The sequence below is a fragment of the Lepidochelys kempii genome, chromosome 8 (assembly GCF_965140285.1).
Source record: "Lepidochelys kempii isolate rLepKem1 chromosome 8, rLepKem1.hap1, whole genome shotgun sequence".
NCBI classification, from domain to species: domain Eukaryota; kingdom Metazoa; phylum Chordata; order Testudines; family Cheloniidae; genus Lepidochelys; species Lepidochelys kempii.
The window spans coordinates 17341818-17630175 of NC_136387.1; the positions used below are offsets into that span (position 1 = coordinate 17341818).

Here is a 288358-nt window from a genome sequence, read left to right on the forward strand (position 1 = left end):
TGCTATATAGGTGCATTAATTTTTGTGTTGTAGGAGAAATATATGTAATGCTAAAAGATTAATGGAAAAAACCCTATGCTTAGAACAGGAAAGAACTTTATTTGAACTTAAAAAACAGAAGTCTGCAAAAGAAGCAGCAATTGGAATCTCTCTGTCCATCCAGAGGATTAAATGGAAAGTCATAGTTCAACCTTCCCTGGAGGAGCCTCTAGCTGCTTTGGGAATAGCTGTCTGTGGCAGCATTGGACAGTGCTGCTGCTTCTGTAACTTGTTAAAAAATAAACAAAAGGAAAATGAACCAGAAAGTGCCCCTCTAGGTTCTTCTGTTTTCTCAAAGCCATATTCCTTTAAGATGATGTAATAGTCATTTCCCTGGATGGTTTCTTCCCTGCACTGCTGAAACAACAGCATCTGAACTGCACTGGGAACTGTGGAACCACCCAGCTCAGCAGCCAGAGCAGCAGCTCGGGCAGCAAGAGCAGACCAAGCAGCTACCCTGGGCATCCTTTCAAACGGCTGCAGGCTTGTCTTCTCTTTCCCTTGCTGGGAACATGGGAGCTTCTTTGCCCTTCCTGCCAGGCAGGATAACACTTTGGGAACCCACTGAAATATGTCCGTTCTTTTATCAGATTCTGGGGTTTCTGCAAGTCATCTAAACCAAGGTCCTTTCTGAAACTCTCTTTCTTTTAAGGATCCTGATTGGGATTTATTTTGTTTTTTTCCATCTCAGATATTGCTATATAGATTGGTTTTTCATCGTTACCCATCCCGGTTAACTTTCCTGTGACTCAGTTTAACTCTTGAGATCTACATGGATGGCTATTCTTAAAAGCACTTTTCTTACCTTTTCTGTCCCTTTCTGGGGTTGGATTTGATATTAACTGGACTCAGTGTGCCTGTGTGTGTTCTGATTGGTCTGAAAATTTTCTTTCTTTCACAAGAACTATACATTAACTGTAACCAAGGTAAGACTTGATGCTCTCTCATTCTCTCATCTGTAAAGGCTCTAAATTAGACACTTGTTTAAAGTTGAGGTATGTATTTTCTTTTTAACAAAATGTTGCCATATGTATCCCCTCCCCCAAATATGTTAATTATTGCTTGGGGAGAAAAAAAACTTGCCAAAAAATTTATTTAGCAAAAGATCTTGATTTTTCTCTCCTGTAATCAGTACTAGAGGGGGCTTTGTGAACTGACCTAATTCCCTCTATTTTTACTTTTACGATGCTTAGGGAAATAATTGTCTTATTTTGTTTCCCCCCTTCAACAGACCTGGGAATAATCGTAGGCTTGGCTTGATCTTGATTTTTGGGACTTTGTTGGAAGATCTGATTGCATTTCATGAAGTTATTGCTCTCCATCCACTGTTTAGGTTTTAAGCTGCTTTGCCAGCTTCCGTGACATAGTCATTTCTGGACAATTCTGATTTTTTTAATATACTAACTTTTTGTCCCCCACCCCTTCTTAAATATTATGAGCCCTTTTGGGGGTCTGGTGGAGGAGCTTCATTCTACTCTTTGATGTGATTGATAGTCCTGCCATTCCTTGTGGCTGATTTTTGTTTTAAAATACAATGGCTTTGAGTGGAAACTGCAGGACTTACCTCCCTCCTAGAGAACAAGGGGCTGGTCTACATTCCTTCCCAGAGGTGGTGGAGCTAAACGTAGGTGGTCAAGTATACTTCACTCGCCATTCCACCTTGGTGGGCATCCCCCACTCATTGCTGTGGAAAATGTTCACCCCCAAGAGAGACACAACCAGTGATCTAGCTAAGGACTCCAAGGGAAGGTTCTTCATTGATAGAGATGGTTTCCTCTTCCGCTACATTCTGGACTATCTCAGGGACAAGCAAGTGGTCCTGCCTGATCACTTCCCAGAAAAGGGAAGGCTTAAAAGGGAAGCTGAATATTTTCAGCTCCCAGACTTGGTCAAACTCCTAACTCCTGATGATGTCAAGCAAAGCCCCGATGACTATTGCCACAGCGACTATGAGGAGGTCTCCCAAGGCAGTGATACAAGAATATGCCCCCCATCATCGCTCTTACCTTCAGATCGAAAATGGGGTTTCATTACCATTGGGTACAGGGGGTCGTGCACCATGGGCAGAGAGAGCCAAGCTGATGCCAAGTTCAGGAGAGTCCCGAGGATTTTGGTTTGTGGAAGGATTGCTCTAGTCAAAGAGGTCTTTGGAGAAAGTTTGAATGAGAGTAGAGACCCAGACAGGGCACCGGAAAGATACACCTCCAGGTTCTATCTCAAGTTCAAGCACCTGGAGAGGGCTTTTGACATGTTGTCAGAATGTGGATTCCACATGGTGGCCTGCAATTCCTCAGTGACGGCTTCTTTTGTCAATCAGTACACAGATGATAAAGTCTGGTCCAGCTACACTGAATATGTCTTCTACCGTAAGTACAAGAGATTTGTAGGGAAATAATAATTATCTGGTTAAAGCCTGTCTTATTTGGTGTGCATTTCATTTTCAGAGCACTAGCAAGTTTGATTTCATTTTCTCTGCAGCTGATGGGAGTTCTCTTCTGATAAAACAGAATCCAAGGGGATATGCTTTAGTTTAAGCTTTTAAAATGTAAATTAACATTGAACTCAATGGTGTGGTCTTGGCTAGGTGGCAGCACAGACTGCCAAAAGCACCTTTTCTCCCCACAACCGAAAGGTGTTGCTATCTGAGGCTTTGTGAATCAGCCATTTGACTGCCTTACACATTGCCTGAGTACTCCCTGGATGTAATGTAAGCCTTGCAAACACACTGTAGATTTAATTACAGAAAATCTTCAAATGAGATTCAATATACAAAGGTAATAGATGTTTGATAATAAGCACATTCAGCCAAGCCATCTGTCAACAAGGCTTACACACACACATGCAGGGAGGAGGGAAAAAGTGCAGTCGTGCTGGCTCCTTTTCAACAGGGATCTTTTTCAGAACCAACTTATGTTCTTTAAAATAAGGATTCAGTGGATAGATAGGCAGGTGGCTACATGCTATTATGAAACACGTTATGAAAATCAGACCCTTCCTAACTAGATGGATATGTCCTGCTAACTGGAATCACATCAGATCACATACTGTTGTACTAATTTTGATCTGATAGCTCTAGCAGGCTCATTAACTTCCTAAATTGATATTCAGCCAGGGACACTGTTACCAATGGTAACATCAGGGTAATTTTGATTCCATAATCCTGTATCAGAAAATCATTCCACAACTCTGGGACTTAAATATTCTAGGAGTGGGTTAGGCTAAGGTAAAGGAGAGAATGTTTCCCTAGTCCCTTTGCACAAATGGATTTTATCATCTTTCAAAGATCATGTGTTGGGCAGAGGGATAGAAAGGTGAATAACAGCTACTTGTCTGACCTGCTACGCTGTATAACTACCGTAGTCATTATATCCCCAGTACCATGAAGAGTTGACTTTGCTGAAAGTTGCCCAGAACTTGAGTAATTTATTGACATGTAATAAACTACAGTGCAACACTAGGTTGAGTACCACCTACTGTTACTGAGCTCAACAGGCAGCCGAAATCTGCTCATGTAATAGTGCTTAAGTTAACGTTCCAAAAAAGCCTTCTGTATTTTTGATATGCATTGATTTATTGAAAATTAGTTTTATATCAGGACTTCTTTGTAAAATACTTCAGAGGTCTTGGATCAGCTCAAACTCAGGCTGAGCTGGATGATTTATATTACTAGGTTTCTAATATCTGAAATCAATATCTGACATGAAGTTACAGTAAAATTAGTGTGATTCCAGAAATGTATGGTAGTAAATCATATTTAAATTTTAAAAACATCAGAAAAATGTATAAGCTTGCTGGAATTTTACCAACTATTTTAAAAACGGAAGCAGGACCAAAATAATGTTATGTTAATTAGCAAATAGAGATCACTGATATCGTTTATTCATATTCTTCAGAACTTTATGCTTCATAGACTGTGCTAGGTATTGGCCTTCTTTTTGTGATGATTAGTGATGATGCTTAGATACCACAGTGATAAGGGCCTTAGAAATATCTGTGAGCAAAAAGAGAGTGTGAGTGTGTGTAATGAGCTTGATCTAACCTCGCTTCCCTAGGCCATCAATACAGGCCTGAGCCAAACCTATTGAAGTCCCTGGAAAGACTGTCATTGAATTCAGTAGGATTTGTGTCTGATCCTCTCTGAACACACTTCAATTTTGTGGATATTTGAAATTCTAACCTAGATCCAGACGTGCATTTTTCAAATGGTCCCTATCTGTGTAATGGGCCAAACCAATGACCATGATGCAAACTCATCCTACTCAATCTAGATCCAATTCAGACTGTTGTGACTAGTTTGTTTCCAGTTACTGTAACAATTGCCATTGTTGAATTGCAGGGATTTTACAGAGGCAATACATACAGATTATGTATAGAGTGGAAAAAACCCTTTCACATCTAATCTCCAAAAGTCATTTTTTGAAAGCTTTGAAGACCAGTAAAATTGACAGCTGGCTTTCTAGTGGGACATTACAACTTCTGTGCAGCTGCTTAGCCATAATTATTTCATTAGAAGCTGCCAACTGTGCCTATATAAACATTAATTAATCAAGCTGTTGTGCTCAGGTTAATGGGCCGAAACGATGGGAGGTGCTCTAAGGCAACTAGTTACTGTAGTTATTTGCTAAGATATTCTTAGCAGAGCAGCTTAACTACCTCCTGTGAAAATGTAAAGCTCAGATACTCCTCGGAGGTGGGGAATGGACATGAAAGATGTTCATTTTTAAAAGAAAGAAGAATGGAGGGAAAAACCATGTTGGTCTCTGATAATGTATGTTCCAAATGCTTGGAATCTGAAAGCCCATAGCTGGCATGCAGATAAAGAATATCATGCATGTGGAAATTAATCCATTTGAAAGTAATGAGATGGACTGAAGACAAATAAGCAAAGTGGAAGTTTTCCAAATAAGCTAATAGCTACAGACTGTGCAGTCAACAAAACATAACGTTAATACTAAGGAACATGTATGCATATGTAGGTGCCATTAAGGCTAATGGGAGATTAATGTTCACAATGGGTGAAATTTAACCAGAATTTCAGGGGCCACAGAAAGTAACCAACACTGCAAACATGTTGCTGAGAAGGGCTGCAGAGCAAGCACACAGAATGACTGTGCAACCTCCCTCCCCCTTGTGTGCAGTGCAGCTGGGCTCCACTCCAGTTTCAAATGGGCCAGTGCAAAGGGGAATTTGGAGACAAGCTATGTTTGTACAGTGGGTCCACAGTTAAACAGATCCAGGGACTGCAGTATTTGTGTAGGGAGCAAACAATTCCTTCTCAGAGGTGGGACAGTAGTTGAGGATCAAGGACAGATTTCTTTTCTCCTACTCTATCCCCTAGTTTTCCTGTGCTAAGGCTGTTTAAGCAGAGTTTATATTGGCGAAGGGTGAATTTGATCCAGTGAGAAGAGTGTCAACCTTTGATGTGCTTTCTCTACTACTACTTTAAGTACAGATAGTCCTGAATTAACACCTTACATCCAAACACCCTGATCTTTTAGTGTTCACTCTCTGCACTTGGATATTCCTTTTTGAAATGTTTTCAATCTTTGTCATAAACGGAACCAAAAGCTTGGGTTTGGATATCCCTTAAACTTTGGTGTGTTTTGAAATCTGGAATTGGGTCAGAATTTTGTGGCTTGAGTCCCTCTAATTTTAAGGCAATATGCACATACAGACTTCCCCCCTCTTATTTTAGGAGCAGATTACAAAGTAAATCTTTCCACTTGATTCCAAAATTATACCCTTGCCAGAGCAGTTGGCTTGGGTCTCACACAAAAATATCTGTGAGTTCTTAAACTGGATGTAGGAGAGAAGAGGTTGGAAAACTGAAAAGCCCCAGTTTTAAACATTAGCTCAGTGGCTCCCAATTTGTGTGTGTGCATTTGTATACCACAGTGGTTCGGCAGTACAGGGCAGAGGAGAATAGCAATGTGAAGCGGGTTGGAGAAAGCTACACAACTCATAGCCATTCTGCTCCCACTGCAAACAAGTCTGCTGCTGTAAGTAAAGTAGTAGGTGGTTTCCTTAAAGCCACTGACACTCACCTTCTCTCTCTGCTTCTCGGTGGCCTCTCATGGCTGTGGGAGCAGCTCACATGCATATAGCTGCAAGTCTAGACTGTAGCCTGCCATTCTAAGCTCCTGTTCTCCGCTCTTGCAGCTCTCATTATAGCTGTGGGTGACACCAACTAATAACCTGATACACACCCCAAATAAGAGGTAGCTTTCTGTTGAGTTGGAGGAGGAGTAGAGAGTCAATGAGAAAGAAAAACACAAAAAACTGATAGGGAAAAGAAGAGAAAATACAGAAAAGAATTGGGGAGAGAGAGCAAATGAACAGACAGAAGAAGAGACAGTAACAGCTGTGCCAAAATGTGGTGGAAGGGGACTTGGTGAGGGTGCCCATCCACCAGTGTATTCTAATGATTTTCCAACAAGAAAAGGTTGGGGGAGCCACTGAACTAGATTAGATTATTGTCCACGTAATGAGTGCAGAGATACATGCAAATAAATTATTCTTCAAGCCATTTTCCAAAATCTAAGCAAGCATGAAAGTTACTTTTAAATTTGAGGAAATTATGTACATTTCCCTAAGCCTGGCCTTGAGTAGGCCACTTCATAGTCATGCACGCAGAGCATCTCAAGTAGCTGTAATGTTCAAAGGAAACTTTGAAACATCCATGGCAATATGACTGTAGGTAGAAAATTAATTGACAGGATTCTTGCTCCTTAAAGACATGCTGTGCCACCACTCATTATGGCAGGAGTCGTAGACTTTGGCCCCATTCTCACCTTATCCTTTTAACAAAATGATGTTTGTTGGGGGATTTTTCTACTTTGATCATAGCAGTTTGGTATAAAGAGATGGTTGTGGGGTATTTTCAAATTATCTTCAGTTTAATGATCATATCCTATTAAGTGGGGTTGGATGGGGGAAGAAGTAAAGTAATTGGTATCCACTTAGAATTTAGCTGATGGCCTTTAACTGAAAGTGCAAATATCACATATATATGCACTGCATGCATCCGATGAAGTGAGCTGTAGCTCACGAAAGCTTATGCTCAAATAAATTTGTTAGTCTCTAAGGTGTCACAAGTACTCCTTTTCTTTTTATGGTCTGTATGGTATTCATATGGCATATTTTACCCGAGATTCATGTAACCAGCTGCAGCAGCAGGTCAGTGTTTTCATGTGAATACAGCTGAAAGAGCATTTAATTAGTGTGTGTGTGTGTGTGTGTGTGTGTGTGTGTGTGTGTACACATACATACTATAAATAACTTGAGCCTCAAGGCAGAAGTTTGACAGACAAAATTCAATGCAAATGTATTTTGAAATCCACAAGATGTAAAACCACATGGATTAGGCATAGAAGAAAAGGCTATTAAATTATCTTATCCATCTTTCTGCCTCTTCAAATTGTTCTCTTTATATTGTTCTCTAGCATATTTTCTAGTATTTTCTTCAGTCTAATTTTAAATGGCTTGAGTGAAGAGGATCAAAATGACCAGAAAAATAACTAAATGAAACCAGGCCCTAAAAATGATTCAATCTTCAGTTCCTGCTGATGTGAGATGTTCAACGCCCCCATCCGCCCACTGTGTTGCCTTCAGTTCATCATCATCATTATCTGTGCTTCTTATTCTACTGCTGGGTGAAAAGCTTATTCAGCAGTGTTCCTTGTCCATCATGCTGAATAAGAGGCTTGTCTGAAGTCTCAGTAGGCTTCACTTTCACACCTTGATGAGGGTGTGATTCTGCTTATGTTACCACCAAATCAGGAGGTTTCAAGAGGCACTGTGTCAAAGGCTCAGAGGCACTGTGTCAAATTTGGGTGAAGGACAAATTGTGTCCGACTTCTTATCTAGACTGAATAGGGTGATCTTGATTTTACCATCATGGAACAGTTTGGTTAGAGTCAGCCCACTGATCAGAAGTTTGATTATTTAGATGTTGATACGTAACCTGAATAATCTCGTTATTCTAATCTGATTATAAACAAATTGACCTAAAGATTTAGGTTAAGGTCTCATCTCAGCAGTTACGTGAAACAAACCCTTAAAAAGTGGTTTTGCTGGTTTTAAGGAGTCTAACTTCATTGTTTTGTCTTCATCCTTCTCCGGTCATATTAAACTACATATAGCTATTGTTGTTCGGGAGATTTAAAGCAGGAGATGGCACTGTTGGTGCAGGGATGAAAGTAACATAAGAGAGATACCAGTGTGGGATGCCGGAAGGGGCAGGGCCTCAGGTAGAAGGGGTGGGGACTGGGCTCAGCCTCCCCCAGCCAGCCCATCCACGCTGCCTGGCCCACGCCGCCCAGGGCTCCGGCAGCGATTTAAAGGGCCCAGGACTCCAGCTGCTGCCACAGTAGCGGCGGCTGGGAGCCGTGGGCCCTTTTAAATCACCAGGCCCTGGGGCAGCTGCCCCCTTTTGCCTCCCCCCACAGTCGACAGCCCTGAGGGGGGCAAGAGGGGCAACGATGTTAAAGTACTGCCATGGCAGTGCTTTAAGGAGAGTCCTTAAAGAGCTGCCGTGGCAGCGCTTCAACATCACTGCCCCTTTTGCCATCCCCTGTCGGCGGCCCCTGTCGGCCACTTCTTGCTGGTACGCTGTACTGGCCTACTTTCACTCCTGAATTGGTGCCTTTCTAGATACACAGTACTCACTGTGAGGAGTAGTTATCTTAAATCTCACCTTGGATATGCCCTGTGTAGGCTTGCACGTTTAGTATAAATATGTAGACCTATCATGGTGCTGTAATTAAAAATACCGTTTAATTCCTGGTCCAAAATTATTCCACATTGGGGAATGTAATTTGTACCGACCTCCTTCAGTGTCAGGCTGATTTCTGTGTGAATTCACTATAAGCAAAGGCACTCAATATTGTTACCTAGCTCTCTGTTGGGGAAGAAGAGCTCTGAGTTATAGTTAAGGCCCTACCAAATTCACGGCCGTGAACAATTCATCACAGACTGTGAAGTCTGGTCCCCGTCCCCCCTGCTTAGAGACACACACACACTAATTAAATGCTCTTTCAGCTGTATTCACATGAAAACACTGACCTGCTGCTGCAGCTGGTTACATGAATCTCAGGTAAAATATGCCATATGAATACCATATAGACTATAAAAAGAAAAGGAGTACTTGTGGCACCTTAGAGACTAACAAATTTATTTGAGCCTAAGCTACAGCTCACTTCATCGGATGCATGATGTTATTGTAGGGGGTCGCATTATTGCCACCCTTACTTCTGTGCTGCTCCCTTCAGAGCTGGGTGGCCGGAGAGTGGCGGCTGCTGGCTGACGGCCCAGCTCTGAAGGCAGCAGCGCAGAAGTAAGGGTGGCAAGACCATACCGTGGGGGAGGTTTAGGTTGCAGTGGGGGAGGTTTAGGTTGGATATTAGGAAAAACTTTTTCACTAGGAGGGTGGTGAAACACTGGAATGTGTTACCTAGGGAGGTGGTGGAATCTCCTTCCTTAGAAGTTTTTAAGGTCAGGCTTGACAAAGCCTGGGATGATTTAGGTGGGGATCGGTCCTGCTTTGAGCAGGGGGTTGGACTAGATGACCTCCTGAGCTCCCTTCCAACCCTGATGTTCTATGATTCTATGATACCCTTGCCTCACTTCTGCGCTGCTGCTGGCGGCGGCAGCACGGCCTTCAGAGCTGGGTTCCTGGCTCGCAGCCTCCGCTCTCTGGCCGCCCAGCTCTGAAGGCAGCTCGGCCGCCAGCAGCAAGGGTGGCAGTACCGTAACCCCACCCTACAAGAACCTTGTGACCTCCCGCCCCCACACTCCCACCCTCTTTGGTTCAGAACCCCTGCAGTTACAACACTGAAATTTCAGATTTAAATAGCTTAAATCATGAAATTTACAATTTTTAAAATCCTAGGACTATGAAATTGACCAAAATGGACTGTGAATTTGGTAGGGCCCTCATTATAGTTAGTACTCTTGTGGAGTCCCACTGGCAGCGGCTGCATCCTTTTGCTGACTTTCTGCTGGTCACTCAAACCTTCTGTCACTTGGGCTTTCTAACTCTGAGTGGTAATTTGCCTGATTGTGTTGGGTCATATTGTGCCATCAGCTTTTAAGCAGAATAGGCCAATGATGAAATCTTAAAAGTAGGGGTCATGATCTCTATGGAAAAATCACATAGAATTTAACAAATGTAAACACAATAGGATTGTATGGTAATGTATTTTTTCTAGAAATTACTCTACAGATCTAAAGAATTTAATAAAGGGTGATCACCTCTCTATAGGTATTTTAACCATCCTATAAAATGGGTATGGTTCTTTATGAATCCCTGTAGAATGGTTTAAGGAATGTTTAAAAAAGTTATAATTCTCTAATAAATTTTTTAGGGGCTTTTCCATGAAATGATCTGGTCCTTTCTAATCTGAAAAGGGACTATGTAAAAATGGCACCTTATGTAGTGCTATGGATCTGCTGTGTATCCCAGCTCACATTGGCTTACTTTAGTGACAAAACATTTTTACTACTCTTTTCTTTTTGTTAGCGCTGCAGATCCACAACAACTTGAGGAATGTGAGCTGAATTCTCTTCTGGCTTGGGTAGCATCAACAGAAATGTTAACTGAACTTTAAGGACCTAATCCAAATGCCAGTGAAGTTAATGGAAAGTCTCCTATTGAATTCAGTGGCATATATGCAAAGCAAAATTTTGCCTTCAGTTATGCCTGTGAAGCCTGTTTTCTGCAGTGGGGTTAACAGGTATAATTAAGGACAGAATCTGATTTGCAGAATCTTTATTGCTGCTGCTCATGTACAAGCCACAAATAATTTGGTTTGACTTCCAGTGCCCATTTTGAGTTTACAGGACTGACAGTTAACCCCCCCCCATCATTTTAATAGTAAACTAATCACATTTGATCTGGATGTTATTGAGAGGGACTAACCGTGGGACCTCAACAATGCCTGTTTCACAGATTCACTTTTGAGTTTAGAATTGCATTGTAATTTATATAATATATGTAATAGTTCTCTGGGGAGTTTTAGTACCAAACTCCCTGGAAAAGACGTGGAAGAAAGGAACCCTAACACTGAACTCTCTGAAGATACTGTGGGAGGAAAAATTCCAGTTGCTAGGTTCCCTGAAGAGAATAGAATTATAGAAATTAGAAATGGAAGTGTTTGACTGTCATTTTATATGTTCTCTGAGGACCAGTTCAAAATTTTTCTCAACAGTCTGTTCTCTGGTGCTTTTTCCAGTCTGATGACTTCAGATTTTTTTTTAAAAAAAGTTGGCTGGCATGTAGCTGTGGTTCTTTAAGAGAGACAAAATAGGAAAGAATAAAAGAGCAAGTATGAGAGAGCACAGTGAAGCTACTTATTTTAATTAGATTTTAACAAACTTACGAAAATATATAGACAAATGTTTCACTGTGGCAATTGTTTTTCAGTTATTCTGGAATGGTTGGAATTTTAAACAGCAGCATTTTCCTCCACTTCTCATTTTTGCAGCTTTTCAAAGGCTAAGGTAATGTATGGCACATTTGGAAACTGGAAGCACAATTTAAATTGCATGTTCAGACTGAATTAAAGTAACCTTTTATGAATCTTACCATAAAGCGTATTCTTCTTGGTAAAGAAGGAAAATAGTCATTGAGTGGGTTAGAGTTGGTGGAATGATTTAAATTGTCTCTAAAAATGAAGTGGGGAATGAGTATGCCATGCTGAAGAACATTACATGAGTGATTTTTGCCTTATCGCTTTCAGAGGATGTGAACAGGTTTAATATAGGGATAAAAATAAACAAAATTGAAGACAAATACTAAGCCATATCACGCTATCTATTTTAAGCAAATTTTCCTATTAAAATCATATGCGTTAAATCAATGTATTACACATATAGTGAGCCATATTGTGCTATTATGACTCATTAAAAATAGTCCTACTTAAAAACTTATGTTCCAATATGGCCCACTGTTTGCCTGATTTTTAGAGTTGCTGAGCACCTTCTAGTTCCCAATGAAATCAAACACACAAACTCTGTCAAGTAAAATGTAAAAGTATAATAAGGAAGGCCAAGAAAGAATTTGAGGAGCAGCTTGCTGAAGATGCAAAAAAACTAATAATAAACAGGTTTTTAAGTACATCAGAAGCAGGAAGTCTGCCAAAGAGGCCGTGGGGCCACTAGATGACAAAGGTGTCAAAGGAGCATGCAAGGAAGACAAAGCTATTACAGAGACGCTAAATGAATTCTTTGCATCCGTCGTCACTGCAGAGGATGTGGGGGGAACACCCACATCAGAGCTATTCTTTTTGGGTGACAGATTTGAAGTACTGTCCCAGATTGATGTATTAGTAGAGGAGGTATTGAACAAATTGACAAACTAAATAGTAATAAGTCACCAGGACCAGATGGTATTCACCTAAGGGCTCTGAAGGAACTCAGTTATGAAATTGCAGAGTTACTAACTGTAGAATGTAAGCTGACACTAAAATTAGCCTCAATACCAGATTACTGGAAGAGGTGATCCTGGCGATTGCAGGTTAGTCTAACTTCAGTACCCGACAAATTGGTAGAAACTGTAGTAAAGAACAGAATTACCAGACACCTAGATAAACACAATTTGCTGGGAAAGAGTCAGCATGGCTTTTGTAAAAGGAAGTTATGCCTCAGAATTTATTAGAATTCTTTGAGGGAGTCAACAGGATTGTGGATAAGGGTGATCCAGTCGATATACTGTACTTGGATTATCAGGTTTCAGAGTAGCAGCTGTGTTAGTCTGTATCGGCAAAAAGAAAAGGAGTACTTGTGGCACCTTAGAGACTAACAAATTTATTTGAGCATAAGCTTTCGTGAGCTACAGCATCACTTCATCCTTTTCTTTTTTGGATTATCAGAGAGCTTTTGACAAGGTCCCTCACCAAAGGCTCTTAAGAAAACTAAATAGCCATGGGATAAGAGGGAAGGTCCTCTTATGAATCATCACTAGTTGAAATGTAGGGGAAAAAAATTTCGGAATAAAGGGTCAGGTTTCACAATGGAGAGAGATGAACAGCAGGGCGCCCCATGATCCGTAGTAGGACATGTGCTGTTCAACATATTCATTAATGATTTGGAAAATGGGGTGAACAGTGAAGTGTCAATGTTTGCAGATGATACAAAATGATTCAAGATAGATAAATCCAAAGCAGATTGTAAGGAGTTATAGAGAGGGAGCCCACAAAACTTGGTGATTGGGCAACAAAATGACATGAAATTCAGTGTTGGTAAGGCATATTGGAAAAATAATCCTGATTATATGTAACCCTTCTGCCATGTGGAGCCGGCAGCAATGAGGGCCGGGTTTAATATCTAGGGGTTCCTTTTCAACGATACAACGCAGAACCAGCTCAAGCCCCTACCCATTAACCTGGGAAAATTACATACCACCCCTGCAAAAAGAAAAGGAGTACTTGTGGCACCTTAGAGACTAATAAATTTATTTGAGCATAAGCTTTCGTGAGCTACAGCTCACTTCATCTGATGCATTCAGTGGAAAATACAGTCATCCGATGAAGTGAGCCGTAGCTCATGAAAGCTTACGCTCAAATAAATTGGTTAGTCTCTAAGGTGCCACAAGTCCTCCTTTTCGTTTTGCGAATACAGACGAACACGGCTGCTACTCTGAATACCACCCCTGGGCGCCTCTGAGAGGGAATACTTCCCCACTCACAAGCACAGAGTCTGAGTGTGGAAAAGAAACTTTTAATGAAAGGAGGCAAATCATCTGACATTAATTAGGGAAAATGCCACAAGCAAGGTTCATAATCATAAACTGTGAGGAGGACACCCACCCCAGAGTACGTGGGACAGTGTCTTCTGCCTCATGTTCTTGAGTTCTACAACCAAAAGGTCCTTTTCTGTGCCCCTCAGCTCCTTCACCATACCCTACTCACGGTGGTTGTCCTTTTGGTCAGTGAGGACCCAGGGTCAGAGGTGCATCTGTGTGAGTTCATCTCCCACCCAGGGAAGAAGGCACCTTGCTTGCTCCTCCATCTGAGCACTTGCTCTGGCTGGCCGCCCTGCGAGCCATGGTTCCTCTTCACTGGCTGCCATGCGAGCCATGGTTCCACTCACCAGTCACCTTATGCCACATGCCTCTCTGCTGTGACCTGTGCAGGCCAGTCTCTTGAGGTTCCACCCAGCTATTAGTGATTTTCAGCTCTTAGGCTGGGCAGAAATGCTATCCCACCACAAGTGACAGAAAATATCATCATGCCAATATATAAATCCATGGTGTGCCCACATATTGAATATGTGTCCAGTTCAGATCACCCCATCTGAAAAAAGGTATAGTGGAACCGGAAAATGTTCAGAGAAGGGCAACAAAGATGATCAAGGGTAATGGAACAGCTTCCATACAAGGAAAGGCTAAAACAATTATGGTTGTTCAGCTTCGAAAGGAGACAGTTAAGGGGGAATATGATAGAGGTCTATACAGTCATGAATGGTGTGGAAAAAGAGAATAGAGTAGTGTTATTTACCCTTTCACCCAATGAAATTAAAAGGCAGCAGGTTTAATACAAACAAGAGGAAGTACTTTTTCACACAGTGCACAACTAATTTGTGAAACTCATTGCCTTGTAATGTTGTGATGCCCAAAAGTGTAACTCAAAAAGAATGGAATAAGTTCATGGCGGATAAGTCCATCAATGGCTATTAGCCCAGAGGGCCAGGGACCCAACTCCCTGGTCGGGGCAACCCTAAATCTCTGACTGCCAAAAGCTGGAAGTGGAAGACAGAGTTGGATCACTCCATAATTGCCCTATTCTGTACATTCCCCCTGACGCTCTGGCGTGGACCACTGTAGGAGACAGGATACTAGGCAAGATGGAGCATGCTCTGACCCAATATGGGAGCTCTTATGTCCTTGGCATTGGCACAATGCATGCTATTATTCTTGGTTTCCACAGTTAAGCTTGTTGTATTAGCCTTCTAATAATATTTTAAAAGGTAACTAATAATCTGATGATGTGATAAAACTTTTACATTTTAACACCTATTTATGGGCATTGTTGAGGTACCCATAAATATAAACTGTTCAGTTAGACACTGTAATCTTACTGACCACTTTTAATTGAATATCAGTCATGTACGTGCCTTTCCATGTGTAAGCCAAATCTTGATGTTGAACACGCTACAGCTGTAATAGACAAATAGGCTTAGGAAGCTGGTGCTTAAATTGGCAATATTAATAATTTCATAGTGCTTTTTCAGAATCTTCTGGCAAAGTGATTAGCAATTTGTAGTGGCTCATTGATTAGCTGCTGCAGGCAGTCAAAAAAACATGATAAAAGAATGATAATAAAGAAAAGCCTGGCCATCTTGGTTTCTAATCCATCCTAAAAACCCCTTATAAAAATCGCCTTATTTAATGAACAGCTGAACACTGTGCTTCAGCTGATTACTGGAGTGTTCTGTTTGCTTCCTTTGGGCTCCAGAGACTACCGAAATACTGGTGCTGTGAGCCTGGTCAGCACTTTGCTCTCGGTGTTGAGTGCCTAGATGATTTTTACATTGCTTGGTAGTGACTCCTGGGAAGAAAATACTTAGTACTGTAATGTACCTGTTAGTTTTAAAAGCTAGAGGCCCTAATGAAGTAATACCAAATGGCATCTTAGTGGTGTTCAGCAAAAAGGAAGGGGAGAGCCTTGAATTCATCATACTATTTCAGTCCCCATTAAATGAAGTTTTCCCTAGAGTCAATATGTGAATTACTTCAGTATACTAAGAGGCTTAAGAAACAATTGCTGGTTTTCATTTCCTCACCATTCCTAAAACATCCTAAACTTTTGTTTTATTTATAAGTTGCAAACATTCTTGGAAATATTGTTGGTGCTCTCTGTTTATAGAGGTTTAAAATGCCCCTTTGAACTCCCGGAGGCAAAATTATTGAATAGGGTTTGTTTGGGGTTTTTTTGGTAAATTTGGCAGCTCAGTGACTAGAGAGCGGTTGTTGTTAATTTCCTTGACTGTGCTTTCCAAACACTGTACCAATTCACTTTCCCAGCTCTCTTTTTATTATAACTGGTCCTTAATATATTGCTCCTCCCATTGAAACTACTTTTTGTAACCTCGGGAATAGTTTGAAGCCTGCTTTCCACATTCCAAATCCTCCCCACTCAAAAATCTAGCCCCTGTTTGTCACCCATGTTGTAATCTATAAACCTGCTCAGCCATGGTTCTGACATGAAAGTTCTGGGCTTGATATGAGGTTATATGCTAGACATGAAGATTTTGGGATGTAATTGTTATCGAGATCACATGCTGCATTTCAGGGATAATGTAATCTTGCAGTATGAGGGTGATCTAAATCTGAACACAGTTAGTTTGGGAATGGAGTTCCAAACTCTCTCTGGGTTTCTAAGCTTCTATCCAGATCTTGTAAATCTTATTCAAAGGAGCATTCTCACTCTCCTTCTCTTTGGAGGGAACCTTAGCCCCACTTCAAGTGAACATGAATTAAGTTTCCAGCACATTTCAGTTTATATTTTTATATCAAAGTCAAACCAAGTTGAAATAGAATAAATGAAATAGTGGTTTGACTGAGTTTTTAAGTTTGTTCAAAGCCAAAATCTCAGAGCAAAATTTGATGAGTGAGACTTTGCTGGGATAGAATCTGAAGAAGTTTTTGCATGTGCCCCTTTTAAGGAAACCAATTAAGTTCCTCTTAGCGCAGAGTTTTAACTGGTAATATAGGAATGTTCAGATATTTACGGCCAGATTTCCAAAGGTTGTCATGAGAGCTGCATTTGAAAGCATAGTTGGCTTTCTGCAGATATATACTTTGTATATGCCTTTCAAAATGTGATTATTGATAATCAACCGAACTATGTGTAAAAATGCCCACATCTAACATACATGCAGATTATTTTCCTTATTGAAGTTAGACAGATTTTTTTGTCTCACTGGGTGAATGTTTTAGGAACTGCATTAAAAAGGAGGCTTGGACTGTGAATAAAAAGTTAAGATTGTAATTCTTGAAAAAGTTTAAAGGCATTGAAAAAAGTAGCAAAAAATGCAAAAAAAAGTTAATTGTGACATGCACAATTACGACATTTGTACTGAGCCCATCAGGAAGAATTTGACAGGTTTGTACTAATTCATAAGTACTTTGGCTTTATTTAGTTTACTTTCTAGTTTTTGAGGCTATCTTCAGTTCAAGTTGGGGAGCAACTGTCCAAATGGATCAGACAAACTTTAAAAAAACAAGTACTTTTGAAAACATGCGTGGCTAGTGCTGAATTGTATGTCCTTCATTTTCATATATTGCACCATAGCAGTAGGTCATATTGTGCCACTGATTTTTCAGCAGAACTCCCTTTCAAATTTGTAATTTTCCAGGAAGTCAAAGGGGAATTCTGTTTCAGAATCAATGGCAAAATAATAATAAAACTTTGCATTTATATAGCATTGTTCATCTAATGATGTCATATGTATGTTTTCTGGGCTTCACAGGTATCATTCATATTTTATGTAAAAATCTTTGGTACTCAGTAAATCAATTTATTACAGTAAGACAGAAATAAATTATATTTATAGCAACAATAAAAATATTTCCCCCCAATACAATATACTTGCCCAAACCTCACTGTAATAGATACCATACATGCAGTATTTTTATTTAACATCTCTTCTTGCCCTTTCCCATCCAATAGTTCACTCACTCTGTTCTTCAGTTTTCCACCCAATGGCTCACTGTCCCAGTAGTATAGCTCTAGTGGTAGAGAGGTAAATCTCCAACTAGTGTTAATTGGCATTGCTCCATTGACTTCAGTGGAGCGGTACCAATATAAAGCAGCTGAGGATCTGGCCAAGAGAATTCCTAAAGTATTTTATTACTGTACTTACTTATTGCTCTTATTGTCCTGTGGCAACAGCAGCTGGCTTCTCAGCATGCTCCTGGAACAGTTGGCCTTTAGGTTTGTCAGAGAGTTATTGAACCCATTGCTTGACTAGACGCTTTCACTCTCTTGGACATTATTTGTCTTTAACCCTTTGTATATTCCATATATTTTTCAAGACTGTCCTGTACTTCCTCTGGAGCAGCAATGGTGCATCAAGACCATGTCTTCTAACCATAGAGCTATGCAGTATCTCTTAGCAAATTACATTATGTTCATTCTACAGCAGCCGTTAGACTAGATCTTCATTTATGTATTGAATTGGTGCATTTCTATGACTTGGGGAATAATAGCTTGTCCCGCTCATAACGCCCACTGTAATGGTAGATAGGGATTCGTTGTTATCATTAATGTTAATTTTATAATACTCATAGGGTGCTAGACCTTTACAGACAGATGTGAAGACAAGGTCCTTGCTCCAAAGATTCTATGATCTAACCAATGTTTGCTTATGTCCAGTACATTGATAATTTTTTAACTAGATCTGTACCCTAGTCCAGGAATGTGAAGAACATATTTTGGACCTATGCTTAAGCATGTGTGGCTGTTTACATGCCTGTCTGTGAGTTAGATGTGAAAAATCCTTGATGCATGCATATAGACCGGTTTGCATGCAATCTGAATATGTATAACCGAATGTGTGTGCATGCCCATAGTTGTTTAAAAATGTGCCTTATAGGCATATAACTCTTTGAAAATATCGACTTAAGTTTCCTCCATGTATTAGGAATGAATAAGCAGGTTATCTGCTCTGTATCGACAATATGCACATTCTGCTCAGTAAACCTGCATCTGAGCCAATTCTTTGTGAACTCATGCCTTAGTATTGCTTGATGAAATGCAGTTCAGTCAAAACAACAGAAAAGGCCCAGTAGATGCTGAAATATCTTGGAGTAGGCCAGGCTCATCCATCTTTTCCTTGTCACACACACATCATGTTCTGATCATTCAGCATAGGTTTGTAAAACTAATGGGCAGTGGAGTTACAACAGTGATAAACTTCATTTGTTTGAAAAAAGTTAATTAGCTTGATGTTTCATAAAAATGATAATTTATAGAATAACCCTGAATTCTCACACAAGGAGCCATTCATGATCTGACTCACCACTGCAATTAAATATCCAAAGTACAGGTGGAGGATGAATTCCTCCAACACTTCTAGAACTTCAAGGAGCAACACTGACTGAAACTCAAGCAGAGAAATTTCCATGTTTGTCCACTCAGGAGGTTGCTTAAACATGCAGATGTAGTAAGCCACATCTGAATCTAAACAAATTTACCCACAAAGTAACCAGAAAATTCTTCAGAGCAAGAAAAACCAAGCTACCAAATAGACGGAACCATTCTATTATGTATGATTTTGCAGACACTATGCAGATGTGGCATCCATGGCATAAATCTTTAAAAATTCTTTGTGTTGCAATCAGCAGGACCCTTGACTGGGACTTTCATTACCAGCTGTCTAACTGTGTTCCCTTTCAAATAAACTGTCATGTATCCTCTATAAACTGTGGTGACATGGGAAAGTAAATCCAAGGGAAAGGGTGTTTAGGAAGCACCGTATCAATAGTCATATAAAAAGTTCTAATATATGAATGGTCATTTGATCACTTCTAGCCCTTTTCTGAACACTGGATCCAGAGTGTGACCAACTACGTATGAGGAGCAAGAAGTCACCTGGAGCGCCTCCTGGGTGCTACGAAAGCCGTGAACTTTTGAGTCAAATCAGAAAAATCATTATCTCCATAGACAGACAGTGAAGTCATCTAGAATCCCCAGTGCCACAAGTAGGGTTGTCAACTTTCCAATTGCTGAAAACTGGAGCCCTCCTTGCCCTGCCTCTTCTTCTCTTGCTCCGCCACCTGCTGTGCCCCTTTCCCCGCAAAGCCCTTTTCTGCCTCTTCCCTCCCTCTGTCGTTCACTGATGTCCCCCTTCTTCTTCCTCCTTGCTGAATCGTTTCCACCTCCCTCTCTTCCCCCAGCTGGGCTCCCTCTGCTCTGGGGCTAGGATGGGAGCTGCAGCCTGACAAGGAACCTACTACCTGCCCACTAGATGCAGGTAGGAAGTGGCCCCAGCTGAGTAGGGGCTGGTGAGGGTTGATGTCCCCCCTTTCCCCCCCACCTGGTGTCCGACACATTTGACTTTCCAGTCAAAAACCAGGCACCTGGCAACTCTAGCTACAAGAAAGAGAAACCTGAGAAAAAAAGCTTCCATGATGGAGTAGTGAGATCTGCACACCAACATTAACCTTGTCTTCACTCCATTACAGTGGACAGATATATCTGGTTAAAATGCAGTTTTGTAGTAGACAACCTCCTACATTTGAGACTGTGTACAAAAAGCACAGCCATTGCTTCCCCCTGATTCACTCTTGGTTTGTACTGAACTGAGGCCCAATATTGGTCTTGTAATTTTGCTCATCCAGGTATTTATTTCCCCTACTACCAGCACAGGGACTATGGAAACTTCCATCCAGAAATATTAAAGTGCTTTAGAAATATTTGAGTAAAGATTCATGCTCCCTCACTTCTTCCACTGCTGTAAGATAAGCGAGTTTTATCATCAGGTGATGGAACTGAAATACTGAGCAGTTAAGTGGCCTGCAGAAGGTCACACAAGAAGTCCATGACAGTCTGATGGAATGGATATCTGTAACAGAATGGCTTGGGCTGGGGATCCTGGGGCCAAGCCAACCCTGGTTACAGAATGAGCTCCATTGAGGGGAATCAGGCAATTTCCTATAAAGAGAAGGAGGTGGCTGCAATAAGGAGGAAGCTCAGGAGTTTTAGTGAGACTGTAGAGAGTGAGAGAAGCTCCTGCAGGGAAGACTCTGAGACCAAGGGAATTGCTTGAGCCACGAAGGGCTGGGAGTAGCCTGCTATGGTAGAAAGGACTTTGACCTGAGCAGGGGAGTTTGGGCTGTTCTCAGCTGGAGGGAAAATGTTTGTGTTTAGTTTTGAACTTTAAGTTAATATATCAGACCCTAAGGAGGTGACTAATAGTGGAAAAATCCTGGGTGGAGTTTATTTGGGGATCCAGGAAGGGAAACTGAGGTGAGGGGCTGTGTGCAGGGCTGCCCTGAGGCCACCTGGGGGCACTTGTCTACAATATCTAGGGGCCTACCAAATTCAGGGTCCATTTTGGTTAATTTCACGGTCATAGGATTTTAAAAACCTTAAATTTCATGATTTCAGCTATTTAAATCTGAAATTTCACGGTGTTGTAATTGTAGGGGTCCTGACCCAAAAAGGAGTGGTGGAGGGGTTGCGATACTGCTACCCTTACTTCTGTGATGCTTCTGGCAGCAGTACTGCCTTCAGAGCTGGGCAACTGGAGAGCGGTAGCTGTTGGCCAGGAGCGCAGCTTTGAAGGCAGATCCGCTGCCAACAGCAGCGCAGAAGTAAGGATGGCATGGTATGGTATTCTTACTTCTGCACTTCTGCCTGTGGAGCTGGGCGCCTCGCCAACAGCCGCCACTCTCCGGCCGCCCATCTCTGACGGCAGCAGCATGGAAGTAAGGGTGGCATGATATGGTATTGCCACCCTTACTTCTGTGCTGCTGCTGGCAGGGTGCTGACTTCAGATCTGGGCGCCCAGCCAACAGCCGCCACTCTCCATCTGTCCAGTTCTGAAGGCAGCACAGAAGTAAGAATGGTTATACTGTGAACCCCCCCTCAAAATAACCTTGTGACCCCCCCATGATCCCCTTTTGGGTCAGGAACCCCAATCTGAGAAACGCTGGTCTCCCCCATGAAATCTGTATAATATAGGGTGAAAGCACACAAAAGACCAGTTTTCACAGTCTGTGACGTGTTTTTCATGGTCATGAATTTGGTAGGTACCTAACAATATCACTTGACTCTTAATCGTATATTTAGCCACAATATCATTCTTCCCTCAAACTCAGGTCCTGGCCAATAGAAACCTATTCTGCTTACCTTTTAAATAGACAGAGAATGTTTAAATACAAGTTCTGATAAAAGATTTATTTCAGTAATGATTTTATGAGAGACAATCATTTGCCAGGAAGGATCCTATAGGTCAAGGCAAAAATCTAGGGATATTATTTATTGCAAAAAGGACTGAGAAGCTAACTTTTGGTCTATCTGTGGGAAAATATATTGTAGGTCAATGGCTATCATCATTTCAATGGACTCTTGTGGGGGGAACCAGACGCATCATCAATACTTCATTGGTTCCTCCAGTGAAATTTGCAATGTTTGGGTTTTTGCTAAGATCAATGCACCTGCTTCTCTGTTTGAGTGATCTTAACAATCAGGGAGCCTTACTCTGCTCACCACAGGCCTGAAAAAGGTGCTTCTGATTTTAGAAATCAAACCTCTAAACATGCTTACATTTTCTCATGTTATCATAAAGAGGGAGAGTTTCGTGGCAAGGGTATTGTTCTCTACGTTAGGCACCAGGACTGCCCTGTATGATATAAAGAAATACAATAAATAAATTCCATCCCAGAAAGTCTAAATTTGAATAATTTGAATATAAAATGGAAATGGATATTACAGTCTGTTTCTCTTGTTTTACATTTGTTTCAGTCTTTTGTTTGTGGGACAGATAATTAGTATAAGAAACTGATTTTACTGTTCTAAGATAAAGCAGAATTGCCCAGGTAAGGAATTTTGCAGACCACTTTTATCAACTCATGATAAATCTGTGTACACTGTATACTGGCAGATACAGTGGATCATGAAGGAATCAAAATCAATCTCTAATTTTCATTCTCTTTTAATTTCGGTAATTCTTGATTTGTACCTAGGAAATGGCAGTATTTATTTTATAAAAGTCTGAGATTAAAAAAAACAGACTAACCTTACACAGACTAACCCAGTGTAGAAAATAAACTTCAAAGTCTGTAGAAGATGATCCATTTTAAGCTCCAATAATTGTATTTTTTCCTCAACTGCAGCTCTCAGATTCTCAGTTATACTAATATTTAACAGGTGGTGCATTAGCAGCCAAGTCATGTTAATGCTTGGAAAATGACGGATTCTTTTCTCTCCCCCACAAGCATTTCTTTAATCTCTCATTTCTAAAGACAAGATAAACAGTTCAGACCTCCCATTTGGAAGAGCACCAATCCATACATCTGAGAAGGGTTTCTTCTCTTTTGCCCAGGTGTTGCAACAATTGCACAGCTTGCCATTCTAAAATTAACTCCACTGCAGCAGCAGAGAGCTTTGAAACTGTTTATTTGTATAAAAGATTTTAGTGTGCAACAATAACAAACTTAGGGCCAAATTCAGGCTCGATGTAAGCAGTCAAATCTCTGATTGACTCCAGTAGGAGTTGCATCTGCTTATAATTAGGTTAAAATTCTCCATGAATTTTGTTTGTTTAAACATCTTTTAGAAATAAAATTCATTCTTTTGTTGGGTATCAACAATAACTAACATAGCTGAGAAGGGAAGGGAAGCCCAGATTTTAGGTGTGAAGGAACTTGTTCTCTCACAGGTACGTAGGGAGAATTTTCAAAAGAGCCTAAGTGACTTTCCTTGAGTTTGATCTGCATTATATATTATAATTTTTTATGCCCATTGAGACATTTTGCAATTTTTTTTCTGGATTTTTAGCAATAAACTTTTGAAATCTGTTGTTTGCTGGTGAATTTTGTATTCAAATTTTAGGACCCGTCTTCAGCTGAGAGTCAGGAATGAGTTCTCATGGAACAAGTCACCTGATGCAGGTCCCATGGTATGTCACTCTCTTCTTGCTTCAGAGGCCAACAAACTCTGCGTGAATCTATGCAGATTTATGTGAATGTGCATGACCCTATTGGCCCTGAACTTTGCCTGTGGGTTTTGCAGAGCCATATGCAGAGGTGTTCACAAAACGCTAAATTAAACAGATTAATGATGGCCCTAAATCAGAATTTCAAATACAGTTCCCCTTGAACTTCATGGGGTTTAGTTTGGAATCCCCAAGCCCAGTTCGCACTGTAGTTTTGGTTCTGGGTCAGATCCAAAACCAGTTAGAACCAATTTTTCAGATCTGGTTTGGATGTAGCCCAAGATGATAGAAATCTTATGAGATTATTATCTTATAAGATTCTGACCATATCTCACTGCAGCAGCTTGCAAGATTTTGGTGACATCTCAAGTTTTGGGTCACCAATGAAGTTGTACTCTAAACCCTAATCTAAATCGAACTGGGATCTGGATGCAGATACAGCTTTGAACACCAGCTCCCTTTGGACCATCTCTGAAAGAGATGTAGAAGATGGAGCTGTAGTTGACACTAAATTGACTTCATTTAGAGGTGGACAGGAGCAATTGGACTATGCTATCTGTCCCCTTGATAATGCAATAAGTAGGTGATTTTAGTCATTGCATAAAGTGACTTCACATGCTATCTCAACAGTGAAGGAAAGATTCTTTGGGCAGCCAAAGAATGACAAAGAGGCTGTTGGTGCTGGGAATAAATGTACTGCACCACAATCTGCAGAATTATTTGTTTTCTTACTGGTCGTCTTGTATATTGTACAAATTGACTTTTTCATATCTTACTGTGAGAGAGTGGTTACCTGAGTTCCACTGACAGCATGTGTCTGTTTATTCCACATCAGGGCTAACAGCAAGCAACCCAATTCATTTTGCTCCAAGCTGGCTGCCTCTAGTTCCCCATCTCATTAAAGTACGATAGCGAGTTATTTTGTAAATGAGGAGACTGCTGTCCTTGCTAACATAATTGTGATTTGGCATATTGGTACAGTATTAAAATTCCAATTGAACAGATGGTGTCAGGATTTAAACTTATGCTTATGAGATGCAGATGGCCCAAGTAGTGAACTTGTGTGCTAGTTATTTTTATATTGAGCAGGTTAAGCACAAATTACTTTATGATTATTATTATCACCATACTTGTCATTTTAGGTTGGGTTGTGTTTTTTGTTTTGCAAATGCTCTAATAACTTGTCTCTTCCTTATAACTCTGTGATTAAAACAAATCACTCCTATGCCTAAATTTCATTCCCCCCCCCATCTCTTTATTCCCTCTCTCCTTCCCCAAGGCCCTTTGATTTCACCTCAATCCTGTTGCTGGTGTCCTTGAAACCCTTGCAGGGAGAACTGCAAGAGAAGACCTGACTGGAACAATTACAGTTGCGTAGCTCTCAGGAGGTGTCAGTGCTGTGTGTTCAGCTTATTCCCCTCCTGAGGAAAATTGCCCTCTTTGTCACCAAGGAGAATAAATCCCATGCCAGGCTCACTGAAAACCAGACACGCCGAAATATCTCCATGGGGCCGATTCCCAGGAGGGGGGTTGGGCAACCAGATTTTGGGAAATGGAAAAATGAAAGACTGTTGTAATCAGGGCAAGATTCTGAGTCCAATTACATTGTGATAACTCCAAAGTTACTGCAGATTTATACTGGAGCAGAATCTGGGCCCTGATGTCTAATATTGTGTTGAAGCAACCTATGTCTCTTGTAACCCTAAGAGAAGATCTTTAAAAAGAACTGTCCTTCATTCTCTTTATTTTGTGTCACAATTTGTAAGACTATGCATTCATTTACAGAGAAGAATAAAATAATGGGCCAAGTTCTCTGCTGGTGTACATTGGTCCAGCCAAATGGGAGCCAATTTCTGAATGTACTGTGTATTACAACCTTTTATGTAGAGATATCCAGGTGCTTTAAAAACCTTAATTATTTCTCTGAACATCCTTGAAGTAGGTAGGCAGGTGGAATACATAGCTTTGTAAAGTGAAGCACAGATTGCTCACATGGTATGGCCAAGCTCATTCAGTAACCGTAGAGTAGAACCCAGAATACTTGATTTTCAGTCCCCTGCCAGATCACCAAACAGCATTTAGCCACCGCTTCTGATTCACACAAGGAACATTTTTATTTAAGAAAAAATACAGTATCTGCATCTTCAGGGTTTATGATAGTGGTTGGCTGTGTCCATAATTCTACTGCAAAAGCATAGGCCAGTTTTTCATTAAGGGTCCAGTCCTGCAAGATACTGATCACCCGCTGCTTCTACTGGTTTTAAAGTGATCTGAGGGTGCTTGGCACTGTTCAGGATTGAGCCTTTAGAAGAATCCATAATTTCCAGCAGTTAATTAATTTTGGAAAATTTCGGTGCCCTGAGATGAGGCATAAAAAGTCATATTCCAGGGGAAAAAAATTAAATCCAGTTTGAAGGAAATATATTTTTAAAATCCCCATCTGTTTTTAAGATCAAAGAAGCACCAGGAGGAAAAGTTACCATTTGCAGGCACTTTATGCCACTCCTATAATTAGAAAAAAAAATCCATACATTTTCTTACATTAAAAATGATGCATTTTGACCCTGTGTAACAATAACCTTTGGAACCAGTGGATATTGACCCTTGTCATTCGACGGGAATTAACCTCTGAACCTCTGACTTAGGACATATGACTAGCGCCAGGAAAAAATAAAGTTAAGTCTCTTACCAGCCTTCCTGTGTGTCACACATTTATTACATCCTGGCATTAAAGGCCATGGAAAACATGTCCTTGAAAGAAAATGCAAACATAAGACACAAGGACAGATGATACAGTTGCAGGTACATGGGTAATATGGGCTCATTTATACTTTCCTTATGCTTGTTGCCATTACCCATGTCTCTCACTTTAAATGTAAAAGTCTCCCTACCCAATATCACTGCCTACAATGTTTTAAAACAGAGAAGCTGTGGTAGCCCTCATGATTCTTATGCATATTAGGAAGGGCTCTGTTGACCAGTTCAGAAAAGGGGCGATCTCCTGTCTTCCCTATTTTCTATTGAGGGGGGATAGAGAATCAAAGGAGTCTTGATGGAGTCCTATATCCTGAAGACCTAATTCAGAATCCCATTCCCTCTGAGAGTTGCACTGGGACCTTATTTTCCTTTTCTGTAAATTGCGTCAGAGAATCCAAAGGAATTTGGCTTCCCCCTCCCCAAGCTTCTCCTGTTGTCAGCTCACCAGCTCTCCACTCCTAATAAATCTGCAGCACTAGAGCCACCATAGCTAGCTTACCAAGGGTTGGGTAATGGGGCAGCATACTTTGAGAATGGATGACACTTATCCCCTGCCATGTTCTCCCAGCTGGCATTATCCATGGGTGCAGGCTCCCCTCCTCCAGAGGAAGCAGATGGAATTATAGGATCTTAGGTTTTACTCAGGAAAACCAAATTTTCCAGGAGCATATTATGCTGGATTTTCAACCAATCCCATGTGATCTTCCAGGTGCCTAATTTACAAGTTCCTAAATTCTGAATGATGGAATAGGACCACATGAGCTTGTCTGATGTCATTAGGGTCTGTCAGGTTAAAGATCAGCCTTTTTACAGAGTCCCAAGATAGGAATTTATACTCCTAATGAGCCATTAAGATTTATTGAGTAAATAAGCAGCATTTTTACAAAGCCCTTAAGTATCTATTTAAATGCTAATCTTAGTATTATATTTTCATTATCTTTTTTTATGAAAAGACCCCAAGTTTATATTCATATGATAGTCAATTAGGCAAATACTGCATATTTTAAATACTCCAGGGCAGCTCCTGAGTTCACTTAAACCACAGGAGCAGTTATGTAGAGTGTGGAATTGAGTTCAGAGTCAGGCCAGTACAAGAACATGCATGCTTTTTTTTTTTTAAAGACCTATTTGTTTGGCCCAGATTTTAATTGATTCAGTAATATATTAGGGTTATTATTAGGGCAGGATTGGGGTTTCCTTGTATTTTGAAGGGGCCACTCTTAGAAATCAATGACAAAACTCTCATTGACTTAATTGTTATGATTATGATTTGTTTCTGAAAGGGCCCATGATGTGTTAAATGCTTTCCTGAAATGAGGGCAGGCACTGTCACTACTACAAAAATAAAAGAGAGACCAGAAAAACAGACATGGCGTGGGACCAGGATGAGGCAGACTGTTTTGACTGATGTGTTTGTTGGGGGTAGGTCTGAATAGACATTTCTAAAAAAATAAGGGCCTTGCAGCACCTTCTTCTCACTCAAGTCTGTGGCTGGATGTTCTCCTCCTTTGGGCTTCCAGGAGAGAGATCGTCTGTGCTGAAAGGATCACAGCCTAAGCTGATTCCTTGGAAGAAAACATGCTACTCCTGTATTTGCTGCAGAGATCCAGGACTAGCTGTGGATAAAGAGGTGTTCTTGGCCAGTAGCCCTTGTTGCCATGACAGTTAACTGAGCAGGATGTCACAACCTGGTGACCAGTGAGAAGTCAAAAAGCCTAAAGGAAAAAGCAGTTCCAAATAGCAGTAGAGGGGAGTTCTCTGTATTTTGGACAGTTTCTTTCTTGCTGTAGCCAATGACTGTGACTGATGCACCCTGGGAACCTAAGAAGAGATGTTCTTGGTGTGTCTTATGCTGTTTCCCCTCCCGCTCCTGACTGCCTAAATAAAGACAGCATCTTGGGCTATGTCTTCACTCAAAATGCTGCAGCTGCGCTGCTGTAGGGGTTCAGTGTAGCCACTCATCACAGCGAGGGGAGGCGTTCTCCTGTTGCTGTCGTTAGTCTACCTCCCCGAGAGGCGGTAGCTAGGTTGATGGAAGAATTTTTCTATTGACCTGCCACTGTCTACCCTGCAGTTTAGGTTGGCTTGACCATGTTGTTCAGGAGCATGGATTTTTTCACACCCCTGCGTGACGTAGCTGGGTCCATCTAACTTTTTTAGTATAGACCGGTCTTAGGAAGGGGAAAGACTCTGGCCCCAGTTCTCTGCTTTTAAAGAGGCATAGCCCAAGAAGCAATGGGAGCTTTTGTGCCTCCAGTTTATGAGTTTGTCCCCCCAGTGCAATGGGTCTCTTTTATGTGCTACAGAGGAGGCAGTGTTGCCCAGTGGATAACGCACATACTGGGTATCGGAGACCTGGGATCTACACCAAGCTGTGCCACTGGTCTGATGCATGATCTTACGCAAGTGAATTCACCTCTTTGTGGCTGAGTTTCCTGGCTGGTGTAAGTGCTTAGAGCTAGTGATAAGAGCTGGACATTATTAGTAGTAGTAGAGCAGTTTTCCACAGCCAACTTTGGACACTGCCGAGCCAGAAGAGTCAGAGTGCAATGCGCTGGCCATGCCTGTTCCTACCCCAGACATGCTTCTTCTTGCCACAGGACCACATCCTGTGCAAAGTGTGTAAGAGGGTGGCCTAGGGCTGCTCTGCCAGCCCTTCATCATAAGGGAAGCTCCCTTATGCAGGGGCTATTATGTCACCAGAGCAGTGAACAGCAGCCACATCAGGAAAAAAAAGAGAAGTGACACCTTTGCCATTATAGACTCATAGATATTAAGGTCAGAAGGGACCATTATGATCATCTAGTCTGACCTCCTGCACAATGCAGGCCACAGAATCTCACCCACCCACTCCTGCAATAAACCTCTTACCTATGTCTGAGCTATTGAAGTCCTCAAATCATGGTTTAAAGACTTGAAGGTGCAGAGAATCCTCCAGCAAGTGACCCATGCCCCATGCTACAGAGGAAGGCAAAAAACCCCCAGGGCCTCTTCCAATCTGCCCTGGAGGAAAATTCCTTCCCGACCCCAAATATGGTGATCAGCTGAACCCAGAGCACGTGGGCAAGATTCACCAGCCAGATACCCAGGAAAGAATTCTCTGTAGTTGCTCAGATCCCACCCCATCTAACATCCCGTCACAGGCCATTGGGCCTATTTACCATGAATAGTTAAAGATCAGTTAATTGCCAAAATCATGTTATCCCATCATACCATCTCCTCCATAAACTTATTGAGTTTAATCTTGAAGCCAGATAAGTCTTTTGCCCCCACTGCTTCCCTTAGAAGGCTATTCCATAACTTCACTCCTCTGATGGTTAGAAACCTTTGTCTAATTTCAAGTCTAAACTTCCCGATGGCCAGTTTATATCCATTTGTTCTTTTATCCACATTGGTACTGAGCTTATATAATTCCTCTCCCTCTCCAGTATTTATCCCTCTGATATATTTATAGAGAGCAATCATATCTCCCCTCAACCTTCTTTTGGTTAGGCTAAACAAGCCAAGCTCCTTGAGTGTCCTTTCATAAGACAGGTTTTCCATTCCTCGGATCATCCTAGTAGCCCTTCTCTGTACCTGTTCAAGTTTGAATTCATTCTTCTTAAACATGGGAGACCAGAACTGCACACAGTATTCCAGGTGAGGTCTCACCAGTGCCTTGTTTAACGGTACTAACACCTCCTTATCTCTACTGGAAATACCTCGCCTGATGCATCCAAAGACATTAACCAGATTGTCTGATATCCCTTCTCGGGGAGAAGGCTGGGAGTCTTACAAAGTCACTGGGTGTTTTGCCATCCAATGAGACTGGAATGAGGCCTTTTATCAGATCTTTGTTACAAGTAAAAGGAGATTAAATAAAAAGAACATGTAAAATAAAGCCAAGAACTCAGTCTCCAAAATCCCAGTGCATGCAAATTATTTTACAGTAATTAGTAGCTGTCATATTGGCTCCACAGGGGATGGTTAGTGGTTTACACTTCAGGTTTGAAACGCTTGGTTTACTTGGAACTGCAGGTTCAAATGGCTGCATGGCTGATTCAGCTCATTATTTTTCCAAGCTAGATAAGCAGAATTTCATATAATGTATGGTTAGGGTCTCTCTAATAAAAACTTAATAAAATCAGAGCTCATCTGCTGGACATGGGCATTAAGGATCCCAGGACACTTTTAGAGGAAGGTTTTGCTAAAGTTATTCCTTGCCACCACATTGGTTGTGCCCCATTGCACACCATTCTAGAGGTGACTGCATGTCAGTGGCAGGTCAAGTGATTCCTATTTGGGGTCCTACAGAATTTGAGGTGCTATAAAACATCAGACATAATTTATTATATATAATTATTGTTATGCCACAGATTTATCCTGGTTAAGGCTGGAATTTATTGTGAACCCACCCATTGTTCTTAGGTAATGTAACCCATTTGCTTTTCTTCCAGACGACCTCAAAAAACTAGCCACACACTGTGTAACCTACAAGATGCTATTTATAGGTATTGACAGGTTATTTGAGGAGACAGTTCAACCTGTATTTTGCACTGAGTGGCTTTTGTGGACATTTAAATATTTAATGAGGTATAGGTGGGTGATGGGAACTTGTGCATGATTAACAGTTAAAATGCTGTATATAAAAGCAACTTATGTCATCACATCATCACTGCCACTTCCTTACTGAAGACGATATTTTTGTCTTTTTGCTTACCTGTTGTGGAGTGAATCATGAGTCAGTAGCAGAGGAAAAAGTACAATGCACTAATTCAATCTGAAATGTTTTGCCTCTGAAGCATAAATATTTGAAAGTTTGCATTGCTATTTCTAGATGAATGGATTGAGTAGCTATGAAATATTAACTTCTGCGCTTTATGCTACGGTGGAAACATTACCTTCAAAAACAAAAAGACTCTGAAATGTGAAAAGTGTCTTCCCCTCCCTTCCCTCGCCAATTTTTCTTCATTTAACACTTTGCAGTCAAAATGATACAGCAGGAATTGGCCTCTCTGAGCCCACAAACTGCGAAAACCCTCATGGTTCCTCTTTCAGATAATAGCTGAGTTCAAAGATGAACCAAAGCAGAGTTCCCTTTCCTCAGACTTGCCTGATCTCCCAACTTGTACGGAGCCACGTGGTCATTGCTCTGTCTGTGCCCTGTCAGGGATCACACAACCAGCACTTCAGTATGCATGCTGGAAGTTTAAAGTGAATATTTTTACCCCTCTCTCTCTTTTTTATGTTGCTGCTACATAAATAAGAAAGTGCACGGTCTAGTGGGCATTGTCCTTTCATCACGCAATGGCCTCTACGGTAGAAAACTTGTCACCAGCACTCACAGCAGTGTGCACCATCTGTATAAAATTAGTCTTGAAAGCTAATACTGAAGCACTGTATTATGAAAGCAGCTTCCCTCACTCATACAGGCTTACCATACAGGCTTCAATAGCATTAAATAGTATTGGGATAAATGATGATGGGGAGAGGGGTCCTAATAATTCAGGACTAGCATATTTGTGGACTGTATTTCACCAGTATCTTGTCAATATAACTGAGATTAGGTTGGGAATGTTCCCCTCAGGATAAGGGCAGTTATTGGCCTCATCTCTGGAATGCTCTCCCTTGCAGATGCCTCCCAGAGGCCTTCTATGGCTGACAAATTCTTCATGACAGGTTTCAGAGTAGCAGCCGTGTTAGTCTGTATTCGCAAAAAGAAAAGGAGTACTTGTGGCACCTTAGAGACTAACCAATTTATTTGAGCATAAGCTTTCGTGAGCTACAGCTCACTTCATCGGATGCATTCAGTGGAAAAATGCATTCCACTGAATGCATCCAATGAAGTGAGCTGTAGCTCACGAAAGCTTATGCTCAAATAAATTGGTTAGTCTCTAAGGTGCCACAAATTCTTCACGGTTATGCCAGAAGGTATTCTGGGAATCAACTTAAAGTGCTCACTAGACCACTAGTGATCTGCAGACCACAGTGTGCAAACCCCGATGTACACCAGGGGATGCCCAAAGTGAGACCCATAGACTTGGTATACTGTAGTCTGCAATGAAAGCGACGTTTTTCACATGTGCTGCCTGCTGCACAACAGCTGCATCATGCTCTAGGAGCTGAAGGGTACATTAATCTCTGACTTCTGTTTGATCCCATCAGTTAATAGGAAGAGAGAAAGGAGGTGACTGTGAAGCAGAAATAAAATCACATTTCACACTGAAAAAGATTGTGCTGTAAAGCAGGTGAGCTCCCAGGGGACAGGTGAGCAAAGAGGTAGCCGCATGAAGTAGTGTAACATGCCAGTAGGAAAGAGAAGGAGCAGCAGCTTGGCGGGGAGACAGCTGCTCTGGCTGAAAGTCTCATTCTGTCGTGACCATGTGGCCCAGCCATGAAAAATATTTCTCTGCCTCTCTCCTACATAGCACAACATTCCTTGTAAGGTTGGCATGTTTGAGCTCACGACCCCAGAGAACCCTTTAAGCTGAGGAGGAAGTAAGACAAACTTTAGAAGAAGTCACCAATTAAAGTGACCCTCTGATTCCTGCAGGTCAGTGAAGATCAGATGGGCCAAATTCCACCCTCATTGAGGGTGAGATTTTCATACCCCTTACTCAGTCACAAGGGTTGTCTCCCTTGCTCCCCTGCTCAGATTTTGACCTTGCTGGGTTTCATGTCCTCCACCACTCCACCGTGAACAAGTGGGCAGGGAGTGGGAATAGTTTTGGCTCTGCTCCCATCTTGCCGGCCAGAGTAGTTGGCCAGGTGCACAGTGGGAAGGAAGCTGCTCCACAAAAAGGGGTGAATAACTTACTCCTCCACCAGAATGAGGAAGAAGCAGAAGAGAAGCAGTGAGCAAAACTCCTTCTGTGAAGACCACATACAGTTTATGAAAATAAGCTTATTGTTTAACATTGGGAGGGTTTGAGCCTCCTTCTGTCCTCCGCTCTGTTGCTGAAAAAGTGGCACTAGTTGTGAAAGCAGCAGCATAGACACCGTAAACGTTTTCAGGGATTTCAATACAGTTTCAATTTCGTATTGGTTTAATAAGCAGGAGAAGACTTCCCCTATTTTCTTTTTAAACATGAAACCTTTTGTTTATCTGGAAAAGTTCCTTCTGTCTGTAGGAGAGCCCTGTGTATACTTATCTGTTTCATTGGTGGGTGTTGAGTTGCTAGGCGATGGCGCAATACCTTGTCAAACCACGACACTGAAATGTGGCCAGCAGTATAAGATTAACAAAAAAAGTCTTGTGGCATAAAGTGATGTATTCTTCACATGCAGGAGATGCAACGTGAGAACAATCTGCATTTCAGATACAAGTGGCAAGCAGTTTAGGCTGCTGCATTTAATATAATCAATAACGCTTCCTTTTTAGTGGGAATTTGGAAATGCCCCTCCTAGAAGGATCTAAGAATCTGTTACCTGTAAAAATCTAGGGCACCCTGCCTATATCTTACCGAGGGCTCAAGGCATGAACTGGTCAATTTAGAGCACCCCCACCCTTTCCCTTCCAAGGACTCAGGGCTTAAGGCAGATATCCTCACCCATGGGGCCCAGGAAGAAACCTGGTCAATTTAAGTACCCGCCCTTTCCCTCAGGCCTCAGGGCTTTACGGGTCTGCAGAACCTTTTCCCAGCGAAAGAACCTTAAACAGTTGTGCTCTAAACATCTATTTATTAGCAACACACAGAAATACATATACCACGCAAATCTCTTATGCTCATCACTCCCAATATACAGACAAATTTCACCCAATGGCCAGTCAGGATCTACTCATCTGGGGGTTCCCAGCGATTCCCCTGCATACACTGGCACCTATGTGTCCTCCTTTCTGCCCAAGTTTTTACATTTTATCTTTCATGCCTAAATTGTAACTTAGTTGTGACCTTCTCTGTTTATGCAGATGATCAGGTTAGAGCTTATTTTACCATTTGTTGAGTCTCTTTCTGTATCCTCCCTAATTTCCCAGTGCCTGGGTGTCTCTACTTTACAACCTTGGTGGTTATAACTCCCTGAGGTGGGGGTGCTTTATCAGCAGCAGAGAATTATTTTTTTCAGTTTTAGTGGTAAACTCCCTGAGTTTCACCCCAGGCTGGTTTAATAGGGGGGTGGGTGGGTTGATCAGGTCTCAGGCCTACAGATCCATTGTGGGTCTTAGAAAGAAAAGCTGAAAACTTCCCAATATATGTGAAGTCCTATGGTCCTTTGTATATTAGTGCTGAAGCTGTTTAAATGTGAATTTTGCTAATGCTGTTTCACATACTAGTGTAGACAGAGCCTGCATGTAATAAACATTTAACAAAACTATCAACAAGTATAAAATGGTTATCACACATTCACATGCCGCTTCTTTCACTAAGCGTTTGATTCTGACACTAATCAGTTGTATCCCTTCCCTTTCACTGTTCGTACAGTAAGGTCAGTATACAGGGTACGTTTTGCTGAATAGCTGTATTCATGTTTGAGGTTACCATATGTGATGATGTGACGCAGCAGGGAGGGGGGAGTGTTGACCTGGGAACGTGCCCTGGGGATGGGAGACCTGAGAGCCTGTCACCTGAGCCAGGAGGGGGAGGGGGAGGTAACACCTCTGCCCAGGAATGTGAACAGAGGTTGCAGGAGAGAGCCTGCTGGGGGGGTTTAGTGTCAGTTTGGGGCTGGGTGGAGGAACGCAGGGTACCCCAGGGCTGGGGTCTAAGCTCTCTGCTCCCCCAGAAGGACTTGACGGAGGGGTCCTGGTTGTACCCACAACCTCTGTTTTGGACTGTGTTCCTGTTGTCCAATAAACCTTCTGTTTTACTGGCTGGCTGAGAGTCTCAGTGAATCCCAGGAAGAGGGGTGCAGGGCCTGGACTCCCCCACACTCCGTGACACCATACACTGCATTTAAGGGGCTGTGCTGATGATCATGCCTTTTTACCAAAATCATTGTCTTTCTGGCTACAGGTTTCGATATCTAACATTGTCATTTGTCATTGTGAGTATGCCAAGTGTAGCCATGCAGTGAATTGTATGGGTGTGGGAGTTTAGCCTATGGGCGTTTGCCACAGTGACGTGTGTATTTGGACAGCAGAATGGGAATGTGCACACAAGTTTTTAGCCCTTCTTTTGTGATTGCAGCTGCCCAACTATTATTGTTGTGGTCAGGTCGACGTTCAGGTATCTCATTGTGACTCCTGTTTTAGTCATGAAGCCATTTCTCAGCTGGCTGTGAAAATACTGAAGAGGAACAGGTGGACTGGGCCTTAGACTTCACCTTACACTGTACAGCTGTTCCTCACTGGAGTGTGGGTGTTACATACTTTATACAACTCCTTGCTTATATATACTCCACTTGCTTATTTTCTCTCTGAGGATCTTAAGCATTATCATTCTCCTATGACCCTGTGCGTGACATAGTTATAGCTTTACAATGATGGGTGCTTGGTTTGCTCTCTGCTTGAGTTACAGCAGCCCAGGACAGTTGTACTTTATGCTATTAGGCCTTGTCTATACTACATGGTTTTGTTGGCAAAAGGCAGATATAACGAGTTAAATGTCAGCTGCTTTTCACACTTCAGTTGAAAAGCAGCTGGCAATTTAATAGGATGCCCATGGAATGATGGGATTGAGAAACCTGCATCATGTGATGCCGTATCTGCCCCATGAGGCATTGCAAATCTTTCCCAAAGCATCTTGTGGCCAGTTGCACAGAGGGGTAGCTACCCACAGTGCACTGCTCTGTGTTGAAGCAAGAGCTGGCGTGGATACATTCTGCCGACACAAGACGCATAGTGTGGACATGCAACAGCAGTTTAATTAAAGTGCTTATTTAATTAAAGCGGCATAACTTTTGTCGACAAAACTCCGTAGTGTAGACGGGGCCTTAGTAAGCCATCTACTGGGTTGCACTGCACTCTATCCCATGTGATACAACCTTTCCCCCTTTAACAGTTGGCACTGACACACCACACCTCCTCCCCATTTAACTCCAGTTATACCTGCTTTCACCAGTTTGTAATCCCATGCACGTCTTTTCAGGCCTCAGCCTCACGGTTTACATCACCGTATGCTGCTGCACGATGACCTGAACTTAAAAAATGAAGTGGGTCACACATCAATGGACGTACCTCTGAAGTCAGTGGACGTACATCTGCTTGTATCTGGTCTGAATTTGGCCCCATATAAGTCTTCAAAATAGAGCTAATGTGAAATGTAAGTGATGCAGAGGCTTATGTAGGTCCTGTGCACAGGAGTGACTCTTACCCCCAAAGTAAATTTCAAATGATCATAGAATCATAGAAGTGTAGGGCTGAAAGGGACCTCAAGAGGTCATCTAGCCCCCTGTGCTGAGGCAGGATCAAGTATACCTAGACTATCCCTGACTATCTAATCTGTTCTTAAAAACCTCCAGTGATGAGGATTCCATAACCTCCCTTGGTAACTTATTCCAGTACTTCATTATTCGTATAGTTAGGAAAAACTTTCTAATATCTGATCTAAATCTCCCTTGCTACAGATTAAGCCAAATTACTTCTTGTCCTACCTTCAGTGGACATGAAGAACCGCTGATCACCATCCTCTTTATAACAGCCCTTAACATATTTGAAGATTATAATAAAGTCCCCACTCAGTCGTCTTTTCTGAAGACTAAACATGCCCAGTGTTTTTAACCTTTTCTCATAGATCAAGTGTTCTAAACCTTGTATCATTTTTGTTGCTTTCATCTGGAATCTCTCCAATCTGTCCACATCTTTCTTTGAAGTGTGGTGCCCCAAACTGGACACAATATTGAGCTACGGGCTCACCAGCATCAACTAGAGAGGAACAATTACCTTGTGTGTTTTAGTTCCAACACTGGTATTAGCCAGTGCAACTGCATCACATTGTTGATTCATATTCAGTTTGTGATCTACTGCAATCCCCAGATTCTATTCAGAAGTGCTAACACCTAGCCAGTTTTGTACATTTGATTTTTTCCTTTCTAAGTACTTTGCACCTTTCTTTATCAAATTTCATGTTTGTTGAATTCTTCAATTTGTAAAGGTCATTTTGAATTTTAAACCTGTCCTCCAAGTGCCTGCAATCCCTCCCATCTTCGTGTCATCTGCAAATTTTATAAGCATACCCTTCACTCCATTATCCAAGTAATTAATGAAAATATTGAATAGCAACAGACCCAGGACAGACCCCTGCAGAATCCACTAAACACTAGATTGACAGATAATTCATAGAATCATAGAATAACAGAGTTGGAAGGGACCTCTGGAGGCCATCTAGTCCAACCCCCTGCCCAGAGCAGGACAAATCCCAACTAAATCATCCCAGCCAGGGCTTTGTCAAGCGTGACCTTAAAAACTTCTAACGAAGGGGATTCCACCACCTCCCTAGGTAACGCATTCCAGTGTTTCACCACCCTCCTAGTGAAAAAGTTTTTCCTAATATCCAACCTAAACCTCACCCACTGCAACTTGAGACCATTACTCCTTGTCCTGTCATCTGCTATCACTGAGAATAGTCTAGATCCATCCTCTTTGGATCCACCTTTCAGGTAGTTAAAAGCAGCTATCAAATCCCCCCTCATTCTTCTCTTCCATAGACTAAACAATCCCAGTTCCCTCAGCCTCTCCTCATAACTCATGTGTTCCAGTACCCTAATCATTTTTGTTGCCCTTCGCTGGACTCTCTCCAATTTCTCCACATCCTTCTTGTAGTGTGGGGCCCAAAACTGGACACAGTACTCCAGATGAGGCCTCACCAATGTTGACTAGAGGGGAACGATCACGTCCCTCGATCTGCTGGCAATGTCCCTACTTATACACCCCAAAATGCCATTGGCCTTCTTGGCAACAAGGGCACACTGTTGACTCATATCCAGCTTCTCGTCCACTGTCACCCCTAGGTCCTTCTCTGCAGAACTGCTGCCTAGCCATTCGGTCCCTAGTCTGTAGCGGTGCATTGGATTCTTCCATCCTAAGTGCAAGACTCTGCACTTGTCCTTGTTGAACCTCATCAGATTTCTTTTGGCCCAATCCTCCAATTTGTCTAGGTCCCTCTGTATCCTATCCCTGCCCTCCAGCGTATCTACCACTCCTCCCAGTTTAGTGTCATCTGCAAACTTGCTGAGGGTGCAATCCACACCATCCTCCAGATCATTTATGAAGATATTGAACAAAACTGGCCCCAGGACCGACCTTGGGGCACTCTGCTAGATACCGGCTGCCAACTAGACATGGAGCCATTGATCACTACAATTGATAATTGTTGATATCTACTCTTTGAGTTCGATTTTTCAACCATTTGTGCACCCACTTTATAGTAATTTAATCTAGACCACATTTCCGCAAATTGCTTGTATGTCATGTGAAAGTATGTCAATAGCTTTACTAAAGTAAATGGTGTACTCAAATGCGATATTGCAAAGTCCCACTGTGTTACAGAAATCATCCACCCAAGGAACAGAAACAGTTCCATGTAACTTATGTAAGTAGCCAATCCAGCAAAAATTGCAAAATTCCAATATCCATGCTCACAAAGAAGTGTTTGTGAGCTATTCACCCAGTAAACCATTTCATGGAGAAATTCAGGAAAAATTGGGGAGGAAAATACCTGGGAATTTCCTAATCTGTTTCTGAACATTTCTCAAATAGAAAAGGAGTTGGGGGGAGAAAGTGAAATTTGATAAATACATTGTTAGTTCAAATTCATTTGTTCAGCTTTAATGACAACTCTAATTAAATACCATACTATTTTTTTTGTAGATGCAGTTTTACAAAGCTGTGGCTATAGCAGAGGTCAAAATATTGTTTGAAAAAGTGATAGAAGATTATATTTGCAATCCTTCTATAGCTCGTACTTAACTACTGAAAGCAGTTTTAAATCAGTTTGTACTGATAATTGAAATATAATGCCCATTCTTGCTTGTAGAGATCCACATTTAATGTGCTTGTTCCCAAGAAATGGAGTGACTGAAGAGAACAGATAAAGTGAAATGTTAATGAAACCTTAAAGTATGTTTTGTGCTTCTTAGGGAGAAGGATATGCTCTATGAAGGGCTTTGACTTACTTTAAAAAGAATTATTAGGTATTTGATTGTTTATATTTCTAACTATTTATCCAAATGACGGTTCATGTGCATGGCACGAGGGCTTACTTAGCAGTGTACTTTTCTGATTTCTGCGACACCTTATGGCCAAATCCTGGCTCAGGAGTCTGTATGACCTATAGTCAGTGATATTTAATCAGCCTTGTAGAAGATTGTAAAGTTGTCTCCTGGTAAACAATAGGAACACTAGAGAGGTGCAAAGCCCCCAAAACATGTTCTAAATGGGTAACTGAGGATTCCCCTGTCAGGAAAGAATCTTTCTTTGGTATAAAGCTAACGTAGCCAGATCTATGCCATGCCCTTCCACTCCTTCTCCTGCACCAGCCCCATCATAGGGGATGAACCCAAAAGAGCTACTGATATTCCAAGGGTCAGAGGAGGGGAGGCTGGTATAATCCTTGCTGGTATAATGGCACATGGTCAGCACCAGGACTGGGGGAAGGGAGTGTTTGGAAAGGTAACTTTGCCTTTGCCTCTCTAACTCAGTTGTGCTAAACTTTGTTCCAGTGAGGTGTCACTAAGGATTTAGCCTATAGACTTTGACTAAGTTAAAAACTCTGGACCCAAAGTACTTTCTGTTATACACATTTAAAAGTACAGACAAAAACAAAAATGCAAACACTGTTTGAGAAATCCTTTGTATCTTAACCTTTCATCATACACTCGGCAATGCAATGTACCTATTTAACCTATAGTGACACAGCATCCTCCCAAAGATACATCAAGCTTGAGAAATTCAAAGGGACATAATTTGCCAAAAGCTGTTTGAATATGTGGTATTCAAGTTTTCACTGAACTACTAAGTACATGTCCATCTGAATACAAACTGGATCTAATGTGTCTGCCTGAAAATAGCACCTCATATAGAGCTACCTTCTTTTATAGGAAAGGAAAAAAGTTGAACTCGTCTGATCATCTCTTGATTATCAAAGCGTAGAGCTTGCATATACTAATCAAAAGGCCCTCGGTGAAAATTCTTAAGTCTTTTCATAGCTCTTCTGGGGCTTGGACTCAAACTGAATTGCAAAAGGTCATTACACTAATCCTGCTAAATAGTCCCATTTAAAAGATTCCTTTAAAATATTCTCAGAAGACACACGCACAAGTTTTATTTGTTATATATTGCACACCAGGCATCCTAATGGAATTTGTGACTCCCAGTCATATTCCTGAATTCCTGTCAATAATTGGGCTTTCAAAAGTTAAAATGACTTCTGAAAGCAGGCTCCACACCTTGTCCCCCTCAGGTTTTGGAAGGCACTTCAGATTCTTAAAACTTGGATCCAGTGCTGTAGCTATCTTTAGAAATAAGAGCATAAGAATGGACATACTGGGTCAGACCAAAGGTCCATCCAGCCCAGTATCCTGTCTGCCAGCAGTGGCCAATGCATAACCAACCAACCAACCAGTCAAAAATCAGTGAAAATTCTCCATTAGATCCAATTATGGTTAGCATGGACCTCTTGGGTATGCCACTTGGAGATTATTCTACTTCTTCCAAATATAAATTTTTCTGATTTCAATTTGAGTGCAACTGTAAGTACCCCACTCTACTGGAAATCTGAAAAGATCACAATAATACATGAATGGACTTCAGAAGATCACCACCAGTGTAGAACTGGTTTATAGAATGAGAAACGGAAGCATGAATTTTCTTAAAATATGTAATCCTTGGTGAGATAAAGGATGGTATAAATAGGCTATCCTTCTCAGTGTGCTCTCTGTGAGCGCAAACATTTACTACTGGATGGGTTATTCTCAGCAGTGAGCATATGGCCTGTTATTGGGCCTGGCAGCTCTATCCTCCAAGTTGACTCGCTTTGGCATATCCCTTTAGGGCACTCTATGAGACATGGGGCCCACCTGTGGATCAGTTTGCAAGACTGGGTTGTGTTTGTAAAATTGAAGGCCTGCTAGTATCTTACTACTTGTATGGCAGCAGTATCTAGGATAGCTAGGTGTTCGGTTTCCGACCGGAACACCCGGTTGAAAAGGGATCCTGGCGGCTCTGGTAGGCACTGCCAACCGGGCTGTTAAAAGTCTGGTCGGCGGTGCAGCAGAGGCCTGGGGCTAAGGCAGGCTCCCTGTCTGCCCTAGCTCTGCATGGCTCTTGGTCATTGAGGCCTCTAGGTGCATGGGTGGCCAGGGAGGCTAGGGGCTGCAGAGACCTGACGGCTGCTTCCTGGGAGCCGTGGTAAGCACCGCCGGGACCCCGAACCTCCTCCCGCATCCCAACCCCCTGCCCCAGCCCGGAGTTCCCTCCCGCACCCAAACCCCTCATCCCTGGACCCACCCCAGAGCCCACACCCTCTCCTGCACTCCGAACCCCTTGGCCCCACCCCAGAGCCTGCACCTCCAGCCGGAATCCTCACCCCACCACCCCCCAGACCACAGCTCCCTGCCCTAGCCTGGTGAAAGTGAGTGAGGTTGGGGGGAGAGCGAGCAAGGGAGGGAAGAGGGATGGAGCGAGCAGAGGTGGGGCCTTGGAGAAGGGTAGGACAGGGGTGTTGGGTTTTGTGTGATTAGAAAGTTGGCAACCTTAGCAGTATCGCCAACCACAATGATTAAAAAATCGTGTCATTTAGCATTGAGGGTTCACTTTTAATGCTTTTCTCTGCAACTATGAAGTCTAAAAACTCAGGTTTTGGTTTTTTTTAAATGAACGCTCAGATTTGCATGTAACTTCCTGGCCCCAGGAGCTGGAGCTTTAAGAAAAACACCAGATATCATAAGCCTTGTAGTAGAATCACAAAAGTTGCAGCAGTAATCGATGCGATACTTTTTACACTCACCTCAATTAAGAAACATAACCTTCTCCCCTTCCCCCCACACAACCAACAGACTGGTCTCTGATTGGAAAATTGTTAGCTTAAAAATCAGGGGCCTATTCCAATCAAAATCAATGGGAGTTTTGTCACTGAACATAATGGGAGCAGCAGGCCTCCGGTATGTTTACTTGTCTTACTAATTACACCTTAGATTATTTAAACAGAAATTACTCCAGTTTGACTTTTTGCTGTTTATTGTGTTTTCTTTTCTGCATATCTCTCTGCTGGGGCAATAGTAATCAATGACGAAAATTTCACTTTTGTTTACAGTGTGAAATATCTGCAGGTTCCTGTGATGTTTGGGTTGCAAACACTGCGGAGTAGTGTGCGTTTGTTGAAAAGTAACTTTAGATATACATTTTTAAAAATTCTTGGAAACATTTCTATTACTCTTAGGGTTAGTAAATGCTTAATTTAGGGCTACATTTGAGCTTTCCTACTTTCTCTTGCAGCCCTAAACAGGTCTGTACTCAATCCAGTCACAGTGCAACAAGTTAGTAAATTTTACATGCAGTGAGTAGCTGTCACTGTTGTGTGCTAACATCCATCAGAAGAAGTAATTAAAACAAAATGAACCACTTGCTATAAGTGAAGTTATGTGAATTGGATGGAATGTCGTCAGAGAACGATTTATGTTCTAAAAATAAACATCTTGGTTTCCCATCATCATATATGCTGATAAATTACTCAGTTTGGCCTCTCATTTGTCTAGTAAAAGGAGATCACCATCCTGTGACAATGTTTTTAGTCCGATTGGCATTGCCTCTCAAGTAACTTTTGAAGTCTGTAAGAATGGATCACATCATTAATTGTTGTTGCCCATGCCTTTAAAATCCACTCTTTCTTTCTCTCTCTCTGGCTCCATGGGTGAATCTCTCTCTCTCTCTCTTTCTCCATCCCTTTGTTACAACCAACACCATCTATGGCCTGTCCTTATGTATTTGATACAGCTTTTAATGCAAAAATCACAGCACATTCATCCCTGGTGGAGTTAGCTTTAGTTAAACATCATAGAGTGAAGATAATCGGTTATACGTATGGGGAAGGGAATTAGATGTGACATTAAGATCCACCATCTGATCTGAATCCAAACTTTCCCAAAGCTTGGAATTGTGTTTTGATCAATTTTAGAGATACAATAGAACCCCAGAGTTACAAACACCTTGGGAATGGAGCTTGTTTTAACTCTGAAATGTTCGTAACTCTGAACAAAACATAATTGTTGTTTTTTCAAACATTTACAACAGAACACTGACTTAATGCAAGTTTGAAACTTTACTATGCAGCCCTTAGACATGACTATTCTGTTTGATCTCTTACTGGATGCTGAACTGTACCAAATTCCAAGCTGATGTGAAAGTGAATCCTTTCTTCCGCTCCAAAGAGTTGTTAAGTCACTGCTACTTCATAATGTGTTTCCTTACCATTTCCTTACCAAGTGTATTGTACACAGACTTAGACAGACAAGTCAAACTGATCATCAGAAGAACAGATTATTGTTTTTCTTTTTAAAGCCATTTGGCTTTCCTGTGATTAACATAATAATAGTGAGATGTCTTAATATTCTGCTGCTTTGAAGGAAAAATAATGCAAATAATGTATTTCAAACATCTGCACTGCTGTTGCTAACAGACAGTTGGTCCTCCGCACATGTTGGTCAACTGTACATCATTAGTGCAGCACCTGAAGTCTTCTTTCCTTTCATTTGAAGATGACAGTGCATACTCCGAATGTTGTATCTTTCTTCCTTCATAATATAGCTGTTACAGAGAAAGACAGTGGGGAGAGAGGAGGAAGTGGGGACTGAGACCAGTAATGTTATAAATGGAAAGTGTATTCAGTCTAAATGTTGCTGGTTAAAGCAGGCATTTTTACTTAGTCTCATTACAAGCTTTCATTAGGATTTATTCCGTTTTTTTGTACTCAAGAATTCTTTGCCAAGTCTCTGCGCTTTCTTTTCCTAATAACTTGCCTGATGTTGGTATCGGTTTGATATAAATGTTGCTAGATTGATTTGAACACAGATGAGTCACCTTATAACTCCAAGGCATAAGTGTACCAGCACTGTTCAAATATTATAAAAAGTCTCAGAAAGATGAAGTGCAAGAGGGATTCAAAAGAAGGTTAAATATGCATTTCATTGAAGCTAACAATAGAGAAATTAGCCTTTCGTCTATTTCCACTTCTGACTTTAAAAAATGAGCTTCTGGCTCTTTAAATTACAGTGCAGCTCAAGATGAGACATTACGTAACTGAATTATTTATAAAGCTACAGCAAACTCTGGCAAACAAACCCTTTAAAGCTCACAATCCATCTGTTTAGTTTTTGTCAGGTAGGCTCCATCTTCACCCAAATGCTCCCATTCATCTCAATTGTGCAGAAGCATGAATCCTGAAAATTCCTTCCCAAATTTAGTCCATCAGGAAATTCAGTCTGCTCCCGAGCACATGCTGCTGAAAGCAAAGCAAAGGAGTATTTAGAATGAAATCTCTACGCCAAGATTTTGCCTCAAGCCTGCGTGTCAGGAGTGAGATGTGTAGCTTGGAATCTGCTGGAAAGCTTGCACTATGTCTCCTGGAATTAGGCCTCACTCAAGACTTGTATTGAGAACAGAAACTTAATTCCAAAATTAGAAGCAGGCATGTTAATGCTTGGTGTTTCCAGGACATAAGGAAGAGTTATATTGAAGACACACAAGGAGCATTCTGATTCTGACTTCTTTGTTTTTTACTAAGGTGCAGTTGAAGTTCTTCTGATTCTTATCCATGGGTGAGACCAAAATGAGGCCCACATTCTCTTGTAAATATGCATGCATAACATAATAATAATATTCATGCATAAATATGCATGAATTTCTTCCCACAAGTCACAGACAGGTGCAAAAAGAGAAACATTTCCTGCTCTCTGGTTTGGATTCAGTGAACTGTGCCAGCCCCCCACCGGTTCATCTGCTGAGCTGTGTTAGTTAGCAGATTGATCCCCATCCATTCAAGGTCCTGGGGTTCTCAATAACCAAGAAGTTAAAACAGGTAATGATGTGTCTAATGCAGGGGTTCTCAAAATGATTAATGAGAATAATGTGCATACATCATAGGAAATTAATCACTTAGGACCTGATCCTGCCAGGTGTAGATAGCCTCTGGCAATGTGCCAGCTGTTCTCAGCTCACCAGAAATATGTTTGGTACCAGTGTGGAGAGAGTACTAAACAGGCTGACATCTTGAAATGCATGTGCAGTGCTTGCCTGACTCTTCTGAGTCCTTTGCAATACTCCTGTTCTCTATACAGTGCATTTCTGTCACCCTTGACTTCCCTTCCAAATCACATCTTCAGTAGGCCCATCTTTTTTTAAAAAAACAAAGTCAAATAAAGCTATAGTATCTCTGAAAGCCAGTTTTGTTTGAACTGTACTTCTCAGTAAATCGACAGTTCTCATTCCCCTCAAAATGTGAACATTGCTCAGATAACACAGTATTCACATTAAAAGATTTCTTGAAATTCTTTAAGTGCACATTAAAATGCAAATCGGTCTTCTTATTAAAGATTTCTGGAATTTCTCTGACAACACATTTAAATGCAAATCGCTGAAACGTAGACTCAATATTAAAAACCAAATAATTATTTGATCCACATGCTGAAATTAAAATAGAGAAGCTTTATACATCTCGGTAAAATCAGTGCAGTTTTAAAAGTATATATGAGGAGGCTCAGCACAAGGTCTGTCTGGCTTTCTAGACACCAAGTCATAAGCAGAGCTGGGTGAACAGTTAATGAAAGACCAGCCTTTGCAAATTGGCTGGCCTGGAACCAATAGATGTCACAGGTTCGAGTTCTGCAGTCTTGATTTTAGGAGGTTATTCGTTTTCCATTTCAGTGTTGTCATTTCTCAACGTCAGTTCAGAACATCCCTTCGGTGGGGCCTTCCTAGAGAGAGAAAGAATATGCTAGCCACTTCCCCACATGGCCATCCTGCTCCTGTGCTTCATTCTTGGAATGTGCTGGACATGATTGTTTTTATATCATAACATTTGTCTGGAATGTACATGGCCGCACGTTGTAATGTTGACTGGATTCTGGTTTGCTGAACCTTGTGGCTAGGAACCTGTAGCTGAACTTGATGTTTCTGAGGGGTGTATAACCCTAATAAAGCTGTTCTTTAAAGCTTTTGCTGTCCTTTTGGGGTTTTGAGATGGGAGAATTAATAGGGATTTTCTCTGATGGAATGCAAATGTTAAGATTTCATCTTAAAGTAAATATTCTAACAGGATTAGGTCCTCTTCTTGTCCAGTTTGGAGATAGAGATGTCATCAACATATGTGCAGGGATAAGAATATGGGGGCCCACAACTCTGCTTGTATGAGCTCAAAGACTTAAAAACACACAGGAAGCACAAGTGGGCCAATGGTAGTTTTAAATGTGAGAGAATAGACGTGATTACTAACAATTTTGCGGGAAAGAAGCCCAGACCATGTTTGGATTTTTAAAGATTCCCAGAAAGCACCTGTGAGTTTGTGGGTGTAATTTTGGCACCATTAGAGTCAGTGACAGAACTTCCTCTGACTTCAAAGGGGCCAGGATTTCACCCTATGTCTGGAGTCCAGTCCTGACAGCAACAGTAATGAGGGGACACAGTCAACCTGGACTTTTTTAAAAACAAAATTAACTAATTTTAAATCATTTTTTTTTCTGATAGAGCACTTCTTAAAATGTATAGTTTGAGTTTTTTAAAATCCCTTCTAAAAATGTATATGATTTTTTCTGTTTCCTTGGTGTGCTTATTAGGTTCTTTTGGGAAGGCCCAAGAGCAACAGTACAAACATGCTTTCCCCAGTACTCTTTTCCTCCCTGTGCCCACAACTACCTGCTTCCTCCTCAGTTTCAGTTTAGCTGCTGCTACTAGTAAACACCCTCTTGCAGAGATGGGGGAAGAGTGTTCACATAAGTTCCCTCAGAACAGTGCATGAGAAAGATACAGTGAAGGCTGGGTGGGAAATGGATTTCCTGTCCCTCAAGAAGTTTTGAGATTTTGATTTTTTTCCCCCATCCTGAATTGGGATGAAAAGTAAAACACTCAATAATTTTCACAAACCGACAAACTCAAAAATTTGATTCAGGAACATTTCATTTTGAATTTGACCATTTTTCCTCTTTTTTTACCTTTCATTAATCTAAATGTCCTAAAATTTCTAAACAAAGTCATCTTGACTCACATCCCAAAACTTTCTGGTTCAACAATTAAAAAAAAAAATTCCCATATTTTTTTCAAGTTGGGAGCTTAGTTGAAACTGCCAACAGTTTCAGTTGTGACAAACAGGCATATCTGGGCAAAAAAAAGTTTGTGGAATAATTCCCGACCAGCTCCAGATACAATGGACCATCCCCACAAAATGCTGTCCAATGAACTACGTAAACAAATGAAAGAAATAGAGAAACATATTTTTTTCTAACCTATTTCTGTTCTTAGGGATTATGTGTAATAATAGTTGATTTAGCATTTTCAGTTGGAAATGTGATTGTAAAATGGACAGTATCCCTTTAACTGCATTGCCTCTACATGGATATACCTGGTACTTTGGAGAAAATGTACCTCAAGAGCTGGGAGAGTCCTCAGTAAGGCCTTGATTTAGCAAAGAACAGAAGCATATTGAACACAGGATACTAGAGCAGATGGACTCCGGATCTGATCCAATATGGCAGTTCCTGTGTTCCTACGAATTGAAGTCTGAATGCTGGCACTTAAAACAATGCCACCAAATGCTGTTGCTATTGCAGTACATATACTGCAGCCCCATTTGGCAGGGAAAGGGGTAGCAAAAACAAAAGGGATCAGAGTTAAACATTTACAAAGTGAGGGACAATCCTAAGAGATGCGGCACACCTGCTGAGTGTCAGTGAAGTCAATGGGAGCTGCAAGTGCTTAGCATTTCTCAGGACCAAGCCTATTTTATGCAGGAAATTTCCCATTATGCCGTTACTCCACCAATCCTCCTTTCCTAAAATCACTTAAAAAAGTCAAACAGAGCACCACTTGCTTATGCATGTTGCTGAATTATCTTCACATATAGGACCCTGATGCAGGATATGGAAGAATAAGTTAGGATTCAAAACTTGTACATTCCTTGACTGATAATAGGAGCCCTTTCCTAAGATGATTAGATTATATGCTTTCTGCCCTCAGTGGAATTCAGCAATATGACATACCTAAGAGCATAATTAAAGGATTAAAATAATATAAAAGAATCAAGTGCTGTGATTTGTAGGAAGAAATATGTTATTTATGGTAGAGTTGGTTGAGTAGAATTTGACAAACCCCAAATGAGATGAATTTAGCCTTTGTTTGTTAATCATAGGCAAACTGTTGTTGATTTCTTCAACTTTCTACATTATTAATATTCACTGAACAGTTTGAATTAGAAATCTCCACACTACATGTGTTTCACAAGCTATTTGCTGCAGCTCTTCACTATTTGTTATTTACGACTGGGGGACTGTGATTTATCATATGGTGGGATTTCTGTTCCCCTGTTGGATGGCGTAGTGCATTAACAGGAAGAATGAGATTTAACATACTTCTGGAATAAATTAGTTAAACATTAAAGTATCACAAACATTTTCATGAACAACAATTGTTCAAATATTCACAAATGATTGTGTGAAGCCATACAATGATTAATATGCTCCCAGGAATTGAAGTGACTCAGATAGGAGTTGTTTGTTTACAAATATTAGCAAATCTGTTTCATTATTCCACCAGTTCTAGTCAACAAAGAGCAAATGACAGGTGGCTCTGTAGTCTCACACTGTGATGTTGATTTGACACATCAATTTTTATTAATGGCTGATGTGTATCTGACAACGCAGATTCCTCCCTAAAGAAAAAAAACCTCAGATTCTTCTCCGAGGGGTGTCTAACATCCCAAAAACAAGCTTTATAAACACTAAGGGCTTTATCGGGATATTTGCACTTCAGAAACCTGAGATTTTGCTTATATGTCAATGGTTATGACATTTCATGTGCTAATCAGGGCCTTTTTATCTCAAAGGTTTGCCACTCAAATGCAGCTTGATGAGCAGAACTGAACTATTTTACTGCTTAGCATATATCATCAGCAGATTTTTGTAAAGAAAAAAATTGCTTTTTTCCTATTTTCAAAGATAGATTAAAAAAAAAACCCCAGAGAAGTGGTATTGTACAGATATTCTTGTGGACAAAATCAATCTTGTCATCCCCCCTCCCCCCCCCATGCACTATTTTTGTGCTAACATGAAAAATAAGTATTACTCCCAAATAATATTGAATGATACAGTACAGTTCATCTGTACAATAAGTTGCCAGTAATTGCTGCCTGCTGTATTTCAGTATTTTAAAAGAATATAAAGAATAGGACAAATTTCTGTTCTTTTCTTGGACATATGTAGCCAAGTCTCATTTGTCTTTTCCCCTCCTTTCATACCAAATGCTTTTGTGTTGTGAAAAGCAAAGCAGGAAAAATATTGTAAACACCAGAATGCTGAGTGGATGGGAGCCTTAGGAAAGAGTCCAGAGACAAATTCTCCTTCGAATTTCACCTGTCTAAATCCAGAGTAATTCCACTCACTGGGAGTTAGGGAGGAGTTACTCTGATTTAAATGAGAGGAAAATTTGGCCCCCAGGCCTCCAAGGACCCAGTTGCCCACTGCCTTGCACTTTGTCATGGTGCATTTGACATTTCTAATGGTGCAAAATGGTGGTAAAATGCTGACAAATCAGAAAAGTAGCATGCTGTGCCCTTTTCACACTCACTGTTCACAGGTGCCAGTGGTGACATACAGTAGACAAAGATAAACCCAGGCTTGTGAGTTCAATCCTTGAGGGGGCCATTTAGGGATCTGGGGGAAAAAAATTGGGAATTGTGCCTGCTTTGACCAGGGGTTGGACTAGATGATCTCCTGAGGTCCCTTCCAACTCTGATAGTCTATGAGTCTATGCTCAATTTTTTTAATGTCGTCTGATGTTCAGAGGAATTGAGGGTCAAGTTCTGGTTTCGCTCATTCTGGTGTAAAAGCTGGAATAATTCCACTGATGTCAGGGGTGTTTCAGCTACATTTCTAGTGGGCAGTTTGAAGTGCATCTCAGAGAAATACTTCATGTACATTGCCACAAGTCAGCGTTTAGTAGGGGCATGCCGGTGAGATGCCATGGAGTCTGAATTGCTTCACAGAAGATTGATTCACCGCCTATCATAGCTGATGCCATTAGTCGTATGAGAGCATATCTGAGGAATCATTGATGACAGCTAGCCGAGTGCTTTGAAAATACATGCACTGCTGGTGTGCCACCAAAATACTTGAATCAATCAGATAATCCTAACAGCTAGGTTAAAAACCTAACCAAAAAGCTCCATGAATCCGATATTCACCATCATATAAAACCACATGAAAAATGACAGTCAGGAACCACAGGACTAAGTATCCTTTCCCCAGCGATCAGAACCACTGTCATCAAACAAAGGAGGAAAACGTCACAGAAACAATTTTATCTTCATTACAGATGGAGCCCCAGTGACAGAATAATTAGGGTTGTTGAATTATAGGGTGACCATATTTCCCAAGGGGAAAATGAGACACCACATGGGGCTAGTCTGAGCCCCCACCTGCGTGGGGCTGGCCTGAGCCGCTCCTCTGAGCCCTCCCTACACCTCACACAGGGCTGGCCCAAGCTGCTCGCCCAAGTCCTGCCCGCACATCCCCGCTTGGGGCCGGGGTCGCTGCTCACCCGAGCCCTGCCTGCCTTTCACACGAGGCTGGGGTTGCTGCTCACCTGAACCTGCCAGCCTCCCAGGTGAGGCTGGGGCTGGCATTGCTGCTCGCTCGAGTCCTGCCTGCCCCCCACCGGAGCCCTGCCCTGCGCGGGTCTGGCATCGCTGCTTGCTTCCCCTCCCCCCCCGCACATTCCTCCACACCCCACTTTATTGACAAAAGTTGGCATTTGTCCCGTTTGTTCTTGACAACGGGAAAAATGCTCACTCTGGCCAAAAAAGTTGGGTCGGCTGGAACAGGGCTTAAAAAATGGACAGTCCTGGCCAAAATGAGACATATGGTTACTCTATTGAATTGTTTCCACTATAACCCCCGGTTTGCTCACATTCTGAAAGTGTCATCTGTATGAAATTTTCCCGGCCTGATGTCTGCATAATGGACAATTTTACTAGAAAGTTTGAGCAGAAAGGGAGGGGGAAATTAATTTCTCAATTTATATATACTTTCCAAAACAGCTTTTACATCTGAAATGGCTGGGAGTGGGTGGGGGTGAAATTTGAGGAGGAAGTAGCTCTCCTGGAGGAGAAATAGCTAAAGTGTTCTTAACTTCTTGGGCCAAATTCCATTGTTAGTACACCATTGCAACTCCATTGATTTACATGGAGTTGCAACAGTATAAATGAATGAAATGGGGTGAATTTAGCTTTTTATACATAGAAGAAGGGATGCAGATGTGCAAGTTTCTCCAGTCTGGGCCATTTTGTACTATGGACTTTGAAGCAGAGCTCCCATCGAACTCAGAATAGAGTTCAGCTTTAAAAATCAATGGAACAATCAATGTCAGATTCTTCTCTCACTTTACACCAATGTAAATCAGAAGTTAAGTTCATTGATTTTACTCTGGCGTTATATGTAATTTACACAACCATTTACATCATCTCAGAATTTGATACAGAGTTGTTTGTAAAAAGAAAAGGAGTACTTGTGGCACCTTAGAGACTAACCAATTTATTTGAGCATGAGCTTTCGTGAGCTACAGCTCACTTCATCGGATGCATACCGTGGAAACTGCAGCAGACTTTATATACACACAGAGAATATGAAACAATACCTCCTCCCACCCCACTGTCCTGCTGGTAATAGCTTATCTAAAGTGAGGTGGGCCATTTCCAGCACAAATCCAGGTTTTCTCACCCCCCCCCCCACAAATTCACTCTCCTGCTGGTGATAGCCCATCCAAAGTGACAACTCTTTACACAATGTGCATGATAATCAAGTTGGGCTATTTCCTGCACAAATCCAGATTTTCTCACATCCCCCCCACCCCCATACACACACAAACTCACTCTCCTGCTGGTAATAGCTCATCCAAACTGACCACTCTCCAAGTTTAAATCCAAGTTAAACCAGAACATCTGGGGGGGGGGTAGGAAAAAACAAGAGGAAACAGGCTACCTCGCATAATGACTTAGCCACTCCCAGTCTCTATTTAAGCCTAAAGTAATAGTATCCAATTTGCAAATGAATTCCAATTCAGCAGTTTCTCACTGGAGTCTGGATTTGAAGTTTTTTTGTTGTAATATCGCAACTTTCATGTCTGTAATCGCGTGACCAGAGAGATTGAAGTGTTCTCTGACTGGTTTTTGAATGTTATAATTCTTGATGTCTGATTTGTGTCCATTTATTCTTTGGACATGTGCCAGCAATGCCCCTCTGCCATGTACATTGGTCAAACTGGACAGTCTCTACGTGAAAGAATAAATGGACACAAATCAGACATCAAGAATTATAACATTCAAAAACCAGTCAGAGAACACTTCAATCTCTCTGGTCACGCGATTACAGACATGAAAGTTGCGATATTACAACAAAAAAACTTCAAATCCAGACTCCAGTGAGAAACTGCTGAATTGGAATTCATTTGCAAATTGGATACTATTACTTTAGGCTTAAATAGAGACTGGGAGTGGCTAAGTCATTATGCGAGGTAGCCTGTTTCCTCTTGTTTTTTCCTACCCCCCCCCCCCCCAGATGTTCTGGTTTAACTTGGATTTAAACTTGGAGAGTGGTCAGTTTGGATGAGCTATTACCAGCAGGAGAGTGAGTTTGTGTGTGTATGGGGGTGGGGGGGATGTGAGAAAATCTGGATTTGTGCAGGAAATAGCCCAACTTGATTATCATGCACATTGTGTAAAGAGTTGTCACTTTGGATGGGCTATCACCAGCAGGAGAGTGAATTTGTGGGGGGGGGGGGGGGGTGGAGGGTGAGAAAACCTGGATTTGTGCTGGAAATGGCCCACCTCACTTTAGATAAGCTATTACCAGCAGGACAGTGGGGTGGGAGGAGGTATTGTTTCATATTCTCTGTGTGTATATAAAGTCTGCTGCAGTTTCCACGGTATGCATCCGATGAAGTGAGCTGTAGCTCACGAAAGCTCATGCTCAAATAAATTGGTTAGTCTCTAAGGTGCCACAAGTACTCCTTTTCTTTTTGCGAATACAGACTAACACGGCTGTTACTCTGAAACCTGAGAGTTGTTTGTGGAGTTCCTCTCACTTACCCCAGCATAAGCCACAGGATTTTACTCCATGCCTGAGTTTGTCCAGCACTGTTGTGTCAGGGGAAATGTTTCCCAGACTGTGCTATGGAGATGCTGCCCCTGATCCTGATCTCCTTAAAGTCAGTTAGAGTTCTGCCACTGACTTTCAGTGGGAGCAGGATTGTTCTGCTCTCCTCCAGTGAATCCCTTCAATGAGGGGGTGTATAGAATACATCCAGATATTGGCAGAGAATAGGTTAACTCTCTCCCTCTAGCTGGAAGGAGGGAGAGCTGGACCAGCTGCGAAAAGTCTATTAATTCCCTCGAGCATTGTATAAGTGGGAGATGTCTGGCAAGGGGGTATGATCTGTAGGTTGAGGAGTTGAGCTGTGTGGATTGAGTTCCTCTTTCTCTCTTGAGCGGAGCTGAAGGGAATCACATTTCAGACCTTTGTTTTGTGTGTGGCTGGAACAAACCTCTCTCTTTATGTTTTTAGCTTGGACTCTGGCTGAGGGGAGCCTTGCTGCATTTATGTATATGCTTTACAAGACTAGGGATTTCTCTACATTTGATTTATTTCTCTGTTTTACCATAAAACCCACTCGAAGGTTTTTAAGCAGAGTAGTGTTGTATCTTCCCAACTCCTGCAAGAGAGAGAGAGAGCTGAGCTTCAGATGTGTTTATTAACAAGAACAATCCCTCTGAGGTTCTAAAGCTGAAAGAGATTATATTATGTAAAAAATCAATTATTTGAAAGCCAAAATGTTGAGAATCTCATCCTTCAAACTGTATCAAACAGCAAGAACTTGTATGTATTCTTAGTAGTCAACTCTGGAAAGATAGTATCAGGCCGCCGAGTCTTGTGAGATATCCCTCAGATATAACCCATCTTAAGAAGTGTTACTTAAACAAAACAAAAGCCAAGAAATATAAAAATCTCAATGACTCCTGGACATACCACTTTATGTGATTCATACAATACAGATTGCATTAGAAAAATACATTGTTTTTGATCCAGTAAGATTTACAAATGTTGACAACAAGTACAAATGAGCTATTTATGGCTGGGCTTTATTTCTGGGGTTGTCCTTTCTCATTTAAAAGAAAGATAGCAATTAAAACAAAAACAAACCCCCCAACTCACCTTCATATACTTTATAGATATTTAAAGTGCAGTGTTGATTTTAATGAAGATCTGAGCTAATTGTTTATCAGTTTGGTTCTTTGGGCGTGCTCCTCCCCAGCATCAGTGTTTTCTGTCTCATTGCCAGATGAAACCATTTCTGGCAGTGCTGGAAATTCATAGGAAGCTTAGTTCATAAAGGGCAACTTTCTTTTGGAGGAAAAGCAGCTCTAAATTACTTAAGGAAAACTCCACAGCTGCAGTTCATCTGACTTCTATGACCCATTTCCCACGGGCGGTCTCAGGCAGTGAAAACTCACTTTGTGGGTAAGGAAGCACACTCAGATTTGGAGGTACCTGAGCTACTGCCAAGCAGTCTGACCTATCCATAGTAAGAGAGGTTAATTGTTGTAGCTTTACTTGCTAATAGCTTCCTAACTTTCACAGACCCAACATCTGACTATTTTTATTGGCTTAAGATTCCATTTCTCATATGTACTTCCTCTTTAACTGCTGCTTAAGCATGTGTCATTTCGGTCCCCCCATTATACTGACTTAGTATAAAAGAAAGAAACCTACTATTTATTTATTAGTACCTCAGTCTTTTCCTACAGGGAGCTGTGGCTGTGCCCAGAAACTTTGCTTGCTACTGCATTTTACCTGGAGGGGAACGAAGTAATTTACAATCACTAGTTATAAAACAGCCCCATTCATCCTGTTGTATGAAAGCAGAACGCAGATCTAGCCATTTCAGTCAGCATTACGTTTTCCAGGCCTATCTCTAATGCCTTTCTGCTAAGATTTTAGGAAAATTGAAGTCCAAGGCAGTGAGCATGCAGTGCCATAAAAATTTCCTGAGTGCCTAAGCCTGTGTAGACATCCATCTATAGGAACTGCTTATTATCTACCTCTCATCAGTCTTTCTTCTTTTGACTGGTAATCGCCTGTCTTGTGAGAACATATGCTTTTCAGGTTACAAATTGGTATCTGCAAACAGTTCTTTCCTCCCTTCATTTCATTTCCTTTGCTCTTGCTTTTGCCTATAGCACAAGGCAGGCTATTCCTCTGGTGTTATGGAATCCACTCTCTCTGCATTGGAGCTGACTGAGCAACCAGAAGTATGCAGTGACTGGAATTTGTCTGATGTTTCTTTAAATAAAAATAATTTTTAAAAAGCCACAGACCCCCTCCGCCCCCAACACATTTCCCTTATTAATGCACAGGATGCATTTCTCTTCATAGAAATCACCCAGCCCACTCAACGTGCCCTAGGTAATAATGGCGAAATGCATTTTCTCAAATGTTCCTAGAACAGTATTCAGTACTTAACAGTATTTCTGTGAAGCTGCGTTCTGTGCTCTAGGGAAAATGTATAAAGAAGCAGTCAGTGGGAAATGGGTTAGAAAAGCAACTTCATTTTTACCATATCACATCGTTGGTAATTTATTTTATTTTTTTAACCCAAGGTATTGAAATCTTCCTGTCTTGGGAAAGGGTTCATGGGTGCCAGGCAATAGGTACCTCACTGAATTGCTTACAGCAGTATTTTCCCCTGTGAGATGGGGATTGCAGAGTTTAAGGCCCCAGTTCTGCAGTTGGCTCAGCACAGATGGATCCTGTCACCCACACAGATCTGGTTACAGGACTGGGCCCAAAATTATTAGCATTTTAAAACAGGAAACTTCCCATTTTTAGAACAAACAGAAACCTAATGGCACATTTTTTTTTCATATTTATGCTGCTTCTGTGAACCCCTCCCATAGTTCTCAGTTTTCTCTCCTTCCACTTTCTTCTGTGCATCCTAAGCCCTCCACTGCTGCTTGGACTCCAAGATTCTAAAGCATAATTTTGCTTTTATTTGTAGTCAAGAAAAAATGAAGATAAATACACACAACTTGGAGCATTGAATGAGCCCAAACTGAGGTGTCTCAAGGGCTGCTTCTCCCTTCATTGCTGCCTACAACAGCTACAGTCATCAGATGCTGCAGGTGAGGGTGCCCTGGCAAAACTCCTGAAGTTTGGAGGCAGGGTATTCTCAATGGAAGGTTGTAGGCTATGGAATTCTTATCCACAAGAAATGAGGTTGCTGCTTTTAGGGGTCAGTATAAGAACCTATTCTTTGTGCAGGCCATCCCCCAATAATGTTGGATAGGATAGCCTCTCATCAGCTTCCTGGACAGTATCATAAAATGATTCCACACATTAAAGAAACTAAATTCTATTTCTTGGAAAAATATTACACCTCTTACTTTGGTATTTGGAACCTATTTGCTATGGCAATGGGGCCAGTAGAGATACGCAGATGCACAGTTCTATAGACTTGCACAAGCAATTCCATTCTGGAAATTCACTCTTAAGACTTGAACTGAAATTTAAACCCCAGACAAGGAAATGAGGAGAGAAGTGGACATTGAAACAGGAAGTCCATAACTCGGTTGGTTGTATCCGGAATGTCAAATAGCTCAATTCCTACAGCTGTTAAAGTGCTAATGTATCTGACATGCATGCATTGCAACATTTAGTGTGGTAAATGAGGGAAGAAACAGTAGGGAGGATACTTAGTTCTTGTTTTTGTTTTGGGAGACTCTGTGCGTCTACAAACTTGCCATAGCCAGTCTAGGGCCAGCATCACAAGAAATTGGGTGTGGCAGACACTAGGTGTACTCATTAGCTATGAAGCTGCTTGGGTGATTTCCATTGTGGGCAAGCAGCCTGGCAGGACACATCCAGAGTCACTCTCTGAACATAGAATCAACAGGAATTCAACTGGAGGGGGAGGAGTATATAGCAAATAGAAGGAGTGGGAGCCTGACTGAAAAGAACAATCAAAATAACCCTTAGTAGTGGAGCTGTGCAAGGGCCAGACGGGTCTGGTATAAGGGTTGTATTCCAGGGATTTAGGAAGTTTGTTGGGTTTAGACTGCAGGCCACCTCATCCCACCGGAGAAGAAGAACTGGACTAGAATTATGTTAGGTTGCCCTTGCAGAGACTCAAAATGAGTTTGAAGAGACTGGGATTATCACTTCTTTCCCAGATTTTCTGGTGTTTATATACCATACAAAGGACGTGGACACCATTCCACAGAGACTTAGAAGAATAAATTGCCTCCGAGAAGTGCCCATGGAGAGGTATGTATATGCATGTGCATAAATATATTTTGCATTTGAACTTGTAAAAATAACAAATACAAAAATTGGGGAGCCCTGCCCTGAAAGTGTTGTCTTTGAATAAGTTGTTAGCTATATTCACAATTATGTCAAGGGTTGCAAGTAAACTATTATGTATTTGTATATATTGAACATTTTCCTATAGAGAGTTTGTGCCACTCTCTTGTCAGCAATCTAATACGAATATATGAGATAGGTAGGTAGATAGATATAAAAAGTCCTGAAAAGACTATAATCTGGGCTGTACCACAACAGAAAGGTCAACAGGAAGGGGAAAGAAATACTACATCTGCTGTTAACAGAAAGCCTTCCCCAAACCTCAACTGGTTTTAATAAATGAAATATATATTAACCACAACTGTATTTTAATAAGTGAAATATATATTAAATTTTTTTTAGACACTGTATATAGTTAAACATGAACTGAATTCAACTTTGAGCAGGCGATTCCTTGATAGCTATTTTCCATTAGTTGAAGACTCTCTAGTCAAGCTAAATAGGCAGTAATAGGTCATGTTAAGCCGTGGAAACTTCATTTTCTCTTGTGGATCAACATCACTAAGTTTTATCTTGTTTTGTTTCTTGTGACATTAAAGTGAAAATAATGACAGAGTAACAAAAAAAGATAATGAATTTTTAAACATCTGTTGACTTTCTTTCTTTCTATGGATACCAGCGAAATATATGCTGACAATACCATAATATTTTCCAATTACAATATTAGTATATCTCTAATGTGCATCTGTTGCTGCAGCTACAAGTCTATAATAAGACATGCAGCAGCAGTCAGTAGGTTTTAATTTTTTCCCCTTCAGATAGGGTTCTTTGTACATTTGTTATGAAAGTGATTCTGATCTGATTTATCCTGTACAAAGAAATTTCCAGTCTGCAGAATTTGTTACAGGCATCATTTCCACTAAGTGCAAAATAACTGCACATGAAAGATTCTAGGGAACATTGCTAATAGCTTAATATGTCTGTTTTTGATTGGCAGCTAAGTTTTTGGTTTTTTTAAACCTCCCTTCATTTTCTTTCATGCAGCACCCTTGGGCTAACAACCTCTTAGGCTAACAGTAACAGGTGAAAACAGGATGTGATGGCATGGCAGACTCCCTGAAGCAGGGCCCTGTCAATACCAGTAACTGCTTATCTGGTTCAGTGGTGACCTCTCCCTTTGAATCTGTGTGTTCTCCTTGAGGGGACAGACTGTATTGATGATCCAGACACAGCCACTGTAACTGACATTTCTGCACCCAACTGGTGGCACAAGAAATCCAAATGTATAATATCACCCAGGTGAAGAAGTAGTGTTTTACCCACGAAAGCTTATGCCCAAATAAATCTGTTAGTCTTTAAGGTGCCACCAGACTCCTTGTTTTTTTTTTACATAAAATGAGTGCTGATAGGAACCATACCACTGTGTGACCACTGAAGTATATGATGGTAATTTAGTTTTGGCTGCGGAACAAGGAAAGTAAGGAATTGTTCTAGAAAATTTAAATATTGCCCTTTTATTTTCTGTAAGAAGATTTTTCATGGACTGTTTGTTGAAGATTCTCATGCTTCCGATTACTAGTAATATTGAATTTTTGCTTTTTGTGTGTGTTGTTTTAATAATGCTTGTTTATATGTGCTGCCTCATTCTAAGTATCCATTACTCTTTTTAAAGCATCTTGAGGAGTGCATTCACGATAGTAAAGAAATTGATGCTGCTAGACAAACTTTTTCAAAATATAAATATCACTTGTTAATAATAAATCTTTAATGATCCTTTTTTTCTGAAAACATCACAGCACTCAAGAACTATTGTGATGATATAAATACCTATATAGATAAAGAGGTAAATAATGCTTTATGAACATTAAGCCTCCAATCATGGGTCAGTGTTATGCCTGTTTTACAAACCCAGATACAAGGTGGTTACGTGTCTTGCTTAAAATCATACAGCAAGTCAGTGGCAGAGCTGGGAAGAGGCCCCCTATATTCCTAACTCACAGGCTATAGTTTGACCCATTGGCCACACTTCTCTACATGTAGAGTTCATCCACTAGGAAAGCTATCTGCTACATATCTTGCAATTTATGCAAGATCATGATTCCTATCCAAGTGTCAAGATTACTCCCATATGTTCATGAGTGATATCTCCAGCACTTAGGATCAAAAGGTTGTGAAAGCTTGATACAGATTAACTGTTTCCATTTGCTACTGATTCACTCTAAGGATTCAGTTTTAATCATTTCAGGGAAGGGAGAAATTTGCCATATGTACGATGTTCATTGAAAGAAATCATATATGCTACCATCATTGCAGTAGATAGAAGGAAAGATTTTTTTTATTATAATCCATTAGTTATAGGAAAAAATAACAACCAAAAAATCCCCAAATGCAAAACCACTGATAATTTTTTAAGAAGTGGATTTTACATTAGTTCTGATTTTACTTACCTTTGTTGGAGATACATAGAATAAAAGGCTAAAGAATGAGTTTTATTATCTTGTGAAGTATGAAAATCAGTAAAACCTTTAGGAAATCTAATTTATTTCTATGGATCATTTATCCAGCCTTTCTTCCCCCCTGTATTATTTAGTATTCACATTATGTAATAGACCTCATTAGGATATCGATACCTGCTTTCAGATGATAATATACTCAGCTAACTACTAGCATTATTGACATGCAAGTTCAAGGCGGTACAACCAAGGCAAGCAAATACTCTCTTAAAAGTCAGGGAAAATTTTTAATTGTTATTTGTGTATTTCTTTGCATTTATAAAAATACAACCAACCCAAAGTTTTGTGTGAATAGATATGACACAAACCAATGCCTGTAAACTTATTTTTCAAGAGGGGCCACAAAAATCATAGTACAGCCTGTGATTTTTGAGGCCTCAGCAGATGTGAGTAACTGCTCTTCAACGCTTTTGGTTTATTTTCTGTACCCATCTAATTCAGTCTTTTAAATATGGACTCTTAACACCTTCTCCAGTAATAAAATCTTGATGTGCTATTTGTGTTAATATTTCTGTGCTCACTGCTCCAGCCTTTTGGCAGCATTGGTATTTTGAAGGTGTTGTGTTTGTTAGCCAATTGTGCACCAATAGGAGATGATTAAGCACTTTCGTCAGCAGTGCTCAGCAAGTTATTTGCAACAGATTGCAACTCTGCTGACTAAGAGTCATCACCTCCCTCAGTCTCACAAGCCAAGTTCACTCCTCTTTATCCCCTGGGGACCATAACATCAGAGAAAAAAGAATACTAATTAGGGCCATAGCCTTCCACAGATCCCTTCATAGGATTGACACTGAAATCAAGGGGAGTTTTGTTTAAATGCATCAGTGGCATGGTATGTTCAGTATCAACTCAAAGTCATACATTTTGCAGCGGGCATAATGTCTTAGCTGCTCATACTCAAGCATTGGGCAGGGGCCAGTGTCCTGCTTCTTTAGCTGCTGCTGCTAGTTGTATATTGGCGTCCTCTCTAGTGGAATGTGTGTTACATAACTGAAGGTCATGCCCCTGCATAAATCTCCCATGGAGCAGATGGGAAACACTGTTTTCCCCAGTACTTGCTTTAAACATTAATTATTTTCTAGAGCTGAATGAAAACGTTCCATAATTGTTTTTTGAAGGAAATAGCTTTTCTTTTTCTTTGAGGAAATGTAGCTTGTTGACAAAACAATTTTTGTGAAAAAATAACCAATTTTCACTGAAACAGTGTAACTTTTCAGCAACTGAAAATATTCAAAATAACTTTAAATGAAAATTAAAAAATAATCTTCTGCACTACTTTTCTTTTCCTCGTTTCCCCTTATGTTGGTCACCAATGAAATTTAAATAATAAAGAAAGGAAGAAAAGTGTTATCTTCTGAAGTGGGACTGTAGTGGCATGTAAAGTAAAGTGCCTTTAAAGAAGTAAAGTAAAGAACCAATGTCCTGTAACTCACAGTAATTTATTACACTTGTCAGTGAAGAGAGGTAGGGTACTATCAAACAACTGAACAAACAGTGAAAAGGATAATAAAGGTACAGAGAATTGCTTCATATTAACACCACAACAGAAAAAATATATGAAGTGGTTCAAAACTGAATCTAGGACTTGTAGCTTCATTCACTGAAGATAAAGGGCAGTGTCCCATAGATTTACTTGGGACCAGGATCAAATCTCCAATATTATACTGCTACTAGCTTCAGAAGTTACATTTTAAGGGCCAGGGCCAGAATCTGTGATTAGTTAATCCATTGATTTTAGATAGAATTACTCCAGATTTACACCAGTATAACTGAGAGCAGAATGTGATCCCAGGTTTTGGGAACAGTGCATAGTAAGATATCTGCATGAATTTTTTTCATGTGCAATTGCATAGGTAATCTGAATACCTGAACTTGAAAATGACTATGTGGAATCTGAGTAACTGTACAGTTATGTTGAAAATGACTATTTAGATGTATAAGAACTCATTTCTATGAGTGGGTATTATGTTTGTGTGTGTGATTGACATAATTACATGCAGAAAGTATCTCTGCATGCAGTATTAAGTATCTAGGCCTAAAATGAGAATAAACTGAATTAAATTAACTTTTTAAAAAATGCAGTTGTTGTATTCTTGTCCTTAATATGCACACTGTTATCTTTAAAGTTTGAACTAGCCTTGATGGCAACAGTAATTCTTTTATTATTTTGAAAATTGTGAATTATATTTATTTAAACTACGTTTGAGCCTCCGTACAACGTCGCAAACACTGGCATACCCTTGCTACTCCAGTTCTGATCCTCTCTTGAGCAGCTGTTGCTCATCAGGACAGACAGAGAAGTGGTTTTATGAGTGGGACAAAGTGGGACCAGGATGAGAAAACAACCAGAATTTTTATTTGTTGTGCAAGTTAATGTTCTGTGTTCTGGTTTCCTAATATAGAGCTTCCCTCTACTGGGCACTCACATGCCAGGATGATGGATGCCAAATAAATGCTCATAATAATAACAATAATATTAACTCCTATGAAAAGGGTAATTCTAAAATAATGATATGAATACATATACTCCTATGTGTGTTTCAGCATGTATCAGTTTAGCTTAACAAGCATGAATGATATACAGAATATGTTGCCTGCGGGAAACACTATGGATTAATGTAACAACAGGATGTGTGTCTGAGGGCTGAAAGAGGCCGAAGAGATGTATAAGTTTATTTTGTCAAGTGTAATTTATTCTAAGAAGATATAAGTATGTGCACATAATGGGATTCTAGGGCTGCTATAGTCAATATCCTTTGTTACAGAATGGTAATTGCTTTACTTTCCTGCTATTCACAGTCTCATTAAGTCCACATAAGGCAGAAGTCTGATCTTACCATCTTTTCTGGTTGCCTTTTCTCCATTAAAGTAATTTCCCTCAGGCCATCTTTCAGCCAGAAGATTTATCTAACTTGCATCTAACTTAGATTTATCTAACTTTATCTATACTTGGGAGGGATAGCTCAATGGTTTGAGCATTGGCCTGCTAAACCTAGGGTTGTGAGTTCAATCCTTGAGGGGGCCATTTAGGGATATTGGGGATTGGTCCTGCTTTGAGCAGGGGGTGGGACTAGATGACCTCCTGAGGTCCCTTCCAGCCCTGATATTCTATGATTCTATACCTCGTGCTCTACATTTCTGCATTTGAAGATGTTTCAGTTATGTTCTCAGTTGCATATCTCTTCTTTTCCATCAGCGCTTCAGGGTTTCAATATCAATGAGTACTGATTCTTTCCTCCTCCAGGAAAAGTAATTTCTAGAGAGGAAAAAAAGAATGCAGGGCCTCAGTCTGAGCTCAGTTACACCAGATTTAACTCCACTATAACTCCATTGAGCTAAATGGAGTTGGTCCTAAATTATGCTGGTGTCAGTCAGAGCCAAAGAAGGCCCATCATGGGGGAGCTGTTTCTTCACTGGTAACATGGGTTAATTTCCTCAGTATTTTATAATAACTAAATTTCATTGAGTAATTTTGCTGAATAAAATAGAGTAACTATGTGAAATCTCATAGTAATGCATCACATGTGAGAAGACCATACCCAACGTCACAATTGCTGCCATATGTAACCCTAAAGCACCATTGACTTATCAGGAGTAGCTACCAGGTAGTCATGGGTTGAAGACAAATTGATGATTCAAGATCCCTTTCAGGGAAACAATTCTTCAAACGCTACATCAGAGATACTTTCTGGTTCCCTGTCCCCTGCAGAAGCCAGGGTCAGAAAGAAAGAAAAAGAAAAAGATTGTAGATAAGTGTGACAATCTCTTTCTTTCTGTCTTTCTTGCTGTCTTTTCTTTCTTCATCTCTGTTTATGGTCCTATATAGATTTCCATATATGCTATAATCAGAGATAGCTTGGCCTGCAAAATTTCCCAGAGTTTGTGATATATGGGTCACCATACAAACGGTCTAGTTGCAAGTTTGGAACTCAAAGTAAACTTGCACCAAGGTCATTCAGATATGCGGCATGGTTGTTCAGATATGGGGCATCGGTTTGGTTCATTACAGGGAAAGGGACCAGTCACAAAGAACTGCTCTAGATCCAAATGGTTCCTAAATTTGGGGAGTACTTGTTGGGGACAGTGGAGGGGGTGTCTCATCTTTAGATATTACATGGCAAGTAGGCATTAAGGAAGGTGTCAGAACACTAAAGATGATTCCACCATATGGCATCTCCTGCTGACCTTTGTACAGCCACATCATATACCTACCACATAAAGAATGCTTTTTTAGACTTCTCACTGACCAACTCACAGCTTCACTGAGAGTAGACTGCAGATGTCTATAATAGCGCTCAGTGATAGAAATATTTGATGCTCTGCTCATCCATCATTCTCGGTTCATGCACTTGAGATCCATACACCCTCATTTTATGGAGCTTCCTTTCTGAAGAAGCTGCAGTGTAGCATATCCTGAGATAGTAGCAATTCTCTCTTCTGACCTGTATTGAGGTGCAAACACCTAATATCAATCCAGCACTGTCTCATTCTGGTTCACTGATCTCTAATGAGGAAAACTAATGGGATATAGTTATGAGTTTTTGTCAAGGAGTGAATATACAGTAGTATGCATAAGTATTTGTCTATAATTTTATCTTTCTATAGCCATGCTAATATTCCATTTGGTCTTTGTCACAGTGAAAATATCACTTCTCTATCTAATCCTGTGTGTATGGATTTTCTGAGTGCCAATTAAATTATAAGCAATTCTTTGATTACACAATTTCCACTGGCTGCTTCATTCTCCACCTTGTCTTCGATGGTTCGTAAGTGTTACAGGGTGAAAGAACTGCATGTTCAGGGAATTTTCTTAAAAGCTGATAATTGTTAATTTCCTCATTGATTTGTTGCATTTATGCATCCTTTCTATGATGGGTTCAGAGACAAGAGGGTCATACCATAGCGAAGGTAATGGGGATCATAGACTATTGTGTTTATAATGCATATGCCAATTATGAATGGCAACTTTCATGCCACCTCAGGAACAAAACAGTGGAATTTTACCTTGTTTTGCCACAGTGACATCAATATAGTTCCAATCAGCTTAATGATCTCACTGATTCGCTTATTTTTAATTCATTTTTCATATTATTTTTTCTTTCAGTTGTGTAGTTCTGTAATGTAATTATCTTGTATTTTGATTTGATGACCTTATTTTATTAGTTAAGATGTTTTAATTACTCTAGTTGTTGTTGTGTGTGTTGATAATTGCTTCATATTATGATAATAGTTTCAAGATCATGAACAATATGTAAGACCTCATCTTCTAAGCCATTATTAATTTGTATTGTAAACTGCAGAGGAGATTTAAACTCATTTTAAGGCTCCCATTGCTGTGTAGAGATAATATAATGGGTGTGATAAAAGCGATAAAATTCCCATCTCCAACCCTCTTTAGATTTCACAACAAATGTCTAATTATTTCCCCCACAATCAGACCCATTCTGAACTTTGTTAATTTGTGATATAAAAATCCAATTTCCTGTTAATATTTCTAAAATACATTAATGAATCGCTCATAAAAATTAAAACCATATACAAGATAAACATAATGGGTCAGATCCTGAAGTCCTTCCTTGGTGCTAAATCATGGTATTGACACAAGTCCTGCATTGTTGTGCTCCGGCAAGAGCAGACTCTGAGTCATAATCTGCTTTTGGTTCTCCCCTTGCTCTGGGGGGCGGGTAGCCTGCCCCAGGACTATACTTGGCACTGTGTACTTACACTGGTGCAACTATGGTGTCTAGCACTTGGGAGTCCTTTGTCCATTCTTCTCCCATTCCTGCTCAGGAGAATCTTTTGACTGGAAGTTGGGAGACTGTGTTACTTCTGTATTTGGCATTGATGCTACAGCTGCTGGAATGCTGCAATTCAACAGAGATGCTGATAAATTGGTGAGGGTTCAGAGAAGAGCTTCGAGAATGATTAAAGTGAAAGACTCATGGAACTCAATCTATTTTTGCTTAAAAAAAAGAAGGTAATAGGGTGACTTGGTCATAGTCTGTAAGTACCTATATGTGGAACAAATATTTGATAATGGGCTCTTCAGTCTAGCAGACAAAGATATAACAAGATCCAGTGGCTGTAAATTGAAGCCAGACAAATTCAGACGGAAAATATGGTGTGAATTTTTAACAGTGAAGGTAATTAACCATTGGAGCAATTTATCAAGGATTATAGTGGATTTTCAATCACTGGTAATTTTAAAATCAAAAGTAGATTTTTTTAAAAAGATAAGCTCAAGTTAAAATATCCATTATCTTGTAGACATTCTCTGTCCTGTGTTTTATACAGGAGCTTAGACGAGATGATCACAATGGGCCCTTCTGATGTACCAAGTTCTTCTCTTCTCTTCACTTCACTTTTTAGTCAGCGCAAATTCTCACTGAATCCAAAGGCTTCATTGACATGTGTAGAGACAAATCCTGGAGTCCTTACTTACTTTTTACTAAACCGTTACTCAGGTAGAACTCAGTAAGAATCCCAGAATTCATCCCTATAAAAGTTTTTAAAAAATAATAAAATAAAATTTTATACAGAAATATAAAATAAGAACAATGGGCCTGATCCAAATTCCATTAAGACAATGGGCATTTTTGACTGACTTCAGTGAGCTTTGAATCAGGCCCTTAGACCTGTGTCAGTGAGTACCAATTTATACTTGTGACTTTCTAGAGTAACTCCAGTGGTTTCCAGGGACATGCTCCAGATTGACACAGATGTACGGGAGAGTTGAACTTGTTCCAATAAGCATCATAGGGACACTGCTACAACAAAAAGCCAATCAAACGTCTCCTTACTTATGTTAATAACTCCTTAGATTATTTTTTAAAAAAAACAACCCTCCCAACCACACCCCCTTTAGCAATCTAATGTACTTTGCAACATTTGCACTCTTTTAAAAAAAACTTTCTGCATATTACTACATTTGGATAACAAAACTAGACTGACCACTTTCCCTGTTTGTACTTCACTTCTGGTTCTTCTGAACTAGCAGAATGCTGGGGATGTTGTTGTGTTTGAATTTCAAGAACTGCACGGGAAGGTTTACATTTAAAAACAGGCATTATTTTTCACTGTAAGGTGTTTCTGTTTTTGTTTTTTGAAGGAAGGAAATTATTTTAATCATTTAAAGTGGGATAGAGGAATTGCCCTACCAAATCAGGTCAGTGGGGCATATAATCTAGTTAATGTCTTGGACAGTGGCCAATACCAGATGCTATAGAGGAGGAGGCAAAAAACATGCAACAGGCTTTTGAGAAATTACTTACCCACAGAAAAAGTTTCTTTCTAATTCCCATTAATCAGAGGTAGGTTTATGCCCTGAAGCATGAAGGTTTGTACTCTTGGATTATTCATTTTAAGACTTGCTGTTGTAATTATGATATTCCCGTTATCCATATAAATGTCCAATACTATCTGTTGATTCCTATTAAGCTCTTGACTTCAGTGGTCTCTTGTGGCAGTGAATTCCACAAGCTAAATATACATTACATGAAAAAGTCATTATTTTATAGATTCTAAATTTTGGGCCTATATTGCTTGTCTTTTGTCCCTTAAAAAATAGATTACATGCATCAGAGGCAGCTTCTGAAAGACACATATCTGAAGATACCTGTTATTTCACCTTTCTTGTACACTGCAGGGCTTTTTAAAAGGCTAAAACAAAATGGCATAAAAGAGGGCAAATCCTTTGCATAAGGCAGCATTTACTGAAACGTATGTATCACTACTGAAAATATGGCATTAAATGAACTTGCTCTGCAGTGCCTGAGCTAACCAACAGGAAGAGAAACAACAGAGAAATGTTAATAATTGTTTGAGTAGGAGTTAATTAACCTGCATGAATTTAGCTAAGTAGGCCTAGAGTATACATTGTCTTCATTTTTCATTTATATGCAAAATTGTTCCGTATTCTATCTGTGCATGCTACTTTGGGATTTTTATTAACTGAAGGTTTTTCATTAACTGCTGATAATTAAATCTGTATGCACTACAGTATATATTGCATTTCTATAAAATATTAAAAATGTGAAGCAAATATGTTTTTAGGATACAAAGAAATAGGTTAATCTGGTGTATGGTGTTTGTTGTAGTACTGCACTATGTTGCTTTTCCTTACTCTTTGAATGCCACAGAGTAACTCTTACCCTTCATATTTGGACACTTTCAGTTCTGGAACAACAGAGGTATTGGCAGTCTTTGTATGGGAACATTTTCATGACTATCCACCACTGGATGGGGGGTGTTACTTAATTCCCATTAGCATCAGCCTCAAGAGATATCTCTTTTCAGGAGTAGCATCTGTTGGAAAGACCCAAAATAAAAACATTAGACATATTTATCCTTAGAGAACCTAGAATGACATGAAATGAGAGGGAGATAACCCGTCTGGCTTCTGTTTCAGAAAATTGTGCCTCTCCAATCTACTAGAATTCTTTGAATGTGTCAGCAACATAATGGATGAAGAAGACCCAGCTGACATAATTTATTTGGCCTTTCCAAAAGCCTCTAATAAAGTCCATCACAAGAGGTTACTGAGGAAATTGTTTGCTCACAAGAGAACAAGTAAAATACTTTCGTGCATCTGAAATTGGCTAAGAGACAGAAGGCAAAGAGAAGGATTAAATGCTCAGTTTTCAACATGGCAGTAGGCTGGCAGTGCAAGGTGTCTTCTTGCCCATGTCCCCTTTGGCACCCAAAGAGCTGCGGTTGGGAGAAGCAGCAGTGAAGACGGGGGAGGAAGGGAGAATAGCAGGGAGCTGCACGAGGATGGAAAGGGGGCAGTGAGGAGCCAGAGCCTACTGGTGGGAGGATAGGAGTGAAGAGACTGTTAACCTCTGTCTCCTGGCTCATCTCACACTTCCTCTAAAAGCACATGAAAGTGGCACACTGTGGCAGGTTCCAAGCAGGAATGGGGGGATTGAATTCATACCTCCAATCCCTTGGAAGACCAAGGGCTGCAGCCCAACTTCTGTAGAGCTGCTACTTCAAATATCAGGCTGGAACATCAACTACTGCTGCTTTTCACCCTGTATTAGGGGTTAGGACCACTGGATCTGTGCAGCTCCCATCCTCAAACCTCCCCCATATGCCAGCCTGTTTAAGACCAGTGTGATGCCTTTGGGGGTTTTTAGGAAGTGCAGAGACCCTGCCCTAACATGGCTTCCTTATGTACAGAGCCACTAAGGCATTTAAGGGCTACAATAGCCAGTTTCACCTTACATGAAGTTGGCAGCCGGAAGTGTTAAATTCCATTATAATCAGTGCTTTTCATGAATTCATGAGCTCTGATTGCTGCCACAATTAAGTCAAAGAAACACAGACCATTCAAAATAAGCATACCATAGAAGTCAAGCAACAAAAGACATATACAATAGCAAACATCTCCGTCTATGCATTGCTATTTTTCTCTGATTTATGCTGTCCGTCATGGTGTGTACTATCTCGTCATGGATAATGTAGTACTTAGCATCTGCCCTATTAAATTTCATTGTTGGTGTTTGTAGCTCAGACTAGTAAAATAAACTGGAAATAATTGTGTCATAGTCCTAACAGGGCCATAAAATCTGGGAGATATAATAGATTTGATCAACAGCATAAAATGGTCTTCATCAAACTGTTTCCTTGGAGAAGTCCAGTTGTAAATATTCTTCATCTCCCCATGTTCACTAATGCAGTATGGCCCTTAGGGAAGTGATTCTCTTTGCCAAGAGAGCTGGCTTTGTTGATTTCCCATGTTTGAATGTGCAAATAATTCAGAAAAAGAGAGAGTTGGAGAAAAAAAATGAGTCTCCATATTTTACTATGAAAGATTTCCTAAGGAGAAAATAAAAAAGGCCCTTGGCACCAATCAATAACATATCACACTGAATCTGTGGAAAACAGGCATATAGTGTTCAGGGAAATGCAACTTTCATTTCCTTCCCCCACTCCTTAGTGTGATGTGAAATATTGCATCCAGTGCACTAGGAAGTAATCAAGTTTGTTTAAATATATCAGGATTTGGTTGATTTCCAAAATGTTGTGGGAACTTCTGAGAAACAAGAAAGACTGCATAAAAGAGGCCAAAAGCCAAATTCATTCCTGGTATAACTCTAGCGAAATGATTGGCCCTATATGTAGGCAGAGAATTAAACCTTGAGTCTACATTTATTTGTGGAAGCAAAGTTCATTACAGCTTGATACCCATGCCAGAGCCCAATTGCCATGATGGCAATTTTGGATTTTTTGGCCATGAATAACTTTTGTCTTCTTAACTGGGTTTGTTTGAGAAATGGAAGAAATAAACTATTTTTCTGCATTTGGTATTTCTAATACTAGATAAAATATTGTTTTTTTTAGGAATTTGGGCAAATGCTGGTGTAAATCAGATTAACTCCTATGTCGTCACTGGAACTACACTGGTTTACATCTGCTGAGGATCTGGTCCATAGGATTTTGTGGATTTTTTGTTGGATGGACCTTTTTATTAGTAATGAAACTTAGTGTTTATAGAGCCCTTTGCAAATATTAATTTATTATTCTTCATAGCAAGAGGTTAGATTAGTTGCCAGGACCACACAGCTAGTGCTTAGATTAGAATCTGGGAGCACATGGCTACCAGTATGTGTTCATTCCATTAAACCATGTAAGTGTTTTCATTTGGAATGGATTCAATTCCCATGGTATTCATTATGGATGGTAAATGTTCCTGAATGATTCAAAGGGTCAGTTCAGTTTGCTTTAAGATAAGCACCCAAAAATTTGGAGGCTTGTTTTGAATGCTGCCAGGTTGAGTTACAGTAAATATAGATGTGATGGGGGGAATTTCAGAAAGATTGTGTTCTTTCCAAATACGTTACATTATTAGAAGAAGTCCAATATATAGCAGTTATAACATTTGAACAATATCTGATATGAGACTTTTGTATATCTTTGTGAATTAAAAATACCTGCATAGGTAAAGCTTAAGAAGACAGATTGTCAGAGTTAATTACTGGGCAAAGGCATGAAAAATTCCAAATGAAAATCAAAAACTTTCAAACTTGGCACTTTTTAAATGATCCATTAAAAACACTGATGTAAAATGGTCACTTTGCTGAAATGTCTCAAAAAAAAATTCTGTGCGAAGTAGCTCAGAACAAAATTGTGCAAATATAGTGAAACGTTGATAGTTGTTTTCTCTTAGATCCAATAATGGGATATGAAATCTCCCACTTCTAGGTCACTGGGCAGGTTGTATTGACTGAAAGTTGGAGGAATTCAGTGATCTGCATGAAACTATTTGGTGATCTCATACAGTTTAATTGACAGATGTCTACCTCTAAGAGGTCACCAACAGAGAAAGCATAGAGACTGCACTACCTTCTAATCCATAGCAGGGGTTCCTTTACGTTAGAGAACTGGGGCACGAGGGAGGATGGAGGGATCTAGCATTGGTTGTGCTGAGCCTATTCTGTAAATGAATGCAGGACTGTTTTCCAGTGCTGCTAATCTGGTACCCTTTATCACTACTGAGTTTACTTTTAGAAGGAGAGAAACAGATCTAAGCTCTAGACTTCCAAAGCTAGGGTGCTCAGACAGCAAGTGGGAGAAATCGGGACAGGGGATGGGGGATAATAGGAGCTTATATAAGACAAAGCCCCAAATATCAGGACTGTCCCTATAAAATCGGGACATCCGGTCACCCTATCTAAATCCCTTTCTGTGTATGTGAATCAAGCCTTAAATTATCAGTCTTCTGCTGAGTATTACTTCAGCCTGATCCAGAGCTCATTGAAGATAATGGAAAGGCTTCCTTTGACTTCAGTAGGCTCTGGATCATGCCCTCTATTAGCCAGGTGCTGACTCTGCTGTACCCATGGCTCAAAAAGCCAAATTATAAGGCCAGGTGTAACTCCAAGGAAGTTATTTCAGGAGAGTGGTCCTGATTCTTATTGGCCCCTTTGCACCATTCTGCCAGGGAGAAGAGGTCACAAACTAGGTGCCAATGCTCAGTGTACATGAAAATCAGGACCAGTGAATTTGACTCATAATATTTTTGGAAAGGACAGGTTCTCAAACTCATTGTGTTGTATTAACAGCCTATGACTTGGATACTCACTGGATACCAGGGTGATTTTTATCCGGGCTAGGCCTTACTAGTGTATGACATGTAAGCATGTCACCCATCAATATTAAATCATTCAATCTCAAGGTATTGAGTACTCAATTTCTCCAAGACATTGCTCCAACAGTGTTCATTCATTTGGAACCTTGTTTGGGTGCTTCTCTCCAACACTGGGCAAAAATAGATTCTTGTAGATAAAGTGCTTATTCCTTCCCCTCTGGATAATGTCTGCACAGCTGGTCCTCACTGACCAGCCCAGCCCAGGTGTACTGGAGCACACAGATTGCTTGCTGACATTGAACTCTTACTACTTATTAGCCTGACTCCCTCACTGAGGTTGGTTTTGGTATAATAATTTAAAGGCTGCCTTTGCTATGCAGTCTGGCAGTATTTATGGTCCCAATAGCAGAGAATAAAAAAAAAGTTCTCCAGAGTTTTGTTTCTTCTGGTTAGTGTTAATGTGCTAACCATATTTATGTTCTGCTCTGTGGAATATAAAAAGTAAATCAGCAGTAGAGCACTACATGATGGGTCATGTTTAGAGCTGTGTAAACTTTGCAAGTCAGCATCTAGGAAACTGGGAAATATCATGTATACCAATAAAATGTTTCATCGATTCCAGCATCAAAGAAAACCAGAAACCACCCCACAAAACAGAACAAAATGACCTCCTCTTTGCCCCTCCCCCCTCCCCCAAGGCTCCCCCCGACCCCCCTAACAGTTAACAAACTTGATCTTTTTGGCATAACAGAAAAAATGGGTAGTAATTATCCCTGGTGTAACTCCCTGACTAATTCATGGCTTTGCTATCATGTCCCGTAACTGAAAATAGTATTTCTTGAATGATTTAGATTAATAAAAATAGAACACCAAAAAAGTATGTGTGTCAGGGTCTAGGAACTTTTATCAGTTCTTTAAAATATAATTCAAAACATGAAGGCAGACTCAGAAAAATCTTTCACTCCATATGGCAGTAAGTAACTAACCCTTAGATCAAATCCATGAAAAAGAACCCTCTCTGAATATTGTCTAGCTAGACAACAGTCCCTTAAAAAGGTGGAATTTTGCATCATGCCTTGAACACATATTTGGGGAAGGAGCTGTCCAGAGCTGAGAGCCTCACAAAGAATGCCTTGTTAGGGGCACTCTCTTGTTTATATTGAAGGATAACTAACTGATTTTTGTTGAGGCAATATAGTTCTCTCTTCCATGCTGGATGCTGCTCAGACATTTATCAGGTATCTTGCTAAGCTCTGTCTATACTCTCATTAATTCCAACGATGTACTAGTTCGTGATTTAATGACCAAAGAAACCGGGGTGGGCGGAGGGTAGAGAAAAAGAAAGAAAGGAACGCTATCAGAACATTGCTCATTGATAGTACTTGGAAATATTGTTCTTAAATCATAAACTCAATGGCATATGTAAAATAGTCTATCTTCTGGCATCAGTAAATTGCTCTTAGAATGATTATATTATGTACTTCAGTGCTTCTTTGATAAGATATCATTTGTCTGAGGTGATAGTATCTCAATAATCTCTGATGTTTCAAATCTTTTTACAGAGGAAGCTTCCACTGATGGGATCCATTGGTTAAAACCCACGGGAGTAAAATATGCTTACTGTATTGAGGGAAAAATGTTACTTGCAGCTTAATTAAAGTGATCCTTACATGTAAAGCACAATGCATTTACATTATTTGCAAAGTAATGGAGCATGCCTATCGCTTTCGTTAGCAGAAATGGATTAACCCCATCCACTGCTCTGAGACTGAGATGTTGCCCCCTGTCTTGATCCACTTAAGGAGAAAACAAACAAACAAACAAACAAAAGCAGCTTCCCCGACCTGAGCCCCTGCAGACTGCCGAGGGTACAAAACTGGAATTGTTAGCAAAAATTGATTGGCCATATTTTCCAAGTGATTAGAGCCTCCATTGGATCATGTTGAAATACATGAGTGAATTACGTTGAAACAAATCTGGAAAAATGTTCTGAAAAAACATCATGTTGCCCCTTCCTCTTCATCTGATGGGTGGATGTTGAACCTCCCCTTACCGCTGCTCCGGCCCCTTAGGCTGTTCTCCCCCATGAGTAAATATTACAGCTGCTCAGAAAACTGAAAAAAAAATTGTTTTCTTTTTTCATTGAATTTTTTTGTCAAAATGTCCTGACGAGCTCTAGTAAAGATACCATGGATTCTTAAGAAGATTCAGATTTAAAAATAAAATGAGCAGTGCCTTTTGCCCACTAAGTGTCCCTGGATTCTATAGATGTCATGTTTCTTGGCTCCTTTCTCTCACTCTACAGCAAAGGTCTTGGAAATATTCGCTTCAAGGTGGTTGTAGTGAAGTTCCATGTAAGGTAATTGTAGCATAAATCAAAACTGAATCACAGAGAGAGGGCTGAACATATTGATGATGATGATGATGATTTTATTGGCTCTGAGCCAAAATCCATTTATGTTAATGAGTATTCTTCCATCAAACTTTGCTAGGTTTTAGATGAGGCCATAAAGCACTTTTAATTTTCCAAGCACTTGCCATATAATTAATATCAGCACACACAAGTGAGGTATTATTACCCTCATTATGCAGATGATAGGGGGAGAAATCAAGTGACTTAGCTAAGCCCAGGGAGCTGGGGTATGAACTCACAAACCTGTACTTAGATCTGACCTCTCTTATTATGGTTAGCATCGTTGGCATTTTGATCCTCAGCATGGCTAAGCTAGAGAGTTAACGCTCCCTTGAGGTGAAAAAGGCGGGGGCGGGGGGGGCATGTGTATGGGGACATTTTCCTTGGGGCTTTTCTTTTAGTCTTGCTGGCCCTCCAGTTTTCTTATTTCATTGTGTTACTACAAGAAGGAGTCACAGGATCAACACCATTTTTATTAGGTGACATCTTTAAACAAAACAATGTTTTGGCATAAACACGGTGCAGCCTGGATTTTAAAAGGGACTTGGACAGTACTGAAATATTTATAAAATCAGAGCTCTATTCATTAGTCTCCAGCTCATTTGCTAAGACATTTTATGGGTTGATTTCCAACACCATGAGGTTAGGAGCTATATTGCACCATAAACAGCAATAACAAAATAAGCAAATACAGGTGGTGTGGGATACAGAGCTTTAGTTTTCTTTTTACTGCAACTGTATTAAATGTTGCTACTTTAAAACTGAACATGCTGTACAAGAATTTGGTGAAGAGCCAAGAATAGAGTCCGCATTTGCACTGTGTAAATTGGAAAGCAATCGATCTCTGGATGGAATCCACGGGTATCCAGCACCAATCCAACCTCTATGCCCCCAAAGTAGTCTTTAGACATGTCATTGTGAATAAGGTTGTCATTGTGAATAGTGTACGGCTAAAGCCTCTTTCTCCTTGTGCCCCAATTGAACTGAGCATCAAAGGACTCTGAAATGCATTATTTGGAGTAGTCTGTGCCAGTGGCCACATTCTGCTCTGGAGGGATAAGCATAGGATGGGTCGAAGGAAAGGCTGATTTTTACTTTGTAAACTTTTTTTTGCTAGCAAAACTGTGTGCTTTTTTTAATGGTGAGAAAAGGACAAGGATTTATGTGGATTCTTAACTACCATGAATGATACACAGAGCATAGCAAGCAAATCAGACAAGAGCTTTTTTTGAGCGACTCTAGCCTTCTATAGCTTACATTAGCTTTCTACTCAGACCTAGCATTTTGTGAAAATCAGTGGTTTGTCTTCGTTCCTTTCCAACAATGAGTTTTGGATAGAACTAAATTTCAAACCACATGGAAACTGGTTTCATGATGAAACCGTGTGAAAAAGTAAATGTTGGATGGTGTTAATGTACTGTCAGAAGTTGTCCTTGGTTAGCTCTAAAGGCCGATGGAGCTTAGTGACTGTCTTGCCAAAATCTGAACTGAATTTTATGTTTCTTCTGCTCTCTGAAATCAGACAAGTTCTTCAAGTCTGGGGCTTTGTAACAAAGATTTGGTGCAAGTCTACAAAGGACAGCACAGGAAGTTGTCTTGTCATCTTCACCCATATATACCAGTACTGCCAGAGTCTCAAAACTGCACCTAATTTGAATATAAATATATAGAACTTTTAAATAAAAAATAAATGTATGGAGCATAAGAACATAAGAATGACCATACTGGGTCAGACCAAAGGTCCATCGAGCCCAGTATCCTGTCTACCGACAGTGGCCAATGCCAGGTGCCCCAGGAGTGAACCTAACAGGTATTGATCAAGTGATCTCTCTCCTGCGATCCATCTCCACCTTCTGACAAACAGAGGCTAGGGACACCATTCCTTACCCATCCTGGCTAATAGCCATTAATAGACTTAACCTCCATGAATTTATCCAGTTCTCTTTTAAATCCTGTTATAGTCCTAGCCTTCAAAACCTCCTCAGGCAAGGAGTTCCACAGGCTGACTGTGTGCTGAGTGAAGAAAAACTTCCTTTTATTTGTTTTAAACCTGCTGCCCATTAATTTCCTTTGGTGGCCCCTAGTTCTTAAATATATATAACCATAAATATTTGCTTAGACAGTGTTATTGATTACGCTTCTGCTCAAGGGAAGATAGCACATGTCCTGCAGATACATGGAGCAGTAAATGGTGATATTTTAATGGCATCCACTGCAGTTGTATCTTGCAATAAAAACCTGCATCTGATCACTCTTTATGCTCAACCTGGGACACAGTCATAGTAGGCTGCAATGTATGGCCGAATGAGCTATATTTGTCCCTGGGATTGCATTTTGGACAACGTTGGTATAAAAAAAAATAGAGTGGCTGGCAGATGCCACTGTAGCATTGCGAGGCATCAGCTGTGGGACACCAGTCAAATCAAGCTTCACGTTATTATGCAGCAATTTTTTTCCGTCCCACTCTCTCATATAAAATAAGTGAATCATTAAAAGTGACCCAGTTCCCCAAACCAAAAGGAACTGAATAACAACAGGGAACTATAACTAATGAAAGCAAGCCTAGGGCAATGGGCACCTTTGTTAAAACATCTCTCTCTCCCATCTCCTCTTTCTTTGCTGGATCAAAAGATGAAAGAATTCTGCCCAAGTTCTGTCTTACTAAATAAACTGATATACTCAGCTTCCACAATTATGTTCCTCTCTCCCTTGTCGTTAGTGTCCCTATAAGTTCAACACAGTATATTAAAATAGTGTGGAGCCTGGGTGGGATTTTCAAAAGTGCTCAGCATTAGCCTAACTCTGCTCCCATTGAAGTCAAGGAGTAGAGCTAGGGCAATGTCAAATGCTTCTGAAAGCCCACTTTAGGAGCCCACATGACCTTTGGATAATTGCAGGTTTAACACAGAGGGCCAGGTCCCCAACTTGTGTAAATTGTTGCGGCTCAGTTGAAGTCAATGGAGCTATGACAGTTTACCCCTGCAGAGGATCTGGCCCTGAGTAAAGATGTAATAAAGGCAATAGCCCTTTTGTAATCCTAGCCTCATTGAAGTAAATGGCAAAACACCCACTGGCTTCAAAGGGGCCAGGATTTTTTTCTTTCTCAATTATGAAATTGCAGAACTATTAACTGTGGCATGTAACCTATCGCTTAAATCAGCCTCTGTATGAGGTGACTGGAGGGTACCTAATGTAACACCTATTTTAAGAAAGACTCTTCAGGCGATCCCAACAATTACAGTCAGGAAGCCTAACTTCAGAACAGAATTATCAGACACGGAGATAAATACGACATGTCAGGAAATAGTCGACACGGCTCTTGTAAAGGGAAATCATGCCTCATCAGTCTATTAGAATTCTTTAAGGGAGTCAACAAGCATGTGGACAAGGTTGACCCAGTCGATATAGTGTACTTGGACTTTCAGAAAGCCTTTGACCAGGTCCCTCACCAAAGGCTCATAAGCGAAGTAAGCAGTCATGGGATATGAAGGAAGGTCCTCATTCGTGGATTAGCAACTATTTAAAAATAGGAAACAAAGGGTAGGAGTGAATGGTCAGTTTTCACAATGGAGAGAGGTAAATACCTGGGTCCCCCAAGGATCTGTACTGGGGGCCTGTGCTGTTCAACATATTCATAAATAATCTGGAAAAGGCGGTGAACAATGAGGTGGCAAAATTTGAAGACGATACAAAATTGCTCAAGATAGTTAAGTCCAAAGCTGATTGAGAAGAGTTACAAAGGGATCTTACAAAACTGGGTGACTGGGCAACAAAACTGCAGATAAAATTCTATGTTGATAAATGCGCAGTAATGTATATTGGAAAAATAATTCTAACTATATATAGAAAATGTTGAGTTCTAAACCAGCTTTTACCACTCAAGAAAGAGATCTTGGTGTCATTGTGGATAGTTCTCTGAAAACATCTGCTCAATGTGCAGTGGCAATCAAAAAGGCTAACAGAATGATAGGAACCAGTAGGAAAGGGATGCATAATAAAACAGAAAATATCATAATGCCCCTATATAAATCCATGGTATGCCCATATCTTGAATACAGAGTGCAGTTCTTGTCACTCCATCTCAAAAAAGACATATTAGAATTGAAAAAAAGTGCAGAGACAGGCAACAAAAATGATTAGGAGAAGGGAACAGCTTCCATATGAGAAGAGATTTAAAAAAAACCAGGGACTTAGAAAAGAGACAACTAAGGGGGGACATGATAGAAGTCTATAAAATCATGAATGGTGTGAAGAAAGTGAATAGGGAAGTGTTATTTACCCCTTTACAGAACATAAAATCTAGGGATTAACCAATTAAATTAATAGGTGCAGGTTTAAAGCAAACAAAGGAAAGTACTTCTTCACACAACACACAAACTGTGGAACTTGTTGCCATGCCAACAACATGGTTGTTGTGAAGACCAAAAGTATAACTGGGTTCAAAAATGAACTTGCATATTGCAACTGATTTAAATTTGGCCTTGCTCTTCTTGAAGGAGTGAGGTCCCTTTAAATGTTTTCTACTCAGCAGCATTCAAAAAAAAAAAAAAAAGAGAGAGAGAGAGAAGAGAAGAATTTGGAAAATGGTTCAAGACAATTTTAGAACAAAAGACATAAAAGATGAAGTTGCATAGGGGAATAAATTATCAAGGAACTGTAGTGGGTTCGCTCTGTTCATTTTTTATTCATCTATTTTTCAGTTATCATGGCATGCAGAACGTCTGTTGTGATGTGCGAATGTGGACATACAGTCCTGGATCTGTCTGTTTGTGAATAGCGTACCAGCCTAAACTTCACATTGAATTAGGCTTTGCTCATTGCTCTCAGCCTTTAAAATGTAATACAGAGGCTTATGAAGCTTAAGTATATTATGAATAGGTTCAGCTCTGACACTGGTCTCTAAATTAGAGATGACTGAGCTATAACTAAAATATGCATTATCTGATTGTGCCACCTACAGGTACCTCCCAAGTTATGTCCATATACATAATAGCTATTCTAACTGAAAGTGCTTTGGGTCTGCTCTAGAAAGTACGTTTTCTGTAATAGCATCCGATGATGTGAGCTGTGGCTCACGAAAGCTTATGCTCAAATAAATTGGTTAGTCTCTAAGGTGCCACTAGTACTCCTTTTCTTTTTGTAATAGCTCTGACACTGAATTCACCTATGGCTTGATCAAGAAATTAATGGAAAGACTCCCATTGACTTCAGGGGGCTTTGGACCAAGCCTTAGTCAGCATGTTCAGTGCAGCCATTATGTTCCTGAAGGGAGCAGCCCCTTTGAATGAAACATTACGGCTCCCATAACAGGTAGGTTCTCTATCGTTACTTGCAAAATTCCCATTAACCTCATTACTACAGACACTCTCCTACCATCTGTTTTCAGGGAAGTTCATCATGGGATACCAAAATATGGATTCTGTATCTAGATGACATTGTAGATTATTGTCATTTACACCATTCTGTGGTAGCAGTTTACACTCGCTTTGTTCTCACTTTGTGCTGGTATAAATGGCTACTCAAGGTGCCAGGCAGAGGAGAATCAGATTCTCACTGGGACCTTTGATTGCAGTGGAAGTTTAGCAGGAATAAAGATCATCATGACTTTGCCATCAAGCTTTGTGATCCAAAGCTTACTGAAGTCAACAGGAAAACTTCTATGAACTTTGGATCGGGCCCTCAGTGCTGGATTTACTTCACCATTGCAGAAGAGATCCTAATGCATTTTTTTTGTCAGCATCCCTGGGGTTTTTAATTTACTTCAGCTGCTTTCTTTGCACACTGTAGTGATTCATTTTGTTGAATCCTTGTCATGTTGTTGAACTAAAATTGTGTTGCAAATGTACAGCAGCTATTACTCTCTCTCGCTCTCTCTCTTTTTTTTTTTAATGTGGAAACAGGCATTGGAAGGATAAATTACTGTAGTTCCCTTTGAGCACATATTGATGAGAAGCAAACAGTAAAAACATCAAAATAAAGCCTTTTTTTCCATAGCCCTTTTTAAAGCAAGAATACAATTATGCTCCATCCTTTTTGTAAGCACACAGATCAAAGAGATTAAGTAATTGCTGTTGGCATTTTGACTATGGTTTTGAGTGGCTGTGTACTTACACTGGCATACAGTATTTATAATGATGTCACTGGGAAGTAGCTGTCACCTCAGGGAACTCCTCCTTCTCCCAGGAAGTGTTCAGTGTGAGCTTGGCTTGTTGGCATAATAACAGCGCTTGTATGAAATTACTGCCACCTGAAAGACCCAGGAATGGGAACTGAATCAGTTTTACAGACCCCTGGGTAGACTGAAGCTGGGTCCTTTCCACAGCACATTCTGAAACAGTGATATGAAGCTCTTCTATATTTTAGTGCACAAGATGCCTTCAGTACTGAAGGCTAAATAGATGGTCTTATAGAAAACGTCTCCCACTTTAGGTTGCTGTTCTGCTTATTGCAACCATTCTGGTGGAAGAGCCTTAGCCAAAACTTTGTGTCTCAATACCTTTGAACTTTGGGGGTGTTTGAAATACAAACCAAGCTCCAGATCCACATTTTCCAACCTACTTTAGCAATAGGCTGAGTCAGAACCCCAGATCTGAATACTCCAGACTTTCAGAGTGCTCAAAGTCTGCTTTAAATCTGAATTTTGTAGCTGGTCCTGTCTGTAATTTCCACTCTATCTGAAAAAAAGAATGCATGAAACACAGGGCGATGGAAAGGGGAGTAATTATCTATCTATCTATCTATCTATCTATCTATCTATCTATCTATCTATCTATCTATCTATCTATCTATCACTGCTCAATAGGGTTGGTCACAGTTTTCAAAAATTTAAAATTCAAAATTTAAGAAATGGGAAAAATGTTGAGGATGTTTTTACAAAAAAAAAGTTCCTGTATTTTTCAACCAAATATAAAACCAGTCAAAACTTTTCAAATTTTGAAATTTCAATTTACTTTTGAATTAACCCCCACCCCCAACCAACCAGGAAAATGTTTTTGAAAAAAAAAATCCTGAATTTCCTCCCCCTCTCCTTTTTTGATCATGTCTACTGCTTGCCTCTTGTGGCAGTCTGAGAATAAATTAAACCCTTGATTTGAAGATAGATATTTCTTAAAGAAACTGGGTAATTAAAATTGTTAAACTTTTGTGTAAGTACTGGCAGCTAAATGTATGTAAATATTTCTCATAGAATTGTAGAAAATAGACATGAAAGATGCCTAGTGAATGAGAAAAGGAGGACTTGTGGCACCTTAGAGACTAACAGATTTATTTGAGCATAAGATTTCGTGAGCTACAGCTCACTTCATCGGATGCATTCAGTGGAAAATACAGAGTGGATGATGGATAGATGGATGAATGGAGAGAGAACTAGATAGTTAAACAGAAGAGGCATTCATTAAAATCTAGGCAGAAATTTCTTTTTTTTCTTTCATGAGTTTTTATATATATATATATATATATATATATATATATATATATATATATATATATATATATATATATATATTTTCCCTTTCATTATTGCATGTATTTTCATCCCTACTTTTTTGCAACTTTTGACCAGAAAAAAAAACATATTTGCTTGAAATGAACTTGATTTTGATTGTAGGAAAATCCCAACAACAAAACAAATAAACAAAATGAAGATGCTTTTTGAATGGTGTTGCATTTTGTTATTTTATTATGGCTATTTTGCACACCTTGCCTATGAAGTGTTGCTTCTCCAATGGCCAAAAAGGAGAAGACTGTGTCCAAGTCAGAAATACGTCAGGATTCCTTGTTCCCATGTCAATTATCAGATCATTACACCGCAAAGGAGTTGAAAACCTAACTCCTTTAGATACTTGAAAATTCCAACCTACAGCTCTCTTTCAGATGAATGCATCTGTATATGCACCAGTGTAGATTGCAGGTATATGTTTCTGCCAGATCCTATCCGTAAAACTGTGAGAAGCTTTGGGGAATGGCCAAGTAGAAGGTTTTTGAGTCATGCTGCCTGTACTGACCAGGATGGTTCTGTGAGTATGTGATGCAACACATTGCAGTGCTCCTTAACACAGCTCCACAAATGCTCATCAGGAGTTCCCCAGCCCTGCTGCCAGTGGCAGCATGCCTACAAGGATCAGGGCTTTGTTTTAACTATGCCTTTTGGGACCACAGAGCACCACCAGGCTTGTTAGTTGTAATCCTCAAGGACACAATTGGTCCCTGTTCCTGCATGCATGACCCTCTTCCCTCCCTCAAGGGAACACCAGCCCAGAACTTTGTCTCAAATCATGGGCAGAATTCCTCTGTCTGATTCACACTGCATGTCTGATGCACTTGGTAGCATTGTTCCCTGCGCGTAACTCCCATCAGTATATTGAACAAGCAAGGAATTAGCAGTAGAAAGATACAGTGTAGATGAGCACTGCACAGTGTGGATCAGAATGGAGAATCTTGCCCTTGGGGCCCAAATACAATTCTATAAACCCATCTGCCATGCCACAGTGCCATTCTTTTGGAATGGAAGCTTTAACTAGTCTTGCCTCCACAAAGCAGTAGCTTCACAGGCTGCACCTCATTCGCTCGCCCAACCAATAGGTAAACTATGACAAGAGGAGGAGGGAGGAAAAGAAAGCATAACAGATGAGGGGGAAACAATCAGTTAAAAGAGAGGAAGAAAGAGTCATTTGTACTTACGTGCTCTATACTGAGCACTAAACACTGAGCAAAAGGCAGGTCTGAACTGCCTTGGGCACTGGGAATCTGTTCGGATGGGTGAGCAAGATGTTGAATAACATCAGGAAAATCATGTCAGCTCTTAATAAAAACAGTGAATAAGAGTTTATGTTTGACCTAATGCTGCTTTTAAATCAATTCACTTAGAGGACCAAATCATTTGCCCAGTTTGCAAGGGCCTATATATAGTTCTGGTTCTAAAATTGGCTGTAAACAAATGGGACAGGTGGAGGTGATGACAATGAGTGGTGTGATGACTACATCCAAAAGTTTGTCCTTCACAAGAAATGAGGTCATGAGCACTGTGCTGGCTACCGCTACTCCTAAGGTCTGCGTCAACACCAGGGGTGAGGCAGAGAGGCACAACTAATGCTGCCTTCCTGGCTTTACATGATAGCACAGGGTCACCTACAGCAAAGCAAAGCAGTTCTTGATTAGTGCAGGGTAATGAGAGCCAAGGAACACCAGAATTTTGTTCCTGGCTGCTGCCAGTTGACTATGGGCCAGATTATGACTAACTGCTACCCAAGTGCATTCAGGAAGAAAAGGGCTCAAGGTACAGTTTCCTGTTTGTGTATACAAGAGTGCTTGTCACATTTGCAGTTCTTGTGCTTGCCAGTGGAGTTACATCTTGGATGGATTTGGACATGGAGTAGAGTTAAAAATAATGCTTAAAATATAAATTAGGGGCCTGAAATACAGAAACTAAAATGACTGCTGCTTTCAAATTGGGATCAAATGCTATTTTTCTACAGACTAGCTGTCCCTTGTATAATATGGTGTAATGTAGAGATGGTTGAAAAAAACTGAATGCAGAAATATTACAATTTAAAAGAGGATCAAGGGTTTTTTATTTTTTGCAAACATGCTCATAAAAAATACATCCAGTTTGTTCACTGGCTGTGGAGCTAACTGAAAATTTTTGCAATTCAGGATTTTTCTGTGTAGGGGAAAAGATACGATTTTTTTCCCCACAAAAAATGTTTCTGGTTTTTTATCAGCTCTAGAGTGAAGGGTTTTGCACTGCTGTCTGAGTGCAACTTCATTACCAGAAATTTAGACTATAATCCAAAATGACCCTGAAATAAATAAATAACAACCAATACAATAATACACTAATAATACAAAAGTATAAAATACTGGTGTGACGTTGCACTCCATAATATTTTATGGAAATATGTTTATGAGTGTAAATATGATGTAATGAATATGCTTTATGCAAAGGGTCTCTTGTAAGGTATCATTACAAAGGATGAACACACTCAGATTGTAAACTATCTGTATGAATGTATCATTTTTGTATCTGAAACTAGGAATATGTAGCATAACTCGGAGATCCTATTGTACTTATGCAAAGTGTGGGCCATTAATGGTGGTTTAGAATCTTGATGGCTCCCATTAACTAGGACAATTGGTTGTAGATAGCTCTGTTTACTTGTAAGCCTTCCTGTATAGGTGCGTACCAGCAGTGGGTAATGAAGTCTTGCAGGACATGTGAACATGTCACATGATACTGGAATCCATTTTTAACCTGGTGCTTTTCCATTTAGAAGGAGGGGTGGGAACCTAGAGAGAGACAAAGGATTCCTGCCTTGTGCCAAAGATATAAAAGGGGGTGGAACAGAACCAAAGGGCTGCCAGTCATGAGAAATTCCCTGATTTACTACCTGAGCTGGAACTACCAAGGATTGTACCAGGGGAAAGGATTGGGCCCAGACTAGGAAGAAGTCTAGTCTGTGAAAGAAGCTTATTGGAACGTCCCTAAGGGTGAGATTTACCTGTATTCAGTTTCTTAATGTATTAGGCTTAGACTTGCATGTTTTATTTTGCTTGGTAACTTACTTTGTTCTGTCTGTTATTACTTGGAACCACATAAATCCTACTTTTTATACTTAATAAAATTACTTTTGTTTATTAATTAACCCAGAATAAGTGATTAATACCTGGGGGAGCAAACAGCTGTGCATATCTCTCTATCAGTATTATAGAGGGTGGACAGTTTATGAGTTTACGCTGCAGAAGCTTTATACAGAGTAAAATGGATTTATTTGGGGTTTGGATCCCATTGGGAACTGGGTGTCTGGGTGCTGGAGACAGGAGTACTTGCTGAGCTGTTTTCAGTTAAGTCTGCAGCTTTTGGGGTGTGGTTCAGACCCTGGGTCTGTATTGCAGCACGCTAGCGTGTCTGGCTCAACAAGACAGGGTTCTGGAGTTTCAAGCTGGCAGGGACAACGGACTCAGAGGTAAATTCAGCACATCAGGTGACAGTCCCAAGGGGGTCTCCGTGACTGAACCCGTCACAATTGGAGATGCAACTTTAGGAACTAATAAAGTGATATTTTCCCATTATGGTTCTTGTTCAATTGAGAACAGATCTAGGAAAACAATAAATTAGTCACTGAAAGAGAGATGTTTAGGGGCACAAAGGTTAGTTAGGCATCCCAACTTTCAATGGGACTTTCAGTGAGAGTTGGGCACCTAACTGTCTTTTGTGCATTTGAAAATCTTCCCCTAAATGGAAAAATAAGAATCCTTTCTTATCCTTCCCTTATTTCCCAGTCTAATCATTTTTATACTATAATTGCATGGAGGTTTAGTAATAGTAGGAAGATTTGAGCCACTATGTGTACACCTGCAAGTCTTGAATCTGAGCCATAGCTACTGCTTTGCTAACATAAAAAAATGCTTGCCAGGTGCAATGGCTGCAGCAAATTTTACCTTAACTGATTCAGGCTATTTTCTCTCTGAACTAATCAAAAGACTCTTAGATTAGACTGAAAATTGTTGTTCAGCACACTGTGCACAATACCAGACTACAGTTCTTTTTGCTTGCTCAGGGATATATATCAGACACTTATTGTGACCCTAGAGGTGACAGGATTAAAATGCAGGGAAGAGTACTTTATCTTTTGAGGCTTAAATAACTATTATGGCATTTATTAATGTGTAATTACATAGTCATTACATATTTATGCTCTGCCGAATAAATAATTGCAGTAACTGACTGTGATTTATCGTGTGTAAGAACAGTCTGGCATGCTCACAGAACCATGCACTGTAATTAGATCATAATTGGCATGCTTTGAGTAAAAGTAGTAACCAATAAAATGAAAACCAACAAGAAATTGCTTTATTATTATTTTGAGAGAGAAATTGTTTCAATGAAAACAACTGGAGATAAACAGATGAATCTTTAATTTGATAGGGTAAGCTATTCTTCAACTGAAACCCGATTGCAGTACATGTGAGGAGTGGTTGGAATCATCCAGTCTGTTTGGGGTTTTTTGACTTCTTGGCTTGTGCAATGGAGCAATTGATATTAACCAGAGGCAACACCTCAGGGAACTTGGAGAACACACTATCCTTTCAGAGAAACTGTCTCCTCCAAGAAACTAGAAGGAGCAATGAAATGAACTGGATGACCCAGCCTTGTAGATGCTGTTGGTTTTGATGGAGGATAGCAGATCCTTTCCTGTATTCTCTGATGCTCTCCCTGTCTCTCCGTTAACACATCCTAATTCCACTTCAGGTTATAACCTGAAGAATATTAGTTGGGCAAGTAGCAAAAGCTGTTACTGAAATGGATCTTTAATGGCCCACAGCTGGGCAGATTGTTACCAGTATCAGTGAAAAATCAGATACAATGTGCGCACACCACAGCAATTTATTTGGGAAAGAATCACACAAGCAGTAAAATATGTCATATATACAATATGTCGTCTTATTAAGCCTCAATTCCCCAAGCATAAACCCTAAGTAACTATGGTGGCCCTACAGAGTATTCTGATTGGCAAACAAAGCAGGTATAGCTACCAGTCCTACATGAAGTCTTCTATTCAAATGTCCTACATGAAGTCTTCTATTGACTGGTAGCTATACCTGCTTTGTTTGCCAATCAGAATACTCTGGGTAGCTATACCTCTCAAATGTCCCCAAAGTAGGATTTTGGCTACCCTGAGGCCCTCTGGTCCAAAAGTCCCTCGTAGCAGGGTGTTGGCTACCCTCAGACCCTCTGTCTTAACAGTGTCACGGACCTCTTCAGATATTAATTGGGGAGCAGCCACTGCACATATGATATTCTTAGTACTTATACCCCTCGCTCTCAGAGGAGTCAAATGCCCCCGAAATATGCCTGTGGGCATTTCATTACTTGTTTTTCTAATTAATATTTTGGAAGGGGGCAAAAAGGGACAGACCAAAAGCCATTTGACATTTACTCTCTCATCGATCATTCACTGAAGCCAGTGGCGGGCAACTTGGCCTGTCAGTGTAATCCACTGTCAGGCTGCGAGACAGTGTTTACATTGACTATCCACAGGCATGGCTGCCCGCAGCTCCCAGTGGCTGCGGTTTGCCGTTTCCAGCCAATGGGAACTGCGGGAAGCAGCGTGGGCCGCAGGGCTATGCCTGCAGACGATCAGTGTAAACACTGTCTTGCGGCCCACCAGCGAATTACCCTGACGGGCCGCAGGTTGCCCACCACTGACTTAAGCTGTTAGTGTGGTGCCATCCTAAAGGGATCATTTTGACCCAGGTCAGTTAGTACCAAGCTCACTATTTACATATTTCCTGAGTATTTACTTAGTGAACTGGCCATCGACGGACAATGACCAAAATTCCAAGCTGAAATACACACACACACATCGAGCCTCTGGTTAATCATTCATAATCCATAATTATATCAGCATTCAAATGCAATTTCAGCATACTACTGATTCTAAGAGACCTCCATTCCCAGAATCCTTTAGAAGATTCAGACGTACCAAGCCTTGCTACATTCCTATCAAGCACAGTAATTCCTGATAATAATTTGGCAGCATCCCACCAGCTGCCATTCCAGCAAACACTTTACAGAGCAGAACAGCCTATTGACATTTTCTTTTTCTGTAAAAAAAAAAAATAATAATAATCACCTCAATGTTTTCCAGCCTTCTCACTTCCTTCTTTTTCTAGAGGCTGAAAATTTCAGAATAACTGTGCCGGGGAAACTCCCTTTGCACAGGTGTAAAGGATTACACAAGGCAGCAGAGAATCAGGCCCAGTGGGTAATTGACAGTACTGTGGCACCTGTGCGGTGGATGTGCCGGCTTACAGAGGCTGCAAAGCTGGTGGTTCTCACTGAGAAGGAAGGGGAGTTCTGTGGTGGTGTAAGGCTAGTGAGTGGATATAACAGCTTGCTTTACAGCTCCAAGCACGGGGACACACTGAGGCCATGTCTACACTCTGGGCACTATATCGGCATAGTGATGGCATCGGAGCAATGCTGGCATAACCTCAGAATGTCGATACAGCTTACACTGATGGAAAGGCTTTTTCCTGTCAGTGTGGCAACACTACCTCCCTGAGCAATGTGTCTATATGGTGCGTTACCATAGCAATGTTGTTCAGGATGTGGATTTTGTCGTCCCTGAGCGACAGAGCTATGTAGACCTAAATTTTAAGTGTAGACAAGAACTATGGGCCTAGCTGGGAGCAGTTTGTGGGAGGAGGCATGGCAGACACACCCGGCACTCTGACTGTTCTGGGCTGCTGGTTGGCTTCTCAGGGTCATTGCAGGCAGCATAAATTAGAGCAACCACTGGGGCTGTTTGAGCATTGCCTCTAGAGTCTGGGAAGCACACAGGTGATGCGCATACACCTCTGTCTTGTCCTTGGCCTGTGCTGAGTTCAGCTTAGCAGCAGCTCCAGAAAAGGGCCAATGTCTTTATACAAGCCAATTTCCATTGTAAGGGGAGCTGGTAGGGGCCCATAAACCTGGCTCAGAATTGTCACAGTACAGGCCCTTTAACATAGCACAGAATGCCAACAGACAATTATTCATTCAAATCACATGGTTTCCATTCAGTGAAGCATTTAAATTAGGAATCTCCCCAAATCCTCGGATTTACAGGGCTCCCAAATGCTTTGTGCCTAAGGCAACCGCCCCTGCTGCCCATTCTTGGTCACGTGGGAAACAGCCGATCTGTTTATCTAGAATCTGGAAGGTGCCTACAGCCCTGGAAAGCAGAATTTTCTCCCACTACTGCTAATTAGATCAATAGGGATCATATTCACAAGTTATTGAGAAAGACAGTCGTAAACTAATTAAGCATACCCTGGCTGAGAAATACTTTCTCTTCCTGCCCTCTGTTTCTTATGTGAAGTTAAAATAACCTCAGAGTGCTCTAGGCTGAAGCAATGGCACAGATCATTTGCTGCAAGAGGATATTTTTTAGCCAGTTTAATTCCTGTAATATCTTATGGTATATGTAATGTTAAAGAGATGAGATATGGAAAGTGATTAGGCTGCAGTCGGCAAGGTGATGTTTTGCTGTATTCACATGAATCAGGATGCCAGCCAGCGCTGAGTGACGTCAGTGAATCACATGGTAAAGGGTTAACACAAGGCAGATTTAACTCACCTGAGCACTCTGTTTTGCACACACAGCATAGTGCAACAAGCATTTAACAGCAAAATAAAATACCCTGAACATATACATCCAAGCGAATGCCTGCTGGGATGCTTGCCCAAATGGTGATCTATTGCATTAGGATAATTAGAGAACAGCACTATTTGCTGTTCCAATAATTTTGTGTCAAATATTGTACTGTTAATTTGAACACATGGGGCTTGCTTTAATACTGTTTAGAGCTTCAGTGTTAAATTACGTTTTCTTCAGATGCATGATAAATCACTTAATGGAATTTCCCAAATGTTTTAAAATTAAGTTTATATTTTCTTAAAGCATGTCAGTTTTATAGCTGTAATGGAAATGATGTGAGGTAGCTAGGGAGCTTTCACAGCCTACAAACTTGTTTATCTACTTTACTCTTTAAATCCAATTTATACAGAAGTCCCTGCCCTTCGCTGAGTGTGTGGAGGGGTCCCCTCTGTGGACATGAAAGATCCTATGTGAAGTGCATGTAATACCCATTAAAGTGTTAATCAGTTCTCAGTAACTACTAGAAGAAAGGTTTCAGAGTAACAGCCGTGTTAGTCTGTCTTCGCAAAAAGAAAAGGAGTACTTGTGGCACCTTAGAGACTAACCAATTTATTTGAGCATGAGCTTTCGTGAGATACAGCATCCGATGAAGTGAGCTGTAGCTCACGAAAGCTCATGCTCAAATAAATTGGTTAGTCTCTAAGGTGCCACAAGTACTCCTTTACTAGAAGAAATGGGCTGACACAGGCAGCTGAAATCTGAATGCGTTTAAATTCCAGACTGATATTGCTGAATTGGAATTCTCCTCTACAGTTTTTGTTCCAGGCTTTATCCCAAATCAGAAAGGACTCCTTGTTTCCAATTCTGGTTTGGATGTGGTTGAAATCTCACCAGGATAGCTGTTCTCCCATGGCTTCAGCCAGTGTTGGTAGAAATCTTGTGAGGGTAGCTAATGTCACTTACAGGGCTGCCCACGGTGCTGCTGGTTTGGTGTGCTGAGTCAGTAGCAATACCGGGGGAGCACTTCACACTCTGAAGTCTCTTTGAAGAGACATTTAGTTCCCCCTCCCACACCCGTACAGCTTACAACTCCAACTCCACCCCAAATCTCTGCCTTCCCTGACCTGCTACTCATTCCTGCTGACTCACTCACTGTCCTCAACCCTCTCTTCAATCCCTCATACCCCCCGAAAACCCTGCTTTCTCTGCCTGCCTCCTCACATCCCCAGAGCATCAAATTCCATATAATTACATACAGTATTAAAATGTCCTTTTAAGAGATATTGAGCTGCAGTTGGAGACAAAATTCACTTATTAAAGCATGACATCTCAATACCCCCAACAGACTCATATGGAAGAAATAAAAATAAAGGAAATAAATACTGCTAGGAGCTTTTCATCACCGTGGGAATTAGGGGATGGCATTTCAAGCTTGTTTTCATTTGGTTTAAAAGCAAACTAACTATACAATGCATCTTCCAGGCTTACACATCTCATGCTTCATAGCACTTTCTGTGACTGCCAGCCAAGAGAGTCCTGTTTAGGGACCGAGAAAGGATTTCAGGCCTCAGACAGAGGGAGCCTAAATGTGTCCCTAATGGGCCATGTTCACCCATTGGTAAAAGGAGTCAGTGATCTTGTTGCTTTTGCATGCCTGCTGGTTGATGAAAGGAGAGGCACTGAGAGCATTTACAAAAAGAAAAGGAGTACTTGTGGCAAAAAGAAAAGTACTCCTTTTCTTTTTGCGAATACAGACTAACACGGCTGTTCCTCTGAAACCTGAGAGCATTTACATACCTTTCAGCTCAGTCAAATGAAAGCCATTGCAATTACAGTGTCCTCCTGCAGTGAACAGAGGAGGGGTGAATGAAGGAGCAAGACCTGGAGAAAAGAGTGCATAATCCTGCAGGCTCTGGTTTACTGTGAAGAAAGGGGTTTAGCTAAACCAACAGCCCAAATGACTTTTAATTCAATAGAGAGACAAGGTGGATGAGGTAATATCTTTTGCTGGACCAACTTCTGTTGGTGAGAGAGACAAGCTCTTCTTCATCTGTGTGTGGCTGGAAAGCTTGTCTCCAGCCTCACTTACCTTCCCTCCCTGATATCCTGGGACCGACACAGCTGCAATTACACTACTTTTAATTCAATAGTCATGCAGCCTGGTTTTGTTTAAAAGTTGCCCATCAGCTGTGAAGGCCTCCAAACACAATCCTACATAGATAAAAAAATATCAGGATTGAGACACAGGCTTTCAAAATATGAGAATCCACATTGGCAGTACTAACAGTGCAGGATGCATGTAACTGACATCTGCCTTTGTGTCTGGATGCCTGCTCGCTTTGTCCTTGACTTCTTTTCAGACCATGCAAGATGACTGTAAACTTGGGCAGGGGAAGCAGGGATCGTAAAGGTTCTATTCTCACTCTTGGATTGACGTGTGTCAGGTTTTTCTCCCCTGCCCAGTCCTCAGTTGCGGTAGGCAGCTGCAAAGCATTGTAGCCAAAGAGAGGCTAGCATGCACAGACCTAGGGTCAGGCTTCCATCAACATTTATCCATGAAAATATTTGCAGATCACTTGTGTTATCTATCTGGCTATGTCACACAGTAAACTCAAAGTAAATGTGTTTGCTGAGGATCAAGGAAGTGGACCAGGAAGCTTCATGCTGTCTGCTGAAAAAAAGCTTGTTGGTGCCTAATATATTTCAGAACAATTAATCCACGTGAAAAATGCTATAAGCACTCCAATGTTCCGTGAGACTGACTGTTCAGTGACCTGCTTCCTGTGACTGAATGTCACGGAGATTTGAACGCCAGATGGCCTCTTTAACACACACAGACATCTTTTTCTGAAACTGAAAAATGTTTGGAGACCAAATCCCAATTACTGGTTTATATGGATCTCTTTTCCCCATTTCTGTTTGCACTCTCCTTCCTTGGACATGTGCTAGGAGATGTCAAAGTTTGACTCAGACTCACAATTTATCAGACCACTCTGTTTTATTAGCAAAGCTGCTCTGCTAATACATTTAGAAGTGAGCCCCCCGAGTGGGGCTTGTGTCTTTTAATGTATACAGTTTTTTGGAGAACAAGTTACAGAGAAGTTACAGACAAAAGAAGAAAAAGTTTTTAGTCACCACCCTTCGAGATCCCTGAGACCAGTCACGTATCTTCAATTACCTGCCACCCTTAACAATCTCCTTTAACAGCTTCCAGTTAACTTAACTAATTGCCCTTCACACCTTCCATTCTGATGCCTGCTTCTTAGACGTGCTGGCTCTATCTTAATTGCTTCTCCATTCAAAAGCTAACTGTCCCTGCATGTGCTCCCTCAGATACTTTGTAACATGTTTTGGCATGCCCTCTCATATACAATGTATCCAGCATGTCCGCTTATACGTTATACTTATACAATGTTATACTTCCACAGAGAGGAGATAAATGCAGGAGTAAGACAAGAGACAAATAAAAAACCTAGATGTGTGAGATCTGGTCCTGGAGCTGTCAATATATATAGTATGTGTGATGCTGGAATCTATGCCATACAGTCTTATTATGATTACTGCAGCCTCCCTATTCTTTTGTGTATTGAATCTTTTGTATTAGCTCTAAGTACTTTATCTAGTGCTTTCATAATAGTTTCATCCTGGTAATCAATATTTAAAGAGATAACAATTGCTCATTTTTCGAATTTAAGGTAAGGTACTCATACAGTATTGCTCCAAGTACGTGCTTTTATCTGCACTTTATAATGTTGGCTTAGTATGTTCATCATAGTCTTTCTTTCCTTCTTTGAAGATGAATTTGGCTCTCTTAATGTGTGTACTGAAATGAGGATCATAGAAAATGTATTTTGAAGTTAAACAGCCATAACGTAGATATGTATTTATTCTAGAGCTAGGTAGACAAATGTACTTGTTGAATATTTTTTAAATCACAAAATATTCTGAATAAGTTATTCAGTGGATAGTGTTTGACTAGCATTAATTTATACACATTTATCTTAACATGTGTAGAGGATTAACATAATTCAGTGGCTGTATAATATATGGATAATATTTTACAGCTGTTAAACATGAAGAGCCTGATTGTCATTTACACTAATGTCTGGTCTACGCTACAGACCCAATATCAGTATAACTATGTCGCTCAGGGATGCGAAAAAGCCACATCCCTGAGCGACGTAGTTATACTGACCTAAGTTCCTGGGTAGACAGTGCTATGTTGATGGGAGCGCTTCTCCCACCAACATAGCTACCGCCCCTCGGGGGGGGTGGATTAACTATACAACAGGAGAGAGCTCGCTCCTGGTGGCTTAGAGCATCTTCACTAAAGTGCTACAGCTGGGCGGCTTTAAAGGCAGGCTTGCCCTTAGGCTCTTGTACATCATTCTGAAAGTGTAAAGGGGCCTTACTGTGGGAATAAATTACGTTTGCATCTGCTGTGAGCCCTTTGACACTGCCAGAGTGGTGCAAATTGGCCTGAATGTAAATGAGAATCAGACCTTAGGATTCTTTGTGTCCCAGCTTCTGCAGTTCTACCCAGACCAAGCTCACATTGAAGTCAGTGGAAGTTTTACCTGAGAAAGGACTGCAGGATTTAACCATCTGGGCAGATCCTCTGCAGGTGGAAATTATCAGTCAAATTCGTTGACTTTCATGTAGCTATGACAATGTACACCAGCTGAAGATCTGTCACTATAAGTTGCTGTTAGTAAGCAGTTCTTACTGCATTGAAACTATGCCAGTTCAATGTCACCTAGATTCAAAAAGTCAGTTAGCACATGCTGTTTAAAGCAGTAATACCCCTTTTAAGCCTTTTGGGGCAGGACAATTCTAGAGAACTGAATAGAAGATAATAGTCCCACTATAGAATTTTATTAGATGGTTCAAAAAACCTACAGAAAGATAGCATTCTTTATTAACTTCTATAGATTTTTTAAGTGCTTTCTATTGAACGTGAATATATTTACATTCTAGAACCCTACCATTTGAACCTCTATTATCTAGAGTGTTTTCCATAATGATGTTGTAAGGCAGAAGACCAAAGGATGAGTGACTTTAACAATGCATGAGATGCAGTAATCCCCTAGAAATGCACTGCCTGGAAAGTAGTTACACTTGTATGTTTACTGACAAGGGTCTGATATCACTGACAGCACATCAGGAAAAATCTATGAGCCACATTCCCTGCTTTGCTCAGTTTATGCTCAATGAAGCAGTGATGGGAGGAAGACCATACAGGAGTAGGTTACAGCTCCCTGATTCTCTGCGTGGTCCTAGTGCTGCTCTAACGTGTGCAGGTAGCATGAATCCCCAAGGGACTGTCCACCCTCTGAGGAGAGGTGCAGTGCAGTGCTATGCCTCCTTCCCACCCAGATTCACACCCAGCTCCAGTGGCTGTGGGGAGGGTCAAATAGGAGCTAGCTACATCTGCCCCTGTATGCCCATTGGGCTTTTCCCCACACCAGGAGAGGTTTCTGCTCTCTTTATGTCTGCACAGCAGTGCAAAGGAAGCAGAGTGGGACAGAGAATCTGGTTCTAAAGCCCTTTCCTGCAAAGGTAACAACTGTGCAATAAAATGGCATCTATTTCCCAGCTGCCCAACTCTGTTAAATATGTTTATTTGTATTAATTTGTCATTTATTTAATGTTGTAAGAATCATGCAGTAAAGTCTAAATGAAATGCATAGATAAGCATAGTTAAGACTTCTTTTGCAAGGAATCACTGTGATCACATAATAAGTGCAAGAAGCCTTTGCTTTGATAATGGCAGCGAGACAGACCTGTAGTGGTAAATTTTTCATGTGAGGGAATAATGCATCAGACATTACAGATCGGTGCCAAAATATTACTCAGCTATTTGTTATGCTTGACTGCAATAAAGACAAACGATTGCTTTGTCTTAGGCAGTATTTGGTAATATACTGGTCTCAAGATAAGACTTATCATTGCAGAAATGCAAGCATCCATGAAATGAAATTTCACTCTATTAAATATTTTGTATTAAGAGATTTGTCTCCTATAATAGATACCAGTTTATTTGATTTTTCCAGGAAGTGGGATGAACTGTGAGGATCTGTAGTGAAATATTTAACAGGTTTCAGAGTAGCAGCCGTGTTAGTCTGTATTCGCAAAAAGAAAAGGAGTACTTGTGGCACCTTAGAGACTAACCAATTTATTTGAGCATAAGCTTTTGTGAGCTACATATGCATCCGATGAAGTGAGCTGTAGCTCACAAAAGTTTATGCTCAAATAAATTGGCTAGTCTCTAAGGTGCCACATGTATTTCTTTTCTTTTTGTAATGAAATATTAACCCCAGGATGATATACATATTGTCTGCCAACCCAAACATCCAGTCACAAATATTATATGCACTGTAATTCAGGAACCCAGGATAAAATGTCAGGTTTTTTACCTTCTTTTTCTAAAGTAGGGACATAATCATACCAGTTAGATGCAGGTAAGTGTTCTGCATGCATCGTCTCCCACATAGTTCTGCCATTGCACTTCAAACTTGACATGCTGTATACCTTGCAATTCCAGTCCTGGGGTCTCCATACACCCGTACTAGCACATGGGAATCCTGGTTTGCAGCATCCTTTGCTATTTCATGTCCTGGCCCCACTTGAGCACTGGCTGTCAGCCATGGGTGATGGGTATAATAGGCAAGGGGAGGCGTTGCCCAACACATGGGCTGTGGTGCCCCCCACTCCTGCCTCTTCCCCTCCCTGCTCTGACTCTTCCCCGAGGCTCCCACGACTTGCTGCTGCTGCAGCCTCGGGTGAATCTTCCTCCTATCCTCTCCTCCACCCATCCTCTTCCCCCCTCGGAGGTCCCCGCAGCTGCCAGCCGTGTCTCTCCTCTCCCTTTGCCCCCCGCGGGGCATGGTGTGTGTGTGAGAATGCAAGCGGGGAGTCAGTGGCAGATGGGGAGAGTGAGGAGGCGAACAGAGTGGATCCCTGAGTAACTTTACACAATGAAAAAGCCTTCCAGAGACCTAGTAGCAGAGATTACTGAAACTGTTAGAGCCAATAAAGTGGTAATGAAGCCATTTGCCAACACCCAGAAAGCCTTTCGCCACATTCAGCAGGCTTTTATATTGTAGGAAAATGTGTTATTGGGGTCAAAATAGTTTCCAAATGATGCCCTGTCAGTTATTCTCTGTACCCAGAAGAAGTAACTACTAACCTGGCTCAAAGAGGAGCTGACACAGTGAGTGAGTTTATTTCTTGATCTAGTCATTTTATTCAATGTTTTATTCAATCTAGCCATTTTATTCCAGTTTAAGTAAACGAGTCTTGCAGGGAATTCTGTGATTAAACTACTGCCTTAATGCAGGCTGTCAATGACAGGCACTTTTTCAAAAGAAGAGATTAGGCTTCAGGTTGGCGCAGGTAGCCTGTTTTTTTGTGTCTCTCTCTACAGCAAACACCAAACTCCCTGCCGTGCAGAGGAGAATCTATCTGGCAATCGAGCTATGCCTGTTGCCTCTTCAGTTCCCTTGGGGAATGTTATTTGTGCTTCAAGGTGAAAAGGGAAGAGGGTGTCAGGGGGGCAGCAGCAGGGTGAGGCAGCGAGCGACCAGCCAGGTGCACAGCAAACTTCTATATTTACAGAATCTGGCCCCATGTGTTAAGTTATAGTTAGTAACTAGCATGCAGGGTGATGGATTATTGCACTAGTCTTTTATTTCTGGGTTTAAATCCTGACATAGGTCACAACTAGAATGAAACAGGGTGTCTCCTCCCAGTCCCTAGAAGTCATTCTTTATTCCTATTGTACAAACACAAGCCAACTTCCCTCTCCTTGCCCTTGATTTCAAGCCTCACTAAATTCATTCCCCAAATGGTTGATTTTAAAGGTCGATTCAGTAGAGAGAAAGCACGTTAATGTGAAGACCTATATTTGTTCTACCACACAGGCTTTGTTGGCTCTAAAGGCAGCCATGCCATTTTTCATATTGTCTCTGTGCCAAATTCTGAAATCCCTGCTGAATCGTTATTCAAGTGTACACTCTTTACAGTCAGAGGTACTCGTGGTTTTCACAAATGTAACTGTGTTGACTTCAGTGAGATTCCTCTCATTTTGTATCTGAGTATCTGAGAACAGAATTGGACCACTGGGGGTTTTGCCCTAACAAAGATGAAATAAGAACTGAATAATTTAGCCCAAATTAAGGATATAGCCCAAAGAGAGTTTTGCTAAAGGATGGACGTCAGAGTTTGACCTACAATAAGTCTGGCTCGTTTATCAAAAAGCATCCTCCAGTTTGTGGGGTAAAATTAATATACTGAAAATGAATGCCCTTCCCAGAATTTTGTATGTCCTGAGGGGTCTCCATGTTTCTATTCTGCAAACATTTTAAGAAATTCAACAATATTTTCAGAACATTCCTTCAGGGCTGAGGTAAGAAACCTAGATTATCTCTGAACAAATTACAGCTCTGCCTATCACTGGGAGGATTTCATTTTCCCAACTTGGAAAATTAACGTATCTCTTTTCTGTTAAGCGAGGTGTCTTTGTAGCTATTAGATATGACCCCACAGATCCCACCTTGGGTTCAGATTGAATAAGAGTTGGTATACGCTCACCCCTTTTCAGGCATTGTAGCATCAAATTTTTATAGAGTTGATGGCTCCAGAGCTCCCACAATAATGGCTGAGGGAAGGTTGGTCATACTTGGCTAAAAAGTTCCACTTCCATCCATTTTTCCATGCAGAAGCCGTCCTCTGAGGCAATCTTATCCTGAAAATCAGTGACAAAACCTTGATGTGGAGGGTTTCGATAGACGGAGAAATTATGACTGCATCGCAGCTAATTAACAATGATAAATTTAAACCATTTGTAGATCTTCAGCAACAATCTGGCTTTCCCTGCACCAGAGAATGGAAACATCTCCAGTTAATGCATTTACTTATGAATGTCTTTGGACCAGATGCACTGGGAGCTCCAGAACCTCCAGAACTTTTATTGTTTTAAAAGAAACTTCCTGGATTTATTGGCCAATGGTAGCTTTTTATGATTTTCTGGCCTAAAAAACTCTGCCATAAATGGATAATTTATGAGTTGTTTGGCATAGAGATTTGGATACACTATTATCTCTGACCCAATTGAATACAAATGTATCTAATGTTAAAGCAACTATAGACCAGAGAAAGATGCTTTTGTGAATATATTTGTCTCCACGTAGGCTAATGGTAAAGAGGACTTATAAATGCTGACCGCTGTAGGAAGTGTAACTTCCTTGGTGCTACATTAGCTCATCTGTTTTGGGAGTGCCACAGTATCAAGAGGTTCTGCTTTGAGGTGGGTTAAAGGACCAATGTGATATTGGATGCTAAATTGGAGCCCTTCCCCTTAAATTTTACTCTTGGATATATTCCTGATACATAGAGATTACTGATAACAAGGTGGCCTGGTTCCAATGTGCCGCTTTGGTTGCTAAAAAATTAATCCTGCAAAAATGGAAAAGTCGATCCCCACCAAATATTGATGCCTGCCTCAGTGATATCGCTGACATTTGTAGTATTAGGAAAAATAAATAACAATTATAAATAATAATAAAAAAATTCTTCAGATATCTCGGTTTAAGTCCAATAGTCGCACTTTGAGTACTAACAGGCACCCGCAGCTATTCCCATGTCCAGTGATGCCTGGCAATTTAGCAAAACACAAGTTCCTCAGGAAAGCAAAAATAATCTGAGGACCCTCTTAATTAATAGCTCAGGATTTGCAAAATTGCCTGCTGTCGCTGTCACTCCGGATTTGATCTTGGAATTGAACTGGCTTCTTCCACCCTGTACATTGTAACTTCCCTTCACACACACAACTTCTGCCTCTGGCCTTCCTTCTTTGTCCGTATTGAGTTATTCTATGCCAGACAAAGCCCCTTTGTAATACTGAGGTCTACCTGTTTGAGGAGTGGGTGGGATGGAAATGTACTTTTCCTGTGCCAGTGAACTGCATCATATGTTAATAAGCTTTTTACTTGGCTAAATTACTTTGTTTCTATAGCTGATCTGAAGGCAAAAAGGCCCTAGAGGGTGCAGGGGGAAGAAGGAAACATTCTCAAGTAATTAGTATGATTAGAGCAGCTGAAACCCCTGCCTTACTAAAACTGCATTATTTTCTCAGGAGATTTGTACTATATGATAGCCTACATGGCTTTCTTGTGGATGTTTTCCAGTCAAGTGGAGACTGAAAATCTTTCATTAAAGAGAGTCATAAGCAGCGTACAATGGAAATTTAAAAACACATGAATATTTACCGGCCCTGGGCTCAGTTCAGTTATCTCCTAGTCCTAACTGGCTTTGTTGCGCCTTTCCTGATACCAAGAGGTCAGATTGACTTCCAATGAGTTTAAAGCAGTGAGGAAATAAAGGACATTTGGATAAATTGCTAAAATCAGAGTAATGCAAAATATAGGTACATATCCTATCTGTCTGGTTGAGGGAAGCATAGTGGAAAATGCAATGGATGCAAAATGTCAATTACAAGAGCTGATTTTCTATGAACCAGTCACTCATTGAGATGAGATGTTTCAGTTACACACAGAAATCAGTGCCAAAACTAAAGGTTTCTCCATACTGTGAATCTCTATGGTGTATATACAGTGTTTGTTCCACATTTGCAGTGTCAGCCCCATTCATAGAATGAATGTAGAATATGCAGTTGATATTGCTGACCCTACTAGACTCAAATAACAGCACAGTAACATGCTTTGCTTTACTTCTGTAGTTTCCAGTCCCTTGTAATCAGGATGACCATTTATTAGTATTGCTATCAATTAACAATTTGTTAAGCACCAGAAAAAATGATCAGTTCAGTACCCCACAAGACACAAAACAGAGTCAGTCCTTGTGTGACCATGTCTAGACTAGGAAAATAGATTGTGTTTAAAAATGCTAGCCCTAAGGGGGAGCCTCATGTTGATCTTGACCACGTGAAATATTTTACTGTCCACACTAGTTTAAAACTGTCCATTAAAATATGCTAGTTCATATGTTAAACGTGACCTACTTTCCTAGATGGTGGCCTCTCTGTGGATAACCAGAAGGACCTGCTAGAGATCGTCTTTTTCTCTTCTCCGACACTGATAGATAGCATCTGTGAAACCATTCTTTGTAATTACTTTTCATCCTAACTGTCTATGAAAGAATCCCATTGCTAATGATGTTCTATGCGGTGTTTGGAGTGTAACAAGAACACACGAACAGCTCTTCTGAGTTCTCTGCTCCACACTCCTGGATTCTGTTTAAACTAGCCTGTTTCCTAGACACTGATGCTTGTTTTCCATTAAAGTGCACATTCAGTGAAAAACAAGTTTTGAAATAATTGAAGGGACTCTCAGCCCTGAGGCTGCTCTACATTATTAATGATTTGTATTGCAGTAGTGCGTAAAGGCCCCCATCAGGGATCAGGGCCTTATTGGGTTAGACAGTGTACACTCATGCATAATGAAAAGTCAGGGCCTGGCACAAAGAGCTTAAAATCTAAACCCTGGGTCCTCTCCTGGTCTGCATCAGCCCCAGGAGTGATCAGAGAATAGGTGACATAAAGCTGCCTTTGCTAAAACCCATCTTGAGTTGCACTGTCATAGCCCAGGCATGGGTCAATGTTATAAACTGCTAGGTAAATCTTAAACCTCTCTGGTATGTACACAAAACTCACCACGTGCTGGTAACCCTGTACCACAGAACTCCAGCCTATTTGGACTTTTGTCCCTTGCAAAACTTTTCAAAATATTGACAGATATGCACAGTGCCCAGTACTATCAACTGAGCTTTGCTCCTCCTGCAGTAGTTGGCTAGGAGAGGCGCAGGGTTTCACAAATCTTCCTTCCCTTCCTATGCCCTCACATAACCCACGCTTGGTTCCCATCAAGGAATTGAGTGCATCTGCAGGGAAACTCACTTGAGAATCATATTCCATCCCAGTATTGAACATCTATAGTGAATGAAGCCAAGGAATCCATCTCTCTTCTTGAAAGAAAAAAATAAAGTCTTTGGTACTGTAACATTAGATGGTTTCTTAATGTTTGGCAATCGATCTTTGTTCTAACGCTACAATTATAGCCCAAGAAAATATATCCTCTCCCCTCTCCCCCACCCCAGGATCTTACTGCTCTGTGCAGTAAGACTGGAAAGTATGCAGGCATTCATGGAGTATAAAGGAACTGGATACCCAGATATCCCTTCAGGTTCTTTCATCAATGTATCTGCTAAAACAGTTTTCATTTTGTGGGTCTGAATTGTGGATGTTATTCAGAGAGCAACTCCAATCAAGATGGAGTTTTGTGGGCACTTTTGGTTTCACTGCCCACAGTTGTGCCTGAAATTGCTGCATTTTCCCCACCCTGCTAGCTAATGAATATGTTATCATGATGCCTGTGGCAAAAGAAATGGAATAAACTGTGATTAATGAACAGCAGGTCATGCATTTTCAGATGACAAAAAGAGATTAAATGATTTTCATCATGCTAAAAATGAAGTGAAGATGTAAGGACAGAGTTTATGTAATGTTAATATGCCTGTTGTTATCACAGGTTTTTCAGGCCTAAAGGAGAACTGCCCTGTAAGAGTAATATAGAAGATTTAAATAACAACGAGAGATGTGCATTGGGACTGAAATTGAAGTATCTAGTCTGTAATCGCAATCGTAAAACAGTATTCAAGTTTTGCCAAGAGTAATGGTATGGCCCATTTATCACTGCAGCTGAATAGTTACCCACATTTTAATATTTTATAAAAAGGGCACTACCAAATTCACGGTCTATTTTGGTACATTTCACGGTCATAGGATTTTAAAAATCTTTAATTTCATGATTTCAGCTATTCAAATCTGAAATTTCTTGCATGATGTTGTAATTGTAAAGGTCCTGACCCAAAAAGGAGTTGTGGGGGGGTTTCAAGGTTATGTTACTCGGGGTTCTTTCAACCCAAAGCTCTTGGTAACTTTTACTCTATGTGAGGTGGCATTAGGAAATAAATCAGGGGAGACATGGCCGTCTGACCGATAGATGGCTGGCACAAAAAGGACAACACAAGAGTGCTTTCACTTAAAGATAAACTTTACTTAGTCTCAAGCACTTATACACACGTTGGCAAGAGATTAGTAAAACACCCCCAACCCTTGATAATTACCAAAGCTGAGCGAAACTCAAGATGCATTCAGAGAGCGAGAGTCCAGTCCCCACTACCTCAAACTTTACCCCCTTATTTATACATTAGTAATAGAATGACATGTCCCTTAAAGAAAACTAGTTAAGTAAGCAGTTTCAATAGTCAAGCAAGAGGTTCCTTCTGATTACCGATTAACCAGGTGTGGGTTTTTTCCAGAGTTTGCAGCCTTGAGGCCCCAATAGACATTCCTGGGGCACATCCTGCTCTTCGAAAATGCAGGTATCAGCCACTTCAACACAATTCTTATCAGGAAGGACGTGGGGTCAAGCTGCCCTTTCTGTGGCACCTAAAACTCCCCCCTCCCCTCCTGCCTTGGTCAAACTGAGAGTGCTGAATGGCCAATTTACGGCCCGCTGACTTGGCTGCTTTTAGCAATAAGCCATAGTGGTTTCAGGCACTTTACTGGTTTGCCAAAGTCTCCCCGTACAGTTATTGTAGGGGGGTTGCGATACTGCTACTCTTACTTCTGTGCTGCTGCTGGCCGTGGCGCTGCCTTCAGAGCTGGGCAGCTGGAGAGCGGCGACTGTTGGTCAGGAGCCCAGCTCTGAAGGCAGAGATGCTGCCAGCAGCAGCGCAGAAGTAAGGATGACATGGTATGGTATTCCCATCCTTACTTCTGTGCTGCTGCTGAGGGGCGCCGCCTTCAGAGCTAAGTGCCCAGCCACCAGACACCACTCTCCGGCCACTAGCCACTGCTCTCTGGCCACCCATCTCTGAAGGCAGTGCAGAAGTAAGGGTGGCAATACTGTGACTCCCCTAAAATAACCTTGTGACCCCCCCCAACCCCTTTTGGGTCAGGACCCCCAATTTGAGAAATGCTGGTCCCCCCCCTCCACCGTGAAATCTGTATAAGTATAGGGTAAAAGCATGCAAAAAACCAGATTTCATGAGGGGGGACCAGATTTCACGTTCCGTGATGCGTTTTTCATGGCTGTGAATTTGTTAGGGCCCTATTTATAAAACCGTAATATATGTGAATGAGAGGATTTTTCAGTCAAGAAGCATTTGTTAGTGAAAAGTTACTCCTTCTAATCTAACACAGACAGCACCGGGTGAGCATGCACTGATGGCACCTAGTGGTTCAAGAGAGGAAGTTCATAAGAAAATAAAGAAGGGAGGAAAAACCAGGAGGTAGAACCTAAGTTAATGGGTGTGGAGTGGAGTGAAGCAGCAGACAGTGCGGAGGGCAGAGATTCTCCCTTAAAAAGAGCAGTGATTCTTTTTTTATTATTATTTGGATATTTTAATCTTTTTTTTCTGAAGTGTCACTTTGTCACCAAAGTTCTCCTAGGCTTAGTTTCTAACTGTAGTTCATACAGTAGCCAGACATGGCATTGTAGTTTAAATGTGCATCTATTTTACCTATGGGAATGTCTGATACTGTAGTTATGCATTCGATGTGAGATAGGCCAGTCAAGTAAAATTTGAAAATCCAATGCAAAACCAGTTAGAAATCCACTCCATAGGGTTCTCACTTTTTTTCAGGTTAAAGGTCTGGGGATAAGTGGGGCATTGTGTATATTCTTAATCTTCACGCTGTCCACAGACATGATTTTGATGAAGATGACTGACAGCGAAAGAATTAACTCTTTCAGGGAAGTGTCTGCAGTAATGCCACTTGAAAATGTCCTGTCTTTGACACTTTTGATGCTCAGTCCAGGCACAGAGGCCTTCTCTTGGGAAGCTACATAGGCCAGACGATTGTCACTGGCTAGTTACAGAACAGGTGGTCATTAGAATTCTGCATTGCAAACTTGAAGTTTAATTGGAAAAGATTATTATTATTATTATTTATTATTATTGTTAACATGTATATTACAGGAGCATCCAGAGGAATCCACTGGATTGGGACCCCATTGCTTTAAGCACGGAACTGTTCTTACTTATAGTTTAAAAGGCAAAACATTACAGGTGCAGGAGACTAAAAGTTAGCTGGAGTGGGAGAGGATGTGGAGAGGGGAATAATAAGATGTTTTAGCAAAGGTTTACCATGTGCTTTATTCTTAGCCTATCAGTTACAGCAATCAGATTCATCACCTGCGTAGCCATTATCAGATGCCCACAGATCAGTTTTCTGTAGGCATTACAGAAGAGGAGAATTTTGAGGGGTTCACAAAGGAAAATAAGGTGGAAATAGAAGATAATTTAAAATGAGAGCATACTGTGACATGCACCTGACCTTTTGCAGCTCTCATGAACTCCCCTGTTTCATACATATACAGGACCCAGTTTCTGAATCTCCAGAAAGGGTCAGCTCTTAAATCTACAAAGCTAAATTTGGAAATGACATAACCCCTGCTGTTCCAATTCCCAGCTTCTAAAGTCTCCTCATTTCCCTTTACAGTTTCAGCCTGTCTCTGGCATCTTCCGTTTCCCTTAAGATTAATTCCCAGGAGCAAAGAGATCTGTAGTGGCTGCTCTGTCACCCTTCCTCCAGCCACTGTTGAAGGGGGAATTCCTAGGTGAAAGGAGTTTTCCTAGGGTATGGTCAGGGTGTCTCTATAACCCAGGGACCCAACTGCTGGAACAGCCCGTTGGGGCCGTGAGTCTACTGTAGTTCACTGTGGGGATCAGCCTGGCTCCAGGTCCGCCTCAGGACTGGGGCAGTGTAAAGGTGTCATAAAGCTATCCCTAGGTATTATGCTAAGCCCCACTTGGCCCGACTGGAGGATCTGGCTCCACGTTTACAAATAAAGGTATTTTAAAATAATATACAAAAATCCCCAACACCAATTCCTCCAGCAATGGAATGCTCCAAAGAGGGCCCCTGTGTGTGCCATTCCAAAAACAGCCACTAGAATGAGTCACTCCATTAAGATTTTCTGTTCACTGTCCTGATCAGTAAGGTAGGAGGATGTCCATGCAGCATCAGCTCAGTGAAAGATAACAGCCAGCCGTGCTACTCTGACCTTTTCAGTATTTTTGTAATTTGACTTGTTGCCCATTCCCTGCATACTCTGGTTATCACCTAAGGGAAAGCTGGAATGAGCAGCCAATCAAAATGCAGACTAATGAAAAGGTCACGTTTCTGAGGTGTTTGAATTGTCATATCTGATTCTTCATTTACTTATTTGGACATTGTAAGCAAATTTGTTATTTATGGCGGTGCTAGGTACATGCACAGCACAGGCAGGGACTGTACAAGCTCCCACTGCATAATATTTCCCATGAATCTCAGTCCTAATCCCTAATTATTATGACCAGGGTGCCTAGTCTTCCCTCTGTGTGTGCATATGCATGCATGAGCACACATCCCATGATTGTTAATGTGAATGATATATATTTATATAGGGAGGAAAAATCTCCCTCCCCCAACAAAACATAATGAATACTGGAAATCTCGAGAGCCATATTTTCCCTTTACATTAGTTCTTGAGACTGTTTTAGTTTCTTTAGGTTAGATCCTACAGTTCACACTCCCTCCAGTTTCATTTTGAATTTCCGGTTTCAATTACCCCCAAAACTCCAGCTGATACAGACAATTCTCATCTGATTTCGCATTGAAACTCTGACATGAATTTCACACGGTTTTGGAGCCTGATCTAAAAGCCATTGCAAGTTAATGAAGAGACTCCCAATTGATTTCAATGGATTTTGGATTAGGTCTTTGATGCAAAGCCATAGGCTGATTCATAGTTTCATTTGAAACTGGACTTGTGTGTTCTCAAAACTTAGGGCCAAATATTGCCACCTGTGTTGTATTTGAGGTAGCACATGACCCCTCTAGTAATTCCATTCATCTCAGTTGCTGAACATGAATAAGAGTGGCAAAATTTGTCCCTTGGTGAACATGATCTGGATTTATTTGAAAATAAATACAACCTGGAAATCATGTGTGTTTCACTTGGTTTCATGGAAACATTTCATGCAGCTTTTGAAGTACTGCATGTATAGGACGAATGAATTCCTATGGGAATTAATGTAATAGGACTAAATAACACCATTAAATGGCAGCCATGTGCAGTTGCATTCTTGTGTACCTCCTTCAGTGCCAGAATGTGCCCCTTCCTCAAGGGTTTTTAATCACCCAAAGGTGGCTTTGTTACTGTGTTTCTGTTGGTGCAAATTATAAACATTAGAAAAATTCTTGCAGTCATGCAGCAATAGGTTTTGGGTTGTCTTGTCGACATCCAAATCGTCAACTCTTCAGAAATAATTTTTAATTAGGTCAAAGTCCAGAAAGTCAATATGTCCATATAACTGAATGGCCTAAAGTACAGCAGAGGGACAACACACTAAAAGACCAACCACAGTACACTAAATAAGAAATAAGAGAGACTGTCCGCTGATAGGAAGTAGGGGATAGCTATGGCTGCAAAGCCTGTTTGTTCTACCCATCCCTTCCAGAGAGTGGGAAAGTAAGTATCCAGAACTCCTGTTGCATGATGCTGGTGGAGCTGCCTTCCCTCCACTATAGCCAGCCCTCTCCACTGCTCCATCTTCCATTATGGGGTGTTCTGGGTACCAAAGGCCCTGAACTTGGATTTCTCATAACTATGGTGGTGTTGTCAGATGTTTGGCTGCGTGTGTTCCCTCTGTGAGCAATCCCAGCTCTGCGCAGGCAGCTGGCACAGCGGACCTCGAGCAAACCGCCCAATGACCACAAGATCCGTTAAGGTACGAAGGCACTTGGCCAGGTTTATTGTCAATGAAGCATGGTACTAGTATACTGCAGACTCTGTCAGACCACTAATACATGTATGCCCATAACAATGGACCAGCTCAGTGAATAGTGGGACTTTCCGTTCCCCGCCAGGCCAGAAAAAGACACTCCCTTTGAGGCTTCATTTTATACATCAATCCAAAAAGTTAAGTATTGCCCCTCTCATGTGGTTAGTTACTGCCCCCTGCCGTGGGTAGTTACTACCCCTGACGTGGGTGCCCCCATAACCTTGTACCTGTTGGTTCAATCAGAACATCTCTATCCATCACACTGTCATCCTGACCTTATCTTTAGAAGGGGTCAGTATGTTCTTACTACCTTTGGGGTGGGGGTGTTTGTACTGTACTTGGCATTGGGGTGTTCTGGTACCATTCTTCTGCAATGTGTTTGCATGAGTGTCCTGTGTGTAGCCTTTCTTAGGAATGTGTGTGTTTTTGCAATACCAGCTCTGTTTTTGCCAGGTTCTGTGAGCTCACAGCCTGTCTCTTGCTAACTTTTGCTTTTATATTAGCAAGGCTTGACCACTACTTTAGTTCAGGCCTTACGCCTTACACCAGGCCTCTGATGCAAGGGCTTATGTCTCTGGCTTTCTTCCTACTACAGGTGGATGGATGGATGGATGAGTAGCAGGAGTCTTGAAAATATAAGAGAGGGCATGTGAGAGAGATCACAAGTTCAGAAGCAAAACTAGTTTATTAGTAGCTGACCGCCATTGCTTTGGTGACTTATTATGAGAAAGGACTTGAAGGTCTCAGCCCAGTCTCATCGTAACTGGTGTCTTTGCGAGTTTTGACAGAGAGCCCAAAGACTGAGGGGGCCTGGATATGGGTTTCTTACCCTTAGAGTGATCCCTCTAACTTAGTGTTAAAGCACACTGGGCAAGCCAGTACAGTGAAACCTGACACTACACACCCGATTTGTGGATAGATTCCCTCCCCGCCCACCACTAAATTCATACTAAAGCAGAGAGAGTGGCCATGACAGGCTGACCTGTGCCTTGGTGATGTTACTGGTGCTTTATGACGTGAAGGACATGTAGGGATTATTGGAAATCAATTGCTTACTTGAGCCACCCATGTTTTTTAGTCGCCCCTGCAAAACATGCGTGCCTCATGTACCATTTACATTCACTTCAGGGAGCTCTTCAAATGTTTAAATGCTTTGCAGTGTTGCGAGGGAAAGAAGAGTTAAGTGACTGCTTTATTTTATTAGAAAATGCAGCTTTCATTTCACATTAATTTTTTGCATTCTCTGTGCCCATTTGCAACAGCTTGTTTCTCATCCCCACGTTTGTTTAAAGCTCTCTAACAGGCTGATTCATTTTTTCATGCTGCTTTTTAAGTGAGAGGAACATGACTTTGCACGTGGTCGGGAACCCAGATAAACCTTCCTCTGGAGGCAGTGATTGGCAGCGGCCCCCGTTGTGCAGATGTGAAACTGGGAAAGCTAATCTTCCAATCTGACTTTCTATCTGTCATTTTACACTGCCACTCTTTAAAGCCAACTCCTTGCCAGATGGAACTCTGCCTGCTTATAGGGTGTCTATTTTCTGCCACTCATGGATCATGACAATGTCAGACAATATGTCAGTAAGCTCTCTTCCATATCCTTTCTGTGCTGGATGAATTGGTGACGTTATGTAAATTACCTGCCATCCAGCAGGGCACCTTCCTTAATGTAATTTATTGGGAGTGTGTGGCTGGAAGGGGGGCATTGTATCCACTAAGGATAAGTTGCCTGTCATATGGATTGAGGTGGATGGCAGGTTGCAGTACGAACGAATCATTTTGTGACCACAGATGATCTCTGTAAAGTGAACAGAAACAGCTAATGACCCATGAGAACAATATAGGACCTCCAAGTGCTGATATGTGAACTGCTGGAATAAGTAAATCATTTGCTTGAGCTGAGTGACAATTACAGTTACAACTATGAGACAACTCCAGTACCAGTATTCCCTACCCTACACACACTTTCCACCATGACAGGTGACTTAGTTGAACTGCATTAAAAGATTCAGAGGCCTGAATTAAGATCCACAAAGTTTGATATATCTTATTCAAATTATCTGAACCCTTTAAGGCAGCACAAATGGATTGAATGCCCCATAAGAACACACTTCTTTCCAAGATTTCTGGCTCTTTATTATTGCTTAAGTGCTGACATGCTGCTCAATGCCATACAAAACTGAAAATACAGACATGCCATACAAAACTGAAAATACAGACATGCCCTACCCCAAATAGACACAGAGTAAACAGGACACATTGGGAAACCGGAACAAAGGAATGATTAGGTGTGATGGGGTATACGAATCTCACACTGGGCCTGAAGGGGCTAATGAGAGCTTGTAGGTTCAATCAGCCTCACCCCGGTACATCCTGGTACACTAGAGGAAGGAGTTAAAAGGGCTGAACCTGGCTCAGTTAGGGCCTGATTAGGAAGAAGAGTAGATCTTTGCCTGTCATGCAGTGAGAGAAGCCTGGCTGGAGTCAGGGAGCTGCGTGGATCTGCTGGCTGATACCTCCCTGGAGGAAGGTACAGCTACAACAGGGAGCTTAATGTAGTTGGGTAAGAGCATCAAGAAATGAGTCTGCCCAGGATTCTGTGCCCTGGTGGAGGAGTGAGATCTAGAGACCCCTTGCTGCTATCTGGCAGAGGGCATAAGGGGTGTTTAGGGGTTTATATGGATCTCCTGGTCTGATGTCTAAATAATACTGCACTGAAAGGGTGGTATGTGAGGTCACTACCAACAGCTAATAATGCACTATTTGTCCTAATCATGGTGAGGTGCATGTGTGGATGATATTTAAGGAGTCATATATCTATACTGAAAACTATGTTCTTATGGTATGTAAGTTAAGACAGGTCACCGGAAGGTTCTAAACACATTCTGTTTAGGAAAGGGGTAGGACATGCTTATTTCTCTCCAGCTAGTCATTGCCCATTGTGCGGCTTACAGTGTAAGTCTATTTGCATATGGAGCTGCCAGCTAATCAAGGTTGCAAATTTGACAAGAGATCACAAAATCAACAGGAAGGAATGTCTAGCAGGATTATGTCCTGCTTATGACTAAAAGAATTAGTCTGGAATATGAGGAGAATGCAGAACCACTGGGGGACATAGGATATCCTTCATGGAGGAGACAAGTTGAGAGTATGCATTTTTTCATGAAAAAGGGATCACAAGCACTGAAAAACGCTGGGGAGCAATACTGTAAGACATGAGCGCAATTGGTTAAGTAAATTTAGGTTTTAGAAGGCATGTTATGATTTTATTTTACATGTAACAATTTATTTCCAATATTTCTACTTGCTATCATGCATATCTCTACACTTTATTCAATAAACTTTCATATGTTTTCACTATAAATATAGCTAAGTGCTGTGTGTGAAGCGGAGCGGTGATCTGAGGTGACACTGGTAAACTGGTGGGTACTGTGTCTTTGGGAGCAGCTGATCTGTGAATTCTGTGAGTGTCCAGTGGAGCACGGGTTGGTCACTCCAGGGGAAAGCTTGGAGGTTGGAGCCAGGGTGAAAGTAAGTCTAGGGACTTACTGATACGGGGCTGGGTTGGGGCCAGCTCTGGCCCCTAGAAGGGGCAGGGCCTCGGGCAGAAGGGGCGGGGCTCAGGGAGGTCAGAGCCAGCCCAGGCCCACCCTATACCAGCAAGTGCCTCCTTCCCCCTCCCTGGGGTAACAGCGGCAGCCGGGGGCTCTGGCAGCAGTTTAAAGGGCCTGGGGTGGTGGCAGCGGCCAGAGCCCTGGGCCCTTTAAATCGTCCCCAGAGCCCTGCACCCGCTTCCCTAGGGCTCTGGCAGCAGGGCTGCGGGGACAGGGCTCCGGCCACCGCTACCGCCCTGGGCCCTTTAAATCACCGCCCCAGCCCCGCCGCCGCTACCCGAGGGCTCCGGCAATGGGGCTCTGGCAGCAATTTAAAGGGCCGGGGGCTCCAGCCGCTGCTGGGAGCCACAGGCCCTTTAAATTGCGCTTGGGGAAGCCGATCCACCCCAGTACAGCGCACTGGTTCTTGCCGGCACGGCATACCAGGGCGTACTGGCTTCCTTTCACCTCTGGTTGGAGCATGCCTATCACTAACCTGCAGAGGGACAGCAGAGCCTGCATAGGCTAAGAGTGGAGTGCTTGTGTTGCGGGTGGCCAGTGGAGGTGGGGAGCTGATCCTCGGCTGACACAGACAAGGCTTCCTCACTAAGGGCAAGGGGCAGCAAGGTGCCTCACAGCGCAGGGAAGTGTCGCAAGAGGCCTGCAGGGAACAGGAGGACTCCTACTGAGTCAGGGACTGCCCTGTGAGGGGAGTGCAGAAAACTCTCCTGCAGCAGAACCAGCTGAGTAGCAGAATGTGCTAAAAAACTCTGCAGGGAACCTGGGAAGAGGCCGGGGTAAAGGCCCAAGACAGGGTAAAGTCGGAATTAGTCCAGGGAGGCAGCAAAGAGAGTCTGTGTAGTTAGGCCTTGACTGCCTATTCAAGGGTCCTTAGACCAGAACTCCATGGAGAGGGAAGGCGCCTACCAGCCCACCAAGGAAGATGGAGCCGAAACCCCTCTGACAAGGGCTATGTACTCCTGAAACTCACTGTTACCAGGATAAGGACTAGTGAGTCCAGATTCGGATTGAAGGTCCTACGTACGGCTGAAGGAATATTAGTTGTTGGACTACTGATTTACCCCAGAAGGAGCGGGACTTCATGTGCCCCAGCTGGAGAGCTGAGAGATAAGAAGCAGACCTCTGCTGAGCTTGAAGGTCTGTCAGCAGAGGGTGCTAAAGGAGGACAGCCTGCTACACAATGCTCAGTCACTGGGGGCATGCTGGTGAATGAGTCACATGCTTACAAAGTTTTTCTTTGTAATTATTAGCATTTTGGACTTCCTTTGTGTAAGGAGAGCCAGTGTGGTCCAGTGGCTAGGGGGCTGGAAAGGAAGTCAGGAGGAGGCCTGTCTCTGCCACTGACTTCCTGTGTGATCTTGGACAAACCACATCTCTCTCTTCCTCAGTTTCCCCATCTTTAAAATACCTGCCTGATTTGTAAAGTGTGTTGAGATCTGTGGATGAAAATACTAAGTAAGACACAAGTATTATTATTCTTGGAGGCATCATGGAAGAAGTGAGTCTATAGGAGGGATTTGAATGTAGGTGGTGGACTATAATAGGGCATTTCATACAGACATGGCGGTGTGTAAAAAGGCATAGCAACAACTGCCTGAGAAAAACAATTAACAGGACACCAAGGCCAGTGGAGTGTAGGCAGAAATACACGGTTTGAGATCTAGACCAGCACAGAGGTTCGTAGGACCTTGAAAGTGACCTCTTACTTTTTAGGCATGCTGAGAAAAACAAGACAAAATATTACTTCTTGGTAATTTAGTTTTCCCCTTTCCAGACTAAGCCAGAATGGGGCGATGCAAAGGAAACTAACATGGAACATGATGGGGAAAAGTGTTACCCAAATGTTTTCAATTTTCAGCAGTACTTTGGTTTAGTTTGGGTCAGTTCTCTTTTTATCTGAATAAGTTCCCTTAGCCTTACTGCAGGTGCCCCATCTCCCCATCTCTTCTGGGTCATTACATGGAGTCTCTGAAAATCAGACAAACGTCACTGCATTCCATTTAAAAGGGCTGATTGTAGAAATGTAGGTGAACAGGGTCCAAGCTGGGAGCTCTATTTCAGGAGCGAGATGGAAATGGTTTCTGTAATTTATGCTTGCAGGCTGCTAGCTGAGAATAATACAGTTCAGTCACTCCAGAAACGCATTACAAACACTTACAATCAAACCTAAAATGTAACACTGGAAATCAAGAAAATGCAAAAAAAAGAAAAAAAGTTCAGCTACATTGCAACTCTACCAGTTTCAAACAGACTGAAGTAGCATAGCTGCGCATTGTGCTGGTACTTCAGAGAAATAGGGAACTGCTTTGCAATCACCTTGACATGAATGAGATGTAAACAGTATGGTAATGCACTACTATCTAGGGCTTGCTTTTTTTTTATGTAGAAGGTTTCCTTTGCAAAAGTATGTTGCAGCCTCATCTGTAACTGCACAAGCAACCAGTTGGTTACCTGAATGATAGTACTCAGAGTTCAGAGTAGCAGCCTTGTTAGTCTGTATCCGCAAAAAGAACAGGAGGACTTGTGGCACCTTAGAGACGAACCAATTTATTTGAGCATAAGCTTTCGTGAGCTACAGCTCACTTCATCGGATGCATGCCGTGGAAAATACAGTGGGGAGATTTATACACATAGAGAACATGAAACAATGGGTGTTACCATACACACTGTAACTAGAGAGATCATGTAGGATGAGCTATTACCAGCAGGAGAGCCGGGTGGGGGCGGGGAGCTGTGTACTCAGAGTGTAATTACTAGTGACTCCTGAACAGCACATCTAGTATGGACTATTATGTCAAGGAATTGGTAAATCAGCTTTGGAGGACTGACCACAATCTTTGTACTAAATCTGAAATTAATCTAATATATCTTTGTATTCTCTGAGGTTTTCTATGAAATCTGTAGCCCACCTTAACAGTCAACCTTAAAAGTTATTGAATGGCAGCAACAGATCTAGTAGTTTCTAGAGTACTAGAGTTTCTATAGAAAAACAGCACAATAAAAAGAGAGTGTATTGCTAATCTTCAGCTGGTGTGTTCTTTTAGAGGATGTTGACACAAAGCCCACTGAAGTCAATAAAAAGACTCCCATTGTCTTCAATGGCATTTGGATCAGGCTCTTATATATGTGAGAGATTATTTTACTTCTGAATTTAACTTTATTCTGAAATACAGGACAGTTCGTCTCTTTTTCCCACCGTTTTCAATGCATTTCCAGACAGTAGCCAGTACAAAATTCCCTTCTTTTAACCTTTTAAGGCATCTGAAATGTTCTGAGTTTTTGTGTGAGCATTCATGAAAGTGCAGGATTGATAACCTACCAACATCTTTAATAAGGATGAAACCAATGGGGTTCTGAGGACGTGACTCTAAAAACCTACAGAGTTTAATAGGAAATACTAACCTCTCTGCAAAAGTTTTTGTTCCATTCTGTAGAATTCTATGGAAAAATATACCATTCTGTTCAGTTCTATAGGATGGTTCAAAACACCTATGAAGTAATCATTTTTTTATTACATAGGGCTATTTCATAAGAGCAGAATAGACAGCAACAGTCCCATATAATAGACAGACAGCAGCAGTCCCATCTCCCACACATTATCCAACCCAGAGGGACCACCTCTAAAAATGAGTTCATTTTGTTCTCTAGGCCCAGTAAGGAAAAACCCTGTAGTATTTAATAGCAGAAGTGAAGCTTTCTATACGGTTTTTGAATCCTCTATCAGAATGTAATAGAAAAAAATATCCCTGCTTTAGAATTTTATTGCATGGTTCAAAAGACATATAAAAAGGCTACTGTTCTCCAGCACATTGTATTGGCTTGTAACAATAATAAACAAATGCTTGTCTTGTTCTCTTATTATGCAAGGATTTATTGATAAGTGAGTACAAAGTTGTGTTACCAGTTTGTCCTAGTGAAACTGCCTTTGCCTAGCAATTAATGAAACTAAAGATGCTATTGTCTGCTGGGTGAGGGTCAGAAGACTATACGGGTTATATCTTCATTTATTCAGAGCTGAGTTCTGCAGTTCCTGCACACCCAAAACACGCATCCCAGAAAAACATTATAAGCTCACACATGAGAACAGACAAAAGCATCAGGTTTTGAGTTTATTTATTTATTTTCTATTTGTTGCAAGGTATAAAATCTGAATGCAGAAAACCAAGGCATCCCAAGCCTGCAAATACTGTTTAAAGGGAATTTGTCCAGTAATGTTTCTGGTATGCAAGGAGAGACCTGTTAGTGACTCTGATCTTTACTCAGCTGAAAAGATTTGTAACCTTGCACTTCGCATGTGTCTAGAGATCTGGCTTCTGTGCCCAGCCAAGCCATTCATCTGAAAATCAGCCAAGTCACACATGCCTCTTTGGCTGTTTTGCTTTTTCTGGCCATGGAGGGGTTAGAGAGACTTGAGACTGTTCATGTAAATGAGTCTGTTTCTGCATCACCTTCCAGTCAGCACTTTTTCTGATTCATGTTGTTCCAGAGCATCCTTTCCATCACCTGGGCACGGATGCTTTGTTTTGTTTTTTTAAATGTCATTTACTCCAGATGCCACTTGGATTTCCTCCCACAGATCAGGCTTACAGGTGTAACTGATTCATTTAATGGAAATACTACTCACAGGGCCCAATTCTGCTTTCCCTTCTGCCCACAAAGCTCCCTTTAAAACAGCATTTACCAGGAAGATGAGACTTTGCTTGGTTTCCTACATTCATTTTTTATACATTGCAAAAATAGAAGCAGCCAGTTATAGCGAAGGCAACATGTTCACGTTAACTCACTGTGTTGGAAAGAGCTTCTGACTGACCTACATAGAGACCTGCTTTGTGTGAAGGAAAACGAACAGAGCTTTTGCATTTCCTCTCCTTGTCAGGTTGCCTGCATCAGCAGCAATGCCATCCTCAATGTACCCTAAAGCCTTGTTTTTCTGGAACAGAAAGGCTGCTCTTTGGGAGTGGTTAGAGTTGCTCAGACATTTGATCACTTAATTGGTTTTGATGCTGGTGCTAAAAATGTTTGAAAAGAACTGCTGGGTTTCTTTTTTTAATAATGCAGTATGCGGAGGGTCTCTTACCACATGGGTTTATAGGATGCAGAATTGCTCTGCTCCACAAGTTAAGGCTGATAAACAAATCATTTATTTTTAAAGTTCAGTTCACCACTTACAAGAAGAAGTCAACAACATTAAACAGAAAGATACAGACTTTAAATCACAGCCTTCTTTCAGTCTCCCTGTGGTAATGAGTGTTTCTCACACATAAACCCAGTTTATCTCTGCATCGCAGGCAGCTTTTTAATGGGGGACATAGCAAAAGGATGTAAAAGCTTCCAGAAAGAGCTGGTCAGGCTCTTCCCCAAGAATGGGCAGACCCAGCTGTGTTCTAGGCAAAGCTGTGCTGCAGACAGCTTACACAAAATGACCACCTGCATCTAAGGACAGGGTTACCCAGAGTTTCCATTAACACAACTCCCCAGATGCAGGCCTATCGGCAGCATTCACAAGAACCTGATGGAACCTCAGAATTCTTCCCCTCTCTGCTTGGTGAGGTTGGCTTTGTGTTGCAGTTTGTTAGAGACTTGCCCGACACACTCAATTAACAAGTAATATTCCTTCAGGAGTCCGTCCTGCAGGACTTCTCCTTATACAGCAGCCTTTCACTTTTTGATTTTCTTTGTAACGAAAATGTCTCTCTAGATACAATTGATTTGAAATGTATGGCGAACAAAAGCAAGACTCCTGCAGTATAGCACAGTATGACACTGAATAGCAGGGCCAGCTCAGTAAGAATTGATGAGTTACCACCACCCATGTTTTTATGGGATGTTGTTGATGGCACCGGATGCATACACCTGAAACTTCCATGTGCTTGTGATCCATTGGCCGATTTGCCAGTGCCACACAATGTTATTGTTAAGAAGTCATTTATGAAAAATGAGGCTTGGTTTGATGCTATTGAAAACGCGCTGTTACTGAAACGAACAAAGTTATTTATTCGGTCGTGCTGTCAGAGGGAAATACCACAAAGGATTCTGTGTGATGCTAAGCAGGGAGTATGCGGTAAATGCATTGCAAACAAGGCTAGCCATGCCATGCAGTAAATCATGATTCTGTTGTGATGTTAACTCATGATAACTATGGAAATAATTCATGACACCACTCAAGGATGACTCCCGAGGATGTAAAAATGATGTCTCAGATCAATCAGGGAAAACGAAGCAGAGTACACCCTGTTTGGTCAATAAATGTTATATTCACAAGTCATGCCTCTAGGTTTGTAATCAGTGTTTCCCCATCATTGGATGCACTTGGTTAGTTCCTCTCTTTGTGAAATATTTATGGTTAGCAAAGGACATTAGATTGTTTAAAATAAAGCTAAAAGAAAACCAAATCCTAGCAATTAGGGGATTAGTAATGGTTTTAATCAAGAAAAAGACAGTGATTTCCAAAGTAATTGCTTTCTTTAAACAACTTCTCCTGCCCCCAGTTGCTATAGTCTTCTCGGAAAATGTTCATTTATTAGTAGCAGGGACACTTCTTCCCGATTTGCTGAACTCTGGGATTCTTCTCCCCTCTTATTGTAGCATGATCCAGATGCACACGTTATGGTTCATCTCATTCCATAATAACGGCATACATCACATTGCTGTTGATAATCAAGAAAACACCTGTTTCTGTGAGCTCTGCCAAGAGCATCCGTGCTGTCCGAGACTGCAGAAGGGAATCTATAGCAAATTGAGCTGGACTTAGGCAGAAAGGACTATTGTTAATGAACTAATTGTTGGTTATTACATATAGGTAGATAGTAAAAACTTCTTCATTACCTGTGTAACAGTGCTTAATATACATAACTTCATTCTCCCTGATATTTTCCTACACAAACCTTAGAAGATATTACAGCAGACATTATAATGGGTTCTGTAACTGTTGCCATCTGAAGGCAGTTAAGGGCCCATGTGAAATGAGGTGGTTCAGTCAGTCCTGTTCCTGCTGGACAGGTATCCATATCACAAAAAACCACTGTCTCAAATGAGCCACATCAAGAAGGGAAGGGATTTGAACCTGGGTCTCCCACATCCTCAGTGACTGCTCTAGCCACTGTTCTATTGAGTAAAAGGGAGATGGTAGCAATGCCACCTTCTCCTGTGCTTTTGGATTGTGGGGCTCGGTCTGATATGTGCTCTCTGAGCACACCTACTGGATTGGGCCCTCCAGGCAAATTAAGCAGGGGAATGCCTCGTTTGTAAATATCTCCAGGTCTTAAGTGGGCTAAGCGCTGGGTGTCAGCACTTAGGCAGCTGTGTGCATGCCCAGAAGAAATTCAGGCACATAGGGAGCTTTACCAGTGGAAACTTAAGTGCCTAGGGAATTTAGGTATCTACAGGTTTAGGTGGCAGCTGAGCAGTTCTGAGGATATACATTTTGGATTTAGGTACCTAAAGTGGCAGTTGGATGCCTAAATCCCTTTGTGGATCCAGCTGCAATGGGCCATGGAGACTGAATGATCTTCTTATCCCAATTGGTGAGAAGCATTGGCAAGGGGGGAACCCAGCCTTTACCTGATCTAGGTTTGAACAGAATTTCTGTCTCCAGGACTGTTAACAACACTGTATATGTGTCTCTAGGATTGTCATTCCAGCAGCCTTCATTCACATCTTAATACTAAATGCAGAAAACTTCCTCCCACACCCATTTTCCAAGTTGAAACTTGTATCAGTGGTAACAGCTTATTTCCTATCATTATTAATCTAGCACCATAAATGAGTGTGGAGTGCAGGGAGGCATGGCAAAATTTGATTTTTATTTTTCAATAATTTTGATGTTCATTTTAAAGCATTTTTTCAACTTTTTTATCCATTTAGATTTTCACAGTTGTGCAAAATTATGGGTTTTAAGCATTTTAAAATTTTTGTATCTATTTACATTTTCCCAGGTGTGGGAAATGATGGGGGTCAGACAATGGTGGTGTGTGTGATCAGACAATACTTATTTAATGACAGTAGCTGTTGAGATTCCAAAAGTTAAACCTTGTAACTGTTAAACTACAAATGATCAACATCACATGACAAAATGTACAAAGTAAATATCCTTAAATCAAACTTGAATAAACTCTCAAGCAAAATTTTTCTTACTTTGCCTATCTATAAACTTTGATTATTATCGATGGCTGATGACATGTTTTGTTGACTGTGCTGATTTCCCCAAATGATCCCTTCCTGCAGTGTTTACTCAAGCTAATTTCCCATTGACCACAACAGAAATTCTGCCAAATGAAGGACTACAGGATTCGGTGCAAAGCCTTTCCAGTGGGTGGCGCACACACTCAGCCTTATCCTTTCTGCCCATATTTCTGTTGAAAAACACTCATTCTTCAACCTGACTAGGTCTGGAGACTATACTAGATCTCAAGATTGTCAGCGCAATATGTCATGGTGCTACACAAGCAATGCTTTTGGGAAAATACTAATTGAGGGCTATTTTAATCCTTGCTTTTTCTCTGGGTGTAAAAGTAAAATGGTTTTTCATTTCTTTTAAGAGTCTATGGCATATTTCCAAAGAACTCCAAAGAGATACAGGTGGTCAGCCTTTCTTTATTTCCTGTGCAGGAAAGGGATGGAGTTCTTTGCATTTGTGTCATTAATGGTGGAGAAAAGCCCCAAGAAACTGTTTCACATTATGTTCAGTTCAACTGCAAGTCTTTAAATAGCTCTCAATTACCAATTGATTGCAATTAATTGGAACAACATGGGCTGACATGATGACTCCATATCTCTAGAGTCCTTTTGAATTTATGAGTCCTAATTTTTAAAAAATTCAAAACAGAGATTCCCATATTATTGTAACCATCTGTCACTAATTTCCAATCTTTTTCTCCTAGAATTAGTGCTTCCTGATAGCACTCATGTTGCCTTTGTTAATAAAAGCAAATGTCCACAATGAATGCTGAATGTTAAGCTTGAAGTTTAAAGGGGCACCATCAGCTGCAAAATCACATTTGTGGCTGCGAGTATGTAATATGTGACACCTATGATTACTATTAAAAACTATTTTCTATCAGATCAGTACTCCACAATCATGAATCTAAAGCAACTAGAAGCACAATATGCGAGAATGGAGACTGGAAATCAGAATTTTTGCATTCTTGAATTCTATTTCCAGCTCTCATTAGTTTGCTTTGTAACCCTGGGTAAGTTAATGAGTATCTGTCGACTCAGCTTCCCCATATTTGACTATGGGTAATATTTATCTCCCTTGAATGTCAGTTTGTGTGCCTTTTGTTTTTTTGCATTTATATATTCTCTAGAGGATTAACACCTCTCCCCCCCCTCCACACACACTGTTTAAAAGAGCTTTAAAGTTGCAAAGTTAAGCACTCAGAAGTTCAATCTTAATTTTGCCCCATATGCATTATGATAGTTTTTAATTACATGATCACACAGTATTTTTTCTTGCCCAGATCTCCAAAATAGGTTGGACCCAGATCCACAGCACAGACTCAACTACATGAGCAAAAGAAGTAATTGATAGCAGAAGTAGGCTGCTATGTGGGCCAGCCCATTGATGGGGACATGATATGCATTTTACAAGAGACTTATATAACTATGTGTGAGACAGTAGTGGGATGTTGGATGTCAGGTATCCTGAGTTGTCTTCCTGGGAACAGTGTGGTCTAGAGGCTAGAGTAGTGGTTACAGATAGCATAGCCATGTACACAGATTGACACATTCATTCTGAAAGACAATGTGGTTCAGAGTTGGGTCTGTTATATATCAGAGGGGGGTGCTATTGTGCAGTCTGTTACCTGTTTTGTAAAATGTGGGTAATAATACTTACCTGCCTCCTGGAAGGATAAGAGAAAGAAGGAAAGTGAGAGGCCGTGGTTGTGAGCTTCACAGAAATATGAACTCCAGTCAGTAGAAGAGGTGAAACAAGAACTCATGGTCTCCTGGCTTCTAGCTCAGTATACATTCTTCCCCTAGGCTAAAGGATATTCTGTGGACACACACATGCACACAAAATTCTCCCAGCTCTGGATGGCATGTCTACAGTCAGGCAGAATCTACAAGCAAGCAGCACATCCCTGTCAATGTGACATTAGCTGCCAATCTGGGAAAAGCAGTGATACTGTGGAGTAACACCCAGATACAGCTGTCCCCTTCCTTCTTCGCTGAAATAGACCTCAACTGTTAAATGGCTGAGGCCAAGTGCCTGTGATTTTGTGCTAACATGAAGTAAAAGAGCTTGTCAAATTCAGTCCCCACATTTTAATTGAAATATTCAGTTGGTCTTGATGTGCACATATTTGTCTTCAGAGTTGGCAATACTGAAAACTATATTTAACAAAGATAACACTTCCCTTCATATGGACTTCTCACGCCTCTATTAATGCAACCCAAAAATTACTTTTAAAATTGGCCTTTAGCATTTAAAAAAATGAAATAATATTGCCCCCCGGTCCTTGAATGAATCTGATTCACTGAGAGCTCAGCAGTGCCAACCCCCAGCTTTCAAAATCATGAGTCTTGATTAAAAATAATGAGATTTTAAAACAATCAATTTTGTGTCTTTTGATTTGCCTTTTGATATTTTAGCCTTTAGTAGTCATGTTTTCACACTTTTTCTCACAATCATGAGGGTTTACTTTTTTTTTTTTAATGAAATGTGAGATTCTCATAATCTCCTGACTTCAGGAGCTGGGACTGTAAGAAATGTCATGAGACTTATGATAAAACTGCTACAGCTGGCAACACAGAGTACTAATTAAAGTTCTCTCCAGTGGTGCCCTACTATAGGGTTCTGCTGCACCAGGGTTGATTGAGGAGGTCACGTGCAGGTGATTTTTATGTCAGGCTAGCTTGTGTACACGGAAAGGAAAGCTTAAACAAATAAGTATAGATATGGGATGGAATCCAACTTAGAAAGGCTCTGTATAGTTGATCAAAATTTAAAATGATCTGGACAAACTGGAGAAATGATCTGAAGTAAACAGGATGCAATTTAATAAGGACAAATGCAAAGTACTCCACTTAGGAAGGAACCATCAGTTGCACACATACGAAACAGGAAATGACTGTCTAGGAAGGAGTACTGCAGAAAGGGATCTGGGGGTCATAGTGGATCACAAGCTAAATATGAGTTATCAGTGTAACACTTGTAAAAAAAGCAAACATCATTCTGGGATATATTAGCAGGAGTGCTTAAGCAAGACACAAGAAGTAGTTCTTCTGCTCTACTCCACACTGATTAGGCTTCAGTTGGAGTATTGTGTTCAGTTTTGGACATCACATTTCCGGAAGGATGTGGACAAACTGGACAAAGTCCAGAGGAGAGCAAGAAAAATGATTAAAGGTCTTGAAAACATGACCTACGAGGGAAGAATAAAAAAACTGGGTTTGTTTAGTCTGGAGAAGAGAAGATTGAGAGGGGACAGTACAGTAGAAGAGAAGATTGAGAGGGGACAAGACCAGAGTTTTCAAGTACAGTAGAACCTCAGAATTACGAACACCAGAGGAATGGAGGTTGTTCGTAACTCTGAACAAAATGTTATGGTTCTTCTTTCAAAAGTTTACAACTGAACATTGGCTTAATACAGCTTTGAAGGTTACTATGCAGAAGAAAAATGTTGCTTTGCCTTTATTTTTTTTTGGTAGTTGATGTTTAACACAGTACTGTATTTGCTTTTTTGTGTGTTTCTCTGCTGTTGCCTGATTGTGTTGTACTTCCAGTTCCAAATGAGGTGTGTAGTTGACTCATCAGGTCGTATCTCTGGTGTTCATAACTCTGAGGTTCTACTGTACATAAAAGATTGCTACAAGGAGGGAGAAAAATTGTTCTCCTTAACCTCAGAGGATAGGACAAGAAGCAATGGGCTTAAATTGCAGCAAGGAAGATTCAGGTTGGACATTAGGAACAACTTCCTCTCAGGGTACATAAGCACTGGAATAAATTGCCCTGGGAGGCTGTGGAATCTCCATCACTGGAGATTTTTAAGAGCAGGTTAGACAAACACCTCAGGGATGGTTTTAGATAATACTTAGTCCTGCCATGAGTGCAGGGGACTGGACTAGATGACCTCTCAAGGTCCCTTCCAGTACTCTGATTCTGTGATTCTATGTTTCTGGAGAACCATCCAAATTGAGGCTACATCCTGCCACAGATTTTTATAGGAAAGTCCCAGTTGACTTCATCGAGGAGCACTGCACTCAAATCCATAGCAGAATGTGGAAGAGAGAAGGGCAACTTAGGAAGGTGGGGTTGATGGTACAGATACCTGCACCCAGGTAGAGCTAGTTGGAATTTTTCTGACACAATGTTGTTCCTTGGAAAATGCAGATTCGTCCAAAGATATCAGTTTTGATGAAATTTTTGTTGGGAAGGTTTCTCAAGTCCAGGGTGGAATTTCAGATCAAACCAGACAGAGAGACAGACCCCAGAATGGCACTGTGGGTAGGGAATTCTGACTCGGGCAGAGCCAGGACTAAAACCTGGGTTTTCTACATCCTAGGTGAGTGCCCTCACCACTGGGGTGGTTCTCTCCCTCGATCTGTCTTTTCATGAAACATTTTGAAGGTCCTGGTTTCATCCCGATGTGGACTGAAAGCAAATGTTAAAACCTTGACATTTTTCATGAAATACAATTCTTGTTTTTGCAGCCAGCCTTATACCCATGCCATCTGTGATTGCACTTTGACTGTACAGTAGGTAATGTTAATTTTTTCCAGTACCTAACACCAGATGTTACATTTCCATGACTCCATAACTGTTCAGATGACTACTATCTCTTTGCATATGGGCTAGTTCAAAGCAAATTAAATGATGATCACGTCATCCCTTAGTTTTGTTTGCTTGCTGGATTTTTACTCAAGAAACTTAATCCTATACCCAAATTAATCTACTGCATATCCTCCCGCCACCAACTCCAGAACAAGTGTCAATTACTTACATGGCATTTGTCATTGTTCCTAAGCTTTACCTTAGTAATTTTATTTAGACGGGGGCATTTTCTGCTGATAAATCTAGCTAGATTACCAAGTCAGAATGTATTTATTAAAACACCAATTAGATCTTGCTCTCTCATCAATCACAAGACCTTTAAATCATGTGTGGATACAAAAACAGTTTGAGGTGTTGTGTATGCATGAATGAGTGATCTTAATCAAATTGTCACTTTACTAGCATTACCTTATCTCTAGACCTAGAGGCAATCCATTTTTTATTTACCATAGGAATAATGTGTGATATTTTTTCAAAGCCTGAACGTTTAATTTTTTGGTGTTGAAAGGTGAATACTTGCTTTTCAGAGCTGAAAACAAAGGTGACTGTGGAGGTGAGTGAAACAGGCCCTGGGATTCTCAAACTAGAAGGTGATTTTAGGTGAAGTGAACCATAGTTAGATGAGTGTAGAGAGTACTAGCATTGAGACAAATAGCTCCTATCTGCATGAGTGAGAAGGGGCTAGGTCCTTCCTCCACTGCTTATTGATTTGGGCTGATCTTCTCCCAGCATGATCTGTTTAGTTTTGAGTTGTTTTTTTTTTTGTTTGTTTTTAAGTTGAGATCAATTGCCAATAATAACTTGGGTAGATTTTAAAAGCTTCTCCCAGTTCCTTGTCCTCTTGCTGTTCCTCACCTCCAGTGGCTCATCTTTTCTGCTGCATTGGTTCAGCACCTTCAGAAACAGTAGCTCCCCACTGATGGGCGGATGTTGATGCTTCCAATGTGTGAGGGAGAATGGAGCCAAGAAAGGAGAAGGCATAGGAACAAAGGTTGATGAGAAGGGAGAATAAACAAAGAGGAAGGGAGTCGTGGAGAGAAGATAGTAAAAAGGGAAGCTAAGTAAAAGCAGCAGAAAGGAGAAGTGAGGAAAATGGTAGGATAGAAAGGGAAGAGACAAGAGAGAAAGAAAAGAAACAAGTGGGCAGAATGAAGAAAGGGAGGAAATGGGGTTGTAGAAACAAAAAAGAAGGTGCTAGGGAAAGGGAGACAATTGAGTTAGGGGATGGAGAGCAGGGCAAGCAAAGTAAGTGGGTAAAACTGAGATGATCGCAGACCCTAAACTAGTTCCTTTCCAGATATGGACCGGACCAAGGTGCATGGGATGCTGAAACATCCTGGCCTTCCCAATAAATAGCCTGTGATGGATGGTTTCTTTGACCTGTCTAAGGACCAGTCATCATTTCAAGCTATATCAGCTCCTGAAACTTCTGTTCTACCATATACCACTGGAGGTGGTAACAATAATGGACTGCAGAACTTTCTAGAATAGATGGTTCATGAGACATCAGAACTTGTTTGCATTATAGCCTTGCATATGCACGGTGCCCTGTACTTATAGAATAACATCCTAGCTTGTAATCTAGTCAGTCTAGCTCTGTACCTTTCTGTTATCATTCTGTTAACGTTGGAAGCCATGTTACTGCACAATTGTTATTCCTTTCTGAGAAAGAAAACTTACATATGTTGTTTGATTACTAATTCATTTTCACTTCCATATCTGTAGCAATACAACTGCCATTCATTGTTTTGTATGATAGTCTCAATCCCCACCCCCCAAAAAATAGAAAAATGTATTTGAAAAATTTAGAGGTTGAATAAAACAAATACAACTCTGGAAGCAATGAGCTTTCACACCAAGAATGTAAGAGCAGGGGACTAGAGCTGATTGGGAAACAGAATTTCCATCCCATAGGAAATTCCAACATTATAACTTTTGTTTTCATTTTGACTCAGAAAGGAAAAAGTTGACATTTCAAAATTTCTCATTTCTGGCCCAAGCAGCATGGCGTCACTGCTCGACACCCCCCCAAAACATTCCTCTGCACCCCGCTGGGTTGGGGTTGGGACCTGCTCCACTTATTAGCAAAACTGGGCATTTGTCCTGTTTGCTCTTGGCAATCAATGGCTATTCAGGACAGCCGGTCAAAAAAATTTCAATTCTGAAATCTTTCGATGAAAAATATAAGAGCTGCTTGGAAATTTTCAAAGTTTGAAATGTTTTGAGAAAAAAGAGACAAAGTTGACCTAAAATGGTCACTAAAAATGTGTTCCTTGTTCCAGCTTGACTATTCAGCTCTAATCAATAATTGATGTACAGTGTGCTAGATTTTGTTTATCAGTTTCAATTGCACACCATATTCTGCTTCCTTTCCAATTCCCTTGTGTATTATACTGTGCTCTGTGAAACAGCTGCTGCATTCCATCCGGAATGTGAATGGATCCGAGTGGTGGCTACATTGATTCATGTTGGCAAAAAGCATTGGGATCATGTGGGACAAAAGGAGTACTGTGAATACCAGGCACCAATAATACTTTCTTGTATTTAAATGAGAGGTAATATTTGGTCTCGCCACAGCCTTTTGTGGCAGGAACTGACCCACAGGACGGAGGATTTAAATTCCTAGAAATATCCATACCAATGTTCCGTAGAAATGGCAGTATCCAAACCTGCCCTACTGCTGCATATCACTCTCGTATGGTACAAACCGCTTGCACTTTCTCTTGTGCCTCCATAAAATCTAGTGTCATTTCATTACAAATTGTCCCTGGATTGTATTTGGGTGTTCAGAGATTATGTTGTTGCGGAGCCATCTAAGTATCTAGATCTGTCTCTCCATCTAGTTATTTATCCATGCTTATCATCACCACAGTATCTGCGCCCCTTTGTATCTGGGATGGGTTTATAGTGTCTAGTCTCAAGGTCCATCAATCATTCCTCACCAAATACTCTATTGATTTGGGAGTTTTGAGGTTTTGTGCTAATCTGGTAATTTTTCTTTGAAAAACCAGAACTGCTATCATCTCAGCAGATTTATATAGACATAAGAGGCAGACTCCTTGGATGGGATGTTTACCCTAGCTGAGGGGGAGTGTCTGTATGTGTACATTGGAAAGAAGGGAAAGGAGAAGAGAAATGCTGGAAGGCTGATATTTTAGGTATCAGTTATACATCAGAGATTTAATGCTTCTTCAGAAATATTTCCATTGCTTCTAATAATATAATAATAATGAGGGCAGTAGGAGAGAGATGTGCTGGGTTCAGGAAGGAGAGGCAAGAGAGCAGGCTAGAATTAATTAGCCCTCTTTATCCAGGAATCTCAAACCATTTAAACATTAATTAACGGATCCTGGTTAAATTAGTAGCATGTCCATTTTATTGAAAGGACGGATGATCCTGTGTTTAGGGCACTGGAACTGGGACTCTGGAGTTCTGGGTTCACTTCCTGACTCTGCTACAGATGCTCTGTGTGACCCAGGGCAAGTCACTTAATCTCTCTGTGTCTCAGTTCTCCAGCTGTAAAATGGGGACAGTAATATTTCGTTTCTTCCACCCTTTGTCTGTCTTTTGTATTTAGATTATAAACTCTTCTAAGGAAGAACCATATCTAATTATGTGTTTGTACAGTGCCTAGCACAATAGGCCCTTGCTCTCAGGGGCCTATATGTGATAACTGTAAATACAACCAATAATGATGGAATCAGAATCATAAGACTGGAAGGGAACTTGAGAGGTCATCTAGTCCAGTCTCCTGCACTCATGGCAGCACTAAGTATTATCTAGACCATCCCTGACAGGTGTTTGTCTAACCTGCTCTTAAAAATCTTAACTGATAGAGATTCCACAGTATCCCTAGGCAATTTATTCCAGTGCTTAACTACCCTGACAGTTAGGAAGTTTTTTCTACTGTCCAACCTAAACCGTTCTTGCTGCAATTTAAGCCCATTGCTTCTTGTCCTATCCTCACAGGTTAAAAAGAATAATTTTTCTTCCTCCTTCTTGTAACATATTTATATACTTGAAAACTGTTATCATGTCACCTCTCAGTTTTCTCTTCTCCAGACTAAACAAACCCATTTTTTTCAGTCTTCCCTCATAGGTCATGTTTTCTAGACCTTTAATCATTTTTGTTGCTCTTTTCTGGACTTTATCCAATTTGTCCACACGTTTCCTGAAATGTGGTGCCCAGAACTGGATACAATACTCCAGTTGAGGCCTAATCAGTGCGGAGTAGAGTGGAAGAATTACTTCTCATGTCTGGCTTACAACACTCCTACTAATACATCCCAGAATGATGTTTTCTTTTTTTGCAAGAGAGTTCCACTGTTGACTCGTATTTAGCTTGTGATCCACTATGACTCCCAGATCCCTTTCTGCAGTACTCCCTCCTAGGCAGTCATTTCCCATTTTGTATGTGTGGAACTGATTGTTCCTTACTAAGTGGATGATGATAATGATAAATATTATCATTAGGAACAAAGAATGTAGGCTATAGTTACACAATTGGGGATTCTATCCTGGGAAGCAGTGATTCTGAAAAGGATTTGGAGGTCCTGGGGGATAATCAGCTGAAAACAAACTCCCAGTGTGACACTGTGGCCAAAAGGACTAATGTAATCATTGGATGCAGGGAAATCTCGGGTAGGAATAGAGAGGTTATTTTACCTATGTATTTGGAACTGGTGTGACCACTGCTGGAATATTGTGTCCAGATTGTGGTGCCCACAATTCCAAAGGAATGTTAATAAAGAAAAGAGAAGAGCCACAAGAATGATTAAAGGATTAGAAAACTGCCATAGAGTGCAAAAAGAAAAGGAGTACTTGTGGCACCTTAGAGACTAACCAATTTATTTGAGCATGAGCTTTCGTGAGCTACAGCTCACTTCATCGGATGCATACCGTGGAAACTGCAGCAGACTTTATATACACACAGAGAATATGAAACAATACCTCCTCCCAGCCCACTGTCCAGTTGGTAATAGCTTATCTAAAGTGATCATCAAGTTGGGCCATTTCCAGCACAAATCCAGGTTTTCTCACCCTCCACCCCCCCACACAAATTCACTCTCCTGCTGGTGATAGCCCATCCAAAGTGACAACTCTTTACACAATGTGCATGATAATCAAGTTGGGCCATTTCCTGCACAAATCCAGGTTCTCTCACCCCCTCACCCCCCTCCCAAAAACCACACACACAAACTCACTATCCTGCTGGCAATAGCTCATCCAAAGTGACCATTCTCCCTACAATGTGCATGATAATCAAGGTGGGCCATTTCCAGCACAAATCCAGGTTTTCTCACACACCCCCCACCCCTATACACACACATATCTGCTGCCTTTGTATTCTGATGTAGGTGATTCTGACACTCCATGCCATCTTATGAAGACTTTGCTTTTGTTCTTTCTTGCATTGCTGTCTCAGTCTAAAGTCCAACAGAAAGGATATGGTTAGTTTTTGAATAAGGCAAAGTACACCCCTCACATTTTTCTGCACTCCTTCCCAGACTTTATTTAATACATCAGTATTAAATACATTCTTTCTTCTGACACAAGGAGCATTCTGTTTGTCAGGGAGGGAGCATTCCTTCTGCAGAGCATTAAATGTTCCAAGGATTATAATGGCTCTGAAGAATGAGTGGAAAATGTTTCTTTCCACTTTCTGACATCACCAAGGAGCAACACTAAATTCTGTTAATCTGTGAAATTGTTTTCCACTTTCCAAGACCCCAAAAGCTAATTGCTTTCTACAATGAAACAAGGCTATCTACCGATCTGGCCCCTTACTCAGTGAGATTACTTCCCTACTGCAGTTAGAATCCAAGGGATAAACTACCACAAATGTTTATTACACAGAACAGTAAAACTCTGACCATTCAGACATTTTGTACCTTAATAGGCAAGCTTTTGTTATACAGTATAAGAAACTTTCCCAGCCTGGCCCCTCCTGGCTTTCTCAATTATGCCCCTCTTGGCTTTCTCAATACAATAGTTGCATTTTGTTACTTGATTAGTGTTTAATGACAGAATTAATTGTCGTTCACACCCTGAGGGTAGTTCACACTATGCATAAGATATTGTATTTATTTTACAACTTACATAGAAGTTCATAACTCATGGAATAGCACCGTTTAAGTGAGTTCCAATAATCCTCTTAAGGTATAGGAAAGAATACAAATTATGTCTGTGAGGACCATTGTATATCTCATTTATTTATACCCACCTTTTGAATCTGTTTTAATAAGATATTGTGCTTGTTGATGTGCTGCCAGGAATTTGAATACAGGAGGACAAATCTGATAATACGAAAGAATCACCCAAAGCATGCTATTCCATTTTTATTGTGGTGATTAGCAAGTTTACTTCATTGGTACAACTGCCACAAGCCACCACACAGCCAGCAATTACTATGGTGTTTAGTTTTATATCAAAGTGTGTAAAAAGAGAAACAATTTGCCTTTAGGTAGTAATACATTTTAGGGTGTCAGAGTATCAGCCGTGTTAGTCTGTATTCGCAAAAAGAAAAGGAGTACTAGTGGCACCTTAGAGACTAACCAATTTATTTGAGCGTAAGCTTTCGTGAGCATCCGATGAAGTGAGCTGTAGCTCACGAAAGCTTATGCTCAAATAAATTGGTTAGTCTCTAAGGTGCCACTCGTACTCCTTTTCATTTTAGGGTGTGTCATCGTGCCTCAGTTGGCAACAGATGAGAATGCCAGATTCAGGACAAACTGCTGCGAAATAGGGCAGACTCACCCTACATTGCTGTTTATTCCATTATTATATTGTACCACGCCAGTAACAGAAGTAAACTTCTCTCTCACCACATTGGTTAACAGGAAGTCAAAAATGCAGTCTCCTTAGGCATTCTAGCCCTTATTTCACCACCCAGACACTAGACTTTATGAGGAGTGGTTATTGAAAACCAGTTCCATCAAACAAAGGGTTCTTCTGATCTCAAGAGATCAGCCACATACCCAGGTCAATATATAACTCAGATCTTACCCAATAACCACACTGCTGCCAATCGTTTAATAACTAAAAGCTAGAGGTTTATTAATAAAGAAGAGAGTTAAAAATGGTTAATACTGTAGATCATTTACACACAACAATGGAATGTTCTCATATCAGGTTTATAGCAGTGATGTTACGCACTGCTGGCTTGTAAAGTCTCTGTTAACTTCCAAAAGACTGGAAGATCCTCAGTCCGTAATCCAATGGGCTCCTTTTAGTTGTAAATCCACAGTCCGGAGAATCAGAGCAGGAAAGAGGCAACATGGAGATGTTTCAAGGGTCTTTTATATCCTCTGACATGTGCTTGGAATTTTACTGTCCCAAACAAAGCTCACGGCCCCTGTCTGTGGAAAGGTTTCAGAGTAACAGCCGTGTTAGTCTGTATTCGCAAAAAGAAAAGGAGGACTTGTGGCACCTTAGAGACTAACCAATTTGTTTGAGCATGAGCTTTCGAAATAAATTGGTTAGTCTCTAAGGTGCCACAAGTCCTCCTTTTCTTTTTGTCTGTGGAAAGTTACCAGCACAAGAATGGAGTCCAGGGTCACATGAGCATATTACATGTTCTTATATGGCTTGCTGACTCACAGGGCCATAGCCCTGATAAGTCGTCCACAGGAAGACTTGCTGGGTGGGATGAGTTTCTTCTGTGGCCCACTGTGAGAGTTAAGTGTTTTTAATGGGCCATCAACGCATAGCTGTCTGGCTTCAATGTAGATTTTACCTTGTGAGTGTTAACCAAGGAACACACACATCTGGCATACAGATACATAGCCAATATCCATAACTTCAGATACAGTGATGATACATGGATTTAAACAGGATAATCTTATTTAGCAACTCATAACTTTTCCATTGACACCTTACAAGATATACTTTGTACAACATTTGTTGCAGTTGTCTACCAGTGGCAATATTAATGATATACATGGTCATATTTCAGTCATACAGCAGCACCATGTGAAATTCATCTGGGTGGAGGGAGGTAGTACAAGGCCCTCTATAGCACTGGACTCTGTGCAAGGCCTGCACAGAAGGTTACTTTGGCGGTTAGCTAGGAAAGGGGCATACACCTGTGTTTACACAAATCTCGTGGCCCCATTAATTGGTACAAGTGCAATAGTGTGTGTGTGGTTGTGTGTGTGTGTGAGAGAGAGAGAGCGAGAGAGAGAGAGATGAAGGGCCTGTACTGCAACCCTAAAACGTGACCCCAGGTTAGGATTGTGAATTGAATTTTCCCCTCTCCAATCACACCACTTTCAATTCACACAGAGTAATTAGGGTAAAATTGTGCAGCAGCATATTTAGACTAAACATCAATAACTGCTTTCCAACAGTGAAATCTGTTGGCCTGGGAATCACATGCCAGAAGAATTAGTGGAAGCCCGATCACTCGAATTCTTGCAATTTGAGCATGGAAAATACTTGGGAATATGTTGTAGGGAACAATTCTGCCCCAGTAGGGGGATGAATTAGACTTAACTGGCCATTCTTAACTTTAGTATTTCTTATTTTGTAGTTCACATCAGCCAACATTTTTGAATAATGGTTAAATGTACCTCATGGGGATTTCCTATTATATATGGTCATTCCAGAACACTTGCAAAGAAAACTACGGGTCTGGTCCCTCTCATTTCAAATGTCACTTTGAAACGATTTTTGTTTCAGTTCATTTGAAGCTCCTGGCGAGAAAACTGAAAATTTTCAACTGAAAAAGTTCAAAGAAAGATGGTTTTCATTCAAAATTCCTCCCAGGAAAAAATTTGGTTTTCTGACCATCTATAAGATTTTACTTTTTTCCAGAGACTGTGTAGACACAGCTTGGCTGGCACAACTCAGGTTCAGATCCTTTATAACATTACAGCACTGAAATATATTTATATTGGAACAATCATAAGTTTATTATCAAAGGTTAAATTTTAAGAGATAATGAGTAAGGAGAATAAGTGGAAATGGTTACACATATAAAACAAAACATAAAATAGATTTATACTTATCTGTGGTTAACTTTACTATTTAATAAAGTAGATTTTCTTCCAAGGATTAAGCCTTTGACAGAGCTGCTGATTTTCAGTCATAACCAGGATCCAACTTTTCATGAATACCCCATGCCATTCAAGAGGTTTCCTCTAGGAATGGATGACAAAATGTCTTACTTGTGCCCCAGTTATAGTCCAGAAAACCTTTGAAATAGCCTTCTGATGTTTGTTCTCCTATGTCCTCTTCCGTGTTGATTTCACATGCCCGTATTGGTTCTGTATGCAAATGGGGTTTCCATTTTATTGACTTACAATGCTTAATTTACATCTGACCGAGAGATATCCATCTTATCTCCTGTCTGGAAAAAACCTTTTGTCAGCTGCGCCTGGGACAGTCTCTAAACATATCTTTAGTACATACACACAACTCCTTAAATATCATCTCTACATATATCTCACAATGACTGTGAAGATCAGTATGACATAAGCTTTCATTACATACCTCACTTCACCCTTTGGATAAATACTTATGAAAGCAATGTGTTGGATGTAGTGACTTTGTCAGGCCTCTCAAGAATGCTTGGTCCTTTAACTGCACCTCTTCTATGAGGTGTCAACAGGTTGAGGTAGGAGGACTAAAGAAAAGAGGACAACACAGACAGCAGACCTCTAACTGAAAAGTGGACACCCAGATACTGCATATCAGTCTAGCTATTTACCTAACCACAGGTTTCAGAGTAACAGCCATGTTAGTCTGTATTCGCAAAAAGAAAAGGAGTACTTGTGGCACCTTAGAGACTAACCAATTTATTTGAGCATGAGCTTTCATGAGCTACAGCTCACTTCATCAGATGCATCCGATGAAGTGAGCTGTAGTTCACGAAAGCTTATGCTCAAATAAATTGGTTAGTCTCTAAGGTGCCACAAGTCCTCCTTTTCTTTTTACCTAACCACAGTGTACAAGAGCTGACCCAGAAATGTCCCAATTGCCCTAAATTGCTAAAAGAAAAGGCAAGCTGGCCTCTTTATCTCATTCAGGTGACTAACAACCTCAGCCCAAATACTGAACAAGATTTTAAGTCTCCAAGTGAATGCACCAGGGCTCTGTAAAGTTGTCATGCTTCAGAAGTTTCAAAATGCAAAAATCTTCATTGGTGGCACAGTGGGGGAGATCTTGGTTTTCCGATGACATTCTGAGAGGAGCGAGGCTGCGAATAGGTTGCAGCAGCAGTCATCCCCAAAGTATCTCACTCTCACCGAGACACACAGTTAGTAAAGGTTTCAGAGTAACAGCCGTGTTAGTCTGTATTCGCAAAAAGAAAAGGAGTACTTGTGGCACCTTAGAGACTAACCAATTTATTTGAGCATGAGCTTTCGTGAAGTGAGCTGTAGCTCACGAAAGCTCATGCTCAAATAAATTGGTTAGTCTCTAAGGTGCCACAAGTACTCCTTTTCTTTTTACAGTTAGTAAATCCATCAAAACCAGGTCTCTCAATCATGTCAGGAGTGAGAGTTCTCTGAAGTGACCGGGGCTTCTGACAGATTGCCACTGTGAAAGAAGTGCTCTCAGGAATGCTTCAATGTCTTGGAACAGGCATGGAATGTGCAGAAATGATTCCACTGCGATTTCCTAACTTTTTTCCTAAGTAGCCTGCTTCTTCCTCAAGAAAATATTTTCCTGCTTAACTCTTTAAAGCTTCCCCCTGCTACGTAAGCCAACTTTTCAGTGCTGGGAATAGTGGTAGAGTAGAGAACTCAGTCAGTTAGCCTTGATTGGGGGGTGTACAGGGTTAAGGCATATTAAGTTGTTGATGGCCTTCCCAAATAGGGAAACTAAGTATCGGTGAGCTGGTTTGGGAAAAATAGGAATTAAACTTGAATCTATTCTGAACACTCAAAGACATTTTCTGAGGTTCCAAAAAACAGCAAAACGAACCCTCCCCACAAACAAACAAACAACCCAACCAGTTCAAATGAATATTTGAATTATTTTTCGTTTTTTGCTGTATTGGTACTTGTTCATTAGGAGCTGGATTGAGACCACCAATTCATTTCACACAGGCCATCAAGCCGTCTTCATGTAGTATTGATGTGCACTCATAGTTCTGGACTTGATTTGCACTGCTGGGCTAGAGGTGACATGTTTTTGTATCCCATTAGCAATCTTCTGAGCCATCAAGTCCCACAGTAATTTTTCCTTCCTAATAGCAGTGCTAAAGATTTTATTTTTCAGTAGACTTTAAGAGTATGCAATTACCCATAATTCTGGGGTTATGGGCTGAGTCACTGCACTAGGCTAACTAATCATTTTCACTGGCTTTGATGTCGACCATTTTGCTTGATGTAACAGAGGGCAAATTAGCCACTTAAGATGATAAAATTATGGCTTCTATAATGTCTAAAATTTTAAGCTTTCTTCTTCTCCTTGTCAAATTATATTTTTTCTGTATTTCCTTTTTCCTATTCTGCAAAACTTTCTGAAAATTCTTAGTGAATATAGATACTAAAAGAACATAGCACATGCTCCTACACTCTGACTGTAGGATTGGAATTTAAACTTGAAAGAGAAGATGTGGGTGGGGTTTTAAAAATATAAGTGAACCTGGCATATTACAACCCATCTCTGCTTTCTAATATTCAGAGCAGGTATCAATCTGGATTGATTCTACTGAAGTCAATGGAGTTATTTCAGATTCAGAGTGAGATCAGAATCTGGCTCTAAGATTGTACCAATCTCTAAAAGAAACATGACAGTGAAACCTGAGCTACATAGACCTTTCATTTATTTTTGTTCAGCAGATTGTGTTAAATTGCTACCGTTTTGCATTTAGTCACTCTTCTCTATGCATCATTCAATGAATTCATTTAACTGATGAATGCATTTTTGACTGATAAATTGATAGTTGGTTCAGATTTTGGCTTTTAAATTTCTTTTGGCAGGACTGCCTTTGAAACTGCTCAGAATCCTTCAATTTTTAGGCAGGGTATAAAAAACTCTTTTACTGAGTGCATATATGAATGTTGGTTTGTCTAGAAATAATAATACTAATTTGCACTTTAATAGCCCTTTCCGTCCAAGGCACTCAACATGCTTTGCAAAGTTAACAAATTCAATCTGAATAGTCCCCTGGGAGGTCAGGAAGAACTAATAACAATTCCCAGTGCTTATATAGCGCTTTTCATCGACAGAGCTCAAAGTGGTTTACAACGTTATCAGTATCCCCATTTTATAGATGCAGAAACTGACACATAGAGGGGTGAAGTGACTTGCTCAAGGTCACACAGCAGGCAAATAACAAAGCCAGGAATAGAATCCAGGTCTCCTTATTCCCAATCCAGTGCGCTATCCACTAGGCAACACTGCCTCCATTGTATCTAGAGGGAAATTGAGGGACAAAGAGATAAGTAACTTACTGAAGGTCACCTACCAAGTCAGTGACAGAGCTAAGAAAAGTACCCTGTTCTCCATACTTTTAGTTCTGTGCCATTTCCACAATATCATCCTTCCCCTCCAATTTAAAATAAATGTCCTGCTTCTTTGATATCTCTTGCAAGGTGGCTCCACTCCTGGCCTTCTGCCTGCTAAGTTCCAGGGAGCTGGCAGTGTGCTCTCCCCAGTTATGCAATCAGGAGCCCCAAAAGATTTCATTAGGTTCCATTGCTGCAACTATGATGACCACATACCTTGTTCTGGAGAGAAAGGAGGCCAGTATGCACCGCACTATTTCCCCCCAGAATAAAATCTGCCTTCCCAATAGTGTGGTGCACATTAGGATGTCTCTTAGCTTCTGGATTAAAACACCCAGTGCAGGACCCAGTGGAGCCTATCGGGTCCCGCTGCAGCAGAAAGGCAGGTGAAGTGATTTATAGTTCGCAAAACCCATTTTTTTAACCAAACCTTCAGATTTTCTTTTTTTAAAATCAAAAGCAGTTTAGAAAACGTGAGGCAGGGGCTGTTTGTTTTTCTTTTTTTGTCAAAAAACTAAAACATGTACACAGGTAACTTTAAAAAGGGATTTTCCTTGAAAAATACTAAGCATTTTCCAACTAACTAATGTGTGCATAACTGAGAGGAAAAGTTGGGCCAAATCCTCAGCTAATATAATAGCAATTTACATGTGCTGAGGATTTGGCCCATGGTGTCCAAAGTTAAATAGATGGTAAATTATATTAACATATTGTTTAATATATTTGAACTCTACTGTAGCTTGTTCACATGTTTGTAGCGATAGCAAACTGAGGCAGGTTTGTCCTGTGTGTTGCACCTAAATAACGACTTATGTTTAATGAAATCAGATGAAACCTATAGGGAATGTCTGCTTCCTAGCTCAGTTGGTAGAAAAAGTTGATTAGAGTTTGAGGATGAGGGTTTCCAGGGGACTGTTCCTGCTTCTGATACTGACACATGGCCTGCGTGATATTGGTATGTCTCTTTCTGTGTCTCAGTTCTTCCATCCGTAAAATGGAGAGCGATATTGTCCTACCTTAAAGGAAGGTGGGGAGTTGTGTTTTTAAAGATCTTTTTATAAAAAGAGAAGGGCGAAGAATAATCTAAAGCTACAAAAATGGGACAGGTTTCAGAGTAACAGCCGTGTTAGTCTGTATTCGCAAAAAGAAAAGGAGTACTTGTGGCACCTTAGAGACTAACCAATTTATTTGAGCATGAGCTTTTGTGAGCTACAGCTCACTTCATCGGATGCATACTGTGGAAACTGCAGCAGACTTTATATACACACAGAGAATATGAAACAATACCTCCTCCCACCCCACTGTCCTGCTGGTAATAGCTTATCTCAAGTGATCATCAAGTTGGGCCATTTCCAGCACAAATCCAGGTTTTCTCACCCTCCACCCCCCCACACAAATTCACTCTCCTGCTGGTGATAGCCCATCCAAAGTGACAACTCTCTACACAATGTGCATGATAATCAAGTTGGGCCATTTCCTGCACAAATCCAGGTTCTCTCACCCCCTCACCCCCCTCCCAAAAACCACACCCACAAACTCACTCTCCTGCTGGTAATAGCTCATCCAAACTGACCACTCTCCAAGTTTAAATCCAAGTTAAACCAGAACATCTGGGGGGGGGGTAGGAAAAAACAAGGGGAAATAGGCTACCTTGCATAATGACTTAGCCACTTCCAGTCTCTATTTAAGCCTAAATTAATAGTATCCAATTTGCAAATGAATTCCAATTCAGCAGTTTCTTGCTGGAGTCTGGATTTGAAGTTTTTTTGTTTTAAGATAGCGACCTTCATGTCTGTGATTGCGTGACCAGAGAGATTGAAGTGTCCTCCGACTGGTTTATGAATGTTATAATTCTTGACATCTGATTTGTGTCCATTTATTCTTTTACGTAGAGACTGTCCAGTTTGACCAATGTAAATGGCAGAGGGGCATTGCTGGCACATGATGGCATATATCACATTGGTGGATGTGCAGGTGAATGAGCCTCTGATAGTGTGGCTGATGTTATTAGGCCCTGTGATGGTGTCCCCGGAATAGATATGTGGGCACAGTTGGCAACGGGCTTTGTTGCAAGGATAGGTTCCTGGGTTAGTGGTTCTGTTGTGTGGTATGTGGTTGTTGGTGAGTATTTGCTTCAGGTTGCGGGGCTGTCTGTAGGCAAGGACTGGCCTGTCTCCCAAGATTTGTGAGAGTGTTGGGTCATCCTTTAGGATAGGTTGTAGATCCTTGATAATGCGTTGGAGGGGTTTTAGTTGGGGGCTGAAGGTGACGGCTAGTGGCGTTCTGTTATTTTCTTTGTTAGGCCTGTCCTGTAGTAGGTAACTTTTGGGAACTCTTCTGGCTCTATCAATCTGTTTCTTTCCTTCCGCAGGTGGGTATTGTAGTTGTAAGAAAGCTTGACAGAGATCTTGTAGGTGTTTGTCTCTGTCTGAGGGGTTGGAGCAAATGCGGTTGTATCGCAGAGCTTGGCTGTAGACGATGGATCGTGTGGTGTGGTCAGGGTGAAAGCTGGAGGCATGCAGGTAGGAATAGCGGTCAGTAGGTTTCCGGTATAGGGTGGTGTTTATGTGACCATTGTTTATGAGCACTGTAGTGTCCAGGAAGTGGATCTCTTGTGTGGACTGGACCAGGCTGAGGTTGGTGGTGGGATGGAAATTGTTGAAATCATGGTGGAATTCCTCAAGGGCTTCTTTTCCATGGGTCCAGATGATGAAGATGTCATCAATATAGCGGAAGTAGAGTAGGGGCTTTAGGGGACGAGAGCTGAGGAAGCGTTGTTCTAAATCAGCCATAAAAATGTTGGCATACTGTGGGGCCATGCGGGTACCCATAGCAGTGCCGCTGATCTGAAGATATACATTATCCCCAAATGTAAAATAGTTATGGGTAAGGACAAAGTGACAAAGTTCAGCCACCAGGTTAGCTGTGACATTATCGGGGATAGTGTTCTTGACGGCTTGTAGTCCATCTTTGTGTGGAATGTTGGTGTAGAGGGCTTCTACATCCATAGTGGCCCAGATGGTGTTATCAGGAAGATCACCGATGGATTGAAGTTTCCTCAGGACGTCAGTGGTGTCTCGAAGGTAGCTGGGAGTGCTGGTAGCGTAGGGCCTGAGGAGGGAGTCTACATAGCCAGACAATCCTGCTGTCAGGATGCCAATGCCTGAGATGATGGGGCGCCCAGGATTTCCAGGTTTGTGGATCTTGGGTAGTAGATAGAATATCCCAGGTCGGGGTTCCAGGGGTGTGTCTGTGCGGATTTGATCTTGTGCTTTTTCAGGAAGTTTCTTGAGCAAATGCTGTAGTTGCTTTTGGTAATTCTCAGTGGGATCATAGGGTAATGGCTTGTAGAAACTGAGGACCAGCTCCTGGGAGGTTCAGGGAGCCTTCGCTGAAGTCAATAGTAACTGAAGGTGCACAGCAGGAGCTTAGCAGCATTCAGGCTTTGGCCATGGATGTGGGTCTGTCTGATCTGTTTTACCACAAGCAGATCTACTTAGTCACAGCCAGAGGAAGGCAAGATCAGGTGCTAAGATGTGACATGCAGATGAAAATGAGAAAGTGGTACAGCACACGGGAAGGCAATAATTAACTGAAATGCATATTTATCATAGTCTGTCATTGTTTACAAACAATATAATGAATCCTGATTGTAGAATTAGACTCCAGGCACCCAGTCAATGGAGTCAATCAAGCAACCCCCAGCAGGTGTGCAGGAACAGACAGCCTAACCTAATAAGTGCTTTAATGTACGGTGTATAGAGAGAGACAAGAGCAGTCAAACTGGCCTCCATGGCATAATTGAACAGTCAGTGCTGTCTCCTTTCTGTTGAGCAAAAACATTTTTCTTCTTTCCAAACCAGGACAGCTAATTTCAGGCCAAACTCACCCATAGTAGACTCAAGGACTGTTTTAGTTAGCTCAGTATACAAGCTGGTTAGGTTGTCTTTCCCGGGTTGGCAGCTGAGCTCTGCTGGCTGGTTGTCCAAGTAGCTTCTCTTGCCAGGCTGTTGAGATAGTGGCCCTCTGGTCTCTAACAGGCTGTTTCTCCCTGTTTTGCTTCTCACCTCCACAGTCGTTAAAATAGATCCAAAAAAAGGAGACGGGAACAGAACAATTGTGGTGGCTCTCACCACTGGTAACGAGGTGATGATGTCACATTAAATCATCATCTAGTGACAGGACGCAGCAAAGAGAAGAGAATGGGGACAGGATTAAAAATCTGTCTGAAAGGCTCTGCTGTCCCCAGGTAAACCCATACATAAGTGCTGGAACTAGGGATGCTGGGGGTGCTACCGCCCCCCTGGCTTGAAGTAGTAATAACAACCCAGATACATGGTTTCTGCCACACCCTCACTATAAAAATTGTTCCAGCACCGCTGGGCCTATCAGCAGCAAAGAAACGTGTGTGTGTTCTCTGTGTACAGCTGGTGAGGGGCACGTCCCTGGTTCTCCCCATTCCCTTCTCTACCAGGATGGAGTATTTGTATTGATAAAAAAAAATCTAATAAAATGGGAATGAAGTGTGGGTCTGAAAGCTTCTTCCCCAGAAATTGTTCAGATACCTGATGCGGTGTCCAGCCTGTTAGAAGTTTGGGACATTTCAAAGAACACACATTATGCAAAATGCGGCAGCTGATGTGAGAGTTTCCTTTTCTTTACTTCTTAGACTGGATGGGGCCAGCAGGTGGGACAAATCTTCCTGTAGAGGAGAAGTTGCTGCTTCTTCACCCCGGACAAGAGATCGAGAGCCTCTCAAATCCCGCAGCCAGGCATCAGCTCTTTCTACTCCTTCCATTTCAAGTTCCCCTTCCTGATGAGAACTCACATCATGAGTCAGAGAAAAGGGGGAGTTCAGGGAAAGCAAATTGCCCAAGCCAAGAAGACCAGGGAATGCTCTCCCTATGCTTATCCACACATCTTTTAATCCTGATTTCCTAATCCTGATCCTGCACCACTGAAATCAATGGGAGTTTGGCCATTGACTTCAACAGGCACAAGGTTGGTTCAACAGAACCAAGAATTTAAGGAAAGCTTTTGGAATCCACAGTGCCTGACAGGGGTCAAAATTACACAAAGTGAGTTTGCAAAATAACAAACTGGCCAACTGTGCATGCAGGCAGACCTTCGCATGCACAGGTATACCTCGTGCACGTGAAAGAAAAGCTATCTATGCACAACTGGTGCTCACACTGTTTTGCAGATGATGCTCTCACCTTGGAAAAACTTTTCCTTCATATTTCAGTTATTATTTATTTGCACATCATTGGCATGGGGAAAAAAATTGGAGCTGTTCACCCTTCTTGTGGCAAAACAGCCTGGGCCTTGGAATGACATTTAGAAAAGTGGACAGTGAGCTCTGAAATCAATGAAGAAAGGACTCAACTTGAAACTGGAATTTGTGGCAGAAATGCAGTGGGCAGGACTGTTTGAACTAACATTTGAAATACTGGTTAAGCTGTACAGTAATTAATTTGATACTGATTCACACAAATATATATTTTATGCATTCCTGCTTAAATCTGAAAAGCTTCTTTTCCTCCCCTTTTCTATTATCAGAAGATGGTCTAATGAAAACTATTTCCCCCCCATTTCATTAAATGTTAAAGGGCAATTCAATTTCCTCCCTTGCTTTCTTCCTCTTTCTCTAGGTTTCCTTATGTACTGGTCTGACTAGTGTGATATGTTATCTTTATAATGATGATGCCATGGGGTTTTAGTGTAAAACCTTGAGGTTCACAAGTTGTCGCCAGAAGCCAATAAAAATTACACTTATGGCACTTTATGTAGCCTGAAAGCCTGGGTGTGATTCTGATTTCACTGACACCTGAGTAATTTTGGAGTAACTCCAGTAGAACCAGTTGATTTACAGCAATTTGAAACCAGTAAACTGAGCCCCTTGATCTTCAAGAGAATGTTTAGCAGAGTTTCACACCTTTCCCAAAACTGTCAAAAATATATCTATCAAAAGGAGAGAGCTATAGATTTTTTCCCTACTGATGTAAATGTATTTTCAACATAGAGGATAAATGGCAATTGAAAGGTCCCTGCTTTTAACACTCCCAGTTGATTCTCTCAGGGCTGAATCCTGTGGTGTGCTGAATCAGTCAAGTTGTTTTCTTTGACTGGAGGTGTTTTGTATATCTTTATCTCTAGGCCAAAAGGAGGTCAGTGCCTGGACCATTTGCAGGTGATGAGACTATTTCAGTGATGCATTCATCGTGGCAATGTGACAGAAAACTAAAAACACAGGTGTACCCTAAACCACTTAGTACACAATATAAACACGTTTCAGAGTAACAGCCGTGTTAGTCTGTATTTGCCAAAAGAAAAGGAGTACTTGTGGCACCTTAGAGACTAACCAATTTATTTGAGCATAAGCTTTCTTGAGCTACAGCTCACTTCATCGGATTCAGGGTTACACGTTGCACTCCCAGAATTTCTGTCTGATTCTCCATTCAGAGGGAAGGGCAATCTGATCTGTTTCTATTTCTGGGATGCACTTGAATAGCACTCAGGCTCACCTTTTAGGGTACATGCTGAAGCTCCCTCCCCATGGTGGCCCTGTCCACCCGCTCCCTTACTTTTAGGAAGGATGGAGGGAGCAACCCCTATGTTCTCCTGAGTGCATGGTTGGTGATTATCTCTAGTCCTTGCATAGGAGGTTCATGGCAGGCACTCTGCCGTGTACATTGGCCAAACTGGACAGTCTCTATGTAAAAGAATAAATGGATACAAATCAGACGTCAAGAATTATAACATTCAAAAATCAGTCGGAGAACACTTCAATCTCTTTGATCACTCTATTACAGACCTAAAAGTGGCAGGTTCTTCTGCAAACAAACTCCAAAAACAGACTCCAAGGAGAGACTGCTGAATTGGAATTAATTTGCAAACGGGATACAATTAATTTAGGCTTGAATAAAGACTGGGAGTGGATGGGTCATTACACAAAGTAAAATTATTTCCCCATGTTTATTCTCCCCCCTCGCCCCACTGTTCCTCAGACGTTCTTGTCAACTGCTGGAAATGGCCCACCTTGATTATCACTACAAAAGGTTTTTTTCCCCCTCCTACTCTCCTGCTGGTAATAGCTCACCTTACCTGATCGCTCTGGTTACAGTGTGTATGGTAACACCCATTGTTTCATGTTCTCTGTGTATATAAATCTCCCCACTGTATTTTCCATCCGATGAAGTGAGCTGTAGCTCACAAAAGCTTATGCTCAAATAAATTTGTTAGTCTCTAAGGTGCCACAAGTACTCCTTTTCTTTTTGCGGATACAGACTAACACGGCTGCTACTCTGAAACCTGTCATCTTCCCCCCCTGTGCACCTTTGCAATGGTCACAGCCAATCTGGGCCAGATTCTCTGCTGGTGTAAATGGCATAGTTCCATTGTTGTCCATGGGGCTATGCAGATTTATACCAGCTGAGGATCTGGCTTGTAATGTGGTAGATGGGGGGTATAAATAGAGAATAATGGGATGATGTCAAGGAAGGAAAAATTCAGGGTTGGTATCAAAAAATCTTGCTGCTGATGAGCTCAATGTATTAGTTTGTGGAATGGCTTCCCAAAGGAAGTGGTTGAAGCTCCATCACTAGGGACACATTAAGCTTGTTGGCACAAAACTCTAGAGACTGTGCTGTAGAGAAGAATCCTGCACAGGCAAGGAGATAAGCTGAGTCTCTAACTTCTGTGGATAGCTCTGGGACTGAGGAGACCTGAGTCTTATTCATGGCTTGGCCACTGGGTGACCTTGGGCAAGTCAGTTTACCTCTTGTGCCACAGGTTCCCCATCTGTAAAATGGGGATCACAATGCTTATCTCCTTTGTAAAGCATGTTGCAATCTATTGAAAAAAAGTACTCTATAAGAGATAGGTAGGAGTAGCATTACTAAAATGGGTTTCCTCTTTACAAGTTTTAATTACAGCGTCATTGTCAACTTGCAAAAAGAAAAGGAGGACTTGTGGCACCTTAGAGACTAACCAATTTATTTGAGCATGAGCTTTCGTGAGCTACAGCTCACTTCATCGGATGCACACCGTGGAAACTGCAGCAGATATTATATACACACAGAGATCATGAAACAATACCTCCTCCCACCCCACTGTCCTGATGGTAATAGCTTATCTAAAGTGATCATCAAGTTGAAGTGAGCTGTAGCTCACGAAAGCTCATGCTCAAATACTTTAGATAAGCTATTACCAGCAGGACAGTGGGGTGGGAGGAGGTATTGTTTCATGATCTCTGTGTGTATATAATATCTGCTGCAGTTTCCACGGTATGCATCCGATGAAGTGAGCTGTAGCTCACGAAAGCTCATGCTCAAATAAATTGGTTAGTCTCTAAGGTGCCACAAGTCCTCCTTTTCTTTTTGCGAATACAGACTAACACGGCTGTTACTCTGAAAATTGTCAACTTGAAATCTAGTCAATTAAACAAAGAAGATAAAAGTAGTTACATTTCCTACTGCTGCTCCCAATCTTCTTCTACTAATTTTCTTGGGTTCACAACAGCATTTTTCTCAAGATGTAAGTGTTTCCCTTCCATAGTTGCTTTATGAAAGATACACACAGACAACAGGGAAAAATGACTGACTGTACAGGGGAATACAGTGAAAATAACTATGCACAAAGTGCTGTCAACTGGACAAAGTAAACACAGGAAAAAAGAGAGAAACGTATTTTTCCTTCTAATCTCTCCCTTGTATCAAACTTAATATTTTCAGAAAAAATGTGTTTTTTAAGTTAACAGTGTCACTTTAAGAAAGCTATTTACTGGATTCCTGATATTTTCCAAGAGTCCACTGTGCAGTCACGTACATCCCTATCAGCTAGTTTGCACCTGATGGATTTCTGCCTTTTTGAACACTTCGGTTGCTTGCTGGAATAAATCATTTTCTGTTTATGCAGTACAGGAGTTCTGTACCAGTTCTCTTCTTACCAGGAAACAATAGGTAGTTGCAGCAGAGGAAAAATGCCATCAAGTTAAAATGTCAACCACAATAAGGAGCTGCAAATCAATAAGGCTTATGGATGTGTTTTTCCAAATTTCACACAATCAGTTTGTACCAAGCCTCGTGTATGCAATGTCTTTTCCAGAGCTGGGAGAATTATAAAAAAAAAATTCAATTTAGCCATTATTGACTTTTTCAGACTAGATAAAGAACCAGTCTTGAAGCAAGTCTACGAATTAAATTTCGCCACACAGACTGCAAGACTCCTTCATCATTGACAGGGAACAGCAAGTAACAGGGTGGGGAAGTTTTTTTTCCAACTGTTTCTATAATTGATGTGAACTTTGGTCACAGCTCCTAGCAAGATGGAGAATTTGAAAGACGGGTGCGGCAGGTTTCAGCCGTGCATCTTTTTAAAGAACGCATGAGCATTTTGTGAGCTTGCAAAGCCCTGTTTCACTCCAGTGGGCTTGACTATCTCATGGAAGAAAAATCAGCAGTTTCTGTTCAGCGATATGTTTTAGTATATGCCCAACAGCCATGGCCCAGTTAAGATTGCAGAGGGCCAGTCTAGCTAGTACTGGGGACAGTGGCAACACTTCTGTTGCATTCAGTGGGCCTGATTCACCACTGCCCTGCCCTTCATTTAGTCATTCATATCAGTGCAAAATGAGTGCCAAGTGGAGGTCAAATGCTACCATTCTGATTTGCAAGTGTTTCACACCCACACAAGGTTCAGAGCAATGGCAAAAGAGGCCCCATTGGAACTGGAGCAGGACCTCTGTGCCCATGTTTTTCAACAATGCCCAGCCAGTTAAGGGAGTTCTGGTGTGTAAAGAAGCCCCAAAGAAGATACGACTGTAGTGTGTGCCTTCGTTTTAAAGCCCCTTGACCACAGCAGCGTTGTGTAGTGTAAACGAGAACCTAGCCCAAAGTCTCCATGAGCGAAAATATCAGTCACTCCACAGCTGAACTGAAGCACTAAATGGCAAGTGATTCCCAGAAGCCTCTGCAACAGAAAGGGAGACAACCCTACATTTAAAGATACATAATGCAGAAATCAGAACGACATCTCCTTCCGGTTACTTACCGACAGCCTGATCAGAAAGCCTTTGAGGCTTTGTCTGTCCTCCACAATCTTTCCATAAAGTACAAACCACTTGCTTTTCTTTCGGTTTCATTTGTACAGTGTAAATTGCAGAGAGCTTCCCTGGAAGAGTAAAATGTGAAGCATTGCATGTGAAGCACTAAAAGCCATGCCCAGTGTCTGTTTTATGGGTGGAATAAAATGCCGTGTTGCTGATATAAGGCTGCTCTACAGCATGCTGAATTACACTTTTCTTGACCTTAATAATGCTACCAATCTGCACTAGTTGGAGGTGATAATTACATTTTACTGGGAAGATGGATGCTTCCAAATGACATTTAAATCCATGATTATCTCGGCAGTTTGGTCAGGACACACTTTTTATCAGGGCCAGCTTTCCTTCTTTGTCATGGATTATGGCTATTGGGCAGTTCTCCAGTAGAACATGGAAAAAAAAAAAGAATTCCCTGTACTTTGTAGACAAGAGACATGTTGACACAGACAACCCCTTCTTGCAGTCAGCTCCCTTTTTTTCAGTATATGACTGTTGTGTAAATTTTTTGCGTGTGTGGGGTGAGAAATGTTTACTTTGCATAAATAGTCTGCAATAACTGGAACTTTAGTGCTGCTTTTTGTTTCTTTTTTAAAAAGAATAAAAAGCTACATTTAATTAAATGAAAGAATAGAGAGGATGGTGATTAAAATAATAATGACAGCATCTTTCTCAATAGCAAGTTGCAGGCCATGGAAGCATTATAGTCTGGATTTTATTTTGACATAGAGAACATTTTGGTTTTTTCCTTAGAAGAAGTTACATTCCCAAGGCAATGCATTAGGGTATATTTTTGTGTGCGTGTACATACGTGTCGACTTCACTAGATTAAATTCTATTCTCTGGGCTCCATTGTGAGAAGGATGCTACTTCTGAATGTAGATCTCACTGTTTGCTTACAATAGGGATATGTCAGCTGTCTCCAGCACATTCACAGCCTGCCCTGGACCTCAGAGCAGTTATTCTTGCTCTTTCAACAAATGAGCTATCAGGAGTATCGCATCTTGCTCCAGAGTGCCACCAATGCATTACATGCGGGCGGGGGGGAGGGGGGGGGAAGGGGAGCTTTGTGATGGAGCCACATGATGAAGCAGTGCACACTTGACTATAAGGACACAATGATAGAGAGCAGCAACAGTGTCTGCATACAAAATGACTCCATCTGCGTCCCCACGTGTGCTCTGCACCCAGCCAAGTAACTCAGATTAACACATTAGGCAGAGGAGTTCTCCCAGCTTTGTTTTGTAGGTTTTTTGTGAGTGCTGGCCTGTAAACACCGGGGATTAAATCCTGGTCCTATTTGAAGTTAAGGACAAATTTCCTATTGGCTTCAATGGAGTCAGGGTTTCACCCTAGCATGTTATTGTAGGGATGCCCACAACTGGTAGGTTGTATGTCCTACCTTATTATTTTAGGACTGCCTGTCAGTGTTAATCTGCTCAGCCTGGCTTGTTGTCGTAGGGTTGCTCATGAGACTAAGCTGTGCGGGCTGTTTTGTTATTGTAGGATAGCTCATGAGTGCTACGGTTTTTGGCTTTCGTATTTTATTTTACAAAAAGATAATTGCAGAATTCAGTAAAGACAGAAAGAATTAATGGACATTACAAACATATATTAGCAAAAAAGATAGGTTGGATTTTGAGCCTATCAATCTTGACAACATACTATTAATGGGGAAATTTGACGGGACATAGAATAACATTTCATCAATCAATACCTGAACAGTTTGAATATTCTAAGTAAGAAAATTCCTAGGTCTATGCAGCTGTTTCAGGGATAGCTTGATTTTTACTCTGCGACACCTATTCCCTGAACAAGAATTATATCTTCATTCCTTTCTCTTCAAGCATGTTTTGTTCCCTTTTGCCTGGCCCTTTACTTATTAAATCAAAACCTTTGGAAGACCAAACACGAGAATGGGCTTGTGGACCATTTACATGTTGTGAGGCCATAACTTTGTCCATGAATTGGCAGTAGCTTAAACACTGGATTTTTGCTGAGGGACATCCAGCAGGATATTGGCTCCATTTGGCTGTTAGTTTATAACTTACCTATTTTTTTTCTGGATTAGTGATCCTGGGCTAGATCCTACAACCTTTATTTACCTAGGTAATCTTATTGGCATCAATGGAACTACTAATGTGAGTGAGGGTTGAAGGGATGGGCCAAAGGTTGAAGACCTTATTCTGATTTTACTCAGATCTTACAGTCAGTGGGAATTTGGCTATGAAGAATCTGAGTGAGCATCTCAGGATTTGGCCTGTTAGTAAACTGCTATGCAGTTAGCAGCAAATAAACCACTCCTGAGATTTACCCCTGGCTTTCTGAAACAATCATTGTTCACTTATCTGAAAATAACAACATAGCTCTTTGCATTAACATAGTGGTTTCATCTGAGGATCTCAAAGCACTTTTCAAACATTCATTAATGAAGTCTAACAGCAAAACCATTTTACACATACATAAACTGAAACACAGGGGAACAGATTCTCACTTGCACGAAGGGTCTTTGCTCTGCTGTGGCAATCTAAAGGGGCCTTAAAGTGGACATTAATGCCCCTTTACACTGGCAGAGTGGAATAAAGGAATATTATTGTTAATGAGAATCAGGCCCAGCGAGTTTAAGTTCCTGATCCAGCAAAGCACTTCCACATGTGTGTAAGATGTTGATCACACTGACTTACCCAAGATTATACTGAGAAAACTTAGACTAGAACCCAGGAGTTCTGAGAGGTTTTATCCTGCTCTAACCACTATACTAGATTCCTTTCCTCCCCATTTTCTTCTGCTACCACAAGTGTACTTAATAGACAGTAGTTTATTTGGTGGCATATGAAGGAATACCCTGCTGTGTGTATATGGCAGCCCAGATGTCTGTGCTTTTTGTAACCGCACTGTGTGCTTTGTTCTTTCTTTTAGGTGAGCCTTCAAGGTGGTCTTCATCCCATTGTGACTGCTGCTGCAAAAATGGCAAAGGAGATAAAGAGGGGGAAAGTGGCACATCTTGCAATGAACTATCCACTTCCAGCTGTGACAGCCAATCAGAAGCCAGCTCCCCACAAGAGACTGTCATCTGTGGCCCTGTCACCCGCCAGCCCAACATACAGACTCTAGATCGGCCAATCAAGAAGGGCCCAGTACAGCTACTTCAGCAGTCTGAAATCCGAAGAAAAAGTGACCTGCTCCGAACTCTAACGTCTGGCTCCAGGGAATCCAACTCTAGCAAAAAAAAAGCAGTGAAAGAAAAGCTCTCTATTGAGGAAGAGTTAGAAAAATGCATCCAGGATTTCCTTAAAATCAAAATCCCAGACAGGTTTCCAGAAAGGAAACACCCCTGGCAATCTGAACTGCTACGAAAGTATCATCTATAAGAGTGGGGCGGGGCAGGGGGAAAATAACCTTATTACAATTTACAGATCAAGATCCTTAACGATAAGGAAATAAAAGGAATCATAACAATTTGTTAGGTCACAAAACAAATCCATCTTGATAGTGCTGCCTAATTTGCCTATTTCACCTTAACATTTATAGTCACAGGGTAATGATATTTTTCAAGTTGTGGAAGCACAATGAAAAATGCTTTTGTTTGTAAGCTCCTAGTCTTACGCAAGATGAATACTTTACACACTAAAGGCACAACAACATCACCAACTAAAGAAACCCACACACAGATGCACCTGGTACCGGTGGAGAAAGTCCCACACATGATCAGGCAGTGGCCGGGGGGTTTCCGCAAACTACATGCCTTTTGAGTTCTCCTTTTAATTAATTTATTTGGAGGAGTCAGGGAGGGGCAGATGTACATGATTTAAAGAAACACACTATGCCATGTCAGTTTACATGAAGGATGTGTGTGTATATATATATATGTATGTATACACATGAATATACATATACATGTGTGTATATTTATATTGCATAATGAATTTTTCTGGTTCTCTCCTTTATAACTGCACTTTCTCAACAACAACAATGAAAAAGCAATTGTTAGCACTCTGTGTGCTCCATTTCCCCTCTAGCTTTATGAGGTGTGAACAGTAGAAGACCATCTCTCTCCATCTGTTATTTTTTGGGGCGGGGGGAGTTTGGAAGTGGAGCACTGTAAAAGTGTCTGTGTCTGTTGCAACTGTGGGCAAAATATTCCATGAATTTTTGACTATGATGTATATTTTAATCTCCTTTGTTCCAACACTCTTCCCCAAAGCTTCCGGATGACAAAGGGTTTATTAAGGAACGATTCAAATCGAAAGGGGGATCCAGAGATGGCGGGTCAAGCCGCTGAGCCAGTGATCTTAGCTGATTTATGTAAGCCTGCCAGACCCTGCTGCCAAAGAGTCTTTGGCCCAAACAAATGAGGAGAACCGCCTCCCGTTCCCATCCGACGCAGATGCAATTATAAGAAATTATAAACCTAACAAGATGCATTTTGTGCTCTGACTGGCAGGAAATTGATTGGTAAAATGGCAGGCACCACGCCATTCCAGCTAGATACATTTCAAAAGGAAATTAAAAATTGAATAGAAACCAAACGCACTCTGTAATGGAAACTGCCTTATCAGCATCTTTTCTGTAGTCTGTAGGATAACCCATTGGGTGGCAGGCTTAATTTAGTACCATTCGTTACCCATAATGTGTAATAAATGGGAAATTATCAGCAAGCTCAGTTTGATGGGACTGCGGGGAGGAAGGGATGCCGCACGCAGGGACAGCAGTACAAGAACCTACTGAGCCCAGGCAACAACAACAAGAAAGCACAGTCCTTCCTTGACAGGTTCGCCTAAAACTGCCTCTTAGTTGTCATTCCGGAGCTAATTCTTTCCACAGACCAGTAAGAACCTGATGTCCCTCCACAGTCCAGTGGGAGCCAAAGGTCCCATGGATGGGATTTGAAAAGTGAAGAGTCAGGTAATGAAGGGGAGTCCCAGGGACAGACTGCATCTGGTGGGATGAGATTGATGTCTAAACAGTCTGTAAAGCAGTTACCTAGAAATGCATTGCATCAGTGGGTCCACGTGGGCCTTCCACTGGCTGCAGATGGGAGCTAGTTAGCTGGGGAGTTTGGCACATGTCAATCAATGTCTCAAGACATAAAGCAGAGGCACAGAAACCAATAAAGCCGATAGCTTTATAAGCGGTGATATTGCCTTGTTTAGAATCAGTAACATTTCTAAAGCTTCACTATCTCTAGCATTCCCAATTCACAATGCTACAAGGGAGATGACTTCAAGTGTGCATAGAATAGAGGTACATTTGGATTGAACGTAGTATATTTGAGTAGGTCTGAGGCCCAGTCTCCTTGCCTGCAGATGCAATTTGCTCCCACATAATTTGAACTTACATTTTTTTTTCACCTGCAAAATGAACTGTGATGGCAAATCTGCATAATCAGATAGGTAAAGGTCCTGTCATTCAGATTTGTGTCTACCATTGAACTGCAAATGCAATGCAGGCACAGGTTTTGTGGGTGCTAACTGCATGTGCAAAAGGGAAGTGACATGTCTCAAACTACTGAAAAATGTGAGATGCTTGTGAACAGAGCTGAGCATAAACCAAATCCCCAGATCAAAACACCCTCAAATTACAGGGATATGAGATCTGGATTTTGTAGTTTGGAGTCATCTCTAGTTAAGGTTGCAAGGGTTTACCAAGATATTTTACATGAGAGAGGGATGCTAGTTCTAGGGATTCCTAATTATTGTCATGTGTAAAGTAAATATAGTAAGCAAAAGCCTGACCTGAGAAGTGCTGAGCTAAATTGGACAGCTCTGCACCACACAGGATCAGGCACTAAACAAATTCAGTTATTAAAACACATGTTCACACTCAAACACATGCATTTCAGATGCACACCTACCCACATTCACATGCTAGCACACACATTTTCACATGCACCTTTGCACATCCATGTGCTCACACACATACATCCCTCTGCTTGCCACAGATTTGCTTTTCCTCTTTTTAAAAACAATTGTCTCTCTTGTACATTCACTCGTCCCTATTTACAGCTGCTGACCTGGAATCACTCTTGATAGCACTGTGTTAAAAAGTTTTCCTGCAACTTTCCTTGTGTGTGTCGATGCAAAGCAAGAACAGTAGGCTGGCTCCCAAGACATACGGATTGGCTTAGATGGTGCTTTTTCTCTTTCTTGTTATGTCCACACCAGAGAACAGCTCCATTGTCTCTGACACTTTAAGACTTCGAAACTGTGATTTTTCTATTTTGAGCCAGTCACTATCAGGAAGACATGCCAAATCAGAAAGTGAGCCTTTTGCGAGGTTTTGATACCATCAGGCATTATGCAGAATCTTCCTCCACTATCAGTTCTGCTCTCTGCAAGTCACAAGGAAGAAGTCTAACATTAATTCATTGTATTAGCAAATTAGGGAGAAAATGAGCAGAGGGTTGACTCTCACTCTCGCTTCAGCAGGAATTTGTTTTGAGATTTCCATGCACAACATAAACCATTTCTCTACTTTGATAACCCAGAATGGCTAGAACCTGGCATCTTCAGCTTCAGAGTTTCACTTTTTCTTTTTAATCTCCAAAACATTGCATTACACAATATGAGGGACCAAGAGAAGGAGAGTGTACCCTGTTTTTCTTTCTTTCTCTCAGAGTTTGAATGGACTTGACTCAGTTTGCACAGGACTGTACAATGATTAATATCTGCAGAAAAAATTAGACCAAATGAAATGCACCAGAATGGGTTTGATCCATGTGGCCTTCATATTTCCCGTTTTAGATTAAATGATTATTACTCTGCACCACTACCGAAATAAGAGTCTTGAACTTTAATGATCACTAGCCGGAAAGCTTATACGTATATTCTGCTTTGTTACTGTAGGGAACTTATATAGTATATCCATTCCTAGGACCAAATTTATCTCAGGATTAACTCCACTGACTATGGTGAAGTTCCATCAAAGATAGCTTTGTTCCCTGGTGATTTCAGCTCTCCATTTCAGGTCATGCTCCTCATTATTTCAATTGAAAGAGTGACTGCTCCACTTGTTTAACATCAGTATAGACTTCCTGGGCATGATTCGAAGGGATGGTTACAGTTGAAGCTGGAGGGGTGAATCCCAGCTTGTGTAGACATAATGCTAGCTCTCTCCGAGCTAGCATGCTAAATATGCTCCTTGCTTAACGTTGTAGTTTTGTTCCTGAAAAATGCTACTTTAAGCAAAACGATGTTAAGCGAATCCAATTTCCCCATAAGAATTAATGTAAATGGGGGGTGTGATTAGGTTCCAGGGAATTTTTTTTTCGCCAGGCAAAAGACATTATATACATATGCAGTATAAGTTTTAAATAATTGTAAACAAACAATTTAATACTGTACTCACCAATGATGATTATGAAGCTTGGTTGAGGCAGGGGCGTAGTGGGGTTGGGGCACGGAGCCTTGTTTGGCTCCCCTACTCTGCCTACAGCTCCTGCTGGGGAGTGGGGTCGGGGGCTTGCCTGCTCCCCGGCAGGAATGACGGGCAGGCGGAGTGGGGTAAGCTCCCATGCCCCGATCCCACTCCTGAGCAGGAGCGCCGGGTGGGCGGAGTGGGGCAAGCCCCCATGCCCCGACCCCACTTGCCGGCAGGAGCTGCGGGTGGAGCAGGGGAGCCAAACAACCTTATAACGGAACATTGCACAACTTTAAATGAGTATGTTCTCTAATAGATCAGCAACCTAAAAACGCAACAATGTTAACCAGGACAACTTTAAGTGAGGAGTTACGGTACTGTAGTCCCGGTAGCATGGACAGTGGTGAGTGGTGGGAGAGGCTAGTCAGCCTGAGTACAAACCCCATGAGTCTGTACCCTGGTGGTAAGCCCGAGCTGCTGCAACGATACGATTATATTTAATGTGCTAGTTTCAATGAGAGCAAGCTAGGCATTGCACCTCCCAGCTCCATGTGTAGGCATAACTTTGCGCAGCCTTGGCAATGTAAAGTCACCCACTTTGAGATTGGTTTACAGTGCTGGAGTGGTGTACGAGGCCTTCGTGAAAATGAGAATCTGGCCCCTCAGTGAAATGCTTTTTGCCCATAAGTGTCTTAAGTAAATTCTTCTGTTTGGGGTACGTGCAGCCTTGGGAAGGAGGTTGGACAGCTCTGCATGGGAAGTATCCTAAAAACAGCCCAGAGAGGACTAAACTCAAACTTGTCCCTGTTGCTGCCTGTATGTGTCAAAGAGTTTTCCCAATCCCTTTCTAGCCTCAGAGCTAGGAAGCTGATGTGGAACTCGCGGCTCCCGCATGACAGTGTATGTGCTGTGCAGAAACAAACGCATATATTTCATTTTTTTACAGCCTGTTACTCAATGCAAGAGGAACCCTAGACACAGCAATCCTCTAAAATTAGGCACTTACTCGAAAAGACAAACCATTCTGCTGGGAATATCAGCTTCCGAAAGGAGAGTAAGAAATAGCATGCACTGACTGGGTTCTGTGAGTCAGGTCACAGAAAATGGCCAGATAGAAAGGAACTACACTTTTCCCTTAAAGATGCTCCCTCCATATTATTATTAATTATGGCTGGGACTTAAGGAAGTTAGGTGCCAACTTTCAATCGATGATGAGTGCCTAACTCCCTTAGGCCCTTTTACTAAAACAAGTCTTATATTGTCAATTGTTTGCAGGAGCACCCATAATGTGGTGAATGATGTGCTAATGATGAGAGCATAGTCCCTGCCTGCAAGATAAGAGACACGCAGACGAATAGACGAACAACAAGGGGAACATGTACAATGTAAAAACGCAGTGCTCAGTGGGACGATGGGCCGGGCTTGGATAGTGGGGAGTTAATATGGGGTTTATTAGGCATATAAACTATCCCTCCATGTTATCCTCAATCTTGCTGTTTGTACTGGGTTAATTTCTTGTAGGTGCATGGGTTTCTGAGGAAGGAATTTGGTCTCTATATGGGGGGTTGATTATCAGAGGCCCTTGCTTGTCTGCTCAGGGTCTGGGTGGTGCACAAGAAGCCACACACCAATTTGCATAGCTATGCAAGAATTTCCCATGATAGTAGGCTCTGCACACCCTATGCTTTGTAGAGTGAAGGGGCTGTTTGCTCACTCTCTCTACTCAGAAAACAGGATGTTCAAAAGGGGTGGGATGTTGGCTGTCCCCCCGGCACTAGCTGCAGGCTGGTGCACCAGGGAAACTGTTTCCACCCGCACTCCTCCTTCCTCCCTCCCTGGCTTCCCCTCCAGTGCACACAGAAAAGCTGCAGAGATTTGCCTATCTGTCTGGTGCTTCTCCTGGTGTGGCGTGGGGCTGTCCTACCCATTACTGCCTGAAGAATAAAGCCACAATCAAGACTTAATTATTAGCGGTATTGGTGGAGGGGTTGATATGTGCGAAGTTTACACTGCTTCTGCCTCTGATGTACACATTCTGTGGAGAGAAGACTTTGGACTCTAGAAGTGTCACTCTGGCACCTGTCTTTAACACTAAAGTAGAAGAAATGAGGGGAAATTACATACCCCCAGATTAGGAGCCGTCATGGGCATTGTCCAGACTGGGTAATTTTTCTGTTACTCAATGTGACAGTCGTAGTCACAATTCTTACATTAGGACATCAACTCTCTTCACTGTACAGACTCTTTTTTTTTTCTTGTCAGCCTGATCTCAGTGCTGGCCTTTTCATTCATTTACATGCAGCAATGGGTTAGAACCGAGCAGCAGACACTTTACCTGGCCCCATAATAAACACAAGCAGCTGACAGTACCTAGAGATGTAACAAGGGGCTTATTTTTTTTTCTTCTCTGAGAACTGTAATATAGAAACTTTGGAAGACTTGATCTGTGTGTATGTGTGTGTATGCACCCACACACACAGGACTTTGTGGAGTTTGTTCTCATAGATTTATAGGGCACAGGACTACTCATAGCGCTCTGTTAGAAGATGCAGGAGTAATTCCTGCAGAAGGCGGGTAGCAGAATTGTACCTCGGTCGCAGCTGTCAGAACTATAATGGAAGTGAAATGTTATCCTTACTCAAAATTTAAGGAGCCTTTTCATTTCACATGGGCCTTTCAAGCGTTTTCCCCTGGCTATACAAAATGAGGTAGAAAACCATTGTCAGGACTGTAGTCCGAGCTATCCTTATGTATGTGAATGAGAAAACTGAAAGAGGGAAGAAGAAAAGATAGTAGAAAAACAGAGGTAAAAAAACCCACAGAGGATTTAAGGTGCATGGCTAGTCATGAAGATCCTGTTGCCCTGCACCATGCACAATAATTTACATGGGTGCAAAGAACCGATCCTTTCCACTAGAAATAAGCCTGCCAAATGGCAAAAGTCTTATTGACTTCGGCAGCAGCAATATTGTCCCTACATGTTTATCCAATTGGGCTTAAGAAATTAGCCTATTTTAGAAACAATTATTCGGAGCTAACTTGTGCTCTCATATACCCATCTACAACTCCCATTGATGTCAATAGAAGCTTTATGTGCATACCTTAGAGGAGGAGCTGACCGTTGGCTATTTCGATTTCACTCTTAAAAATAACTGATTCTGTAATGCATCCCCAGGTTGACTGTGCACCTTTGACCTGGGAATTTGCCTTTGCAACAGAATATTCTTCCATTGTGAATGTGGAAATCACCAGGCAATTCCCTTACAAAGGCACTTGTTTAAAATTTGCCAACAGTACATTCCTTTCTTCCTTAGTTAAAAAAAAAAAAACGTTTCTGGTTAGAACAAAGGATCAGACACCAGATACTGACAGCAAAAACAAAGCATTCTGTATTTGCAACTTAAGGTAACATATCAGCTGCTTACAAATGTATACATATAGCTGCAAGAGGCATAAGGTCCAATCCAACTCCTGTTAAACTCAATGGCAAAAACTCCCAGTGATTTTTAATGGCAGCAGGTTTCAACTTGGAAGTAAAATACAGTGGAAAATACTTATTAGGTAAGGGCTAAGCTTGGTAAATTCCATTTGATTAAGCACGCTAACTTTTGGATTCTTAGACATACAGGTTTGGTCTAGAAATAGAACCAGATATGTTGTGAGACTAGCCTTTCTAGTAATATTTCCATTACTTTTTTCTTTAGTGAGAAATACCAGAAAATTATGCGTTTTTTTTTTTTTTTTTTTGCTATTTCTGTTTCTGGTTGATGCCAGGTAATACAGAGAGTGTGAAAATGAAATTGAAATAACAAAACTCACAAGCTAATATTTTGAGCTCTAAAAATGTTATCAGGCTTGAGTTTGGATTGAGAATATAGGTTCAGTCATTTTTATTTTATTTTTATCCAGCCATGTATGCCCCTTGTTAGAATATGTGTGGTCAGTTATATCACGGATCTGAAGTCAAATTGCAATGCAATTACCTTTCTGAAATATTTGGGGAACAAACTGGATATTTGAGTTATTTTCCACACATAATAAGGGCCAAATCCAAGTTCCTTTGAAGTCAATTTCAAAACTTCCATTGAGTTCATTGGGACCTGAATAACAAATAAAACTTCTGTTAGTAATAAAAATGTTTGTGTCTGAGAGTGAGTGAGAGGAAAGCTGTTAACCTTTAATGTGGCACAAATCCACCCATATTATGTGGTGAACAGGCCTTATTACTTCTGTGAAGGCATTGCAAAACCAGTCTTTGGTTAACTTGTTCCCTTTTGTGATCTTTTAGGTACAGTTGCTGATTTGCTTAAGACATAGTTTAAAAAGTTCTGTTGTAAATAGCACAAGTGCACCTTGGAGTGACTGTATTCTGAATATATTATGCAGCTGCCATCACCTAACTTTCACAACCATGATGATGTGTTGTACCCCTGGGGTATGGGAGCCATCCAATGATAAATTCACCACTGGTGTAAGTAGGTGCAACTCTGTGGGCTTCTGTGGATTTGTGTACTCTTCCTCAAGAAGTGGATTTGGCTTGCAGCTTCTAAGGTGGCTATCTGAAAAATAATCTTGTCCCTTCTGAAGGTGTTTCATTTCATAAATCCAAACACAGAGATATACCTCTCGATAAGTTAAGTAGAACTCAAAGCATAAAAGGGAGAGGAAGGAAGAGCACACAAATCTTCATAACTCCCAGTTACTTTTTTCCTAAGTTATCTGTAAGTGCAGTACTTCCCAGTGTCGTGTAAATGATTCATAGTAGTGTGGCAGTGGAGGGCAGGTTTTGTACTTTCATTCCAGTTCTGATGGGTCCATTTGGTCTTTTTCTTTGCAAAGAATTGTGCTGAAGTAGAAAATGAAAGCAAGTCTGATCACTACTGGCAATGACCAGAAATTAATCAAGTGATCCCCCGTCTCATCCCACCACTTCTTTGCCCTAAAAACCAAAAGAAGGTAGTCCCATTTCTTACCCTTCCATACACCCCATTTCATCAGCTGTGTGTATGCATGTAGACTTGACTTTACACATACCTTATGTATAAGGCCCCATGTAAATCATGGTACAAAACATTGCCAGGTATCATGGATTGTTCATGCCCAAAGGGGTTTTGTATGTGGAGTATTGGAAAGGGACAAGAAAGCACTGTTCAAATCATTAAAGACATATTTTACGTTTTTTGGCATTGATATTGCTAATGAAAATCAGCTTATGATTATGATGTTGTGAATTTGAATCTATGGCAAGGAACAAATAAAAAGGTACTGGTCTTTAGAACAGAAACAGAACTCCTATTGATGTCAGTGGGTGAAGCATCAGGCCCAATTGCTTTAATGGGCAAAATTCTTCTCTCAGCTCCACATAGAAACCTCTGCTCTGGTTCACGCATGGCTCTCTCATTGACATCATTAATGGGAGCCCCTCACATGTAGAGAAACCGGAGTATAGGAGGGAATGTTAGAAGAGGATTTTGGCCTTTTGTCAGCAATTGGTACTGAGCTAGCCAAAAATATAACTCAACTCTTTAGATTTCACATAGACACACAACCATAGAGTAAATGCATCTAATGCAATATTTCCACAGCAAACATAGGATTTTGTGTTTCTTTTGTGACTTCTGTGATATTGTGATCTATACGGGGCCTTGCTCATATTACATTTTCTGACCTCATACAAGCACTTAATGACTTTGCGGGGCCTGAGTCAGTCTGTTGCACATTGATGTATATCAAGTGGCACCTACTGAATTACCTCTTCTACTTTCCAATGTGGTTCACTTGTACATAAGTGTAATGTCAACTTGTTTACAGGTTATTTTGTGAGTAATTGTAAAAAAAAAATGCAGTTTTAACTAAAAGTTTAAAGGAATCAACTTTACTGGAAGGTGTTTAAAAAAATGAATGTGCTTAATACAGTATAGACATCATTGATTAAGGTCTCACATGAATGCATGTATCTCCATGTTGTCAGTCCCCACCAGTGAGGTTATTTGGCAATATTCTGCAGTCTGTGAATAGCAAATATACATAAACTACTGTGACTCTAGCAAATATAACTCAGTACCTGTTTTTACTGTGGTATGTAAAACATGTAGCTTTTAGCCTGCTGTATTTCCCTGTTAAAAATAAAATCCTGAAAGAAAGAGATGCTTGGGGGGAGATGCCTGTGATCTGAGAGTAGTCATTCTTGGAATGGCATCTGCTGGACATATCTGGTCCAACTACTAGACAAACTGCCTATATACAAAAGCACTGGGTCTTCAATGGTAGATATAACTGAAGCTCTTACCATTCTGCTTTAGCTGCACTTCTGGCAGAGAATCATGCGGTTTTGTTTACTCTCTTCATTGCTAGTGATTCTAATTAGATATTAATAGCTTCCATATACTGTTTTAGTCTTTATGCAGTAGTCTAGCGAAAACATACAGCTATCAGTATTGTGAAACTGTGTGGCTGCAAATCTGCTGCTATTTTGTCTCACCATTCAAAAAAAATTTCATCTACATTGTATTGGCACGAATCATAATAAATCATTTGGTATCATGTAGTTGTCATATATAAAGATGTATACATGCTGACATGTTACACTATAATTTAGCACCAACTGATGTTACCTGTTATGTCTTAGATTGGAGGCAATTCCCCTTGAACTCTGTTTCTTCCTACTTTAGTTTAGAGATGGGCCAAAAGTTACAGCTCAGTGGATCTGCCAATCCATGTTTACTACCTGCCAATCCTTCTGCATACAGTTTTTTCTGATGCCACTGCTGAAAGTACTGTCATCAAAAGCAGCATTTGTAGGATTGACCTCATCCCATCGGAGATATGGACTACCTGCCACTATGATACTTCCACTGGGAAACTACATGTTACAGCTGGAACTGTGAGAGCTTAGGAAAGGAAAACATCTGAAGAGGGAGATATTTATTTTTCTTCTGTACTTTTTAATATGGCTTGACAAGGAGCCTTCCTTGAAGACAATGGGTGAATTACAACTGGGGGAATATAGGGCATCGAGCAAAGGAAGGGAAAGCCCCATAAGGAGAGATGTAATACAAAGAAAAAGAAACAGCCATGGAACTTTCTCTGTGTTGGATCCCCTTGTCATCCACCCAAGGCATGTGTTACATTCCATAACTGGATCAGCAATGCACACTAGCACTCAGCTCTGCATAAGAGCAGTTAGATCTTTAGAAGGTTTCTCCTCTACGTGTTGCAAAGATAGAAGGGGGGGGGGGGGACGAGTGGGAACTATTTTTAATCCTTTCCCAAAACAGCCTTTTGCATTTGAACAGCACACACAGTTTGGGGTTGCTATCATATTTTTTCCCTTTTCTGCACAGCTGTCTAGTGGATAATTGGAGCTCAATCTTGATATACTCATAATATTCTCTGGTCTGATTCTGATCTCACACTCCACTGATGTGACCCCATTGACCCTCTCCCAATTCATATCGGTCCTAATGCAATTCCAGTTAAGTGCTGCAGCTGCAAGCAATCTAGATATGAAAGAGGAAGGAGAAAGGGACAGTTATTCACTTGTGTCACTGAGTTTTTCAGACAGTTATTTATCGTTGATACCTTGCTGATCTTCAAGGACAGTTCCTTCTGATGGCTAGTTCTTGAGGGATGCTGACAGGATCCAGGATCTGCAGGGCTCTCTGCAAATGGTGTGTCCCAATGGAAGAGAAGTGGCTACTGTTACAAAATCCACACAAGCATATGGAAAGCAAAGTGTTTATGGAAGTTCAATGGTCTCAGATGGTGCAGTGTGGTGCACTGCACTGATTTGTATATTACATCATATTGTGCCAAGCCTTAGTAACTGGCAGCCTACACAGGACCATGGCTTAGTAGCAATATGGGCCTGATGATCTAACTTATCTATCCCTAACTTATACAATTCTGTCACATTATTGTTTTGTGTTATCTGCTCTGTATCAGCTCTGTAGAACCAGCGATCGTGGCCTTTAAATGGTTTTCTTTTGTGGTTTCCAATAGCCATTATAGATCTCAGCTGATTTTTTTCTAAACTAACCAACTACCGCAGGGGGCTGAGGCGATGGCGTAGAATACAGAAACCAGGCAGGAAAAATTGTGAGGAAATATTGGTAGATTGTGATGTTGTGAAATGAAATCTCTGACCAAGTGGCCAAACTGTCAGTGTGAGGCTAGGAAGTCCATCACTACTCACTTGCTTCAAGTGTAGTTTCCCAGACAACAGCTGTCCACAGTCAGTCTTGATTCAATCAATGATCCATGTTAGTAGAGATGTAGGAATAATGTATGGCAGTGGTTTTTGAAAATACTGCAGCAGATAGTAAAACGATGCAGATAGCACAGAAAATAAAGAGGGATGTGACTGGCCTGTATTAGAGCTGAGTATATTATTGTCTAAATAATAATGTACTCAGTTGACTTCACTTTTCCTTTCTCTTCACTCCAAATAGTGTTTAGCAAATGGAACACTCCATCCACTGCAATGTTTCTTCCTAGTAAACATAAAGCAAATTCTACTAGGCATAGCACTACGTCGGGAACAACCATTTTGTAGTTATAAAAAAACAAATATTTTGATGGATTAAATGATAAACTGCAACACATCAGATGTCCTGAAAGAAACTCCCTGGACACCAGGATTCATCTAAAAAACTGGAACAGGCTCAGTAAAACAGGATTGCGTGGCCACTCTTAGACCTGGCCAGAGGAAAACATTTTCATTTTGCAACAACTTGTGTAGTTTCAAAATGTATTTTTGGTCCACATTACAATGAAAACAAAGCCTTACAAACATTTTTGGCAACATTTCGGAATTGTGTCAAAACATTGTTTTCCAGTTGAAAAGGTCGGGTTTTTCCTTTGGGTCTCTCTCTGGTCAGAAGTGACGAGAAAATCCTGAAGCCCAGAAAAACCTTCCTATTGAAAAATTTGTCAAAATCGAAATGTTGTGGCTGCAATGAAACAGCATATTTTGATCAGCTCTAATCATTTTATTAAATCCCATTTAGTCGTAGCAGTCAGCGATCCCTTAGAGTTCAAGGATGATTGTCTTCCAGAAATCCCATTTAAGCGCTATTTTAAAGTTATGCACAGGCATGGGACTGGATTTCAGACAGGCGAGAATTTCATCTATGGAATACAAGATGAACCTCTTCATTCAAACCCACCAAAGTTCCTTTAAGACTTCTGAGTTCTTGAGATCTCACTGATGACCACACCAAATCCATGCTATTTTCATTGACTTGTAGGTCATATGCACAAAGACAAAAGAACCCCCTCAGGGACTGAATGTTTTAGTTTCACAGAAGTTCTTTGCTTTCCCTTAATGTCTTAAGAGATCACAAAGCAGAGTGTAGTAGAGCCTTACTTATTCATTCATTTACTTTGTCTTTACTTAGTTAAGATAATAATTATGTTTTAGTTGGTGTTTGGTGTATATTTTGCAAAAATGGTGCTGGTAATGATCTGGTGCTTCACTATAACAGTGTCATTGCTACCAAATCTTTGTTAAGATGAGTGGAGAGACAGTCATATTTTTTTTTGGTGTGGATTATGTATAGTATAGTTTAGCCAAATGCATATTAGTGAGGTTTGGCTCTGCGAGTAAGGAACCTCCAGGAGAAGAAAAGGAATGAGGAGTTGTGATAATTCCCTTCAGTGCTCACAAAAACCCCCCAACTCTTTCTCTGCACTGACCAGTGATATAAGGATGAGGCACAACAAATCAGGAGGAAAAAGAAACACTTTGAAATACCCATTTGTGATTCAACCCACTCTCTGCCTCTCTTCTTCTTTCGCTCTCTCCAGTGCACGTGTAAAAAGCCCTTACACTGGGCTCTTTGCAGCTTAATCCAACTCTTCATTGCTCTCTCAACCTCTGATTCTCAGAGAAGGGGAAAATAAAAATACATTTAGAATTCTCCTTTTGTTCTGGTTCCCTGTTCATACGCCTCTGCCATCCTTTCCCTTCTCAGCTCTACTGATGATCAAGCATTGGCTCTTACTTGGTGTCCCTGAGGAGGTTTCAGCTGGGCCAGTGGCTACTATGTAAAGACCATTTTCAATTTCCCCCGGTGGTTGGTGGTGTAATTCTTAGCAGGAACTTGAGTTTTGATCTTTGCGGTAATCCTACATGGAGTGGGAGGAGGATGGCAGGTGATTTTTATTTTCTTTAATTTAAGGCTGGTGCTAATTTATAGTGAGTTTTCAGGTTACAATCTCTGCCCAATAGTTGGCTGCAGTTGTAATCACAATCCAACTATGTGTTGAACATGGGAGTAGAAGGTTTTTTTCTTTGATGCCATGCGGTATCAACAAGTAGTTCAAATCCACCCCATCTCTGTTTATTAAGTTCAAGTCCACCCCATCTCTAGATTGTAGGAAACCAGAAGCTCAGTAATCTCAACCTAAATTTTAATCTTGTCCTGTGCTGGACATGAAATTATGAAACTTTATTTTAAAAGGCTGGACAGGTGCTTGTGTGTGGGAGGAATAGCACTCAGAACGAGTCACGTGTCCAGATCTTTGTCAGAGGACAGGACAGCTTCCTGGAGATGAAGTGCATCTCTGACCTAGTAAATGAAAAGCTATCAGAGCATTTATAATATGCAGATGGAGGTCTCTGATTGGAAGGTTACAGGTTAATACTTTGGTTACTCTCCACTCCCTGATATTAGCAAATGCCACAGGATGCAGCTTTTAGGCAGGGAAGGAAATACGTTAACTGTCAGAACTGTCCAAAGGCTCAATATAAATGGCAGTAAATTAATACCATGTCTAAAAGCTCAATAAAACTGGAGTGACGTAAAACCATGGAAATTGGCTTGATATAATGCACAGTGAAAAAGGATCCTTTCTAAAGATACCAGGGCTCAGGGGTGGGACTGGAATGGTTTGTAAAATCTCATCAGCTCTGAAAGGTCAGTGCATGCCCCATCTCACCACAGCATCCTTGTCCTTCTTTAAAGATAGCAGAAACAGGGCAAAGATGAGACCTACCACAGGGATTGCAGGGAATAGATAGAGACACAGCCATGCTGGCTCTAGCTAGCACAGAATGCAGCTGAAGTCTGCATCTCGTGCTCTTTCAGATTGCCATTCCTTATGAAACATGCCAGGGGAGGCAGGTTCTGCCCTTCAGTGACCTGGCTGGTGGTGACTATCCATTGGGTCCCTTCTGATCAATATTTATGTGGAGGTTGTGAGAAAACTCTGTAAATACAGCAGGTTAAAAGTTGGCAAAGTAACTGCAGATCTATATTTAATGCAGCTGTTTCCCATGTTTTGTAGTATTGTTTTATTGAAAAATAAAAATCAACCAAAGACCAAAAAAACAAAACAAACAAACAAAAACCCCAATAATGTGACATTGTATGTGTGACTTGGGAATGGGAACAACTTTCTTGGTGGTATTGAAGGTATCAGGCATCATACCGGGACGCATATTGTGCTGGAAAGGTTCACGTTCCAGAGCAGGATTTAGGAACAACTGAAGGAGCGACAGGCCCAGAAGAATCCAGTACATGCTGTTGCACAACACTTTGTAGTTTGTTCTAGCTAGCCCGCTGGCAATGCTGGAAATAGTAAAGCCGCTTTACTTTACTTCCTACTGAGCACTAGATTTTCAGTTAAAGATTCCCAGTGACTTGAGAAACAACAGCTCACTGTACCCTTCTCTAAGGCCTGGTGTACACTGGGATTTGTCCTGATTGCAGCCACTGGTGGTCAGTTGCTTTGGTACAACTCCCAATGAAACTCTTATATGTAGATGATGCATCAATCATTCTTTCAGTCCGGTGGCACCTTAAAGACTAACAGATTTATTTGGGTATACACTTTTGTGGGTAAAAAACCCACTTCTTCAGATGCATGGAAGAAGTGGGTTTTTTATCCACAAAAGCTTATGCCCAAATAAATCTGTTAGTCTGTCTCCACAAAAACAACGAGGAGTCCAGTGGCACCTTAAAGACTAACACGGCTACCCCTCTGATACTTGGTATTCATTCTTTCTCTTCCAGAGGCCAAACCCATCTGTTACTCATTTTTTTTCCCTTTCCCACCTAGGAAATGAGCTCTAAAATTACTCTGTAATGACCTAGGGGTAACAGCAGAACACTCTCTTCATTCCCTTGCTCATTTGTAGACCAACATGTCTAGGGAATGCGATTTAATGGTCTGATTCTCCTTTTTTTTACTCATACATTTACATTGTGTAATCAGATGATTTCAGTGGATTAACTCCTCATTTGCACCAACTGAAATGACAGCAAAATCAGGGCTATAAGCTGTGTATCTTATCCTGGGGCCACTATTATTCAAGTCAGCACTTTAAGATCATGCACATTTGTTGCCGATATATCATTAGTCAAGTAATGTCCTGTCCTGGTAGTACACTGAAGTCTCAGCACTCCTGCTAGTTCATTAATACATTCTTAGAGTCGTCAGGAAATGCTTACAGATGGGCTGCTTCAAACACAGCAATCTCTCGAAGCCATTTAAAGGCACAGTAAACATTTCCCTTACTCTGATTAACCTGTAACCTCTGCAACAGCTCTGTGTTGGAGTAAAGCATATGGACCAGGTGACTTTAGATTCCATGGCCTTAATTTTCCAAAAGCTCTTGTGATTTTTGGGTGTTCAACCTCAGCTAGCTTAAAGGGACCTGTTTTTCAGAGGTGAGATGCCCCTAGTACTTCTGAAAATCAGGCATCTTTAAGGTGCTTGAAGGTGGGAGCCCTCAAACAGAAGCACGAGTTACTTTTGAAAACTTAGGCATTATAACAAGACCTCGGCATTGCAGAGATATCATGGTGATGGGTATGGTACAAGAAAACATACAAACGGATAAATGGTCTCTTGTCCTTGAAGGGACAGCTACTTCTTGCCCTGATTCAGCAAAGCCCTCAGGCACATACTTAAGACCATGCTTGTAAAGCAAGGCACTTAAATGTTGTGCTTAACTTTAAGCATATGCTTACAATCCATTGAAGTCAACAGAAAAGGACTGCACTCTCTGCCCTTGTAAATCCAGCACCTTTAACAAGACACCAATTGACCAAAAAAATACTGAAAACTAACAGTGTTCCTTCTTAATTCCATCTAGTCAGGGCCATGCCAGTGCCATAGGGCAAACATTCTCATCATTCTGCAAGAGACAATAAATGTTTGCTGACATACCTTATTTCTTCAGTTTCCCACATCCTTGTCAGCAGCCATCTAAGGATGTTACCCCTTAATAGCTCTCCAGTTAAGACTTAGGGATGGGGATGTTTGCACAAGCCTTACAGCTGGCCTTAACGCACCAAAGGAGGATGAATTCCATATTTGATCTCAAATGTCTGTTTCCCATTGGACAGGGAATTGTTTTCATGCCCAAGACAAGGCTGTGAAAGCTGTAGCCAGTGGGGAAGAGAGAAGAGACTAAATACTAAGAAACAGGTTGACATGCTAGTGTGAAATGCAATGGCATGTGGTGTGACGTAAGAGCTTCTGTGTACTGTCTGGGAGCTGTGTATTGACAACTCTAATCCTCCCTTTGGGAATCACAAGCTCTTTCTCTTTAACCAGGTCATTGTTATGGAACTTCGTTGCTCCTCTTGTTTAACAGGAATCCTTCAACCACTAATTCCTTAATTCACTCCATATATGTACACCAGTTCTACACACAATACCGAGTTCACCACTCTCCCATCTCAGTAATACAGCTGCCACAATATATGGACATCAGAGTGTGGGTCACACTCTAAACCTTGGGTAGCATCTGGGAGCATACAACTGGATGATTTTTGCCCCCAATTTGCTTGCTTTGATCCTGACTACTGTGAACTTCCTTGTCTCCCCTCTCCAACTCCACCCCCCTCTGAGTCACTGCCAAAACAATCTCAGACTCTGGATATCCCAGTACATCTCTTACTCCAGATATCCTCCTAGACCAGGAAAATTGCTTCCATAAATGAAACAGTCGTTAAAAATATCTCATAAAAAACAGAACTGTATCCTGTCTTTTCACCGGAGCTGGCAGTACAATGACACGGCAGACTCACTTTATTTGAAAAATGAAATATGGTTCTAATCCAAAAGGAGCCTGTTGAAATCAGATTGCACATTTCAGTGTAAGTTTCTCTGTAACAAATATAGCAATCTGCTGTGATTACTCTGGGATCACCAAGTTCAGCCAGGAGAGAAATAAGGCCCTGAAAATGAAACATATAAGCACTTGCCTTATTTTTGGAAAGTGAATGGTGCAGAGCAGCAGATATAAAAGTGACCCTTCCAGATTTATTTTTTAGGTCTTCCAGGTTCAAGTTGAGAAATTTATTGAAAGGACTTCAGATATGCGGCTGCGTGTCTCGGAACTGAATAGCAAAGTTATCGCATGTGAATTTTGAGACGTATACCACATATTCCCATTGATGAGACTGCAGCTATGACATATGATAGGAAAATGACCCGCTTACAGAGACTTTCACCACTTACAGTGAGATATTAGGAAAGTTTCTCAGCTAGAACAAAAACAATGCCAACCCAATTTAAATAAAATTTAACTAGGGGGAACTCAGGGAGCTGGTAATGAGATACAGAGTCTTTCACCTGAGAGTACGTCATGGCGTTGAATCCAACTCTGGTGTTGACTGAAAGTCTATGTCATCTGATAGTTGGTGCCCTAGGTAAATGAAGTTTGGTTTCAGTCTAGTTTCTAGTGGACAAGTATCCATACCACATAAATGTTTGAGCTGGGTCTGTGCTGTTGCCATCAGTGTCTTCCCTGATTGCTCAGTCTAGACCAGGACTTAGAGAGATCCAGTGTTTGTGTAGCAAAGTGGTCATCAGGGGGTTAACCGGGTTATTCAGCGTTTTATGGGTAGGGGCCATTTTCCACCTCTTCCTTATCTTCCTGTTTCCTTAGGGGATGTTTCCTCCCCACCACCCCTCCTTTGTTATGCAATTGAATAGAGCAGCACTTCCCTCCTAGTCTGCAGAACTGTAGATGTAGTGAGTAGAGCAGTACTTTCTTGTGCACTGAGTGGTCCTTTACAAAAGTTGCACACATAGTCTTTGAACAAAAGTAACTAAACAGTTTAACCTTTCCAGACATAATCTAGGCAGCCCATGGCTCAGCTGTATGAATAAACTGGAGATTCTTTACTGAGGCTGCAGGATTCAGATTGACCCTGTCATTTTTTCTGGCTCCCCAGCTTCTTGACTAGCTAAACACAGGAGCTACAAAGTCCATCTGAATCTAGCAGCTTCAATAAAGAATCCCCTTTTTATTCATTACGGTCAAGTCTTCTATTCTCTGGTCTGTTTTGAAGGACACTACAAGGTCTGAACCAAAGCCCCTGTGCTGATGTTAGAAACCTAGAATTGAATTTCATACTGTACAGTAGGTCTAAACACAACTTTCAGGTGTGTGGATTAGAAATCCAGATCTGAACATGAACATTCACAAATGTGGAGCTGTTCAGAGCCAGTATTCAGATAAGGCTGTTATAGAAATTGGTTGGAATTCAGAGCCAAACAAGGATCTGGATCAGGAGTTTGGTTCAGCCCCATTTTTAAAAACATAAAATAAAACAACAAATACAGTAAAAATTATACTAATTGGCACCATTGTTGACAGCTCACCAGATAGGTCATGGGCTCACTGTCTGCTTTTAGAAAGATTTCTCCAGCCCTCTCCAGGTCAGACTAGATGATCATGATGGTCCCGTTTGGCCTTAAAGTCCATGGTGAGACACATTTGACGGAATATAGTGCTGCTGGCTGTGCTGTACTGTTTCTGGTCAGTGAAGTGTTGAAAATTCAGTTTAAATATTAATACAAAATACCACTCAGACAGGCAGCATGACTGAATGAACTGAGTTCCGGCCTGAGAGTTAGGAACTCCTGAGATCTAATCCCTGCCTTTTCTACTGACTCTGTGTGTCCTTGGACAATTCACATAGGGACACATCTTCCAAAGTGGTCTGTTATTTTCGGTGCCTTTGTTTTTGGGTGTCTAACTTTAGACACATTGGGTCTTATTGTGACAGAGTGAACTGACATGTGCAGGGAGGAAACAAATCCCCAAGCAGCTGATTCCAATTCGCTCAGAGGCTGCTGGGAGTGTGTGTGTGAGTGAGTGTTTGAGAGACTGAGGCTGAAAGAGCTCCAGAGAAGGGTCAGAAGGAGAGGCAAACACCCTGGGAAAAAAGTACAAGTCTGGGAAGAGTGGGAAACCAAATCCTCTTTAGAAAACTTTGGACTTTCCTAAGAGATAAGAGACCTTATGGGGAAATGGGACTACAGGCTCTGAGTAGAGATGATGATAAACTAAATATGATACCCCTTTTATAAGTATTAACATCATTCTCTCTGGCTTCTATTTCTGCTACTCCCTTCTCCCCTTTTTTCTCTGCGGTCATCAGGACTCACTAGGAAATAGCTTGATGACACTCATATTTCAAGGGAGCTGAGCTTGCACAGGCCCCCTTGGGTTTGGCTGGGTGTGACTTAGATGAACTCATGTAAATGCCTGGATGTTCCCTACCATTGTGCAAATTTCAGAATTTGTTCAAAACGTCAGTGTTTTCTTTTTTATGGCACAAAGAGTAAAATTACACATTGAAATATTTGGGATATATGCTCTCCCTACCTTAATTGTACATCGGCTGTATAATTTCATTTAGCTACTACACCCTTCTTTGTTTTCTGCCCTACACTGTTGAGTAGCAGGGTCCCCCCCTGAAATTTTTCCCATGGTACGCACTGTCAGTCCCTGTGGAGCCATCCCCACTGCAGCCGCCGGCCCCAGCACTTTGCCCACTGAGTCTATGGTATGCCCAGCCCCTGCCTTCCAGCTCAGCCCATGCAGCTGCAGTTTCACTTCCCATCCCTGAGAGGGGACCTGGCAGCTGGAAGAGGGATGAGACCAGGCAGGCCTCTGGGGAGAGCCTTGCTGCAGGAGCCAGACCTACAGCAGTGGCAAGAAGGAGCAGCAATGGCCACCCAAGTTTGGCCCCACTGGCCCACTGTCATGACAAAGGGGTTGCAGGGCCACAACTGAGTGAGTGGCATGATGACCTGCTGCACTGGGGTCACAGTGCCACTCAGGTTTGACCCCCCCCCACCCAGGGTGAAAGGAACATAAGGTCAAACCTGAGTGGGCAGCAGATGGCCAGCGTTGCTGGTCCTCTTCACTGCCAATTGTACATAATATGCCTACGGCTGTGGGTGCCACTGTTGTGTACTGTCGTGGTGTGCTATTCATAGTTCCATCCCACAAGGGCATGCCAGTCAGTGATGGTTGAAGTCAGTAGCTTGACACTTGTGTACATAAAGTTTTTAATTGGGATCCTCCAGGTGAATAGATCTACTGAAAAGTAAGATAGTAATTCTGAAGATTATTTGAGGTAGCACCAGGACATATTTAGTTCTTTTTATGTCGAAAATTTTATCTGTGAACCCTTTGCTTTGCCACAAAACTACAAGAGGGCAGAGCCTGGTGAAACATATGGAACTGGGGCACAAGAAAATACTAGAATTCAATTAGAATCCTGACCCCAAATTTGGGGTAGGCGGGACCTGTATCTGATTTTTGGATTTTGATCAGCTATTAAATTAAGGAGTTAGGCCAGGGGTCGGCAACTTTTCAGAAGTGGTGTGCCGAGTCTTCATTTATTCACTCTAATTCAAGGTTTCGCATGCCAGTAATACATTTTAATGTTTTTAGAAGGTATCTTTCTATAAGTCTATAATATATAACTAAGCTATTGTTGTATGTAAAGTAAATAAGGTTTTTAAAATGTTTAAGAAGCTTCATTTGAAATTAAATTAAAATGCAGATCTCATCAGTTTAGTGTGATCCTTGTCCTTGCTTTTCCTTGCTGAGTTTCCCAATGTCTGGCACGTATTTGGATACTTTAAGCTGCACACAAGCTTCTGAGTGATCAGTTGTTAACCGGCTCCGAGAGGGACAGAAGACAGATTTCACGTGTGAAAATACCTATTCACACAGGTATGTAGATCCAAATGCTGAAAGCATTGCAAACGCAATTTTCTTCAAACAGTTAAATTTCACTGGCAGGGACGTCCAGCAGGTCAGAATAGAGGCCCCAGGATCTCTCTTGGTAGCTTCAAGTGCACTCCGCAGATCTCCAAACTTTGATGCCCACAATTCTGAGCTTTTTAACTGAATAAGCTGCATTTCAAAATCTTCAACACCCATCCACTGAAATACAGACAAATCCAAGTCGCTTTCATTGAACAGTTCGGGTTTACTTAGAAAAGAAAGCATTGGGCCAAATTGCTGGAAACCTTGAAATCTGTCCGAAGATTGGGATTCCAGTTCTTGCATGTACATTCTAATCTCAGCGCCAAACGCAGGGTGCTGTTCCACGTGGCGTGAGAGTGATGTAAGCAGCAAATCAGGACTTAAAAATATCCCAGTACAGTGGCGCTGGAACAATTGTTAAGGTGGGGGTGCTGAGCTGTGCCCCCTCTTGCTCCTGTCTGCACCCCTCACTGCCCCAGGCTGGGGCCAGTGGGCCACAGCTGGGGGTGGCTGCAGAGCCCCGGGCCGGCAGCCAGGACCCCAGGCTGGCAGCAGAGCCGCCAGGACTGGTGGCTGGGACCCGGGGCTGGCAGCAGGCTGAGTGAGGCCAGCGGATGGAACCCCAGCTGGCAGGGGGCTGGCAGCCGGTACCCCAGGTCAGCAGTGGAGCCCCCAGGACCGGTGGCCAGGACCCAGGCAGTGTGAGTGCTACTGAAAATCAGCTCGCGTGCCACCTTCGGCACGAGTGCCATAGGTTGCCTATCCCTGAGTTAGGCCTTTCTGTTTCGAGGTTGGGAGGAAATACCTCAAGGGGAGTGGCTTTTTAAGTTGTTCTTCCTTTCATGGATTTGTCTCCAGAAAGTAGCATTCATGGATGAGACAGAGAGACAGCTCTGAAATTTGGGAAGATGGGTGTACAAGCAGGAGGGAGGCCCAGCGGGTTGGGGAAGGATAGTATCTCAACAAAGGAGGCATAGAGATTGAGTGAGAGGAGAGATGGAGGATTATGATTTCAAGGAGAGAGAGGAAATATTAAGACACAGCTGTGGAGTGGGAGAGACAGGCTGCACAGATGGAGACGGAGATAGGGACATGGGAGAAAGAGAGATTCTAATTGTGCCACAGGATACCTCAGGGGTGGACTGTGAGTGACGCCAACGCTAACATTTTAGTGACCCCACTCCTGTGAATGATGGGGGCTTTTCATCATTTGTCATAGAGTTTTTAACACTGGAATCCATGTGCTACTTATTCCACACTGTGAAACAAAGAAGCTTTTGCTCCTTTTAAGAGTAAAGGACAAAACTAGTTTCACTGGATGTCAGAAGGGCAGTGTGTCCTTAGGCTGATTGATATATGGGGTTTTGTACACCCCTTTCAGGAGTGCAACTGCAAGAGACCCTTGCAAAGCTGTGTAAAACTCACATTTTCTTCACAGCTGGAGAAGATACGTTTAGAGCAAAAACAATAATCTCGCATCTCTGTTTTGACAAATGGTATGTGTGATGCTACCAGTGAACCTGAAATAGTCAATTTACTAACACAAGCTAGCAGGTTGCATCACTGGGAGGGTCTCTGCACAGTTAGTTTTCTTTGTGATGGGAAGTATTAAAGCTAAAACATTCACACTAACTGTGCTCTGTTGTTGTTGTTTTTTTAATCTGAAAGAGACAGATACTGAAATAGTTCTCCTTATACTCTCTGATTCTGTGTAGTCATGAGCACTGGCACCTATCTGAGCTGTCTATGGTGTTTACTGTGTTTACACGCCAAAGGTTTATTTCTTTAGCACCTTACATGCAAGGCTGTGAAACCAATTTAAAAAAAAAAAAGTGAATCCTATGGTCACCCTGCGACTTAGGTTAATTTTGCTAACACCGTTTTCCAGATGGGGCAGTGGAGACACACAAAGTGTAAAGCCAACATTTTCATGATTGGCCACTGACTTTGAGAGCCGCAACTTGTTATACCCTCATCCCGGTTTTCAGAGCCCCTTAGCTCCATTTGCAAAAAGAAAAGGAGTACTTGTGGCACCTTAGAGACTAACCAATTTATTTGAGCATAAGCTTTTGTGAGCTACAGCTCACTTCATCGGATGCATACTGTGGAAACTGCAGAAGACATTATATACACAGAGACCATGAAACAATACCTCCTCCCACCCCACTCTCCTGCTGGTAATAGCTTATCTAAAGTGACCACTCTCTTTACAATGTGTATGATAATCAAGGTGGGCCATTTCCAGCACAAATCCAGGTTTTCTCACCTGGATTTGTGCTGGAAATGGCCCACCTTGATTATCATACACATTGTAAAGAGAGTGGTCACTTTGGATGGGCTATTACCAGCAGGAGAGTGAGTTTGTGGGGGAGGGCGGAGGGTGAGAAAACCTGGATTTGTGCTGGAAATGGCCCAACTTGATTATCATACACATTGTAAGGAGAGTGATCACTTTAGATAAGCTATTACCAGCAGGAGAGTGGGGTGGGAGGAGGTATTGTTTCATGGTCTCTGTGTATATAATGTCTTCTGCAGTTTCCACAGTATGCATCCGATGAAGTGAGCTGTAGCTCACAAAAGCTTATGCTCAAATAAATTGGTTAGTCTCTAAGGTGCCACAAGTACTCCTTTTCTTTTCATGAAAAAATGGGTGATTATCACTACAAAAGGTTTTCTCTCCCCCCACCCCACTCTCCTGCTGGTAATAGCTTATGTAAAGTGATCACTCTCCTTACAATGTGTATGATAATCAAGGTGGGCCATTTCCAGCACAATTCCAAGTTTTCTCCAACCCCCGAACACCCCCCCCAAAAAAAAAACCCACTCTCCTGTTGATAATAGTTTATCTAAAGTGATCACTTTACATAAGCTATTACCAGCAGGAGAGTGGGATGGGGGGAGAGAAAACCTTTTGTAGTGATAATCACCCATTTTTTCATGGTTTGTGTGTATAAAAACGTCTTCTCTACTTTTCACAGTATGCATCCGATGAAGTGAGCTGTAGCTCACGAAAGCTTATGCTCAAATAAATTGGTTAGTCTTTAAGGTGCCACAAGTACTCCTTTTCTTTTTGCAAATACAGACTAACACGGCTGTTACTCTGAAACTTAGCTCCATTTGAAGTTAATGGCAACTGTAAGTGCTCGGCTCACCTTTGGCCTTAGGTGTATCATGTTGGGCACCCAAAATTACTGGACACTGTAGTGTAGTGGATCTTCTGAGTTCTACTGCATTGCTTTGAAACAGGACTGTCTTCCCTCCCAACTTTTGTTTAAGTCAATGGGCCAAAGCCTCAGACATGTTGGGCAGCACTCTGCAACAGGCCCTGTATTTAGTGAGGTCAAGCAGTACCGGATAAAGGCAGATTCCCCTGTAAGGCGGAGCATCTCTCTGAAAAACAGCAAAAAGCCAAGATGAACAACTATGCCCTATCATACATCGGTGTTCATGAACCAAGGCAGTGAATGAATAATAGATCACTTAACTCCAGCTATTCATTCTTCCAGCTGAGGGCTCTCTGGACACACACTACTTTCCCTGATCTCATCTGAAATGAAAGAATAAAGCGTAAACCCCGCTTTGTAAACTACACCAAATTGCAGAATTTAAGCAGCTAAATGATTGAACATTAAAGCCCCAGTCTCACTCTCATTTAAGTAAATAGCAAAACTCCCATTGACGTCAGTGGGAGTAGGATCAGGTCCTACATTATTTGCTGTAGATACATCTTGCACATTAGAAAGGATTGTAACAGGATTATTGGTGTGATATTGATTCACAGAGCAGGAGTCTTCGTCTGTGATAACTTCACTAAGCATTGACAAATCATCCCCAAACGCTCAACATTTTTAAAGCATATCAGGTCAAACAAAATAGAGAGTAACTGAGCTGCAAGTAGATTAGCTGGATCCCAAAAGAAAGCCTTTGAAAAATGATTTCATGACAAGCTCATTAAAACCATCGAAAATATTAATACTATAAACTATTATAAACATGCTGTCTGTGATATACATTTTCCATTAGAGATCTGTGATATTAATAAATAATACTTGGCATTAAATTTTCATTGTGCCAAATGTTTATTTGTAGGCCCCATAGACTTTTATAGAGGGGTGCCTCCCTACGCTTATCTTACAGAAGGGGAAACTGAGGCACAACGATTTGAATAACTTCCATAGGGCATACAGAAAATCAGTGGCAGAACTGGGAATAGAGTCCATTTCACCTTATTCCCAGTCCTGCTGGACCATGCTGCCAAATGTGAAGCCTTTACTCATGACTTTACTAAAGCAAAATTTTAGTTTAGATTCAGCTTTGACTTAGTGGCAGTACCAGGACTAGACCCAAGACACTGCAACTCATAGTTCTCCCCAAGATCCTCTAGTTAGAGCTCGATGAACCAAACCCAGCAAACAATTTATGCTGCAAATGTAACCTGCTTTTCTTCATATGAAGCACCCATAATTGAACTCTGTTTTACACTAGTAAATTTTCTGACCCCATTTAATGAATGTTAATGTAAACAAATGTCAAACCATGGATTTGTTATGAATAAGAGACCACAGCTGCTATGAAGAATATCGGTCATTCATAATTCATGACACTCTATCTGATCTCTCACTTGGTATTGTTGCTGCACCCTGATTGGATGATGACTGAACATTTTATAACCAGGTTCAAATAAAGTCCCTCCCATTCTCACAAGTAGTTGTGCTCCTCTGGTGTGAATATACATTTGAAGGGCTGGTTTGTTTTTTAAACAGTACCTAGCACTATGGGGCATTAGTCCATTACTCTGGCTTCTAGGTGCTACTATGGTGCAAATTCATAATAATATATCCCCATGGGTAAGCATGACACATTCATTGTCTATGAACATTCTTGCAAGTGCCTCCCCCCCGGCAAATCTCTTGTACGACTAGCCAAGGGAAGCCAATGGAAAAGTCAATGAAGGAAAATTCAAGGGTTTTCCCAAATGAATGTTCACAAATCCACCCCCTCTGCCTCCCCCACCCCAGTATTGCCTCAGCTCTGAGCTGGACTCTAAGTTCCAATATCTCTTGAATTGCAGGCAACAGGTAGCCCACTCTGAAATGGATGCAGAGGAAAGCTGTAGGCTAACTGAATATTGGCAATCACTCTGCACAGAACTCTGGTTGTTTCATGCTGCTGCTGAGGTTATTTCAGTGTCTAGTGGTCAATCAGCTACATCAACAAAATGACTGAAGGTAAGTGTCCTCATCAAGTGAACTGAGACAAACAAAGCTAATCTTTTCATTCCAGACTTTCACCCAGCAAGAAGAAGGTGCCTTTGGCTTTAAAGGAGAGAAATGAAATCCTCCTAACATTATTAACTTCTGCCTCCCTCCTCCCCTTTTTGTTCCCTTGCTTATAAATTGTGATAAAATGAAGATAAGCTAGAACAACAGATAACAATAAGAGATAAAGAGCTTCAAGCATGGAATGGACTATATACATTGATTTCAAAGGAATAAATGACCTTGACTGCACGTTTGAAGGCAAATCAGTTTCATTCTTTTATTTATTCACACCCCAGAAATTAAATACACTACAGCCTGGTATTAAAATAGCTCCTTTGCATTCCATCTATTTGCAAGGCTACATGTAGTTGTAGAGAATTTAATATTATTTATACTATCATTTCCACTTTGTGATGTTGCCTTCTCAGTATCATTCTCGAATTTGTTTTATTAAAATGTCCCAGTTAATTACAAGTAAGATTCAGCTAAAATAGCCGGGATTGTAAAATGTTAATGTCACTCATTATGTAACGTATATGGTTCCGTGATATTAACAATGCACAAATAAATGGAATCAAGGATGGTGCATTTTCATCCTACCTCAGTACTTAGGTGCTAGTTTGTACCTGTAGTTGAGATTTTATTATTTTCAGACTTAGCCCAAAGAGCTGACCGTGACACACTCATAATTATTCACTATAATCATTTATATTTTATCCCCAAACACGTTAGTTTTCATTCTACCATAAGATGCTGTGGAGTGTTGTGGCAGTGGGGTGTTGAACACTTGCTGAATTCTACCCAAGAGGTGGCTGAGTTTCACCAATGGCTGCAATGCAACATACACTTCTTGATCATTGTATGTCTATAGCTACAGATAGACTGTTCACAGTATATGTTGTGATGATATCCACATAATAAATGGTAGAGCCATGTGATAAATAAATGTACCATTTCACTTTTAAAATCACAAATATTACTACTTCTTGTAACCACTGCGTTCCCCATAGCACCTCCCATCAAACCTGGTCCAAAACCTACCTGACTGGTGAGATCTGAAGAGAGCTCATCCTGAAATGGGATAACTTCTATCACTGCCATAAGTGACACTGAGTACATATGCAAAGCTGCAGTTTCAGAACACCAATAACATAAAAAGTGATCTCCAACAGTTAATGTGGACAAGTTGCTGAACTTCTACATTACAGAGTTAAACAGCTTAAAAAGACAACAACAAAAAAGCTTCTGCCCACAAATGCAGCAGTAGTAGAATTGCAAACTAAATGACTGAATCAATCATCACTCACCTAGGAACAATTCCATCCTGACTGGCTTCATCCCATCCTTTTAATCCAAGTGATCTCCCATAGACTTTAGGATGGACGAGTCTGTCTAGCATACCCTCCAGCTGCTGAAGGCTTCCTGAAGGCTGGGAAGCTGCCTATACCTCCCTGGCTTAACCTTCACTACCCACAGCATCTTTGTTTTGCTATCACAGAAAGGGAGGGTGGGGTTTCAAGACAATTTACTTTTGTGAGTGATGCTCCATACTGTAGATTTACCCACTTTCTTTCTGGATTCGCACCCTACAACTGCCTTCTGCACCCATGTGACTCACATGATGAAAACGCACACACAAATTACAGCATTCTTTCCCAGAATGCCCTCTATTAATCGCCTAATGGACTTTTTCACTGAATATGTGAAGGGGAAAACAAGCGTGAATATAGAGACAGATTGCTGGCTTATTATCTCCGGTGATGCTCCCCCTTTAATATATGTCACCCTGCAGAAATCAGAGCACTTCTATGCCCATCAGAACAATGTCCTCAGACAACCAGATCCACTGTTCACATAGCAATTCCACGACCAGCTGACCCAAAAGAGTTTTGTCTGTTTCACCTTGCTAAATGGTTAATTAAAGATCTCAGCAGGTACACTGACTCCTTTGGTCCTTTTTTGGTTATTGGTTTGGGTTATCAGACCTCACACAGATGGGTCCCAGAGCCCCAGGAAACAACTCCTTCAATCTATCATCACTAACACCAATATCAACCTCAGAAGCAGAAGCCTTGCAGCATGTTCTCTAGCAGAAAACGTCATCAGAGGGGAAACCTGCTATTGACCTCAAGAAGAGCATGATTTGGCCTTCAGAAATAGAAGGGAAGGTCTCTTTAGCCAAACTAAGCAAAAGCCAGGCATCTACCCACATGTCCACCTTGTTTTTCTCCATTTTTGTCTCCTGTTTGTGGCTGTCATTCTGAGATGAATTATTCCATGCACATCTGTTGCCACTTGTGTTAAATCACTACAGATTGCAATTTAGTTCTCTTTTGGTGTCTGCAGATTTAGTTTATTGATTAGATTATCCACCGAGCAGATATTTTTTTGTCATGCTCTTCATGCACACATCCATGCTTGCTTATATAACTTTTAGCCTGCACTGTAGCTCTGAGTTTTTGCCTTGGGAGTCCTGTCTTAAGAGAATGGATTGATTTAGCTTAACAATAGGCCAGTTTTGTCGGAAAATGACTCACACAGTTGTCAAATAAGGTTACACGTGGTGTTGTATTTTATGCCAATTTTATCCTTCCATATCAGCCCGCCCAGTCATTCCCTACCTGCTTCACGGGAGGCTTTCAGTGCTGCTCATGTTTAATTTTTTAACAAATATCCCTGGGGGTGGGGATTGGCTAAATATGTCATGTCCTCTTTCTAGTGGCAGGCATAACGGATAAGAGCCCACTACTATTACCACCTAGTTGAGTTATTCTCTTAGCTCAAATGGTAGAGGTGTCTACTTTTGTTATCTGGCTGACTGGTGTTCAAGCCCTGCTAACAGAGGCAAGGGCTTTTGCAAAGTCGTGGCCTATACAATGATATGAATGCCTGTATTGCTCAGGCTCAGCTCCCCAGTAAAGGGAAGTATATAACGCACTGGATAACTGTGTTACATCCCCCTCTAGTGGCTACTCCAATTACATAAGAGTCGACTAATACCTCTACCTAATGGAGTTATGCCTATAGCTGAGTGTCAAGGCCTGGCCCGAAGATCCCATGTTCAATCCATGCTAATGGCTTAGATACCATTACACAGGGACTATTACCACGGTTGTGTGACAAAGTGGGAGATTTTCTTAATGTTCTGTATGAATACTGTGTGTGTGCCTCAGTTTCCCCTAGGTATTGCATGATTAACTAGGCGGTGAGACAAGAGTGTTTGATCTTTGCTGAGACCACTACAGGACCAGGTGTGACTGTTTTCTAGCTGCCTGGACCAGACAATGGCCGGACCCTTTGTAACCTAGCAACTGAGGACCGGGGACCCATCCTCTGCAGAAGCGAGCTGGCTGTGACAAGTTGGAGAACAAAGAGCTGAGGTGGAGACCCTGTTTGCCCAGGGAAGAGGAACAAAGGACAGAGGAGAAGGACAGAGGAGGGGCAAATGCACGTGACTTTGGGTGGGTTGCTGGAACAGGACACTCTTCTGTTTTGGGGTTGGTAGAAGGGTGGGGGAGGGGGAGAGACAGGGCTCTGGTCTGACTAAGATGGACTTTGCTCTCATTTCCTGTTTTCAGTGCTAACAAAGAACTTTTTCACGCTGTGTTCCAGACAACTAATATACCCTTCTGTTTTAAATGCTGACTGAGAGCCATTGTGGACTGTGGAAGTTGGGGGTGCGTGACTGCCCTTTGGGGTGTGTGTAAGGCTTTCCCAGGTACCTTATTCATGAGGACTGCGGGGAGCTCATGGCGTGTAATAGGGGTGCTGAAGGCTCAGAGGTTGCTCCCAGGAGGTGATGAAGTCAAGGTTTACCCTAGTGAGAGTATGCCCTGAGGTGAGGGGTTGTCACATTGAAGAGGGTCCTGCCTGGGATTAATTCAGAGCTGTTTGTGAGCACCGAGCCCCTGCACCCATAACATGTGGATTCCATCTGTCTCTTTCACATTTCACCCAACCACAAGGTGCAGGCTTTTAAAGGCAAATAGTTACTGTAGGGATGATGTGGAAACGCACAAAGCATGATGTGCTAATCTGACAGCAGGTTTTCAGTTAACATGATGTGACATAACAAGAAAGTGTGTAACGTTTCAAGCTTTTCCTCTTCATCTTCTAAGCATTACACATCTTTAGAGTGCATATATATATATATATATATATATATATATATATACACACACAGTATAAACATTTCTTTCCTCTCTTCTTTTGGGCCAACCCTCCTGATAGTTCCCTTCATTCATATCTTTATGCCTTCTTTCACTCTATCCCTTATGACTAGAACAAGCTGCCTGTTCTATAAGCCAAGGCCCTCCCTAATTTTGTTAGAGAAGGTCTTGAAAACCCACCTATCCCAGGAAGCATCCAGCTACAATGACCACATCTGTGAGTGCCTCGATGACACGTGCCTGTACTGTTATGTCCTATCTTACATTATACTGTGAACACTTATGCATTTAGCCCATGAGTACCTCTAGGCAGGGATTGTATCTGGCCAACTGTAAAGTGCCATGCACATTTTCCAGCACTAATGATAAATAAGAATAATAAATAAGATGGTGGTAATTTGGCTAATGAGGCAATATTGAATCAATTAGATGGAGTAGTACAATATGCTAGGAATCCCCTCCCCATTAAAATAAATGTCATGTGAGTATTCCTTTCCTGTTACCTTGATGTGTTAGTTACTTGTCATCTGGGATGGGATGCCTTAGTCTGGTCAAACTGCTCAGTAGGGGGAGGCATGGTGGCGTCCCACCTCCTTTTCACTCCCCCAATCACGGAGCCAGTCAGGCCCACAGCATAAATTAGAGCAGCATCTGGGCTGCTCTATTTACACCTAGCTGTGGGGTCACTGACACACAGCAATGCTCCAGCAATGGCTTCCGTACCAGGGCTGTAGAGCAGGGGTTCTGAACTTTTTTGTTTCTGAGCCACGTGTCCCGTCCCGTCCCCCTCCCCGCCCCCCCAAGCTATAAAAACTTCATGGCCCAGGTGTGCCACAACAACTGTTTTTCTGCATATAAAAGCCATGGCCAGCATTAGGGGGTAGTAAACAGGGCAGTTCCCTGGGGCCCCACACCACAGAGGACACTGCAAAGCAAAGTTGCTCAGGCTTTGGCTTCAGCCCCAGGTGGTGGAGCTCGGTGCCCCATGCTGTAATCCCGTGCAGTAGGGCTTTGGCTTTCTGCCCTGGATTCTAGCATGTCAAAAGCTGGCCATGTTTGGCAGACTCCCTGAAACCTGCTCATGGTCCCCCTGTGGGCCCCAGACCCCTGCTTGAGAACCACTGCTATACAGAATGGTGTAGGCGCTGTTAACCTGACTCTGTGCTACCTAGGTATTATTATGCACAGTGGGCATCCTCAGGGAGTCAGGTAAACTGGCTTTCCAGCTCCTGTGTGTTGCCAGAGTGATCCAAGGCAGTAGAACAGACCATTGACTCCATCCTTTACTCTGGTAATTCAGGAAAGGATTATTAATGGAAGGAAGAGTTCACTGAGATATCTGTATAGAAAATAAAAATAGCCTATTAACTGAGTGGAAGCTCCTGAATGTACCAAATGCAATATGGCTCTAAGAATTCACCATGTGTTCTGACAAATTGACCAGGTACACCTAGGAACCATAGGGCGCTGATCATACCCTGTACATGCTGATATTTAGTTGAGAATAATTGAGTCTGTTGTACATAACAAAGAAATACAAGCAACTCTACCAGAACAGCTCTGTCACTATTTATGAAGTCCCTATCATTGCCGTATCTAAGGCGTCAATGGTTGTACTCATGCTTAAAACTAAGCACCTGCTTATGTGCATTGCTGGATCATGGCCTGAGAGTTGTACATGGATTGAATAAAATATATAGAGAAATGCTCTCCATGGGAGTCTTTGAGACTAACCAATTTATTTGAGCATGAGCTTTCGTGAGCTACAGCTCACTTCATCGTATGCATACCATGGAAACTGCAGCAGACTTTATATACACACAGAGAATATGAAACAATACCTCCTCCCACCCCACTGTCCTGCTGGTAATAGCTTATCTAAAGTGATCATCAGGTTGGGCCATTTCCAGCACAGTCTTGTGTCATTTTAGGTGTATTCTTGGTCTGTCAATGGAGTGAGAATTCAGGTCTCAGCACTGCTCTAAGATTAATTTTGGACCTTTATTTACAAGTGGGCCAACAAATTAACTTCCTTGTTTCCATTTAGTCCAGTACCTACAGTCATGGTCAATAAGTTTTTTTAAAAAAAAAAACCATACTCCATAAAATACACAGCCTAATGTGCATCGCTAGAAAATGGGGAAAATCTGTTCCTAATCCCACCCCCCATGATTCATTTATGCCCTGAAGCATGAGGCTTCCTGTCCCATAGAACTTTTTCATTTACTTATCGCAGTTGCAAATGTTATTCCAGTTCCCATAAATACCTATTTTTTAAAATTTTCTGCGAAAGGACAAAGCATTTGAGATCTGGTTTGTGTGACTATTCCTCTAGGCAGATCCAGGTTTCATCCTGCAGCTGTATTTTAGCACTAACTAATAATCATTTCCAAGTTAAACCTTCAAAGGAGACCCAGATCATGTATTTAAATTCTAGGAAAATATTCCCTCAACTCCTTAAAGTTAATGATCTTCAGTTTCACTTGCCACATATTTCTAACCTTATAAGAGCAATGCACGAGAGCGTCAAAACTTTTTATAGTTGCACTGAAGGAATATTTGCATAATTATTAGTGTATAATCTGCTTTAATAATGCTACTTTTTTTTAACTATTGCAGCTAATATATGTGGGCCTATTAAGTATGGGACAATTCTTCAGTTGAACTGTATAGGAAGAAAAGAAAATGCATTTATGCATACCAACGCTTCAACTTTTGTCTAGTATAGTGCTAACATTTTTACACATGCTGACACACTATGTGGCTTAAAATTATGATGTCCTTATTCATGTGCTCCTCACTCTGCTATATATTACGGCTCTGCCTTTCTTTCTCAGAAGATTCCAATATTACTGGGAATAGCTAACAAAACACAGTATTGGCAAGGTGCTCTACCTTCATAGTCAGGCAGAGGGTCCTCGGTTTATTGTCACTGGTTTAAAGCACTGAAGATGCACTCTCAGTGAATGCTCAGGGAAGCTATTCATAGCCGCTTTGGTCATATCATATAAGGCTTGATTCACCTCTGTGCTGCTTAAGGCAATGTTGCAGCAGCAGAGAGGAATTTGTCTCTCTCTCCTGTTCAGAGAATAGTGCGGATGGGTGTGAGCCCTGGCACAAGTTATTTGTGCCCCTACTCCACTGGCCAGTATGAGGTTAGCAGGGGCATAGAATCAAGGTGGGGGGAGATAAGAATGACCCAATTCCACCCTTCTCTATGCCAAATCTCCTCCTCTAGTCCACCCAGGCCTTCCCCCGTGCATCCCTGCCCTAAGGGTTGCATGGAACTGCCAGAGCCAGCTCTTCCCTTGGTGGTAGGAGCCTCATGCTCTGAGGGTATTCCTTGGTGGGGGCTCTAGCTCTGTGGTCTCTTTTATAACAACTTTTCACACTTCTCTGAGAAAGTATCACAAAGGTGGGTTTTTTTCTAGCAGTCCTTTGAAATTCCCAGCCTCAGCAAATCCATTCTTTGGGATTTATGTTTTGCAAGTAGACTCTAAACTATGACTAAAATAACCCATGCAGAAAATGATGGAGGCTTTAGAGTAACATTTTGTTTCAGCGTTACTTTTTATTCCATACATTCAATATAGAAGCTCAGAAAGAAATGCACTTAGATAAGCGGTAGTGCTTAGAACTGCAGCTCTCTGACCTGCCTGCTATCCATTGTATTTACCCTATGTTATTTTTCCAAAACACTGGCTTCCTTTAAAAGATAAGCACAAACCGGCTCCTGTGTCATTAGCAAGGTACAGAAACAATTGCATTCCTTCTGACATTGGTTCCGGTCGATCAGTTACTACAGAAATCAAATGCTGGTTTTGTTGTAGTACAAATGTCTAATCTCAAATTGTTTGGGCAATCTCAAAGCCTACTCAGCTTTGATTGTGTCTGCTTCATCCTTCTTTGCAAGCAGCCAGAACAGGGCCCATTTTGGGATTGCATTTGGAAGCAGCACAGTTGAATTAGCTCTCGGGAAAAAAACCATAAATAAAAGCCTTGGCATAGCTGTTATTCAGGCAGAAACTGTGTGTGTGCTGCAAGAAGGCATCAGACCTCAGCAGAGAAAACTGCTAGCCAAAGGAAGGCCAAATCTGGCCTGCCTCTCACAACAGCTGTTGGAAGCCCTGTCTACATTCACCCTGAATTACATTCTTGCTCAACAGCTTTGCCAGTTCCTGACAAACATAACATTGAGTCTCAGAGAACATTGAAGAGAATATGGTCGCTGAGGTTAAATAGCTGTGGTCACGTGATTTCGGCACATTCTGTGCTGGGGGTAGGGAGTCAGCTCTGTCTTATTATTGACACTACATACAGTTGTTTTCCATTTTAAGTCAAAAGCTTGGAATTTTAAAAAGCCAAACGACGAGACACACCAGGCCCCAGTTCCACTTGCCACTTAATTTGAGGAGGAAAAGCAGCCAGTTGCCCAAAGTGTTTTACAGAAGAAACAATCTATCTTGGGGGAGAGGGATAGCTCAGTGGTTTGAGCGTTGGCCTGCTAAACCTCAGGTTGTGAGTTCAATCCTTGAGGGGGCCATTTAGGGATCTGGGGCAAAGCTTGGGGATTGGTCCTGCTTTAAGCAGGGGGTTGGACTAGATGATCTCCTGAGGTCCCTTCCAACCCTGATATTCCATGAACCACACTAGCCTTTCCGACTTCAATATCTCCTTTCACCATACAAATGACTTCTGCTTCCCATGAATCCTCTTGTCTAAAATGAGACAAGACCTATCTTTTCTCTTCTAGGGATGCAATTATTTCACCTGCTTTTCATCTGCTTCCAGACTGTAACAGTTTTTGTTTGTTTGTTTTGCTGCTGCTGGCAGAAAATCTGACCCAGAAAGTATTGTTAACGCGTTCAGAGATTCAGGGCAGCAGTGCCCACTGAGAGCATTTCAAAGACAAGGCAGTAAAAAATGGCATGATCACTTACTGTTGTTATTAGCATTACTTATTTGGATTATACTCATGCCTAATGGCCACAACTGAGATTCAGGGCTTCTTGTACCTAGGCACTGTACAAGCACATTGGTCTTGCAGTACAGGATCTTCTTGCATGGATGTTGGTTATGTAGGCCTGAGAAAGGAGATGGAGGGTTCTAGAGAGAGCAATGTTATTGCCTGTTTGGATTCATTGGGTAACCCACCTTTCATGCAAATCCTAAATTAAAAGGCGTCCTTTTATTCATACATTTCACATTGCTTGGAGAGCGCAGTACTGATCATTACACTGTACAACCCATCATATTACATTACAAGTCTTACGCATTTCCCAGGGGATCATAACTCTTGATTAAGCTGAGCTGCCAGTAACTGAGCAATACTGACTGCTCCAGTAACATGTAGCGGGGCAGGGAGAAGAAGGATGGTCCAATGTTTAAGGCATTAGCCTTGGACTTGGGTAAGTCACTTAGCGTCTCTGTGCCTCAGGGCCCTATCTGTAAATTGCGAATAACAGCATTGCCTGCCTTAGAGTGGTGGTGTGAGGATAAATATACTAAACAAGAATGTGAGGTGCTCTGCTAATATAGTGCTGTGGCTACATAAGTGCCATGGATAGTGGGTTTTGAGTCAAAACATTCTTCTTCTGCCATTTTGCAATCCACTCATATTTGCTAGATAAACAGTCATGCCAGGGTTCTTTATTTTATTTAGATTCTCCTAGTATACACTATTAATGTTCCTCTCCTTAGGGGTTGGCAAGTCTAGAGGAGATTGTTTTGAAGGCAGGAGGATAATGTTCTGTATCGTATCTGCCATTGCGACACATTACAGAAATAATGTTCTAAGGCTAACCTGTACTAAATGGATTTTATATTTAACTTGCCCTCAACAGCAGTCAAGGTATAAATCTCATTTCTTTATCCAAATCATTAAGAAGACCAACCTGACCTGTACAATCTGAGACATAAATATGGAAAGTGATGTTGATATCCTACCTATAAAGTGGCATATCTTAGGTGTACTGTAAATGTATTGTTAGGAGAACTGTTTATTCTATGTTTATGAGGATTGTCAAAGCTCAGTTAGTTACATATCAATGTAACTTTTGAGTGTTCCCAACTCTGAGCCTGAAGGTTAATACATTTCCGTTCCATATCAGGCCTGAGCTCATCCTCAACAGTAACATCATTGTGTCTTCTTAGGAGTGAAGGGGCTTGAGTGGTAAATACTCCATCTTTCAAATAAGACATTGAATGATCCTTTATATCTGTCTTGATGGAAGCTAAAGGCTCTGTCGCACTTCTGAACAGCAAACGAGATGACCTGATTGTTCCAAATGGCTAGTATTCTTTTTCTTTACTAAATAGGTTCCAGAACACTTTCGGAGTTACTGCAGCAGTGGGCCAGATCCTTGGATGTAAATCAGTGTAGCTCCACTGACTTCAAGTTATCAACTACAGAATAGCTTAAAAAATCCCAACTGTTTTAGAGTCTTTGCCTTCAATGGTGCTTGTTAAAATTGCCTTAGTTACTCTGAGTCATTCTCTTCCTCTGTGCTCAGCTCCTCCCATTGAAATCGATGGCGCTGCTGAAGGGCAAATTTGGCTCTTTGAGATAGAAAATGATAAGGGGAAATAGGAATTTGATAGGTGTGGTGAAGTGAGCTACATAAGTCCAAGGAGGGAGACAAGTCAGTATTAAGGAATTCAATAACCTGTTTAAATCTATATTTTAGGAATTCAATAACCTGTTTACATATATACATTTGGACTTAAGAGACTCTCTGTGAAAGAGGAGTGATGGGCCTCCGGTTAGGGCACTAACCGAGGGCTTAGGAGGCCTAGGTTTAAGCCCCTGTTCTACCACAGACTGCCTGTATCATCTTGAGCAAGTCACTGTGGGCTACATTTTAAAGGTTTTAGGTGCTTAAAGATGCAGAGAAGCACCTAGTGGGATTTTCAAACGTGCTGAGGTGCCTAACTCCCAATGGCCCTTAGTCTTCTGTGTCTCAGTTCCCATCTGTAAAATGGCACTTCCCTAGCTCCAAGGGTGTTGTGAGGATAAATACATTGAAAGATTGTGGGATTCTCAGTTATCGTGGTGCTGGCTGCCATATAAGTAACTTAGATAGAAAAAATCTTTTGCTGAAACCCACTTCAGCATAGATGCTATCATCTATCTATCTATCTAAGATTTACAATTCTTAAGAGATGCTGTATAGTTGAGAATTTGACTGTGCACATAATATCGCTGGGACAGTGAGGCTGGCAATGTTATTAATGGAGAGCAGAATAGCTACTCTGCACTTGAACAGCAAACACACATGTTTAACTGTCCAGAATTGCTCTTTCATAAGTCTTGAGGCTTTTTTTTTCTTTTCTTTTCTCTATATACATAGGGTTGAAACAGAGTGGGGACCCTTTTCTAGACGGATAACTTCTGTTGTGGCACCTTAGTGAGCTTTAGCTCACGAAAGCTTATGCTCAAATAAATTTGTTAGTCCCTCAGGTGCCACACGTCCTCCTTTTCTTTTTGCAGATACAGACGAACACGGCTGCTACTCTGAAACATAACTTCTGTTGGTTATCGTTAAAGTTCAAGTACAGATTTATATATATAAATAGAGAAGGATGATACATGTATTAACACCTCCTAGGATCTGATGTATCCTCACTTCTCCTTGGTGGGAGACATGCTAATAATCTTCTGTTTGTTATTTTACTTATACTCCTGGGACTCCAGACTGGTGAGGCACTGTATGGTGCTCCAAATTTGTTCTTGCTTAACAGCTAATAAATAATATTAATTACTAGCCTTTCAGATACCTACAGTCAACTGCAGGAGATGTTTATGACTTTTTTAAGAACAGGCCCTGTCAGAATAACATGATTAAATGTTGCTGTCATGCCTAAAAATTGTGTGGCATACTATAATCCTCAAGGTTTTTTCAACAGTTTTGATGGCACCTTATTTCCATAACAATAGATAAACAACCGTGTTGTATAAGGCAATAATTTCATTGATTGTTCCAGGCAACTTCATACACTATGTCAGCTGATGTTCCTCAAGTGATTTTTCACTAGCTTCTCAAGATGGAATGTTCCTGTATTACATTGTTTCATATTTTACACATAATCTGTTTACATGTAGCGGTTGTCAGGGTTTCCTCCCTACTCTGAACTCTATGGTACAGATTTGGGGACCCGCATGAAAGATCCGCCAGGCTTTTTTCCACCAGCTTACGTTAAAACTTCCCCAAGGCACAAATTCTCTGCCCTTGGAGGGTACGCTGCCACCACCAAGAGATTTAACAAAGAATCCGGGAAAGGACCACTTGGAGTTCCTATTCCCCCAAAATATCCCCCCGAGCCCTTATACTCCCTTTCCTGGGGAGGCTTGAGAATAATATCCTAACCAACTGGTTACAAAGTGATCAGAGACCCCAACCGCTGGGTCTTAGGACAATAGAGAAATCAGTCAGGTTCTTAAAAGAAAGATTTTATTAAAAAAAAAAGGTAAAAATCACCTCTGTAAAATCAGGATGGAAAATAACTTTACAGGATAACAAAAGATTCAAAAACACAGCAGAACTTCCTCTAGGCTTAGTTTCAAAGTTACAAAAAACAGGAATAAACCTCCTTCCAGCAAAGGAAAAATTCACAAGCAAAACAAAAGATAATCTAACGACGCCTTGCCTGGCTTTTACTTACAATTTTTGTAATATGAGAGACTTTTAGGATGGGTTATAGGAGAAGGAGTTTTCTGACCTGATGCTTCTCTGCTTCCCAAGACAACACACAAAACAAAACCTTCCTCCCCCCCCCCCCCCGCACCCCGGCCCAAGATTTGAAAGTATCTTCTTTCCCCATTGTTCCTTTTGGTCAGATACCAACCAGGTTATTTGAACTTCTTAACCCCTTACAGGTAAGGAGGAATTCTAGACTACTCTTAGCTTTATGGTTATGACAGTGGCCTCATAATAATAAAAAAGCTCCTATAGGAACCTCATACTGATAAGTGTGATAGCACATCTGTACTACAGAGGATGGGCTCAATCCACAGGTGAAACAGGGCTCACCTGTAAAACTCACCTGTAGCTTTACACCATCTTTCTGCTCCCCCTCCTTCCCCAATTATCATGGGTCCTGGATTAAGGAGACTTAATATGGGCTGAAGATCTAGCCCTGTCACTTTGACCCCTAGCCCATATTGTGAGGAGAAGAGGAAAGGCCATGCTGCAACAAAAAGCCCCGGAGTCATTCTGGACAATGTGCAATGTATAACCCCTGGCTGATTCAGAGGGTTGGTGGGTTCACAGCCTTGCTCTCCCTACTCCTTTTGTGGTGAAACAACTGCAGCACGGAACACAAAGGCTGCAACTGTGGCTGACCACAGCACAGAACCATAACGGGGAGCTGGCATTTGTACCTGCTGTCGACTCCCCCCAGTTTGTACACGCACTCAGGGCCAGCCACACATTACCACTACTGTAACCATGCCTCAGTGAGCCACAACTGAGAATGCCAAATTAAGGCTGAACTGCTGAGAAATAGGGCAGATATACCCCAAGACTAGTGGCTAATCCCCCATAGGATATACCAAACCAGCAACAAAAGTAAACTTCCTTTTCACCACACTGGCTAACAAGAAGTCATAAAGGCAGTGTTCTCAGGCATTCCAGTCCTTGTATTACTATTGAAAACACTAAAATTAGAGATGGTTCTTTATAACCAGTCTCTTCAAATAAAAGGTTCTTCTGATCCCAAATCACCAGCCACACACCCAGGTCAGTATATAATTTAGATCTTACCCAAAAATCACGCTGATGCCAATCCTTTAGTATCTAAAATCTAACGTTTTCTTCAAAGAAAGAAAGAAAGAAAGAAAGAAAGGTGAGAGTTCAAATTGGTTAAAGGAGTCAAATACATACAATAAATGCAAAGTTCTTGGTTCAGGCTTGTAGCAGTGATGGAATAAACTGCTGGTTTAAGTCAAGTCTTGGGCTGCTTCCAAATCATTGGAAGGACCTCAGTCCCTTAGTTGGAATGCTCCCATTGGTATAGTCCATAGTGCAGAGGTTTGGGCAGGAAAGAGGAAAAATAGAGGGGTTTCTAGGGCCTTTTATATCTTCTGCCACATGGAGGGAAACTAGGGTGACCAGATGTTCTGATTTTATAGGGACAGTCCCAAGTTTTGGGTCTTTTTCTTATATAGGCTCCTATTACCCCCTACCCCCTGTCCCGATTTTTCACATTTGCTGTCTGGTCACCCTAAGAGAAACCCATTGGAAAAGTACAGTGGAAAAGTACAGTAACAAGATGGTTGGAGTCACATGGGCAAGTCACATGTCCATGCATTTCGCCTAGTCATTGCAGGAAGCCATTACCTATACTTCAGATGGAATATTTGCTGGACAGTCCATTCAGGTAGATGGGCGTCTCCCATGGTCCATTGTCAGTTAAGTGTTTCTTGATGAGCCTCTTAATTTGAATAGTCCCTTCAAGATGTGCTGGCTAACTACCTTGTGGGTGTTACCCCAGGAGCAAATATTTGAAATACAGGTATAGAGTCAATACTCATAACTTCAAATACAAAAATGATACATGCATACAGATAGCATAATCATAACCAGCAAATCATAACCTTTTCATAGACATCTTATATGCCACATTTGTACAAGATTTGTTGTAAATATATAACAGTGGTTGCAGCAATGATCTATATGGTCATACTTTAATCAGATAACGTCACAGCTACCATGACTTTTTATGTGTTCCAGTCATCTGGAGGTATTTCTAGAAACCATATCTAATGGCATCAGTCACCTGTGTACTGACGGTTCAGCGTGAGCCCCTGTACTACAAACCAATGATCACAGTTTTCCTTTGTAAATGATGCAGTTGTAATGAGATAGTTAATGGCTTCCAGATAAATAGATTTATTGATGCAATTTGGCTGTACATGGATAGGATGAAATACTGGTGTGTTTATAAAATATTTACATAGCTCAACATTTTGCTTTGCAGCAATGGAATGGGAAACAATCAAACAATGTGGGATCTTTGTCAGCACTGTTTCACGTGCCAGGTTTTTATTTTGTTTTGCCATGTCCCTACATTAGGTTTTCCTCGTGCTAAATTGATCCAGATCATTAGTTAATGATTATCTCTTCAGTGTAAAATCAGATTTCTTAAGCTAGCACAACTGGCTGTGAATTTAAGATTATGCATAAACCTGTGTGCATTTGTCTGCTCCGTATTTAAGTCATTCCACTATTCATCGAAAACCTCATCAGGACAGATAATAAACCACTTCATGAACAGATGTGCCACTTATTCATCTAGTTCTGTAATGATAATGAAGAAAATTTAATCTGGAGTGTCTATGAAAGATAATCTAAAAGACAGATTGGTATGAATAATAAAGACTCTACACTGGAATTTAAAACCTGACATGAAAAGGCAATCATTAACTACTCTACAATGCCACCTTTGATATAGTCCAATTTTGTATAAAACCAAGCACCTCTTGGGTGTTGGACTCCACAAGGCGCTACTATTCCTACAGACGTAAATGTTTTAAATTGCTTTTACTTTAAAGGAGCATAAAGGATAAATTCTTTTACAGCTGGAAGCAACGTCTGACATTGCAAAATGCTGAAAATATGTTCAAGAGAGATTGGAGAGTTCAGACACATTCAAGGTGAACTGAATAACACGTGTAACTGAATGTTTTCTCTGAGAAATAAGCAAATGCGGAGACAAGTGGATATTTGTGAAACCATCTTGTGCTGGACAATGATTTCCTCCATTTATTGGATATATACATGTATAGTTGTTTTGGACATTGTTGCCACATAAATACAGCTATTGATTCCTGTCAGTACAAAAAAGGCAGTATGGCAATATAGCCACAAGACACTCCCTGAATAAATGGATATTTACAATGAGCTGAATGGAAGTATAGAGTCACACGATTTCTGTTAACCTTAAAAAAAGATGAGAGCGAAACGCCATCTGACTCCTGAGTCTCACAGCCCATGTATATTCTTGCGCTGTATTCCCACAAGTCCTTAACACTGACAGAATTCAAATTATTCCCTGTAGCAAAGGAACCTAAGGGGAAAACAGACCAGTAATAGTAAATCTTTTTTTAACAGTTTGTCAACAAAAAATGTTGCATCTGGCACTAAGAACGTTGCCAATCTCTTTCAACATCTGTCTCAGAAGCAGCTGCAGCAAATTCTGGGTTATAAAGATGGGATATAGAAGTGTTGTTTGTGAGGGGAATTGTGGAAGTTGGATCAAGTTCCTCCCTGGTGTAAGTTCTGAAACCAGTGGACACTGCACCTACTTACACCAGGGTTGAGATTGGTCCTTAGCTTTGTGTATTAGAACCTATTGGATAAGTGCCCAGAGCCTAAGATGGCACCTATAAGTCATATTTAATAAATCTGGGAACTAATGAATCTCCTTTGCCCCACTGAACAAACAGTCTCCTTTATTTCATTCTGTGGGCAGCTGGGGTCCCCTCATGAAACACATGCACAACAGGGCCTTATCCATAATGTGTGTGTGTACAGGAACAATCAAAGTAAAGTGGAAGCTATGTTGAACTGGGAGTTTGCTAGGGGTTTGAACTGGGGCTGTGGTAACCACGTTCTTTTTATTTATTTTCTTCTCTTCTCAGGGGTTGCTTTTGACATTCAGGGCCAAATCCTGGTCATACCGAAGCCCATGTGAATTTTGCAATTGACTGAAGTGGAGTCAGGATTTGATATACTCGACTGGAACTCTGGCCTTGATTGGTGCAGATACATCTTTGACTCAATGGAATGGACTCTTCATTCTTACCATCTACTAAGGCAGAAAGGACCATAGAGTAGATGCTGTATGGATGCAAGCCCCAAATCATAAGAGTAAAACTATACTAGTAGAGGTACACATTATTATTATTTAACACATACATTTGTGCTAGTGCTGTTGCAATAATTGGGCCTACAAATTTTCCCTAGTTGTGAGCTCGGCTGTGTAAAGTGGGTAACAGTTTATGAACGGTCACAATGACGTGTTATATAAAACTGTTTAGGAAAAGGTGTGAGAAGGAGACAGGCTGAATTAATTTAAATAGCAAGAGTTTACTGAGGCTAGTCAAGGACTGTATTAAGATTATGACTGGTAAACAAGAGGAGAAAGGACTGGAAATCAATGGACCAAAATTGAAATTAGGCCTAATTAGTGGGGGAAATTATTCCATCCACTGCCTTTTTGGGGCTCTTATAAAGAGACTGATGAAGGGTTGTTGCTGTGACACCAGACCTTGATGCTCCAGTGGGAAAGCTTGACCATCATCACTATACTAGTGAGGACCTCAGCCTGATACATGTGAGATCCTGCTCCGTCTTCCCCCCAATTCTTGTGTTCCTTTCCATCCCCCACTATCATCCTGCTCTATCTCTTTCTCAGCGGTACTGCACAGCAGTAGCACAGCAAGATGAGATGGCCCAGACAGATTTGCTCAACCTGAGGACTGGTCTACACTATGGGGGGGGGGAGGGACAGGGGGCATTCGATCTAAGTTACACAACTTGAGCTATGTGAATAACGTAGCTGAAGTCAACATACTTAGATCTACTTACTGCGGTGTCTTCACTGCAGCCTATGGGATTCTCTCCTGTCGACTCCCCTTGCGCTTCTTGTTGAGGTGTAGTACTGGAGTCGACGCTAGAGTGATTGGAGGTTGATTTATCATGTCTATACTAGACATGATAAATCGACCACTGCTGGATCGATTGCTGCCCGTCGATCTGGCCAGTAGTGTAGACAAGCCCTGAGAAGGACCAGTGAAGGAGAGGGTCCAGACCAGATCAATCAGATGATATCCCTCACTGGGGAGGTGAGCTGGGGTCCAACCTGCTAGCCCAAAGCCTGTGACTGACCAGCCATTCTGTATCCTGAGAACATCAACAAAAGCTATATTTCCCCCCCATCTTTACTATCCTTTCTGTGTCGGTCTGCATTCTTAAAACCAGGAAAGTAACTATCATTCCCAGCCCAGAACTGAACAACAGAAATAACCCTTTCTTCTCCACCAAGGAGGACTGTCTGACTGAATAAAAAACTTTAACCAGTATCTACCATCTCCAAAAAAGGACTTAGCTGGGTTTTGATTGTTTTGCATAATGACTCAATTTCAGTGCTTTGTTGTCTTGTTTTGATGCCCCTCCCCACACCCAGGACACTCTGTACCTCGGGGGAACACCCTGCACCCCCATGTTCATCCTTATAATATGATTGTGTGGTATCCAATGCAAAGTTTGTCATGTTGGGTGTCTTCGGAAGGCTCATGATGCACTGAGTATTGTTATCATAATGTTATAGGTTGTAATTTCATGTATATCGTTAGGAGGCTGAAAATGTGACCTCATGGCTTAAAACAAGCCCAGGCAAAACTCTCCAGGAGCAGAGGGGCAGTTCAGTCCTCATCAGGGCATGTATGGGACAAACTCAGCCCAGCCTCGCCAGAACAAAGGACACTGGCCTAGGCAGCAACAAAGGATCTTTTGGACTCTCGAGTGAGTCACCCACCTTCCCTTGGTCAGTTTGGGACTATGATGAGGTAATGCTCACCTGACTCTGAAGGGGCGGGGGGCAAAGCCACGAGGGAAGAAAGAACATGATAAAAGAGAGAGATGTTTGCCTTGCTCTCTCTCTTCCACCTCCATCTACAGACACCACCACCAAGAGACTGAAGCACTGAACAAAAGGGAAAGCCTGGCTGAAGGGCAACCAGTGAGCCTGTGGTGAGAAGCATCTAAGTTTGTACGGGCACTGAAAGTGTTAAGATCAGCTTAGAATGCATTTTGCTTTTATTTCATTTCACCAAATATGACTTCTTGTGCTTTGACTTATAATCACTTAAATCTATTTTTGTAGTTAATAAATTTGTTTGTTTATTCTACCTGAAGCAGTGTGTTTGGTTTGAAGCGTGTCAGAGACTCCCCTTGGAATAACAAGCCCGGTACATATAAATTTCTCTGTTAAATTGATGAACTCATATAAGCTTGCAGCGTCCAGTGTGCATAACTGGACACTGCAAGATGGAGGTTCCTAGGGTTGTGTCTGGGACCAGAAATATTGGCGTGTGTCAGTCAGTTGCACAATCCAAGCAGCAGCTGGCCAAAGGTGCTCACTCACGTAGCTGGGAGCAGCATTACATGCCAGAGGCTGTGCGTGAACAGCCCTGGACGGGGGTTCTCACAGCAGAGCAGGGTAAAGCTGGCTCCTAGAGTTGAGGATTGGAGTGACCTAGCAGATCACTGGTCCAGATAACACCAGGGGAACATCACCCCACCCCTTCGTTTTTCTTTTGTGTGTGTTTCAGTCAATACATTTCTAACCTTTGGCATGAATTTCCTAATATGTTTGCCATGGTACTAAGTGGGCTGTGGTCTCTATAGACCAACTTCTGAACCTTGTTTAATATTGGACAGTTTCAGAGTCAGGTTAACACCTTTGACTCTTTGGTCCCCTATATTTCATCTAAATTAATACAACAGTGCCTAGAGGCAGCAACTACATAAGGAATCCATTTTTTTCGAGGCACTGTATAAACATTGTATAAACAAGCCTCCTGCTCCGGAAAAGAATACTGAGTGCACAGTGTTGAGGGAGCTGAAAGAAGCAACTATTGTGAAAGAAAACAATGCGAATGAGTGAGTCCTTGCACACAAACTGGCCAAATGCCACCTGGGGACAAGATGATGGAGTCTTCACCCCTCCCCATTGATCAGGTTGTCCTCTCATGTCATGTTTTCATACAGGTATAAGAATTCGATATGGCTTCATTAGAAGGTTTAAGCAATAGATGAGAGAGGATGCTATAAGATTAATTGCCTGGAAGCGCTCAGTGAAAGCCATTGGTCCTGTTTCCTTGATCAAAATGAAGTGTAAGTCAGATCGGCAGCAGCCACCAGCTAGCAGTGTCTAACTGAAATGCAGTAACGATTCAGCAAGCCCTAGGATCAGCAGTCTATAGGGTCTGAGATGTCAAAACAAAAATGCATTAGAAATATTAGTTATTATTTTGAATAACATCATCAAATCTTTGCTGAACTTTCAAAGGGCAGTTGTTCCCACTGTGTTGCAAGAGCTCAGCTTCCCAGGGGTTAGCAAGGACTGGGGCCGAAGGGTACAATGCTTAATCTTTAAATGAAGTAGGCAGCATTTTAAGAAGTAAGTAGAGTACTAAACTTCTGAAATAGCTTCACTGAAGATACACCTTCCTGAGGACAAATAATTAGTTGGCCATTTATAGCTATTTGTCCATGAGAATGACCCTGAGACTCATGCAAGTTCACAAAGTGCATCATGCGTCACCATCAGAAAACAACAGATCTATTTCTCTCTATGACACGGAGGTGAAACTAATGTTCGTACGATGAACAAAATATCATTTATAGGCCTGAATCAGAAGCAATTATAATGACCTAAGCTAGGTCAAAGATGAATAGATGAAGAATTTATAGGCAAAGTTGTTGCTCCTTTGGGAAAGAAATGCTAGACCATATATTTCAAAAAGTTGAGGGAGAATTTGGTACCTTTGGATCTGTGGTACCATACAAATGAAGATGTCCATAAAGAAAGTCCAGCAGAGTTCAGTGCAGACTTACCCATGTGTTGCTGCACTCACAGAATTGCAAAGGCAATGAATAAGCCCTGAGAACATTTAAATGACTATATTTCCACATTTTCAAAGTGCTGGGGACAGAAGACCAAACCATCTGTTGTTGCTGGCAGCTGTCACAGATAATACAATATTGCAGAATATGTAAGTCCCGATGACAAATCGTGGAAAAATCCCATTTAAGGAAGATGAGATTATCTGTTTAGTCATATGCTTGATGTGTACCGTACAATAGGCCCATGTTTACGTTGCTATGGTATAAATAAGTCCTTGAGGCACACATTTGGAATATAGGGCCAAATGCTCACTAAGGTAGTCAGCATGCACAGCTGCTTAACCCCACACTTTTCCTAGCCTGAGACTCCAACCCTCTTGCCCCACTGACTTGAGGGTTGCTATGGATTGATATCAGGATACGCCTCTCTTGGCTTACCGTCATGGGAGATAAGGTCTTTCTGTCTGACTGACAGCTGAAGCGTTGGGGATTGGCCAACAGCTCTGAAACATTTTACAAATAGGAAAACGAAGGAACAGGGAGGTTAGGTGACTTGTCCAAGGGCACACTGTGAGTCAGTGGCAGTGCTTGGCATAGCCTCTAGGTTGCCTGGCCCCCCATCCCAGCATCTTAACCACAAAACTATTACTTCTCCCTGTTTCTTTAAAGTCTGTTTGGACCAGTCCTTTCGCCCTTGGTGTTTGTAGCATTTTGGGTATCTTCCCCCTTTGGCATTACAGCCGATAGACAGACTGAACCATCTGATAGTGGGTCATTCTGTTTTTTAAAATCCTGGAGCAGCCTTTCATGCACAAACCATTTATTTAACTTGTGACTATCTAACACATCAAGGCAAAAGGCAGCAAGCTTTGAGACCCTCTTTCCTCTCCTCTCCGCCCTGGCAAAAGCCAGTATTAAAATAGCATCACGTTGTTCCATCATGAACCAGCAGGTATATTGGAGCCTACTCTCTGTGTGGCTGTAGGTAGAAAAATGCAGCTTTGGGGTGACCAAAACAATTTGTGAATCTGGGTTAAATTAATCAAACTGCTTTGATTGGGGAAAAAAATCCCTAGAAAGCAAAATGTTCATTTTTGACATTTTCAAAATGAAACATTTAGATTTTTTTTTATTCAAAACGCTTTTACATTTTGAATTTTACTGAATTTTATAATACAATTAAAAAGTTTATAAACCCTGAAAATGAAATAAAATGTTTCATTTGACCTGAAATGACTTTATTTTTTTTATTTGGCCATTGAATCAAAAACACAAAACAAAACCAGTTATTTGCACGCTCTAGTTATAGGGAAGGTTCAGTGCTGGTTTGTTAAGCCTGATTAACTATATTCGTTCCTGTAACTGACAAATGCATTCTAGTCCACTGAATCAGTTCTGGGCATTTATCAGCAATTAGGTTTCCTAGTCCTTGATTCCAAAGAAATCATAGGAACATGTAGGTGCCCAAAATATATTCCTGGGAGGACAGTTGATTGTTCCTTATTTGGCTCCCTGCCAAATCAACTTTGGCAACAGCAAAGTCCCTGATTATTTTGGCACAGGGCATGAACTGCTGCAGCATTGTTGAATCTCATTTCAAAAACAGGCAGATCGCACATTATTCAGCTCTCTTTTCAGCAGATCATTCTGCCCCAGAAAGAGCATCGAGATGGGTCATGCTGCAATGGTGTCAGCTTTACGCGTCATGCTTCTCCAGCATGCATGTGCTTTTTGCAGTGTAGTGCGAGCCCAGCATGGTCTAGTTACAAGTACTTGTTTCTCTATAGCACCTTTCATGTGCCAAGTAGATTTTTACAGAGCCACAAGCTAGGCTCCAGTGGTACAGCGACTATATGATCAAGGATGGTCATGTCTACTGCACTCTGATGATCCCCCTTCCCTCACCAAGCCTTGGATATCACAGGAGAACCTATTTCATTGAGACAAGAATTGTTATGCAAGACACCGTGGACACCCCTCTTTTTTTACTGACAATTATCTTTTATCTTCTGCTTGGATAAGAGCCCCAGGCATGTGCAGCAGGAACAGTTGCTGTAACATCTTAATTGAAAGGGGGAAAAATCTTTTCATCTGTACAGCCATGGGGTGTAGCAATGGTCATCTGGGGTTACTGCACATTGTTCAATCCATTAAAGCTTTAAAGAATCAGGCCCTCTATGTGTAATGTAGCACATTTTGGGAAATGGTGGTCTGTTCTATTAACCTCTTGCTAATTTGGTGGCTAGCAGCCTGGAATCGATGCTATTTATACCTTTCCCCCTGACATTCACATCTTCCAATGTGGGGAGGGAAGGATGTTCCTGTCTCTGAAAAATAGGTTGTAATCCCTATGCTTGCATATGCTCTCAGCCTTCCCCCTGCTGCCATGTGCTTTTGCTTATTAATTGCTACCATATTAAGGACAGCAGCTTAGGTTTGTTTGTTTTTTTAAATTTGTCCAGTGCTCTCTTCCTTGCTGGGGTAGCAAACACAAGGAACACCTACCAAATATTTGAAAATAAAAGAAAACCCACAACACCTTAGTGGCTGTTTAGCTTGTTTTATTTTTCCTCTTAAGGTTTGCCAGAGTGAAGTTAGTTAATGACCTTTTCCTGCAGAAAGCTAAGCAGGGCAAAATGCTATCAATGCTGCCAATGCATTCAAAGGAAAATGAAGAGCGACTGTTAACTACAAGAGTAATTGGTGTGCTTCTTTTCAAACCCAGTCAGCCATTTGAGACAAAAGTGGAATTCTTTGTAACTTTACAAATGAGAGATGTGTGCCAGGTTTGGACTGTGTCTCCAGCGTAGTGAGTGAGTCAGTGCTTGAAACAAACAAACCAATTCAGGAACGCTGATTTTAAACTGGGCCAGCTTGTTAGTGACTTTTTGGTAAAATTAATTCAGCCCTTATTTTTCATAAAAAGGTGAAGAAGACGCAAGGGTGAAACAGGTTTTGAATCAGAAACTAAAATCTGAATTTTAAACAATGATTGTTGGTGAAACAAACAGAACCCTTCCAAAAAAATCTGAATATGTTTTTTTCTCCTACATTTGTGTTTTGATGGATTCTGTTAAAGTCAGAGTCTATTATCCTTTACAAATCAATGGGACTACTTGTGGTATAAGGCAGTACTCAGGATGAGTAAAGTATTGTGTTGCTGGTACTATTCAGACAAGGTAAGGGTGGCAGAATTTGATATATGACATATTCATGTGACATTATACATGCTAGAAGACAAATTCTATAATTCTATATATATGGTAAATTCTATATATGGTGTAAATCAGATCTAAAATATTCCTGATTTAGACCAGTGCAATTGGGAGTAAACATTGACTCTAGATTTTTTAGGTTGGTAATAAATTTTCCAAGTGCTGTACAATAAATAACTTTAGAAATACCAATCATCTTCTTTGAAACCAGCTAACTTGTCTATATATACTTACTTAATGGAAAATGCCTGGCTGTCCTTCTTATAAATTCAGTCAAAGTTTAAGGATTTCCCTTAACCACAGAAGAGTGGAGCAAAATTGGACATAGTAATTAAAATAAAGGTCTCAGTGGATGCCAGTCTCTGTCTACTTTATCAGAAGGTTGCTTCACATCGGCACTGAACCCCAGTGTAGAAATTTAAAGAAACAGTGCTGGGGCCATTTTGTGCCACATCATTGGCGCTAAACAGCCTTAAAGTCAGCATAGGCCCACCCTGGAATAGGGGAACCTCTGTTGTCATAGAGCAAGCAAAATGGCCCTGCTTCTACCTGCAGATGGCTCAGTCTGTATAACTGGGAGAAAGGCACAGGTGGTTAAGCTGAATTACACCCCACAATCCATCACTGATATATTGGCTCTTTGGGGCCATTATACTTCTACTGCTCTAACTCATGCCAGAGGCTCTAGCCTGGTGCACACCTGGTCCATGATGTGGGGAATCCAAAGATGACTGAAAGTTCCTTCCTCTTCTACTCAGTGAGGTGTGCTCCTGAGCTGCATTGACAAGCTGGTCTGGACTGCGTAGCATTTCTGTGCCGTATACAGCTGATGTTCAATAACAATATGGGACTGCCGTCATTCTAGCTACCCACACACACACACACACACACACACACACACACACACCCCTTTTGGTAGAAATGATTTCCCTCTGCGTAAGCCAAAACTAAGGGAAGAAGGCCTTGGATGTCTCCAGTGATGGCAATTCTAGTCTCACCTTACATGTCTCCAATTATGTCAATTCTACAGTCCCCCTTGGCAGCTTATTCTATTGAACAGATTGGGCGTTTTGTGGAAATGCTGCTCCCACTCACACCAATTCAACTCGATCCACCAAGTGTCAATGAGAGCAGAATTTTGCTATGATGTTTTTATTTAATTGGTCCCTGCCACATTTTAAACATGTAACCTTTTTTCTCACAGACTAGAAACTATGTGCAAGGTTTGCCTTCTCAATAACACATCTTTGTTTTTCTAGGGCAAAACAATGATTCATTTGTTACTCTAAAGGGCACGCTGCAAACTACATGTTTTAATCTCAGGATTTCAAACAGAGGGAGGACTAAGGGTATTTTGAAGGTGCTGAAATACAATGAAAAAGACCTATTCTTGTTATATTTCCAAGCTGCTTGGGATAAAATCTAGACTACAGATGGTCAGAAAATGGATTTTTCAGGCTATGAAAAATTTTAAGATTTTTAATTTAATTTAAGAAAAGACAAAATTTCAAGCTAAACAAAATTCCAGAAAAAACAAACAAACCTGTCTGGGTCAGATTAAAACATCGCATTTTGATAAATTCAAACTGTTTCTTTTCAATGTTGATCCCTTTTAAAATATTTTAAAATACAAAATAAAGTACATTTTGAAATTTAAAAAGCATTTAAATTGAGACGTTCCATTCAGAAAATGTTGAAGTAGGATGTTTTGACATTTTCAAAATGTACTTTTTTCCAAACTGAAATGTTGCCAAAAAGCAATAGGAGTCTGCGAGTAAGTTCGGTTTCATCGAAATGGCATTTTTCCATCAGAAAACTTTTGATGAAAATTGTCCAGCCAACTCTAATCTAGGCACCCCTGGAAGATTTCTGATTCTGAGAGGTGCTGAATGCCGTTGGCTTCTATTGATCACATGCGCTACCGAATCTTTGGGTACTTTTAACAGACTAAACCAAACATTTGGCAGTTTAACCATGCCTCATATACTTAAGTAACTGAGGCAGCTGATGCAAGTTATATTTACTCCGAACATGAATATTCTATGTAGATAAAGGGTTTTTTGTTATTATTATGTCAAACTGTGAATGCACAGTGCACTGGTTACATTTCTATTCCAGTTACCATGGTTGCTAATACTTGAGAAATTGCCTGAGAAAAGAGTGGAATTGTTCTATCCTTGCTGGGACGTTTCGCCCTCTATCATTTGTGCCCACGTAATGTACCAGTGCTGCTGCTCTGCTCTCTAGATATGAGGCTTGCAGAGAGACAGAGAGCCGGGTGTGGCAGACAGCTCCTAGCTGCTTCTAGTTTATCATAATCATCACTCTGCCAGTACAAGTCTCTTCATCTCTGCTCAGTCCTTATGTAGAGTCAAATCTTTCTTATTATAGCTTCCAGCATACACGCCTCAGGAGACAATAGAAAGCCCACTGGCATCCAAAATAACCACTAGTATTCCATATGCCTCGCTTGATCCATCACAGTGTAGGTAGGGCATGCTGTACATAGAAGCACAAGGTTAAAGAACACAGGAACAGAACAGGCAGAAGAGGGAAAACTGTTGTGTGGCGATCAGGTCCCTTTCAGGGTAAACAGGGTGGGCAGAGAATTGGTGTTACTGAGGCGACATGGGTTCAAGCGCAGTTCTCATTATTCAAATGAGGGGCATTGCTATACGCTCCCCTCTGTATCTTAGTTCTGCTACTAAGCAGGAGTAGCTTTGCTCCACCCCCACTGTGGCAGAATCACTGTGGCTTATCACTGTTTCCTTGCAATTACGGGTGCAACAGTCCATACTTGTGTCCTGGAAGCATCAAGCCCCTACAATGTCGCCTGAGAGCCATCCCAACACATGTGCACAAGCGCACAAACCCCATGCTTCCTGCTGTGCACGACACACGAAGCTGCAGGCTCAAGGTCTCAGCACTGGAGAAGGCTCCCTCCCCAGACAGGTGCTATTTTGTAAAGTCTCTCGTTTAGGGGAATGTCCCCAATTCCCTGAAGATGGGATAACAATGGTCACTGGCTTTCCAACAGCCTGAATTCACTGGATCTTCATAAGAAACCAGCCATCTAGCTGTTCCCAGGTCATTGTTTGATTTCCCCGGCATCCAATTTTTTATTTGAGTTTCCTTTGCTTTGTTGCTTCAAAAGAAGCAACTGCGGCATTTGTTGGCCCCTTTCAATGTAACGCCTTCTGCTGTGCCTTCCAAGTGACACAGACTCAAATGGGAGCTGCAGTGGGGTAGAAACACCCAAGACAAAATAGCAGCACAGAAGGCTTGAAATTCTGTCATGTTCATTTCATTAGCACAAACAATAACCTCAGCTTCACCAGGCTGTGTTTTTGGAGCAACATAATTTATAATAATAAAAGTGGTAGCAGAAGGTTTGCATGGAATCAAGACGAATAGGAATCTGAAATGAAGGGCAAGCTGGTAATAAGGGAGAGTTGTTGAAAGCTATTTATGAGGGCATTTTAATGCAGAGTCTGAGAATAGTACGGAGATGGTGGAAGCTTGCATAAACGAAGAGAAGCATAAATCTCCTGAGTCGTTACCATTGTTTTATCACCCGTGTGTTTACTTCTCCAGCCTCGCATTTTGAGCGAAGCATGTGCTATGTTACTGTCTTCAATAAAAGGGAAGTAAGTTTGCATTGCAAACTCTCCAGAGTTCTGGGGTGTTTGAATCCACTGTTTTTTTTTTCAGCCCATTATAAAGGGCAGGGTCTTCTGTGAAACTTGGATTTAGTTCAGAGAGTGCATTTGAGGCACACCCAAAGTTTGGAAGTGTTCAGATCTGATGCAGTAGATTCTACCCCACCTCCACTGACTGTTACTACTATGACTAACTTTATTTATTTATTATAATTTATTACTTGCGTGGCAGCAATGCCTAGAGGCTCCAGCTGGGTTTGGGGGACCCCATTCTGCTAGTCCAACAAAATGATAGTCTCTGCCCCAAATATCCTGCAGTCTGAGTATATGATGAGAGAAAACAGGTGGATACAACAAACAGATGAAGTCAAGGGACCAGTACAATGATTATGATTAGTTTATTAAGCAGAGATCACAGCACATCAACTGCCTAGTCATTGTCATAAGAACATAAGAACAGCCCTACTGGCTCAGACCAAAGGTCCATCTAGCCCAGTATTCTGTCTTCTGAGAGTGGCCACTGCCAGGTGCCCCAGAGGGAATGGACGGAACAGGTAATCATCAAGTGATCCATCCCCTATCACCAATTCCCAGCTTCTGGCAAACAGAGGTTAGGGACACCATCCCTGTCCACCTGGCTAATAGCCATTGATGGACCTATCCTCCCTGAATCTATCTAGTTCTTTTTTGTTTTTTGTAGATGCCACAGGAGGTCTGAGTTTTTAGGAGAGATTTAAAGGATGGATATCATCACCCCCTCGCCTAGATTCCTCATCACCAAGCACTGGAAGCAATAAACTTTTTTTTGAACAGATACATATTTTTTCAAAAAAGTAGCTGATTTATTTGTATGCTTAAAGAGTGACTCATCCTGTTCCCTCAACTTCAGCCTTCAGTGGTAAAGAGAAAACAGTATCATTTATTATTAATAGTTCCGGTCGGTCAAGTACTCCAAAATAGTATCTGCAAACTTTCTTTCCAATTCTCTGAACAGCTGTTTGATTTGGTCATTTTTATTCTCTTTGCTATTGGCTTTTCATGAATGTTTTCGCTACTGGGCTTTTGCCTGCTTCAGTGTAGGAAGAATGTTTGTTCTTCATACAAATATCCATATTTGCACGGGAATGGGTATATTCATGTCCAAAGAACAATATTCCCTGTTGGTTAATCTTCTGCTGTAAAAAGGTTTAGTCACCCAAACAGAAACAATAGCATGTGATGTAGGTGACCCATCACAGACAGCAAAAAGTAGAAATGAACGGTTTCAAACAAGCCATAAAGCTGAGATTTGTTCATATGGGAACAGGGTCATAAAAACCAAAAGGACTGAATCTCTTCGCCAATATGGCAACTGCATGCCAGTTGGTAGCTCATGCAATTAAATTAGTTCATACAAAGACTGTCAAGACACTGGCCAAACACCGTGACCTGTCCATGACTTTTACTATAAAACACCCCTGATTAAATATTAGCTGCCCCTGGGGTGCTGCTGCTCTGGGGGACCATGGGTCCAGCCCCTGCTTTGGGGGATCCCAGGGCCAGAACCACCAGCCCCTACTCTGTGGGGCCCCACAGCCAGAACCACAGGCCCCTGTTCTGCGGGGCCAGCTGCCTGGGCAATGCCGAGCAGCAGCTGGTGCAGCTGCCCCTGGGGCTGCTCCAACAGCAGCCATTGCAGCAGGCTGCGGGGCCACCTGAGCAGCTGGCTGGGGGTCGGCTCCAGTAGCGGCTGGTGTGGCTGACACAGGGGCCATCTGAGAAACCGCCCCCGGTGGCAGTTGCTTGGTCAGCCCTGGGGTCTGGCAGACTGGCTGCTGCAGTGGAGGAATTTCACGGAGGTCATGGAAGGTCACAGAATCCAAGACAAACTCGCAGCCTTACTTGTAAGCATCTGAAAAAAAGCTCTTATAATGAGAAGTGTTGGGCAATCTTAATAAGAGGCAGTGCTAACAATTGTGGCGTGGGAAGCTCAGCTCTTAAAGGCATAACCTCCCCCAATACAACACCAGCCCCCCATTTTATAGACCTGGGGCAGAATGCAGAGCTGGAGAGCAGAGCAAAAATAAAGGATGCCTGAATTTTACAGAAAAAGTTGAATTGGACTTTTCAATTATCCATTCTCTTTCCTTCTTCCATCTACAAGTTTCACTCTCTTTAATCTTCTAATTCATTCTTTCAATTTCTGCAGTGGGTTTTTGTTTTTCAGCTGGAGCAACTGTGCCCCGATCTGTTGCTCCTATTTCAGGTCTATGAATACTTGCTCAATTTGAGCACTGGCCCAGTGCAAAGTTATACTCGTCTGCATGGGAGGTGAGGAGAAAAACCTTTAAGGGCAAGTTCAGTGGCCTTACAGGACAAGGAAGATTTCATTTTGAAATGGCAATTGCTATATAGAGCCTGCCCATGGAACTGTGATTACTGCATCCCATCAGTCTTTCTGGATGAACACTTGGAAGGAATGGACCATAACTGTAATGATCACATAAGGCTGAGTGCTGTATAGACCTTGAGGTGGACCAAGAATAAGAACCCTCCTATAAGGATTATCTTGCTGGATAGACCCCTAAGACTCTTTTTATGAACCTCTTCATCCCTAGTAGTGCTCATAATGGCCAGTTTATAGCTATAGGCTGTTTTTCCCATAAGAGGTTTGAGGAAGAGAAACTCTCATATTTACACTGGATATAGGCAAACATTCAAGGACTTGCTTTCTGCTCAGTGCATGTAACAAACTCCCCATGATCCCTAGTGGGAGTTACACATGGATTTCCAGGGCAGGGAGTGATGCATTGTATTGATAGCATACAGCACCTTTAATCTGAAGCTCTTCAAGTAACTTACAAACATGTATACATTAAAAGTGAATAAAGCCCTATGGGGATATATATTACTACATTCATTTTACAGAATCATAAACCAAGCACTGATAGGTTTTATGAAAGGTCATAGAGCAAATCAGTGGCAGAACCAGGAAAGGAACTTCGGAATCCTAGCTTGCAGTTTCCTGCTCTAATGACTAGGCAACACTTGCTCTCCAAAAATAAGATGCAAGCTATACTCCTATGCAAAGATGTTATCTCTTCCTTGTTTGCTGGGGTATGTGTCTAACCGTGAAGTGTGATTATACATGGTAAATTATAACTAGACTAGGGACCTGGAAGTTAGGAATGTTGGATTGTTATCTGAATGAGGGTCTAAGCCTTGCCTGAGACATGCAATGTTATCTCCTAATTTCTTAGCTTTCTCACTTTAATTTTTAAACTCAAATACTCGTGAAAGGCAGTATGCGCTTCAATTAAAGAGAGCAATGGGATCTAGTGGGCGGGGATTGATTTTTTTGTCTAAAGCTGATCAAACGTTTTAGATCAATTTCAAGTTATTTGGCCTGACGAAGTAATTACACAGTGGGATACCACAAACGGTATACGCAGGAGGTTAAACTAGCTGATGACAGTGGTCCTCTCAGGCATTGTAATCTACAAAAAATAAAAAGAACTGGTTCATTAATATTTCTGTGAATAACAGTGCTGAGTTTAGGTCCTTAAGGTTCATTAAGCCCTATTGTTCATTACTTATGAGCATCTGGACAATTGTTGGCCATTTGTGAAAATATTTGCAATGCCTCACAAATTTTAGCATTCGTTTAAAAATTCATTGTACATGTTCATTACTCATCTTCTCTTGTTTTCCTGTTCTACAGTCATTCAGCCCAGAAGCAGAAAACATTCTGGGTGACTTAGGTGACAAATCACACAATTATAGGATTGAGGCTCCATCATTCTACGTGCTGTACCAATACCTAGGATGCCTGCCGCAAAGAGCTATCGCAATCTAAGATGACAAGTTGTATAAGAAGGGGTGGGAGCGTGAGCTACACCAGTTAAATACAAGCGGTAACAAATATAACATGAACTATCTCAATTAAACAGTTGACAAACAATCAATAGGCTGATAATTGCAAACTGAAACGAATCAGCAGATATTTATAAATAGTGATTACATTTGCAGAAGGTTGTGCCTGCCATACAAAGGCATACATATTCCCAGTGAATAATCCTAGAATCATCTCTAGTCAACTCCATGCAGGGCTACTTCCTATCAGAACAGATATCCAGCAACTGCTAGAGTGGTTAGCACTCTGGAGTCGCGAAAATAGCAGAGGATCATACCGTTTCCATCGCTTTAAGAGTGAGGCTTGCTGAGTCCTGCAGGCCCCCTCAAAGATCACACAGAGTCCACACTGATGATGGTGCAAGACCCCAAGCATGCTTGCTGACATTTTTAGAAATGCATGATTGATTTTTTTTAAAAGAAGCCTATTTGAACACAGGCACCTTTCAGTAAGCAGTCTTCTCTGACCAGCTATGGGGGGAAAGGGACATATTTGTCTCCCTTCAGTGTGATACATAAAACACTGGCAAAGTATATAATATATGCAAGACATGCAGAGAGAAGTAGAGCACTTGAGAACCATCTCAAGGGAAGTTTCCCAAGTGTGGCATTTCACACGATTAGATCAAATAATGTTTTAGTGAGAAATTATAAATATTAATATAGGACCTGTTTCAATTACTTTCAACTAGTAGGAGCAGACATGACACAGAGAGGATGCAGTTCATGACACATCTCACATGTTTGTTTTCATGGCCTTTGTAGACTTGCATCGGGCTTCTTTTTTAAATTGGCACTCTAGGGTAGGTGTAATGGTAATCCAGTCCTGGTCTGAAGAAGGTGAACTTTCAGAAACTAATCACACTACCTAGAACACCTTCATACACAGTAGGGGTCCAGTTCCGGTAGATAATGTAGGTTACTAGCTTCCACTTCCTATACCCTGTTTTCTGATGTGTAGGTTGCAGGGCCACTAACACTGCCCTGAATTTTCCTTTGATGCTGGCCTTTGACCTTAAAGAGATCTTGCATGCAAATGATACAGCAAATATTTGAGAAACCGCCATTTTGTATTGTTTTAACCAGAAAGTTTCAATAAAAGTTATTTCTGCTGAGTAATGTGGTTTTTCACTTCTAAAACTGTATTTTTTTTTTTTTTACAAATTACAGGAAATCAGGAATCAAACATTGGCACCAAGAAAGAATGTACAAGTAGTGGAAGGTTTGCAAAGAATTTAGGTTCCTTATAGCTGTCTGCTTGAATTCTATATGCAGTAGTACATTTAGTTGCCAGACAAAGATATAATCCAGCAATTGCACAAATACGTGGAGAAGTTGTATATGCAATGTACCACAATCATTTGTTTGCAGTGGTAACTGAAGTTCAGATTTTTCAGAGCTAACTGGGGGATTTAGATACACAGATCTCATTAATTACAATGGAAGTTGTATGTCTAAATCCTCTGGTTAGCTTTGAAAATCTCAGCCTCACTACAGAATGACAGACTTTATTGAATATCCAGTCATTACAATCCAGAACAATATAAGATACCATATACTTTACCCCAATCAAATGTTATTCCTCTCCAGCTAGAGATAATGTAGGGGGGAAAGGCCAAAATCATGAACTATTCATTACATTCAGCCCATTGGGAAATAAAGAAATCTGAGGAGATAATGTCCTACAGGCAGCTGTGTTATACTAGATATGGGCCCCATATCAAATCTTTGGCTCAAAAAAGTACATGGGCTGGAATCCAAACATAGATCTGAATCTGAGTTTTGCAACTTTCCCTTATATCTGTAATAGGCAGAACCAAAATACCGGATCTAAATAATCCCTAAAATAAAGGGAGGCTCAGAATCTCAGATTCTCTACCACTGACAATTTTTAAATCAAGATGGAAAGTTTTTCTCAAAGATCTGCTCTAGAAATTAGTTTGGAGAAGTTCTGTGGCCTGTGTTATATAAGAGGTCAAACTAGATGGTTAAAATACTCCCTTCTGACCTTAGAATCTATTAATCTGGATCCAAGTTCAATTATTTGGGACTGTCTCCAATTAGATCAGATTTTAATAGCACAGTCTAAACATCCTTTCATAGCACTCCTTCTGGAAAGCCTCCCAGACAGCACTTTCTCACAGATGTGCATTGGATCCTCAGAAAAGAAGGATTCTGTTGCCACCAGAAGTTCAACACTGGGACATGGAAAGTGATGTAGGCTTGAGCTATGTGCGTCTGTGCCTAGGAATGCCTCTGACTACCTGAATTATTCAGGAATTGATCACATATTCCCTCACCAGTCAGCTGCACCTCCTGTATGGTAAGAAAATTCAGCAGGTCTTAAATCTAGCCCAGGAGATCAGTGTCAATAGAGTACTGCTCCCTGTGTGCCCTATAAGACACTAGTTTGTCAATTGGTCTGCAAATCTGTCTATAAGCAGAAGAATATCTAGGTTAAAGCTCCTTACAGCTGTTACTCTTCTGTAATAGAGAAATTAAATTCCAGAGTAAATGGCAATCCCTTCACCACCTCAGTTCTGCCCACTCCTGAAATGTACAGCCTTTGAAAGCAAGCTACTATTTTTCACTGGCTCCTGAAAGCTACTCATGATGTGGTATCCAAATTGAATTTTAGCTCAGAATTTAAAAGTAACTATGATTGCTCCGTCCCCTGGGTCTCCCAAAACAGTATGTCTTGTCTTACTTTTCTGCCTTTTAGACTCTAAATTCCCTGAGCTAGGAACTGTCTTGTCATTTGGGTCATGTATAGCACCAAGCACATTGCTGGAGTTCAAAAATAATAAATAATAATGACAACACAACTTAGTTTAAAATAGGAGGGATGGTTAGTAGTCACACAGTATCTTTCATCCACAGATCTCGAAGTGCTTTTGTAATCATTAACTCTCTTTTGACATGCCACTGTGATATAGATGCTACTAAACATACATATTAAAGCTAGATCTGTCACTTCAGTCACCAGCAAAATACTGAAATGCAGCCACTTCTTGGTTGGAACACAACATGTGTTGAACAGTGCCAAGCAACACACTACAAAACAGTGTAGAATAGGAAATGAAGAATACCATATCCAGTTAAAATATATAGAAAATTTAGCCAGGTAGAATACAATTGCCTACGTTAGAACTTGTCCAGGTTTGTACTCTTCTGCCCAGATCTTTAATAGTCTCAAATGCTGAGGCCAGTGTATAGCACCTCCAAGAATGCGTTGCTCCCTAACACCAGGCAGTAGCTCAACACATATTCAGAAGGGAAACGGCTACCTATTGAATCAAAAGCACCACCTGTAAAGTCTCCCACTCAATCTTTGACCAGCCACAAAGCAATTTAGCTCAGTGATTACAGAATGTGGTGTCTTAGCTGAAAGCCAGAAACTTGTTTTAAAAAAATTAATGCTTTTAATTAGCACTTCCAAAACACATTGCTGATACGGGCCATAGTCTGGTCTCAGTCTCTGGTGTAAATCTAAATCTATTTTGCATTTACACCTATGTTTCTGAGGTTAGAATTTGACTAACAAAATCTAGAGTTATGTCAACAAGAAGATCTTTGCTCTCAGAAATCACAACATTGATCTAAACTATGCTCTGCCAGTATAGTCCCCAAATGGAAGAAATAGTGAATCCAAAAGACAAATAAATCTTTGGTCCATATAAGTCCTCTTTGTGCCACTCTGGCAACACAAGGAACACTTTAAACTATGTAAGTTAGGATTCCTTTCCTTACAGGCCCTGGTATCAGCAGAGCCAAAGAAAAGGATTCATGGCCAGAGCAGCCATACACAATCTCCAGCTGCCAGACTAACCCACTGACAGCCATTGCAGCTGGCACAATTTAGAGTAGCCTCAGACTGGACCAACAGTCTGTGATTCAGATTGCTGCAGAAGTGGTTTAGCGCTGGGTGCCAAATAACAGTCCTGAGGATCTGGCCCACCACGTCGCAAAAAAACAGCAAGGAAGACAGAAAGCCCATTAGAGATTCAATCTGAGCAATATGTACAACAATAATAGCCCTGGCTGGGATGATTTAATTGGGGTTGGTCCTGCTTTGAGCAGGGGGTTGGACTAGATGACCTCCTGAGGTCTCTTCCAACCCTAATCTATGATACTATTGCTCAGTAGAAATATATGTGATAAATAAACCTCAGACCTAATTTGTTGACAGACCTCATTTAAAAAAAAATCCAAGTGGGAAGAAACAAAGAATTCTACTGCCATTTTATGAAAATCAAATTCCATTTGTTCTTCTTCAAAAATCTGGTAGAATTGAGTTCTTAGCAAATTTATTATAAGAGGCAAATATCCCATAGATTCATAGATATTTAGGTCAGAAGGGACCATTATGATCATCTAGTCTGACCTCCTGCACAATGCAGGCCACAGAATTTCACCCACCATATTATTCTCCTCTTGAGTTTTTCTTCCTGAGGCACCTATCCTACAATATTAAGAACGTTTAAACTTCCCAAAGTCATAATAAAAAATACACAGACTTGCGATACTGTAAAACTTCAGTTGATTCATATGAGCCCATCGCCCCCTCAAAGTGCAAAGCCATGAGGTAACCAGGTTAGAAGAAAGTATCCATACAGTTTAATTCATGGTTCCCCCCACCCATAATACACTTCCAAAGACCACTAATTAAGTGAGATAATAAGAGCTTTCTTCTGCATTTCAAAGATAAACAACTTATATTTGTAAGGTTCATTGAAAGAGGTTTGATAAATTTAGAAACCCTTGACCCCAAAAACTTAATTCTGAATTAAACCCTTTTTGAGACTTGAAAAGTGTGACACAGGTTTCTCAGCACTATTTTTCATTTTCATGTTCTTTTGCATTGCCAGCTTCCTTCTGTGATCAGAAGTAGTGTTGAAATACCAGGAGAAAAGGCCTACTGATGGTAGTTATGGCCTGGGTGAGAGTTGGAAGAATTTAAAATGTCATGTTCTTGTGAGATTTCCAAACTCACTGAGCAGAGTCAAGTAGTTTGGACAGTTCTGCATTAGGGTTGGAAGACAGTTTCAACTCTTAGATGTCTCCTCAGGTTCACAGGACCCCACAGCTGCACTGAGTTTAGGAGCTGACGAGAGTATGAGGAAAAGTAGTAACCTTACAGGTTGTTGCAAATTATGCTGGCTGCAGCAGTCCCCTAGGAACAACACTCCATCCTAGGATCAGGCTGTGAGTTTTGTCCCCCCCTACCCTTTGGGTCTAATGATACAGCTGATTTTATCCCTTCCTGGGGTGGAGGGGGGCGCTACTGAGCTGCTCTTTTAGGGTAGCTTTCTGGCTGAAGAGCCTCAACAATGCAAAACAGCTACCCACAGGGCAGGCATCTTGTTGGCCCAGCATGTTTTGATGTTCACTATCTATCTAAGGCACTTATATGGCCCCTCCACTGCAGTATCTGAGCATCTCACAATCTTTAATGCATTTCTCTTCGCAACAGCCCTGAGAGGTAGGGCAGTGCTATTAGCTTCATCTTACAGATGGGGAATTGAGACACAGAGAGAATCACTGATTTGCCCAAAGTTACACTAGAAGTCTGTGGCAGAGTAGGGACTTGGTCTCCCAAGTCTTACACTAAAACCCCCCAGCACTGGACCAACCTTCTTCTCTGTTGATTCAGCTATACAATTATGACAACATAGGTCAGGGAGCCTGTTTCAGATGAATACACAGCAAAGAGAAAGGAAAGAGAACAGAATAAGAAGTTAAAATGTCAATTATGTTTTATTTTTCTCTAAGCACAAAAATAAATAAATATTCTAAATGATATTGAGGGAAGATTTCAGTCCCTCCTCCCTTTAGTCAGAGAATTAGAGATGAAGGACCGTGAATAGCAGGGATGTTAAACAGTTTGTTTGCATCATACAGAAGACACCGGCTGTTTGCCTATATCAGAAATCAGCTGCTCTGGGATGGAAGGACAGGAATTAAGATGTGCATGGAGAATACCTCCTCTGGTTATTAAAAGATTAGAATCTCTTTAGATGCATAAGGTACTAAGGCAGATACACTTCCATCTTCAAGCATTAAAGGGATTTAGTAAAGACATTTGAGAAACTTCAGCAGACAAGCTTACTAACCTCTTCCCAATTCCCAGAAGCATGTGGGGGGCATATGTAAGGAGGAGGACTGCACTCCCCCAGGTGTGAACAGATTGGCTGTCAGAGCAGCTAGACTCTGCAAGGGGAACTTCAAAGGTAGGGGGAATTGCAGGGAGTGGGGGTTAGTAGAAGGCAACAGGACATGGGGGCAGGGGAAACTGAGGTATATAGTCGGCTGCAGACGCAGGAGACTGAGAACTCATGGGAAGAGAAGCAAGGAGCTGTGGGAAGGTTGTGCAGAAAGAGGGATGGAGCTGCAGCAGTGCTGGGAGCTAGACAGAGGGAGCAAAAGAGAATAACTTGACAAACCGGAACCTGAAGAGAAATCCAGTCCAGTTTTTGAGGGTAGGCTAATGTTTTACTCAGTCCCTGTTTTTCCTCTCTCATTCCTCTGGCTCTACTTTTCACTAGAGCTGAGTGTCCACGGATATGAATAATGAATGCCATGCCTTCGGTGTTATGATATTGGACTGCAATATATCACTGATCTGGAACCAAATGCCAGGGGTTTCCCCTCTGCCTTTCCATTCTGAGCAGATGGAAATGCAAACACAGACATGTCCCCCTGCCACCCACAACTCACATTTTTGTTTGATTATCTCATCTCTTTCTGTTAGCTGTTCTTGGAAGCTGCATTGCAGCATTACTCATCCTCCAGCCTGAAGTGGTTTACCTGAGCAAAAAAGGCAATTTCCACAGTAAATCCTGAAAAGCTCCCCAAAAATCCCATGTTGCTCAGGCTTTGCAAACAGGATCAGGAATTAGATAGTCTGAAAAACTGAGCAAATTCATACTGAAGACTTCACCACAGTGGTGAAGAGAAGATCATAGAATAATACAGAATATCAGGGTTGGAAGGGACCTCAGGAGGTCATCTAGTCCAACACCCTGCCCAAAGCAGGATTAATCCCCAACTAAATAGATGGGTGGTTAAAAAGAGAACTGCTGGATTTTAGGAGTGTACCACACAGGACAACAGAGACGAGAAACAAAAGGGGCAAAGGGAATAGGAACAGCAGCACAAACTGAGAGAGAACTGCAGGATTTGGTGGAGGCTGGGATCTATAACTAATCACAGATATGAAAAACGTTCCCTTGCACTTATAATATGGTCTAATTTTAAAATAACTCTACAGGATCACAGATAATTGACTTCATCATTGCTTCAGATTCCTCAAGTATCAGGGAGTAGCTGTGTTAGTCTGTGTCCACAAAAACAACAAGGAGTCCGGTGGCACCTTGAAGACTAACAGATTTATTTGAGCATAAACTTTCGTGGGTAAAAACCTCACTTCTTCAGATGCATGGAGTGAAAGTTACAGATGCAGACATAAATATACTGACCTCAATAAGCCAAGTACATCAGGGACAAAGCACCTTACATGCTGCTCCACCTACCAGTTAAGAACATCAACAATCAAAGAAAGGTTCCTATGTGTCAATGCAGTGAATGGTGCTAAATTAAGGCTGTGGGCGAAACACAGCACCAATTCGGACCAATTCCCAATGCGAGATTAAATGCATCAGATCTCCTCATGTTAACGGTGACAGGAGATGAGAGAGTAACCCTGTATGTACCATATGGAAAATGTACCCTTAACTTAACCCACCCCCCCAAACAAATAACATGTTCCTATGCCATAAATAACATGTTCCTATGCCTAGACAGCAGCACTTGCCAGTGATAACCATCCATGCCTTTTTCTGTAGCTTTACATTCTTTTGTCATATAATCTCTCTCATTTGCCTAGAAGAGATGGGAATTAGAACAAAAAAAAGTGAAAAGCATTCTATTGCCCTAGGCACATTCTTACTCTCTGCAGATCCTTCCTGATCTTCCCAGTGAACAGCAGCTGGTTTGCTGTTAATGGTTCGTTTGCTTGTGATTACCAAGGGAAAAATTATTTCTCTTCAACCCCCAATATTCAGTTTCTGTGGGGGCTTTTGGCTCTCAGTACCCTTAAAATCCAACTCCCCCTGTGACCTGTTACCATTTGATTATATTACTCATGAATAGGTAACAGGGTTTTTTCCTATTCCAGTTTTGGGCCTTGATTCAGCAAAATACTCTCGCACATGCCTAACATTAAGTATGTGACTAGTCCCATGGAATTCAGTAGGTTACTCGCTGTCTTAAAGTTATGTACATGCTTTAGGAGTCTCAGATATTATTTTAAAGACTTTTTTTGTTTTCATAAATGTTTTCTCTGAGTCAGTAGTGGGAGGACGCAATTGTTTTAGAGACCAAAAAAAATTCCAAAAAACACTGAGGTCAGGACTCAAAGTGTATGATTTTGGTCTGCATAGCATTCTGCTCACCCTTCCATCCATCCACAAGATCTATGGCTTAACTAATTCCTCAGCTTCACTGACACGTTTTTGAAGTTGCTGTTGATTTATAGATCGATATCCGAGCAATTGAAACATGTCTCCTCATCATAAACTCTACTTGTTGGAAGTCAAAATTGAATCTAATTGAATGATTTCATTATTTGTGAAACCAGGAAGGCGGGAAAACCCTCAAACACACTTTGCTATGTCAAAAGCTATTTTTCCTCTACTGCTTACAATGTTGACAGGCAATTTATACATCTCAATCATGAACGGTGAGGTTAATCTGTAGATTACAGAATTGCAGGCATATCTGGAGCGGGTGGGATCTGTTATAAGCCACATGAAGTGGAGAAAAAATATGAAGCGATCGGGAAACCATTTATACAATCTCAGTGAACTGTAGCTAGGGGTTTGATAACAAATAAACGTATCTGAACATTTTTATTTTGTTTGTTTATTTAATTTTTACATTAGCCATTTTAGACTCAGGAGTAGCTGGGTTTATAAAACAAGGATCAATGTATCAAAGTCTCAGTTGAAACTGATCAGACCACTCCTGGTAATATCAGTACAGTTGGTACTCAGCGTACACCAGACTGAGCCATAAATAAATAAATGGCATTTCTAGGTCATATTTCATGCAAGGATCTTAGAGTGCTTTGCAAATTTTAATGAATTCAACCTCACAAGCCCCACACCTGGAGGTAGCCAAGGATTATCACCCTCAGTTTAAAAAGAGAGGCAGAAAGGTTTAATGACCTACTCTAGGCCACACCATGACAGAGTTGGGAACAGATCCTTGGAATCCTGACATCCTCCATCTCCTAATTTAACCACTAGACCTAAACCAGTATCCTGCATATTTTCTAGAATTCCCAAACCAGGTTACCATTTCTTGCCATCTGTTGTCATTATTGTACTGCCATATGCTTACATTTTACATGGGAATACTAAGGTTTCAAAGCGAATTTTGCTGTTACAATATAATATGGCAATGTTATGAAAATACAGTAAGAAATGATTTCTGAAATGCATTAATTTGATTCTTGTATGGAGTGGGCCAAGATACATAACTGTGATGTTTCCCACTAAATATAACAGGTTCTTTTTAACTCGGGGTCTATTTTCCATTTATCCTGGGTCTGTATGTTTGCTTTCTTTGTTGTCACATTATGTTTGTAATGAATTTTCATTTTGTACATTGTGGAGAAATCTCTTTTTCAGTAGTCAAGGAAATACTACCTTCTTGTTTCCCCACCTAATAATTCAAATGCCAAGGCTGTAATTTTCAGGTAGAGAGGAAATGATGTTTTTGAAGATTGTATTCTGTGCAAAGTAATTCAAAGTACATTACATTTCTTCCACGGTGAAATCCTTGATCACTGGTTTCTCCTTTCTATTAATAATCTGTTATCAGTAATAGTGAAATTTGATTTCTGTGTGAGAATGCTGCAATCTACAGCTGAGAGAGAAGCTCACTTGGATCGACTGTACCTCAGCCTGGTGAAGCTCAAAAACTAGAAGGTTCCTTTCCTCCAACCCCCTTAAATAAATAAAAACATTACCAGAGCCTTATTGCAACCTAGCTGAAGCTACTATAGGGTGGGTGCATAACTGGTTGGAAAACCTACCCAGAGAGTAATCAGTGGTTCACAGTCAAACTAGAAGGGCATATCGAGTGGGGTCCTATAGGGATCAGTTCTGAGTCTGGTTCTATTCAATATCTTCATCAATGATTTAGATCAGGGGTCGGCAACCTTTCAGAAGTGGTGTGCCGAGTCTTCATTTATTCACTTTAATTTAAGATTGCGCATGCCAGTAATACATTTTAACATTTTTTGGGAGGTCTCTCTCTATAAGTCTATATATTATATAACTAAACTATTGTTGTATGTAAAGTAAACAAGGTTTTCAAAATGTTTAAGAAGCTTCATTTAAAATTAAATTAAAATGCTGATCTTATGCCGCTGGCCCACTCAGCCCGCTGCCAGCCTGGGGTTCCATTCACCTAGGCCGGCAGCAGGCTGAGTGGAGCCTGCGGCCAGGACCCCAGCTGGCAAGGGGCCGGCAGCCAGAACCCCAGACTGGCAGTGGGCTGAGTGGGGCTGGCGGCCGGGACCCCAGACAGGCAGTGCGCTGAGCAGCTCAGCCCACTGCCGCTCAGCCCACTGCTGGTCTGGGGTTCCGTCCACCGGCTACTGCCAGCCAGGGTCCCGGTGGCCGGCCCCGCTCAGCCCACTGCTGGTCTGCGATCCTGGCCCTGGCCACATAGAGTGGGTACCTACCTTCTCCCTGGTTCTAGCCCATTCTCTTCTTCTTTCTCTGCGCTGAGCTGAGGATGGGAGTGCACTGAGCACGGGAGTGCACTGAGCACAGGGCTGGGGGTGAAGGAGCAGGCTGGGGGTTGGGGTGCAGGGTCTGGCCAGGAGCTAGAATGAGGAGGGGGCTCAGGGTTGGGGCAAGAGGTTTGGCTGTGGAGTGCTTACCTGGGCAGCTCCCATTTGGTGTGAGGGGTGCAGGTGGGAATGTGGGGGTGCAAGAGTCAGGACATGGGGTGGGGGGGCTGGGTAAGTGTGGGGGTGCAGGAGTCAGGGCAGGGGGCTGGGGGTGTGTGAGGAGGGTGCAGGAGTCAGGGCAGAAGGCTGGGGGCATATGAGGGGGTGCAGGAATCAGTGCAAGAGGTGTGGGGGGCAGGATATGTGTGGGGTGGCTAGAGTCAGGGCTGGGATTGTGGGGGGGTCAGGGCAGGAGGCTGGGGTGTGTGGGGGTGCAGGGATCAGGACACAGGGCTGGGTGTGTGTGAGGGGGGTGCAGGGGTCAGGGCAGAGGGCTGGGGTGTGTGGGGGGTGCCGGGATCATGGCAGAGGGCTGGGAGGGCATGTGGGGAGCTGCAGGGGTCAGGGCAGAGGGCTAGGGGTGTGTGAGTGGGGTGTAGGGGTCAGGGCAGAGGGCTGGGGGTGTGGGCTGGTGTCGTGGGGGTGCTCCCAGACCCCTGCCCTGAGCAGCTCATGGCAGGGAGCTGGAGGGAATATGCCCTGATTCCACCCCCCTTCCCCAAGGCCCCATCCCCACCTCTTCTCCGCCTCCTCCCTGGGGCAGCGAGCCCGAGCCTGCTGTGGCTCTGCTTCTCCCCCTCCCTTGCAAGGGCCATCAGCTGATGGGCAGCAGGGAGGGAGAGAAGGAGGGGCAGGAACCCAGCACGCTGGGGGAAGAGGTGGGGGGGGAGCTCGCCTGCTCTGCAGCAGCAGCCGGCAGGACCAAGCTTCTTCACCCTGCCCTGGGGGCGTGGGGGAGGCGGAGATGAGTGGGCCGGGGCGGGCAGGATTTTTAATGGCACGCTGCTGCCTGCGGGGTCCCAGCCCAGATTTGGCAGTGGGCTGAGCGGGGCCAGTGGCTAGGACTCGGCAGGCAGCAGCTTGCCATTAAAAATCGGCTCACATGCCATCTCTGGCATGCCATAGGTTGCTGACCCGATTTAGATAATGGCATAGCGAGTACACTGATAAAGTTTGCAGGTGAAGTGATACCAAGCAGGGAGGGGTTGCAAGTGCTTTGGAGGAGAGAATTAAAATTCAAAATAATCTGTACAAACTGGAGAACTGGTCTGAACTAAATAGGATGAAATTCAATAACGGACAAATGCAAAGTACTCTACTTAGGAAGGAACAATCAGTTACACATATAAAAAATGGGAAATGACTGCCTAGGAAGGAGTACTGCAGAAAGGGATCTGGGGGTAATAGTCACAAGCTAAATATGAGTCAACAGTGTGACGCCGTTGCAAAAAGTGAACATCCTTCTGGGCTGTATTAGCAGGAGTGTTGTAAGCAAGACACGAGAAGTAATTCTTCCGCTCTAGTCCGTGCTGATTAGGCTGTAAAGAAAACCTTCAAAAGATGAAGCGAGCTGTCTGCCTGAGTTTGCAGGCAGACTGAACTGCCCTGTCCATTTCAATGAGTGCTTGCTTAGTGGGCAGTGATTATACTTCAAATGTCAACATCATTAATTATTTCACTTCTCCACAAAACATGTAAGAAAGGAAAGGAAGTATCATAGTATGAAGAGTTACACTTTCATTCCCCAAAGTGGGGGCTGGGTGCATGTGAAAGGATAGTTGGTGGGAATCGAAGGTGTATCAGTTATGATTCCTGACTTGCTGTGTGACCTTGGCTACGTCACTTCACTTCTCGGTGTCTCAGCCCTTTTATAAAATGATTCTCCAGCTTCCCACTTTTGTAAAGTGTTCTGAGATCCTTGGCTAGAAAGGTAATACATATAAGTGCAAAATATTCATGGTAATTAATTATTAAGAACAACCAGAATTTGCTTCTTCTGCTATCCGGAAGCATATGACTATGGGCTTCTCTGTGATCTGCCTGGTCTCATCTCTAAGATACATAGTCAGAGGGATATTTCAGAGGTGACTGTGCATGTCCTAATTCTGACTGTCACTTGTTGGACAATCTCATGTTTAAGGCCATCTCAAGAAAAATAAAGTACCGTGGTATTTCATTTAATTAATTAATTTATTTTGCTGACCTCTTTTCTGCATTATATTTCCACTTGTTTTGTGCTTCATTAAATTTGCATGATGCTATCTAGTCTTCAGTGTCTTTTAGTAAGGTTGCCAGGAATTAATCCTACATAGATTGGAAATAGCCCTGTAAAATAATAAGCAGGTTTTTACTGGCGTTGCTTATCTCACTATAAGGCAACACAATTAGCAGATGAGATGACTGAAAAATTAAGATGTTGCTGTTGTAAGAGAAAGAGAGAGAGAGAGAGGAAGGAGGTGAATGTAGACAGACAGATAAACTGAAAGCATAATTTGCCCACAGTAGCACAAGAGTAAAGATCATGACACTACTGAGTGTAAGATAGAGAGAAGGTGTGGCATGGTTGTAGAAGTACTCACTAGATACATCTTTATCAGTCTATGATGATTTGCTACTTACTAAGAATACAGCACTCAATTCTATTTCTTTGCCAATTAATTTTTATCTGGAGTGATTTATAGCCAACTGAGGCATGTGTTTTCTGCCCATGAGAGCTGCTTGGAATTTTCTAATATAGAAAATATAGATTTGTCAAAACCAAAACGGTTCGTGGGAAAGGGTCAGTTTAAACAAATATCCTATTTCAAAAATAATTTGAAAAAAAAAAGTTCTGAAGCAAAACGTTGAGTTTTCCAGTTCAAATCAACTTTTTGTTTCGAAATTTTAGTTAATTTATAGTAAATAAAAAAGATTAAAAATGCAAAAAGGCCAAAAGCAAAACCAAAGATTTAGAAATGATCAGTACAACATATTGATTGACCTGATCAAAAAAAAAAAGTTGGTTTGTCAGATGGTGAAATTCTTGGGAGGTTTCAACTTCATCCAGATTTGGAATGGAAAAAAATTCAAATTTTGGAAACCTGTCACAGGATTGGAAAACTGTTTCCCACCCAACTCTAATTTAGCATCCAGAATGCTCTACGGTTTTACTTTCAGTTCTTCATTTCCACATATAATTATAGTCCAGAGCATTCAAATCCATAAACACCACCGTAAAACTTGCCGCTGCTAGATGTGCTGAATCAACCTCCCCAGATCTAAGCATGTTTAAGATTTAAATCACGTTGAAGACTGCCGAGGAAGGAGTACTGTGGAAAGGGATCCAGGGGTCATAGTGGACCACAAGCCAAATATGAATCAACAGTGTAACACTGTTGCAAAAAAAGCAAACATCATTCTGGGATGTATTAGCAGGAGTGTTGTCAGCAAGACATGAGAAGTAATTCTTCCACTCTGCTCTGCGCTGATTAGGCATCAGCCAGAGTATTGTGTCCAGTTCTGGGTGCCACATTTAAGGAAAGATGTGAACAAATTGGAGAAAGTCCAGAGAAGAGCAACAAAAATGATTAAAGGTCTAGAAAACAGGGAAGATTGAAAAAATTGGGTTTGTTTAGTCTAGAAAAGAGAAGATTGAGAGGGGGCATGATAACAGTTTTCAAGTACGTAAAAGGCTGTTACAAGGAGGAAGGAGAAAAATTGTTCTTCTTAACCTCTGAGGATAGGACAAGAAGCCATGGGCTTAAATTGCAGCAAGGGAGGTTTAGGTTTGACATTAGGAAAAACTTCCTAACTGTCAGGGTGGTTAAGCACTGGAATAAATTGGCTAGGGAGGTTGTGGAATCTCCGTAATTGGAGATTTTTAAGAACGGGTTAGACAAACACCTGTCAGGGATGGTCTAGATAATATTTAGTCCTGCCCTGAGTGCAGGGGACTGGATTAGATGACGTCTCAAGGTCCCTTCCAGTCCTATGATTCAGAAATGAACTTTATAGCATGGACCATCCTTAGTTGCCAGACATCTTGAGTAAGCGCTCCAGCAGGGAAGTAGTTCCTGGACCTGACTGTGATTTCACTTCCAGTGGTTTAAATCAGGAGTCACTCCATGAGCAGGTGTAAAACTAGTTTAGGTACAATCAGAATCAGGCATTCTGGGTGAAATCCTGCCTCCATTGAAGTCAATGACAAAAATCCCAAGCAGAATTTCAGCATCCATGTTAAAGTGCAGATGTTAACTTATAGAGATGGTTGAGGGAAGGAAGAGAAACATGGGATTTTTAAAAAAATGATCCCCTTGCCCCCAAAACAAACACATTTTAAATTATGAAGAAAAATGCACTCAACCTTCCTGCACACTGCAAAACATAATGGAGGTTAAGCAATTCATGGCATGAACCAATTTGTATGCACTCATAGAGAGAGGTAAACAGGTGCTTCTTTCTGTTTTTACTCTGCAGTTTTCTTCCTTGGAGGATAAGCTTTCATAGTTCCTGGAAACAGGTATCCCACAGAGGCTCTTCTCCAGACAAAGAGATTTTTTCTGCTGCATACAGATCCCAGGAAGAAATGATTTCTTCCTTTTAATAGATATAAAGATTAAAGGCCCCCATTTACTAAAGGATAATATCATATACAAATATTAATGCAAGTAAGTGCCCTCCATCCAACATTCAGGAGAGTAAAGTGCCCAGAGAAACTCTCTCTACTCTGATGAAGATTGTTTTATTGTGAATCTCTCTCTTACATTAGAGAGAACAACCCTGAAACTAATTATGACTTTGTTTTATTGTGACATCTCCCTCCTTTCCATTGCCCTAGAAAACAAATGTCCCCCTCACCTCTTCCCTAAATTAAAAAGAGATTTGCCTGGATTTTTGTAATCACTAGTGCTTTTGCATGTCTCCATTTTTAGGCACTCAAGTTGAGAGACCTTAAATGGTTCTGATTTTCAAAAAATGCTGAGCACCTGCCTTTGAAAATCTGGTCCCATTAAGGTATTTCAGGTTGGGCTCCTAAATATGGAAGCAATGAAAATTACCACTTTTGAATATCTTGGCTATTTGTCTGACTTAAAGGTCTTGGATACGGTTTACCAAAGATCCTAAGTGAGTTAGGTAGCTGTAGAAGGTGTACAACAACAGACAGTGTTGCCTAGTAGTCAGGCAGTGGTTGGCAGGACATTTCCCCATTGAAGTACCGTCCTGTCCTTCAGTGCATCCCCCCCGCCCCCAAGGATTTCCAGTCCTCCCCTTTAGCACAGGGGCTTTGAGGACTGGGTCTTTGAATAGTCACAGTCTTTTCCAGCTGGCCTCTCACCAGAGGTGAAGGTTCTTGTTGTTGTATTGTTTTCTCCGAGTGGGTCGGGGAGCCCAGGCCCACCCTCTCCACTGGGATCTGGTCCCAGGCCCAATGGTGGGTAGCTACACCCAACACCTTAGGGTGCTAAGCCACTGCCCCCACTTCCTAACCCCATTTGTCTTCAGCTTCCCAGAGTAAATCACTCCAATCAAGTCTCTCACCCACTCGCTCCATCTCCTGCTTCTCCTTTGTGGGTTTACACAGGTCTGCGTTGTCAGGTCCCAGGGGATGAGTACCTGTGCACTACTTTCTGCTCAGAGCAGCCACCTGCTCCCTTCCGCTGCCTGCCTCAGAACAGCTCTGCTCCTCTTTCTAAAGCCCTGCCTTCAGCCTCTGCAGGCTTTGCAGGTATGTCTGGGTGGGGCTGGCTGTACTTAGGGTTTTCCCTTAACCCCTTACTCTCCAGTGTGGAGTTTGTATACCACATCACAGAGCTCAAGTCCCATGGGAAGTGGGCTCCTAACTCCCTTATTTTCCTTTGAAAATCCCAGCTCAAAGGTGTTCAAAGCAAAATCATCTGACTGGCTGATCTGTTCCTTGGTTTGAGAGATTTGGGAATGCATGTCCTTTTCACCGAATACATAGTAAAGCTGAGCTCTGCCAAATTTGTCTTTTGTAACTTACGTTTCTCTCTTATCCAGTCTTTCTGAAAGGTTGATGGATGTATACGAGATCAAGTGACTTAGCACTAGCTAGACACAGGGCTCCTCAATATTTCACCCTAGAACTAGCCTGGCACCCTGGCTGCTTGCTGCAATTGTTTTGTGTCATAAAGCCTTTGCATTTCACGGAAGGTTAAAAAAAAACCTCTGTATATTTTTACTAGAGAACTACTTTGACCTGTTGGTTAACTGTGTGTTCACTGAGACATTTTGTAAAAGGCATTGGTCAATATTTTCCAACCTGGACCCTTAAATAATTGGTCTGACTTTCAGAAGTGCTAAGCACTGACAAATTTCATTGCAATGGGAATTGTGTGAGGACAGCACCTCTGAAAAACCAGGCCACTTATGCAGGTGCCTAAATATAGATTTAGCTGCCTAACTTTAGGAACCCAAGTTTGAAAATTTGGGCCTATGTCATGTGTCCAAGATCGTATAGCATGGTAGTCAGGGAAAGGACTCAGGTCTCCTGACAACCACTTTCCTGATGTAAGCATTAGGTATACTATCTCACTTGGCAATACATTAAGTAAACAGATACATTTGGGCAACTTCTGCTCCCAAGTAAATCTATTTAAATCCAGAGTAAATCAGTTTCCAATGCTGAATGAGTGAAACATTATTAACATGTCTAGAAACAGGCAGACAAGAAGCAGTCAGTAACAGGAATGCAGAATGAAATGAAGCCCAATCCTGTGCCTATTGACCTCAAGGGTGAAATTCACATTGATTTCAATGATAGGAAGATAATGCCCTCTGTCTGATTAGCTTCTAGGACTGGTAGCCTATGTAAGTACCCATGAAAAGCCTGTCTGATTTCACAAACACCTAAAAAGACTTGAGGGATCAAAACTAAATTAAGAAAAATAAACACTCTGTGACATCTGAATGGCGCATATGCTGGCCCTTTGACAATGCAATTTCCTGTGAGCATAAGGCAGTAATTTGGTTGGGGAGTTGATCCTTTCCCTCATTTTCAATGCAGTGATGAACTGTCTCATGGGATCATCCTGCTACTTGTAACACCAGGTAACTGTCAGGTCATTTCCTTAAGCCAATAGCACTTCTAACCACATGATGGTGTTTCTTTTCATTCAGGAGCATGCATGATACATAGGATGCTTTATCTATGCTCCTGTGAGTGAAATTGCTTTTCTAGTGTGTTTCATAGTCAAAGTATCCCAAAGTTCTTACAGATCAATGAGTTAGACAGTAGTAATGAGTACTGGAGACAATAGAATAGTCATTTTGTTGGTAGTCCATCACTGATGATAATGATGATATTGCCACAATTCTCATCTATGCCTACGCATATGACTCTGAAATACAAACCCTGATGCACAGAGTCGGTCACACTGAGAGCATGGGAAGTCCATATCTATGATGTTAGACGATGCAGCTCTGTGGTACCTTTCACATACAGCATGGAGATGATTTTGTTGATCCCATTCAAACCTGTTATATGCTGATTTTCTCAGAGACCAACAGTGAGTCCAGTTCTGATGAGTTCTTTGAGACTGATGACACTACTCTTCAGGTTATCTTTGAAGCATGTATATGGATGACCCTTCTTTCTTTTGCACTGCCACAGCTCCCCACACAGGATCTGTTTTGGGAGATGGTGGTCTTCCATTCTGATGACATGTCTGGTCCACCTAAGTTGTGCTCTCAATAGCATTTCCTCAATGCTCGTTGTGTTTGCTCTCTCAAGGGCCTTAATATTGGTCACTCTGTCATGCCAGTGAATGCTCATTATTGAGCAGAGAGCATGCATGTGGAATTGTTCAAGTTGTTTAATGTGCTCTATATAAAGAGTCCATGTTTCAAAGCCATACAGGAGAAATGTTAGGACCACTGCACTGTAGATGTTCACTTTGATGGAGAGATTAATGTTAAGTTGGTTAAGAACTTTTGTTTGGAGTTGGCCAAGGGCCTGGCTGCCTTTACTAATTGTTGAGGCAATTTCCTCATCAAGGGAAGCATCATTCGAGATGGTGTTGCTCAAATACTTGAACTCATCCACATTTTTCAGCTATGTGCCTTGGATGAAGATGGCTGATGATGGGGAATTGAAATGAGGTGCTGGTTGGAACAAGACCTCTGTCTTACTGAGACTGATGGTGAGGCCAATGATCTGGGGTGCTTCAGAGAATCTATCAACGATGACGTGAAGGTTGCTATGTCTATGGGCCATCAAGGCGCAGTCATCAGCAAAAACTGCCTTGATCAGAAGTCTCTCCAGCATCTTGGTCTCAGCATTGAGTCTTTGAAGATCAAAGAGGGAGTCATAGAGTCGATAATAGATATGTATCCCCTGATCCAAGTCCCTTATGGCATGGCTAAGGACACAGGCAGAGAACAAGTTGAACAGCACTGGAGTAAGTACACAGCCTTCCTTCACTCCACTCAAGATTTCAAATGCGTCAGAATAGTCAACACTGGCAAGCACTTACACTGTCATGTGGTCATGGAACAGACAGATGATTTGTATGAACTTTCTTGGGCAGCCCAGTTTATGTAGAATAGACCCTCTCTGTTAACTGTATCAAAGGCTTTGGTCAAGTCAATGAAGACTGCATAAAGGTCCCTGTTCTGCTCTAAAAAATTTTCCTGGACCTGCCTTATGACAAAAATCATATCTGTAGTACTACAACCTGCTCTGAAACCACACTGCACTTCTGGCAGATTCTCCTCAGATATGTTTGCCATAAGTCTGTTCAGTAAAATGAGAGGTATATTTTCCCTGCTGTACAGAGGAGGGAAATGCCTCTGTAGTTTCTGCAATCAGCTTTACTGCCTTTGTTTTTGAACAGTAAAACAATAATAGCATCTTTGAAGTCTTGTGGTGTTTCTTCCTCCCAAATGCTACTCAAGATGTTGTGAAACTCCTCGATAGCCTTTGGGTCTGCTGCTTTGTATTGATCTGCTGGAATATCATCCTTTCCAGATGTCTTGCCAGCGTTCAACTGTTTGCTGGCTTTTGTGATCTCTTCAAATGATGGAGGGAGGCCAAGATACTCTTTGATGGGTTTACCTGGGATAATTGATCAAGTATATGCCGATCAACAGTGGATGGTCTATTGAATAGACTATTGAAGTGTTTAGCCCATCTCTGTATGATTCCCTCCTTGTCTTTGATGAGGGTTATGCCATCTGCCTACTTCAGGGGAGCTGTGCCAGTTTTAGATGGTTCATAGACTGCTGTCAGGGAATCAATGAACATCTTTGCATTGTTTGTATCTGCACAATGCTGAACTTCTGCTGCTTTCCTTTCCCACCACTCATCCTACATTCTCCTCAGTTCAAACTGCTCTGTAGGTACTTAAACTTATCTTTCTTTGAGATGGAAGTGAGATTGTTCTGCCATTCAACACACACTTTCTACTTTGGAGTTTGGAAATGTCCTCGTTGTTCTCATTGAACCAATCCTAGTGTACACTTTTTTGGGGGCTCCGCACTGATTGAGCTGTGTCAATAATCACAACTTTGGACTGGTTCCATTTTTCTGCTGGATTGCCAGTAAATGGATGGCATGAAAAGAGCTGGTCATCAAGTGACTGCTGAAACTGTACCTGATAGTCAATGTGCTTGAGCTTTGCTATGTTGAAGGCTAATCTGTTGAGTTTGGGGTGGTTGCACTGTGCGGGGACTATATTCAGGTTGAGCACTGCTCTTACGAATCTGTGGTCTGTCCAGCATTCTGTGCCACACATGGCTCTGGTAATTCTGAAATCGTGGATGTCTTATTGGCTGGTGATAACATAGTTGATCAGGCACTATTGTTTGGACCATGATTGCATCCATGTTTTATATTTAACATTTTGCCTAAAGATGGCATTAGTGATGAGCAGACTGTGTTCTACACATTTACCCAAGAGGAGGAGTCTGATACTGTTCAACGTCATCATCATCATGTTGTCCTATCACACCTCTCCAGTCTCTGTTGTCTCTACCAACCCTAGGGTTGAAATCTCCCAGCAGGATGATCTTGTCATACACAGGGGTTAATCTGAGGACAGAGCCCAGGTCAGAGTAGAACTGCTCCTTTCCTCTGTGCTGGTCAGTGTGGACGCATAGGCACTGATGACACTGACATGCCATAAAGGATTCAGGGGGAATCGAATTTTCATGAGCCTTTTATTCAGGCCAATAGGGAAGCCAGGAAGTTGTTTCAGGAGTGACGTTCTAATTGCAACTCCAACTCCATGGATCTTGTCTTCATCCTCTGCTTTTCCTTTCCAAAAGAAAGTACAGTTGCCTCCTAGCTCACTGATGGAACCTTCTCCAGCCAGTCCAGTCTCACTCAGTGCTGCTGCAATATCGTTGTTAGAGTGGGCGAGTTCTCTAGAGACAAGAACTGTTCTTCCCTCAGGCCTTTATGCATCGTCTCCGTACATAAAGGTGTGGACATTCTATGCTCCTAGGGTGAGTCTTTTCTTCTTTATTGTTTTTTGACTGCTACAGGATGACCTGCCAGCCACAGTAGTCTGGCCAGATGTTATGGGGCAGGCAATGTTTAGGGCACCTGTTCTAGCCCCCTCCTTTAAAAAGGGTGAGCAGTGCTATCCAAAAAAGGGCTGCTCAGTCACCTTGAATGCTGACGTATGTCTCTGCTGCCCTGGGGACAGAGCTGAAAAGCCACTAGTCACATGGCCACTTACATGCAGGATTGTGGCTACAACTGCCAGTGGTCATCTCCACCTGTCACTTTGCTATGTCCCCATCGCCGCAGCGTATGGACTAATGATGTGATGTTAATGACAATGAGATTTGATAAGATGTTAATGAGATGAGAGTTGCAAGAAAACCTGTGAGGGGAAAGTTCTGAGTGAGAGAGCTGTTGCACAGAGGCACTCCCACTCTCTTGGCTGCGAAAACCAGATTCCAGCGGCATGAAGAATCGTTACGGCTGGGGACTTCCTTAGCTATGGTGGGTGACCAGGACAGCTTCAGAGCCTTGTCATGCTCTCCACCCACCACAGCACGTTGCTGAACCGTCTTCATGGCCGTTGAATCACAAACTGATTTCCTCTGCCGAGTCTGCCAGAACAGCCTTTGCATGCTAGAGCAAGGCAGCTTCCCTATGTCAGTGAGAGCAAAGGACCCATCAGCTACCCAATGGGTATATGACAGGTACTAGGGAGGGGTTGTACCACTGTTGGGGGAACACGTTGTGCTCCTTAGGCAGTAGTTCATCCACTTTGGTCCCTACCTACACCCAGCTCTCAGCTCTCAGCTGTGGTTCCAAGTAGCTGCTTGCATGTGACACTGGCCACACCCCCGTAAACCACTTTGACGAGCAGGCTAAACCAGGTGACTAGTCATTTTACACCCTCAGCAATAGCTCATATAAAGTGTTAGACACCAGATAATCTACTTTTAAGAGAGGGTATATTAACAATGCATCTGAAGAAAGCCACCTCTAGCAGTGAAGCACTTACTTAATACAAAACTGAACTGGATACTTTGGGACTGAACTTAAATTCCACTGTAGGATTTCAACCTATGGATTTCTGATCAACAGCTGAAAACCAGCTGATATTTAAATCCAAGTTCTTCCTTCTTGATGGCAAATGTGGGTCGCCCAATGTGCAGCAAACCACGGGATGGTCTAAGGTCTTCCTTCTTTCTAGGGCATCAGAATCAGCTCAAGTCTCCTCGTGATAAATATTTTAGTTTGAGCTGAGACTTTTGCTGGCTTTAGTTGAAAATATCATGGAAGAGACACAGATAACTGGTAATGCAAAATATGAAAAGAGACCCCATTCCCCCAACCATTAACTCTGGACAAACTAACTGAATATTTTAATAACAATGGGACATGTGTTCCCATGTATTTTAAAGCAGAACTCCCCAAATGACATCAGTGTGGATATCATCATATAATATGGCATATCTGGCACCACTTTACTGATTTGTGAAGGCAAAGGCTGGGGCTTTTGCGGAATGATACAGGGATAGAGACCCTCGGTCACTATTTTTAATTTGGCTCACAGGAGTGTTTGCCAAAAATTGTCACCAGCTGTTGGCTGTTCGCTGGAGGGCTCCCACTGAAAGATTTCTGTGTATGAAGTAGAACAAACACAGGGCATGGAACATCCAGGCTCCAAACATTTAGTCTGTTGCATTCTGATACTATGTCCTGCATGGTATTTGCCCATCATAAACTGTGCATTTCACTGCTCACCTCCACTAAATTACCAGAGCCTAGCTTTATTGCTAGCAATCACTGAAACCAAAAATTCAATTTGGAAAAATGTTCTAAAATGTCAGTGTTCTTTGGCTGGATTTTTTAAGCCTGCAAAAGTGGGTTGGACATCTCATGCCAGCAAGCTTGGTGATGTTATTTGGCTTTATTGGGCAGACTGAGGAAGTGGACAGGCACATGAAGATAAAAATAATGTGGAAACAAAACCAGTGGAACAAAACCAGTGGAAAGCCATGAGAGATCCATTTGGGTTTGGGCAGGGTCTTATTTTATCTCTAACTAGTTCAGCCATGCCTGTGACTAGTCTTTTCTTTACCACTTGAAAACAAAAATTCGACCTCTTCATGCCTGAAGGAATTTGTTGTTTGTTGTTGATAATGACTTTGGTGCAGCTAATTTTAAACTGTCATCTCCTCGTGCTCTGAGGAAACCTGCCTGTCCTTGGGAAACACATCAAAGAGCAAACTGTCAATGTTTATGTGCCAGGATGTAAAAAATCAATTTCAATCCTTTGGAGGTGAAACAGTTGGTGCAGAAAGTCACCCAGTTCTATGAGCTCCTCTTTGGCACTGACAGCTAGAAATAGAGGGCCGAGATGGATGTGGAACACTGTCATGTGCTGCTGCCCTACGTTAACATGGGTTTCACTGATAGAAATGAGATCAGGAGATTGACCACAATAAACATAATGAGAGTAAAATTATCTTATAGCTATACAGCTTCTTTCATCCCCAAGGATCCCAAAGAGTTCTACAAATTGTATATTGTATTCACATCTGGTACGTCTCCACTAATACAGCCATAACTGTGGCTGAACATGGCAAATGTGCTCAAGAGGGCTGCCCACCAGTGAAGAAGCCTGTTGGTGCTAAATATGTTGAGAAAAAATTGTTCAGGAACAGTTTTTTGTTTCTCCACATTTCCTTTCAAGGCTGATTCCAAGTTGAGCCATGGGGAAAAGAGCCTTAAGCGTGACGAATTCGGGGGACGGGTGGAAAGGGAAGCTTTCACTTGTGAAATTCTGGCTCTGTTGAAGATGAAGTCAATGAGAGTTTTGACATTGACTTCCAAAATGGGTCCAGGATTTCAGCCCCAATCTTTCTGTTCCTTTCACTTTCACAGACAGGCAGACTTTGCTTGTTGTCACCATGTGAGCCTCTTATACCCTACCATCAAACGGTGACATGGCCTTCCCCAAAATGAGCATTTATAATAGTATTTGTGGTACTTACTTCACTTAGAATAGGAAATACTACTGTAAAGAGAAATATCTTGATGTGATAAATGTTACAATTTTATTGGCAACCATTGCACCAGCAGAGTATCCCGTTGTATTGCAAAGATATATACTAGAGTGGAAGAGGATTGATTTAGTGTACATCATGCAGTGGAGGCATGACAATACAGTGCATTATTCATCAGAGGCTGTGACGGCTTTCCATTTAATCTATGTGAAAATTGGATTTATGGGAAAGGAGTAAGAGCCATCTGAACATAGCCCATAAAACTGGAAGAGTCATATGTTTTCTCCAGAAAGCAATTTTTAACAGCTCTGCTGGGTGCTCATTTGCAGCAACATCGCAAAAATGTTGTCTCTTCTGTTTATGACCCTTTTGCTCATTTCTGCAAGAGAAGGGGGTTTGGTTTTTGGAGCACAGCTCCACTGGTGCTCTGGTTGAGGGTGTGATTTGCTCCAGGGACTCTTCTGATATGGAGACTTCTGCTGTACTAATGTTCCCATTAGCTTGATTGTCTCTGTAGGGGGTAGTAAAGACTCTTGTAGCAAATTGTTTTGGAAAATCCTCCTTGTTTCTTTGATATTCCTTAGTAATATTTTCCTCTTTTTGTGTGTATGCAATATCTTATGTTGTTCTTCTTTGCAGAGACTTCTAGTGAGGCTCTTTGGGCTATTTTATGTTTCTACAAGGTAGCTGGATTCTCTTTTATGGGAGTACAATGTTAGGGCCTTTTGGTTTTTCACAGGTACAAAATAGGTCCGTATTTATTTATTCCTCATAGTGTTCTTGTTTCTTTTAGGCTGCTTTTACAGTTACTAAAGACATACAGCTTAAAACCAGAGGTGACTAGTATGTGCTTATCACATACTACATGGCACCGTTAGAAGATGCTGTGAGAAAAAAATTCTGATGGGAAAGCAAAAAAAAAAAAAAGGTATGTTGAGAAAACATTCCACTGAGAATACAGTCACTGGCCCAAACCATACTGGTAGAGTGAGGAAATGGTAGTGGGTGACAGACTAACTTGAAAAACATAAATCTCTCAAAAGTTCAGATCCTTATTTGTATTATGCAACCAAGTAGGTCTGGAAACAGGATTGCAAATATCATTGAAAGAGGTTTCCTTTAAGCCTACAGGTAGCGCGAGTTGGATTTTTTTTGTCAAAACAATTTTTCATCAGAAAATGCTGTTTCAATTTTTTTTTTTAAAAAAATCATGCCTATTTAGATTAAATTTCCTGTGGAAACATTAGTAAGTGAAAAAAAAGCATTATTTAAAATTTTGCTTCAGAAAAGAATTGAATTATTTTTCAAAATGAATTTTTTGTTTAGATTTTTTCCCATTCATTTACATTGTTTAATTACATGTCTGTAGAAGTAGTAAATACTATTATATATGTAATATTATGTCAGGTCAGGGCATAATGTGACATGACAAGATGTCATTGTGACACAATAGAATAGCTAAAATATTCCATTTTTTATTTTATTTTTCTTTAAAAATTAAGCTTAGCTGCTACTTACTACAGGAGACATTTTGATCGACAAAATAAGATATGATGTATCAATCAAAGATGTGATGTATCCTAAGTAGCAGCTGCCCTTAATGTTTTTTTAATAAAATAAAATATATTTTGACTATTTTAATTGTATTGAATTGACATTAAATTAACATCAAAATAATAAAAATAATGTAAAAATAAAACCTCCATAAAATAAAATAAATTTCAAAATAAAAAATGTATTTTGAAACAAAATTTCAAAATTTTTCTTAAGCAAAATGTTCAAAATGATTTTTTTCCTGGAATTTTCATTCGATGGGAAAATTTGGAAATATTTTGTTTTTGTTCTGATATTAAACGATAACAAATTTCAAAATGTCAACATTTTCTGTGAAACAGAAATTCCAGGTTTCAACCATGTCTAACTGCAGATACTTTCTGCTTGTAATTAGGCTGAAATGATTTGAGCATGACTTTGCTCATGGAATGGAAAACAGCATTGACTAAGTGTTGGAATGGAGAACTGAAAAGTGGCATCTCTTCACAGCTTTGTTACCATGGGTAAATCACTTCACTTCTCTATATGTCAATTTCTCAATTGGCACAATGAGAATAATACCTCTTCTTGTAAATATGCTTTGAAACACTGGGACGAAATGTGTATTATATCTGCACAGTAATTATAACAATGTTGATACTTTTGGTCCTGACCAGAATCAGAAAGTGCATGTGAAAATGAATAATAATGAAAAAGAAAACTTAATTTAAGTTTTTCAGGCTTTGGAGTTTTCAGTGGAAATTTGGCAGAAGTTCTTAGTTTATCCAGTCTGGTTTTCGAAGCCTTTAATAGATTATTTACTGGTATAACATCTAAGGAACAGATCAGCCTTTCTGTACCATTGCAATATATTAAAGATACCACAACGTTTGGATCCAAAATTCCTAAAATTCTGGGGTGATAAGATCCAGGATATTGGTTCAAGTCCATCTCTGTTCTCACTGTAAAGAGGACTAGATCCTGAGCTGGTATAAATAGATGCATCTGCATTGACTCAAAGACCACTCTCACGACATCCCAGTAAAAGTCTGCTTAAATGAGTAGGCCTTATAGAAACAAAATAACATCAAGGGCAAAACTGGAAACGGCTGCAGCGGAAATTAGGCAAACAAAGAGGCAGAAGAAAGTGTTCTTTACCAATTGTTGAAATACAAGTTATTATCCTGTTTTCTCAAAATAAATATTGCACAAGTATTACTGTTTGGTTGTTAATTGATTGATTGCCTTAATCCACGGCACACAAATAAAAGTGCTGCACAATCCTCTTCACACACAACAGGGATTAAGTTAAAAACCAGTGTTGAACGTTACCCTGATTCTAGCTAACCAACAGCTTTACCTAAGTGTGCTATTATCCATGTTGGAATTAGGCTACCTGACATATAGGAGGTGTGAACAGATTAAGCACCCACCTTCCCTACTCAGCTTGATTCATGACATCATCTCCTGAGGCAGATTGGTGAGTTATTAATTCCTTCCTTACTAATCATCCGCCATCCTGATAACCTCTGTGCTTTATAGAGGGTGGCCAAAGAGCCATTTGACAAAAGAAGCAATTTGTGTGCAGTGTTAATTGTACTTGGAGCTGGATTGTGGCAATGGGTAGTGACACATCCCCTTAAACACAGGTGTATGTCCTCAGACCGGGCAAGCTACCGGCACATTTCCAGCTTGTTATTCAGCTCTAAACCATATCCTTACTCCCACCTCCAGCTGATGCTCATGCCTAGTCTCTTGGCATCATACACACTCACCCATCTGGTTGGCTGGCACGTAGTCAGAAATTGATCAGACCCTTTCACTAAATTCCATGTGCCAGGCAGCTATGAGTTGCAGATGAGCAGCTTGCATCCCACTTCAGTTCTTCCATCCCGTCTGCAGGAAGTCCCTCCTCTGGGACAATACTGCCACGTCTGTTTATACGGGTCACACTTGTTGTCAGTTGCAGATATGACCTAAATAAAAGGGAGGAACAAGTATAACATGGTAGCATTACTTGGCTTTGCATTGCTTCATGGTCACCCTACGCAGAAGATTCCAGAGGGAAAGGGGGCTTCTTTTAGCATGAATCTCCTGTGATGCTTTCTTTTTCCTGTGAGTTTGGAGGATGAAGATAAGAAGGCCATCAAATTTGAATGTTATGCTAATAAGAACATCTGTGTACTTAAATCAGCACTGAGCAGCTGGTACATTTAAAACCGCCCCCAGCATGTCTAAATACTCTGTAAATACAGAGTCAATATCTCCTGAGATCAATTTATCATTAATAAGTTATAAAAACAGGATTTGATGCATGCTGAAATAAAATTAGTGTGTGTGTGTGTGGGGGACAAACAAAAACCAGCCTGTTCTTAGTGACATGCTTCTTATGTGACCAAACTAGTCAGGGAAAGCAGTTATTATAGCTAAGACGTATTAGGCTATTCTCCAAGTCCTAGCTTGAAATACATTTCCCAGTATATTTTCTCCCAAGATGGGCACATAAGGTCCTGACTGTAATTTATGTAACAACAATTTTCATGATTAAAAAATGCGTATTTAAGACAGTCACTGACATGTTTCAATGAGGAGTGAACCAGAGACTTCAGTAAGCATCTATTTCAATTTTTAGGGGCTATTATTAACTATTAGTGGATATCATTCTGCTTAGAAATTATTGTTCGTGACCATAGAGAATAAATTAAAATGGAGTCATAATGAACTGAGAATGTGCGGTCCATCCTGTCACACACAGATGTAGACGTCAGAGGGAAAATAGGCAAAGCTTTTAATAGAGAGCATAAAATGTTCTGATCTGCTTTTAACTCTTCCACAGTGCTGCTGTGATCATGGCAACCTGACCATCTCAATCCGAATTACAAAGTATCCTGCAAATGAAGGACCAAAGTTTTAGGTCATGATTTCCCAAAACAGACACATCAAGTTAAGCTCTGGAGCCTACTGATTTGAATTAGCACCAAGCCTCCTGCTGCTTCCATTAACTTTACTGGGAGCGGCTGAGTGCTCAGCATTTTGGAATTATTTAGATACCTAAATATGCACTTGTAGTCCTACTTCAAGCAACCATTTTGGAAACGTCTTGGCCATTTTATATCCTATATGCCACATGGCATCAGGATTTGCTCTTTGGCTTTAGCAGCTCACATACCTTAGGACTGACAGAGGGCACACCTACAGAATGATTGCACCATCGTGGCTCTTGGTGTGTGCCAGAAGTCCTTATGCTGGACCAAATACAATCCTAATGTAACTCCATTGGCTTCAGTAGGGTTCCATCAGGGATGATTTTGGCCTGTTATATCAGAGCTTGCTGTCATGGCTTAGGTTTGCACATCATGCGATGCACATGAGATCAGCACCAGAAGTGGCCAAGAAAAAACATTTTTGTTCAAATAAATGCAGTGGTAGAATTGAACACATATGTTCACGAAATTTAACATGATGCCTCCATCAAATGCTTTTCATTATTGGATCAATTGTATCTATTGCTATGCACTCCCATAAGGGGCACAAACGATTACGCTACTGGAGGAGAAGACATGCATGAGGGAAGACCAAGTTCTGCTCTTATTTATACCGTCCTGTGATTCATAGCTGACTTGTTATCCAGCAGAAATGGCCCATCAGGCCAAAGGCCCCTTGACTCCCATGTTCCCTGCTAGTATTCAGGGGCAATATGTACATACAGCAGAGCCTCCTGCACCACTCCAGTCCTTCCCAAGCTGACTTTGGGAAGGGTTGTTGGGGGCACACAGTGAGTCTATTGATCTCCTGAGGCTTGTTGAGGTGCTCACAGTGAGTCCATTAATATTCTTAGCCTCGCATTCCCAGTGCTTCAGTAGCTGGTAAAGAACTTCTGCAAGGGAGACATAGATGCAGGCTCCCATGGAGGCTCACCGCTAATGCGGGAGCTTCCTGCCTGGTTTTGGGAGTCCTTAGGAACTGTTCTGCAGGATCCAGCTATTCTGTGTCCCCTACTGCAGTGTTTTTCAAAGTGCGGGTCGCTCCGGTCACCACTGCTGACCAGGAAGTTAAAAGTCCCTTCAGCAGTGCTGTCCAGCTACCTCTTCTGACACCGCACTGTGCCCTGGAAATGGCCAGCAGCAGGTCTGGCTTCTAGGCAGGGGGGGCATTGTGCTCTGCATGCTGCCCCGCCCCTAGCACTGGCTCAGCACACCCATTGGCCGGGGACTGTCCATTGTGAGCTGGGGGCAGGGAAGGTGGTGCCTGCGGGTGAGAGATGCGCAGAGCCACTCGCGCACTTCTGCCTAGGAGCCGGACCTGCTGCTGGCTGCTTCCAGGGCACAGCGCAGTGCACGGTGCCAGGACAGGCTGGAAGCCTACCTCAGAACCCCCTGTGTGCCACTGACTAGGAGCTGCCTGAGGTAACCCCATGCCCCAATCTCTTGCCCCAGCCCTGAGCCCCTCCAAACCTGGAGCCCCTTCCTGCACCCCAAGCCCCTCATCCCTAGTCCCACCCCAGAACCTGCACACCTCCAGCCCAGAGCCCTGCCCCCCCACACCCTGACCCCCTGCCCCAGCCATGAGCCCCCCCAAACCTGGAGCCCCCTCCTCCACCCCAAACCTCTCCTTCCCAGCACACCCCAGAGCCCTGATCCCCTCCTGCACTCCAAACCCCTGCCCCAGGCCTGAGCCCCCCCCAAACCCCAAACCCTTCATCCCCAGCCCCACCCCAGAGCCTGCACCCCAAGCCCAGAGCCATGACCCCCTACAGCACCCCATCCCCCTGCCCCAGCCCTGAGCCCCCTCCCACACCTTGAACCCCTCATTCCCAGCCCCACCCCACAGCCCTCACCCCCATATCCTAACCCTCTGGCCCAGCCCTGAGCCCCTTCCACATCCCAAACTCCTCATCCCCGCTCTACTGAGTCAGGGGCATCAACAATTTTCTTCAACTGGGTCCCCAGAAAAAAAGTTTGAAAACCACTGCCCTATTGTCCTGGCCTGACTGTCTTCAGAATTCACTGTCGAGCTCCCCCCCGTGGCAGAAAGGGAGCTGCAAGCCCCTTGGGATTTAGCTCTTTAAGTATATATAAATTCCTTCTCTCACATGTCTAAATAAATCCATCTGTTTATCTTAGGACTGCAAAGGCATCCCATATTACACTAAATACATTGTGAGAACGGCGTGGCTCAAAGAATCTGGTGAGTGGCTGCAACTTATTTTCTCCATTTCTGCATTCTACCCACACCAAAATAATAAATAAAAAGATAGATACTATGCTAAAATAAATAGCTTTTTCTCTTTTGAGCTCAGATAATCTGGTTTGAGCTGGCATCAGGCATTTTTCTTGTTCTTCAACAGTCAGGTTCCCAGAGTCCATAAATTGGTGCTTTCTTTATCAAACATACTTTCTGCGTCTCACCAACTCAAGAAAACTGTATATTTTAGGATCAGTAGCCAAGCTGAGCCAGTGGCATTATGATTGATGCTACGTACGTGGGTAAAATTTACATACTCTTCTATACATTTGTTCCTTCTCCTTCCTCTCTCACTGAAATTCTTTTATCTCACTCCAGTAATTGCTGGCAAGAATCACAAATAGATGTGTAAACCTGATCATCTGGGTTACACTTGCATCATCCCTCTCCATCTTCATACAGTCAAATCTCGAGAGGAGATGAACACCTAACACTCCCATTGGCTTGTAGGTCCTCATCACCTCGTAGGATTTGGTCTCCTGAGACTTCTGTGGTAAGAGAGTTGTAGGACTCTTAGAACTGGACGGAGACAACTATATTTTACAGCTTTGAGTTTTATTTTCTTTTTAAACTACGTGTGGATGGTTTTCATATATAAAAGACACATATATATCATGATTTCTCATTTTCTCCAGTTCCTCCGATCTTGGAACACAAGAACTGATGCATCAGAACAGACCGGTGGCCCATATAATCTGGCATTCTGTGTCCTACTGTGGCCTGTGTAAGAAATTTCAGAGTGAGACCTGGGTCACTTGTGCTGTACTTTACCATGATATTTCATTTCCACTCATTTTCTGATGAATTTGCATGCCTAGTGACCCTCAACATATCTTCTGGAGGCACAACATCATTAGGCAGGCAGTATCAAATGGTTGTGCAATTTGTATGATTGACAACTATTCAAACTCACTTAAATTGCCAGAAGTATGTGAAAATCTGAGTGAGACTCTCCACAAGTGATGAGAGAAGCGGGCTCAGGTAGAGTAATTTTCTTTGTGTTAAGATTGGAGTAATTTTCCAAAGAGTGCTGTCCTCTCAGTTGGCATGGCTGGGGAAATGAGCTACATGTTAAGAAGTTTGGTTGGTTGGTTATCTCTTCCCAGGGGCCTAGTTTGGATTATGATTAATTGAAGTTTCTAGACTAATTTGTTGCCTAATATCCTTGTGTAAAATGTAAATGCTGCATTCTACTTAACATGGGGGAAAGGGGAGGGAGGTCAACTTTTTGTAAGCACGAAAATATATTAAATATGCTAATTAACACTACACAGGAGGATTGCCAGTCCTACTTTTTCCTAGCTGCTATTCTCCTCACAGGATACCTTTAGCTAATCTGGTCATTAGTAATAAAAAAGCCTACAAAGCCAGAAGCTAATTCCTACACAGAACCCCCTGTCTATGTTTAACATGATACTGATCCTAAAGTTTCCTAAATGGTACCAAGGTTTGAGCCCTGTGACTCCTACTGATGATAAAGGACTGACACCTGGCTGAATTACTGTACATGCTGCTTTGAAAATGGAACAGAATAAAGGGCTGGTTTGAAAAAACATATGCCAGGCACAGTATATAGAGTAGGTAAATGTAGGCAAGATGCTGTGATTCTGTCTTCTATGTTCTGTCCTCTCTTTCTCTGGCAACAAGAGTTCTTTGTTTGCTGGTTTCCATCATCCAAAATAAAAGTCATTTGGATTGAAATTACATGCTTTCCTCTGTGTGCATGAAACATGTTATAAATATGTCCTGGGAAAATATCTAGGATTGGCACTCCTATTCCAAATGCTGTCCCTGTGATTAAACATTCACTGTTCTGTGACCCCTACTAAGGGCCAATAATGTAACTTAGCACTCCAATAGCACTTTGCATCCTCAAAGTGCTTGAGAAATATTAATTTGTTAACCATGCCCCTGAGAGGGGAAAAGGGATGTGTTGTCCCCATTTTGCAGCTTGAGTTAGCTTTAAATGTATAAAATGCACCCAGTGCAACATCTCCATATGCATGGACAATGTGGAAAACAACAATGTGACATTTAAAAACAAAATAACCTTCCCCATAAGATAACACACAAACACACACATCCCTTCTCCCCTGCTTAACAAAGATCAGATAAAAGAGATGGGCTTTGCACTGTGCCCTAAAGATCAACGGACTGCGGCTGAGTCTTTGTGGGGCCCGAAATAAATCTCAGAGTCAAAGTAGGGTGACCTGATGTCCCGATTTTATAGGGACAGTCCTGATATTTGGGGCAGTGTCTTATATAGAAGCCTATTACCCCCCACCCCATGTCCCGATTTTTCACAGTTGCTGTCTGGTCACCCTAAGACAAAGGGCCTCCACTGAGAATGCCTAGCCCTAAATTAACTTTAGAGACTTAGCTCAAGCACATCAGCTGATCTCAGCTGTCATAGTGCTACATGGAGAGAGAGGTGGCCAAGACAAGCTGTATAGGGCTTTATGGAACAACAGCCTGGAGTAAACCCTGAAGGGAATAGAGTCAGTGCAATTGGAGAACTTCGCAGTACGCAGATCTCACAAAGGAACAAATTCCAAATGTGAAAGCAGGGGCTGCAATAAATAACCTGACTGGGTGAAAAAGAGAAAAAGGAACTTCTGGGTCCCTGGGCATTCAGGAGTAGTTAGAGATCCAGACACACTTCAAAAACTGCAGACCTCTTGGACAAAGGGTGACTAATACAGGAACCAGCCCTGCTATGTCCTCAGGATTCTCTACCCCTGCCAGATGGGGAAACTGAGATGGAGAGATTAAGTGACTTGCTCAAGGACACAAAGGGAGTCACTGTCAGAGCCAGGAATACTGGGTTGCTGGTCCTTTGCGCAGACCAATAGTCCACCACACCTTTTACCCTGGCTAGTAGTGGATGAACTACTAGAGATCTGGAGGTTTGATTTTTAAATACACTCTCACATCGAACTGCTTAACTATGCTGGCCAAGCCTATTGGGTCAGCAAAGCTGAGCTGGATGTTGTGTAAGGTCAAGCTTTTTTCAGATGTTTCCAGTATTCCCTGCTTCTGGTCAGCCTAACAAGAGTGTAAGATAAGATTCTCATTAGATATTGTAGTAATTTCATTCAGTCATAGCTGGAGCAACGCAGGGCAGAGCCACAGAGAAATGTAAAACGGTTGAAGTTAAGCATACCTTTGGTGTGAATAGCTGAAAAGGTTGGTTTGCATTCAGTTCTAGTTTGGGCTGATGTTCAGGACTAGGTTTTATTTTACCTGATGCTGTATACCTGCCTCCATAAATGAGGTGTGCAGGGGTTCATAAAGACAGAACCGACCAGGGGCCTAAGGAACCCAAACAGAAACATGGTAACCTGCAAATGCCAATGAAACTAAGGGATAAAAAATGTTCATCACCTCATTGCAATCTAAATAACATGCTCCTTTGACAGGGCAAGATGGCCATAACTCTATAACCAGCTTACTTAGCCGGAAGGGGAAAAGAAAACAATTACTCTTGCTATATATATATTGATTTAATGAGCAGGTCAAGTCACCACTCGCCAAAGGATGTCAGCAAAGGTTAACAAACAAGTAACTCCAGCCAGCCATAGTTCAGACGGAAAAGCAGCTTTTACCACATGACGCAAATCAAAACTGATGCCTAAAGGACCATCCTGAGCAATACAAAGAAATCCATCAATTGATAAACAGTACTTAATAGCTGAGCTAGACTTTGCATCCTATAGCGACTTGAGTAAGAGACAGGAAGAGCTAAAGGGTTGACACTGACTTATTTACTGAATAACTGCAATAGTATTTCTCAGTGACTCCACTAGAAACAATGGAAACCAAACTACATGATAACTCAGTGTGTTATCTGGTGATAAGGTGATAAATAACTTTGATTTAGCATTGATATTTAAAAGCTATAACATCCAGTTCCAACCAGGACCTTGGCTTGATATACTCATTGACAGACCATTCACTATTAACGGTTTCATTTTTTTCTTGTGGTTTGAAATACAGGAAGTTTTTTAAAAAACCATAGCATTGACAAAAAGCGCAAATCAATTAAGTATGATCAAAACTAACATTATGTACAACATCAGTTCTGACACGATTGACTCCAGCCTCCATTGATCACAAAGAAATAGTTAAGGCTGAATATTTTCTCTCTTATTGCTTCGGAGTTAAAAACATTTGTATTCTCATGATAAACAGTTCACTTTCAATATGAATCTCTGACTTCAGGATTCAGCAGCACCAATTGTAATGTTTATGGACAGATTTTCAAAAGAAGTCAGCACAGTGGGTGCTTGATGGGTGCTGAGCCCTTTTGAAAATCTAGCCTGTGATTTGTAAAGGATCAAACAATTTTTATTTTATTTTTTTTTAAATCTGTTTGATTTGTTTTATTGCAGTAGTATGGTTTTGCTGAAGGACTTGGAGGCTTCAGCTCAAATTCCCAGGCCCGGGTCTTGCATGTGAGAACATACCGGCACGCAGAATGACATTGACTTCAATGGCACTCCATGCAGGCATTGCTGTCCAACCAGTTGAAGGGTTAGGGCCCAAATCTCTTTCTCATGTATTTTCTCCTATGGTCTTGCCTTTACACTGTTCTTGTACCTTTTTAACTGTATCAGTTTGAAACCAGTACATCCCTCTAGAATGGATGCAGTGGTACTGGTATAAGCTATACCGATATAAGGCACTTTTATATCAGCATCACTGCATTCTCACCAGGGGTTGTATAACTATTTTTGGTTAAAAAAACCCAACCAAACAAAAAAAACCCAACAGCCTTGGCTGAAATAGATAAACTGGTACCAAAACAGTCCAAAGTGTTTTCCTTGGGCAGATGCATTACATAAGGATGAGCAGAAACATTCCAGAGTTTTAAATACCTTCAGTAAAAACTACTTCCTCTACTGGTTAACCAGGTTTTTATTTCTGATTTCATAAAGCTGCTAGTTCGCAAGTTGCCTATAAAATTTTTCAGGAAAAACTGGGTGGACAAGACCCGATTTATATTAAAAAAAATAAAAATCCCTTAAAAAAAAAGAAAATACACCTTTCAGGACTTTATTTTTGTATAATAAAGTGAAAAATGGCAAAAGGCTATGTGAATAGAGCACTAGACTGGGTCTAAGGAGCTCTGTTTCCTATTTCCAGCTCCTTAGTGCCCCCTCTGTGCCTCTGTTTTCCTATCTGTAAAAGGAGGAGAAATTTACTCACCTCCTTGGTAAATGCTTTGAGATCTAGACTTGAAAAATGCTCTATAAGAGTCAGGAATTATTTATTAATTATTATTATTATTTTACAGGCCACTTTTAAAAACAATTCTGTAGATTAGGGAACTGGAAATGTCAATGCAATGCTCTCACTAGAAATCTATAGATACAGTAGAATACACATATGCAACATAGCTATGGCAAGGTGTGAGTGACCCAGATCAGACGCTGTAAGTCCACTAATTCCCTCGCTCTGGACTCTTCTCATTGGTTTTTCCATGGAAGGGATAATTCCCACATCCCACTCTACTTCTAACTTCTATCTGAGATGGGGCTTTAATTTCCCTGCTGCATTACTTCCAATTTTGTGTTCCAATCCAGTGCTTTTCTGATCCTGGAATCCTCTCTGTCTTGCTCATTTTGCACTCTGTCTAGTGCTCTTCCCTGCCATTTCCCCTCCTGGTCCCTGTGTCTTTTTTTTTTTCTTTTTGTTTTTTTGAGCTGTTTCAGCTTATGCAACTGCCTTTTTATTTCTAGCCTGCAGGCAGTGAGGGGTAAGCTGCATATCTGCAGGTGCCTTAGGAATGCATATTCTGGCACTTACAGCTAGTTTTATTTTATTGGATCATTTATGTAATCTTAACAACAACAAATACATTCTTGTTACAAGCTTTTGGTGTAATGATACAGCAGCGTTTTTCTTCCCATATATACAAATATATAACTTTGAAAGAAAATGGTCTGTTTGGAATTTTATCTCATGCCCTTTAATCAATGAATTTTTTGATATTCTGAAGCGGTCTGTTTAAAAAGTGCTTGGAAGGTCTGATGGCTGTCTTTATCCTAAGATTCATCTTCAAATGGCTTGGTTGCCCCTAGTGTTTTCACATAGAAATAAGTCAGAGTGATTCAGTTAATAAAAGAAATACCCTGTCTTCCTTTGCAATCTGTAAAGAGAATAGACTACGTGATTACGAGAAGCTTTCATTTGGCTCCCTTTCCTTGCGTACTGGATTGACAATACTTTCATTATGACGGGCCTTTAGAAAAAAATCAGACACTATCTTCTGACTCATTCGCTCCTAGTCAGATGCTATTTCAAGTTGCATTCATTTCAGCACTAATAAAAAAAATTCACTTAAGAATTATATCCTTCTTTTTAAGTTGGAGGGGGTTTTGATTAATGTCCTGATTTTATGTGGCCTGCTTAATTATTGACTGCTAGATTGTCAGTCAGTCCTATACTGTCCTGCAGAAGAGCAGGGGGGTTTAAGCCCTGCCCCCATTCTCTTCCTTCCCCACAACCCTGTAAGGCTCCACAGGACAGGGTGTGTACATGTAGGGAAAACTGAGAGGATAGGAAAGGAGAGATTGGGGAAAAGGTGGCTCTGTGGCTCCTTCCCCTCCTCCTGCACTGATCAGTGGAACTGGCTGGCCACAGAGAGGAGCACACACGGTGCTCTTTCAAAGGCACAATGCCTCCTAGAGCTCCACTTGGGGCAGCAAAGCTCCACATTGCCCCCAACCAAGGCTCGTGCTTTATGGGCACAATCAGGCCCAGGTTGTATCGCTCATACTTCAGATGTGAGCTGCAGCAGCTATTTTTACACGCATATTTTTCCAGTACAAAGTACATGCTTTGTCTTTATTTTACTCCTAAGTCAGCCCAACATCGCTAGGAATAAACAATCCATGGTGCTAATATGTTCTTCTCAGCAAAAAGTCATTGAGCCAAAGGAACTGTGGCTTGACTGGAACAAGGAACACCTTTTCTAACTTATGTCCTGACCCTGCACCCTGATGTTCAATGGGATTTTTGCTGTTGACATCAGTAGAAGCAGGATCTGGACCTTTGAGCATTTTCTTCCACTCAACCTTTTCTACCTAGCACTTTACACACTTATGTCCATATTGTGGGTGTTTAAATTGTCTGCCTTGGTTTCTAAGGTATGTGTGTTCCACCCTAGCAGCTATTCCTTCCTGAGGCCCCTGCTCCAATTTAAATACATAGACTGGGATTTTCAAAGTTGCCTAATTGAGTTGCCTCAATTCCCAAATCCCAGACATAATATCTGAGGGCCCCATCCTGAAAAGTGCTTTGTTCTTTTTCAGCAGTCTCATCTTCAGAAGGCACCTCAGAGTAAAAGGAATCTGCATTCCAGTGTTTATGTGCTTAATGTACTTTTTCTTACCAAAGTTTTCTAGATGGCCATGGGATATGGCTGGAAAGTGAGGATATTTTGGTTGTGTGTTGTTCTAGTTCCAATCTTCCTGGAGGGAGATGATGACTATGTAGGAATATGTTCCTGTATCTCTTCCAGGGCTGGTGACGTCAAAATAATGAAAAAAGCTTTACAGCACTGGGTGACTGAATGACAAATAGCATCAGCCTGTTTTTCAGCAAACTGTCTGTCAGAGTTCCCTCCCCACTCTGAACTCTAGGGTACACACATGGGGACCCACATGAAAGACCCCCTGAGCTTATTTCTACCAGCTTAGGTTAAAAACTCCCCAAGGCACAAATTCTCCCTTGTACCTTGGATTAGGTAATGCTGCCACCACCAAGTGATTTAGACAAACTCAGGGAAAGGACCACTTGGAGTTCCTACTCCCCCCTATTATCCCCCCCAAGTCCCCACACCCCCTTTCCTGGGGAGGCTTGAGAATAAACAAGATGAGCACCGGCCAACCTTGGGGTTTTTAGGACACAAAAAAAACCCCAATCAGATTCTAAAAGAAACCGAACTTTATTATAAAAAAAAAAGGTAAAAGAAGCACCTCTGTAAAATTAGAATAGAAGATAATCTTACAGGGCAATCAGATTCAAAAACACAGAGGATTTCCCTCTGGGCCAAACTTCAAAGTTACAAAAAGAAAACCAGGAATACACCTTCCTCTCAGTACAGAGAAAAACACAAGTCAAAACAAAAATAAGCTAACGCATTCCCTTTTACCATTCCCCATTACTAATTCTAATGGAGTTGGATTGCTTGCTTCCTTGATCTGTGTCCGGCAAGCACACAGAACAGACAGACCAAAATCTCCTGCCTGACCCAGATTTGAAAGTATCTTGTCCTCGTATTGGTCCTTTTGGTCAGGTGCCAGCCAGGTTACCTGAGATTCTTAACCCTTTACAGGTAAAAGGATTTTGTGCCTCTGGCCGGGAGGGATTTTATAGTACCGTATACAGGAAGGCTGTTACCCTTCCCTTTATATTTATGACACTGTCAATGGGCAAATGTGCACGTGCAACCCAATGGCTTTTGCATGTGCATGTGTCTAAAAGGGCACCTACAAGGCAGGTGCAAACTCCCAATGAACCTGGAAAAATGCCAGGAATATGCCCGCACCCGTACTGATATATTAAATTGAGACTAACATTTATTATCTCTCTGGCTTAGCTAAAACTGCATTATGTAATAACATTTCATGTATGCATTTACTTATTCACAAAAGATCCTATCCGACAGTCAGTGCTCAGGACAATAATTCTGCATCCCTTAAAAAAACTCAATAGATCAAAATGATCAAAAAAGGACCTCTCAACCATCTAAAATGAAATTCTTCCCATTATACAAGTAGCATTGGCCACCTCAGAGCCCGACCTCACAGATTATTTCCACCGGGAATACAGCACAGCTGTGTCTGAATTTACCCTGTATCCTTCAAATCCTCTTCTGGAATGTTTCTCACTAGCATGTGTCAGGGCGAGTCTTCTTAGGTTCCAAGTGGGAGCCTGGAAGGTAGAAACTCCTGCCTACAGGTTTTCTGATGTGCAGCTAGAATCTGGTTCGTTGCTTGTATCCTGGACGGAAATGGGTAACAAGGACCAAACTTGGCAGTCCACAGGAGTTTTGCCTGAGTAAGGGTTGCAAGATCTGGCCCTAATAATGTAAAATAAACAGACAACATTATTTTAGGTTTTAAAAGGGATATTAGCAAAGAAAATCTGGTTTGGATAATCCCCACCAATTTTACTGGTAACTTTACTGCTGTCATTTTAATTGATTTTAGTAGATTTTGTCCAAATGCTTTAAACCGAAGGACTTATTTGCATGATGCCTGAGAGGAAATGTTTCTGGACTGAACTATTGACTATTTAGTTATAGTTTGCACTCCATGATTGTCAGTTTTGACTCTGAACACAAATACCAGATGACAGTCATCGCCTGCAATTGTACGGATGAGGTCAGGGCTCGTGACAAAGAATGTGCAGAGGGAACAAAACCATTACATATGTAAATAAGAGCGAGCCACTAACCTGCTTTAATTTATCTGCTGCAGCTAAATGCAGTACAGGCTGCAAAGCAAGATAATGCTCCCTGTTCTAGTGGAGATAGTGCCGAGTAGCATCTTGTCCTTTCTTGGAGAAGAACAATGATTACGAAGAACAAAACCCCTCCTGTAATTTGTTTGAAGAATTTTTGGTAAAACTGCTTCAAAGGATGTCTCTAGAGGCAAACAAAAATGGTACTTTCCCAGCTGTGCTGCAGTTTGGAGAGATGATGACCCCCCCTCCACCCCCCGCTTCCTTATGGCCCTTGTTATTTACCACGGCACAGATTGTATTTCTCACAGGTCAATGGTGTGGGAACTGCTGTTTAGTTTGGGTATCAGAAGTGAATGTGGCTCAAGGAAAGAACAATTGCCATCTCTCTTTGTGCTAATGGTACAATTACTATGAGATAGAAATAAATTAAAAAGGCTGTAACTGGAACCCGACAGATCAACGTGCGGGAAGGTTTCAAGAACAGCTATGTTTACCTGTATCTCTGTATGCTTCTTGTCCTTTGAATTACTCCCTCCTCTCTAATGTTATGATCTCAGTACTCAGCAATGAGCTACTTTGGACAGGCTGATCTAAGGACAGCAACTGATGGAGGAAAGAATCATAAGAGGAAAGCGGGCAATTCCATCAGATGATCTAGTGCAGGGGGGTCCTAACTCTCTGGCCAGATCTGACAGGATTGATGTATTCATCTGACCCTTCTGTGACTTATTCAGCTTCTACAGACTGGCCTTTAAAAGAAAACCCTAATATCAAGATTTTGGAAATGGGGGCCTAGCGTTGAATTAACTAACTGCTAATTCTACCAGCTGAGGATCTGGCCCAATGGGAGCTGCTGAGAGCTCTGCAGTTTTGAAAATGAGACAACATATTTTAGGTGCCTAAGTATGGATTTAAGAGACTAACTTTAGGCATCCATTCCCCTTCCCCTCACACACACAAACAAAAGAGTTTGCTGAATAATGCAGAAATCAAAGTGCCTATCCAGAAGATATTCCATTTAACCCCAAATGGATTTCTGAACTCAATAATCCAGACGTTGACATTTAGATGCACCTCTTTTGTTACAAACACTTTTATTTATATAAAAAAACCCAAACCAAAAGCAAGTGTTTTTCTGTTCCATAACAAAATTTTTTATAGTTTTTATAGTTCCGAAACCAGAATTTTCAAAAAATGCTGGAGAGAGTTTGGCACACATCTCACAATCAAATGATCCTGAAAACCTCAGCCCTGACCCTTATTATACTGATGTGAACTATCCAAAACTTGAGTTATTGCAGCACTGTCTTAACTTGCAAAGTAATTAAAGATAGGTAAGACAAAATGGAAAGTTAATATCAAAACCAAGTTATGACATTTTAAAGTACATAATTTTTCCTATTATGCACACAATGTGTGTAATAGTGAGTGCAAATCAGGCAATTCTGCACACAGATGACCAAAGACACACAGTTACATGCAGTGTAGTTGTAGCCGTCAGTCCTAGGATCTTAAAGGGAGGTAATATCTTTCAAAAGTTTGTCTCCCTTACCAAGAGAAGTTGGTCCAATAGGACAGTGGTTCTCAACTAGGGATCCGGGACCTCCTGGGGGGCCGTGAGCAGGTTTCAGGGGGGCTGCCAAACAGGGCCAGCATTAGACTTGCTGGGGTCCAGGGTAGAAAGCTGAAGCCCCACTGCATTGGGCTGAAGCCCAGGGCCCTGAGCCCTGCCACCCGGAGATGAAGCCAAAACCTGAGCAATGTAGCTTCACGGGGGCCCCTGTGGCATGAGGCCCCAGGCAATTGCCTGGCATGCTACCCCCTAATGCTGGCCCTGACTTTTATATATAGAAAACCAGTTAATTGTGGCACAGTGGGTCGTGGAGTTTTTATAGCATGTTGGGAGGGCCTCAGAAAGAAAGATGTTGAGAACCCCTGCAATAGGAGATACTGCCTCACCCAAATAAACATAGGGCAGAAATATCACTAGTTCTAAAAGTGCCCCACATCATTTTCCCCCAGTGATGCTGAATGAATGCATGATGAACTTTGCCCTCTTCATACCCTTGACCTTTTTGAAAATCTCCCCAATACAATCTAGTGAATGAATTGGCGGATCAAAAAGAGTTTGAAGCTTTAACTTCGTATCGCTAGCCCATGGAAAATAATTAAACATACAATTGGGTCTTTTTGCACAATGAGTTTGGCACCTTGGTCGAATGATTAACAGGCAGGACTGCGAGTCAGAAGATTTGGGAATTAAAGCAATCTCTGCCACTTACCATGTGAATTTGGGCAACTCCTGTCAGCAGTCTCTGCCTTAGTTTCCCTGTGCATAAAGTTGGGCTAATCATACTCACCTACCTCTGTTAGTAACAGTCAGGCTTAATTTATTAACATTTGTAAAACACTGAGATTCTCAGATTGAAGGTACAATGTAGTATCAGCAAACAGTGCATTCTCAACACATGCAAACTAATATGTGTATACTAGATAAACTGCAAAATATTAAGGTATACTCATTCTAAGCACTGAATTTTATATTTGACACTGCAACATCTTGACTCAATTCTCTGATAAATTAACTAATTGCATAATTGCAGTTCTCTAGATTTTCTTGTTCTTTCATTTCTCTCCTTCTAAGTGCTTGGTAGCTGAAAGGTTTAAAGAAAATTATCCATAAAAAATTAGATACCACTCTGGACCCAAACAGGTCAGGGCAGGGTCAGGGCTGGAATAGAACCTATAGCTTCAGCCCATTACAGGGCTGTATATTAGGAAGAAACAAAGGACTCACCCAGTTTCTTCTGATGGCTACAAGTCCAGAGTTCACAGACATTGAATTCAAAAGATCACCAAAGACATAAAAGACATACTGCTTTGTAAAGTCATTTCCACCAATGTTATATGGCACTGTCATTCCATTTTTGTAGTGCAGAATGTACTTTGTATTCCAGGAGCTACAGCAATGACACTGACAGCAGCAGAAACAGTTCAAACTGTGCAGTTAAGCTCATTTAGGCCATTTAAACTTACATTTCTAATGGCCCTTCACTACTTTCAGTTTCTTTTCTTCCTTTGGGTTTTTTTCTCCCCTCTACAATTGACTACATTTTGAAACTGTTAAATTATACTCAGTAACCCAAGAATAATTGAGGGCAACAGGTAACAGCTTATTACCATAGGAATGTGGATACTGTGGGTAGCACTGATTATAATTCAGAAACATTTCAAGCAGTGCATTGGGTTGTGTCACTTAATGCTGAAATGGATAGCTCAGTCTTCAGAAAACAGAAAAGGAGGTACAGCCATTTTTCTTCTTCTTTCACTTCTGTGCAAGCTAATTATTTTTATTCACTCATAACAGAGCTAAATATAACCTGAAATACACTGGTTGTTTTATCTAATTCCAACCTTCTTCTGATTCAGCTTCTATGCCAGCAGGTGCTAAACGTTTAAATTATTGATAGGTTGTCAGTCTCATACAGAGATGAGTTTTCCATACCATCTCAGTTTTTTCTTTGAGAAGGTACTGCCACTCTTAATTGAAAAGAAAATCTATACATTATAAAAATGAAAAAAAAAACATTCTGCTCTAAAAAATAAATAGTATGAAACAGATAGAATGTCTTATCCTTTCTGATGCCATATTAAACAGACTGACACAAGCAAACTTAAGAACATAGTAAGTTAATTTATTCATCAGAATGAGAACAGCCATCAAATTAAAAAAAACTCTTAAACTAAGAGATTGCAAGTGTAACGGCAAACCTGGAATGACAATGAAGTGCCCATAAGGTATTGCTGAAATATCTAATATATTGCAGTGTTTTCTGTCTTTCCCATCCTGGCTACTGAAATTAGAAAGGAAATGTATTCAGAAGTGTTGGATTCTAATCCAATCGAAACCAACTCATCACTGAATCTTAGTATATTCAAACTTTTGAAACAATATGTAACCGGAGGAGTTCTTCATGTATTAGAACCTACTGTGTGAGCTGAGAGGGCCCAGTGCTTCACAGGTTTAATAACAGGAATTATAAAGCATATGGATTGTTCAGAAGAACATCCAATAGACTGTTTCATAATAACTGTATATATAAACTTTAGTTCCAATTTTTCATTTTTTTCAATTTTTCATTTTGTCAATTTTTCATCAACATGGTATCTGGTATTTGGTATCTACAAAATTAGGCCTGGATCCTGCAAATAAATATGCCTGCCCTTAAATTTACTCATAATGGTAGCTCCAATAAATTCAAGGAGGCTACTCATGTGCTTAAAATCGAGCACATATATAAGTATTTCCAGGTTAGGGGCTTTACATACCTGATCAAAGAGTGTGAAGAGATGTATTCTCCATCTCTCTCTTCTACATACTCATACTGTGGTGATGGATAGCATTGCAAGAAGATTAGATAAATAGATAGATCTATACCAACTGAGCATGCTTGTTTTTCTTTGTTTTAAAAATATATAAAATCTCTGAATAGTCTGATTACAGTGTGTGTGAGTAATTTATAAACTAATTTTGAAAAGCAGGGACTGGGGGTTATAATAATCAGAAATCAAAAGTAATTAGAAGTTTCTGATGGTGTTACATGTAAGCAAAACAATGTTTTAAAATGTGAAACAGTCTTGCCCAGATTATCTGCATTGCATCTCCTCTAATGGTAAAAGGGATTTGACGGGAATCACTTCACACTTGTTAAGGTCCAAATTCTGATCGAACTTGCCACAGTGTAAATCAGGTATAGCCACAGTGAAGTCAGTGGTGCTATGCTGATACAAAACCAGCCTACATGAGAGCAGAATCAATCATGATATGAACAGTAATGGCCACAAATAGAACTCTAAGGGCACGTCTACACAGCCTGCAGCAGTGAGCATGTCAGCAGATTCAGGCTTGCTCTATCATGCTAAAAACCAGCTGTGCAGACACTGAGGCTTGGGTTGGAGCTTGGGCTCTGAAGCCTTGGGAGTGGGGTGGGCTTCAGAGCCACTGGTCCAACCCAAGTTCCAACTTCATGTCACTGTCTACACAGCTATTTTCAGTACAGTAGCATGAGCCCAAGTCTATCGACCTGGGATGGGAGGCTTGCTACTGCAGGCTGTGTAGCCATACCCATAAGAAACAAATATAGGAACAAATGCCCAGCCCAGCCTTAACCGGGCTTCATGGAAAAGGGCTCAATCCTGCAAACACTTAGTCACATGACTAACACTCTCTGTGTGGCTACTCCCATTGCAGTAAGTGTTTGCCAGATCAGGCATATAGAATTTAGTATGGAGTGAACCCCCTCAGGTTCAATAGGAATGTAATAGAAGTCTAAAGAATTTAATCTAAATACTTATAGACTGCAGTAGAAAATGATCTCCTTCCAGAGATTTCTTTGAACCATCATATGGAATTCTATAGCAGGAATATAATCTTATAATAAACTGTATTTGGCGAATCAATAAAATCTACAGAAAATCTGTCATCTTCTATTAAGTTCCACAGAACTTTTCCAAAAGTGTGCAAACAGTGAGTTTGTAAATGGAGATCAGCTTTTTAGATGCATTATGTTTTAATGCAAATGCCCTTCCGAATAAAAAATGGTGGGAAACAAAAATAGATTTTCTGTCGTAGATGGAATTGTTTTTTAAACTGAATGAATTCCAAACTTTTTCATGAAGCATCATCTGCTTTTTAACTATATATTATGGACATCAGTGAGGCTCAGTGAAAATCAATAGAGTTTGTCAATGAGTAAAATATTAAAACTAATTATCTGACCTATTTCTTATTTAGCTATTGATTCCTTTATTTTTTCCCCACAACAAACATCAACTTCCTGCAGCAACCTATACTGTAGTTAAAAGATCTTGTACCCACTGCCCCATAGTCCAAGTTATTGGACTGGGCTAGGATTCAAGCTAAATGCTTCAGATTAATTTGCCTAGGGTAAAATCTGCTATGTGCTTCTATTTTTCAAATTGGTTTGCTTTTGTTTTTAAACCAATAGGAGCTTTGTTTTGAATATGTGATGTACTGTATGATTCTAAGTAATCTCAACAATCAGGTACTAGTCAAATTGAGCACCCAAAATTAGATTAAATTTTTGGCCTTAATCTCTGTGTGTCTCCATTCCCCATCTGAAAAATGGGGCTAATAATATCTCCTCATCTCACTGGGGTATTGTGAAAATAAATTCACTGATGTTTGTGAAGCACTCGGATATTATACTGATGAATGCCATAGAAAAGCCCATGAGGAAATTAAAAATTCTGAATTCTAGTCAGGGTTTGAGTAGTGAGCTGTAACTAAGGCATGGGAGTCACATTGGACAATGAGGATTAAAAAATATTCAGTATCTGTTCATTAACTGAGCACCATTCATTCTGTCCACTGAAAAAGGCAGGGGTCCTGTGGAAAAAATAATATGTAATTAAAGCCAGCATCATAATATTAAACCCAGCATCATAAGTCATATGCACAAGGGGGCCTAATTAAGGTTGCACAGGCAAACTTACCTCTGGCATTTCCTAACTTTTGAGTGTTTAGTTTTACAACTCTAGTGTTAAATACACACACACCGTCCAACCAAAAACACCGAAACCACAAATAACCCCTCCCACCCAACGCTCTCTTTTATTCAGTTTGAATCCATCCCAGCTTTAGCTGGATGACCAGAGTCTGGAACATATAGGCATTTCATATCTTCCTTTTTGCTTTCTGACAAAAAAAACTATAAATATATCCAAGAGTTTTTCAGGACAAATGTTTCAGTGATCTTTCTCCTAAATAAAAAATAATTTGTACCAATATCTGATGTGTTATTACACAATAAAAATATACTGTGAACAGGTGAAAGTGTTTAGTAAATCAGCACAAATCAATTTCAGATTCAATCTCCTAAAGGTTATTACAAATAAACTAGGGGTTGTTTTAAAGAAAGTAAAATACATTGATGCTAAAGGCCAAAATCTATTTTTATTTACACTGGTGTAAGTCTGGATAACTCTAAGCTTCCGCTGAGTTATGTGGATATAAATCTGTGTAACTGAGACCAGAATTTTGCCCTCACTGTGCTTTTACATGACTTTTAAGCACTGTGGTTATTTTTTTTAAATCAATTGAAGCAAGGCATCATGGACAGTTCCAAAATCTCCCAGCTCCATGGACAGCAGCTTTAGATCTTATTTAGAACCATTTATTACGCCCTTTTAAAAGTTTTGTCTGCCTTTTTTTATTACATTAGAAATACCATACCCTAACTTCCCTATTTCAGCTAGAGGATGTTGCAAGTGTTTGGAAGACTAGAAAAGTGATGTCACAGAAGGCCAAAATAGGAGCTATAGATCTCCGTCTTCAAATGACTAGTGAGAGTGTTTGGATTCTAAGGGCACAAAAAGTTTTTTCCAATGCATGTCATCTTGAAACCAAGATATCTACAGATGAAAGATGGTTTATTGGTTAGAGCACTGTTTGGGAGTTAGTGATTTAATGCCCTGATCAACCACAGACCTCCTGTTTGACTTTGGGCAAGTCTCTGTTTCCCATCTGTAAGAAATGGGGATATTAATACTTTGCCACTTTACAGGGTTGTTGTGAAGATAAATACAGTAAAGACTGTGAGATGCTCAGATACTATGGTAACGATATGAGTACCTTTGATAGATAGTGTAGTTTTAGGCCCTTTTGAAAATTTTACTCTAAGTGACTTAGGTGTCTACGTCCCATTTTCAAAAGTGACTTAGGCACCTAGGGCCAGATTTTTAAAACACAGACATTTATGAAAATTCTATCCCTTAGACTCAATAGCTCTTCCACCTTAAGTGTCTCCAACAAGGTCTTCCAAACATTGGCAGTGTCAAATAACCTATCTAGCAAGTATTCAGAGATTCTATAACTCTTGCTAATTCCTCTTCTTCCTTCAGATCCTTTTCACCTCCAATATCATAAGCCCCCTCTCCAAGCAGCAGGTCATGAAGCCTCAAAATGCCTATTTCACTGAATATCAATATTTTAATTAAACTGGTGCCTTGACACTCAAAATGTCTATCATGTTGGACATCATTCTGTTAATTAAAAACCTGAAGGAGACTCATCACAGAGTCAGACAATGTCAGCTAGTTCTTTCAAAGCACCATTGTGAGAGTAAAGAGCAACACTGCAAGCTTCCATCATCTGGTTGCCAGCAGTTATCATGAAACTCAGCTCTGGAGTTTATTGCAGCTAAGCAGTGACTTGAAAAATTAGCTGCATTAAAATACATAACCTTTATCATTTAATTGCAGTCCATTAAATAAGCAGACTTATCTGAGTTCAGATTCTGTGTGTCCATTCTATTATGGATGAAGCAGAATTGCAGGAGACAGTCATTACGAAGTTTTGTCTATCATATCCCCTCACACAGCATGATGAAATGTTTGTGTGTGTGTGTTTTCCACTAGCAGAGGGTTAGACATATTTAGTGCCATTCCCTCCCGCCCCACAAAAATACTGTTTTATTGAAACCACCATTTTAAAATGAAAATGTCCATTTGGATGAAAACCTTAGTTTTCCCATGGGAAATTTCAAATCAAAAATTTTCATTTGAAATTGACTTTTTGAAATAAAAACAAAACATTTTGTTTTCTTTCAATTTTAAATGTCATTTAATTTAAGATAGGGTTCAAAATACAACTTAACATGACATTTTAAGTTGAAATGACCATCTGACATTAATCAGATCTTTTAGATTAAACTTAAAATGTCATTTCATTTCATTTTTTCTTAAAAGGTGAAATGAAATAACATTTTAAGTCAAAACAAAACCAAAACATTCATTTTGAATCAGGTCAGAATGGTTCACTGGGAAATTGAAGTTTTTCAACTGTCCAAATAGTTTTTGTTCAAAAATTCTCATGGATTTTTTTTTCCCCAATCAGCACTCCTGAGTGCTAACTCACATAGGAAGAATGTATTACATTTGTATGCAGGTTAATAGTACAATGAAATCTCATGTGTGCTTGCATGAGTGTGTATAATACGATCCTCTACTGGATGAAGAGTGAACTGCTGAACTGTGTATTCTAACTGGTCAAGAAGTGGGGGGAAAAATAAACACTTTGCTGATTTATTTTCCTTTTTTATCATCATAAAATTTTGACAAAAGTTTTCCTTGAAATCTCAAAGTTCATAAGATTTTGATTTGCTCTAGATCAGGAGTTCAGGGGGTCATGAAGTTATTATGTGGGGGGTCGTGAGCTGTCAGCCTCCACCCCCAAACCCCGCTTTGCCTCCAGCATTTATAATAGTGTTAAATATAAAAAAGTGTTTTTAATGTATAAGGGGGGGTCACACACATAGGCTTGCTGTGTGAAAAGGGTCACCAATACAAAAGTTTGAGAACTGCTGCTCTAGATATAGGCCCAATACCGTAAATAGCTAATGGAAATTTTTCGTTAGCTCGGGTATTAGGGGCCTGTAGTCTTGAAGCACGTGCATCTGTGCTCTATCCCTTCTGTCACCATGAAACGCTGAATGGCCACAGTGTCTGTGAAGTACAAAGTAGAGACAGATTTATTACACTAACGCTATTTAGAACTACAGAGATTAAATCTTTTTGAAATTAACCTCTGAGACTTCTCTACCTCAAATGAGTCCTAATCAGAGATGGGCCAGAAGCATGAAGTTCACCCATATGTCACAAGAATATATGTCACTGCCACATGAGTAGCACACATTCTATTATAGATTGGACTTACATATGGATTAATATTAAAATGCCCCTTCTGTATAATAAAGAGTACACATGTGTGTATGGGGCATATTACACATAAGAAACACACATGTGTTTCCTCTCCACAGGTCTAGGTCCAATTGTCATCTGCACCTCTCTAATGTGCAATGAGGTTGGATTCAGTGTTCATGGTCAGACCCTTTTCCAGTTCTGATACACTTTCATCTTCATAGACAAGGCTCTCCCTGTCTCATGAGACCTAAACTGTGTAACCTTTCTGTTCTACTACCGTAGACATTTTCATGCATTTCCTGGAAGGAGAAGAAGAATCAGAAAATTCCACAATCTGGAACTATTTGGCTAGATTCCGGTAGAACATTCTCTCTTCTGTAGTTCACAGGAGGGATCTGTGGAATGTCTGCAGAGTCCCATAGCCTGCCCCTGTGAAACCACCCTTCTGATAAAAATACCAATTCAGGGCTAATTTGTGCCCTTAGCCACAGCCTGACCAAAGGGTGGTGCATAAAATAAACCAACCCAGAAGGTTTTGTGCCTTAAAGACACAACTATGAGGCCCATTTCCCTCCCCACTTCCCCCTTGGTCTGAGAGTTGGAGGTGTACTGATTTGCTTCTGACCTACACTAGCAGCAAACTGTGACATCCTTGCAATGGTTCAGCTCACTGTTAGCTTTATCCATCCTACTCACTTGCTGTGGGTTGGTGCTGGTGGGCAAGGGGGGAGGAAATGGATACGTAGTGCTCCTTACTCCTATACACTGAGAGCCTATGTCTGGGTAACCCATGTAGGGTGGTAAGGGTATTTTATTCCCCCTTTAATCTCCTGCATCAACATATAGTCCGAATCACAGCCCTGCTCTCCGTGATGTAACACTAACAAAATATTTTCCACTACGTAATTAATGTTACTCTAAACAATGTGATGATCAGTTTAAAAAGAAGCCTGATTCTTATGTCATAATATGTGAATAATTTGAATACAGGGCATCTACAGAAAAAGCAAGTGGACCGGGAGAGAGACTTTTAAATCAAAGTAGCTGGTGCATCAGTTTTACAATTTCTCCATGAAATGCTGGTTTAGAGGGAACTATCTCAAGCTAAAAATAATAGAGACAGTCCTTTCTGGCTGTATAATTTGCTAAGGACCTCATTTCATTCAGAACTAAGAACCACGATTCCCTATACCTCTCTCATTACGAGATGTATGCACTTTTAGTTAACTGTCCCCATGAAACTGGCAAACCTTGTTTTTGCCATAGGGACTTAGTTGCTATTTTTTCCCCTTTTTCAAATTCTTTATGAAATACAACAAGTGCAAATCCCTCCTAGATGACAAAATGTACTAGAGGGAATCGGGGGTGCATCAGCCAGAAATTCAGATGCATTGAAAACTGTTGACCCCTTCAGAAGTTAGAACAAGATTACCCCTTGTTTTCTCCTGTAAAAAGCCTTGAAATAACCTATTCTCACTCCTCAAAAGATAACTGCATAGCATGCTCACTAATGGTTATGGGCTGGGGCTATTTCACAACACTCCCTCATCTCACAGATGTGGGACCACAGTCAAGAGAAAACTTACTGGTAAAGCTATGCAAACAATGAATTTTTTCATTCACTGGCAATATCAAAAAGTTTTAAAAAGAATGTTTTGGATCAGGCCAAACCCAAAAATTCTCAACATTTTTAGAGAATCGAAAAGTCAGAACCAAACATGCATACAAAAGTTTTGTTTTAATAAAACTGAAATGTTTCATTTTGACTTCAACCATTTTTTTAAATGTTCCTGAATTTTTTTAAAAACAAATTTGAAATGAAAAGTCATGTCAAATAAAAAAATCAAAATATTTTGTTTCCAAAATTTGGAAACTAAACATTTCATTTAAAAACTTTTTTTTCCTAAACAAACAATTCAGCAAAACCGTTTTGGCATCAGTGAATGGATTTTTCACCCTCCAAAAGTTTTGTTAACATTTTTTTGCCCAGCTCTGCTCACAGGTCAAATTCTACTCCCAGTTACATCTGTGGAACTAGTGTATCATCTTCAAAAGGGCAAATTAATGTGTAACCAGAGCAGAATTGCGGCCCTGTAGTTACTGAAAATATCTTCAAATATTAAAATTAGTGAATTTAAAAACACAGAGTGAAAGCCATTGGGAGAAATGGGTTAAGGAAAGTCAGTCTCTGGTTGTTCATTTTCTGTTAATGTTCTATTGCTTTTATTCTTCTTGTGTTTTTGCTCTTGACTTTCACTATATTTAATGGGGAGGGAGTGATAACCATTGCTACAATATTCTGATTTACCTAGTGGCAGAATAGTTATATGTTCAGGAAAGATGTGTTAATAGAATATTACCTTAGATTTTTCAAATTTATTGAACATCTTCCAATACTTTAAGTGTTATTAAAATATTATTTATGTTAATATTCATGGTGATTTACGTAAATTTTGGGGAAAAATTAGTTATGGAACACAGTTTTATTTATTGTTCACCTTTTATGGTGTTTATTTACTTTTTGCTTTTCATTTATTTTAGATAGTGAAAATGAACTAAGTAATTTTATTTTGTTTATATTCAATTTTCATTTTCCAGTTCTCATGCAATTAATACAATGCTGTTATATTTGAATTTCCAACACTCCGAGGAGATGTTTAAATCTCCCAAAAACTGATTCAGGGATTTTTTTTGTACATCTCATTTACAGTTATTTTTGGTTTTGTAAACAATCTGCCTAATAATTTTGGTTCTGGTTTAACCTATTTTAAAATGTTTTTATGCAGCAAAATCGTGTGTGTGTATGCATATATGTATTAACCAGAACCTAAATTATTTTGCACTTATAAAGACATTGTCAACCAATCTAGCACAGAACCCATGATCAATTCCTTATACATTATCGTTTTTAAAAGTCCAGTTTGTTTACAGATTTTTTTTGTCAGATTAAGATATACTTCTCCATGGAAACTGATTATCTAGACATATGATGTGAATAAAAAAGCAAGGAAAGAAAACACTGTGACAAATGTTTCAGCTGAATGCCTTTGATGTCAAAAACACACAAATAGGTATTAAGATAAAACCTTGTCTACAGAATTTTGTTTCTGTAGTTTTAGGTCCCTGATCACCAGCTAATCCTTGGTATTTCTGAGAGGTTTCCAAGGGGTGTACATATATTTAAAATTAAAGAGGAATTTGGCAAATGTATTCTTGTAAACTCGGGAGTCAGGAAATACTGACCTCTGCTATGTGACAGGGTGTTGTTATTTATAACTCTGATCTGTGTCCTATGTTATGGTTAGGACACAAAGACCAATCTCTTCCCAGCACCTGACCACATTTCACACACTCAAAAATGCAGATTTAAGGATTTGTTCCCAATGAGTTCATGGGAAAACTCTTTTGTGAGCCTCTAACTTTACACAGTGAGTAAAGTGGAGATTCTGAGATATCAACAAGGATACTCACCGGACTGAAGAGATATCAATAAAGGCCTAATTCTGACATCTTTGCTCATGCTGAGTTTTTTACCTTAACCCATAGGGAATCCCACTGATCTCTTACATAGTGAGATGCTATTTTACGTGGCTTAGGATGGCAGTATCACGCTCTAAATGAACAATAATCTACTAAATCCATATAAAAAAGCCAACGAAATACAGGATGAAATCTTGGCCACATTGAAGGCAGTGGGAGTTTTGCCACTGACTTCAGTGGGGCCAGGATTTCATCCACAAACTATAACATGCACATTAATTACAGTGTACAAAATAAATCTCGAAAAGCCAGCAATGCATTATAAGTTGCCATTATTATTATTAATCAAAATTCTAAAGCCCTCATAAAAAATCAGTGGGTTCCTTGTGGAGAAAGGTACTTATCGGAGGACAAAGCAAGGATATAGCCCCCTCTTTCACCAGGATTCCATCAGAGGGTACCTTGCAACAAACCTTTTCCTTGGCTGAATTTTCAAATGCACTACTAACCCTTTCCCCAGATGTGTACAGGAAAATGGAGAACATGCTGATGCAGAATTAAGAATAGGTCTAGCAATTAACTCACCTAGCAAAAGCCTCTGTGGAAAAGAATTCTATTTTTAAATCATTAATCATAAACATACACATTAGAGTTGGTTAGGGTTTTTGTGAGGCAGGGAGCTTAGTTTTGCACAAAAACTGGAAAAATATAGTTTTTTTTCCCATTTAATTGTAAAGCTATTTTCGTGTGTGTGTGTGTGTGTGAGACAGTTGGTTGAATATATATATATAAAACATATATTCAACCAATTGTCACACACACATATTCTCTCTATATAAATATATTATATACATATACACATGATACAGCAAAAAGATGCAGTTTCTTCCTGAATGTGCAGCTCTTAGAGTATGATAAATCATGGGAGGAGGGAGGAAGAAACTCCCTTCAAAGAGATATGGTCCTTTGATTTATATTGTATGGTTATATAGCTCTCCTCATCTGCTGAAGATAAATTATTTAAACAAATTTTAAGAACATGCATGACACACCCATATACATATTAGAGCTGGCCTCTAATGTTCTCTCTCTCTAAAATCCAGTTTGCATAGCTTATAGTGCCTGATGCCCAGTGGTGTTTCTAAAGTGAGTGGCATCACTTTACTGAAAATGGAACACTGTTCCTATTGGCCCAATACTTAACTCTGCTAAAGATGCAACTTTGTGGAAATCCACTTGACCTGTCTCCTACCCAAGATGCTAAACTTGAGGTCAGCCCAAAGCTTTTGACAAAAATTGTCACTTTATAACTTTTTACAATGGGTTAATGAGAATCAAGTGCTGTGGGTTTTATACTTCATAAAATTTCACTTAAAAGGACGGTAACAAAAAGCTTAATGGCAACAGAATAGGAAATAAGAACTAAAAAGCTGGGGACAGCATAAATGAAGAAGAAAAGACCAGGAAGGTGGGGGGTGTGAGAGGTGAGAGAGCAGTCCAAGTAATTTCTCCATTCCATGTTATTTTGATTATTATTTAATATTTACATTACAGCAATACTCAGGAGCACCAATAAAAATGGGGCCACATTTCGCTAGACACTATAAAAAAGACACAGTTCCCTGCTGAATGATACGTTTGTGTTTATACAGAACCTTCTCATATGTGTAACAGCCTTTAATTAAGGCTCATAGAAACCCAGGGAGGGAGGTATTGTTATCTCTCATTTTACTGATGGGAAAGTGAGGCATGAGGAGGTGAAGTGACTGTCCAAAGGCACACAGCTAGCAGCAGAGCTGGCCATGGAATCCAGAGCTAAGATTTTAAAGATTTACAAAACTGGATAGCTAAATTTAGGCACCTATATCTGTATTTAGGCATCTAAATAAATGGCCTGATTTTCAAAAGTGCCGAACTGCTATTGAAATGAGATTGGGTGGATGCTCAGAATTTAAAAAATCATTCTACTAATTTTGGTGCCTAAACATGGGCTTTAGAGCCTAATCAAACTTGTTGAGTTTTCCTGTAAAAAAGTTTTGGGTTTTTTTAAATGGCCTTTTTTCAAAACCTAAACGTTTCACAAAAAGTCACTGACCTTATCAGAATATTCTGATTTTTGTAACATTTTCAAAAAGACATTTTTAATTGATATTACAATTGGGAATTAATCCAAATTTTTATTAAAATTATTTTCAATATTAAGAAAACATGGGTTTTGGTAAGCAAAATATATTGATCATGGTTTAATAAATTATTTCAATTACAATTCCGGTAAAGAATGTATTCAAATATCCATAACATGCTACAGAAAAATGGAGAATCGCTCCACTTCGAAGCCAGTGAAAGGAAAACACCTTCAACATTTTTTGACATTTTTCACAAAATTCTTTCCCTGTTTTTTGTCCAGTTCTAGAACTCAAGTTTAGGTACCTGAGCTGCAATTTTCAAAGTAGCCTTACGGAATTAGGCAATCAGGTATTCTGCTCCCAGTGTTGTACTCTAACCTCTAGACAACACCTCTTCTCTCTTGAGACCTAGGTTTTTCTGCTGTAACTAGATAATAGACATCAGATGCATGGCTGTACTCAGAATGCCTATCATTAATATTAAAGAGGTTACTCATAAATACTGGTGTAAATAACAGTAGCTCCAGGGAAGCCAGTGGACTTACTCTGGATTCACGTAGGTGTAACAGAGCGCAATGTGGTCTTCCATTAATATTTACAGTCATCTATTACTATTCTGCTGTCAAAATCAATTGTCATCAGACCTTTAAAGGTCTATATTCCCAACAGTGTACCGCGGTGTTTGTGAGTTTATTATGAGCAGATTATACTTGCTGGGACTGAAACTGTGTGACCTTTGAATCTAAAAGCAATTATTCTATTTCTTGAGTTAACTTAAATCTCCACTCTCTACCAATCTTACTTGAGAGTGGCAATAGCCACATTAACTCCCTCCCTAATTCTGATCTCAATTACTCTGATATAAATCAGGGATATCTCCAGTAAAACCATGGGGCTTGATTTTCCTTTCACTGCAGTTTTACAGTGGCGTCACTATGATGACTTCATTGGAGTTGCTCCTGACTTATGCTGGTGTCAATGAGCGGAGAATGAGGCCCAGTTAAAACCAGCACTATAAGATCAGAATTAGGCCCCAAAACTTTATCTCTGACCAGAGCTTGGGAGATTTTTTTTCCATTTCTTTCTTTTAAATAATTTGTGGGTCTATTACTTTATAGTGATGTTTGGGGAACTTTGAGGACCTTGCAAGGAAATCTGTAAACTCCAACATTAACAAACAGAAAAATCAATTTCATTAATGCAGTAGGGCTTTTTTCCCATTTTATTTAGGTGAAAAATGTTTGCACATGAAGCATGGTCTTTGGAGATTTATTAATCTCCTTATCCATGAGGCACAAATAGTTAGAACTTTCCATTGGGTGCTGAAGACATACTATGATGGACACTATCATTAAGCCTCAGGCCAACAGCCTTTTCTGTGAGGTAGGCAGTTTTAATTGTTAATAAGCCATTGTCTGGCCATGCTGAAAGAAAGGCAGAAGGCAATAGATGTGGTTTAATTAGGCCACAACTTAATACACTTAAAATAACAGAGTGCCTAGCAATAAATTGTACAGTGCAGGTCATCATCATTTCCTTAATCATTTCCACATCATCCCCAACCTGGTCCCAGGCATCTCATAGCTGGGACCCCTCTGTCCCTCCCTTTTATGCGGGCTAAGGGGGGTGACAAGAAGAGGAGGGTTGACTCCCCACTGTACCAGTTGTAGGAGCCCCAAACCCCTCTTCCTCAGGTCCCTTAAGGGAGGCTTTTGTTTAATGCTTTTTCGAATCCATTTTATCCTATAACCATACCCCTTTCAGAATGAATAATTGCACTGGACATCACATCTGCCACAGGTTTTATGTACTAAGACCAGTACCAGGTTTACAATGGTGCCAATGGTGCCTTTGCGCTGGACCCACAGTCAGAAGGGGCCCATTATGTCCGGTTGAAACGCAGACCTGGCTGTGTTCGGTCAGCAGTGCTGACTGGACACTAGAAGTCTGCTTATAGGAGTAACCACGATCGGCCTCCCTGCTAGGAGGACAGGAAGAGCAGCTGCTGCTGCCCGGAGGAGCTGCAGCTCAGCGGGAGACAGAGAGAACTGACTCCCAAGGACCCAGCTCCAGTGGAGAGAGGTAGGTATCGGCTCCGCACTGCCCCGGAGCAGAGGGTGGGGGGAGATCCTGTCTGATTTTTATTTTATTTTGGTTTTGCACCATAAAAAGATAAACAAAAGAAATAGCTTTTTCAAGTCACCTCATACAAATAGTGTAGTGCCATCTCTTTATCGTGAAAATGCAACTTACAAATGTAGATTTTTTTTGTTTCATAACTGCACTCAAAAAGAAAACAATGTAAAACTTCAGAGCCTACAAGTCCCCCCAGTCCTACTTCTTGGTCATCCAATTTCTAAGAGAAACAAGCTTGTTTACATTTATGAGAGATAATGCTGCGTGCTTCTTATTTACAATGTCACCTGCAAGTGAGAACAATCATTCACATGGCATTGTTGTAGCCAGTGTTGCAAGGTATTTACGTGCCAGATATGCTAAACATTTGTACACCACTTCATGCTTCCACTTGTACATTGCATATTTTTAAATCTTCTTACCGTGTTAATATTTGTAATAAAAATAATAATATAAAGTGAGCATCATACACTTTGAACTCTGTGTTGTAATTGAAATCAATATATATTTGAAAATGTAGAAAAACATCCACAATATTTATAAAATAATTAAATTGACATTCTAATATTATTTAAGTGTGATTAAAACTGTGATTAATTACGATTATTTTTTTTAGTTGTTTGACAGCCCTACTTAGCCAGTTTTTAATCTATTACATGTGTGCCATGTTAATTTCATACCATTCTAAAATGTCATGCGGTACCAACTCAAATGCCTTATAGAAGTCTAAGTATATCATGTCAACACTATTACCATTATCAACCAAATTTATGATCTCATAAAAAAAAAGATATCAACTTAGTTCGGCAGGATTTATTTTCCACAAACCCATGGGCTCCCTCATCAGACTACATCCCCCTGATACACCATGGACTTCCATTTTGGTGAAGGGAGGCAGTGTGTGATGGGAGTCCCATGGGCACGGTGAATTACAGGAGATGATATGGCTTGGGAGCCTGGTCCATAGAGGAAAATGCAAACATAAAGCAACCGAACTACAATTCCCATTCACTATGCCAGTATATCTAAATGGAAATATTTTGTTTTTTGACCCTAAAACTGAAAACTTCTGTTTTCAGGCATTTGTTGTTGTTTTCTAAAAAACTCCACAACCAGCCAACCAATCAATCAACCAACCAACAATTACAACAACATTTTCCATAGAAAGCAGATTTTCAAGAACAATTTCATTTAACTGAAAACTCAATTTCCCATCAAAAACAGTTGAGATGGAAAATTTTTGATCAGCCCAAGTAATTCACGGTGTGAAAGATGTGGTGAGATGGTGAATTTAGCGCTAACAAAAAGTATCCCATAACAATAAATAGAAACAGACATATCAGTCCAATATCCACATGAATGTCCTAGATTTCCTTGCTTTATTGTGTTCTTTCCCAGCTCTCAGAGCTTTGTGTCCCACTCTTTTGCAGAAGTAAAGCCCAGTTTGTCTTCTAATCAAATGAAAACTGTTGGTGGCAGTAATTAAATCCCACCTTCCTTTCCTAAAGTGAAGATTTAAAATGCTTCTAGTTTACAATACAGCTTGTTGTCTTAAATCATCCCATAAAATAGATTAGAGAAATTGTATAATGTCCTGCCATCTTCAAGAGATTCAGTGATGCAAGACAAATGTTCAGGACAAAAAGAGACAATTTACCATATTCATGTGCTCTGTTTTGCTACTTTTGCCTTGATTTGCATGTAAACTACTTGGCTAAACAATGGGATAACAAGGACGCGAACTACTGTCCCCTTGTTCTGTTGATGGAAGTATTATTTCTTCATTTTCAAAGTCCTAAGTGGATAATTATTGTCCAATTAGACTTGCTATTACCATCACAAGGACCATAAAATGGGAATAATAAAATTTACCTTGCACAGAGTTATTGTGCAGATTAATTCACAATTAATATTTGCACAGCACTGTGAAAATTAAAAGAATTGCATAGCAGCTAAGTATAATAATTAATAATTAATCATTGTTAACACTGTTTTTATATTTATGACCTTAGAAACCCAGTGACTGGTTTGCATATCTGCTGCTTAGGCAATATCAGGGCGCACCTCTAAGTGTTTATTTCATATAAGCACCCAAACCCTGGATTCTTAGCCATACAGTTTGAATCCTGATTTGACAACACTCGAGCTAGAAATCAGGCATGAACAGTCTTGTGGCAATAGTCACACATCTGCTCCTGCTCTTGGTCGAAACCTGGAAGTAAAGAGACATGCAAAATCAAATAGAATAGTTAATCCGACTTTTTCTAACTTCTAATGCGATTCAGTTCAGGTTTTATTCCAGTTTCACTAACTTTATATATTATCTGAACTGCTTCGCCCGTCTCTAATTCTTTGTAGTACAAGAGTAAAAAAGGCAATAGCTTTTCACCACCAGAGGCTGAGCTTGGTGAGTCTCTATCTCGTCCCCATTTGTCTGAATGACAAAATCACTGCATAATTTGGCAACAATTCAACATGGTATCATTCTGTGCACTAAAGAGCCACCAAACTGGAATACAACTGAGGTTTACCCACAACCTGTGAGATGGTAGAAGGGAGACGTTTGTTTGCACAGAAAGTGACTCTATTATTTCAGGGGTTAGTCATCCCCTAGTTTAACTCAACAAACCTGCGAAGGAGAAATTAATTAAGCTGAAATTCTCCCTTATTCTCTTCCTTCCTAATTTATCCTCTCCAAACAATAATATCTAAGGCAACATCAGATGCATGACCATGCTGTTTTCTTAAGGGACGATCTCATTTCTTCAAAGTGAAGCTTTGAGTGGCAATTTGAAGGTCTCACCTGCATGGAGTACTAGTGGCTGAGTTGCTGAGACTCATGCAGCTGGAGTCCAGCAGTCACGTGAAATTTCTGCAGAAGTTTGTGAAAGTCTGAACCTGAACAAAATTGGAAATGGAGGGAAGAGTCCTTCAGCCAATGATGAGAGATGAACTCCACTGAAGGTGAACACGTCACTCCAGATTTACACTACAGTAACAGAGATAAGAATCTGGCCCAGTAATTTTACATGTAAAATATGGCTCCTAACTCCCAACCTTCCTTATTTTTTGCAGTGTGTTTTCTTTACATTCTACCTTCCACTTGTATACAAGTGAGCTGAAACCTAGAAGTTTTTTTCTCTGGTATTCTGAGACTATAATAAGGGTTTCAGCAAATAACAGAGAGAAACTCATAACACATCTGAATGGTTTATGTCAAGAATCCTCTCTGAACTGAGTAGTGTATATGATTTCACTCAGTCTATGGGCAACAACATTGACAGTTACTCGCTCATTATAGCTGAGGGTCCACTACACCCTCAAACACAAGGATTTCCTTGTCAATATGGTAATAAAATAGAACATAATTTGGATTCACTATAACGTAGCACCTTTTATATTCAAAGTGGTTTGCTAAGATTAGACACAGTAGTGGTAGTGCAGTGACTGTGTATGCAAATGCCATAACCATCATGCATTCTGTATCAGCTCGCCACATTCTTCAACATTAGAGAAAAAGAAAAGAGAATAAAAATTAATATTGTTCAAGACAATCACTGCTCTTTTCAGAATTATTCAGGTATGCTTAACTTTCCTTTGGGCAGCCACCAGAGAGGCCGAAGGGAGCATGGTTTCCTGTGAAAGATGAATTGCAGTGTCAGCACCATTGGCTCTGAACCCCAGCCCTACTGCAGCACTTGAAACCACCAGGGTCTGATCCAGGGAGAAGAACTTGATGATATCTCTTCAGTGTTTAACCCCACAGGTGCGAGAGAGAATCTGAGTACAGCATCAACTGCTTGTGTGTTTGATGCACATTTATATAATCATGAACGGATAACTGATAATGGCTGATTCGATGAGCACATATAAAAAGGAGGCATGTGGTCCTCAGTTCAAGTAACCGTTTTGTTTCTTCTAATTATGTATCATTGTTTAAAGGCTTTCGCTGTGAAGCTTTGTTCCTATCTGCCTTGTATTTAGTATGCCATTGAAGGTTTCTCACTGAGCAATTAGCAGCTGTAATCCAGACTAGTTTCCAGTATCCAAGAAGAATGTTTAATTGACTCGCATCACAGGGTCAGACATACACACACCCCTGCAAAAAGGTTCAGCTGACGCACCCGTAGTGGATATAGACAGCAGTCTGCTCTGGAACATTTTATGGTAATTGTGCAGAGCAGATGCTGTATAGAAAGAATTGCATTAGCAGAAGCTGGAATTATGCACTAAAAAATACTTCCAAGAAGTGGGATTTGGGAATAAAGGACTAAAAAAATATTTTGGTTTTCAATTCAAAATATTTCTTCTAATTGCTATCTATGATAATGACCCAATGGAAGCTACTAAGCTTCTACAGCATGCCACCAGTGATGAATTTATACTTTCTGTTGCCCTGGGCTGAAACTAATAATGTTGCCATCCACACACCCCATCTACCTAAAGACTGGAATTTAAAAACATTCCCCCCACACCTTGTATCTTAAACTAAGACATTAGAGCACCACCCAGTGGGTCATAACAAGGCTATGTTTATGTCACGGAGGTCACAGAATCTGTAACTTCCAGAGACCTCTGACATTTTCTGCTTCAGCCCCTGGTGTACGGGGAGATTTCAGCAAACCAGTAAAGTGCCTGAAACCACTATTGCTTATTGCTAAAAGCAGCCAAGTCAGCAGGCCGTAAATTGGCCATGCAGCAGTCTCAGCTTAACAAGGTAGGAGGGGAGGGGGTTTTGGGTGCCACAGAAAGGGCAGCTTGACCCCACATCCTTCCTGATAAGAATTGTGTTGAAGTTGCTGATACATGCATTTTAGAAGAGTGGGTTGTGCCCTCAGGAATGTCTGTTAGGGCCTCAAAGCTGCAAACTCTGGGGGATAAACCACACCTGGTTAATCAATAATCAGAAGGAATCCTCTTGCTTGACCATTGAAAATGCTTGCTTAACAAGTTTTCTTTAAGGGACATGTCATTGTATTACTAATATATAAATAAGGGGAAAAAGTTTGAGGTAGTTGGACTGGACTCTCCCTCTGGATACATCTTATGGTCCCCACTGGCAGACTGAAGTTTGGCCAATGGAAGCCTCTCGCTGTGCCACTGGAGAGCCACACTCAGCTTCGGTAATTATCGAGGGTTGGGGGTGTTTTACTAACCTGTTGGGGATGTGTGTAAGCGCTTGAGACTAAGTAAAGTTTAGCTTTAAGTGAAAGCATTCTTGTGTTGTCCTGTTTGTGCTAGCCATCTATCAGTCGGACAGCCGCGTCTCCCCTGATTTATTTCCTGACACCCCCTTTCTCAGAGTAAAAGTTACCAAGAGCTTTGGGTTGAAAGAACCCCGGGTAACACTGGAGCCTGGAACTGGAGCTGGCAGCAAGCGGGACCCCGGTAGGGTTCCAGCAATGGGCAACAGCCTCCTCAGGGGAGGAGTTCCAGCAACAGGGGACAGCCTTGTGGGGGGTGTGGCGTGGAACCCCACAGCTCTCAGCCACCACTCTGGCAGGAGAAACCATGGAGCTGCAGCAGCAAAAGTCACAGACAGGTCACGGCTTCCATGAATTTTTGTTTATTGCCCGTGACCTGTCTGTGACTTTTACTAAAAATAACCATGACAAAATCTTAGCCTTAGTCATAACAAAACACAACTGAGTACATTAAGATGGTGGGTTTGACCTATATGGTCCAAAGTGACTGGGACCAAATTCTAGGTCTTCACTACAAAATAGATATGTTTTTCCATTGAGTTAACTTGACTGAGCTATTGCAATATAAAATACTAGTGGAGACAAGGCACAGATAGTTTTCACCTCAGTGTACCTCAAGATAAACTCTAGCTAGAGGTTCTAGGTTAACCTCATGTAGCTACATCTAGATAAAAACTTACCTGTGGCTTGTTTCCACTAGGATTTCACCATCTCGTTTTTACCGATTTGAGCACTCTTGATAGAAAACCCACCTTTTTTGCAATGAAGACGCAGCCTATGATACTGCCTCTCATCTCCTGACATACTATCATAGTGGCAGTCAGAGGAAGTCTCTGATGAGCTTACATCCATTTCAGTAAAAGAGAGGGGATGGTTGGCCAGGTCTTCTCCATATGGTCTGTGTTGCAGCTGCTTGAAACACAGAATTTCCATTTTGTGGGGGGAAATGTGCCATTTAAAAAAAACCTGACATTTCATTTCAAAACAAATTTTTCATTTTGAAATGTATTTATTTTAATATTACTTTTATTTCATGACATATCAGTAGTAGTTCAGAATAGAACACATCACATTATGACATGTCATATAATCGTCAAAATATCCTGACCTATCCTATTATTTTATTTCTAAAATCATTAAGGGCAACGGCTACATAGTACTGATTCTGACCGTATTTTCTAAAATGTCTCCTGTCTGTGTTGTAAAGAAACAATTTGACACTTTAATCTAGAAAATAAGAGAGGCACTCAGTGGAGTAGCTGTTTTCAATATCCTAGAAAAATGATTTCAGGATAGCACAATGATTAAGAGGTATGGGCTTTGCAATCTGATGTACTGCTGGTTGATCATAGATTGAGTTGGTTGGACATACTACACCGTTTATATGTTTACATAGGCTTTTTTTGTTGCCTGGGGAATTTTAGTTGAGTCCTTTTGCAGGCCAACATTCGGGCGCCCTGTCAGCCACTTACGTTTTAAATTAAAGAAAATAATCTCTGCTACTAACAGTGGTAATAAGTGTTTTTATTTATTCCTTAATGTATAAAATACATTTTTAGAAAAGTTCTTTTAATCTCTTTTATCTTATTTAAACAGTGGATTGTTTCCCTTGGCTTACTGTGGCCCAATCCTTGTTCCATGTGGCCCAGAGGTAAATACATCAGTATCTTTCAGTGTTACAAATGGAAATAAAACCAAACACATTTTAGTTATTTCTGCTGCCATATACTATTTTTATGGCATCTGAAAGCAGCCGCCTGCTCTTTAAGCCCAAGGGTGATATCCTCAGCTGGTATAACTCAGCAAGAGTCCCATTGAAGTCAATAATCGATGCCAATTTACAGCAGCTGAGGATCTGGTTCCAACTCTATATTACAGCTGTATGATGCCTTTTTGATAAAACACCTGGACTAGTGCCCAATACTCTGATTGTTAATTAGTAGGTCAGTACCTTTTCCCTTGCTATGGACTTAGCAGATTTCAACTAGCCAGACAAATGTTGATGTGGTAAATTAATTTTAATATTTTCATACAAAGAAACACTAAATTGTCTAGAGTATGCTACATTCCTGCCTGGACTGTAGCAAAGTGATCTGACTACTGGCCAATAGTTTGTATACTGAAGAAAGAAGGCAGTGATTAAGTAATTCTCCATCCCTGGAATGTCCTACCAACAATCACTTGAAATGAAAAGATCTATAGACAGAAATATTTGCATTGGTATCTGTAGTGCTGCTTATCTAACAAGAAGAGATTACTCTGGTGACTCATATAGGTACAGCAATTACATGTTAACAATTTATTAATTAAACCTTATTGGTATCATATTCCCAGTCTAAAAGAATACATCATTAAAATAATTAATAGCACAACTACAGCAGCTTGAATTTGCAATTATTCTTTGGCTCATAGTCCCCTCCTCTAACAATCTATAGATGCAATGTTAGGTGTGTGTAGTTTGAATGCTGCAGCTGTGTTTGGAATTTGGGGTCGGGGTAACCGTGTACGTTAAAGCTGAATGGTAATGGGAGTCCCACTGTGGAGTGGATGACATTAGTATGAACAGCAGGCACTTGTTCATTAGGCTTCAGCCTACCATTGCTATGAGTATCACATGAATTAATACACTGTCATTTAAGAGTATTTGCCAAACATTTTATCTGAATATCATGCTGGCTCTTCTGTGGAGATGAAAGAGCTTGGGAAAGGGAATCTCTGTTTAACAGAAAACACAGCAGGTGTATTAGCTTCTGTCAAGGTTCCTCCCCCACTCTGAACTCTAGGGTACAGATGTGGGGACCTGCATGAAAACCTCCTAAGCTTACTTTCACCAGCTTAGGTTAAAACTTCCCCAAGGTACAAATTAATTTTATCCTTTGTCCTTGGAATATCCACTGCCACCACCAAACTCTAACTGGGTTTACTGGGAAACGTAGTTTAGACACGTCTTTCCCCCCAAAATCCTCCCAACCCTTGCACCCCACTTCCTGGGAAAGGTTTGGTAAAAATCCTCACCAATCTGCATAGGTGACCACAGACCCAAACCCTTGGATCTGAGAACAATGAAAAAGCATTCAGTTTTCTTACAAGAAGACTTTTATAGAAATAGAAGTAAATAGAAGTAAAGAAATCACCTCTGTAAAATCAGGATGGTAGATACCTTACAGGGTAATTAGATTCAAAACATAGAGAATCCCTCTAGGCAAAACCTTAAGTTATGAAAAAGACACACAGACAGAAATAGTCATTCTATTCAGCACAATTCTTTTCTCAGCCATTTAAAGAAATCATAATCTAACATATACCTAGCTAGATTACTTACTAAAGTTCTAAGACTCCATTCCTGGTCTATCCCCAGCAAAAGCAGCATATAGACAGACACAGACCCTTTGTTTCTCTCCCTCCTCCCAGCTTTTGAAAGTATCTTGTCTCCTCATTGGTCATTTTGGTCAGGTGCCAGCGAGGTTACCTTTAGCTTCTTAACCCTTTACAGGTGAGAGGATTTTTCCTCTAGCCAGGAGGGATTTTAAAGGGGTTTACCCTTCCCTTTATATTTATGACAGCTTCAAAAACCTTATTGGCCATGGTTGTATAAAGCAACTCAAAGACATGGGATTCCCCGAACTTCACAAACTGTCAGTGGCTGCATGTTATCACAGCCTGTTGACTAGAAGAACATATTCCCCCCTCTTCCCCCCCTCCCCCCGCACAGCTAATTCCATTTTGCTAATGGGCTCATTCCATTTTTAAACATGGCCATGTTTCAGAGCACACAGACAGGTATTCATCCACTCTGAGCAGGGATCAGAATGGAGCAATAGAGACTAATTGGGGCTGCTTACGTGGGCAGGAGAAAGCGACAACTGCTAAGGGCTATGATAAGGGAGACTCTAATGAAAAGTGATCAACCAATACAGACTGCTTTTAAAAATGCAGATGAGTGAATGTAAAGAAAGACACTTGCAACCTGAGCATCGCAATTACAATGGAACAAATTCATATTCCAGTGCTCAGCTTCAGGAGCTGGTCACTAGATCCTCCACTAGATCCACTGGATCCTCCCCAGTAGGCTGTGCAGTCTTGTCTCTGAGACTGCTTCAGCCTATTCTCTTCTGTTCAGGCTTTCACACCATACTCATCCCTGCAGAAGGCACTTCTAATATCATGGTGAGGGGCTATACCTGAAGAGCCTTACTAGATTAGGAGGACACACAGTGATGTAGCTCCCCTACCTCAGCTGTCATGTATCTGCTTGGGAACAAGCTCAGCAACTGCAGCTGAGCACTGAAATGAGGTGTGACTGGACCCATACAGCTCGGGGCCCAAGCATCTTTATATTCAGAATCAACATGTTTTTAAAAGAAATGTTGACTGGATGATCACTTACCATTAAGATCTCCTTTATGTTAACTCTTTCCATTATGACGAAAGGATAAAATACAATGGACATGTTTTGCCTAGAGAAAAGAAGACGGAGGTGGTGGTGGAGAAACCTGTTAACAGTCTTCCAATATGTTTAAGGGCTGTTATGAAGAGGACGGTGATCAATGGTTTCCCATGTCCAGGACAATAAGTGATGGGCTTAATCTGCAGCAAAGGAGATTTAGGTTAGATATTAGGAAAAACGTTCTAACTATAAGAGTAGTTAAATTCTGGAACAGACTTCCAAAAGAGGTTGTGGAATTCCCATCATTGGAAGTTTTAAAGAACAGGCTGGACAAACTCTTGTCAGCGATGGCCTTGGGTTACTTAGTCCTGCCTCAGCACAGGGGGTTGGACTTGATGACCTCTCAACGTCTCTTCCAGCCCCACATTTCTATGATTCTAGGATTATCTATTGGTTACATTCCCATTTGTGTGAATTGCAGGTTTTCCTTCATGCGGATCAGACAAAGTCACCACTGAATAGACTTGTGTAGCTGGTTATCTTATAACTGATTTCTCTTCCACGCACCTCCAGTTTGGGAGAAAGTAACATTTACCAATGATTTCTAGCGAACTTGAACTTGGGACTCTGATCCTATTGGGATCGCCCACTGCTAAAGGGTCCCCCCCGCCTAAGGGGGGGATCCACAGGACCTGAAAGCCAAGTGATTTTGGGAGACAATTAATAAAATAACAGGAACAGGAGTGCGGTCAAAGGATCAAACAAAGGGAACCTGATGGGGACACCAAGCAGAGAGCCCCAGACAGTGCCCACTGCTCCTCAAAGATGTCAAGGGAGTCAGTGGACGCTGCCCAGAGGAACTCTGCCCGTTAGCATGAACGGATGGAGGATCAGAAATAGGCCCCACAGTCACAAGAGTCTCCTTTGGCCAACCTCCTCTCCCTAGTTTTATAGATGGCCATTTTAGCCGGGGTCAGGAGGACGTTGACCAGGAGGTCCTGTGGTTTTGTGGGGCCATGGATAGGGAGCGCATAGATAAGGAGGTGAGGGGAAAAGTGTAGCCAGAAACGTAACAAAATATTTGTGAGGAGCTGGAATAGGGGCTGCAACCTGGCACACTCCAAGCGAACGTGTGCCAGGGTCTCCCTCACGCCGCAGACTCTGATACTTGGCATGCTGATCATTCCCACTCTGAAAAGCATTTTTGGTGATCCTAACATATAGTAAAAAAAAAAAAAAAACCCACTGTGTGCAAATTGAAAGTCGTTTGTAATTTGCAAGAGTTCTAACAGATTGCAAATAATTGATTAGGACAGAAAATATATAACCAGAACACTGAGTTGATAGCTTAGCCTTTTTAAGTACACTATAAAAATATAGATTGAATCAAAGCCAATTGCAGAGCATTACACACAGAATAATAATATATATACACACACATACACACACACACACACACACACACGCCTTGAATCATAATTATAGAACATTTCCAGGACCTGAAAAGGTATTTTCTGGGTTGAAATAGAGTATTCGGTTTGAAAATAATTTTTAAAAGAGAAAAAAAGCCCACATTTTTCTTCTTTAAATGAGCATCCAATTTTCTCTAAATGGCCTCCATTGAAGCTGTTGCCTTGCCTGCTTGAGGTTGTGGTTTCAGTTCAAGTATACACACAATCATGGTCAATCCATAAAAGAGAGTGCTTAAGGCAGAATAGTTTCTGAAAAAAATATGCTCCAATTTACTTTTGTAAGCAGGCAGTAAACACAGAAATTATACTTTGCAGAAAGGGCCATTGTAGGAGAGAACCACGGAAGGTCACCTCTCCTACTGTGTTATTCATGCCTTTCCTTATTTCCCCCGCCCTTTGTCCCTGTATCTGAATTGAGTGGCCCAAGACTTTCATCATCTCTGATTTAAGAAAGAAACAGAAAGAAAAGGATCTGGCTCATATGCAACAAGGGACATTAAGCCAGAGGGAGACATTCAACTTTCAGAGAGGCTGAGGAAACAGGTTGTTTTGATGGCTCAAAAATTAGATTGGTCAGGCATTTTAAATGAATTCACCGAACAACTGGAGTGTTTTATGATCAGATTATGCTTCAGTTTCAGTGGGGGTTGGTTACCTTTTAGCAGCCGAACCGGCAGTCTGGAGCTGCCCAGGGTTTTGGCTAGTTGTGAGGGTGGATTGCTAGCGCCCTCTATCTTTGTGTGATCACCTTGCATTTATCCCATTTTTGGCTCAGAAAGCTAACAGTGAGAATAATGAGAAGACTTTCAAAAAACGGGAGAAATGAAAGCCAGCCGTGTATTTACTGAACTCTAACATAATGGAAGGCACACACAAATATGGGAGGGTAGATCTGAACATTTCCTGCAGCTCCACTATGACATCATTGCGTTGGTCCATTTCTTAATGTTATAAAATAATTTTGAATGCATTTAGGGAAAAGCTCAGCCATCTCCTCTGCTGCTACAGAGGGTCACCTGGCAGCAGAACCAGCATGGTTCTGCTAGACAGGGACATGGGAATTCCCATCATGGAGCGGACACTGCGTGGCTGGACCCAGCAGGGATGAGGGGCAGGAGGTCGTACAGCACGGACAATCCAACACCACAAAGATCCTCCTATCTCTCTCCATCCCCACAGGGGTCTGCACAAAGGTCCAGGTAGGGTATTTCAACCTCTGAACTGAACTCATTTCCATGCAGCAGCTCCTTGGTTCTTCTGCATAGGTGGCGGGTATAACATGGCAGGGCAGGCTAAGCCTCCCTGGGGGGAGCTGCAGCCACTGGATGCAGGTTGAATAGTTCTCTGCTATTTCAGCTCTGGGCTCTCACCCATCCCTCCCAGAGTGCCCAAATGCTGACATGCATAATATTCTAATATGCAAAGCACCTTAATCCTGATCTGCAGCAAGTCCAAATTCTATTGCTAGGCCTGACATAGCTCTGCCAATGTATCTTAATTCTGCCTGAAATTCCACTAGCCATTCTCAGTCGGACCTTGGTTTCTAATTTTCTTAGATTGTGGGCTGGGTTTCGGATACAAGCAATGTACATTAGACTGAGATCACCCAGGCTTCATTTTATTTGTGGCGTTATCAGGATTTGAACTCATTTCTTCAGGCATGGAAGGCTAGAGCATCCAGAAATACTGACAGTGTCTGGTTCTGATATTTTTGGTAGGGCTAGAGCTTGAAAACATGTCTGCTTCATGGCCTACATTATGTTCAGAGATATCATGACTTAGATTTATCACTTCTTGCGGTTGTGACAATATTTGACCCATTGCAGAGCAATGTAATTGTGCTAATATGATGCTGATGAGGCCAGTGGTTCATCAGGAGTTGAATTATCACAATACAGGTGATTTTTCAGTGGCTAAATCAGAAACCCAACTGAGTTAAAGTGGTTGAGTTCACTCAGCCTCATTTAAAACCCAGCCTAAAAGCGCTATTATTTTAACAAGTTGCCATTGTTAATGTCATCATGTCCTTTTCAGAAAAACTGTTGTCCTAATTTGAAACAAGTGCTTCCTTTAGGGCTAATTAAGCTGACGAATAACACTTTAAAGAACGAGCGCAGTGAAGCTGGGGGCTCTGGAGAGGGCTGATTCTAGCTGCTCACAGCTGGGAGAATTATTTGCATCCCTTCCGCATGAGGATATGGAATGAGAGAAAAACAACATGTAATCATCTCTATAATAAACTTATTCTAAACAAGGTAATTCATAATTTGATGGTACACATGTACACATGAGTTTGTCATGGACATTGGCTAAGCTAGCACCCAAACTACAAATCAAAGTTTACAGGAAATAGAGAAACCAATTCCCTGTGACATAGTAAGCAAACCTATTTGTATTCATTCACTCCTTCAAGTTTAGGCAGTGTTCCCTCAAAACCAGACTGGCGATAGATGAACCTCTAAAGGTTTATAGATCTGGTTTGGATGCTTATTGAACCTGAGGCTCGGTATGGATCAGTGTGTTTCAGTGGACAAGGCCCAGGACAGGGAGTCAGAAGCCCTGGCAGCTATCTCAGCTCAGCCTCTGCTGTGTGACTGTGGAGACGTCACTTCACTTCTCTCTGCCTCAGTTTCCCCATCCATAAAATCAGAATTTTGCTAGTTGCCCGCCTCTGTAAAGCAGGAATGAAAAAACATTTTCTTAACTCTGTCTGACCCTGACACGTGCCATATGAAAGGTTTCTTATATTGATGTAGGTATTATTATAATACCATCCTCACTCTGTTCACCTGGTGAAGAGCCAGGCACAATGTTGCACTGTGTTAACAGAATTATGATAATCATGGGGATAATACTACTTACCCCATACTGGTAAAGTGAAGTACACTTAATAATTAAAGATTGCTAAATGCTTTGAGGACCTTAGTGGAAAGGTGCTTCTAGATGTTGCAAAGTGCTCTGAAGCCAACAAAGAGACTCCCATTAACACCAACAGACTTTGGATCATGCCCTAGAAGTACACTTCTCTATTATTCATCCTGTAATTTCTTTCTCTTTTGTTGATCAGCATTACAGAGGTTCTGGTCAAAAGCCTCATACCTGGATGTTCCTGTAAATCAAGCCAGTGAGCATCCGCATGTTGTCATTGTCTCTTTAAACAGATAATGATGATTCAAGCAAACATCCGTACACAAAAGCAGCCATAAATGAAATATTCACATGGGAATTTCAATTCCTGAATAACAGTCCTCACTGTTGAAAGCTATGAAGGGAGTTTAGACACAGGGGCCTATTGGTGGTTCACACCTAATATACTGTTGTCATAACCAGTCTCTAAAAGGTGTCATATAAGGTATCACATATAAACTGGTAACACACTGGTCCTGAAAATCATTGTGGGTATATGTACAGGGAGTGTACACAGAGTTATAAATATGAGCTAGAATTATGTTCTTAAAATGTGTTTAGCAAGCAGTGAATAAGCCCAGTCTGCCCTAGGCAAAGGAATGTGTAGTTGCTTGTCTGACCAGCCTGGTGGTAAGAGACAATGAAGGCACATTTACATAAAAGGTTAACAAAGCCACCAGCCGAGTGGGGGAGATAGCCTCTTGACTATCAGATTGGGGTGGAGGAGACTGCAAAATGGTGTCATTCACTGGCAGACACAGCAAGCTGAGCCCCCAGGAGGGCCTCCTGAAGCAAGATATAAACTTCAGATATCTTTGGAAGATACAGTAAAAGCTTTGTTATCTGGCATGTTGGGAGAATGGAGAGCGCCATTAGCCAAAAATTCCGGTTAACTAAGAGTTATACTTACCAGTGAATTACCAATTTTCAAAGAATTAGAATACTATAAAATGAACAAACATTCCTATGCTTGCCATTTTCAAAATGTGTAAAAATGTGTTTTCATGTCAACACAACTCTCTTACGCTTCTCTCCATTGCTTTTTGCTGGTATTTTGGATGCCGTAATTGTAGGCTGGCATTGATATTTTATGATAAACACAGGGCAATACAATGAGAGGTAAACCAACCGATCACAATGGTAGATACAAACAGAAAGAACAGCATTCTGCTCTTCTCGGCTAACTTGAGTGTAGTCCAACTGCTCTCGGAATACTTGGGTCCTGAATAGCTTCGGTATCGGTCCCGGTTAGCTTCTGCATCAGTCCTGGTTACTAGATTGAAGATTCGTATTGGGAGATATCAGAAATGCCAGTTTCTAGAGCTTTCAGGATGTTAAAGTGCTGGATAACACAGCTTTTATTGTATAAACAAGGACAGAAAGCCATCTTCGTGTCCATCACTAAAGGGGCCAGAACTCTTGAAATCATAGAATGTTGGATCCTTCAACCAAGGGAGTTGAAATCTCTCGGAAGTAAGATTAGGTGAGAAACCTGCTTAGGCAAAGATTGTAACTTGCTGAAATTAAGTTTTAATCTCAGGAGCATATATATTTTTTTTACTTTTGTTTGCTTGTAACCCTGTCTAATATAATTCCTTATACTTGGCATCACTTACACCTATGACTTTTTGTTTCATAAACTTATTTTACTTTTAATCTAAACTAACACATCCGATGAAGTGAGCTGTAGCTCACGAAAGCTCATGCTCAAATAAATTGGTTAGTCTCTAAGGTGCCACAAGTCCTCCTTTTCTTTTTGCGAATACAGACTAACACGGCTGTTACTCTGAAACCTGAAATAAAAGTGTTTGTCCAACTCCAGTTAAATTAATGAGCTGCTGTTTTCTGTCTCTTTAAAGGAGCAGTGAACTTGATAACTTTTGTGAGTGCTCCAGGAGAGGGTTGGACGCTACCAGGAAGATGGTTTTGGGGAAAATCCACAGTGGTGGGTCACCCTGAAAAATGTAATGGGCAGTGGAAGCCAGGATGTGACCTGAATGTTTGTCTGCTGGCGTCTGGGCTGTGAGCCACAGCAACGTAACGTTTAAGGCACCCAGAGTTACAGTGCAGGTGACACAACCCCCAACTAGCCTGGGTTGGACCTCAAAGCATCAGAGAAGCACAGTTTGCAAGGGCTGCTACAGACACTGAAATAATGAATGTGAGAGCTGTGGGATGACACAAAGACATTAAAGTTTTAAATTCCCAATTTTCTTTGGTAGGATCTGGGTAATGCTCTGTAGCTGGCAGCTTTGGGATATCCTTATCCTTATTCCATGGGCAGCAGCAATGAGCAATCACAGCTGGTGTTCTAACAGTTCATGGGACTCTTGTGGATTTCACATGGCCCATTACACCCTTAAATCACATATATTTAGATTTGCATATCGAGCTTTTTGACAGCCTGGATAGCCTCATGGGAACACGGTAAGGATAAAGTAGTGTCATATTACATATTTTTTTCTTTTTCCATAATGGAAGTAAAGACTATTATTAGATCAACAAGACATCAAGTAAGTAATAATATTTCAAATACACACTAATTTGCATAATGCTTTGAATGCTACATTTCCATAATTTGCTACACTTCCCCCTCCCACTCTTCTTACTTAATGCTGCTTGTTTGAGGCAGTAGCCCAGAGCTCATGATCATTTGTTCATGCTGGAGAAATTAACTAATGCAGAGAAGAAAAAACTATAGTGATTTCACAGCAATTCAGCAGTTGTAGCCTTAAAATCTAGGTGACTCTGCTGGTCTGAAACTACCAGCTGCTGTCCTGTGTGTTCCAGAACATTGCCATCTTCTTTAAATTACTCTTAGCTTGTAAGTTATTTTATCCTGTGCATTTCTAATTTATGTGCCTATTCAATAGACCCATCAGAGCCCCGGGAAAACTCCATCTGGCAATCAAGCTCTCTTCTTTTAACACAGCTCATCAAGGTCACTAAGCTCACAAACCTGCTGTTACTACTTTGAACTAACTCTTACTCCTGTTCTTGCATTGATGCTGTCCTATCTCAGGTTGCCATTCAGCTGTTCCCACAAGTATGAGGAAATCTGATGCTTTTTTCTTTAAGATCTTGGAAAACATATTGAGAATCATTCTTTTATACAAATCATGGTTGTGTTCCTGCAGACACTTACTACTGAGCATAGTACTTGCCACCCTGAATAGTCCCATTGAAGTCGATAGAGCTACTCATTATAATAAGTATTATGCCGACCGGCAGGAGTTTGCTGGACTGAGGATACTCATTGTAGTAAGCACTATGCCCGATATCCTGGAGTGAACTCATACTCAAGATTCAAAATGGGCACGAATTGCAATTTAAAATACATCAATGAACAAACCACTGCAGGGTATCACTGGGGATCTAAATCACTGCTAAATAAGTATGACATGTTATCATAGTCATTCAGGAACTCCCTCTTACAGCACATCGTATAGCTCATCCTATGGAAAATACTAATGGGAAACCAAAATCATTGTTCCACATGGGAGTCATTGGATCATAAAATAGCTGTGGGAGGCTTTGCTAGAAGATAAAAAGACATGCAGTATGAAACTTGCAATTCGTCCTCCCCTCTGCACTGCGCCAGAGAAGAATTACCTTGTTACCTGCCTATCTGCATAGTATCTTAGCCACAGATTCAGGAAAACACTTTAACGCCTGTTTAAATTTAAGCCTCTGCTTAAATTCGATGGAAGTCCTTAAGTTCCTTTGAAATTGCTTTCCTGAATCAGAGCCCTTAAAGATTACACAAAAGGATTATAATAAACAAATATAGATCCAGTCATCTGTGCTCATGTGCACAGAATGAGAGCTGAACAAATAATGAATTCAACTCAGTTGGCCTCTTTGCCTGCTCATGAAATGCCAGCAAACAGATCATGATATCCTCTTTTTGCTTTATGCACTGATCGCATATTTAAAATTCAACCTGTGTAACTTAGTTTTCATTTGTCTAAGAGTCACATGGCAAGGTTTGTCTTTCATAGCTGGAAATCAGTGTCAACATTTCAAGCTGTGAATTCTTCTGAATACAAATTTAAGACCTGATACCTATAAATACTTGTGTGTGCAACTTTGGTTTTCACTTTCCATTACTATTTTTGCCAGTCAGATTTACTCAAACCTTGACAGAGTACACACAAGAGGCATGAGCATGGACAAAGTGAATTTATTTAAATATTCAAACACATATTCATGAACTTTTTATTCTGGATTCCCCCTCCTTTACTAGAAATATTCATATGCCTAGTACTGGTAAAAGAACACAAATAAGTGACAGCTCTATGCCACATCCTGGTGTTAATGGGTCAACATGTTTTCTGTAAGTGACCATCCTGGAAAGGAAACTGCAGACTCTGACACAGTTAGGATATCACATTCAGATGATTCTTGAGAACAGACAACTATGGATTAGATGAAGATCCAGGCTTTTCACTCAACTTCACACCTCTGTTAATTACTGCCTGTATTTCCAAAGTCTCGCAACTCAGTTGATTGCTGGCCCCTGCCCAGCTGATGAGTTGACAGGCATACACAGGGTTGAAACCCTTGGCCCCCACTGACATCAACGGGAGTTGCCAGGATTTACAGTGGGGCCAGGATTTCACACACGGTGTAGCCTTCCAATCCTCAGTGAGTTCAGGTATAATCTCAGACACTGTAAAATAATTCCATTCAACTGTTTATAGCATAAGTGCTAGAAGTAGGGGTGTTGCTGCACGCCCCGGCTTGAAGAGGTTTCCATCATATACGGGGTTTACTGTTTGGTTCAGTGGCCTTCAGCACCCCCGCTATAAACATTGTTCCAGCGCCCCTGGTTTATAGTGTCTGTGGTAGTATGTAAAAATAAAAAATATTTAGGAAGGCCCAATCCAGAGTAGAGCAAAGTACCCCTGAAAGATTCTGAATGCCCTCAAGTCTTATACCTCCCAGGAGATGGTCAGACCCTCAGTGGATCAGGCCTTTAAGTAATTAGCTAGAAAAATATTACAAGATATTAAACATCTTTGACATTTATTCACTTTCATATTCCTCATCTTCACAGTTGCATGTTTTGCAATAATCTGCAAGAATCCCTGTGTATCTAAACAGCTGCTACCCTTAAACCTTGACCTGCATACAGCATTGCTTCGTAACTCTAATTAGAGATGGCCTTGAGCTGCAAAATGCAGATCCAGTTTTCAAACCTTTTCTCCTTCCCACAGTTGCTGTGTTCCGAAGACTTTGGAACTGGGATTTTGGTACTGGCTGGGAAACTCAAATTCAGTTCTGGATTCAGATTCTATTTCCCAACCAGCTCCAAAGATTGGTAGTATTAGGATTCAGGGGTGGGCCTATCTCTAATACTGATGTATTATTCTACCTTTGCTTGTTTAATTTATTTCCCTCCTAGCCTCTTATCTAATTTTATATTATTATTGTCTTTGTATCCTTAAATTTATTATTTTTGTTATTTATATAGCATGGTGAGTGTAAACAAATTTAATTATGTTGTTTACATGAGCTAACCTGATAGACTAATGGGGAAATCAAGTATTTCACTCCTGCAGTTGGCACAAATGCAATTTCCTTTCTCACTCACATTAATCCAAAGTGTTTGTGCAAGGTGCCAGATCGATAGCACTGGAGTTCAAAGTCTTTCTTTATCCAAATAATAGGTACATCTTGAGCAGCAGCAACATAAGCTTCTCCTCATTTACCCCCACATCCACGTGGTTCAGTTCTGATCTGGAGACATCAGGTAAAGGTGTCAAATAGTCAAGATCAGTTTAAGGTATTCCAAAACCTAGGGGAAACCTGGGTTGCACCATGACCAGCAAACATGATATTTTAACTTTGTGGATGCAAGATGTTAAGGGGTTTTTCAAATCATATTAGCCAAGTCGATATTAAAAAGCCCTTTTTTTGTCTTCTAGACTGACTCCCAGTTCTCTGCTTGGGCGATGTTGGCAGAAGCCTCCAAAAAAGTAAATTCCAGAGTTCACAGCCCACGTAGAAGAATGGGGCAATAGACACACCTCTAAGGTATTGTTTTAGGCTGTCTGCAGACTCAGGCAGACGTTGCCACATCGGTCGTGATTGTGGGACTGAGTCAAGTTTTCAAGTCTTTTCTGCAACAAAAGGGCTAGAACCGTTTAAAAAACGACAAAAGTCTAGATTGTAATGTCATCATGTGGATTCATAAGCACTGATTCTTGCCACATGACTATTGTGCCCATACTGTAATCCAGCCATGCAAGCAGTGTGTTCTGCTTTCGGATGTGCATCTATGATCTTAACGGCCATGTGGGGTTTTTTGGGGGGATTCTAAATGCTTCTGCTCCACACCTATTAGTTTGTCTAACCAATGTTCTACCCTAGGGATTGCACACTAAACAAGAACAAGAAAAAGAGAGAAGGAAATCAAAAACATTGGAAAGAAGGTACAGAGAATTGCAGACAAAACAAAACAAGAAAGGAAATATCAATAAGAGGAAACAGCCAGAGCAACTATCCAAGAATGCAGAACAAAGAAAAAGCAAACAGAGCAAACAATACAGCCATCCCCCTCAAACCTAGGAAGACAGATGTTAAAGAAGAAAGAACACATCAGAATGTTAACCAAAACACAAAGCCACAAAACAGGAACAGGCAGAGAAAAAAAATACATTATACTCTTTGCTTAATCAAAGTATGAAGGAAGATCCGTTCCTGCTGGAGCAAATGGGTCTAAAGTTGTTCTCTGTCAGCAGAAGTGTCATGGGCTCCATTGTGCCTGCAAGGCACAGATCCATGCACAAAGGAGCAGCACCAGAACCAGCTCCAGGAGGCATTGTGTCGGATGCAGCAGGTACATGCCTTTGAACGCAGAGGGATTGGAGCTACTGTGCTACTCCCAAAGAAGGTTCCCTCTCCTCCCTCCCTGGCCCTCTCTGTTGGCTGTTAGAGAGGGGACAGGATCATGGCCTGGCCCCTCACCATTCTGAAGAGCAGTGTAGCTCTGAGCAGCTTTTTATATTTCAATGAGCTGTGTGTGTCTCATATCTAGAGGCCTGATCCAGAGCCCACTGAAGACAATGGAAATTCTCCCATTGACTTCATTAGGCTTTGAATCAGAACCTAGGGGACATGATTTTTAAAGGCATTTAGGTACCTAATGGTGCAGATATAGTCACCCGTTGGGATTTTCAAAAGCACCTAGATGCCTAACTCCTATTGATTTCAAAATCCCACAGGCATCTATCTGCATGTTAGACACCTAAACACCTTGGCCTCCATGTCAAAATATGCATTCAGGTGCCTACCTTTAGG

General features: G+C 41.1%; 1 protein-coding gene across 1 annotated transcript; it reads left to right on the top strand.

Moving 5' to 3' along the window:
* The first annotated feature begins 428 nt into the window (after nt 1-428).
* Nucleotides 429-157959, top strand: KCTD16 (potassium channel tetramerization domain containing 16). The gene is made up of 3 exons (XM_073355719.2): nt 429-965; nt 1271-2405; nt 149797-157959. Exons 2-3 carry the CDS (start codon nt 1574-1576, stop codon nt 150246-150248), a joined length of 1284 nt encoding a protein of 427 aa, XP_073211820.1. The 5' UTR covers nt 429-965; nt 1271-1573; the 3' UTR covers nt 150249-157959.
* The last annotated feature ends 130399 nt before the right edge of the window (nt 157960-288358 follow it).

Excerpts from the sequence above, each read along its gene's own strand:
- KCTD16 (XM_073355719.2), top strand. The coding sequence starts at position 1,574 with ATGGCTTTGAGTGGAAACTGCAGGACTTACCTCCCTCCTAGAGAACAA. Across the intron at positions 2,406-149,796 it reads CACTGAATATGTCTTCTACC|GTGAGCCTTCAAGGTGGTCT; the intron begins GTAAGTACAAGA and ends TCTTTCTTTTAG.